General features: G+C 39.2%; 8 protein-coding genes and 2 long non-coding RNA genes across 16 annotated transcripts; 6 read left to right on the top strand and 4 right to left on the bottom strand.

Annotated features, from left to right (window-relative positions):
* Positions 1 to 29,428: 29,428 nt before the first annotated feature.
* On the top strand, positions 29,429 to 35,423 carry marco (macrophage receptor with collagenous structure). Its single transcript, XM_059561490.1, has 17 exons — positions 29,429 to 29,588; positions 29,942 to 30,043; positions 30,605 to 30,714; positions 30,808 to 30,895; positions 31,541 to 31,585; positions 32,188 to 32,241; positions 32,380 to 32,478; positions 32,572 to 32,616; positions 32,746 to 32,826; positions 33,185 to 33,247; positions 33,741 to 33,836; positions 33,944 to 33,988; positions 34,075 to 34,128; positions 34,223 to 34,240; positions 34,361 to 34,414; positions 34,676 to 34,840; positions 34,947 to 35,423. The coding sequence occupies exons 1-17, from the start codon at positions 29,471 to 29,473 to the stop codon at positions 35,075 to 35,077; spliced, it is 1,368 nt and encodes a 455-aa protein (XP_059417473.1). The 5' UTR covers positions 29,429 to 29,470; the 3' UTR covers positions 35,078 to 35,423.
* Positions 35,424 to 56,295: 20,872 nt separating this feature from the next.
* Positions 56,296 to 64,624, bottom strand: insig2 (insulin induced gene 2). The gene is made up of 6 exons (XM_059561494.1): positions 64,468 to 64,624; positions 61,809 to 62,113; positions 61,501 to 61,625; positions 60,983 to 61,149; positions 60,729 to 60,828; positions 56,296 to 56,612 (listed from the first exon to the last, which is right to left on the bottom strand). Exons 2-6 carry the CDS (start codon positions 62,053 to 62,055, stop codon positions 56,571 to 56,573), a joined length of 681 nt encoding a protein of 226 aa, XP_059417477.1. The 5' UTR covers positions 62,056 to 62,113; positions 64,468 to 64,624; the 3' UTR covers positions 56,296 to 56,570.
* Positions 64,625 to 64,809: 185 nt separating this feature from the next.
* LOC132152684 (ubiquitin carboxyl-terminal hydrolase 37) lies at positions 64,810 to 80,771 on the top strand. Of its 2 annotated transcripts, none has more exons than XM_059561491.1 (24): positions 64,810 to 64,964; positions 65,953 to 66,198; positions 66,953 to 67,118; positions 67,211 to 67,305; positions 67,385 to 67,500; positions 67,675 to 67,752; positions 69,435 to 69,523; positions 69,605 to 69,698; positions 69,954 to 70,103; positions 70,920 to 71,051; positions 71,175 to 71,298; positions 71,675 to 71,880; positions 71,991 to 72,108; positions 73,441 to 73,520; positions 73,603 to 73,767; positions 73,843 to 73,890; positions 73,972 to 74,089; positions 76,480 to 76,696; positions 76,787 to 76,947; positions 77,902 to 77,962; positions 78,036 to 78,151; positions 78,236 to 78,305; positions 78,392 to 78,530; positions 79,867 to 80,771. In XM_059561491.1, exons 2-24 carry the CDS (start codon positions 66,025 to 66,027, stop codon positions 79,946 to 79,948), a joined length of 2,799 nt encoding a protein of 932 aa, XP_059417474.1. In that variant the 5' UTR covers positions 64,810 to 64,964; positions 65,953 to 66,024; the 3' UTR covers positions 79,949 to 80,771. The 2 variants fall into 2 exon arrangements, with proteins under 2 accessions (XP_059417474.1, XP_059417475.1); XM_059561492.1 differs by having other exon boundaries at positions 69,957 to 70,103.
* Positions 80,772 to 82,894: 2,123 nt separating this feature from the next.
* Positions 82,895 to 84,804, top strand: ndufb3 (NADH:ubiquinone oxidoreductase subunit B3). The gene is made up of 3 exons (XM_059561496.1): positions 82,895 to 83,054; positions 83,343 to 83,475; positions 84,475 to 84,804. Exons 2-3 carry the CDS (start codon positions 83,348 to 83,350, stop codon positions 84,623 to 84,625), a joined length of 279 nt encoding a protein of 92 aa, XP_059417479.1. The 5' UTR covers positions 82,895 to 83,054; positions 83,343 to 83,347; the 3' UTR covers positions 84,626 to 84,804.
* Positions 84,805 to 86,703: 1,899 nt separating this feature from the next.
* Positions 86,704 to 93,720, top strand: LOC132152686 (CASP8 and FADD-like apoptosis regulator). The gene is made up of 10 exons (XM_059561495.1): positions 86,704 to 86,876; positions 88,995 to 89,295; positions 89,386 to 89,491; positions 89,570 to 89,705; positions 90,060 to 90,121; positions 90,219 to 90,282; positions 91,029 to 91,081; positions 91,192 to 91,267; positions 92,325 to 92,841; positions 93,243 to 93,720. Exons 2-10 carry the CDS (start codon positions 89,012 to 89,014, stop codon positions 93,370 to 93,372), a joined length of 1,428 nt encoding a protein of 475 aa, XP_059417478.1. The 5' UTR covers positions 86,704 to 86,876; positions 88,995 to 89,011; the 3' UTR covers positions 93,373 to 93,720.
* Positions 93,721 to 94,406: 686 nt separating this feature from the next.
* On the top strand, positions 94,407 to 214,884 carry LOC132152689 (disco-interacting protein 2 homolog A-like). Of its 5 annotated transcripts, none has more exons than XM_059561498.1 (39): positions 94,411 to 94,893; positions 172,214 to 172,285; positions 177,842 to 177,961; positions 178,145 to 178,264; positions 182,323 to 182,568; positions 186,250 to 186,381; positions 190,866 to 190,985; positions 197,452 to 197,649; positions 198,047 to 198,138; positions 198,967 to 199,077; positions 199,587 to 199,710; positions 199,813 to 199,922; positions 200,322 to 200,424; positions 200,763 to 200,827; positions 200,984 to 201,077; positions 202,217 to 202,336; positions 202,436 to 202,550; positions 202,779 to 202,918; positions 203,101 to 203,237; positions 203,794 to 203,874; positions 203,990 to 204,117; positions 204,203 to 204,317; positions 204,567 to 204,774; positions 204,878 to 204,978; positions 205,336 to 205,416; positions 205,502 to 205,625; positions 206,168 to 206,289; positions 207,038 to 207,149; positions 207,239 to 207,348; positions 207,437 to 207,567; positions 207,654 to 207,822; positions 208,560 to 208,730; positions 209,196 to 209,225; positions 211,011 to 211,072; positions 211,247 to 211,304; positions 212,242 to 212,316; positions 212,459 to 212,633; positions 212,833 to 212,956; positions 214,604 to 214,884. In XM_059561498.1, exons 1-39 carry the CDS (start codon positions 94,770 to 94,772, stop codon positions 214,854 to 214,856), a joined length of 4,773 nt encoding a protein of 1,590 aa, XP_059417481.1. In that variant the 5' UTR covers positions 94,411 to 94,769; the 3' UTR covers positions 214,857 to 214,884. The 5 variants fall into 5 exon arrangements, with proteins under 5 accessions (XP_059417485.1, XP_059417481.1, XP_059417482.1 ...); XM_059561501.1 differs by lacking the exon at positions 94,411 to 94,893 and adding an exon at positions 165,735 to 165,863; XM_059561499.1 differs by lacking the exon at positions 209,196 to 209,225.
* Positions 157,494 to 165,703, bottom strand: LOC132152692 (uncharacterized). The gene is made up of 3 exons (XR_009436562.1): positions 165,578 to 165,703; positions 157,687 to 157,816; positions 157,494 to 157,591 (listed from the first exon to the last, which is right to left on the bottom strand). It is a non-coding gene; the product is annotated as an uncharacterized LOC132152692 (long non-coding RNA).
* Positions 204,112 to 205,506, bottom strand: LOC132152691 (uncharacterized). Its single transcript, XR_009436561.1, has 3 exons — positions 204,857 to 205,506; positions 204,529 to 204,750; positions 204,112 to 204,311 (listed from the first exon to the last, which is right to left on the bottom strand). It is a non-coding gene; the product is annotated as an uncharacterized LOC132152691 (long non-coding RNA).
* Positions 214,885 to 216,284: 1,400 nt separating the features above from the next.
* si:dkeyp-118h9.7 (sacsin) lies at positions 216,285 to 237,243 on the bottom strand. The gene is made up of 8 exons (XM_059561497.1): positions 237,151 to 237,243; positions 231,418 to 231,479; positions 231,066 to 231,153; positions 230,841 to 230,952; positions 230,238 to 230,384; positions 227,723 to 229,157; positions 227,540 to 227,628; positions 216,285 to 227,464 (listed from the first exon to the last, which is right to left on the bottom strand). The coding sequence occupies exons 2-8, from the start codon at positions 231,450 to 231,452 to the stop codon at positions 216,612 to 216,614; spliced, it is 12,759 nt and encodes a 4,252-aa protein (XP_059417480.1). The 5' UTR covers positions 231,453 to 231,479; positions 237,151 to 237,243; the 3' UTR covers positions 216,285 to 216,611.
* Positions 237,244 to 237,848: 605 nt separating this feature from the next.
* LOC132152372 (zinc finger protein 239-like) lies at positions 237,849 to 240,980 on the top strand. Of its 2 annotated transcripts, none has more exons than XM_059561136.1 (2): positions 237,849 to 237,976; positions 239,260 to 240,979. In XM_059561136.1, the coding sequence occupies exon 2, from the start codon at positions 239,296 to 239,298 to the stop codon at positions 240,310 to 240,312; it is 1,017 nt and encodes a 338-aa protein (XP_059417119.1). In that variant the 5' UTR covers positions 237,849 to 237,976; positions 239,260 to 239,295; the 3' UTR covers positions 240,313 to 240,979. The 2 variants fall into 2 exon arrangements, with proteins under 2 accessions (XP_059417119.1, XP_059417118.1); XM_059561135.1 differs by having other exon boundaries at positions 237,859 to 238,146; positions 239,260 to 240,980.
* Positions 240,981 to 263,827: the final 22,847 nt, after the last annotated feature.

The raw sequence follows: 263,827 nt of genomic DNA on the forward strand, positions 1-263,827 counted from the left end.
GAGAAACTTAACAGACCTCCTGAGGAAAAAGCACTTTTTGGGGGCCAACTTTAAGTTGTGACTGCGCAGTCTTTCAAACACCATCCGCAGGCGCAACAAGGCAGTTTCTTCATCAGGAGCAAACACCAACAGATCATCCAAGTAGCACAGTAGACTCAGATAGTTTTGGTCTACAAAGATGCTGGTCATCATGCGCATGAAACTTCCAGGTCTGTTGCAAAGGCCCTGTGGCAGACGATTATATTCATACAGGCCCATGGGAGTGGTGAAGGCAGAGTATTTCCTGTCGTCCTCGTGCAGTGGCATGTTGTAGAAGCCAGAAGTCAAATCCATTGTGCTGAAGAAACAGTTACCTCCCAGCGCTGCCAAACAATCTGCCTGGTGAGGGAGGGGATGAGCATCCTTGAAGGTCCTCTTGTTCAACCAGTGAAAGTCTGTACAGATGCGGAGATCTCCGTTCCTTTTCCACACAAGCACCAATGGTGACGCATACTCGCTTGTCGACTGTCTGATGATTTCTTTCTCCTCCATCTCACTCAGTACCTGACGAAGTTTCTGGTACTGGCCAGGGGGCACTCTCCTGTATGGAAGCCTGAATGGTCTGCTGTCAGATAGGTGTATGCGATGTACAAAGCCCTTCGCCTCCCCACAGTCCAGGTGGTGGCGTGAAAAGACGTCTTCATACTGTAAAACAAGGTCCGACATCCTCCTCTTACAGTCCTCTGAAACTTCACACGATTCAATGTCGACAGCACTGAGCCCAACCGACCTGAGCCTGTCCTTGGCGTCATTTCCATTAGCAGTACATGATGCAGCTGACTGGGTGCAGCTGACCAGTGGAGCCTCTGGACGCTCAGCAATGTCCAAGTCCTCAATAGACAAACATGAATAGACATCTGCCAGCTTAGCATTGCGTCTCAACAGCACCGGCATTTCAGATGTGTTGATGAGCTTTAGTGGGATCCACCTGTCTCCCCACAGGGAAGTCACAATCTTCGCAACCAAAACACCTCTAGGAGCTGAGCGGGATGACGTGGGCTCTGTCATGATGGTTCTGCCTGGGGAAACAGCTGTGTTTTTGGGTAGTTTCCCCCAGATTAGATACTCACGGCCAGGCTCGAGGCATGTAGCTGAGTTACTCCTAACTGTCCCGATTTTGACAGGAACATCTTCACCTCTCCAGATGTTCAGGCCAGACAGCATAGACAGGAAATGTTCAGCTTCTGGGTCTCTGTCAGGGCAGGGGCCGGACACTGTCTCCCAATAGGACTCACATAACTTAGACTGATGCAGGATGTGCTTTATAACATTGGTTCCTAGTATCAACTCATCATGTTGTCCTGGAACAATAAGCGTGGGGACTAACACTTTACAGCCATACACTTCCATTTCCACTTCAAAAGCACACTTTGGCTTAACACGAAGTCCACCACATCCAACAAGTACAACATTCACATCCATCAGCTTTTGGTCTGTTATCACTCCAGCATCTCTCAATTTTGTCTCAGCTGCCTCATTTATGCTGCAAGCCATTGAACCACTGTCCAACATTCCACCCATTTTCACTGAATCACCCATTATCACAGATGTGTAGAAAAGACTGTCACTGTTGCCCACTCTGTGAATGTTCTGATAGACAACAACAACTTCAGAGTCATTACATGAGTCTTTCACAGACGTGTAAACAGTCTCAGCATCAAACATGTCATTGGTTTGGGAGTCTAAATAATGACCCGTTCTAACTCCCTCTGGATACAGGTCCTCTAGTTTCCCTCAGACCGGGATTGGGAGGAGTTGTTTGCGGGGCAATCCTGTTTGGTATGGCCTGGAGCAAGGCAGACAAAACACAGTCTCTCCGACATGCAGTGGGAAATGGTGGTGTGACTGGACCCATTACAAACTCTACAAGCAGCTTCTCTGGAACGCCTGTCTCGCACTGTGCGCTGAAATCTCCCACCTCGGATGGGCTGGGAAATATTGCGCCGCTGCATTTTATCCATCATCTCCTGAAACATGTCGACCATTCGAGTGAGAAGTCTATCCTCTGACTGTTGGAGGTTTTGTGCAACAACTGGGACAGAGGCATGGCTTGGAGTACGTTGGAGCTCACCTTGAAATGGGACAGGTGCTGGAGGAGAACAAGGAGGAGGATGACACCCATGGCGCTGAGCGTGGAGAGAGGAAAGTGAGGGGCCCGAGTCATCGTGTTGCTCTGATAACGTCAGACTTGAAGGTGGTAGAGAGGTCTGCTCAGAGGTGATGGTGGTGATGTGGCTTTTCAACTGAGCAGTGCTAGTTGGTCTGCAATTAGCCCTCAGCTCTCTTTGATAATCATCAATCCTCAGCTGAACATCACGTGAGGTCCACTCACGAATTGGCTTACATTTTAATGTACAGGACAGCTCTGGGTCAGGGCAGTGTTTGACAAACATAAGGGCCACTTCATCATTCATATTCTCTGTCTGTTTCCCTTGTCTGTGTAACCCTTCAAGAGCTAGGTCTGCTGCCTTGTTCAGTCTAATCCAATAGTCGACAGGGTTTTCCTTGTGTTTAGGTAGAGTAGCATAAAAGTCTGCAAGTGGGAGACACGAGGGAGCCTCACTGAAATAGTGAAGAAGCACATTGTATATCATTTGAGGTTTACGTTTAACATCAAGTTCAGGATCACTACGCAGGGCAATCTTTACAACATCTCTGGCCTTGCCCATTAAATGGCTCATAATTTCTTCTGCTTGTTCATGTACAGGAATCTCTTGTTTTCTGAGATGAGTTTTAGTCATGTCAATCCAGTCCTGGACTGAGATTTTGTCAGTGTCGTCACCTCTGAAAGACTGAAGTCCTTTATCAGATTTAAGATGAACTGTCACATGTGGGAGGTCATGTCTATTAATATCACAGTGTGTGTTCTGATCGGGAGAAGTAGTCTGATGGTCACCAGTCATGTTTACAACACCAGCTGACATCAGCTTTGTAACAATCAATTCACCTATTTGAGCACCTAGCTGCCCTACCATATCTGTGAGATGGCGAATGACATCAACATCACTGCTAGGTGTGGAAGTGTAGGGACCATCCCTAAGATACCCACTAACAGGAGTACATTCCGGGCTCTGACCTAACCCTGTATCTCTATTACCAACATTTATACACTTGAAATGTCCCACATCCCTACTGTTAATATTATCATGGAGCCAAGCACCCCTACCTTTCGGCAAACTAGGACTACCAAACGTATCCATTGTTATAATAGCGTCTGCTTTCAATTCATCAAATGTACTTGCGTTGTGTGTATTCATAAAGAAACAGAGAGGAGTAATAGCAGATTAATCTGAAGAGAAAAAAAAAATGATGTATACAACATTAACAAAAGTCACCAATAAACTGAGTTGCAATAGGCCTACTACACCCTAACCCACAGTTTTTTTTTTCGTTTTGCTTTGTCGTTTTAACCTGGCCACACAGTAATCTTGATTGCAGAACAGGACGACAGCATCCACGGCGATGAGCATCAAGCTGATCTGTAGATCCGACAGGTCACGGCACCAGTGTAACGGCCTCGGTTAGGGTATATGAAGGACGACTCACGAGATGACTTCTTTTTCACAATTTATTGGCTCCTGTAGAACACAATGCACATTAATTGCCTTCTGGACTCCTCTTACTGTACTTCTGCTTCCCTCAGCAGTGCAAAACGAGACTGAGCCACTTCATTCACCAGAATAATCTACATCATGTATTTAGAATACATTACAAATACATTACTTTAACATTACATGAGGTATTTTGCTCAGTGTGCACATTACTCACAGAAAATCATTAACTAAGTCCAGAAAATATTAAGCATAAAATGCAACAAATCCATAAACACAGTACATATGTTTCCTTAAAGAAAATAGCATAACAGCAACACTTAGTGGGCTGAATAAAAAGTGTGTGGTAACAGAGACAACGAAAATTACATTAATAAACAAAAGAAAAACGCATACCTGTAGAACACAATGCACATTAATTGCCTTCTGGACTCCTCTTACTGTACTTCTGCTTCCTAAACATACAAAAATACAGCGTTTACTCTACACAAAAGGAGCGCTGAAATCTCCGACGAGCTACATTGTTCACATGAGAAGGCCCGCCTGCCGTGGTAAAATGCGGCTAGAAACTGAATATGAAAACACTGCTAATAATTATTTTAGCGGTCAAACTAACACAAAACTGCTACATCGCATTATTGTATTAACATCAGACAATATGCATTGAAAGTTATAACTTAAATGATTCAATTTCCAAAGAAAACAGTACATTAGCCTAGCAGCACATTTCTTCACAGCTTACCCTCAGCAGTGCAAAACGAGACTGAGGGAGAGCGAGCACTACGGAAGCTTAGGAGGTACAGAAGGGATAGTGTGCAGATAGGGTAATTTCCACAGGAAACATTCGCAAAAATAAAGATAAATAAAAATAACTCAAAGAGATAAAATTCACAGATATTCAATAAAATCATTAAATGATAAATGAAATTCACAGATACTAATTTTGAGAATAAGAATTATTAAAGTGCATTTTTAACTCCGTTACATAAACATGGGAGCCGAATTAAAAACGGACACACCACGCAACTGAGACGCTTGCGCCACGCATCCAGTGTGTCGCCAGCCTTAGAATCAGCTGCAGGGCGGGATTTGCGCTGAACGCGGAGACTTCCGCCACTTCATATGTTCGTTTGGAAACACGAACATGTACTTATGTTCCGCTCACAAAATATTGCATTCCGTCATTCGGTACACACGTGCACTGTACCAAAAGCCCTGTACCGAAACGTTCCGGTATGAATACACGTACCGTTACACACTTAATATATATATACATTTTTTGCAATGCTTAAGACATAGTTGTTAGCAAGCAATATTTTAAAATATGCACACATTCACTCTCATTTGTATGCCTAATATGTCGAAAATGAAAAGTGTTTCTTGTCACATCACAGTCTGTTAAGAATTACAAGAATAATGTGAATTATACCATATTTTCAATTCAATATAGCACAATTTGTGGGGAAAGGTAGTTTTCATCTATATAAATATTTAATGTTTCGCTACTTCCATATTACAGTTTTTCTCGATTGTTTACACACATTTTCTGGTACTTGAGACACAATGACTACAACATGTAACTCATTCACCAACCCCCTGAGCCAATTCTGCTAAACTACAAGCACAATTCCTGCTTTACACTCAAACTGCAGTTCTAAAACACACTTTTTTCAAAACACTACACACAATTCTCTGCTTTAGGCACAATTTTCATGCGGAAAATTTCTTGTTTTCACAAGGAACACACTGCCATTCAGATATGCACACTGACTCATCACATGGGCAAACGCCCGTCACACAGTTTTACAATTAGCAATCAGAGCTTTAGCATTAAAAGGGCAACAGGTGAGCTCTTCAATGGAACAATGGATGCCAACATTGGAAACAGAGGCAGAGCCAGAGGAGTGAGAGTAGGAGGAGGAGGAATAGGAGGAGGAGGAGGAGGAGGAGGAGGACGGGGAAGGGGACGGGGACGAGGATGGGCACGGGGACGGGGACGAGGATGAGGAAGGCCAAGGAACGTAATCTCTGATGAGATCCGAGCCACTTTAGTTGATCATGTGGTCAACCATGGTCTAACAATGAGGGAGGCTGGGTAAAGAGTACAGCCACATTTGAGCAGGTACACTGTGGCATCCATCATCCGGACTCTCCGAAATGAGAATAGGTAAGAAATCTACTCTCACTAGAAAATTGCAGTACTACATATAAATACAGTATTCAATGAGTACAGTAGTACAGTATTGCCTGTGGACTGTTCTGTAGGACTGTAAAAATGCTGTAAAGTATGCTTCATGTATATAGGAAATGTATACCTACTTTGTATTTACACTATTTTACTATGTATTTGTTTGGCAGAACTGAAAGATTACCAACACAAGGCGGTCGGGAACGTGTTCTGTCTCCTGAACAGGAAACTCAAATCATTAACATGGTCCTAGAAAACAATGCCATAACATTACGGCAAATACAAAGAAAGATAATAGAAAACAATGACATATTTCAAAATATTGATAGGGTAAGCTTATCAACACTGGACCGTGTCTTGCGCAGAAATCATCTCAGGATGAAGCAGGTCTACAGGGTGCCATTTGAACGCAATTCAGAAAGAGTCAAAGAATTGCGACATAACTATGTGCAAGTGAGTCCCACAGTTGATGCATACTCTCAACACTGTATACATTACTGTAAATTATACATATTTCAATATTGTAATCATAATGATTGAGCTTCACAATAGTGACCACTCCATGTCTATTTCTGATATTGTCATGTGTGTTTCAGAGAGTCCTTGAGCTAGAGGTGGCTGCAGTGGAGCACCAGTTCATCTTCATTGATGAGGTTGGGTTCAACCTCACAAAAAGACGAAAGAGGGGAAGGAATATAATCGGCCAGCGTGCCATTGTTGAAGTCCCTGGCCAGCGCGGAGGGAACATCACAATGTGTGCAGCGATTACCCATCACGGCGTCATCCATCACCATGCTACCCTTGGCCCCTACAACACCGCCCATCTGATCACATTCCTGGACACCCTACACAACACACTCATTCCACCAGATCAGGTAGATGGCCCAGAGCAGCTCAGGTACGTTGTCATTTGGGACAACGTAAGTTTCCACAGGGCTGCTCTGGTTCGTAACTGGTTCACTGCCCACCCACGCTTTTTAGTTGTTTATCTCCCTCCATATTCTCCATTCCTCAATCCTATTGAGGAATTTTTTTCTGCCTGGAGATGGAAAGTGTATGACCGAAATCCTCAAACGCGTATACCTCTTCTCCAAGCTATGGAGGACGCATGTGGAGATATAGCAGCTGATGCTTTTCATGGCTGGAATCGCCATGCTAGGCGATATTTCCCCCGCTGCTTGGCCAGGGAAAACATTGCTTGTGATGTGGATGAGGTGCTGTGGCCAGACCGCAACAGAAGAGAGGATGAAGCATAGTGTTTTTTTTTTACAGTATAACTGTAACTGTATACAGTAAATTCTTCTGTTGTTTTGTATGTAGACCACTGTATGTCCTACTTTGTGTTGGTTGGGATGTACACTGTGTACATTGTTTTTGTGGGAAAAATTAAATATATTCGTTACCGTGTGTTTGTGTGTATTTGTTCTGTAAAAACAATATTCTCAAATATTTTACAACACACTTATGTATGTACTGTCTGTAGTAAGTGTAACACTGATTATGATGAATGGAGAATAAGTGTTTTCCATTCATCATAGTGTTTTACACTGAGCACATCAGTGTTCAAATGGTTCTTATAAATGTCTATTCATATGATGGTTTGTGTGTGTCATTTGAAAACAAAATACCATTTTGAGAAGAAATAACATTGTTTTGAATGTAAAGTTTCATTTTGCAGGAGCATTGAGGGGTTTTGCTCATTGTGTGTGTGTTTTTGGATTTGTGTGTAGAGTTTTGAGAATATGAGGCATGCTTTCAGAAAATGTGTGCACAAATCCACAAATGGTCTACATACAAAACAACAGAAGAATTTACTGTATACAGTTACAGTTATACTGTAAAAAAAAAACACTATGCTGCATCCTCTCTTCTGTTGCAGTCTGGCCACAGCACCTCAGCCACATCACAAGCAATGTTTTCCCTGGCCAAGCAGCGAGGGAAATATCGCCTAGCATGGCGATTCCAGCCATAAAAAGCATCAGCTGCTATATCTCCACATGCGTCCTCCATAGCTTGGAGAAGAGGTATACGCGTTTGAGGATTTCGGTCATACACTTTCCATCTCCAGGCAGAAAAAAATTTCTCAATAGGATTGAGGAATGGAGAATATGGAGGGAGATAAACAACTAAAAAGCGTGGGTGGGCAGTGAACCAGTTACGAACCAGAGCAGCCTTGTGGAAACTTACGTTGTCCCAAATGACAACGTACCTGAGCTGCTCTGGGCCATCTACCTGATCTGGTGGAATGAGTGTGTTGTGTAGGGTGTCCAGGAATGTGATCAGATGGGCGGTGTTGTAGGGGCCAAGGGTAGCATGGTGATGGATGACGCCGTGATGGGTAATCGCTGCACACATTGTGATGTTCCCTCCGCGCTGGCCAGGGACTTCAACAATGGCACGCTGGCCGATTATATTCCTTCCCCTCTTTCGTCTTTTTGTGAGGTTGAACCCAACCTCATCAATGAAGATGAACTGGTGCTCCACTGCAGCCACCTCTAGCTCAAGGACTCTCTGAAACACACATGACAATATCAGAAATAGACATGGAGTGGTCACTATTGTGAAGCTCAATCATTATGATTACAATATTGAAATATGTATAATTTACAGTAATGTATACAGTGTTGAGAGTATGCATCAACTGTGGGACTCACTTGCACATAGTTATGTCGCAATTCTTTGACTCTTTCTGAATTGCGTTCAAATGGCACCCTGTAGACCTGCTTCATCCTGAGATGATTTCTGCGCAAGACACGGTCCAGTGTTGATAAGCTTACCCTATCAATATTTTGAAATATGTCATTGTTTTCTTTTATCTTTCTTTGTATTTGCCGTAATGTTATGGCATTGTTTTCTAGGACCATGTTAATGATTTGAGTTTCCTGTTCAGGGGACCGAACACGTTCCCGACCGCCTTGTGTTGGTAATCTTTCAGTTCTGCCAAACAAATACATAGTAAAATAGTGTAAATACAAAGTAGGTATACATTTCCTATATACATGAAGCATACTTTACAGCATTTTTACAGTCCTACAGAACAGTCCACAGGCAATACTGTACTACTGTACTCATTGAATACTGTATTTATATGTAGTACTGCAATTTTCTAGTGAGAGTAGATTTCTTACCTATTCTCATTTCGGAAAGTCCGGATGATGGATGCCACAGTGTACCTGCTCAAATGTGGCTGTACTCTTTGCCCAGTCTCCCTCATTGTTAGACCATGGTTGACCACATGATCAACTAAAGTGGCTCGGATCTCATCAGAGATTACGTTCCTTGGCCTTCCTCGTCCTCGTCCCCGTCCTCGTCCCCGTCCTCCTCCTCCTACTCCTCCTCCTCCTCCTCCTCCTACTCTCACTCCTCTGGCTCTGCCTCTGTTTCCAATGTTGGCATCCATTGTTCCATTGAAGAGCTCACCTGTTGCCCTTTTATGCTAAAGCTCTGATTGCTAATTGTAAAACTGTGTGACGGGCGTTTGCCCATGTGATGAGTCAATGTGCATATATGAATGGCAGTGTGTTCCTTGTGAAAACAAGAAATTTTCCGCATGAAAATTGTGCCTAATGCAGAGAATTGCGTGTAGTGTTTTGAAAAAAGTGTGTTTTAGAACTGCAGTTTGAGTGTAAAGCAGGAATTGTGCTTGTAGTTTAGCAGAATTGGCTCAGGGGGTTGGTGAATGAGTTACATGTTGTGGTCATTGTGTCTCAAGTACCAGAAAATGTGTGTAAACAATCGAGAAAAACTGTAATACCACACATCTTGTGCTTTGTTTGGTTATAATCATACATCATGTGATTTGTGTGCATTTTATTTCTATCTGCTGTCCAGCGTAAGGCGTTTCAGCCCTGGGCAGCTCATCGTGGCGCCTGAATTATAGCTGATAATACTGAAATAATCTGAGATGCTGAAGTGCCCATCTTCGGTCCTTTTCAGCCTCGATCTTCATGTCTGCGGTCAGCCTGTCACATCTCTATTCATGAGGCTTTTACATAATGAGCTGTTATGGAGTTCTGGGTGATCTGTCATCAAGAACAGCGACCCTAGGGGCTCTCACTGGACTCCTAATTTCACACTTCATGCGGTGAGTAAGTCTGTGCATGTGTGTGTAACCTCAGGAATTTCCCATCATCCTTAAACATCATCACTGAAGCCCAGGCCATCCTCAAGCCAACTCTCATTCTCTCTCTCTTTCTAAATCTTACTCTTTTGCTAGCTGCTTCTGTCAGAAATTTAGTTTAAATATGTGTTTCCAGACTTTAAAGTTCAGCTGCAACTGATGTTTATTGCCAAAATCTGTTACAAGAGTCATTTTAAGCTGTCAGGGCTTTATATACATATATATATATATATCCGGGTCTCAGTGTTTCATGTCACGTTCATGGCTTGAGGCAGATCTGAGAAAAAAACAAGACAAATGTACTTACAGAAATTTTGAATCTAATTAAAGGCCACTTAAGTGCATTTAAAGAAAGAAACTTTCATGACTGTTTCTTAACACACTTAAGTGCATATAAAAAACTTCTCTTCATTATAATGTCAAATTAAAAGTTTTAGTTTAATGTACATTTTAAATCATGTTTATTAATATCTTGTAGTGCTTTAAAGACATACATTTATTTTGCTGTTGAGTGACAAACATATCAATACTGTAAATATGTAAAGTACTTTATTATAATTTCAACTGTAGTGTGTTATTCTATTTTACATGTAATATATATAAAATATATAAAGAATAAAGAATAATAATATAATAATAATAGAAATGACATTAAATTATATCCAGCTCACCATAAATGCTTGTAAGTACATTCATCAGTCAATAATAAGTACTCTTTTTATAAGTATTCTAAAGTGAATGTTAATCTAGAAATGAGATGTATTACAAATTAATTATGCGCATAACAATATCATTGTGTGTGTGTGTGTGTGTGTGTGTGTGTGTGTGTGCGTGCGTGCGTGCGTGCGTGCGTGTGTGTGTGTGTGCGTGTGTGTGCATGAGAAAAGAGAGTTAAAAATAAATGTGGCCTGCAGATGCACAGACAGTGACTCTGGTACCAGCTGCATCTCCCTGAGCAAAGGCTGTCTGTGACACACACCCATGTACACCCTGTCCTCTCACTGTGACTTACAGAGTTTAGACACAAAAGCACTCTATTATAGACTTAGTTTCCAAAATATATTAGATTTTTTATTACTTATTACTTATTTAATGTTTTTGTGTGCATGATTGTAATCTAGTGGAGGACAGACACAAAATTAGCAGTGACATTCCACTGAGGGCTCAAAGAAACAGTTCATAACAAATGTAAATTCTGTCATTACTGATTAAACCTCATGTCATTCGAAACTTTGGATTTTATTTTTGCTGCAAGCTTTACGGGAGATTTTTAATTTTAGACAAACTATTTATTTATTTCTTCATCTATTCATCCATGTTCTAAAATGCTTGTCTTATGAAAGGTCTCAAGGGATGCTTGTAACTGTTAAAAATGTAACTTAAAAAAAATATATATAGATTTAAATGGAAAATGTGTAAGAAATAATTTGTGTTCCCCTTCAGGAACTCGAGCTTCATCAAAACGCTATGGGAATGCGTTTAGTGTGACACACACTCTGAATCATATGTGTAATCAGTCCAATGGATGGTTGAGATGTCACAGACGGGGTGAAGTAGTTGACCAACAAGCTTAAAAGCATGTGTGGTGGATACAGTGTCAGCTTTCTGTCATTCAGTAAGCAATCTGTGTGTGTCAGTCCTCTATTCGTTGTGAGTCTTATTTTGTGTTGTTTGTCCTCACTATAAGCTCCATCATGTCTAAAGCATCTGCAAAGACAAAGCATTTTGGCAAGAGCAGGCAGCGTTTCAGGCTGTGCATTTTCTGCATGGAAGCAAAGCACGCAGAGTCAGCTCTCAAAGGACCCTCCATATTATATCATAGACATCCTGTCGAGGCAGTGGCCAAGGCCTGAGGAATGGAGACTTCACCCCAAAGGTGGTGAAACAGATACGGAGAGTTTTTGGCCAGGCTCAGGTGGACCTGTTTGCAACTCAGGAGACATTGCACTGCCCCCTCTGGTTCTCTCTGACTGACTCATCCAGCTCCACTGGGAGCCATGGGACATACGTGGCCGAGGCTTCTTCTGTATGACTTTCCCCTGATTGCTCTGCTCCCGGGAGTTCTAGAGAAAGTACGCCAGGACAGGGTCCATCTTCTGCTAGTGGCCCCGTTTTGGCCAAGCCCAGTATGGTTCCTGGACCTTGTGTCCCTTCTCTGGAGCTCTCCATGGGAGATTCCCATCAGGAGAGACCTCCTCTCTCAAGGGCGGGTGCACCTTAGTTCAACCCCACCCAGAGTTGTGGAAGCTATGGGTGTGGCCCCTGAGGGGGCACATCTCATAGCTTCTGGTCTCTCAACCGAGGTTGTTGAGACCATCCTCCAATCCAGAGCTTCCTCCATGAAGAAACTGTACACCTAGAAGTGGAAGCTTTTCATTTCTTGGTGTACAGACTGCTAGCTCGACCCAGTTAACTGCCCAGTTGGTACAGTGCTGGAGTTCCTGCCGGCCCGTTTCTCTGCAGGGTTGAGACATTGCAGCCAACCATGCCCCTCTTGGTGGCCAGTCAGTGGGAAGACTCTGAAGGCTCCTGGACTGAAGCAGGTTCTTGAGCGGACTCTGAAGGCACCTGGAAGGACAGAGAAAACAAATAAGTGGCCCTTGCCTGCAGAACAGCCCTGAGGTGAAAGACGAAGGCAGCCTTCTTGACAATGGCAGCAGTAGTGTAATCGGGCGTCTTTGTAGCGGCATCCATGGCTGAGACAAGGAGAGTGGCTGCTCAACGACGGCCTTCATGGCAGCAGCAGTGAGAGTGGGCTGCTCTGTGATGGCCTTCGTAGCTGCAGCAAGGGGCTTGGGTGGTGCAGGCAGGGCAAGGATCTTGGGCGACCCTGGGATGGCCTCCAGGCCATGTAGGCAAGAGGAAGCCTTCCTCTTCCATCTCCACCTCTGCTAATGAGAGCAAGATGCAGCAGTATCATCGGCCACCTCTGGGGGTGCTGCAACCTTCTCGGCCGCCACTGGGGCTCTGCAGCTTCTTCAGCAGGAGGAACGAGTAAGGTAGTTGACGAACCCCACAAACAACAAACATCAGGTGATCCAGCCCTCTTATTTTCCGCCAATTGATGGGCTCATCAAGGGCATAATTCAGAAGGTCTTTGAGTGCAGCATCATTGTATCCCGGTCCCTCTGCACCTGCACTAAACTCCATGGATGAATGAAGATGAATGAAGATTTGAAGTACACTACAAGTGGACATTCAATAGATAAGCACATTTCACAAGGGACTGCATGGCTGACCAGCATTTACAGTTTTTTTCAATTGTTTACACGCAATTTTGAAAACAGAGTTCTTTTTGTCAAAATATAATCACAATTATCCAAACACCACACTGCTGTGATAAATAAAAAACACATTTGTACTGTATGTAAGAGATAATTTAGGTGACAAAAAATAGTGAGAAACTCACAACATTATTCATGATTTGTTTTGAGATATAAGGAAAATGTAGACAAATACTGTAGGCCTACTATAACCTTACCAGGCACTGCACAGCACTTGATGCTGCAGACTGAATATTTCAAGTATTTATTTCAATACTTACAGTATTTCTTACCATAATCAGTTACAGTAATCAACCAACAATGATATCAATTACTGTAAACAAATAAAATCTATGGACAAATAAAAATTACAGTACATACACTTTGACTCTTTAGAAAAGTAAAGTAAAAGTAAACAGAAATGAAAGAAAACTACTGTAAAAGCAACAAGAATACTGTAACTATCCGTCTCTCCGTCTGGCTGGATCAGGCCATAAGATTTCATCCACATCACAGGCTATGTCTTCATTGGCAAGGCACCGTTGGAAGAATCGCCTTGTGTGACGAAATCCACCCCTGCACTGAAGCTGCTTCAATAAGATCACATGCCTGTTCCATGGCCTGAATGAGGGGCAAACGGTCATAAGGCTGCAGGTCATATACCTTCCACCGCCACGCTGAAAAAAAATTCTTCTATAGGATTCAGGAAGGGGGAGTATGGGGGAAGGTATAAAACTTCAAAATCAGGGTGATCATGGAACCAGTTCTGGACCAGAGCAGCCCGATGAAATGAAACATTGTCCCAAACGACAATGTACCGCATCTGGTCCACTTGGTGTAATGCTGTGACAATCTCATGCAATCGGTCAAGAAATGCAAGTATCAGATTTGCATTATAGGGTCCCAGATTTGCATGGTGGTGGAGGACCCCATTTTGTGTGATAGCAGCGCAAAGGGTGATGTTACCCCCTCGCTGCCCTGGCACATTGGTGATTGCCCTGTGCCCAATTACATTTCTCCCTCTTCCTCTTGTTTTTGCAAGGTTAAATCCAGCCTCATCCACATATATAAATTCATGTTGAATTTCAGCAGCATCCATTTGCAAGACTCTCTGAAACACATTAAAGAAAATAGGATGCTATTCAATATCTATAGCACAGTATTTTTTTTGTGACAGAACATTATGAGCAGTGCATGATACCACACCATAGTCAGATGAACAATGCATACCTCCACACACTCATTGCGCAGATGTTTCACTCTCTCTGAATTTCTTCCTCTACCTTCTTCTCCTCTACCTATGCCTCTTCCTCTACCTCCTTCTCCTCTTCCTCTACCTCTACCGCCTTCATCTCCTCTTTGAGCTCCCCTCTCATTCTCACTCTTCTTCTAACTCCTTCCATTTTTGTTGAAGACAGGTGAACTCACCTGCTGCCTTTTATAGCACACCTGAGTGCTGCGTTTACAAATTAGCACATGTGTGCTTCCACACCTGGTAGATGTGTTTATCCAATTCGTTCATTAGTGTGGTAATTGGCAATCCGGTGCTTTGTAATTACAAGGAAGTAACCTCACAATCCTTATCTGTGTCTAAGGTGTGAAAATGTGTGTAGAGTTTTACAAATCACTGTGTGTAATGTTTTGCAAAAAGGGTGAAGCAGACATTGTGTGTAATGTTGTGCAAATCTGTGGGGGTGTTTTGCTCAATGGAGTAAAATTTTGCTAATTGTGTGGAAATTTAAATTTTAGTGTGTAAACAATCGTAAAAAACTGTAATCCGACATGGCAGCAGCTTTCTGTAACACTGGAAGAGCTCCGGCTTCCTTGAAGGAGAAATGGCACACTGGATTTACAGCTGGGGGGGGGGGGGGTTGCTGTCAATCAAGATAAAGAAAGAGCTATATGAATTATACATGTACTTAGAGCTAAACCTTACAGACCCCCTCTCCAAAACACACACCTACATTCCCTAGTATTTGTGTGTGTGTGTGTGTGTGTGTGTGTGTGTGTGTGTGTGTGTGTGATGATCTGTCTGTCCCTTAATGCCTCTGTCGCTCTCATTAGCTAAAGGCCACTTATAGCTGACCTCTCTTAAGTTCAATAAGAGTTTCATTATGGTAATTATACACACAAGACCTATGAGTGACTGTGTGTGTCTATGTGTGTGTGTGTGGAAGCAGACACCTTCACACACTGGGCATTCAAAGTAGCTTTAGTAACTATGCAGCTGCTCTGGTTCATTTTGTGTTAACAGAATATTGTGTCAGATAAAGATAAAAGGTCACTTGTAAAATCCTCTCTCCTGAGAAATAAGTTATCCTATTAATTGATAACCTCCATCATTTAAATCATGAAGGCTGATTATTACTCTAGCTCCAGCTCATGTTCATTAGCTGCTCTAGATAAATCAAGGAAGAATAACAATAACCAGTAAAACTATTCAAAATACAAAACCATTAAATATAATAAATTGTGACAATTATATAGAACATTTTAACATTTTAAACAACTTTTTTCCACTATTAAGAACAATTGTAAAATGTACAGGTTATATGGATGTTAAAGGTGTTTTTTTTTTGTTTTGTTTTTTTTGTGGAACCTATAATGCCAATAAAACCTTTATTTTTATGAGTGTACATTAAAATGATATGATAAGAAATACCACCATCAATATTAAGTAGCATGACAAACTGTTTTGTACAGCAAGAAACACTGGAAATGAATGATGCTGGAAGTCTTATACATTCAAGTTGCAAATGGCCACACTTGTCCTTACCTTAAAATTTAAGTTGATTCAGATAGTATGGTAATTACAGCATTTGCACGAGCTGCTTTTGTTGCTGTCCAGATCCAGATCTTTTTTTTTTTTTCTCCCTCCTTTCCATCTGAATTACCTACTGTTTTTTTTTGGTCATATTTCAATTTAATTTTCATCTGAATGCTCTTTTCTGATGTGACATACAGCAAAGTATGGTGACCCATACTCTGAATTCATGCTCTGTATTTAACCCATTCATAGTGCACACACACACACAGCAGTGAACACACAAGTGGGCAGCCATTTATGCTGCGGCACCCAGGGTGACGGTTGGGGGTCCAGTGCCTTGCTCAAGGGCACCTCAGTCGTGATATTGCCAGCCCAAGACTCGAACCCACAAACTTAGGGTTAGGAGTCAAACTCTCTAAACATTAGACCACAACGTCCCCAAAAGAATATTAAATCACTGCTCCATGACAGCGAGGGGGAGCTGTTATGAATGAGAACGGAAAAGAACAAGATCTCATACATATTATACATAGGCTGTTATTAGGAAAGCAAAAGGTATGAAATAATATGTTTTAAACATTTATTATACACATTTATACAAATAAGGGCTTGCGCAACAAATTTTCTACTAGCTGACCAAGTAATCATGTCAAATAGTTGCCTTATCAGTCAAAAGTAGCAAGGTTTTTAAATCATATAATAAATAAAAAGAAAACAGCATAGAAAAAGAAGAACAAGCTAGTGTTAGAGGCCTTTTTGCATTTGTTAATTGTATAAAAAATAATAAGAAAACAAAAGATAGAATACAAAAAGATTAGAGAAGCAAGTGCTTTTTTATTATTATTTTTTAAGAAAACAGTAAATTAAAAGTTAGTAAATGAATAGATTGTCAAGTCAAGTCTGCTTTATTGTCAATTCTTCCACATGTACAGCACATACGTACAGTACATAGAATTGAAATTGCGTTACACTCAGACCCTTGATGCACAGATAACACTAACAGTAAATCATCTACAAGGGGCAAGTTTTATATATATATATATATATATATATATATATATATATATATATATATATATCCTTTTTATTATAAAGAATGGAATTAGAATAGAGAGTGCTAGAGTTAGAGGGCCAAATAAAGATGGAAGAGATGTGTTTTTATCTGATTCTTGAAGAGTAGTTGGTAAGGTCATTCCACCAGAAGGGAACATGTAAATTAAATGTCCGTAAAAGGGATTTTGTGCCTTTTTTAGGATGAAAAATAAAGCGTTTCTCACTTACTGAACACAAGCTTCTAGAGGCACATAACACATACATTTATATAAATTTACCTGTATACAATAAAGCCACAACACCAACTACCAAAAGGGGGTTTTTGGCTGATAGCAAAAAATTATTTTGCCTATGTCACAATATGAGGTAAATCTGGCCCTGTACGTGATACTGATTTTTTTGCCAAATTGGTTTGAAACAGTTGTTGAATAAACAACTAAACTGAACTATTATACCTGTCGATCTGCCTGGTTGACAGTTTAATTGATCACAGAGAGCATTGACTTGCTATGATGTTGGTTCAATATAAAAAGATGTAGTAAACTACTTTTGCCATGTTGCTGTAGCTTAGCTTGCTACATTTCCCAGGGCTGTAGCTTTAGTGTAGTGAAACTTCATTTAATGAAGAGTAACTGTTAGCTTAGCTCACTAAATTTTCCAAGTAGCTTGCCCAACACTGCAAATTTGTAAATTTATGAATTAATTAGAGTAGTTTAATTTTGTTAGTTTTCAGAGACTTGAGTTAAGAGTTGCTTTGCCACATTCCTGTGGAGCCATAAACCTAGTGTTATCAGATAGTGTGCCTTAGGTTGCTATGGAACATTCCCCTTTGGTTGCTATCTGCCTTTTTTGAGGTGATAGTTGCATTTTTGGGGAAGGGCCCACAGACCATTTGAGGGGGTGTTAGATATTATTTGTTAAAAATAACAAATAGTAGTGTGTCTGATGAGTTCCAAATGCTACATAAGTCTCCTTCTATCGGTGGGATTCAAATGGACCATTGTTCATTAATTGATTGATCGATTGATTGATTGATCGATTGATTGATTGATTGATTGATTGATTGATTGATTGATTGATTGATTGATTGATTGATTGATTCAGCAGTGAGTGTGGCCTCGTGTGGAGTCACAATAGAAACCTTCAGTTACCTCAACCTGCAAGTACATATGGAAAGTTTATAAATAAGAGTTGAACATTTCTTATTTCTTGTGTTGTGTTTCTTATGTCTGTAACATAACACAGAAATAGCCTCCACAAACTAAAATAATTATATTGTGAACTAATTATATTTGTCTCTTTGTTGTAATATGCACTATAAACCATGGCTTATCTGGGCTTATTGCTTTATTAAAACATCTATAGAGTGCTGCAGCCGTGACATCAAAACCCAGAAGACTAATTCACCAGGTTTCCTTTGAAATTTGCATTGGCAAGCAAAACCTCCAAGTATCACTAATTTATTTTTACCACAGATCTTTTTTTACTCATAAATCAAAAAACCCTACTCTGCTCCGGCGTGCCTTCTGTGAGGTGGAAGTGATGTCACACCCCTGGACTGCCCCTGTGTTCCTTGTCTTGTGTTTTGCTCCCCATGTGTACCCCATTTCCTAGTTTCTCCTGTGTCTATTTATTCCAGGTGTTCCTTATTGATTCTCTTAATTAGTTCCTCTTTGTTGTGTATTTAAACCCACTATTTTTTTATTTTGTCCAGCGTCTAGTGTTATACCTCCTCACCCCGTGCTATGTGTCTGTTCCTTTATGTGAGTTACTGTTGATCATTTAAGACTCTTCGATGATTCTCCTTTGCCTCCGCTTTTCCTCACTTCTTCACTCTGCGCTCCAACCAGGCGGGAAGGAAGTCGACCGGAAGTTGAAGTCGCCCGCGTGCCGCCATCTTGTAGCAGAACTTCACTTGCGTTAGCATCCCATTGACTCCCATTCATTTTGGGGTCACTTTGACAGCGAATAACTTAACATCTGAGGCGTTTAAAGACTCCATTTGTCCATTATTTATTTCTAAAGATACACAACAATGTATAAAGGGCTCCATTACCTTCTATGTTACATTATGGCCCCGTAGAAACAGTTTTTGTAAAAATAGGCTAACAATTGCATCATAACCACTCGACTCTCCATCGCACAGTAGAGAAATTACCGTACAGACAGGAGGAGAAGCTCGCAGGCAATCGTGGAGACGTCAAGAGAGAAGCCTATAGATATAGAGTCCATAAAAGCAATGGGACAAAATATTTCAACAACGTTTTTGGGGAATTGGAAATAATTCGGTATGTGGCAAGAGAATACATATGAAGTAGCTTTTATCGACGAACTTTAATAATTTATCTACTTCATTAAATAATGAAGTATGGGTAATGGCCGGTATATTGACGGGGAATGGAGAAATTATTCAGGCAGTGTAAGAAAAATCTCAATGTCAATCGCAGTTAACGTTCCTTTATTTATTTACAGATCTACGCTTGAAGATGAATGTGATCCCTTTCATCCTGGTCGGAAGCCATCTACAAAATGTCATAGCCTACATAACGTGAAATAAAGAAAAAAGTTTTTTGTTCAAGTGTTTTTGACCATGATTTATTAGCCAAAACTGCATGATTTAACACCTAGCTCGCAATTATTTGAATATTAGCCTATGGGCAAATGTTTTACGTGCCTTTATTGAATCGATACGAAAATGACTCGAGGGCAGGGCCGGCCCGCGGCATAGGCGGTATAGGCACATGCTAAGGGCGCCACTCATCCATAGGGGCGCCAGAATGAGTGAAGGAGTGAATTTTTTTATTTTTTTTTTTTTACATATTTTTTTTTTTTAATAGGCTACTATTTAAAAACCATTAATTCGAAATACTACCAAATAAAGCAAAAAAAAAAAAAAAAAAGTCCGGCTCTTCAATCTTCCCCCGCCCATCGAGTGCTTGAAGTGCGTCAGAAACAGAGCGCGCGCGATCAGTTGTTGGTAATTTGTTGTGTAGCGTGCCCGACGCCGCATCCAATGTAGACAGCACTGCTTTTGTTAACACACAGCTCGTAGAAACGGGCCTGGCAGCTCGCGCCAGTTCTAGACACGGTGAAAGTTTCCTGATTGTGACGGAAGGCCGAATTTACATGACACATTATAAATGAGCATAGCCTGCGATAGATACAGTGCCAAAAAGAAGAGAAGAGGATAAAGACAGAGGTAAAGAGATGTAGTGAATGAACAATTTATTGCATAGGAGTAAGATACTATAATTTCATGGCAGTTATTTTTACCTTAAACTTAATGTTAGCAGTTGTTCTGAGTTCTGAGTCCCCAGACTGTGAATCATGTCAGTTTTAAGACACATTTTTTATTATTCCTTTTTTATTAATGTTTTACTCTACAGTTGTGCAGTTTTGGGGGGATACAGTACAGGCCAAAAGTTTGGAAACATTACTATTTTTAATGTTTTTGAAAGAAGTTTCTTCTGCTCATCAAGCCTGCATTTATTTGATCAAAAATACAGAAAAAAATGTAATATTGTGATATATTATTACAATTTAAAATAATTTGTTTTCAATTTATTATACTTTAAATTATAATTTATTCCTGTGATGCAAAGCTGAATTTTCAGCATCATTACTCCATTCTTCAGTGTCACATGTAACATCCGGTCTATCACATGATCCTTTAGAAATCATTCTAATATGATGATTTATTATGAGTGTTGGAAACAGTTCTGCTGTAATGTGTGTGTGTGTGTGTGTGTGTGTGTGTGTGTGTGTGTGTGTGTGTGTGTGTGTGTGTATATATATATTTATATATATATGCTAAATCATGAACACAATGACAGGGTGAAATGGGCTGTGATGCATGGGGCGCCAGGTAAAATCTTGCCTAGGGCAGCAAATTGGTCAGGGCCGGCCCTGCTCGAGGGGATATTGTATACTGACAGTATGGTTCCTGGGATTATATATGTCTGTTTTGGATGGGTTATTATTCGGTTTGATGTAGATAGGACATTTTTTTAATGTGTGCGTTTATGCATGTATGTGTGCATGTGCTATTTGAATCACTTTTAATAATTTTGGATGATTGTACATGTTCTTTGTTATCTGTTATTTATATATATATATATATATTATGTGTGTGTGTGTGTGTGTGTGTGTTCAAAATAAGCTAACTAAACTAACTAACTAAAATGACTAAGTACTGCAGAAAGGCAAACGATTACAATCCAAAAATAGGCTATAATTTCAGAGTCGATAATAATAATATAAGTCTTAATATATAATATAATATAATTCTTTTGTCAGGCCTATAATGTTTTACTGTAAGATGTCATATTGTAATTATATATAGCGTAATATGATATGATATATAATTATTATAATATTATTATATTATAATAATGTTATTACTATACAATACGATTTGATTTCCAAAATCACACACACACACACACACACACAAACAGACATATGTGAGTTTATTCTGATGCGTCATTGAGCGTTCGAGTTCAGCTTACTTGCACTTAACGTAACTTTATATACACCTGGCTAGACTGAGCCCTTATTTCTGGAAAGCCGTGATACTTCGACCTTGGAAACTTCTGATCATCATTCAAGACATCTAAGTATTGTGTTATAGGTGGTATTTTGTTAATTCAGTGTGTTAACTGTTTTACTTCCCATTCCCATTGTTCCCATTTACTTCAATTTACTTGTTGCTAGCATATTTTCCCTCGTGCGAAAATGTGTTGCTGTGTAGCATACATGTGCTTTTTAAGGTAAGTACACTTTCTCCATCTGTATAATGCAAGATTATGAATTTTTGAATCATCATTATATAGGCCTAAGCAGAGGTGTAAAGAGTAACGTTACCTGAAAACCATAACGTTACTTACGTAAAAGTACAGTAAGAGTATCTGATTTCAATCATGTTTATTTTCTATAAAATGCTATAAGTAAAATATAGATTATATTTTGTCAATATAGAGGATATATAAAATAGTGTAAATTAAAATTAAAGGCACTGGATGTGCTGGTTTCGGCCTCATCAGCAGCCAGCTGCAGTCATGACCATAGGTAACGACCTCAAACACCTGCAATTCAGAAACCAAGCCCAAAAACTAATTGTACTCTAAGTGATATGCCACAACAACAGGTTTATTTTAAATGAATGGCTGTGTCAATCATATATATTTGTTAATATAGGGAGTGTATGTGCATAATGTGTGTGTTTGTGCATGCACATGTCTGTACGTGCATATTCATATGGGTGTGTGTGTGTGTCATATCCCATACACAAAATAAATATATTTAATATATTTTTGGAATATATGCAAATATTTGAAATTGGCCCAATAAATATATTTAAGTTAAATATATGTAAATACGTTTACATATATTTTCATATATGTTTTAACTTTTGCAAATTGTTTCATTTAAATATATTTTGAAATGTAAAAAGGTAACATTTTCACAAACAAACACATTTTCAGTTTATTTGCTATTTGAATACTTACTCCTGCTCACTCCCCGCTCAAGCTCGCCGTCTCTGCAAGATTAACGATGGCAGTTTGCACGCACAGCTACTAGAAGATTTACATCTGTCAGACAGGTTGCTGACGTCATCAAGCTTAGTTTGAGTCTGCGCGTCAGAAACGGAAGTGCTAAAAATCTCTAAAAATGGGCTTCCCTTGTCTCAATTGAGTTCCAATGGGGTCGCTGTGTCCATTTCTTTTACTGTCTATGGCTCCAACACAGCAGCAGCATCGTGACATTCTTTATCATTCACTTTAATATTCAGTGAATAACTCACTACTTCAAACTTGTCGCAAATTGGCAAACTGTGAATCATGTAGAATAGAGCTGATTCATAAGAAATAGAAACTTAGAAGAAACTGTAACTGTCAGCAAACCCAGCATGTCCAGGCCATTTAAAAAAAAAAACATTTGCAGAAATGTATTTGAATGTTGACAATAAACTGTAGCAGTGACTGCTATCAATTATGATTTATATAATATATGTGCATTTATACAATGTAATTTTTAAAATAAATAAAACTACTAAAATGTATAACTAATATAAGTATATTAAAATAACTTTACTTCCACCTAATTTTGTGTGTGTAATTGTATCTGGTGAATTTGGACATTCCACCATTTTCATGTTTAGTTTGGCTCAAAAAAAAAAAATTATCAACAGAATTTTGCAATAAAACAAGACATGACCTACTGTGCAACACTGTCTACAATATAGCCTACCATACAGCCTATGTACAACTGATCATTTACTCTTCAAATGATCCTTGGGCCAAGTGATAATCCTGTCTTTAGACTGAGACAGGGTTTGATATTCTACAAACTTTCAAAACGTGTGTTGTGTTATGAAGTGTCCAGTCTGAGAACTGAGGTACTTCTGTAGCACATTTGTACAGGTCTCTTTACTGTGAATTGCTACTGTGCAGTTAACATGATACAGCAAAGCCTGGTCTCATGTTTATAGGTAACATTAACAAGCACAAAACGTGCATTTTTGTAAGTTTTTATTGATGCCAAAATGTACAGTTTAGATGTTAAAATTCAAGGTTTAAAATGTACAAATAGCTATGTATTTTAGCTAAAAAATACATACAAATAATTACGTGTCATTTATATCATTAAGGTATTCAAATCAATGCATTTTTATCATTTTATCAATAAGCAGTTTGCTCTTGAGAAATTTTATGTTTATTGTTCCCCCCAATTGTTAGAGGAAATATAGACCCCTGTTGCCAAGTCTGCATTCTTTCCACAGAATTGGGCTATTTTTAAACTGTTGCAATGGGTTGATTTTCCCAAGTGTGTTAATGGTCTGAAATCCTGCCCATGGGGGTCACATGACTCACTGCTCAGAATGGAGATGAAGATCCCCGAATAAAGGCTTGGATTTGGGTCTGTTCCTCACTGTTCATATGGATTCTGAAGATTTGGATTACAGTGCACAAATAAAATTGTTTCATTTCGTAATTATGTTGCGTTTTTGGTGTATTTTATAGTTCTATTGTCAGTCATGTCAGAGAAAATGCCTTTTTGGCCCATCATGGCAAACAAAGTACGCATTGCATGACAAGTAAAGGTTTAACAATTGCAGAAATTTTATTTATTTTAATGTTTAAAGTGAAGTCTTGTTTATAGGGTTACTCCACCCCAAAATAAACAATTTGTCATTAATCACTTATCCGCATGTCGTTCCAAACCTGTAAAAGCTCAGATCGTCTAAGGAACACAATTTGAGATATTTTAGATGAAAACCTGGAGGCTTGGGACTTTCCCATTGACTGCCAAGTAAATAACAGCGTCAAGGTCCATAAAATGTATGAAAAGTTAGAAAAGTCGTCAGAATCTGCCATCAGACATGCAATCTGGGTTATATGAAGCGACAGGAACACTTTTTGTAAGTGAAGAATACGTCAGTATTTTACATTTTAGTGCCTGTATAAACATAAGTAAATGTACATTTTATAGAACCACATTTTACATAAAATACATATGAATTATTATGAGATCACGTACAGAACCAACTCATGAAAAACACCAACTATCATGCTAATGCCCCTTGTGAAAAATATAGATTTGCAATATGACCTTTGAGATTCAGGATGAAGCCAGATGTGTTAAAGCCCAGAATTTGTCAATTACTAGTAGATTTAAACTGATCCAACACAACTGGGTAATGCATACTTTTGTCACTCCTGAAAAGTTAAATAAGTTTAACCCAAACCTCCCAGATATCTATTGTAAATGCCAAAAACAAAAGGGAGCATTTTGTAATTGTAATGTTAGGTGATTAAGAAATTCTGGCGAAAGGTAACAGCAGCAATTCCAAAGACTGCTGAAATATGTGCTTTGGGTTTATTTCCTGTAAGTTTGTCATTATCAGGTTATCACACTAAAATTATTGACATTTGTCTAGTTCTTGAAAGATGTTCCGTAACATTTTACTGGAAGAACACAGAAGGTCCATCCATTGGTCATTGTTTGAAAGATTTGTCACATTATATTGCAATGGAAATAATAACCTAAAGTATAAAGGGCAAACTAAAATACTACCATAAAATGTGCAATCTTTTTATACATTTTCTGGAAAGTAACCAAATATTGACACAACGTTAGACACCTATTGATGATAGTGATGATATTGATGTATATGATGCGCTTTTGTGTTTGAAAATATGTTGGATATGTGTCTTAGCCTTTGTATGATAACTTCTTTACCTGTGTGGGGTGCTTGAATATGTTATTTATGTACAAATGTCCACCTTCAACTTCAGTTGCTGCCTTACAGTTTTCAATATATTTAAATTAATTTAAAGTATATACAATAGTCATCTGAACTTTTCTTTTTCTCTCTCTTTTTTTGTCTCATGAAATCTTGTATATCTTAAAAAAAAAGTTTAAATTCGTTAAATTATTTGGTTGATTGTATATTTTTTTTATTTTTTATATTATGCTAAAGTGTACTTTTTTTCACAAGTGCCTTGCTGGTTTCTTCATGAACTGTGTTCTGCTGAGTGACACTAAGGACATTCATCAGGAATCTGGGATGTCCCTCAAGAGCCCTTTAAGTTGGATTCAATATGCCAATTCTGGAAAATGACCCAAGAGAAGTAATCCTGCAGTTTCACTTGAGGAAACCTGTGCTTTTTTGCAATCCTCCATGCACAAATACCTCACAACCTAAAAGTATTGCTTCTTATCACTTTAGCATTTGGAACTATTTCTAAGTCTCCTCCCCTCTATGTTCCTGTGTAATCTCTCTCTCTCTCTCTCTCTCTCTCTTATTAATCCCAACTAGTGTGCCCTTGTGTTTAAGATGATCAGCAGGAGATCTTGACAGAGGACAAGGTCAGAATAAGCAGAATGTAAAGACATAGACACCAGTTGGCTCTGTGAAAGCACACACATAGCACATGCAAAGTAATTTGCAGCAGGTGATCCGATTTATCTAAACAGTTTGGTCAACAGGAAGCTGCCAAGATTTTAGAGCAGAAGGAAGTGGACACTATTTTGATTTATTCATTTCTTATCCTACAATTTCTCTTTTCTTCAGTCCCTCCATAACCATTAAATCACATGCAATAACTGTCCGAGGAATGAGGGCAAGTCGTAGACAAGTGTTGGAAAGCGATGTGTGTGTGTGTGTGTGTGTGTGTGTGTGTGTGTGTGTGTGTGTGTGTGTGTGTGTGTGTGTGTGTGTGTTTTATAGCTTTGATTGAAGTCTGGCTGCTGTCTGGGAGCGACACTAAATTTCGCTGCTGTCACAGCCAATAAAACAATGTCTCATGCTCTCTTTTACCACCATAACCACCGGTCTGACACCTGAACAACTTGATCTGAAGAGACAAAACAAAATGGTTTGCTAGACATGTTGTCTCTTCACTTAAAAGGGGAAATCAAAAGGAGACAGAAAAACACTCATTTGCTCATTCTTTTTGCTTTTGATTTTTATAGTTTCAGCCACTCTCCACTGATGTTTGCTTTGCTGTCCGTGAAGTAAACAGGTCATTCTAATTATCCTGCCAAACAGAACAGGGTATAAAGCTCTTTCTCTCTCTCAGGGCAGATTCCAGTTGCCCAATAGCGGCCAGATAAGTGGACTTCACAGGGTGCGCAAACATCTTCCAAATCATAGGCTCCATATATGCACAATCAAAACAGGACACTGATATATGACTTGCACACTTTTGTTTTTATTTAGCTGAAGTGCTATATATAAAATATAACAATATACATAGACATATATATATATATAATAAAATAAAAAAGCAAAACATAGCAAAACAAAACAATTATTAAAAGTTTAACTAAACTTCATTTAGCTTAAGAGTTTAAAATTAGGTCCACTTGCTTAATATTGGTTTCCATATTTATCACTTTCAACAATAAACCTCCTCCCTGACAAAACAAAGCACTAAATGGAGTAAAACTGTTTTCAAGTTCAATTCAAATACAATTTCTGCAAGACTTAAATCCTAATATAATACCTAACATAAGATTTACAGTAATCCTGAAATATGTCAAAAATTGCATTAAAGAATCATACTTACAGTATGAATGGTTTACCACACTGCGCTAAGAAAAAGGTTTCCACCCAGAAAGCAGAAGTACAGATCGTGGTCTTGTAGGAGACATTATTGAAAAGCGTCACCATTCATTCTCATCTCCTATCCTCATTGAGGAAGGAAATTCCTCTGTTTCACCACCAAGACGCATGACCAAACTTCCTGGATGATTTTGTTATATCAGCAGTGTTTTGTGCTCATTAACTTGACTTGTTTTTCTTTATTTTCTTAATCGCAGTGACAGCTAAAAGAATGTGATGATCTAAATGTTCCATACACGGACACATGCTTTTGCACACCTTGTTTTGTTTCTCAGAAGACTGTGATGTGGAGGACAAGGTTGAAAAGCAGAATGTTGAAGAGTATGTAAGAGATTTTAATCTTCTAGGCAATCATTATTTTCTTCAGGTGTGTGATGTTTATTTAACCAATAATTGCAAATTTACTGACAAATCCAATGCAATTGATGAACAAATACGCCTGATACTTAGACATAACACCTGCATAGCTTCTATTTGGTTATTGCATGCTTTATTGGGGTGACACACGGCACAAAAATAACACAGGTTTAATAAATGCTGTTACAGATTTCAAATGTCTAAACCAAATGTTCTACAAATATTCTGCCTATACGTGTTACTAAAAATGCAGGTCTGTGCATTTAATTAATACATTTAAATTTTTTTTATGTCATTACTAAAATAGCTAATTTGCTCAAAAACCCTAAAACCACAAAAATAAAATAAAGGTTTCAGCTTTCGTGGTAATATACAATTTTATAATTCATATATAATAATTGTATTATATATAATGTATAGTTTCTTTATGTTTAATGACAAATTCCACATAGAAATCAACATTGACATAGAGGACAAAGTTGTTTCTTACACTCTTAAAAATCAATATTCTAAGGTTCGTTTAAGGTTCCATGCATCCATGGAACCATCTGCATTACACAAACAATGGAAATAGCAGAAAATGATTCTTTCGATTTTTTTAAATGGCCTCACACTACGAAAAAAAAAAAATATTTTAAGCACTGCTCACTAATTTGTAACCCAAAATCGTTCTTCTATTGCATTGCTATGAAAATATCCTTTAGGAACCGTTATTTTTAGTTGGTTAGTCTGTCAATAATGGAGGGAATCAGAATACTGATTTGTGAACATTTCAATTAAAATAATAATAATAATAATAATAATAATAATAATAATAATAATAATAAGGAAGGTGTTGTGGTAGGTTAAATGAAAATGAATGAAGTCAATAGTTTTTGTATTGAGACTGAACAGATTATAAGGACAAGATGTTCCTTTAAAACCTCAACACACAATGCACAGACACAAACTGCAAATAAAATCTAAACCTCTTTACTGTATTTTACAGTAAGTATAAGAGCCTTTTTGTGGAGAGGACACAGCCACAGAGATTAAGAGACAGAGAGGGTGTTATGTTCACACACACAGTTGTGTCTGATACATACTAACAGGGTCACCCTAAAACACACACATCAGCAACTGAGTGGTGTGGTCATCAAACAAACAAATAAACAAAACACTGAGACACGCTGAGTACAGTAAACAAGGTCATTCTGTCAGTGCATGTTAAGTGTGAGCGGAGAGGGCTGTTTAGAGCTGATCTGAGGTCAGGGATGAGCTTTCCATCTAAACAGATGCCCTGATCGCCAACCAGTTTACCCAGTTAAAGTAGTGAAAGTTTGTCTTTCTTCATGGAAGGGCAAATACACATAGTAAAAAGATTGAATGCACAACCGTTTCATGTGCGCACACACATTTAATTGGCTTTTTATAATGACCATAGACCATAGACTTCTGCTGTTCAGATATAAACAATCTAATTGTTTCTATATCCGATTATAAGGACTGACTGACCATAGACATGCTTTCACCACCCACTTTCTCAACTTAACTCAATTTTATTTCTAGAGCACTTTTAAAAACCACAATGGGGAACGAAGTGCTGTACATTGGAGTTACAAAATTAAACAAACACATACAGCCAAAACTGCAACACAAATGCATACAATTTACAAAATAAAAGATTAAGAAACTGTAATAAATTCAATACAGGATTAATATGGTCTCCTTCCATAGGAGAAAGACGGTCACCAGCCAACACTTCACATTGGCCAAACAGATATACAAAGACTCAAGAGAAGATTGCTCCCCAATTAAAATGACCATTGAAAGCAATTTATGTTTACTCCTGCTACTACAGCTCTAACTTCCTTTTTACTTAGAAATCTCATTGGGACAATTTCCTCTAGTCTCTTTTGTCAGATGACTGGCGTTTTGATGAGCCGGCATATTTTTATTCCCCTTTTCTTTGTTTTTTAAACTGTCCCCCTGGTTATGTACAGGTCAGTGTGGATGAGTGTCTGATGGAGACAGATGTGGATACAATTGATGAGGAGACCTCTGTATTACACCAGGCAAAACCTCTTTATAACAACATCATGAAGCTCTATGAGGCTGACCGCTTTGACTTCCAGCACACTGGTAAGACAAAATGACATTATATACATTCAAATGTATTAAAAAAATTGGTCTAAACACAAGTCACTAACACTAAGTAAAAATTACTTAACACAGAATGCATCAAATATCTGCTTAAAATTACAAAAAAAAACAAACAAACAAACAAAAAAAACCATTACATAACATTACAAAGATTTTTGGAATTTTTCATTCTGATCTGTTGTGACATTACACAGTCTGATATTTCCTAATATTGACTGTTATCCGCATATCAGTCTGGTCATCAAAGTAACTTAAACCTTACACTTACACTTTTTGTAGTTTAAGTCAGAGTTCTGCATTCAATATGTGTTTGTACTGCATGTGTGTTATAGAGCTAAAGACTAAGAAACCAGCCAAAAACCGTTACTGTATTCCTGTTCTCATTCTGCTTTTCCTGCTGCTGATTGGACTGAATTGTGTGCTGGTCTATAAAGGTGAGATGTACTAGAGATAAAGTCACATTTAAAAAGGTATACATTTCTGTAGAATAAATACAAATGATCAAACCAGGTTGTATTTATTACAAATCATAATAATATAAACAAACTTTACAAGCAAGTTTTAGATTTTAAATTATGAAAGTATAATTCGAAGTTTGCAACAACATGAGGGTTGGTAAATGATAAGAAGATTTTAATCTCTTTTCCTAATTTTCTACACCTGTGCTTCCTCTGATACAACATTTATGAACTTGAGCAAAACTGACTTCATACATGCACTAAAACAAGCAAAGAAAATAAATAAATAAATAAAAGACAATCACCAAAACACCAGTTGATTAAAAGACATTGAGCAAATGCATTGAGCATAATAAATAAAAGGGATTTTGTTGTGATTTTGTTGGATTATTGTGTTATATATTGCAATGAAATGTATACATCATGACTATTAGCCTATGTATCCAAATCTTGTGTAAGCTAACACTTTGTTTCTGGTTGATTTCTGTTGTTCCATGATTAAATCTGCTTTTTGCTTGTGATGTCTATTGTATGTAGTCTTCACTCTGGAGGCTTGGGTTTACACTCACTGTACATCAGCTGATGCCAAAGCAGAGGAACTCAAGTCTGCTGAGGGACTCAAACTGGGCAGTTCCAAATTCGATGAGGTACACACACACACATACATTCATGACACAAATATATGCAGAGAAAGACATGTTTTGAGAGAGCTGAAGGTTCTGTGTGTGTGTGTTAACCAGGAGTGTCTCTCCGATCTGTGTGGGAACGATGGGACTTTAGAGAAATTAAGAACTCAACTAAACCAGCTCAACATTAGTGCTAAGAGAGGTACACACACGCGCGCACAGCACACATACACATATTGGGTTTCTATATTTCATGGGGACATTCCATAGATTTAATGATTTTTATACACATGTAGAAACAGTATTATCTGTCCCCTTACCTGAATCTTACCCCCAAAACTGCCCCTCACAACAATACTTTCTGCATTTTCACATTTTCAAACAACTTGTTATAAACTGTTTTTCTCATGGGGACCAAAAAAATATAAATACAAATAAAATGCACCCACAAGTTCAAAATTTACTGGCTTACTATCCTTGTCCCCATAACATAGGAAATACCAGGTACACACACACACCCTAGATATACCGACCAGGTACTGTTTTGAGATTCAGCCATGATTTCAATTCTTAAAGGGGTCATGAAATGCATTTTCAGATCTTTACATTATGTGTCTGGAAGAATGTGTCTAAAATCTCTGTATATAGATCTAAAACTATTATTAAAACTTGTTGTTGGACTGCTGTATTTAACATTTTAAAAATGGCATCACTGAGAAATTAGATGCAAATGTTCATTTTAGATTTTCCATTTCATGACCCATTGAGACATTTACTCAGGAGTCACCATAGGTATTTCTCACAAAATTGAGATCACTATTTTGTTGTTGTTGTTTATATTTTATAGCTGTGGTTTGCCCGCCTGGTCCACCTGGCATACCTGGATTGCAAGGTAACTACTACCATGCTTTGAAAATCACACCCAACTTCTCTCTCTCTCTCTCTCTCTCTCTCTCTCTCATTTAACAATAGTATCATAAGAAGAATGCTATATTTATATTATAACTATTCGTGATGAATTTGTCCAATTCCTGTCTGCATGAGGCCTCCAGTTCATGGAACAATTATACTCACATTAGGGCAAACTAATTGCTAACATGTCTTTCGAGGACAGAGGAGGGAGGTTTACCAGCACTCTTCGCTGTCCAACATTACATTATTAATTTTTCTCTGCACTACTTCATTAATTCCAATGGGAAAGCAAACATCTGCAAGGAATCCCAAATCACTAAGATCCTGTCCCCAGTTTACATGGGTGAAAAATAGCAAGAGCAGGAGCAGGAGCAGCAGAGCTCAATGACCAGAATAGCGTCAATCACTTTCGCTGTTTTTTCTCAATCTATGTGTTTTCAGCTCTCCCTGCTGGTCAAAACAGACATAAACTCTGACCTAAATCTGTAATTAGATTTTTGTGGTCATAGATCCTTTATCCCAACAGATGTGTGTCAATAGTATTTTTGACATTTTGATGTCAGTAATTGTGCTCTTCAACAGGTCCTCCTGGAATACCAGGGATACTGGGACAGAAAGGAGACTCTGGCTCACCAGGTTAGTGTATTTTTAATAAATCTTTATGAATTCGAATGGGTGTAGTATAGTTAAAATGTTAGAAATGCTGCTACACAGCTTTGTTGCATGCAAGGAAAAAAAATAAATAATTGAAAATATTAAATTTCTCTCTTTTAGGTCAGGTAGGTGAGCCTGGAGCTCCAGGTGAAAAAGGACAGAAAGGAGACCAAGGACTAGCAGGGGAAAGGGCCCCGGCTGGCATGACGGGTCCACCTGGTAATCGCCTTCTCACATTCACACTACTCTCACACCATTAAGGAACAGCATAATAGATCCATATCTTGCGATGACTGTTACTTCTGTCTCCAGGTATTCCAGGCTTGAAGGGGGATACAGGAGAGAGAGGAATGAAAGGTGCTTGTTCATGATGATTCAAGGCCAGCAGAATAATTCATACCATAACAATGCAAAAATATGTCTTGTGGATATGCCTTGTTTTACTATTGCTTTAATGAAAAATGGTATTTTCTCTGTTTACACAAGGTTTACCTGGGACTGACGGTCTTCAAGGTAAAACTGGACATGTTGGTCTCCCAGGATTCCCAGGGCTCAGTGGACCACCAGGTATTTTTGAAAGATAAATTATAAGGATCTAGAGTGGGTTGTTGCCAGGTTAATTTTGTGGAAAGTAAAACATTTCTAATAACAAGACCATATTTCTTTGTGTGTGTCTTTATTGTTCACCAGGAAAACTGTATGTTTAATCCACCTCTCCTCAAGAAGCCTCAGTATTTTGGTTGCTTTAATCTTTTTAGCCTGAATAAATCTAACAATAATGCATGCCTTAATAAATACCACTAATAATAAAACCTTTGTCAGTGCAACACTTGTGTTCCAAATTTGACACTGGTTGATACCTTGTAGCTGAACATTGTCATGCATAATCTTTATGATGTACACACTCAAAACATGTCTTACTCAGGACCCCAAGGAGAACCAGGTGACAAGGGTGAGCAAGGAGAACAGGGACATCCAGGTCCTAGTGGTAAGAAAGCCCAGATCATTACCCAGTTTGTCCTCATTTGCCACTGTGTCAAACAAACCTTTCTCTGTTAAGGTTAGTAATATAGCCAGGCTTATGACTATTAGCATAAAATATGGTATACTTCGGCTTATCTGAAATAGCTGATGCAACAGTTTTGGAAAAAACTCATTCATATAACTGTATAGCAGTTTCACTCCGGAATCCACTATACAAAGTAATCAGCAGATCATATGTGTAGACGTAATCAGATTTTCAAGTATAATTAATTAGTCTTTCCAATGATAATAAATACAAATTTCCAAGTGTCTACAAAACTCGTATTTAAGAGATTTGATGCCACTGACCTTGCAAGCTTCAGCAAATACAGAGATTAGTTCTTCTTCACAAGTGTACCTTTGTTTAGTAGTGGTGTAAAATGGGGTACCCTTACTCCACACAGTTTAAGGATTCCTGATTCATTCGTGCACTAACCTGTAGTTGGTTAATCTTTTAGGTCCTCCTGGTCCAGAGGGACCTCCTGGTCTGCAAGGTCAACCTGGAGAAAAAGGCTCACCTGGACCAAAGGGAGACACTGGCGTTGGCCTTCCAGGTACTATAGGAGTGCTAAGGACACATGCACAAAAGATTGATTCATGGCATTATGCCAATTTTTACATGGCATTATGCCAATTTTTATGTACAAATAATTGTTTTCAGGGAACCCAGGACAACAGGGAGTAAATGGAAGTCAAGGATTGCCAGGTAAATTTAAAAACAAACACAAAAACAGATACCAAACATTGAGTTTATATCATACAGCTGTCATCTGAGTATGATGTTGTATATAGGTGTCCCTGGACCTCAAGGTCCGAATGGAGAAAAGGGCAGCAAAGGTGATCAGGGTGAGTTTGTTAAAATAATATTGACAAGAAATCAACATCCAACTCTGTATATGTCTTGAATTTATTTCATCTTATCCTTGTGTCTGTCTTCTAGGGCTAATGGGAGCTCAAGGTATGTTTGGGCACATTTTGGGCATATATATAATTTCACTGAATGCACAGCATCTGTGTGATTATTAACCTGTTTTGTGAGTAAATTGATTGTATCTAAATGCATGATGGTCTTAAACAGGTCCTAAGGGACAGAAGGGTGATGTAGGACCCCCTAGTGCGAGTAGTGCCCCTGGTAATTTTTGTAAATACTTATGCATCTCTATGCACTGCTGTGTGTCTCTGTTAATGTCTATTCAATCAAGTAATTCCAATACAAAGATTCTTGTTTTGTTTTTGGAGATTCTATTTAAATAACAACAAAATAACAGCCACATTAGCATGACGTCAATGACTTGCAGATAAGCACAATGACATATACTATTGCAGCATTTCAACATGTGGACTAATGGAGGCAGTCCAGCAGTGTGTCTCATATATGCACATTTATCATTAGCTGTAGTTCGTTTAGTGGGAACTTCAAGCCAAGGAAGAGTCGAGGTGTTTTATGACAATGTCTGGGGAACGGTGTGCGATGACGCCTTTGACTCCGTGGATGCTTTGGTGGTGTGCAAGATGTTGGGTTTCCAGAGGGCAACTCATGTGTTCACGGCCGTTACAGGTGATGTATCCTTCTATGGTTCAGAATTTTTGGTTAATGGTTCAGGGCTATACAGGCCATGGTTTCCAAAATACTCTCAGAATGGTCTGCTGTATATCTGCTGCAGGAACTGGACGCATTTGGCTGGACGACTTGAGATGTACCGGAAACGAGAAGAGCATTTTTGACTGTCCACATGCAGGAATGGGAGTTAATAACTGTAGCCACAATGAGGATGTCGGAGTAGGTTGTGCTTGAATAAAAAGAAGAAAACTTCTCACAACAAGAACTAATTTTTCTCCCTTTTTTTATTTTCAGTGGACGTATAAAGTCACTGTTTACACATATGCAAATGACCCATATTCCACTAAGGTTTGAAAGAGTTGTATTATGTGAAACCAAACTTATTTTTGTCGAATGTTACACTTGGAAAGTTTGTGAGGTGTCACTGAGGCAGCAACATTCATGCATTTCTGAGTGGGACTTTTGTGTGCAAGTCATTTTTTGTCTAACATGAATGTATAAACACCACAACAAAATCATCAATGTACACTATACTAAAACTGGCTAACTCTTTACACTTAAAATAAAGAATTTTATATAAGTGTCTCATTTTGGTTTCTGTACACCCAACACTATGGCTGTCTCACAATCCTTTTTTAACTTGCACTGTCTTGCATTTTGGATATAAGAGACACTAATCAACAATTATCATTCAGAGAGCATCTCTGCTCCTGTTCTCCTCTCCAGGGACCTCCTCTCTCCAGTCCTTCCCTTCTCTCTCTGTGTCTGTCTAGCCCCTTATTAGCTGTGGGACCCTGTGTAATAGAAGGGTTGGCTTGGGAATGAGGTCTTCTGAAGGGGTAAGAGGCCACACTAATAAATAAATGATTCAGTAAGTGATAGAAATAATAATGAGAGAGGAACAGATACGTTAGCATTTCTAAAGAGCTGCAGTCCACTGGGAGCAAGATGCTTATTAATTTAACTGGGAGTCTTTTCCTCAAGGCTCTTTAAAACTGAACCCGAATCAGAGAACTGATAAACACTAGAGTGTATTTTACTTTTAGACAATCATTCCAAGTCCAGCCATTTGCAAAAACAAATGTTGGCAGTTATGCACCTTCAAAGGGAGCTATAGAGTTCATTGTATGGAATTCTCAGATTTCATTTATGTTTGTTTTTACAAATGGTTATGTGACTCAGGAGTAAAAAAAATTTCTGTGCAACAGATAGGGTGAATTAGCACAAGCATTTATGAAAACCTTTATAGAGTCCTCAAGACGTTCATTGAAGCTAAAACTTGTGCAACATAAGAAAACATTTTATTTATTTTGGAAAAATGTTTTTCTTGATAGTGAATAAGGAAGTATAACTGCTGAGGTTTCTGTAAAAGTTGCAATTGCGTGTTTATATGTGGATGTGTGTAACCATGTGTTGTAAACAGAGTGACAGTGTAGAGGCAGTGCTTGAAGAAAATGTGCTGACGAGTATGTTCGGATTTCTCAATCCACCAAAGCTGAGCATTTATGCCCTGTGTCCTAGAAGTCAGCTATTTAAATCTATTGTTTTTTCTTTTGAGAATAAATCAAGTGCAGCCTAGAGCTTTCAAGCTAAAGTGACCAAACTTGGCACAGACTTGGTCTCTTTTGACTTCAGATTGTTATGACTTTTCTAAAGAAGTTTGACCAAAGTCATTTTTTCGTCCTGGCCTGTGCAAAATGTTTGCCAAAACTGACGTGCAATGGTGAACTGAGACTCTACCATTTCAGTGTTTGTTAAATCCAGCAGTGGTTTCACTTTTCCCGCATCCAAAAAGTTCTCACTTCCAGGGTCAAGTGCATCCAAAGCTGTCATGTACTTGCTATTACGTTCGCTGAAATGCACAGACATTTCTCAGAGAATGGCATCAATAATGTTAAAAAACAGCCGCTTGCACTCCGCTTCAATGTTCGTTCACGATGGCCAACACTTTCATTCACAACGTAGACTTGAAGAGACTTGCTGGCCTGTCGATTCCGTTTCAGAGGTGTAGGAACCGCTTCATTTGCACTCATGCTTTCAGTCCACAGTTTTGCAAACTCTGCATCTGATCATAGACTTTCAATGCAAGAAGACATGCTGCGAATGAGCTGAACTGCCGTCATTAGATCTGTTTGTTCAGCTTGCAGCATCCTATTTGGTGGATCCATCAGACCCAAAACTTTGTACATCACACAGGAAATAAATTTGAAAGTTGGTTCTGTTGTAGCCTTGTGAAGTCCAACAGCTTCAAGCTTTACATCAGCACCTTTTCCTTTGGTTTCGATTTCATTCAGAAAAATCCACAAGCGTGTTGTGTGATTTCAGCACCACAGACACCGTGTCAAAGTGGCCAGTTTATCGTTGGTCCAGCAGCCTTTTAAGCTTCTCTCCCTTATACTGTGCAGCTACAGTGGGCTTTCTCAGAAATGTGTAAAGCATATTGAAAACATAAAAAAATCTGTATGTAACATGTATGTAAAAATGTAACTGATGATTAAAACAATGGATGTAAGGCACTTCTCTGTTTAATTTGTTTTGAATATGTTTCTGCATGCCTCCTTCTCTTCCAGACAGGACACTGGCCCCGTCATAACACTGACTTAGTTTTTTATTTGTATCGAGACCAACATCTGACAGCTCTTCAAGCACCATGTTAGTGAGTGACAGGGCATCACACTTGTCAGGGTTGATTGACAACAGCCGCTCTTTCACTGTGCAGTTCTCGTCTACATATCGAAGAACAACTGAGACATTCTCACTACCCGTTCACAATTTGCTATGTCACGATTGTACTCATCAATTCAATTAAATAATTTATCGTGTGATGTGTTTGCAGCATTTTTTGGAATTGTACTGAGGGCCTGGGCTAGCTCTTTGTTTTTCCTCAGCATGTAATCAAATAGAGACAGGATCAATCCACTGCCTGCTTGGCCTCTGTCATCAACAGAATCAACTGCACCCCTTAGTGGTAGTTCGTTTTTTAGACCAGGAATTCAATAATGTCTATAATTGCAGACACATAAAGGCGGTTTCGAGAAAGCTGATCAGAATTAACTAGGGTTGAAATCTCCTTTCCTGTGGAATATCGCAATTGCTGCTCTTTCCAAATAGCCATGCATGCCAGATGCTCTTTACTGTTAGCATGTCTGTAAAATCCCTTTGCTTTGTCTGTCGCGTGCTTCCAATTGCTAAAACCAGAGTCACTCCCACCAAATTTCCGACAGGGGAAACAATATGCCAAATCTGCTTGCTCTGAATATTCTAGCCATTCTCTCTCATTGTACCAATTCTTCGAAAATGACCGCTTACAGTACTTTTTATGTTGTCGTTTCTTTGGAAACTGCTTGAGACGAACCTGGACTGGCTTGTGTTTACCGAGGTCCTCTGGCATACTTGACGGTGACGTTGAGTCCTTGCTTTTGGTGGGCTGAGTGTTTGTCAGTGGCGTAAGTGGGCCTTTACTGTCAGTGTCCACACTGCTTATTTGGAGCTCAGACCCAGAGGTAGTAGCAGTTGCTGTAGGTTCTTTCTTTTTAATCCATTTTCAAATCGATGGTGAAATTATGTAATGTTCGTAGCCTTCGTGTTTGCTTTCCGTCGGGCAAGGAATTTTACATAATGTTATTAGGGTTGGGGAGCACGCTTAATCAAGCGACCAATCAAAATTCGACCTTGCCTAACACAATGCCCTAACTAAAATATTGCTATTTTAGCTTATTATTCACTCTAGGAATACACTTCGTAAATGTGATTTTTAAATAGCACATTTTATAATTAAATTTAACATTAACATTAATTGTGATTTGAAGGGGGCGGGATAGTGCCCCCGTGTATAGTTATTTATAATAACTATACACCCGTTTTTAAGGAAATTGATTGTCATGTGACAAAAGATTGAACAACTTGAAAGACTCGAAAGATGAACTAATCAATTATTTTTCCAGTTCAGACAGCATAGGTTTAGTTTATGGGGCTGTCACGTGATGAACGAACGACTCAAACCCTTGTCAGATAAAGACTTGTCAGATAAGAGGTGAGGTGAGCTAATCATAGACTTAAGACCCAGGTAAATAATTAATAAAAAAAATTCTGTATTTTATAGCATTATAGTTTTGTATTGTTTGTAGTGTGATCAACGTTTGAGTAAGTTTTAGATTTGTTAGGGAAGTAATATGTAACATTTTAATTACAATTTGCCAAAAATGAATGAAATTAACGAAATGACTTGAAAAAAGATTTGTTCATTTTGCTGAACGATCACTACTAAAGACCTGTGGGCAGAGACTGCGGCTCAGGCCTTGGTAAATTAGTGGTTCTACAAGTTTGGTGTGCCATGTCGCCTTCACTCTGAACATGGGCCTAATATAGCAACCCTTTTGATCCAATCATTTGTGTCCTGTATGATGTACAGAAGTCTCGCACAACACCATATATATCATTCATCTGGAAATGGTCAGTGCAATGCTTCAAACAGACCCTGCACAATCTATTGCATACACTGCCAGCTTGTAGAAAGAGGGATTGGGTCGCATGTTTGCCTCAGGTCCTCTTTTGTTATAACACCACCCATGGAGGTGCCACTGGTGAGTCACCACTTTTTTAAATACTTGGACAGGAACCATGGTTGCCAGTGGATTTTCTGTTTGGTAGCGGCGAACCAAACCACATAGATAACAATCTGACTGAAAAATTATCAGAAGAGAAGAGATAGTGAAAGAAAGAAAAAAGAGGCAGCTTTTCTGCATTAGGTATGTTTTTCTTTTTCTTTATGTTGAAAATATGTTATTGAAATATATGAAATGTAGAACATATACAAATCAGTGTTCGTGATTCATCTGCCAGTGGATACACCCCCCCCCACCCCTTTCTTATGAAACAGCTATATATATATATTTAATTGCACAAGTTATCATTTTCCTCATAGAGAGTCCCATGACTCTTTGTTTCCATTGGATCCCTGCCGTGACAGAACGACTCCGTCATTCTAGGAACCAGCGGTATGTCGTCTTTCCGTTCCCCAGCCAAGATGGCGGAGCGGCGAGCCAAGTATCTTCGGTTGATCGCCCTCTGCCAAGAGGGAAATGAAGTGGGTGCCCTGGCTCAGGTGTTCTGGTCCCTGGCCGAGGGCATGGGCTACAATGATGCGGCCCTCAAGGACTATTTCAATGGCGGGCTGGATGATCCAGTGTCTCAGGAGGAGATGGCGCAGTTAGAGACACTGGAATTCTGGGAATTCGTGCGCTACCTGCAGCATCGGCTTCGGTGGGATGCCCCAGCCACTTCTGTCTCTTCCGGCGGGGTGGTCGTCAGCCCAGCACCACTGCCCAGGATGGCAACCAGCCAAGCGCCACAACCCAAGATGACCGCCAGTCCAGCACCACTGCCCAGGATGGCTACCAACCAAGCGCCACAACCCAAGATGGCCGCCAGTCCAGCACCACTGCCCAGGATGGCTACCAGCCAAGCGCCACAGCACAAGATGGCAGCTAACCCAGCGCCAATGCCCAAATTGGCCAGCGTTCCAGCGCCACAGCCCAAGATGGCCGCCAACCCAGCGCCAATGCCCAAATTGGCCACCAGTCCAGCGCCACAGTACAAGATGGCCGCCAGCCCAGCGCCAATGCCCTTTTTGGCCAACGGTTCAGTGCCACAGCCCAAGATGGCCGTCAGCCTAGCGCCACAGCACAAGATGGCCACTAACCCAGCGCCAATGCCCAAATTGGCCACCGGTCCAGCGCCACAGTACAAGATGGCCGCCAGTCCAGCACCACAACCCCAGATGGCCGCCAGCCCAGCACCACAGTACAAGATGGCCGCCTGTCCAGAGTCATGGCCCAAGATGGCTGCTTGCCCAGCGCCGCTGCACAGGATGAGAGTCTCAGCTGACCCTCCAGAGTCGAGTCAGGTGCCCGTGGACCCTCCGGAGTCGAGTCAGGTGCCCGTGGACCCTCCGGAGTCGAGTCAGGTGCCCGGGAACTCTCCAGAGTCAGGGCTTATCACCGATGACCTTCCAGAGTCAGGGCTAGTCACCGGTGACCTTCCAGAGTCAGGGCTAGTCACCGATGACCCTCCAGAGTCAGGGCTAGTCACCGATGACCCTCCAGAGTCAGGGCTAGTCACCGATGACCCTCCAGAGTCAGGGCTAGTCACCGATGACCCTCCAGAGTCAGGGCTAGTCACCGATGACCCTCCAGAGTCAGGGCTAGTCACCGATGACCTTCCAGAGTCAGGGCTAGTCACCGATGACCTTCCAGAGTCAGGGCTAGTCATTGATGACCTTCAAAGTCAAGTCACCGGTGATCTTCAAGGACTGAGTCAAGTCACCGGTGATCTTCAAGCACTGAGTCAAGTCACCGGTGATCTTCAAGGACTGAGTCAAGTCACCGGTGATCTTCAAGGACTGAGTCAAGTCACCGGTGATCTTCAAGGACTGAGTCAAGTCACCGGTGATCTTCAAGGACTGAGTCAAGTCACCTCTGATCTTTATGAACAAAGGCAAGTCACCTCTGATCTTCATGAACAAAGGCAAGTCACCTATGATCTTCATGAACAAAGGCAAGTCACCTCTGATCTTCATGAACAAAGGCAAGTCACCATTGATCTTCATGAGCAAATGCAAGTCACCAATGATCTTCATGAGCAGTGTCAGGCCAGCACCGATCTTCTGGAGTCCAGTAGAGACACCATGGAATTACCAGAGTCTCGTCCTCCCGTTGATCCGGCCGCACGGAAGTGGTGGGCTTCTGATCCACTCTGGGGGCTTTGTGCATCGACCACAGGGATGTGGTGGTCTTCTGCTCCGCCCTGGAGGGCTTCCGCTTTGACCACAGGGGGGTGGTGGTCTTCTGCTCCGTCCTGGGGGCCTTCCGCCCTGACCACATGGTGGTGGTGGTCTTCTGCTCCGCCCTGGGGAACTCTGGCCTCGTCCACAAGGTTGTGGTGGTCTTCTGCTCCGCCCTGGGGGGCTTCCGCCTTGACCACAGGGGTGTGGTGGTCTTCCGCTCCACCCTGGGGGACTCCGGCCTCGACCACACGGTTGTGGTGGTCTTCTGCCCCGCCCTGGGGGGCTTCTGCCCTGACCACACGGTTGTGGTGGTCTTCTGCTCCGCCCTGGGGGGGCTTCCGCCCTGATCACACGTTTGTAGTGGTCTTCTGTTCCGCCCTGGTGGGCACCACGTGATGTCCTTTTGGACTTATGTTTTGTGTTTCTTGTTTTCTGCCTGTTCCCCTCTGTGATCCTGGCCCTCCCCCTGAACCTCCTCCGGTCCTCCTCCCTCCTGGTCTCTCTGTTTTGTGTCTACACTTCTGGTATCTGTTCCCCATGATTTTTTTTTTTCTGGCCCTCCGTCCCTCCCCCTGAGCCTCCAGCTGTCCGCCTCCCTCCTTGTCTCTGTGTTGTGTCTTGTCGTGGAGCGTCTGGGAGCCGCTCCGTAGAGGGGGGGTATTGTCACAGTGTCTGGGTTGTGTTCCCTGGGTGTCCACTAGATGTCCTCTTTTCCCACGGTGTCTTTCACTTCATTAATCACATTCCTCACGTCCCTGCTTAATTATTGCACCCAGCTGTCACTAATTACCTATCATCACACCCTGTCAGTTTCCCATTAGCGCTTGTCTCTCCTTGTGTATATAACCCGGTCTGTCTTAGTATGTGTCACGGAGTCGTTGTTAATTCATGTCCGTCATCTTGTCGTGCTCTTGCCTTGTGTCCTTGTTTGTTTATGTTTGGTTTGGTTTTGTTTGGTATCGACCTCTGCCTGGACTGTTTACCCTTTTGGATTGCCCTTAATAAAAGACTTACTCGCAATTGGTTCTATCTCCGTGCCTCATTGGATCCCTGCCGTGACAGTGTGTGTGTATATATATTCTTTTGAACTTTACAACATATTATGGTGGCCACAGAAAATCTGCTCAGACTGGGTTGAACTCTTTGACCTGCTACTGTCATTCCACACACAAGAACATGATCTATCACAGTAACTCTGATTTGATCTGAAATGACTGTTCTTGGTCTTCCTCGTCCTTCTCTTCCTCCATCTCGTATACACACTCTTCCGTACCTCTCAGATGAATGGATGCACCCATGCCATCTGTGCACTATGAACTGGCTTATATTTTGTACATATTTAGAAGCAAGTGTGAACAGTTCTGAATTACTGTGTGTAAACGATGACAGCTGTGTTGCAGTTTTGCTTAACTTTTGCTTTCTTGTGTCTAGGCTTCTGCATCACATGTTTATCACGGTGCAAACCATGTTTTAGTGAGTAAGAATGTGTTTAGAGTTTTACAAAAAGAGTGCATGAGATCTGCAAACAGTGTTTAAACTCCCTGAACTTGTATATGGTTTTGCATAAAGCTTGATTTATTGGACAAATTGGTTTAGGCTATTAAGAATTTGGTTCAGAAAATGGGATTTAGTTTTTTAGCAAATGTGAAAAACTGTAACTTGGTTCATCAGTGACTAAAGCTTTACTGCGCTGTTCGTCTTACATCTCTTTACCCAAAGGGTGCAGTGAAAGGCCTGCTTGTATTCATCTGTAGCCATTCATATAAGGTTTCATCCTGTTCAACAAGACTATACCGTTGGCAAGAACTTTCACTAAACCAAGAAATTATTATTTACTAGATTTCACGTGAATATAATACGTCTGAAATTAATTTTTAATTTCCTTATGAGTTTTAACAAGTACTATTTTTAAATAATTATAAAAAATACAATATATTCATTATATAACATAATATAATATATATACAGTACAGACCAAAAGTTTGGACACATGTTTTTGTTGTTGTTACGTGATGTAGTGGTGTTTGACTAGGAGCGAGACATGGGCTGATGACGCCATATTTTCAGAAAATGTACGTATTCGCCATCCAGACGAAACGCAAAGGCAGCGTTTTCAAATATATCCACAAACCACAAATCCACAATATATCCAAAACGCCAGATCCGTGTGGACGAAAACGCCTATCCGCAAAAAAATTTGTGCGCCGAAAAAAAAAAGAGGAAAATATAAAAATCTCCACACCCTATCAAACGTCATTGGACAGTGCAGGGAGGAATAGGAGGAGGAGGAGAAGGATGAGGCGCGTCACGACAGACCTTCAAAGAATATTAAAGATATTTTTTTTTTAGTTCAGTTTTTTGTCTTATTTTTGTTCTTGTACTATTTGATTGTTCTTGTAAATACATAATGTACATTTCTATATTTTGGACTTTTATTTATGTTGCCTAGCAGGTTTTTTGTCTTATTTTTGTTCTTGTACTATATTTTTTGTTTTTTACTATTTTATTGATCTTGAGTAAATAAATAATGTACATTTCTACATTTTGGACTTTTATTTATGTTGCCTAGCAGCTATGGATTTTAAATTTACTATTATAGGTGAACATATAGGTGCATATATACGTGCATATATGTACCTATATAGGTATATGTATGCACATATATATGTGTACATATATGTGTAAATATATGTGTGCATATATGTACATATATATGTTCATATATATGTACATATATATGTGCGCATATATGTACATATAATATAGGAAAACGGCCAATTTTATATATGTCACATATATTAAAAACATATATCAAAACCTATATTGAAACATATATGTTTATATAGTTTTTTTCCATGTGGGACTGCTTTGCATTCTCTTGATGAGCTTTGCATTTTGGCATTCTCTTGATGAGCTTCAAGAGGTAGTCACCTGAAATGGTCTTCCAATAGTCTTGAAGGAGTTCCCCGAGAGATGCTGAGCACTTGTTGGCCCTTTTGTCTTCTGTCTGTGGTCCAGCTCACCCCTAAACCATCTCGATTGGGTTCAGGTCCGGTGACTGTGGAGGCCAGGTCATCTGGCGCAGCACCCCATCACTCTCCTTCTTGGTCAAATAGCCCTTGATGCCTTCAGTGTGACTCTACAATTTTCATAGTCATGAAAATAAAGAAAACTCTGAATGAGAAGGTGTGTCCAAACTTTTGGTCTATACTATATATATATATAGTGCAAGTGCAACATAAGTGCAACACAGCCATTTATTATCCAACTCTTAAAAGTATTAATAGTCTCGAAATAGCGAGATGATATCTAATGATATTTTGCTGTAGAATGCACAATTTTCCAAAATAAAAATTAAAAAAAATGTTGCCAAAATGTTGTGTTACGTAGGTACACTAATGAAGCAAAAATGTTTTGTTACTGTTCATCACTAATCATGTATAATATAAGCAAAAAAAATTATATTATAATAAATGTAAGTAATATCACATGAGCAAGAGTGCTACTCTGAATATCATATTAACAAAGCACTGTTAGAACCATAAGAATTAGGCCACATGCAGGCCCAGGTGGTCACAGCCCTGCCTGTCTATGTCTGTGCACACCAACAGCACAACTGCAGGTGTGATTACTTTTGTATCATATTGCCAGTTAAGCTGTCACTTCTTGCTCCTTCAAAGAAAACAGTTTCTGAATTAATCAACATTTTGAATGTAGCAGAATGATTCAAATGACTCTTTCATAAAGACGGTTACAAACACAGACAAGCAGAGTGATACAAACCATGAAAAGTCCTTGTGCTGTAGGACGAACATATATTAGCACTGCAGTTGGTGGAGCTTTTTAAATGACTATTAATGGAAATAGCATGAGTCATGAATCATTCACTCAACTGATTTGTCCAAAAAGTCATTCTGGAATCAAAACATCACTTTTCTCACATATTCGAACAATGATTTCTGCTTTGGCTTTGCTTGGAACTATTCTCACTGAAGGACAAAAAACAAGGTCGATTGTGTCTTACAATGGCTCTGGATGAAGCAAAACTCAGCACTGGCAGTTGCTCGGGTGTTGTGGGTGACTGCAAGAGAGACAACCCTTCATGTTCCCATGCAGTTTCTAGGGTGCAGTTCTAATAGTGACAATTACAGACTGGATACCGCCTTGGATACCTGGATAAGAGCAACCTCCTTGTCTATATGGTGTTCTGGTGCTGAGATATGGCATTTTCATTTATTTCCATATATCCATGTTGCACACCCTTTTATCCAAAGCAGCTAACACACACACAAAAAAGCAATTTGTCAAAGAGCCAACAATATTTATAATATACATAGTCAGGTTTATTAGACAGCTAGCTAGGAAGCAAGCTGGAGAAGAGCAGAAATGGACAGAACAAACAGAATATGTGTTTGAGTGTGTGTGTGTGTGTGTAGTGGTTTAAGGGTGTAAAGTGATTAAGTGCTGTATGGTTGCTAGGGTCATCTAAATGGTTGCTAGGGAGTGGCTAGATAAGATATAGTAGTTGCCAGTCTGAGCCAATTGCCTTGTCTCCTTGACTGTTGTCTCTATGATGTTCTTTTCTAGAGGTAACCCTCTCAATATTTTTCAATGGATGTCTATGGGGTGGTTGCTAGGATGCTGTATCTGGTTGCTACGGCATGGCTAGGAATTAGGTATGATCTGGAGACTTGTTCTAACTAATTCCTTGTCAATGTGTGCCTGACACCTGATTTGTGGGCTTACTACAAGTGGTGTGGGACGAGTTACAAGCCGAAGAAAAAGAAAGTATATATATATATATATATATATTTATGATGCCATCTGTGGTAGAATTTTGGTAATTAGTTTATTAGTGTGAATGAGAATATCCGATTTTTGTGTATTGCTTAAATGATAATAATCATACTCAAAATTCAATGATTAACCGGTCATAGTAAATGATTTAAGTAATGAAGAAATGAATTGATGAGCATTACAGAGGTTAATAGGATAATTAAGAGTTGAAATGAGTTAATTAACCTCTCACTCCAAATCTGTGCTTATAGAGGAGACTCCATATGATGGAAACACAATGTCCACCAAGATTTGACTCTTTGAAATATAATTTTTCTAAAAATCACAGACAAATATTTTGCCACAGTCTAAAGCATATAAGCTCTGTCTATAATGCCTTCAACCAGCAATAAGACTGAAGACACACTCAAAACTTCTTGCAAGTACCTTACATCTAATTCATACAGTTTATCAAAAGGTTTCGTGAAATCCATTTAAAGCTATAAAGATGATATTCACAAAGATATGCCCTGAAGTTGCAGTTAAAGGAATAGTTCTCCCAAGAATGTAAAAAAATAAATAATAAATTGCTCACCCTCAAGCCATCCAAGATTTTGTTTGTTCATCAAAATGAATTTGGAAAAAATTAGTCATTGTTAAGGTGTTTTAACTTTAAACATAATCCTTAAAAATGCCTTCTCCAGTAAAATCGTCCATCCCCAGTTTTTCTCTCACGTCAGAATTTTTTTTTTTTTTTTTTTTTTTTTTTTTTTTTTTTTTTTAAGTCTTAAGGCTTTTAAATGGTGCTTGATCTTTGCATATTTCTCTTCTGATTCTGACGAAATGACTTTTTTCACTGGAGAAACCAATATGGACATTGCTCACTTTGGACTCATATTTTAGCCATAAGCATCAGTTTTAAGTTCACAAACTTCACAAGATGTTAACTGATGGACTGGAGTGGTTGTGATTATTGTGATGTTTTCTGTTGTGACTCTCATTCTGATGGCACCCATTCACTGCAGAGCATCCACTGGTGAGCCAAGGATGGGGGAGGGGGAGTAAACTTTAAACAATAAAAAAAATTAAATACATTTTGTTTGTGTTTTGATTTGTCTTAGTACGTATTCCTTTAAATTTTTTTTTTTTACTTCACTCATATTAAAGATAAATTGATAATTTAATAAAAAAACTCCCTTTTTTGGTATATGTAATAAACAAGGAAATGGCTCAAAACTATTTTTTTATCATATATTTAAAATAAAAAATTTTTGTCCTATGCTAACCTACAGCATAAATAAATATTATGATTTTTATGATTATTATGATTTTTTTTAAAGAGCATTATGTTGTGTATTTGGTGGAACAGAATATGTTGACATGCCTTAATGTAAGAAAAATTAAAATAATAAACATTATTTTTCAAATACTGTAAATTATTGTACATTATTGTTGAGATTTGTAAATTATTCCATTCTTTTTTTACTCACAATTTGTACAGTGTCCCAACTCTTTTTTGGAATCGGGTTTGTATATGTTATGTCATTTTTCCCTTTTAAAACAATTACAGTTTCCTCTTTCTGAGATCATGTATGAGGAAATTACATTACAATTTTTTTTAGGAACAGCTGCTGTGATGATCAAATGAAAAAAAAAAAAGTTTCCACTGCACATTGCCGTGTGTGTGAGAGAGTGTTTGTATGCGTGTGTGTGTGAGAGAGAGTGTTTGTATGTGTGTGTGTGTGTGTGTGTGTGCTTTTGTGACATATGAGGACACAACTTTGTATAATGACATGGGTATGACATAGTTAGTCGAAGTTGGGTCGTGTACAGTGTATAGTGACAGCAGTGTGTGACTGTATTTAGGTTGTCTGTCTGTCTGCTCTCTTCCCCACAATCTCTGTGTGGTTTGTCAGCTTCTGCTGGTGGCCTAGCTACCCCTGACCTTTGACCTTTGGACAGGTGGCTGCCGCACCGTTTAAAACCAGTTATTTGACCGGGCTCACGCTGAGGTCCCTCGCACCCTCGCACCTTGACCCAACAGGCACCTGCTCTGGGCCTGCAGTGATGAAGGTGCTCCTATCATAACAGAGTCATGTACTGCACTCAAACGAATCAGAGACATCCACACATCACACACTTGTGGCCAACATGTCATATAATGCCATTGAATGAACTGGTGATTAGGATACACATTTTTTACACTTCCATTAAGAAGTTTTGGGTCAATAAGACACTTCTTTTTCTTTTCCCAAAAACTGAAACTTTTATTCAGCAAAGAAGCATGGGATTGTGTTACGGAGGAGAGTCAGAGTCGTTCAGATCCAAATTCAGAGTTTTAAGAATGGTCAAACAGGCAGAAATCTGGAATGGTGTCAGGTGTGTCAGGGATAACCAGAGTCGAAACCAGAAATAAGCAGAGATCGGGGCAGGCAGCGGGAATCAGAGTCGGAGTACACAGTCCAAAGATCAAACACTGGAATGACAAACACAGGAAGAAACGCTCGGAAATGTTAGACAGGCTAAACAAGACTTCGCCAACTGGTGGAGTGAGTGTGCTGCTTATATGTGTGTGTGTATTAGCTGAAATGAGGTGCAGGTGTGAGTGCAGATGCAGGTGTTTGTGTGCAATCAGAACCAGGAATGAGGCAGGATGGGAAATGGAGTTCTTGAATGAGTCCTGAGTGGAGTGCCCTCTACTGAAGATCATGGGCACTCCAACTAATGATCGTTACATAGTCTCCCCCCCCCCAAAAGAGCGGCTACCAGACCCTCAAAACAATCTAGGAAGGCGGTGGAGCGGAGGTGGAACAGGGGGAGGGACAGAGGGCCAGGTCCATGTGGAAGTGCAGGGGCCGGGAACCGGGGCAGAGCAGGCGGAACTGGAGCCCTTCCTGGGCCTAACATGGAGATCAGGAGCCCTTCCTGGACCTGACATCGCAAACAGGAGCCCTTCCTGGGCCTGACATGGGAAACAGAGGCCCTCCATGGGCTTAACTCGGGAACAGAGTTTAACTCAGGAACAGGGACCTGCAGTGGGCTTAACTCAGGAACAGGGACCCGCCATGGGCTTAACTTGGGAACAGGGCTTAACTCGGAAACAGGGGCCCGCCATGGGCTTAACTCGGGAACAGGGGCACACCGTGGGCTTAACTTGGGAACAGGGGCCCTCCGTGGGCTTAACTCGGGAACAGGGGCACACCGTGGGCTTAACTCGGGAACAGGGGCCCACCGTGGGCTTAACTCGGGAACAGGAGCCCACCATGGGCTTAACTCGGGAACAGGAGCCCACCATGGGCTTAACTCGGGAACAGGGGCCCACCAAGGCTGAGCAGGTGGCGTGGGAGCCCACCAGAGTGGAGCAGGTGGAGCTGGATCCCACCAGGGCGGAGCAGAGGACCACCACAGCTGAGAAGACGGGACAGAAGCCCACCAGGGTGGACCAGACGACCACCATAGCTGAGCAGATGAGACAGAAGCCCCCCAGGGCGGAGCAGAGGACCACCACAGCAGAGTCGATGGCACAGGAGAGCAAGTCTGCTCATGTGGGACTGAAACAGAGAACATAAACAGGTTAATAGCGGCCTCCGTGGCCGTGATTAGATGGTAGCTGGCCTCCATGGCCGTGACAGGGCGGGTGGTGAGTTCATGGATGGCCTCCGTGACAGGACAGACAGTGACTTGGTGGATGGCCTCCACGGCCATGACAGGATAGGATGAGAGTTCTTGAAGTTCGGCTGGGACGTGACAAGACTCTGGAAGTTCAGCTGAGACGTGACAAGGCTCTGGGAGTTCAGCTGAGACGTGGCGAGGCTCTGGTAGACCCGTTGTGACTGGACTTAGTTCATGAAGATCAACTGTGACTTGACTTAGTTCATGAAGATCAACTGTGACTTGACTTAGTTCATGAAGATCAACTGTGACTTGACTTAGTTCATGAAGATCAACTGTGACTTGACTTAGTTCATGAAGATCAACTGTGACTTGACTTTGCTCATGAAGATCAACTGTGACTTGACTTTGCTCATGAAGCTCCTTGGTGACTTGACTTGGCTCATGAAGATCCTTGGTGACTTGACTTAGTTCATGAAGATCAACTGAGACTTGACTTTGCTCATGAAGATCAACTGTGACTTGACTTTGCTCATGAAGATCCTTGGTGACTTGACTTGGCTCATGAAGATCAACTGTGACTTGACTTTGCTCATGAAGATCAACTGTGACTTGACTTTGCTCATGAAGATCAACTGTGACTTGACTTTGCTCATGAAGATTCTTGGTGACTTGACTTGGCTCATGAAGATCCTTGGTGACTTGACTTGGCTCATGAAGATCAACTGTGACTTGACTTGGCTCATGAAGATCAACTGTGACTTGACTTTGCTCATAAAGATCAACTGTGACTTGAATTTGCTCATAAAGATTAACTGTGACTTGACTTTGCTCATGAAGATCCTTGGTGACTTGACTTGGCTCATGAAGATCAACTGTGTAACTCACGGAGGTTAATGGTGACTTGACTTGGCTCATGAAGATCAATGGTGACTTGACTTGGTTCATGAAGATCATTGGTGAATTGACTTGGCTCATGAAGATCATTGGTGACTTGACTTGGTTCATGAAGATCATTGGTGACTTGACTTGGCTCATGAAGATCATTGGTGACTTGACTTGGCTCATGAAGATCATTGATGACTTGACTTTGTTCATGAAGACCAACGGTGACTTGCTTTGACTCATGAAGTTTACCTGTGGCTTTACTTGACTTATGGAGATTAATGGTGACTTGGCTTGATTCGCAAAGATCATTGGTGACTTTACTTTGTTCATGGAGATCAACGGTGACTTGACTTGACTCATGAAGTTTAACTGTGGTTTTACTTGACTCATAGGTGTTAATGGTGACTTGATTTGACTCTGGACGGTCAGCGGTGACTTGACCTGACTCTTGATGGTCAACGGTGACCTGACTAGACTCCGGAAAACAATAGGGACCTGATCAACGGGGAACTGACTTGACATTGGGAAGTCAATGGGGACCTGACTTGACTCATGAAGTTTAACTGTTGTTTCACTTGACTCTTGGATGTTAGTGGTGACTTGACCTGACTCTGGACGGTCAGCGGTGACCTGACTAAACTCTGGGAAATCAACAGGGATCAGATCAACGGGGACCTGACTTGACTCTGGGAAGTCAACGGGGACCTGACTTGACTCTGGGAAGCTAGCGACCATCTTGTGCAGAGGCGCCGGGCTGGCGGCCCTCTAGTGCAGTGGTGCTGGGCTGGTGGCCATCTTGTGCAGTGGTGCCAGGCTGGCGGCCGTCTTGTGCTGGGGTGTCGGCTAGACAGGAATGACGAAAGCAGACTCTGGAATGGCGGCCATGTCGTGATGAGACTCTGGAATGGCGGCCATAATGTGACGACACTCTGGAGTGGGAGATACTGCAGGACTACGATGTTACTCATCCACAACACCCACAGTAAATTCAGATCCACTTAGCTGGACTGCCAGATCTATATAAAACTCTAGTGTCCAGTTTGGATTGTGCAGTGGCATAATCGATTGCAGTGATTCAGCTGGGCCTCCTCTGAAAAATATCATGAGGCACATCTCGTCCATAGATGTGAAATGGGCCAATTCAATAAAGTCCAACACATAATCCTCAATAGACCGCTCACCTTGACAGAGACCAATTATTTTTGCTGCTGGATTCATGGCTGGCCTGGATATACTCATAAAGCTGCTGGATCCTGAGTGGCGAAGTCTTCTGTTACGGAGGAGAGTCAGAGTCGTTCGGATCCAAATGCAGAGCTTTATTTAAGAATGGTCAAACAGGCAGAAATCAGGAATGGCGTCAGGTGTGTCAGGGATAACTAGAGTCGAAACCAGAAACAAGCAGAGATCGGGGCAGGCAGCAGAGAATCAGAGTCGGAGTACACAGTCCAAAGATCAAACACGGGAATGACAAACACATGAAGAAACGCTCGGAAATGTTAGACAGGCTAAACAAGACTTCGCCAACTGGTGGAGTGAGTGTGCTGCTTATATGTGTGTGTGTATTAGCTGAAATGAGGTGGAGGTGTGAGTACAGATGCAGGTGTTTGTGTGCAATCAGAACCAGGAATGAGGCAGGATGGGAAATGGAGTTCTTGAATGAGTCCTGAGTCCTGAGTGGAGTGCTGAAGATCATGGACACTCCAACTAATGATCATGGCAGATTGATTGATTGATTAAAGGGATAGTTCACCCAAAAATCATAATTATGTTATTAAAAACTCACCCTCATGACGTTCCAAGACCTTAATTTATCTTCGGAACACAGTTTAAGATATTTTAGATTTAGTCCGAGAGCTCTCAGTCCCTCCATTGAAACGGTGTGTACGGTATACTGTCCATGTCCAGAAAGGTAAGAAAAACATCATCAAAGTAGTCCATGTGACATCAGAGGGTCAGTTAGAATATTTTGAAGTATCGAAAATAAATTTTGGTCCAAAAAATTATTCAGCATTGTCTTCTCTTCCGTGTCTGTTGTGAGAGAGTTCAAAAACAAAGCAGTTTGTCATATCCGGTTCGCGAATGAATCATTCGAGGTAACCGGATCTTTTTGAACCAGTTCACCAAATCGAACTGAATTGTTTTAAACGGTTCACGTCTCCAATATGCATTAATCCACAAATGACTTAAGCTGTTAACTTTTTTAATGTGGCTGACACTCCCTCTGCGTTAAAACAAACCAATATCCCGGAGGAATTCATTTACTCAAACAGTAAAAAAAATCTGCTCAGTTACTGGGATTGTCACGCACAACCATCTGGGGTTTTCAAAGAATGGTGTGAAAAGGGAAAAACATCCAGTATGTGGCAGTCCTATGGGCGAAGATGCCTTGTTGATGCTAGAGGTCAGAGGAGAATTGACCAACTGATTCAAGCTGATAGAAGAGCAACTTTGACTGAAATAACCACTCGTTACAACCGAGGTATGCAGCAAAGCATGGGACATTCAGATGGTAGAGTCAGAATTTGGCGTAAACAGAATGAGAACATGGATCCATAATAATAATAATAATAATAATTCATTACATTTATATAGCGCTTTTCTAGGCACTCAAAGCGCTTTACATAGACAGGGGGTATCTCCTCATCCACCACCAGTGTGCAGCATCCACCTGGATGATGCGACAGCAGCAATATTGCGCCAGAATGCCCACCACATACCAGCTTACTGGTGGAGAGGAGACAGAGTGATGAAGCCAATCAGCAGATATGGGGATTGTTTGGAGGCCATGATGGTCGGAGGCCAATGGGCGAATTTAGCCAGGGTGCCGAGGTCACACCTCTACTCTTTTCGAAAGACATCCTGGGATTTTTACTGACCACAGAGAGACAGGACCTCGGTTTAACGTCTCATCCGAAGGACGGTGCTTGTTGACAGTATAGTGTCCCCATCACTACACTGGGGCGCTAGGACCCACACAGACCACAGGGTGAGCACCCCCTGCTGGCCTCACTAGCACCTGTTCCAGCATGCCTTGTTACCACTGTGCAGGCTGCTGCTGGTGGTGTAATGGTGTGGGGGATGTTTTCTTGGCACACTTTAGGCCCCTTAGTGCCAACTGGGCATCGTTTAATTGCCACGGCCTACCTGAGCATTGTTTCTGACCATGTCCATTCCCCAACTTGTTTCATGTCTGATGAAGGGCTTGTGCCCGAAACGTTACACGTGGTGAGCAACCATTAAAATTGCTAAGGAGCATTTTCTGGTGTGCGGACTCATTGTTTCCCTGTCTGCCCAGCACCCAGTTTTAAAGAATTTGGATGTGCGTGCTGTACCTTTGAATTCTAATCCCTTCATGACCACCATGTACCCATCCTCTGATGGCTACTTCCAGCAGGATAATGCACCATGTCACAAAGCTCGAATCATTTCAAATTGGTTTCTTGAACATGACAATGAGTTCACTGTACTAAAATGGCCCCCACAGTCACCAGATCTCAACCCAATAGAGTATCTTTGGGATGTGGTGGAACGGGAGCTTCGTGCCCTGGATGTGCATCCCACAAATCTCCATCAATTGCAAGATGCTATCCTATCAATATGGGCCAACATTTCTAAAGAATGCTTTCAGCACCTTGTTGAATCAATGCAACATAGAAGTAAGGCAGTTCTGAAGGCAAAAGGGGGTCAAACATAGTATTAGTTTAGTGTTCCTAATAATCCTTTAGGTGAGTGTAAATGCACAGGGAGGCCACACAGCATTTGACCTGGATTTACAAAAATCATTCCCATTTTAAGAAGTATTTTCTCAACATTTCAACATAGCATCAACTACTGATGAACACATTCATCATTTTTATTTGAGTTATCACTGAGGGATATTTAACCGTGTATTAATGTGTCTTTAGTACAAATTAAATGCACACATTCATGTTATTTCTTTTTTGCATGCAATGCAGATTCCCAAACTTTCCCCTTCATTTAATATATTTACTTTAAGTACTCCAGAGATTGTGAGGAAATAAATTTATAATTTAGTGACACGTTTGCATGTTCATGTTTCTCTGACATTGGTTAATGGTCACGTGGCATGCAGGTAAACAAATAAAATATTTAATCTTTGTCAGTGTTTTATTTAGATTGTTAAAGTGCTTTTTTTCTTTTCATGATTTAATTTCTTTTAAGCTTTTCGTTAAATGTGCAAACCCCCTGCAGTTCTGTTATGAACACCATAATGTACCGTTTAACACTCTTCATTACTTTCTGTGATTCTACAAAAGCCTCAAAAAGCAAAAGAGAAACAATGCAAACACATTTTTACAATATTACACAAAGAAAATAAACTCAAAGGAAGTCTCTTTTAATAGATGTAATAATAACAACTTTTAACTTCAAAAAACAGTAAATGTGGTTAAATACAAACCCTGGATCAAGTAATAACCCATGCATGACAAAACATCCCAAAATGCTCCTTTCAGATGTCACATATAAACTGTACAATTACTCTTGCAAGTCTACAATTGTTTAAGTCGTTAAATCTCATTGTAACACTGAAAACATACTGATCCCGCATACCTTGCATTCTACTCAGCATTTTAGAAAAATCACACAAATAAAATAAAAAAAACCAACTCCCTTAATTTATCCAAAATCATTGCACAGATGGTGGTTTGCCTGTTCCTTACTCTTTATTTTGAGCTTCAATCTCTTGTTATATTAAGGCTTTGGTAATAATCAATGGAACACCATTATTAGACTTATTCTGAAGTCAACTATTTATATCAGACCTTGAAGGGATTTCTGGAGCTAAGGGATGCTTCCTATAGTCAAACCTGAGGAGTTCTTCGGGTCTAGCAGGTAATGATCTGGTTATAACGAGGAATACATCACAATAAAATATTCAAGTTGTAATCAAAGCGGTAATCAACACCTTGCTGAACCTCCCCCTCCCAACTAATGAACACAGCACACTGGTTAATCTGTTAGAGAATATGATGCCTTTTGTGTGTTTAGCACTGCACCTACAGACACAGGTGACGGGTCAGTTATGCTCTTATGCCCACTAGTGGTGGATATGAGCTGGCCTTCAACAACGATTTGATGCCCTGTCATAATACTCTATATTACTTCTTATAAGTGATTTTTCTACATGCCTTCAACAACGATTTGATGCCCTGTCATAATACTCTATATTACTTCTTATAAGTGATTTTTCTACATGAAGAATGAGATCCGATGATGGTGCTCTGTCCAGGTGACTCTCCTCCACACGTCACGGAGGATAGAGGCCACAACAGCAGGAAGATCATATAGAAAACTCCTTGTGATTCAGTTTTGTGTCTGTGCATGTAATGCATCTAAATATTCAATCAATGTTTTGTCCATCTTGTACACACCAGGCTTAGTCATTCAGTTTGATCAGTTAGAGTCAGTTTGGCACTTTACTGCAGCTGCTTGCATTTGAGTGCCACCGAAGACAGTGTGAGAGTGTGTAAACGACATTTTATCTTACTGTTACACACTTAGAGAGCCTGAGGAGGCAGAAAATAGATCATAACACAGTCATCCTCAAACACAGAGGGCAGCTCCTCCTCCGTCAGTCATGGTGCTCCTGCTGGACTCCTCACTCTTTATCCTGGGTTTTTTTTCTTGTGTGCAGACCATTGTTCATTAATCCTGGTGGGTCTTTTCCTGACTGACTTTGTGCTCGTACTACAGCAAATTAAGAAACACAAATCATTCCAATGCATAGTGTTTCAAAGTAAACTCCATTCCATAATTTTAAGAACTTCCAAAATGTAAAAACAAAAACATTTAATGTTATGTTAATAAACATGCACTATTTATATATAGCTTTGTAAAAAAAAAATATATGTTTATAAATAAATCATCTTACACAACCCCCCCCCCCCCCCCCAAAAAAAAAAAACATTAACTATACTGTTAAAAAGTTTGGGCTTGGCAAGATTTTTATTTATAGATTTTTTTTGTTTGTTTGTTTTTGAAAGAAGACTGTAAAGGTCATTGCACACTAAGTCTGAAATTTTCGCAAGCGTTTTTCGTATTCGTGATCCGAAAAATTTGTCACGCACAGAGACCTTGCACACTGAGTCCGATGCGTATCAATCAATGCGTTACGAAGAAAAAAACACCGCAAAAAAAATAAAAAGTGTCGTCTTCAAATAGTGAGGATGACTGTTTGTACGGAGCCCCTCTGGTACCACTTTGTTAAAAAAAAAAAATAATAATTATAACTCTAATTATAAATATCTCGTGGCCTCAAGATGTCTGACACATGGACCCTTTATCATCAAACTGGACCCTGTACTGTAGTCAGTGTTGTGCCAGTTCATACTTAAAAAGAACTAGCTCAAAGTTCAGTTCACACAGATGATAATGAACTAGTTCACGTTCATTTGTTAAATTCTTTTTAAGATTGGCCACTATCTTACTCAATAGAACCTCTTTACCATCCATTACCAGCTGCAAATCACTGCCATTCCAAAACTAATCAAAATTATTGTACCAATAAACAAGAGACAATTATTTATAAATTTCAAGCTTTGTGTATTTGATGTATTTGTCATGTCTGTGTGAGGCATACACTGAGTTTCGTTAAGTTAGGATGTGCTCTAGTTCACTTGCAATGCAAGTGAGCGCGCGGGCACCTCCGTTATATTTGTTTTGTCGGCCTATTCATTAAATACAGGCAATTGGTTGATGAAAAGTTGATTAAAATTAAGATACAATTTATACAAAACGAAATTCACTTTAAAGAAAGGCTTTCTATAACAACTTCAACTTCAACGGTCAAAATCATGTCTGACCCGCTCCATGTCTCATATTGCGCATCCTATCTTACTCGGTCGTGCTGTTCACTTTTCATAAATCAACATAAACGGAAAAAAAAATAAAATTATAATATTTTAACTAATATGAAAAGCGCTTTTTTTAATGGCTACAACAGTATAGTATGCCTACATAGCCTACTCTCTATTTGTACAAATTTCTGCACATTAATTTAATTCTGAATTTTGCACACACAAGTTTAAAGGCATTTGTTCAAATCAAGTTCACAGATAATTGTGCGTGCATTTATTAGCCTAATCATTATGATACTAAAATCCTAACAAATAGGCTATGCTATGTACAAAAAATCAGATGAGCCCATAAAATGAACGGTTAAGCATTTTCCTCCCATAGAAAACCATTATAAGAACGCTTAATGTGGCTTAATTGCAGATTAGAAGGTCCCCTTATTATGTCGAAATAACGAGATATCGATACTAGGCTACTGTGTCCATCCACTGTGGTCTCCTTTTTGATCAGCGGAAATGATTTTTGCTTGTTTGGGATCTGACTGTCCAGCGTATTTGAAAAAGTTAAGCAAACTTTCCTGTCTTTTTGACATTTTTCCCCTGCGTGAAACGATCGAGGCTAACAGCAATCTCAACTAGTACAACAAGCGCGCAAGTCATGTTTCACAAACATTGAACACTACACAAACAGTAATTTTTTTTCATTTAGGCAATTCGTGACACAGGAGGTGCCGGATCCAATGTCGGAGGTGACGGAACATGTTCCGGCTCAAATTAAGCCCTGGTAAAACCTGACTTTTCAAATGAGCGTGAACGTGAACTGCGCGTGCTGCCAGAGTGAGCGCCGCTCTCGTTCACGTTCATTGTATGAAAAGTGATTCGTTCAGTTCAGCGTTCGGCGAAAATATGAACGCGTTCAGTGAACATCGTTCATTGAAGGCGTTCATGCACAACACTGACTGTAGTGCAATGTAATACTTCACATTCTGTGGAATATTCTCTGTTTTAATATTCAGTGTAATATAGTTTGCTGCAGTTCTGCTTCTATTTATTTACTAGTACTGTTCATCACAATCAATTCAATTATGTTAATACAGTAATATAAATCTTGTAGGCTGCATATCCCTAATCCTTTATAATAATTCTTCATATTTTATAGCATATATTTATACTTTTTACATGTATATAGGCCACGAGTTACTTATCTTGAGGCCACGAGTTACTTATCTTGAGGCCACGAGTAAGTATCTTGAGGCCACAAGATAGTTATAATTTTTTTTTTGACAAAGTGGGACCAGAGGGGCTCCATATGTTTGTCTTCTCTCGTCTTAAAAAGAGAAAAAGAAAGAGGAAATATTGGGTCCATCCACTCCTGCGATCGCGTAGAGAGGAAGGAGAGTTCCACCTCCTTATCAAGAAGAGCGGGATTATCCAGAACGATTCAAAGTTTACTTTAGAATGTCAGTGGCTCAGTTGATGTTTTTCTAGCGATACTGGAGCCACATAAAAAAAGACCACCAATTTCCGTGAATCAATTGATCCTGACCAGAGACTGGAAGTAACTTATGTCTAAGGTACCGCCCGCACACACACACACACACACACGGTTTACAGGGACTTGGTGTGCTATAATTATAGCTGTGATTTAATAATATTTGTTGTATTTTTGATACAATAATATTTGTATATATAATTGTAGGTATCTGAGCACTGGCGATTCATTCACCACCATTGCCAGCAGTTTTACGGTGGCTCTGAGTTGTCAAAACGTCTCTCAAAATGAGTTTTTATTGCATTCTATGGTTTTGACGGATGCGAAAAATGCAGAAAATCGAACCTGTTCCGAATTTTTTTTTGACGGACGAAAATTTGGGAGGCAGTGTGCAAAGCGTGATTGACATAACGTGAGGTCGATTTTTTTTTTTTTGATGTGCAAAAATTTCGGTTTGCAAAGGCTGTTTTTTTTTTTTATACAATTTTATGGTAAAACATTAATATTGTGAAATATTACTACAGTTTAGAATAACTTCTCTATTTGAATATATATTTTAAAATGAAAAATATTTTACAAATATTTTACAACCGCAGTATCTGTTGAATAGACACTTTAAAAGAACAGGATTTATTTTAAATTCAAATCTTGTAACATAAATACATGTTTTTACCATCACTTTTAAAGAATCCTTGAAGAGAAAAAAAAACACCCCTGGCTCACACTACAGGATTTTTAGCCCGATTTAGACCCGATTTCCCCCTCCCGAGAATCGGCGCAAACATCTTGTCGAGCACCTAGATCTGATCCGATGTTCGGCGTGGATTATCTAGTAATGTGAGGCATTCACCGATCAAATCTCGCCCCTCCCAATCTACTCATACATAAATCGGGACAGCCACGATTATTATCAAACAAGTTTGATATTTAGGATTTAAATCGGGAGGATGATGGATATATGATTACGTCAGTACTTTCACAGTCAATGCGCAAAACTGCAAAACAGCTGTTGTATTGCTCCGTTGGATAGTGGAGATAGAGGAAACTTTTTCTTGACATTTTGTAGTAGCACAACTGTCTGTATAATGTGTCGAAAACGCATCACAACTGTAAGGAGAAAGAAAAGCGCTGGAGTGATATCGCCTCAGTATGAATGCACCCGGTGAGTGCACAAAGCTAGCACGCTTAAAAAAATATTCAGTGACGATCTGCTGCGTGAGTTCACGTGAAGCGCTCCCTCTGGCATGATAATCTTAATAATATCTTGCAGTGTGTGATGTGCCACGATGTTCAAATCCTGTAGTGTGTGCATGTTTAATATTTGAGGGAAGATAATCTGCCAAGATTCTCCTCATGTGTGTGCTGCAACCAGATTTCAATATCGGTTATGATTTTAAAACTCCTGTAGTGTGAGCCAGGCTTTACTGACCCCAGAAGTGTCACATCAGCTCACAGGTCACTAAGGTTTGAAACAGAGTTTGAGCATGACTATGTGAGAGAAAGTATGTGAGAGTTTACCAGAGCTAGCTGTCGTCCAATGTTCCCCACAGTTATCACCCCTGCGAAGAAGATACATGGCAGCCAGGAACGAATGTACAGGAAGTCAGGGGAGGTATATCTGCACACATTCACACATGTGAAGTGAAGCACCAAAAAAAAAAAAACACAAGCTTGTAATCATGCAAGTGTAAGCAGTAAATCGTCCAGTTACTGCTCTTGGTGTGAACAGGCTTTAACATACTCCATTGTGCAGACTGATAACTGAGACTTACTGAAAGACTCCGTTGTAAACCAGTAGCTGGGTGGCCAGCGTGGCAAGTATTGCAATGATGACTCCCAGCCCAAAACCACTGCGTGAGCGATCGAACGACCACCACAGGCCGACAGACAGGGCAGCCAGCGTCAGCGACAGCTGCACATTATTGGCAAAGTCCACCTTCTGTTGGCAGCAGTGTTAAAGACAACACGTCGTTCAAGAGCAATTTGTTTTTGTACAATCGAGTGCTGTACAATCGAGGGGACGATGTATTTTTTGTAGACCAAAACCCAGAAACATGGTAGCACTTTAGCACTGTCCTGATGTCACTGGGTTTTTGAATATTTGTTTAAAAGCCTGAAATAAAGTCAGTGGTTCACAAAAACTGTTTTAGATGCACATAAAATACATCAGTGAATCCCAATTGGGATTTTTTTTTTACATTTGTTGCATGGTGACTAAGATATAAACAGTAAGACATAAACAGAGTTTATTGACATAATGACTTTGTTAGAGAAGAAACGAGAAGGATACCGCACTGGCATGGTTTATACCCACAAAGACGGCCACACAGCGCATCACATTAGACCACTCTCTCTTGAGCTGATGCGGCTCCCCCAGACGACGATCCATACAGGGGTACAGCAAACCAATCAACGCTGAAACAAAGAAGAGTGACATTCAATTTAATGTCCCATGCAATGTCGCAATGGCATCATAGATTGGGAATGACAACAGCATTTTTTTTTGTGTGTGAGAAACCTCTGTTATCATTTTGCATGCTAGAAGCAGTTCACACAGTGTTTTCTTACTAATAACATGTTGTGTGTGTGTTTCCGTACCTGCGGCTGTTCCACAGCAGGGAGGAACCCACCAGGCGGATGAGAAAACACTGCTGATGACGTCTGGAGGGAAGAGAGTGACGTTACGCTGCACCTGTAGCAGGTTCAGCACGAGCGCTAGAAACACGCCCACCATGAAGAGCATGGCAGCACGGATCAGCAGGTTCATGGTTCGGTTGGTGATCACGCCGATATAGGGCCCGCGGCGCATCAGAGCACCACCGCTCATCGACGAAATCTCCTCCATGGCCGCTGTGACAGAAGGATGTCAGCTACATCTGCTGCTGTCAGCTGACATCACATGCCTGGAAAGGAGAAGGTAATAATAATGATGATGCTCATATAATCCCAAAACCCAGACATAGCTGGCTGCACAATAACAATTTTACTGACCAAACAGAATGACCCAAGAATCTGCGTAACTGTGGATAGGATTCTCTGGGGGTTTTGTGCATTTGACATTTTACTCATTCTTTAATTGAGATACATGTAATGTCAATTGATGATGAATAGCTTTTTTCCTTTTCCCTCATTTGATCTATTATGGGAAAGCATATTAAATTTTTTTCATGTGGTGGACATTTTGAATTTTTAAGTGTCCTCTCATTATGTCTTCAACATTTTATCTACAGTAATACAATATCGTCAAAGTATACCCAGAACAGCATCCAGTCTCAGCCCAGATCCGATCCACATCTGGACCAGATCTGGGCCAGTACTATGTTGCTGTCTGGGTATTACTTTAGCAGTCAACGATGCTGGGAACATTGTTATGATTTTACATATATTTACTTAGACTGAGGTTAACATGATCAAAAAAATAAATAAAAAACTAAATATGGTTGGCCAGACAGGGCATGTCACTGAAATTAGTCAAATGGTGAAAGTACCAACTATGTCAGCTGTCAAAGTAGTGCTGGGCGGTATGATCAAAAATTTATATCACAGTATTTTTCAAAATTATACCGGTTTCACGGTATATGACTTTATTTTTTCTTTCATGCATGACTGGGTGTAAACCACATATTCTACTGTTTGAGAGAGAAAAAAGGCTTCAGCAGTAGATTGACTTAGAATGCCCTATTTTATATATTATATTGTAGAAAAATTCCACTCTAAATAGTGACGAAACATGACCCATTAATACATGCTACTCTCGTTTATAATTGCAACATTGTCTGATAAAATCAACATGCATGTACAGCAGATGCATGGCTATGGTTTTGGCTATATTACTTTTTTGTCTCATGCAGCGCACTGCCTGTGTCTGAGTAATACAGCTGTGTCCTCGCCACAGTGTAACAGTGAAAAGAGACCCTCACACCGGTGTTCGGGATGAAGCGGTATATCGCCCTGCACTACGTCTAAGTTACTCTGTAGAGCCGTTTCTTGAAGTTACATAGTTATCAAGACAGCAGTCACTGATAACAATGAATTGTCTACTGTAGTTATATTATATAAATATCTCATAATTTAACCTTCTATGTGTTACAGGAGTGTGTTCATGGGCTAACAATGTGTGCAATAGTTAACAAACAAAGGCTGGTGTCCTTTTAAACATGACAATCACCAGATTATTGCTGAAGTGAAAGTATGTAAAAAATTCAAGTGTAAAAACGTTGTAGAAGTTTGTTTACTGTAAAGAAAATGTACTGTATTAAAATTTTTAATTAAAATGTTTATTTAAAATACACACACACATATACATACATATACATATATATATATATATATATATATATATATATATATATATATATATATATATATATATATATATAATTTCAGGTTATAATTTATATTCACACAGGTTGGAATGTTGCAACTTTGCATAACATCTCTTAAAATGACAAAACAATATCTTTAAGGCAGATTTATTATAGAAATTCCTTTCTATACTGACTGTTGTGAAAAGATCACATGAATTTCTGCATAAAAATGATTCTTAAAGATCAGTGTACATCTGGCAAAACAGAGAAAAAATGTGTTAGATGCATGTGTTACTTAAAGTGTAGCCCTTAACCAGTGTGTAGTGGCACAGTTTGTCCGAATCATATCTTACAAATTAACTGAGGAAATATCCATTGCCTTCTATAACCAAAATGGGGTTTAACAACTAAGCTTAACTAATAGCAGATATATTACATTGACAGAATATATAAACTGAAACCAACAGTACTTTTACTGAGGATACATGCTGTTATCTTACTTTTTTGTTGATGTGAAAAGCATTCTTAATTATAATACAGTACATATAGCATCTATAATATCTATATTATAAATCACGTGACATTAGATTACAAAAATGAGACACACAAACGCTTAAAACCCCTGGTCACTTGGCAGGACAGGTTAAATATCTCTAGTTGTTAAAGGAGCAGGAGGCCTTTCAGCACCACGTTTACAAAGTAAACAGACTCTCAGAAAGGATTAGCTGAATAACGACTGCGACTCATTAATAAAGGACACAGTGATCATGAATTATGTGGAAGCTGCTGACTTCTCCGAAACATTATAATACAGCTCCACTCGGAGTGTGTGTCCCAGGGAGGAAAGACCTTGAGTAAAGCTCATATACACACACCTTAACTTTTTAACCCCACTGTAATTGATATGATAACTAATAAAATCAACGAATAAACTGCCACGAATCACTCACCGTGCTCCTGCTTGAAAGAACCGTATGTCTTTTTCTGAATTGAGATGTTGAAGTCAAAGCGAAGGGAGACCTTTCCCCCCCCCCGTGGATAATGATGAACTTCCGCCCCGCTGACAGCGCGCTGCTTCTGCAGCCAATCAGAGCGGGCGCTGGTGACGTAACAAATAAAATATTTTGTGACGCTTCGTAACACTTATGATTATGATTAATTGGCAAATACATTTAATTCAATATAATACACTGTCAGTATAAAAATGTCAATGTAACGTTACACAAAATGACCCCCCCCCAAATCACGCATAATCTCGCGCGAGTTTACGCGCCACTTCTCACCTCCCATTTCCGTTCTAAATTTTCACATTCCCGCCATCATCGGCTGCTCGTGGTACACGCAGATAACATCATCACAGCCGGCAAAACTCACACACTGGTGAAGCGCCACATAAGCGGATACATTCATCCTCCAGCACTTTCTTCGAGGAATTACCTTCCGGCAGGTAAACGAGATGTGGTTTGTGAACCGATTTTGCCCTCATTCTTTCTCAGAATGGTCAGTTAGCGGCGCCAAGCCTGTCACACGGCCTGGGCTGCTAATGCTAGTTAATTACCGTTAGCTGCGTGTGTGACTATTTCACAGCGGAGTGTGAGAATCATACAGCACGATACATAGTCGCTTTTGCGATTTACACGAGCGTTACTTTGTTTTTAGGCGGGAAGGCGAGTGCGCGCAGTCTCTAGGGAAGCTAGTCGAGCGCGTTCATTTAAAGCGCGCGATGTCTTCACCTGACGTGTTTGTTTACTTTTCTCTTCTCTCACCGGAGCAGTTCTAAACACGGAGCTGCACGCTCTCTGTGATCGGATGTTATAAAGGAGAGCTTTGGTCGTGGTTTTAATGCGTGACTTAGTTCACATTAAAACGAGTGAAGTTTGTCAGACTTAACGTTGCGCCTAAGGCTTTCAGGGCAGCACTTCTGTGATTTGACTGAATGATTTAGCTTTCTATCATGTGGGATATTTGCAAAGACGTGCATGTATTTAATATAATGCGTATTTTAAACTGGCGTCTATTTGTGTGCATTATAACTTGGTTAACTTAATGTTAATCGTCGCTGATAGTTTTATATGAACGGGACATCATTACAGAAGTGTTGTTAAATCTCACTTACGCGTTATAAGGATTCGATGTTTTGTTTGTGAGTCTTATTTATTTCCGACACGTGGGTTGCGTGTCTCCAAGCTGTTGGTTAACAGTTCATAGTTTTCTTATAAAACGTATATCAACATTGATGTGCATTGGCTGGTTTAAAACAGATGTGTAAAATGAAACACAACGGATCAAAATCGCGTGGTTTTGTTCAAAGAAGCACTTGTTAGGCTCCCGTTTTATGTGTAGATATCACTCTGATGTTCGCGGGCGCACGGCTGTAATTGACGTTTCTGCGTCTCAAGTTGTTTCACGTCTGACACCGTCTCTTCTTTTGTCAGGTCTTTTGTTGCAGATCTCTGTCCGCATCTGTTCCAGTGTCCAGAGCCGGGTTTCTCGTGTTTCTCGCACTCATGTCCGTCGCGGTGCCCAAGCTGACCAGCGGCGGCGCTGTCCGCATCCGCATCCGTTGTGGCGAGCTGGGGACCACCAAATGGAAAGAGGGGGTCTTTGAAATCCACGAGAAAGACAACAAAATAAACCTACTAGTCAAGTTCAGCAGTGGCGGGACTCCGAGGATGTTTCAGGTGGAGAATTCTCTTTTAAATTTACACCTGAAATATAATAGAATATAATCGTCAGGAAAAAATGTGCTGTTGTTTGTTGGTGTTGGTGCAGTGGCTGATATTTATATGGCCTAAAAGATTAAATCCTTGAAGTTTGTAATGTAAGTCAACGTGGTCTTTATAAGTGTATATCAGGTTACTTGCATAAAATGGTAAAGAATATCTGTCAATCTATAACTCTAACGTTAATGTCTGTAAGGTGATTTGGAAAAGAGTTTGATCGAAACTTTTTGGTTTTAATTGTTTGAAGCATAATGCAATATAATGCAATGAAGATGAAAATCTAACATTAAAATCCTGATGCATCATGTTTGATACTTGCATTTTAACAATTTATCTTTCAAAAAATTTCCATGGATAATCAAGTACACCTCAGTTTGAGTCTGAGTAAACGGTCATCTTGAAATATTACAACGTATTCTAACATATATTTATATAAAAAAGTTCAGTGAAGTTTTATAGTTGAAGGTGGATGTTTTACAACTATACTAAAAGGCTTTTTACTTGCCGAAGTATAAACTCTCATTAAGACAACAGAAGACGTAGTAAATTATGTACAGGCAAGATTGATCGTGTTGATCCTTAGAAATGTGTATGAAATACTGAAATATCTGTAAGGTTCTCCTTAGAGTTCTGCAGTGTCATTTTAAGACATGAGCATCTAATGTATTGTGTTGAGTGCTGTTTAGACTCGTTTTTGTTTATTTTGCTGCAGCTGAATCACAATGTTAAGCAGCTTGCCTGCTATCCAACGCATGGCCCAAACCGCGTGACTCTGACTCTGAAAGACTCCAGCGTTGTCATGATGGACAAACTGCCCTTGTTGGTTGCTAAAAAAATGAAGGAATACCTTGAAATGGTGAGGCTTGGAAAACCAGCAGGTATGTTTCATTTGACTTGTGTTTTGTAGTTTTCACATCACTGTGCATTCTTTTTTTTCAAGTCACTTTAACTTCAGTTTTTATTTCTTTAGTTTTAAAGACAAACCAGGGGAGCGCTAGTTTCGGGTTAGTTCTTGGGAATCGTGCAGCACAGAACGACTCTGGCCTCTCTCCATCAGAAAAACAGGTAGCACAGCATCACAAGCAATTAAATGCTTATGGATTATTTTCTAAATATTATATGGCTGATGTACTGTTTCTTTCAGAGTACTCCTAGACGTCCAAGTCTGGACAGCAGAGAGGACAGCACACCCCGAAAGCCTCTCGGGAGTCCCAGCCGGGTAACGTCCACACCTGGCCGCAATGGCCTCTCTGAGAACAGGTGTGCACATTTGCCCTGCCAATGACTTTAGATTTGGGTACAGTGTCTCTGGAAAGTGTGTGCACTTTTTGCTCAGTTGCTTGCTGACATGTTATCTCAGGTTTCGGTAATTTATTGACGTTAATTTAATAACGATTGCCCTGACCACAACTTAAAATTGATTTTGTCCTGTAGGAGTGAGAAGAGGAAGAGGCTGATGAACTCTGATGGAGATATGACCGAGGACTACCCCAAAGAGAACGACTCTTCTAGGTACACAAGATTTCATTTTACTGCAGATACATTTTGATACTCTGTTCAGAAGTTTGGGATCATTTAAGAATTTTTATTCCTTGTTTGAAAAATTCATTTCTCTTTAGAAAACATGCATTCATTATTTAACAGATGCAGTAAATCAATTAGTAAAAAAAAAAAAAGTTAAAATAAATGCTGTTCTTTGGAACCTTGTATTCATAAAAGACTTTAAATGAAATAATTTAAATATTTTGTTATTTCTGGTCCTTGAATCTGTTTGGCTGAGAGGTAATCCTAGCTATCTGTTGTTGTTTCTTATTTGTTTGCATACTTGTGCTGTCAAACTGTTGTATAAATGCAATATCACACTTGCCATCTGGCCCTATATCAGCAAGATTGTGATTTAGCTATTTGGTGTATAAAGTACATTTTAAAATATATTACATAGGGCTGGGCGATATATAAAAAAAAATGATATCTCAATATTGTCAATTTTTACGATATTCGATATATATCTCTATGTTTGCATTTGCATTTAAATAATACAAAATAAAACATTAAAAAACAAACAAAAAAACTATTTAGATTAAACCGCTAATTTAAGCAGTTAAAAATCTAGACCAAGAGATCACTTACTGCTTTTTATTAAATGAATACATGTAGGCCTATATGTAACTGAAGCAGTGCAAATTAAGTAACAGTTACAGAAAGTGCATTCTGTCAATTTTTTAGTGCATGCTATTCACAATTTAAACTATGCAACTGGGATAAGTATTTTAATTAAATTTTTTTTAACAAGTTTTTAAGCTAAGAACACAAGTCTGTCAACTGTCTGCAGTTTTAAGAGAAGCTCTGTGGCATGAAACTATGTTCCTACTGACACTAAAAACCCTCTTAGATGGGGAGCTAGTTGCTGAAGCACATAGCTATTTCTTATATATAAATATATATAAATGAATACCAAAGACGTTTGCATTCTCTCTGTCTATATTATGGAAACTGGTAAACATATCAGTGAAATTTCCCAATAGTAATTCCAAATGGCCATAGCCTATGTTTCTCTATTCAAACATCAGCGGTCGAGTAAGTGCATTTATTTTGCGATCACAAACGCAAACAATACAGTTGAGATCTCACGGCAGAACACAGACCGGCTGAACGACGCTTTCATTAAATCGCTCAATTCCAACTTGTTAGTGTTTTCAGTTTACCCTCGGCGGCTCTTCCGCAATGAGGAGTGAGCACGTGCGCATGGTTGCCAGATTGCTTAAAATAAGCAAACACCGGGCAGAAAATGTATCCTTGTAACAGTGGAGCTCTGATTCAGAGATTTAAACTCTTGTTATCTGGCAACCGCTATCATTAAAGCTCTCGTAGTAGAGGGGCGTAGAGCAGTCAGCAGTTACAGGTTCCTTTTTTGGACATTCGGCGCGTTCTTTTGGGAAAGTATGCTTTAATTTGAAATATTCGATATTCCCGATATATTCAACTTGTACATCGTCGTCAAAATTATTCCGATATTATCGCTAATATTCGATATATCGCCCAGCCCTAATATTACAGTAGAATGGTTATTTAAATTTTATGTGGTTATTTTTAAGCTTTGTAACCTTCGCAAACAATTTAAAAAAGAATCTTGCCAATCTCAGACTTTTGAGTTGAAATGTAAAGAAACATTCTGAAATTTTGCCTGTTTTTAGCAACAATAAGGCCCTCACAGATGCATCCAGAAAGTTTCTGCTCAGCTGCAAAGACAAACTCAAGCAGTCAGAGGAGAACAGAGCCACCGGTAAGTACCCCTTCCACTTTCATCTACTGTAGCTGCTTCTTTCTCGGCTTTATAATAATGCTTGCTGCTTGATTTCCTCAGCTCCACACACGCCTGCCCCGCTCCAGCCAACATCCTTTTATGGGAGCAGAACAGGAACTAAAGACTACTCTCAGACCCATTCCTTTTTGGACAGGTAGAGTCTCTGACCCAGTGTTGTTACTCGTTGTCTATAGTCTGTGCTTTCTAAAAAAAAAACTGGTGTTTCCTGCAAAATTCTGTGATGGTGCTGCTGAATTTACAATGCCACATGAATAAGAGTACACAGACATGCAGTTTGACTTGTGTAGTCCAGTTCACAAACCTAGGAGTATCTCAAACAGTTATTTATCAGTTTATTGAGTCCTTTGCTTTATTCATCAGAGCGTTTTTTTTTTCTTTACATGCACAGCAGCACAGGCCAGTGTCCCTCTGCTAAACGAAGCCTAATGTTACCCAATCACTCAACTCCCTTTAAAAAGGTGCGCCCTACTTTGGACTACGGAGGCTGGAACAAACCAAGACCATCCACGTTGGTTCAGCCGCAGCCTCCACTACAAGGGTGAGTGTCTCAAGCCCAGTAATATAGGGCTTTATGAATTTATTTTTCTTCCCCTAAATTCTGTTTTTCGCATCTATAATACAGTACAGACCAAAAGTTTGGACACACCTTCTCAAAGAGTTTTCTTTATTTTCATGACTATGAAAATTGTAGATTCACACTGAAGGCATCAAAACTATGAATTAACACATGTGGAATTATATATGGAATTATATACATAACAAAAAAGTGTAAAAAAAAATCTAGTTTCTTCAAAGTAGCCATCTTTTGCTTTGATTACTGCTTTGCACACTCTTGGCTTTCTCTTGATGAGCTTCAAGAGGTAGTCACCTGAAATGGTCTTCCAACAGTCTTGAAGGAGTTCCCCGAGAGATGCTTAGCACTTGTTGGCCCTTTTGCCTTCTGTCTGCGGTCCAGCTCACCCCTAAACCATCTGGATTGGGTTCAGGTCCGGTGACTGTGGAGGCCAGGTCATCTGGCGCAGCACCCCATCACTCTCCTTCTTGGTCAAATAGCCCTTGATGCTTTCAGTGTTCTGCAATTGCAGTGACTCTACAATTTTCATAGTCATGAAAATAAAGAAAACTCTTTAAATGAGAAGGTGTCCAGACTTTTGGTCTGTACTGTATATATATGTTTTTGTATGTATATGTGTGTATATATTCATATACATGCATACTTCCATGTATATGTGTGCGTAATATATTGTATCACAATTAGTCGTTTCTAATATTTTGCCATAGTGAATGGGGGGAAAACTGTTTTTCACTATTTTTCCTTGGCTTATCACATGCCTGTTACTCGACTGTCCATTAGATTCTCCAATCTTGGGAACACCTGTTACATGAACGCCATACTCCAGTCCCTTTTCAGCCTGCCCTCATTCTCAAATGACCTGTTAAAGCAGGGAATACCTTGGAAGAGGGTCCCCGTCAACGCCCTTCTGAGGTATGGTCATGCAGTTCTTTCCTTCTAAACCAGATTCTTTTTGGACCATTATAAACATGCATTAAAATCTTGAAATATTATGATCTACTCACAAGCCTGTTGATGTTTTGTTTCCATATGAAGGCGTTTTGCTCATCTGTTGGCTAAGAAAGACATTTCCCCTCCAGAAGTGAAGAAAGATCTTCTGCGGCGAGTGAAGAACGCTATTTCCTCAACAGCTGAGCGTTTCTCTGGTTACATGCAGAATGTAAGACGTGTGACATCTTTATTGCTAATGCAGATGCATCGACTTGAGGCCCGTTCACACCAATGATAACCATCCTGTTTTAATAATCACTATTCTGTACTATAACATTAACGACACAGAGGAGTGCTTTTGTTGGAATCACATTCAAAACAGTTTGTTTCAGCTGCTGAGCGACAAACACAGACAGCCAATCAGAATCTGATTACAAAGAGCTTGAGTGGTGGATGACAGAACTGGATAAAAAATTTTTTATTGCATGTTGGTATGGATGCTAATATAGTTATTGTCTTTACAGTTGTTGTTGTTGGTGTGAACGAGGCTCTGCTGTCATGTTATGTTCATGTGATGGAAGTGCCAATCAGCTGTTTGTGCCCAGGATGCTCATGAGTTCCTGAGCCAGTGTCTGGACCAGCTGAAGGAGGATGTGGAGAAGATCAACAAAAGCTGGAAGAACGAGCCCTCGGCCGGAGAGGAGCCACAGAGCGCTCGGTTAGCAGAGGAGGTGGACACCTCACGCATTTACACCTGCCCTGTTACAGTCAACATGGAGTTTGAAGTGCAGCACACCATAACATGTAAAAGGTGAGTTGGCAGAGTTTAATAAAGAAAAGAAAAGAGGTCATGTGTTGTCTTGTGATTTTTAATATGTTGTGTAATGACATTTTGGTTGACGTACTTCCTCTGGTGAACAGCTGTGAAGAGGTGGTGACTAAGCGTGAGCAGTTCAACGACCTGTCCATCGACCTGCCGCGCAGGAAAAAAACTCTGCCTCTCAGATCTATACAGGACTCGTTAGACCTCTTCTTCAGAGTAAGACACTGCATCACACCAGCTGTAGAATGTGAATGATCAAAACACTAAAGTCCTGGGGCCTGTACCATGAAGCTGGATTAGTTGGCTAGTTTCAGGTACCACGTAAGTGGCTTGGCTTTTAGCAGCATTCATTGCCATAGTAACTTGCACTCCACGGCTAACCTGCTCCAAATTAAAGGTCACTAATGCTAAAAAAATAAAAAGGTCTGGCTTTAATGATAATTACGGAGTCATTCTATGATTTCTATAATTATGATTCATATTATCATTATTTCTTTTACACCCAAGCAATTTTAGTTTAACAATTATAAATCATTTATTTTAAATAAATATGAATGTATACAGATCATGTAACATAAATAAGATGTAGTATCAATAGATTGCACTATTAAAAAAAAAAAAAAAAGTCTGACCTTACATGTTCGAGTCTCTATCACTGTATATTTTCAAATGTATAAACGAAGTTAAGTTTCACTTGTGACTGCACTGATAGAGCAAGATTATTTATTTTATTTGTCCTCCTTCATTTTTCATATGACGTTTAAATTTGTCATATTCTTCAATCTCTTAACTTTTAGCAAAACCTTTAGTTTTGAATCTCGCTGGGTCTCTCTCTCGCGAGTGAGCTCGTGATTGGCTGTTCGCCAGTGATGTCACACATTCATGTGCACGCGCTCCACAAATTCAGGATCAAAGCCTGAGTTGACAAAGAAAGTTGATGAACAGCATCATGGTACCAACAAAGCCGGATTGGAGCGGTTTGGTTTTATCAACTAATCCTGTAACTCTGAATTTGTTCAGCTACCATCATGGTACAGGCCCCTGTTTACACCAAGATTAATGTTTAAGATGAACGGATTAATTTGATAAACGGCTGTTAATGCATCTGGACAGACTAGCATTTTTTTTTTTTTTTTTGTACATGTAATTTATTTTCTATTGCACTGAAGAAAGTGTCAATAAGTTTCACTGTTTTGGTCACATGCCTAGAGTTGCTACTTTTACATGAAACATTGACACTAAAACGAAGTGACCCTGAATAGCAGAGGAAGATAGTTGTGTATGTAAGTCCCATCTACTGTCAGTGAATTTTCATTTTTCTTTCAGTCTTTATACTTTATTTTTTTGCAAAGTATTGGATTAGATTTTCATGCTGAATATTTGTGACTTGAAAGTACACTAGTTAGTCCAAACCTTTGATCGTCAAATGTACTGAATGTTTAATTTTTTTTTTTTTACCCCCTAACAAGATTGAGGAGATCGATTCATTTGGGTTTAATTTCACTACATTACTCAAGTGTTCATAACCTGTTGGCTTTGTGTTTGTAGATGGAGGAGATTGAGTATTCCTGTGAAAAATGCAGTGGAAAAGCAGCAACCGTCTCTCACAAATTTAGCAGGCTTCCCAGGTTCGACTGAACACACATACTTCAGGTTGTGTACATGAGTTAGTGATCAGTTGAAAACATTTGAATGACTCTTTCTCTGCAGGGTGCTGATTCTTCACCTCAAACGCTACAGCTACAACAGTCAGCTGTCTTTAAACAGCAAGCTGGGCCAACAAGTCCTTATCCCCAAATATCTCACGCTGCTCTCTCACTGCACTGACGCCACACGCCCCCCTCTCAGCCTCGGCTGGAACGCACAGACGGCCATGTAAGACTCGCTCTTGGTCTCACTCTCATTAAGGGTAACACCCTTCATACTCACTAATGTCTGATTTCATTTCAGCTCCAGGACGCTGAAGATGTCCCAGTCGGTCAACTCTTCCACACTACGGTGAGAGCAGCCCTCTGATGTGCATGCTAAGAGTGTTTAGTCTTAATTCATGCTCATGTGATATAAATCGGTGGTTTACAGGAAAGGTTCTCAAAAGCCAGAGAGTTCAGGAAGTGTGCTGTGTGATTCTGACAGTGAGGAGGAGCTCGTCAGAAAAGTTGGTCGCAAACATCATTCAGAAGACGACAGGACGGAAGAGGTGAGAAGAATAGCATTTTTTTAATGAATTGCTTAAAGCAGTCCACATGGCATCTATGAATCAAATCAAACACTCTACATTTGGTCACTTGATGCAGCCAGCTATAATCTACAAAGGTGTCACGTCACAAGCAGGGTTACTGTTGTAAACTCAAACATTATGGTTAATTGAAAAAAAAATGTAAATCTTAAATAAGCTTGAACTTCTCATTTAAGTTGAAGCACTAAAAGTTAAAGCACTGGAAGTAAAATAAAAACTATATAAAATGTAATATTTAAAATGAACAAAGTAACTTACTAAAAATGTAAATTTCAAATAAATTCAAATGTTTAAAAATTCTACATATTAATTAAAACTAATAGCTTATAAAATACTAAAATAACACTGACACAAGCAGTGAAGATTGTGTAAGGTGTTGAACATGCTAGAATTAATGACTTATTTATTCAACAAATTGTAGATCCTAAATTGTTTTAAATGGCAGAATTTTTACAAATGTATTGCCCAGCACACTCTCTCTCATATGTGTATATATATATATATTAGTGTTGTCAAAAGACCCGGTACTTCGGTACCAAGTCGGTACTAAAAAAATGTAAATGTGACGGTAGCAGGTTTCTTTAAGTACCGGTGGTACCGAGGTCCCGTTCAAACCCGGTTCAGCGCTATGATTTCCGCGAAGCAGAAAACGAGGACGGAATCTCAAAATGCAGTCATGAAAATGAAACTTACATTTTTATATGGACAGTCATGGAATTTGTCAAAGTTAGCATAAATTAATCAAATCATATCTCCATATGGACCAGTATCTGTAAATGTTAAGCCGCAAAAGTTGTTTGAAATATGAATCCATGTTCTGCGCGTCTCTGTGTGATTTAATGAATGGCAGATGTGCGGGTTTGTTTACTACATAGACTGAAGCACATGACGCTTGCATTAATTTCAGCATCTGAGCTTCAGAGTTCTCTCTCCATCAAGCGATCTGAACTTTTCAGTTCATCTCAATGGACGCACAGCGCACCTGTATTTGATGCTCTGTAAGACAACGTGATTTAATATTCATGAACCCAGCAGCTCATCAATTCATAGTGCATTGTATATACATTAGTATGATAGTAGAATTAGGAGTAGTATTATCTTTTAATAATAATTAATGATCTATTAATATTTTTTTTTTTTACAGAAACCCTCAATGACCAAAAATATCTTAAGCATCACCACCAGTCTTAAGTTCAGTTAAAATGACAAATATGCATTCATTAGGCCTAAAAGTTCATTTTTACATAAAGGCATTGTGCTAGAAATATTACTATTATTTAGTAAAATGTATGTGATACTGCTACTACTGTTGAAAATTTATAAAACTTTATTTTTTAAAGAAATAAATCACAATATTTCTTCCATGTTTTAATTTTAATAGAAAATCCCCTTTATTTACCAAAAATAAAATGTTTAAATTTCATAAATTAAAAGACAAATTAAATTTGGGTGAAACTTGTTTACTATTTTTCATAATTATATAACTTGTAGAAAAACTTTAAACACAATTGTAAATAAGTATAAAGAATGGCATTGGTTTTATTTTTAGTGCTAAAAAGTAATTTTTTTTAATTAGCATATTTTTGTTTTGCTTTGGTACCGAAATTGGTACCGAGAACCGTGGATTTTCACTGGTATCGGTACCGAATACTGAAATTTTGGTACCGTGACAACACTTACCACTTAACACTTATTTAGTACATGTTCAGTAAATCAACGTACTTTCCAGAAGGCCAAAAATTCACAAAAAAAACTTTTTTTTTTACATTTTGATTGGTCTTAAGAAGTATTCTAATTTGTTGAGAGAGTGAATTGGTGGGTTTTTGTTAAATGTGAGCCAAAATCATCACAATGAAAAGAACCAAAGACTTAAACTACTTCAGTTTGTGAGCACTGAATTTATTTAATACACAATTTGAGTTGAATTACAGAAATGAACTTTTCCACAACATTCTAATTTGAGATGCACCTGTATATTTGTGTGAGAGAGAGCGAGAGATATATCGATCTGTGTGTATTTATTTCTTTATATATATATATATATATATATATATATAATGTGTGTATGTGTGTCAACACATTATGCAAACCAACTTTTATACTGGATGGGATTAATCATTTTTCAGCACTTACAAATCACGCACGCACACACACACACACATATATATGCCAATGCCAAAACTATATATTATCAGCAGTCATTCTACCAGTATTGTTTCACATGACCCTTCAGAAGTCTTTTTTAATATACAGAGTTAGTGGTCAAGAAGTTTGTTGTGCAGTTTTGAATGGGGAGTGTATGTTTTGAAATATTTGACAGTGCATGTGACCAGCTTGCTTTGTGTGTTCAGGTGCAGCACAATGCTCAGGTGGAGCACTCGGAGTTTAATGCCATCAATGATGATGAGATGCTAGCAGCTGTGCTGGAGATGAGTCGTCACGACACGAGTCTGTCCGCTTGCCCTGACGACGAGCCGACCAGCAGCCCAGACACAGGGTTTGGAGATGCAGACGGCCAGGACCTGACTCCTCATTTGGACCTTCTGGATGGAGAGAAACAGCCTGCAGGTAAACTAGAGTTTCGACTAGATTGCATGCTTGTACTCCCAGCCTACAGCGTCTGAAGTTGTGTGTGTTTATTGTTTGGTTTGTGTCTAGATGCTCTGGAGTCTCTAGATCTGACCATGGATGAGAACAAGGAGAACCAGACGCCTGAAGGAGTGCAGGGAGAGCTGGACTGGGTGCAGCAGTACAGTTTAGACCAGGAGCGAGAGGAACAGGAGCTGCAGCAGGCCCTCGCACAGAGCCTGCAGGAACATGTAAGGACCACGATACACATCCACTGCTACATTCAGTTTAAAGAAATTGTTTTATAAGTTTAACAAGATTGTTATCATAATTCTTGTGTTGTGGATTTTCGATTTTACAATTCTTGATCTTGTGAAATATTTAACCGAATGTAATTTTGTCACTCTGAATTCTCCCTCAAATTGCATCTGTGCCTTTATTTGTTGATGAAGCACCGCCAAAATTAGAGGTCAGCCAGTTTGAGTTTTCATTTTTGGGTGAATCTCATTGAACCGGTCAAGAACATATCCAGGTCATATCATGCAAAATTAAAAGAACAATTTTGATGTTTTGAATGATTTTTTTTTTTTTATAAAGAACAGTTTTAAAATCTTAATAAACCTATTTGTTAAAGGGGGCGGGGGTACTTGTATTAAAATTATGGGAGTGACCTTTGCGAATAATTGGAATTTCAAAATATCTTAAGTAAAACAAAATATGTTCTTGGATGCATTGTGGTTATGAGACCTATAAGAGGGTCTGTTTTACTGTGCAAAATCTTAACAGGCTTTATTCGGTTTAAGTCATTCATTTATTTTTATATTCATTTCGTTCATTTATATTACACCTTTGGCGCAGTGGATAAGACACATGCCTTTGGTGTGAGAGACCCGGGTTCGACTCCACTGTGAGACACCAATGTGTCCCTGAGCAAGACACTTAACCCCTAGTTGCTCCAGAGGCGTGCGACCTCTGACATATATAGCAATTGTAAGTCGCTTTGGATAAAAGCGTCAGCTAAATGTGTAAATGTAATTTTTTTTTTTCATATTATTGCCATATTACTATAATCACCATATTGGTCTTTTAACACAATCTTCTCAGCAGCTGAACTTTTCCAGTGTTCATCCTTGACGTCAGCACAGCTTTAACTGATGATGATAATGATTGTTGTACAGTGAATATTGTCTGTGTTAATTGCACAGGAGGCGAGAGAGATGAGGGAAGATGACGATCTGAAGAGAGCCACTGAGCTCAGCCTGCAAGGTCAGTTTGGCACACCCAGAACATGTTCTGTGTCACATTATCTTGGTTAATGTGAATGTTTGTGGTGTTGTAGAGTTTAATAACTCTTTGCCGGAGCTGCTGTGCTCCGATGACGACTCTGGGAACGAGGATGGTCTGGATATGGAGTACAGTGAGGCTGAAGCTGAAGAGCTCAAGAAGAACGCAGAGGTGAGTCTGAGACCCTCGGTGCACTTTGAGAAGTGTCAGCTTTCAGGGCTTAGTTTAATGATGGTGTAATGATTTGTTGTTTAGACTGGAGAGCTCCCGAACTCTTTCAGACTCCTCAGTGTGGTCAGTCACATCGGCAGCAGCTCATCATCAGGTACTGGTGTCTTTAGCTCATGTTGTTATTGCACTGCAGACCAAGAACAGCTTCATCAGGTGCTCTTTGTCTCTTTCCTCCTGTAGGGCATTACATTAGTGATGTTTATGACATGAAAAAACAGTCCTGGCTCACATACAATGATCTGGACGTCTCCCGCACACAGGAGGCCACTGTTCAGAGAGATCGTGACCGGAGCGGATACATCTTTTTTTACATGCACAAGTAAGTCTTCTCTTTTGTAATACATGCTGAGCAGTGTTACTGTGCCTGCTAATCCAGGAAATATTTATTTTTGTCAGACTTTCTCTTGTATGGATAAATTACAAGAAACCCATGCATATTAGTAGGGATGAAAAGAAAAAAACAAGATATCGATTGATCGATATTCAATTTTACGAAATGGTATCAATTCTTCAATCACTTAAATCATGGGAAGATGTAACAGTTTATAACAACTCTGCAGAGGAGCATGTTCCTAAATATATGCACCGCAACAATTTTTACTGTTCTGCAGTGTTTAGTTTTTAGTTAAGTTACTATTATTATGACAGCCACCATTTAAATGTTTTTCAAATAAACACACTGGAGTAGAAATCTAGTTATTACTATTTATGTAGAACTGTAATTATGTAATTTTGAAGTTTAGTTTTATAAGTTTAATATTAAGGTTTGGTTGATTTGAACTTTTTTAACGTTAGTGAGTGATGTTGTTGTTGTTTGAGCATAAACAATATCTGCAAAGTTGCAGCGCTTGAAGTTCAGTGCAAACTGAGAAATCGTGTCTTAAAATTCTTGCAGTTTAATGCCTACAAAAACAGCTGGTAGGGACTACAAGTTACTTTCCGGGTTTGTGACATCACAAACCAGATAAAACACACCCTCGGGAAAAGGCAGTAAAGGGGACGAGGCCATTGTTGTGCTGCTTTAGAGAAGAGGAAGAGAAAACTAGAGGTGCACTTAAATGTTAATATATGAATAGCGATTCTGTCTTTTTATAATGATTCAACTGGAGCACATGCCGCTGAAGAGAGGGGCGGGACGCTTAGATGTGGTTTAGCCAATCTCAACACACTGGGCTAGCTAACCAATCAGAGCCCCTTGCCCATTTCTGAGGGCGGGGCTTCATAAAAACAGGAAATGATCAGCTCGTTTCTCAGAGAAAGGACAGATTGTGGAATAAAGGTAATTTATGTAGGATTGTTTTACTTTTTTTTTTTTATGAAACATTAACATGGTAGAATGCACCACACAAAAACAATCAAGCCTGCAAAAAAAGTGAACCACCCCTTTGAAAACTGCAAATCAGTTAATTTTTAACCTTTAATATTGTAGGAATGTAGTACCAACTGACTCGTGTATATTTTACAGCATTAGTTTTTTTTTCCTTCCTTGAAGAAATTTGTCATGTACTGTACCTGAAATATGTATTCAAACTCTAAACTGAATTTGAATTAATTGGCAAGCTTGTGAATCAAAACCCAGCCCTGCTCATGAGTGAATGAGCACCAGTGATTGTGAGGATGGTGGTGTTGTAATCTGACGATGTGTTTGTGTTCAGAGATGTGTTTGAGGAGCTGTCTGAGCTGGAGAAGGCAGGAGGGAACAGTGAAGCCGCTCGCACCGTGCTGCAGCCGCTGTAAACACTGGCACGCTTTTAACATCCCTTCAGGGTGGATCCTCCTGCTGATGAGCAGCTGAACTGAGCCAGGGGTAAACACGACGCCCTTCATCAGTACTACTGAAGACCATCCACACACACACACCTTGGGCACTTTTCCTTTTCTATCTTTCTTTCCCTTTTCCTCCTGTAAAATACTGTTCCCGTTTCAGATGTAGACTTGCAGTTAGATGGGTAAATGTTCTAGAAACTCATAGATACAAAATGTTTATGGGGAAAATTGTTCTATTTCTATATAAATATAGAAAGCATTTTGAGTTTCTCAGAAGGTGTAACTTCAACCTCGAGGAAGTTGCTCTTTTGTTTTTTGTTTTATTTTGTTTAAATATTTTGTTGGCCTTTATTAAAGAAAAGACCCTCTGATAAACTTTTGCATTAAGAAATATCGATAGCTTGTTCTCTATAATTGTTTTTTTTTCTTTCACATCTGGAAATTTTAATTTCTTTTCTGATCCATTGCATATACAAATGTATTCTTGTATATGTTTGGGTGGAATATGGGGTGTCTGTCTCGTTTGATATGCAGCTGAAAATGTGGTGCAATATTTGCTTTGCCAGGTGGCTTTTATATGATCTATAGTGATGAAGAGAGACTTGGAATAGTATTGATTTATATTCAAGGCTTTACTGATGACTGTTGGTTGTTTTATTCTTCTTTTATAAACGTAAATCTAACAAGCTCAGTGGTATTGATGTAGCTTGTCCTTTTTTAAAAGATCTAACTTCAAGAATCTTTATGCCTCTCCTCACCTACAGACCTAATAAAATAATTTTCTTTCCCTGTAGAGCTTTACAGTGTGAAGTTGCACAGCCATTGTGTAGAATATCGGTCTTCAGAAAGACCTCAAATGAAAACGTTCACACACCTTTACTGAATATATGGGAGTGAAGTCAGCTGATATTATTTATTTTAGGATCTTGTTCTTTGTCTGATTTGTTCTGTACTGTCCTTCTCATCTTCATGTCTTCGGTAACCACTTTATTCATGTTTTGTGTTCTGATCATCTGAAGAGGTTTGTGGGAGAGTGGGTCTTGTATGTATGGTGTTCTCTGAAACAGTGGTATAAGCTCTACTTAATTGCTTAGTATTCAGTCTTTGACTTCCTTGAACACATTTTAAATAAAATTTATTTAGAAAAAAAGCTGTTTCATTTGCAAGAGTTTTCTTTCAAGAAATTCAAGAATATTATATATAATATAGGCAAAAATTGACAGTCTCAGAAAGAGAGAGCGCGAGAGAAAAAGTATTTTAGAGAGGTTTCTCTCACCATGACTTAATTTATCAATGTAAACAATTACAGTCCAATGCTAAATTAAAAACCTCTTTTAAAAAAAAAATGGTTCAAGATGCAAACATACTACTGTTTACTCTCTATACTGTTAATTGGTGTTATTCACTTGAATTCATAAAATGAAACCTTAACTGAATATATCACCAACTCTGATGTTGAATATCAGAAAAGTTGAGAATCGCTGCTTTAGTTCTGATTTCATTTTGTTCCCATAAGCGCTATATATATATATATATATATATATATATATATAATTGTATTTTTTTTATTTATAAATAAATTAAATATAAATAAATGCAGCCTTGGTGAGCAGAAGAGACTTTCAATATATATATATATATATATATATATATTGAACTATAGAGCATTTAATTAAAATCATTACAAACAAAATTAAATGTTAAAAATGTACTTTCTCGAAACCTAATATTTGTTACCTATTTTTATACTTACTAAAGTAGTCCGTAGCTTTTTTTGTGAGTGACGCAGAAAAGACTTTAAATCGTGATATGGCTTTTTTTTTTTTTTTTTTTTTTAAGAAGGTAGTTGTCTATGTAGACGGACTGGGGCTGAGGACAGCATTTAAGTGTGTCTTTCGGGACAGGACCTGTGTGTCTTCCTCCTGATGGCCCACGTCTCTCTCATTGTTTCCATCTTTCACGCTGTCAGGTTTCTGGTAGCTGTAGTTTTATCTGAGCAGCAGAGGGTCCATTTAAGCCCTGGTTCAGCTGATTTACAGCGTTTGTAAAGGGTTTAAATGCACACATATACACACACGTAAGTGAGCTGTGACCACCTGCACAATACCACAAAAAGTAATTTTAACAAACCTTTATGAAATTCCTGCCAGGCTACAGATATAAATTTGAAGACACTACACACATCTCTCACTGCAAGTGCTTCATGAAGATCGTGGGATGTCTCTTTACACTGCTGCATTACATACTCTACACCCAAGAAGATATCACATAATTTATACTCGTCTCTTTGGAGGACTTAGGGGATTTTGCCAGACCTCTGATCCTTGGAGGATGGCACACTTCAGCCTTTATTTTCCTTTAATTGGTCAGACATATACTTCAACTGTCACCGCAAAGAGACATGCTGTGGTCACCTATCAGTGTTTATAATCAACACATTTCAGGCCACGTACTTCCTCCTGACAATGTATGAAAAATATAGTGCGTATATGCAAAAAAATAATAATAATAGTAATCAGGCGTGGCAGCAGCTGCGCCTCAAAGTAAGGGAAGGACCGCACATCTGTGGAACTTGAAACCCACACAACCTCCTTTTTCTGCGCTTTACAAGGTCACTAGGAATATATAACCGTATTTACTTTAATGCCTGTGGGGAAAAATATCTATATTTATTAAAGAAACTTCTGTGAACATATAACAAGATCATTTCGACATGGTCGCCACTTCACCCTGTCTGTCCAAAGCCATATCTCTCTGGCTGTTTCTGTACATTGATTTGGAAACTGAAAGTGCGCATGCGCCAATCGTTGATCAGTACATGTGAACAGGAAGTTGGAAAATAATGTCAAAATAAAGGTTCTGTCATTGTATCAAAAACGTCGAATAGTTCAGATCTTTTCAATAGCAATGTAACGTTTGTATATACATTTGTACGATATGTATACCCGTTTCGTATAATTTCGTATTTATTTCGAAAGCGCAGTGACGTTAACTTGTCACAGGAAGTAACGTCAGAAACTGAACTTCCAGGATTAGTTGCGCGTTCACGTTGGAGGTCATTTTGCTGTAAAAAAGGGTAAATATTCTGCTATTTAACACACTTGCAAAAGATTTACACTGCTTTTCGTGTAAGTTTACTTTAGTTTAAACTAGAGGCAGGACTTATTTTGTACTGAAAACAGTCTGTGCTTACGGCGTAGTTGTCACAAGCTGGTTCGCTTGTGTTGTTTCTGTTTGTATCTTCAACACGACTGAAGAGCTAATTAGTGAAATTTAAGTTCAAATAACTGATCCGTTGCAGTCTCCAAATATGCATTTTATTTCTGCAAATGTTGCATGAATAATGATATGATGTCTTCAACAGCAGTCATGGGTGGGGATCACGGACATGGCAAACTGTCCATGCCAGACTACAGAGTGTGGAAATGGGAAGGAACGCCGCTGGAAGCCACCCAGCAGAGACTCGCTCGAAGAGGACTCAGGGACCCCTGGGCTCGGTAACATCACAGAGTTTCAGATATTTGCTCCTGAATTGTTTTCTGGAGTCCTCTATAACATGCACCATGACATTATTATCTGAATATGTAGTGTGCATTTAAATTCTGGCCCACCCCATTGCATTGCGATTACAATTATATAAGTGATTTAAAAATTACATTTATGCATTTGGCAGACCCTTTTATCCAAAGCGACTTACAGTGCATTCAGGCTATCAATTTTTACATATCATGTGTTCCCTGGGAATCGAACCCCCAACCTTACGCTTTATAGCGCAGTGCTATAGTTCACCTAAAAATGTACATTTGCTAAAAAAAAAAAAGAAAAATTCATGCCCAATCCATAATATAGATTAGTTTGTTTCTTCATCAGAGCAGATTTGTAGAAATGTAGCATTACATCACTTGCTCATCAGTGGATGCTCTGCAGTGAATGGGTGCCATCAGAATGACAGTCCAAATAGCTGATAAAAACATCACAATAACCCACACGACTCCAGTCCCTCAATTAACATCTTCTGATGTGGAAAGGTGTGTGTTTATAAGAAACAAATCCATCAAGAGGTTTTAAATGTAAAAGCATCACCCCTAGCCTGGAGTGGTGTGGATTATTGTGATTTTTTTATCAGTTTGGACTCTCATTCTAACGGCACCCATTCATTGCAGAGCATCCACTGGTGAGCAAGTGATGTAATGCTGTTTCTACAAATCTGTTCCTATGTAGAACAACAGTCTACAACATCTTTGATGACCTGAGGGGCAATACATTTTCAGCTAATTTCATTTATATTGGGTGAACTATCGCTTTAAATTGAACAGGAATTCTCTTAAAGTGACTTGTAGGCCATTGTTTCAGTGCATTCAGACTTGCATTATCGTCAAACAGTCAAATGTGTTATAAAAAGTTTATTAAAATGTTAAATATTTAAAAATGTTCTGTACATCTGACATCAGCAGTGGTTTATTTTTATTTATTTATTTTTTTAATTGTTTCTGCAGGAACGAGGCGTGGAGATATACGGGCAGCTTTGGCGTCCCAGTTACCTTCCGAGACGTTCTCCTCCGCGGTTTTAAGACAGGATTCGCAGCGTTTGCAGTGGCACTGGCAGTGGAGTATGCTTTCTTTCCTCCAAAGAAGTCAGAGCACTAATAGCTTGGCTAAAGCTCAGAAGAGCCAGGCGCTGCTGGACTCTGTGTTTGCTGCAGGTTTTAAGCCTGTTTTTGTCTGTCCATGAAGACGTTAACCCATGAGAGGTTTCCTAATACCTGTGTTCATTCATCGTTATGTTTCCTTTCACCATTCTGTAAAATAAATATAAATTAACTGAATTGGGTTGGGAATGTTTGTTGTATGGTTATTGCCTATTATAGCCAAACCTTTAGAGCTTAAACTTGAAATTATTATCATAAAATGTTATTCTTTAAATAAGTACAAGTACCAGTGATTTGCATATTCGTTTCCTGAATGAGGTACATTTCCTGGATATGATGAGGTTAACATGAATGCAAATCTAAGATCATATTCTGACTATGACCTTAATATTCTTTATATAATGTACTGTTGTGTGCTTAAAGAGTATGCCTGTGTCTTTTTGCTTTGTTGTGCATACTTCTCTTGGTCAAACAAGATTTTCACTATAGAACAAATGCTAGAACCAGCCTTTTACACGCTACTTGCTTCTTTTACAAGCTTCTTGTAATGTGAGGCCCATTTCCAAACTCTGTGGTGAGTTCATTCAAATACGGACAGTACGAGGAAATGCCCTACCAGTGAAAAGTCTGGGCAAACCTCTCATTGTCTCTCTATATTTGTTCATTTTGTCCCCTCACAATTTCCATTATTACTTAATTTATCAAAACTAGAAATAGCACAAATGGAGGTATGGGAATTATGCAGTGACCTTCAAAGTCACTTCAGATTCACACAGTTAATCATCACTACAATGTAGAAAAAAAATAATAAAAAATGTTGTGAAAAGTTACAAATTCTAGCCAAAAAGACTCAGATTTTTCCGAACCTTTTCTGAATTGTAACGACCACAAGCATTTTTTTTAAATCCTTCATTCAGACAATTGCGTTTGACTAGTTGTAAAAAGAAAAAAAAAAAAGATAAAAAAACAGAGCATTTTGATTGATCTAACATGGGTTTTTATGTAATTACAGGTAACTTGAGTTGTTTAGTATTTGTGACTCAAACTGAAAAAATGTGCCAAATATATATTTAGGCAGGTGTGCCTAACATTTGACTTTGGGTGTAAATGAACAGAAACATTTAACAGTGTATATATAATGTACTGTTGTGTGCTTAAAGAGTATGTCTGTGTCTTTTTGCTTTGTTGTGCATACTGGGTTATGAATCAGAAGGATTGTCTCTGGTGTGCACAGATGCTGCCAGTTGGATTGAAAGATTAATATTTAATGTAATGGGGAAATGTGTATGTAAAATATCATTTAGGTGAACTTTTTGTCTGTTGACTTCTCTGCCAGCTAAATGGAAATATCTACTAGGAGAGGAAGGGGTTACCAGAAGTTAGATGGAGCTTACTTATTAAAACTCTTACTAGACATGGTTTTTCATATCCAATACATTTTTAGTTGCTGTTTTAGGTGATATGAAGTGTAGCTTGTAAAAGACTTGTTCTAGCATTTGTTCTATAGTGAAAATGTTCATAGAATAATTTTATATAACAGTTTGACCAAGAGAAGTATGTACGTCTTTAAATGTCTTCAAACATAACAAATGCAGGCACATCAGTACAAGTAATACAACCGTGAACTTCGTGTACAACGATGTCAGATAGATAGATATATGGACAGACAGATTGATAGACTTCTTTTTTTTTAATGCTTTATTAATTCAATGCCACAAGAACATGAGGTATTACATATTCACATATTCAAATTAACATTAGCTGCCAGAGAAAAGAGAGCGAGAGAGAAAAAGAGAGAGAGAAAAAAAGTTACATACATTTCAATGATTTCAGAGCATTACATGTTTTCAGTGCTTTTTTGTTTTCTGTTTGTTCCAAGAGATTTATATATAATTTGAAGTCATTTATAAAATGTACAAAATTTGGTTTACATTGAGCCCACTTTTTCTTATGTATATGGAATCTTCCTAACAAAATAAACAATTGTATAATATGTTGTTCTTTACTATTCAATTTTTTGTTTTCTGTATAAAAAATTACATCAAATATACAAATTTCTATCAGACAGACTTCTCTCTTATATTTACGTATTTGAATGACGTAGAGGGAAGTTCTGTTTCACACTTCCTCTTTGTTCTATTTGGAACGGAGCAGTAAAGTGTCATGGAACAAAGTTGTATAAGTTCCACTTCAGCGCTATTTCTTCGCGAGCAGATGCTCCATTCAGTCAGAAGAACAGCTCTCTTGAGGTAAGGTTTACAGTTTAGTCTTTTAATGCGAGAATATTTGAAGTTATTGACTATCGCCGCATTAAACACGTAGCCACATATAGGTTTTTTTTAAAGAGGCGTATTCACAAAACTTTAACGCGCATCTAATCATAGTTTTAGAATGGCATACACATATAGTAGTAATACACACCTTTGGTGCTAGAAAGTAGCCTATGGATAATATGGAGATTTTTTTTTTTTTTTTGCTTTTAAAATATGCATTTCTGTAACTGACTGGTTTTAAATTTATTTTGGCAGCTTTGCTATTATTACTATTATACTATGTCCTTAAGACATCGGCACTCAATTAAAATGAATAAAAAGGCATGAATGAACATACATAGGCAAAAATAACTATTATTAATAATAAATCAATAAATTTTTAGGTTTCAGGTGTTTTTTTGTTTTGTAACAAACTTTGTATAAAGATAATTTTCAACTATGTTATAACATAATGTTTTGATATACCATTTTTCTTTCTGCAAAATGTGTGTAAAATGGAAATAAACAGGTTTTCTTATTATATATAATGTATCAATAAACTAAATACAATTTGCACATTGATGTTTTTTGGGGCAACATGTAACGAAAAAAGAAGTGTAATAATTGGAGTAATAACTGACAAGATTTAAATGATAATACATAATATTTCATAGGAATAATCAAATATAATTTCTTACCCTATTCCTTTGTGGTGTCTCCCAAAATAAGTTATAAACATTCTTTTATTCCTTGTGTCCTCATATGTATGAAATCAACGTCCTGTTTCGAAACAGAAAGTCATATTTTGATTTGAAACCCCATGACATTTTCCTGATGTTGATTCATGACACACAGTTTAAAAATTAGTCCGATTTAAATGATAATTACAAAATAGTATCATATTTCTATAAGAGTGTCACTAAATTAATATCAAACATTTTTGAAGACCAAGGAGAGGAAGCGGTGATGGCGAAACATCCAAACATTTAGAAAAGCCCTGAATGTGCTCATGTATAGTTGTCATTGTCACTAAAATATAATGCCCTCGTGTGAGTATGCATGAAGGGTCTTAAAGGGGTGGTTCGGGATTTTTGACATCGGACCTCATTTTTAAGTCAGCCTGGTTGCTATTCATTAGTGGAGACATTTTTTTTAAAAAATTATCCAGTCTTTATATTTGGATAGATAGCCGATGCTAGGCTAGCGCGAGTCAATGGGAATATGTTAGCCAGCCATTAAAAACCGTTTTACCCGCTCCACAGTGCACCAAACGCAAATCAATTATAACACTAGACTATCGATGCAAATGTCCGTTGATAGAATAATGTTAGAAATCAAACTTACCTTTCATCACATTGCATTAGTTATAATTTGTTCCCTGTAATCATAAGCCTTGTCGACAGCAGCAGCGGAGTGATATTGATTACCTAGGCAACCGAGTGACCGGTCCACACATGACGCAAGTGTATTTACCTGCCGCTGGCACACTGATCATTACTAACCGGAGCAAAGTAAAATTCCGCAGCGGCTGAGAAACTAGTTCCTTTAGGATCATTGAGATGAAAGGTAAGTTTGATTTCTAACATTATTCTCTCAACGGACATTTGCATCGATAGTCTAGTGTTATAATTGATTTGCGTTTTGTGCACTGTGGAGTGGGTAAAACGGTTTTTAATGGCTGGCTAACATATACCCATTGACTCGCGCTAGCCTAGCATCGGCCAACTATCCAAATATAAGGACTGGATAATTTAAAAAAAAAAAATGTCTCCACTGATGAATAACAACCAGGCAGACCTAAAAATGAGGTCCGATGTCAAAAATCCCGAACCACCGCTTTAAGAGGTTGAAACACCCTCAATATGAGTCATTTGGGTGTCCTGAGTCATGATGGGTGATAAACCATATTACCAGCATCTATCTATGCTGAGTCACATCCGTGCCATCTAACTGAAAGCATTAGGTCTTCTATAGAATAAATGAACTGGCTCACCATTTTAATACAAGGAATGATGCTCTAAAACCCTAAATATTTGTAAATGACCTATATACTCCCAATTAAGTGTGACCTAAAAAGATTCTTCCTTTCATAATGGCAGTTTTTATCCTCATCAGGGTCATTTTGGAGCAGAATGTCGAGCCTGTATCACACTATCAGTCAGATCACTGATGAGCTCAGCACTGATGAATGCAAGCGCATCTCTTACCTGTGCGGCACTCTCGACACGGACAAGTTCTCTACAGATCCCAGAGGCATGTTACGGACTCTACTGTGTCAGACGAGGATGGATTACTTGTTTCTCATGGAGCTCATTCTGAAGATAAAACGCTATGATCTGCTGCGAGAAGTGCTGAGCACCAACAAGAGCACGGTTGAGGGACTGCTGAAAAACAACCATTCTGTGTCAGAATACAGGTGATGCTCTCTGATCCCGTCTGTGAATCTCCAGTTATGCCCCATATGGGGCTCAAGAGAAGGTTTTAACCTGGACGTTTGTGTGTTTAGAGTACTGATGGCTGATGTTAGTGAGGACATGGACACAGAGGACCTGAAGTCGTTGGCGTTCTTGCTGAGAGGAACTTTACCCAAACATAAACTGGAAAATGCCAAGGTATGATGTCCTGAAGGCTGCTTTCTTCATGTGTGGAACTGAAATGTGTCATGATTTTTGTTAAACATTTATTTGCAGAGTTTTTTAGATGTCGCAGTGGAGCTGGAGAAACTCGACCAGCTCTCCAGTGAGAAGATGGACTTGATCGAACACTGCCTGAGGTCCATCCATAGGGCCGATCTAGCTAAAAAGATCAGTCACTACCAGCGGACAGGTAAGAATGATGTTGTTATTGATTTTTTTGTAGATGCAACTGTTTGATACACTAAGCATGAGGCGTGTTGCCTCATTCAGATGTGTTTAGGCTATAGCCTAACATGATCAAATCTAAGAAGAAAAAAAAAAGTAGCAAAAACTGCCACTGGGACAGTAACCTTTGTACCATATTTACTTGCATTTTAGTATCTTAAAAGCACATATCTGTATGTAAAGGGTACCTATTAGTGCCTTTTGAAAAGGTACTGCCCCAGTGAGTTTTTGTCACATAGGAAAATAACTTCAGCCAAACTAAATCAGCCAGTTAATTTGTATTGGTTTCCTTTTTAATAACTGAGAGCTGTTTTTGCAGTGCTAATGACCAAACAAGGATCTTCGCCTCCAGACAGACTGCAGTTCTGCCGAATGCCTTCAGTGAGATTTCATTGGGTTGCATTGTCTTAGCTTCAACTTCAAATGTTTCATATTTGAATAATCATTTCTTCACTGTCACTGTTTGTGTCATTCACAGCCAAGTGGCTCATTTGGTGTCTCAACAGCTTCTTGTAATGTGAGGCCCATTTCCAAACTCTATGGTGAGTTCATTCAAATACGGACAGTACGTGGAAATACCCTACCAGTGAAAAGTCTGGGCAAACCTCTCATTGTCTCTCTATATTTATGTTCATTGTCTCCCCTCACAATTTCCATTATTACTTAATTCATCAAAACTAGAAGTAGCACAAATGGAGGTATGGGAATTATGAAGTGACCAGAAATCTTCAAAGTCACTTCAGATTCACACAGTTTATCGTCACTACAATGTAGAAAAAAAAGAAAAAGAACAATAATAAAAAATGTTACAATTCAAGCCAAAAAGATGCATTCAGATGTTCCGAAAGTTTTCTGAATTGTAACACTAGTGTGATTTGCCAGTTTGAATTTTCATTCACTAAATGTAAAATGCACAAACAAACACGACCACAAGCATTTTTTTTTAATCCTTCATTCAGACAATTGTGTTTGACTAGTTGTAAAAGTAAAAATTTTTTTTTTTTAAATAGAGCATTTCGCTTGATATAACATGTACTTTTATGTACTTACAGGTAACTTGAGTTGTTTAGTATTTGTGTCTCAAACTGAAAAAATGTGCCAAATATATATTTAGGCAGGTGTGCCTAACATTTGACTGCTGCAGAATGTTCTGTGTAATTATATAAATATTGTTCAACTTCAGTGCATTTCTTGTCTTTTGAGCTGCCATGCTTCTTTATAATTATACAAATCCCTATTATGAAACATAATAAGTTTATTTATTTATAATTTGTATTACATTTTTTAGATAAACCGACAACAGTGAAGAAGGAACTACTTGGCTCTCGCTCCTATTGTCAGGTAATTTTTTTATTTAATTTTATTATATATATATATATCTATCAAGTGTTGAACGTGGTCAAACCAATAATCTATAACAGATGAAGATGTGCTGATTTGATCTGCATCAGCAGGAGGACGGGTACAGTATGCAGAGTGAGCCCAGAGGAGTGTGTTTAATCATAGACTGTGTCGGCTCTGAAGCAGGTGAGAAATCACTCATCTCATGTAGTTCACTCTACTCTTCAGAAGTCTGGGGGCTTTGAAAGAAGATTCTTATGTAAATCAAGGCTGCATTTATTTGATCGAAAAATACAGTAATATTGTCAAATATTGTTACAATGTAAAACAACAGTTTTCTATTTGAATATATTTTAAGATGTAATTTTCATGCATTTCCAGCATCATTACTCCAGTCTTCAGTGTCACAGGACCCTTCAGAAATCATTCTAATCATTTGCTGGTCAATAAACATGTTTATTGTTATCAGTGTTAAAAACAGTTGTGTTGATTATTATTTATGTAGAAACCATGATACTTTTTTTTCTGGATTCTTTGAGGATCATGAAGTTCAAAAGAACATGAAATAATAATTCAAAAGTATCTCATTTCACTTTTCATCATTTTAATGCATCCTTGCTGAAAAACAAAAACAAATCATACTGACCCCAAAAAAGCTCAGTTTTACTGTAAATAACACATTTTTAATCTGGTACTATTTTTCAGTGTGGATAATTTTTTTTTCTAAAATCTAAAAGTGGTTGATGCAAAACCTACTATTCTATTGTTGTTACTAGCACAAACTTTATTTTATTATTTTTATTTTTATTTTTTGTAATGACAAATTTTAGTTTAATCACCAAAACACTACAGGATGAGCCATTTCCATTTAGTAATTGTACATTTATTCATTTAGCTGACGCTTTTATCCAAAGCGACTTACAATTGCTATATATGTTGGAGGTCGCACGCCTCTGGAGCAACTAGGGGTTAAGTGTCTTGCTCAGGGACACATTGGTGTCTCACAGTGGAGTCGAACCCGGGTCTCTCACACCAAAGGCATGTGTCTTATCCACTGCGCCAACGCCACCCCTTTTGTAAAGACCAGTCCTTGTATTAAATGTAATTTAATTTTTTTAAGTGAGTTGAAAATTGGAAGTCATTTGAATCTACATATCTGTTTGGTGATTAGTACTATTAGTAATACTTAGTTGTGAAAGAAATCACATTACCGTTTGGTAATAGCTTCTCTTTTCTAACACAGATGAGCTGGAGCAAACATTCCAGGCGTTAAACTTTCATGTGATCACGCACAAGCTGCTGAGTGTGAGAGACGTGCAGTCTGCTCTGAGGGAAGTGGCTCATCAGCAGGGGCACTACAGAGCGTCTGCGTTCATCTGCTGCGTCATCAGCCGAAGCCGCTCGTCAGACCTGCTGGCCACTGACTCTCACGGTCCAGGACTGAACCTGGACACTGTCAGACGCCTCTTCTCCTCAGACTCCTGCCCGGGCCTGGCAGGCAAGCCTAAACTCTTCTTTATCCAGAGCTATGAAGAGTCCGAGGCTCAGAGGTGTGTTGGGTGTATGGGCTGTGAAGATGAGGAGGGTGGAGAGCTGGAGACAGACGCACCTGGGCTCTTATGCTCCAAGAGGACCGTCCCAGTGGACGCGGACATCTTCTGGAGTCACTGCCTGACTAAAGGACAACAGCTGGAGGTGCCAAACCATCATTCTGTGTACCTGAGAGCCTTGAGATCCTCCTTAACTGAGGGCCAGAAGAGGTAAGACACTACAATACACTACCGGTCAAAAGATTGGAATAATGACCTTTCTTATGTTTTTGTTTTTCTCTCATGCTCACCAAAACTCAAAACATTTATTTGATCAAAAATACATATTTTCAGCATCATTACTTAAGAAAATTCAGCTTTGCATCCCAGTAATAAATAACATTTAGTAATATATTCAAATAGAAAACAGGTATTTTAAATTGTATTACTATTTCACAATACTTAATGAATGATAGCCTAATATAACTTTTTGCTGGTAACATATAGTGTGCAGCATAATTTATATTTCTGAATCTCTGTTGGCTATTTTGGACCCAGGGTTTGATTTAATCGTTATTTATCTCTATTAAGCGTTATGTAAGCATTACTAAATGTATTTTTATTCTTTTCAGGAGGACTCATTTGGTAGATGTGCACATGGCGGTGAATCGGGCGGTATACGATCACAATCACAAATCTCCAGAATCCTCTTACTTTTTAAATCTGAGACACACTCTCAGGAAGAAAGTCTATTTGTCATGATTCTGTCATGATTCCTCACGTTTAAGTGAAGGGAGGTGATTATACAAGAACAGTTGATGTTTGAGGAACGATGGCCATCACAATGATGTCGACATGAATTGTATCAATTATGATAAGCGGTGTTTCAGTAAATAAATCTCAGTCAGGTTTTGTAATTGTAGTTCTTATATTGTCCACATGCCGGCAGTGTTGTCCAGTGTTGGCAGTGAACTTGTTCAACTTTTTTTTCTTTCTTTTTTTGCGTTATATTATTATACAAATATTTACATTTTAGCCTAGTTTTTTTAAATGCATATATTTATATTTTATATGCATATTTATTGTCATACTGTGTGTTTATCATTCCACGTGTGTAACAGTGACTTAATGAATAACTGACACCAACTTTAAAGTGTTATGTTAGACATACTGTCTTAACAACACAAATCCAGTTACTATTTTTTACATTATATGTCTGTCTATGTATTTCCAACTTCTCCTTGTTATTTTTATAACAAACATGTACAACCCTGTTACCATCATAACTGACATAATAATAATAAATCAGTAATGAAGTCAAGATGCAACCCCTTAAGATAAGTTTTTCTTTTTTTTATGTTAATTTGTCAGTAAGGAAAGAGCTTTGACTTAGTTTCAACCCTGTTACCATGTTTTACTAGCAGCCTATTTCTGAAAAGTGGATATTTTAGAATTATCAGCATGTTGTTTCTAATAAAACCCGTGTGTCACGACCTCGAGCACAGTGTATGCTAATGTTACCATAAATCACTACTTATATTATTCTATTTGAGGGCAACTTATCGAATTGTTTTCATTTAGCTTTAAGTTTCACAATGCATGTTTACCATAAGTTGACACGTTAATAATAGCTTACACGATGTTTCTGATAGAACGCTTTAAATCTGAGCGAAATTCACTTAAATAAAACATGTTAAAACGGAAAAATACTTAATTATACAGAGGAATGGCCCATTTATTGTTAGTTTAGTGAGTGAAGCGCACTGCCTGTGTGTGTGTGTGTGTGTGTGTGTGTGTGTGAGAGAGAGAGAGAGAGAGAGGAATCACTGACGCGCGCTGGATCTGTTCACGCGCTGTGCTCTGCTGCAATGGCGAAGGCGGCGCGCTGAAGAGAGGACTTGGCCGACTTTCCTTTTATTTTACGAAGAATTCTTCAGTCATGCACGACCATCCAGCGCTAAACCCGGCTTGAAGAAGGGTGTGGATCTTACGTTTGAACACTTGATCTGTGATCCGAGCAAACAGCAGCCTATATGCAACCGCCCCGACACTTCTCACATCTGCATGCGATAAGCGCCCGGAACCCGCCAGCCTCTCTCCCTCCACCAGCTGATCTGAGCCGGCGAGGACCTGGAGCAGTCTGACCCAGCTGGATCATTATGGCAGAACGCAGTTCCACCGGATTACTGATGATGATGCTGGACCCGTCGCCGGCGGTCGCGATGACTCTCCCGGCGGAGGTGCGCGAGAAGCTGGCGGAGCTCGAGCTGGAGCTCTCCGAGGGTGAGTCGCTGATTTCCGCGTGAAGCTTTGCCATCTCCATGCGAAATACTGGGTTTCAGAGATCGGGATTGCATCAGTATTCCCGAAGGGTTCATGCATCATTGTGGATGCGGGCTGTTGGTCACATACACACCTTTACACCATTACACACCTCTCCAAACGCGCTCTGAAATATCTGATCTGTAATCTGTATGTTTTTACTACAGTCCTTCTGTAGCCTACATATAAAAGCGGCGATGAAGATGATGATAGGTGCAATGCGGGTTCAGTGCTGTGTCAGCAGTGCTTCGGATCAGAAAGACCATTCAATCCCGTTAAAAGCAATGCATTACTAATCAGCCAGTCATATATTGGTTTAATCCAAACAAGCTGCTTTTGGCAAACAAGCAGAGACATTCTGAGCATCATCCTGTTGGTCACGTTGTGTGTATGTGTGTGTGTGTGAAGGAGCTGGAATAAATGCAAGACTTTTTGATTCATAGTTATGATTTTAAGGTTGTAGAACTATATGGATTGTTCCGACAAGCGAAGCTGCTCAGTATTCACACTGTGCTGTCTGGCTATGGAAATTTCAGCAAGAACCACGGCATGCTTTGCATGTCATGCCCCTGCTGCAAATTTTCCTTTAAACATGTCATTTGCTGATAGGAATATTGATTAAACAAACATGTTCTTGTGTATAGTCTAAGTCATTTTTATCAATACATGGTATCTACCATATTTCATCCTGACATACAGTGAATGATGAAAAGTCAAAGATCCATTCTTATTACTTTTTGTATCCCACAAGACCTTGACTTGTAAACGAGCATCTTTAGTTATAAAAAATCAGATAATAGAGATGAAGCCGTCACGTCTTTATGTAATAACAGATGTGCTGAACTGCAATGGTCCTGAAATCTTTTAAACTGGAGCATGTCTTCTGTGTAAATACACAGCAGGAAGAGTTCAAGCTGAACTGGTTAGACCAACCATGTGCCGCTTTCATGACATCTTCCAGCACATCTATGAGGGAAGGGAATGAGCCTATGATTTGATTTTAATGAAATTCCTACAATTACAGGGCTGTTTTTAAAATGATCATATTGTCAGAACCAATTATGGGCAGTACTCATCCACATGCTAATACACCTCTGATTTGCTCTTTTGAATGGAAGTTTATAAACATGGACAAAGTATTAAGCGGTTAACTGGAATTAACAAAAATCTATGAAGTGCTCAAGTTTCACGCTCAAGCCCCACATTTCATTTGATTAGCTCTGGGACGGCTGCACCAGACCTAGTTTCTTGCAGGCTGAGGGAAGTTTCTCTGCTGTGGTGTTTTAAAAGGAGACTGCGAGTCCAAAATAGCAGCACCTCATATAGTACTGTTGACATACAGTGTCACCGCTGACAGCTCTCACTTCATACCAATATCACAACTTTCCCAGTACTGCTTCCCAAAAAACCTACATTTATAAATTCAATATTTGCTTTGTTAAAAATGTAGCATATATCAAACACAAATAAAAGCAGCAGGGTCTCAGAAAGCAGCTGAACCCCTGTCCGCTTCCTGTTTGCGTGTGCATAACTTCCTGTCCTGCACACTGTCCGATAGGCATTGTTTTCCTTTACCCTTTAACTGCTGACGTCACCAACTCAACAAGACCCTCAGAATCATTTTACACAGCAGGCTTCTGAATAGTGTTTTGATATTTTCTGAATCTGAATTTATCGGTTCATTTCCCTGAAGGTAGAGTCTGAAGTTAAACAGGTTGTATTTGGGTTGCAGTTCTACATCAGAGGTTCAAATGTCATGTGCTACCAAAAGTTCTCAGTGTGTTAGCTCAAAAGAAGTGTAGAGCGCTGTTAGACGGAGGGATTTTCTGCTTATTATTCTTGATTAGAGACCTTAATGGAGAATCCCAGTTCAGGACTTGGTTAATCTGGCCCTGAGAACCCGGCCCGAGGCTGCTTCTCTAGTCTTTTTGAGGTTTAAAAATGATTCAGCAAAGAAATCTCCACCAAATAGAGAATCGTGATGAGTAAAATGTGCCAAAAGAGCCGCCCAATCCCATGATGCACTGTGAATGATGTAATAGAGTTTCCCTACACTCTCAAACTATATTTAGCATATTTTGCAGTGAACTTACAATACATTTTTATTTACATCATTTACAGTGCTGTATCAGATTGTCACTCTTTCTCTTGTTAAAGTCATTAAGTCATTGTCTTTTTGTCAGATTTTCTAATCCTTTTTTTCTTTTACATTTTACAAGTTTGTAATGTTGTGATTCACCTCATAGCTGGCTACTTTGGATTATGCCTTATAACTTTTTAACAAAGGATTTTTTAAAATCTTTAATCCCCACTGAAAAGTGTTCAGAATGCTCTATAGTGATTTCCTGTGAACCAGTGGCTGGAGTTTGTATTTGGTTTCTCCTTTAATCAAATGCACTGATATTTGAGAATGTTTTGTGGGTATTGCTAAATTAGATATTATTTGCAGTCTCTCGATGTGTCTTGAAGCAGCCCTTAGTTGTCTAATTTTAGCATAGTTTCCAAAAAATCACAACTTCCCTGACACTTTCTCTCTCCCATTTTAAGGCTGTCACAGAAACAGGTGTGATTACAAGACACTTCTTTCAGTGATATTTGTCAGGAAATCAAGACATGTCATGTGTGGCATTCCTAAGAATTGCTTCCAACAGCTTCGAGTCAGAAATGAGTAGATATAATTGTTGGAGGGGCTCATCTTAGTGACCCAAGGTTGACCTCCAGAAGTTATTATCATGGCTTTCATGGGAAAGGTGCAGGGGTGTAAGGCTTTGATCAGGGAGCCAAGCAGACGTGCCGAGCTGTTGACCTCGATATGGATCAGCGCTGGAGAGATGGGGCATAAATGAGTGCAAGAAGACAAATTGTGTACATTAACTCCTGCGGCTAGGCCCTGCTTGTCGCATTTCTTCATCGCTCAGACCTCCAGTTTGTAGTGATGCCTCAAAAAACACATTATAGCAAACATCTGTATAGTATTGCTCAGTGTCTGAAAACAGTCAAGAATTTGAGGCAACTGGGTTGAGTGTTGGCTTGGTTTTGTACATCACTATTACGATGCACCTGTTAGATTCATTTGAGGCTGAATTTGTGCTGTACTGACCCTGTAGACATTCTTAGATAACAATTTAGCACAGGAAACACTATTCACTATTAACTAGGTGCTTATTAGCATGCATATTATTGGCTGTTTATTAGTCCTTCTAAAGCTTATATTTATACCTTATTCTGCCTGACCATATTCTAGATCCCTTAACCCTAAACTACTAACTTACTTAATATCAGTAAGAGGCAAATTAGGAGTTTACTGAGAGAAAACTCTCAGTTAATAGTAAATATGTGTTCCCTAATCTGAAGTGTCACCAGTTTTTTTTCCCTTTTTTAAATTACACATTTTCAAGAATATAGGTTTTGTTTAGGTTAGCAATGCAAATCATGAATTGATTAAGGATGCAGGATAAATAAACCTCAGAAAGAATACATCCATGCATGGTAACGTACCAAATGTGAAGGCTGAAACTTTTATTTATTTTGCAGGAAACTTTTCACCCCTAGTCTATATAGCCTTGTAATTGCCTGTTTGAGGGTTTGTTAGTCCTTCTTTGTCCCTGGGCAGCAACGTCAAAGTCATTTTCCCATCTTGTTGCCATATTTGTGGTCTGAGCTGAGCAAGTGTGTTCAGTGGGTTTCTTCCAGGAACACAGCACTGAGTAAGGAGTGTGGGACTGTGATGAGACTGTACAAGCACTAACTCTTCATTTAATCGCTGGCTCTGGATGTGTCTCACTCCAGGGTTTCTGCGTTTGAGGGGGTTTCTGTGGTCTTTTGATGGAGCTTTCATTAGTGTGAGGCAAGGATAGAAGTAAGAGTTTGTCTGGAGGTTTCCTCAGGCAGATAGTAAGACATGTAAAACCACTGTGAAACACCATCCTGAGAATGACAGGCTAGGGTTCAAGCTGAGGCAGCGGTGAGAAATGAGACATGAGACTTTACTTTGACTTAACTCTTTTCACTCAGAATTCGCTCAATTTCACAAACAGTTAAGAAGCTGAGAATTAAAAATGGAATTTTGAAGTAGAAAGGCTGAGATAGTATTTTCTTGTAAAACAAAATCCAATAATCTCCAATATTGTTTTATTGACAATATTTGTTTCACAGCGTATGTTGTCTGTTATTGCTGTGGGAAATAAAACTTGATAAAAGACCATGAAATACTCAACTTTTATACTAGTCAACACAATATTGCACTTAGTGGAGGTTAAATTTGGTTTGTGAATTCCAAGTTTAATTTCCTGGACTCTTTAAGGTTGGCAGTGCGCCTAAGGGGAACTTTCTTCCCTGTGTTCCAGTCAGATTACTGGATTGGGATGATAAGGTCAGGTCACTCTTGGACTGCTATTGTCTGTGGCCGGGCTCACATGAGTCAACATTTTTGCAGCGTGTAATCATAGCACACAAGTCAGAAACACACCACTCCAGCGTAACTCTTGGAATGTGCCATTTTTGAAAGGTACCTAAAAAGAAATGCATTTCTAGGAAAGTGAAAAGAGCTACATGAATTATAGGAAAATGTGTTGGGAAATAAGAAACACTTTATTCTGTAGGAATTTTCTATCAATCACAATTTGCATATAATATACTGTATATACACACAAACACACACATACACTGACATTATTGGATTGCGTTTTACTAGAAAATACTATTTCGGTATTTTTACTTCAAAATGTTTATTTTGTTTAGTTCATGTTTATTTCAATGCTTTACTTGATCTATTTATGCCATTTTTACTAAATTGCTCTCCATTTATGAGTTTCAAACTTAAACGGTTTCAGAGGAAATCCTGTCAATTTTTTTCAGTGTAGATAACATGAACGTAAACCTTAGTTAATCTTATTATTAATTTAAATGTTTACTAATACATTTCCACAATCAAAAGTTGCCAACATGAGCAAACAAAGAACACGTGTAGTTTTTAACTACCATTACAACAAATACTGTAAAAATATATTGGTGATTTTTGCTATTACATGTTAACAAAGAGACTATTGTGTAAAGTTGCATCAATAAAGCTGTTTATAAGATACTTGGAAGATGATAGAAGTGATAGAATTTGTTTTGTGGGTGCATGATTATTAATGGTTGGCAAAAAAAGATAATTTCCTCTGCGTATGTTTGTAAACAAGTTTTATCATGCAGTGTAGGAACTCTGACACATTACAATATGTTTAAAAAGTGAATGTCTTTGTCTTTTGACACCCATCTCTTTAATAAATGAAAAGGATTAATAACCACTCTTAAATCCAGATGCTCAAATAAAAAAAAAATACTAAAGTGATTGTATGATTGACTCGCATTAAATTGTTTCCTAGATTTCTTATCTTAAACCATGTGCTGACCGCAGAAGGGAAAAGAAAGCTTGTCCTTGGCTGCTGACTTGCACCCAAACAGTATCCCAGCTTTATAAACTCTAATGTGCTAGCTTTGGTCATCTCATGCGAGATACGCAAGGCTTTTTCCTGCGGCTGTGGAGAATAGATTTTCTGAAGGGGTCATACATTTTTTAAGCTTGTGCCTGAAAGCATGGGAAGGCTTCAGAGTGTTATGCATACACTGTGCTGCTGTATAGGTGTGTGTGTGTGTGTGTGTGTGTGTGTGTGTGGCTGGGTTTGTTGTTTTATAGGCCATGTTCTGTTTGTTGAAACGAGTCTCTTCTCTTTCAAAGGCTCAACATCCCGCTGAATGTCATGCTAGGTCACCGACTGCTAGGTTTCTTTCACTGATGTTTATTTTTTGCTTAATTTCTTTCGTTTCATGCTATAAGATTAAATATCACTAATTAATCAACTGCACTATGGGAAAGCAATATGTTATTTCATTTCACTTCAACCTATTGCACGCACTGTTCTTTTTTTGGGCTAGTCATGTTTTATTTACCAATGTTTCTGTTAGCACAGTCTACAGCTCAGACTAATGGAGTCACTCAGCACATTTAGAGGGGCAGTGATCTCTTTCTTAAAACCTTTTGTTTGGACAGTTACCAAATGGATTTAGTTGGTTTATCACCATTTTCGCATCATTTGTAGCTACATGACATCCTTGTTTTAGCAAACATTCCATTTAGATGAATATACTAATTTGTGCTCTGTGCTTTCCTCGTAATATCAAAATAAGCATACGACAGCAAAGGTAGTGGTGAGAAAGCAGCAGTTAAGAAAGTATCTGATCATAGTGATATGGATATGTTTGTACCAGATGAACAGGTCAGTGCTCCAATCAAGTTACGTCTTGTTTAATTATACAACTCTTTATACTGTAGATTTGAAATTTTTTTTTTTGCAGTAGTAAATATGAAAGGTGTTAGTGTCACTTCTTTTTTTCAGTTTCTACTATAAAGCAGTTCTTCAGTGTGTTCATGTTTTTACTTGCGTATGTCTGAATTTGATGGGTTGAACAGAAGAAATGAACCACAACAGATTTTAATGTCACAAAAGGAGGAGCCCCACAGCCACACCTACCTCATTTACTACGGACCAATGGTAGTTTGAAGGTTTAATAATCGGAGTCGACCATTTTAGAAAGTTTGCTTTGGCAAGCTATTTCAAACCCTGAAACACTACTTTGTTTTAATCAGATTTTGTTCGAAGATGTCACACCACTTTGTGCTCTGATTTTGTTTGAACATAGCTGAGTCTTTACATTAGCATGTTGCTAAGTTATTTGACTCAGTATTTGAAATGCTCCATATGTACAAAAAAAACATGCAATTAATTCTAAACTTAACTCCAATAAAGTGTTAGCAGTAAAAAAAATAGGCCTAAGCAGTCAACGTGTTAAATTTGCGTGTTCAAATCTGAACAAACATGAATCTGATGTAGAATCCACATCCCTCACGCACGCACGCAAACTTCCAGATCACGGGATTACTATTGTGATGACTACATTTTTGTGATGATGGAATTTCGCTATACAAAGGTAAATGTGACCACATCTTTACCCTGGATGTTTTATTAATCCTGCAAGCCCAAAATCTTTTTTACTTTTCATAATGTTGGTTGCTTTTTGGTAACTTTGCAGAATAATATTTTAAAAACATTCTGGAAACCAAACCTATTGGCTGGTTTTTAGTTGAAAAGACTTAGCTAATGCTAGCTGTTTGAGTGGTACTGTTTTATGAACATTTTGTAGTATTGAAATCAATATAAAGTGTATAAGAAATTCTCTTTTGGAACAGAGCTTGTGTGTGTGTGCCACTGCTGTATATTAATTATCAGTCATCTCTTTAACTCTTTAACAAATATTCTCTGGTTTGCTTGTGTTTTTATCATAGAGCCGCTCTCTTAAGAGGTATTTAGTGCTTGCAGAGCTCTTGAAGAAGGACTGAGGCGGTGTGTTTTGTAGTGGATTGATTTATTTCTGGCAGGAGTCCTGGCCGTGTGATTGAAAGCCCTTGAGCTGATTGCTAGTGCGCATTTTAATTTCACTCCCAGGATCCTGTGCTGGCTTTTAGCTTACAGCTGCTGTCAGATCACAGGGGTCTAGGGTGAGATTAAACAAGTGTTTTAATAATCAATTCATTTGATCCCAAGACTACATAAAACATGTTAAACTACATAAAACATGTTTTTGCCAAGATCCCAAGGTGCAAAATAAGGATGGATGGCTTTTCATCTATAAAGTTTCCAGAGATTCAAGAGTATATTATGGTCTATCTATCTATCATTGTGATATTTTCATTTTACATTATTCTATGCAATAATTCACATTTAAAATCTCAACCATCAAAACCATTATTTTAACTGTATTATGTTTACATAAAGTCTTTTTTTTGCATTGCATTTAGGATGCATTCATCAAATGATATCAGAATATCATAATGCAAAGCAAAGCTTATTAGTATTTTTTTAACCAAAATACAATCTATAAATGAAATTCACCCTTAAATGTTCCAGTTATGTTTTGATTTTTGAGGCTGTGTGATAACAATAAAGCGCTGTATAAATGCAGTTTCTGAGAGGCACAGAGAGCATGTGATGGGGTGCTGCCGTACCTGCTGTGTTTACGTCAGTGGCAGTGCCACGAGGAAATGAGCGGCGTTTGAGCTCAGCAGAGGCAGACACCAGTGATTGTCCACTGTCCAGAATCCCTCACTACCTCCATCTGTCTGCTTTAGCCCCTCAGCTGGATACAGAAATAATTTGGTGAACTTTCATTGGCCCACAGAACACCAATCGCACCTAAACCAGCCTGGAGCTGAGGAACGGGACTCTGTAAACCCCAATGAGAATCACAGAAAGAGCAACAGAGACAGACGGTGCCTTCCAAATGTGATATATCGCCCTCCGAAGTGTCCTTTGGAGTGAAAACAATCATGGCTGCCATATTGAAGGATCGCTTCATACCCGAAGTGCTCAAAAACTGGCCTCTTCGAAGGGCCCTTCGGAATGAAGGATTTTGAAGGGTACAACTGATGGACACTTCAGGTTCCCATGATCCTTTGCGCAGATTCTTTGCATGATGTGGGCACGAGATAAAGGGTACTTCAAGAAACAGTTGTTTGGTCCCCTACACCCTTCAACCCTTCAAAGCTCTCACTTCATTAGGGATGAGCCCTTCTGAATGGAACGCAGGGCAAATTAGGTCTGGCCAGAGGTGTCAAGTAACGAAGTACAAATACTTTGTTACCTTACTTAAGTAGAAATTTTGGGTATCTATACTTTACTTGATTTTCAATCGATTTTGAGCCAAATTCTCACACGTGCGACTCTTTTTCGGGTCGGGCCAATTTTCAGCATTGTCGTGCGTCGTTTTTCTTGCAGTGTTCGCGCAGTGTTCAAGGGCAAACGAGAGGCGATTAACCTCTCCGGACCGGCAATCGGTTGGTCGGATGGATTTCTGACAATTTTGGTCGCCTCTCGTGAGGTATCGCACTATTGAAGCAGGGCTACGAACCGATTTTCCGCGTTTCCCTCACTGTGCATGCGCGAAACCATAAACGAAACTATGGTGACACGGCGTATAGTGTGGACTTGAGTGATGGAGGGAAAACTTGTGGAGTTATGGCAAAGAAAAATAAGATTAAAAGAGGGAAGAAAATGCCTGCTTACCTCCAGTTCGCGTTGCAAAATGGATAAACCATATTGGCCACGTCTTCCGAGCCACCTGTGCGTCCAGATACGCCGACTCCTTTTTTTTTTTTTTTTTTTTTTTGGACATTTCAGCACACAGAATTGCGCATATCACCAAAGCAGTGCGTTTATCCCGGGAAAGCATGTTTATTCTGAAACAGCCACAAACATCCGGGTTCTGAGGGATCCTACGTGTTGATTCCCCACGTATAGTGTGAGCAGTCAAATCACACCTCAATGATCGGACCGTACAGTGAGTGCATAAAAATCGTGAACTTTGAGTTTACATGCGATCTACTCGTACAGTGTGAGTTGCTACCTTGCCGAAATCGCACAGTGTATGCCCGGCTTAATTATTTTTCAGCCGACTTTTTACTTCTACTCTTTACATTTTCACGCAATTATCTGTACTTTCTACTCCTTACATTTAAAAAATCGGTTTGTTACTGCTATTTCATTTCGGCTTGTTTTCATTCCGGCTTGTCATCATTAAAAAAAAAAAACCTATCCAGATGAATCGCGCCATCCGGATGAAGTGAATTTGATTGTGGTTGGATGAGAAGTATAAACATATACTATTCCGCTACACCCTACTACACCCTATTGGTTTGTACGCGATCCATCGCACCTGCACATAACACAAATCACATCACACTCCAGCAAGGACATAGCCAGTGTTGGGTTCGTTTATCAAAAAATATATTTCTTAAAAGTAGGGTTGGGTATGGAACTGGTATGCACCGAACCGAATAAGAACGCAGATTTCGGTGCCTCTTAAATGCCTGAGCGATCGATTGAAATGTTTGTCCTGGTTCTCCGAAATGTACACAAGAAGCAGGGGCGTCGCCAGGCTTTTTAAGCGGGGCTATAGCTTTTAGCTCCATAAACTGTACACAAATTCGCAATCGGCTCAAAGTCAGTCCCCTTAAATTTCATATGAAACCGGGGTGTTCTCTCCGTCTTTCAGCGCGCTCTTCAATCCACAGACCGCGAGTGGAGCAGCGCAAGCAGACTCAAACACAAACAGAGGACACAAGGTATGTGTTTATCGACAGATTGTTAGAATATCTGTATCTGTGCAGTTCTTTGTCATAAATACAGTTTACAAAAGGTCACAAGGGAGCAGTCAGTTTCCCATCTACTGTAAAGTTTTCGCTGTTCACCACTCATCACTAAACAGCTGTTTCCTCCAGCGACAATCGAGCCCTTAACACTAACATATGAACGAACGCATACTTAAACTGTACTTATTTAAATATACTTAATTTAATCATACTTACTTTATACATACACTACTGTGCAAAAGTCTTAGTCACGTAAGTATTTTCACCCAAAAGAGTGGTGTTCGGCCAGTTATTTCTATATTTTGCTGAAGTGTGTCAGTAGAAAATATCATGTACATTTCCAAACATTCATTTTGCTGAAATCGCACTAGATTATTATTAAAATTAATGGCAAACTGATATTTCCTTCTGACACTACAGCAAAAGATATAAATAACTGGCTTAAAACCCTTTTTTGGGGTGAAAATACTAATGTGCCTAAGACTTTTGCACAGTACTGTATTTTAAAAATGACATTGCTGCTACTTTATAAAGAATGACCATACAGTAATCGAAAGAACTGATTGAAGACAGTGACAGACAGCGCTCATCTTAACTAAATATCAGAGTGAGTGACAGAGATACAGTAGAAACATTATATGTGGTTTTGTATTAAATAATGAACCAGATTGTGAAATACATTTATTAGCCTTAGATTAAGGGAAGCACAACTTGGGAAATGAGAGCATCCAAGGTGTAAGCTATGGATTTATTTTAAATATTTGTAATGGTCTTTAATGTTATCCATAGTTTTTTTTTTTTTTTTTTTTTTTTTGGTTCTTTTTTTAAAGTATCGGTTCAGGCACCGTTACTGTTTTAAAAGTATCGAAAAGGCCCTGGACCCTACTTAAAAGTTATTATTTCTCACTGGCTCATTTACCAAATGGGTGCTTTCTCTTCGTCCTCCACAAATTAAGCTACTGTAGGTAGTTCAGTAGCGAGACGTTTTAATAAATTCGTTTGCGATTGACGACGCGATTGATAATGTTGTGATAAGTAGGCTATACCAACTTTGTAACTCGTTACCCCCCCCCCCCCCCCCCCCCAACACTGGACATAGCAGACGTATGTGGCAAATACAGGAAGATATCAATCAAGAAGGTACCAGGATTATGAGTTATCTTTCAATTTTTTTTTTTTTGATTAATCACTTGGATTAATCCTTCATTTTGATAGCACTATAATGTTTATTGTATATAGACAACCATACAAGTGTAATTGTTACTAAGCCTGCACCAATGTTCTTGTCCATTGCCCTCGCAGACTCCTGCAGCTAAGCTTGGATGTACATTTACATCCCATTAAAGGTTATTGATGACATGCCTCTGAAGTTTGACTTTTTGCACCATAACAATACTTATAGGCAACTAGTCATCATATCTCTAGTCCTTTAATGTATTTGCATTGCACTAAAGTGCGTTCATTTTCAATGGGCATATATGTGGCTGAAACAGGTAGCCTAGTGCATCCCAAATATTTCAACATGAACATTTTAATATAACATTATAGGCATTATGGCCTATGGCCTATGGCCTTTAGAAAAATGTTTTTTTGAGGAGGTGGGGTAGTGCACAATAGGCCCCTGTAGCGTGGCCTAAGCTTTTGTTCTTGATGGAATTTATTTTCCTTACATTACTTTTACTTTTATACTTTAGTTTTGAAACCAGTACTTTTACACTTTTACTTGAGTAAAAAGCTTGAGTTGATACTTCAACTTCTGCAAAAGTATGGAAGGAATTGTTGGTGGATGGAATGAATAACCAGTGCTCTTGCCACCTTCAATACCATGACTGAGGTGAGACCCTTGAGCAAGACACTGAGCCTCTGCCCTCTGCTCCGGGTGTGTGTTCACTGCTGTATGTATGGATGGGTTAAATGCAGAGCACAAATTCTCAGTATCGGTCAACATACTTGACCACATGACACTTCACTTCAGTTTACTATAAGATATAAAATTACAAAATAAAACCAAATAAAATTTGTTGGAGTTAAACAAAGCTGATAATGTTACACTTACTAGTAGCAGAAAGCATCCCATAGAATGAAACTTAATACACCTGCCTTACCTTAAATAATAGATACATTATATATATATATATATATATATATATATATATATATATATATATATATATATATATATATATATATATATTTTTTTTTTTTTTTTTTCATAACTTCTGTCAAATTCATGATTGGGCCATACTGTAGGTGGCTAAAGCCCATGTTTTTTTCTGGACAGCAGTCAAGGAGGGTTTCTCAAGCCAGACCCATGCTTCAATCTGGCCGCTCGTCTCCAGTGTGGCCTGCACTAATGTAGAACACATGATCTGATCCAGTCCACTAAAGACAATCACCTGACATCGGCTTATTGAGGACTATAAATCCTGTATTTGTTTTCAGGAGAAAGCCTGGATTTTTTGAGAGAAAACGTTTGTTATGAACACATGACCATAACCAAATGAATGGTGGAGATGCTTGGCTCTCCGCTCCTTTCACAGTTTATGGGTAAATATTATGCGTAATTGAGGAATGCCCATGTGACTTTGTGTCAGAGGTCAGCGTGGCAGATCCTTCAAAAATTTCACAGATCAATGTGTCCAAAGCCTTTGGAAGTCTACGCTGTATGGACATATGCTTGATTGATTGGTTTTCCTTAAAGACGGACAAAGCATCACTGCTATTAGATCAAAGTGGCACATAGGGTTAAAATAGACATGTTTCTTTATAATAGCTGTGTGAGTCTAATCCTGAGCTGAACTGCTGGGATGCATGAAAAATGTCTCCATGTGAGAAATTTCTGGGTGGATGGCCAGCACTCAGCAGGCACAGGGGGCTTTTGTGTCCGAGCTCTTTTCACTGCCCACAAAGAAAATCCATTATCACACTAGCGGTGCAACACGGCTGGACTCGTGTCTAAATTCAGCAGTGTATTTCTGAGGTCTTACTCTCGTCTTGTATCTGAGTACACAGTGTCTGAATCTGTGTGTCCTCGGAAGTTTGCCTTGAATTCATAACATTCTCATTCTGATTAATGAGTAAAAACAACTCTCATTTCCTGGCACAAGCCCTGTTTTGAGGAGGTTTGATTAGACATCGGGAGTGCTTTGAATTGCTCTTTCCAGCACAATGCAAAGGTAACTTTGTGTTGTGTGAACTGGGACATCTCTGCTGGTTCTCAATAATTAACAGTCAATTTACATGGCCAGAATTCCTTTCTTTTACACATATATAGTTGATTCAGGCTCTGATGTGTAGAAATAAAACCCAGCCCCTCATATGAAAAGCATAATTTCATTTACATATGTCTGATTTCGGCTGAAATGGAAAGTGGATGGAAAGCAGTTTAGTTTCATACAGAATAACTTTACCATTGTTACATCATATAGTTACATAAATGCCTGGAGGATAATGCAAATGTAATGAAAACAAACATATACAGACATAATGTTAAAATAAATAAATAATCATGAGAACTATCACAATACTGATAATGTTATTAAAATAACTCTGCTTTTAGTGTATGTATATATATATATATATATATATATATATATATATATATATATATATATATATATATATATATATATATATATATATATATATATATATATATTTAAATAAGTTTAAATGTCTACATTGTCATTTTAATAATAATAATAATTATTATTATTATTATTAGCTTTAGTTGTAGTTATTGTATTACATTAAGTTAAACTAAATTAATATAAAATGCATTAAAAAACATTTTTTTTATTTGATTTCAGGTAACGATCATTTTATTTCAAGTAATGAAATTTTTTTGAATGCTTTTATTTTACTATAATAACCCTAACAAAGACTGAAATAAAAATAAATTAAAGGTGAATAAAAACTAAAAATAAGAAAAATGAGAAAAGCACAAAACTAAATTACTGAAAACTAAACTAAAATTGAAATGAAAACATTTTATAAGGTACTTCAAAATCTATAACGTAAATATCATATTGTATATACACACAATTACATTTACATAATTTTAATACTTAAATGTGTTTACATTTTATTTATTTATTTATTTACATTCAAACATGCTTCATTATTAAGCAGAATATGTTTTCTTATTTAAACTTTTCATTTCGGGGTAATACTTCTAAAAGATCATTCTCCAAGATACTTGGCAAACAAACAAAAACAAAACAGTGAAGTGTTTCTTTCAGATGTGCGCACAGGTCAGTATTAGCGTGAGGTTATTCTGTGGTGACATATGTTTCTGTGAGGGTCGTGAGGTCTATCTCTGAAGGGTTAGACTGGGCGGAGGGCTCACGGTAAACAAATAGGCAGAAAATCCAAGGAGTGTGTCCCGTCCAATCAGCTCCATAGAGAAGCCAGCCAAAGTCCTCTCTTATTAGCAGGGCACGAGAGCAGAAGATTGTCTAGCTGTGAAGTTTTCAAAGAACAATGGCAAGTTTTCTTCCTGCAGTGTCCCTGTTTAACAGCGTTTGAAGGAAAGAGGATGAAAGCACAGCCGTGACCTTAGTGCTGTTTGAGTTTGAGGCCAGCGTGCAGAACAGAAAAACTCGGCTTGGCAAAAGCATTTCGCATACCAGAGAGAAATATTGAATGTTCTTCATCTTCCCCGGAGAGAGTGGAGCCAGAGGCCCTTTTTGCTTTATAAACCAAATGTGCTGTCCTCAGGATAAAGATCCAGACTGTGCTGAAGGATCTAGAATCCCTGGGTGTTGGGATAATGAATCAAGGGATGAGAAAATAGATGTGTGTTAAAAAGAGGAGGAGAGAGATAGAAGTTCATGTTCGATGACGAGCCAAAAGCTTGCTAATTATTAAGTCAGCTTAATAATTGTGAATATTTTATTTATTAAGGCAGCAAGTCCATTTTAGGTTTACTTTAGGAAAACATGAACTCAAAATCGACTCTATTTACTAAAAAAAGTTTCATAATCATGCAAGATCCAATCAATTCCTGATCTTTTTTTTTGTTGCACCAAATATATGTTTTCACACCACATGCTTAAAGGTTTTCTCCTGCTGTCAGCCTCTAGATTCACCCGTCAGAGAGTCTCAGGCCTGTAGCATGTGCTGTCCCCAGACGTCCATTATTGTACAACATCCATCTGGCAGAGTTTTCTCCACTTTACAACGTTGAACTCTACTTTGGTGCTCACATGGGACACACAGGTTCTGATCCCATTTCTTATCCCAGCCCTGCAATTTGCTGGAGCCTCTGTCCTTTGTGTGATTAGTAGTTTGAGGGTTTTGTCTCGCTGTCTGTCTCTGTTACAGTCTCTATCTCTGCCATTTCCTCCACCAGTATCTCATCCTCTCCTGGCTGTGGTAAGAAAGTTGACTGTTGTGGTCGGATACTGTCAGGAGCGGTTAAGTCTGGCTTAAAGAGCCTGGTGAAGTGAAGACTGATATCTCTCCAACCTCACACTCGATGGTCCAGTCATTTGTGTATATGATTAATCTGTATTTGGAGTGCTAATTGTAACCTTTTAAAGCATTTCTGCCTCATTTACCATCATCTGCATTCACATCTTCTTCTGTCCTTCCTTCAGTCGATTCAGTCTATCTGTCCATCATCATCCTTCATCCGTCTGTCTGTCTGTCAACATATTATATTGAAATATTAACAGAAATTGTGAATTTTCCCTTTTAAGGCCATTTGTATAAATGTATTGAGCTAGTTATAGTCTGCTCTGCTTTATCAAACATTTGCAAAACTAACTGTGTGCTTTGAGTTCTGAAAGCAAACAGCTCTGCGGTCCTGTCAGAGCCCCCCAGCTGCACTACCTTTCACGTATGGCGGTCTCTGGCTCAGCCAAAGAAGATTTGTTGTGCTGCGTGTTTCTCCGAGGGCAGCCCAGAACACTGAAAGCGTGCCTGATGGGCCTGCAGCCAAAACACAGGGTGACGCAGTGTTACAGGAGGACAGGCTCACCTCTGCAGCCCTCCTCTCCTTTTCTCTCTCTTTTAGGAACAGCTGCTGCAATGTAGAGGAAACAGTCCATGAAAGGCCCTCCTGCACCACCAAACTGCCCTAGTGCATTCTGGGAAATTTAGACATCTGCTTAGTTATTCATCCCCAGGTCTTTACCATATAGGGTGTATATATGTATCTCACTCTCAGATCTGAAATCTCAGGGTAGGTGCCCACAGCTGTTAGTCTCTCTTCAGAGTGTAAAAAAGTCTTAGAGGAAGGTTTTGAAAGAACAGGGTTTCTTTAGACACCCGCCAGCATCTTTCCTTTAAAAAAGAAAACCTGCTTTACTTGAACTACGAAAAAGAGCAGCCAAGATTTTACGGCTGAATTGCATGCATGATAATTTGCTGCTAAACAATCTTATTAAAAAAATTATCCAAGATGGCGAGTTTAGGCCCAGACACACCGAACCGATATAAACAAGCATCAGCAAAAGCTGACAGTAGTGATCCAGGTAACAAGTTTAGGTTGTGGGAACATTGTTTTGAAATTATTAGAATGTTATTTAAAAATTAAAAAAACATTTCTTAGAATATTCATCAAGTTCAAATAACATCAAAAGGACATTTCGAGAATGTTTATCTTAGTATCTCAAAACGTTATAGGAATATCTCAACTTTATGGAAACGTATATCAAATATTGCTAAGTTTATAAGAACATTGCATAAACATTACTTTAAAAACGTTTTGTCCGACATTATAATAACTTTTAATTAACGTTAGTGAATGCTGTAAGAATGTTCCCAGTTAACTGGGGTGGAACCACTGATCTATAATATAGAACTGGATTGCTCATGACGTCATGAAAGTGAAACCGCCGCGCCGCCATATTGGTAATACCTAGTGTGCGTAAACGTTCCATTGAATTAATAGGAAATTGTATGATTTTAATTAGAAAACATCACCTAACAAGTCAGCGTTTATAAATCTGAAGTATTTATGTACATTATTACAATGCAAACACCCTAGACATGTAAACGGTTATTTTTTTAAAGGTCGCGAATTTCCCCTACTTATTAAAAAGCTACATTCATTACAGTAGTAAACATAATGATCACAATAAACATCAGACGGACACGACCACAACATATGTACCAACCACAAACTGCTCATTCTGAAATCTGAATTTATTCAGAGAAATAACTGACTATAAAGAAATAGGCTATATTTTGTGTTGGATCAGTTACCTGTTTCGTCAGTGTGCAGCAGACACACCCACCTAAACGATTTGAATATATCGCTTATACTGCCCCAAAAGACCATAAACACTGCAGATAACATCTGAAGTAAAGATGAATTTACATACACATAACATAAAAACGAATCCCATTTGACTCATTTGCTTCAAATAGAGTTATTTTAGGACAGCGGTTTGAATGTAAGTCAATGGTGCTCTTTGCTGGTAGGGATTAGTAAAATGGTGGATCAAACACTTCCGGTGGCTTCACTTACTGTTGGCAGTTTAGAACGCGATGAGCGATCCAGTCATATATATATATAGATCAGTGGGTGGAACACACCGCAAAAAATTAGGCCGACAGACACTGAACAATGGCTCGACACTGGCCTAAGGCTGACTGTAAAAAGTTTAATTAATTAATTAAAAATGGGCAATTTTAGCCAATACTTTCATTGGTAAAACAGTCCACGTTACATCAGTGGCTCAACTTCACTTTTGCGATGCTACGAGAATACAAAAATATAATAACTTAACCAACAATTCTTCTCCCTCGAGTTACGTCTTCTGCCCTTTCCAGAGAGTACCCAAGAACGTATTCGACGTAATCAGCGCTGTTTGTGTTCAGGGGGAAAGTTCGCGCATGAACGTAATCTGCGAAATAAGCATTGTTTACACTTAGGGGAAAGCATGTGTATGCATTGTAATACTCTCTAAAATGGCGGAAGACGTAACAGTTTCAGTTAAGATCAGTTGATTATGAGGTTCCATTTAGTTTGGTTGCTGCCATAAGGCATGCTTGCATTAGAGAAAGTTTGACAAAATCGGTCCACAGCTTACACAGAAATCACTTTTTGTTGAATAAACACAACTTGAACAGAGCTGTTGTATTTTGGATGCTTTTGTCCTTACCAGGCTGCACAACAAGCTTAACCAGTAGAACTTCTTTGGTCTACAATCTTTAATTATAACATGTTGCTGGTCAACTAGCTTCACCAGTTAAGTTTTAAAGGAAACTAAGCAGATCTTTTCAACTGGGTACATCTTAAAGTCGTGTGTTTCTCTGTTTGATTTTTGTGGCATGTGTTAGTTAGCTAGTAGTCAGTGTTATTTTGGGATACAGGAAGTGACAGAGTGCCATGACTCTGCTTTTGGTTAGTTTTGATTCACTGATCTTTGTCTGGCCACTGTATGTGTGTATTGATGTGATCTGTCCTCCCAGTGTATATGTCAGCTGATAAGCGTGAAATGAGCCCGATGCACACGTCACATGTGTTTGTGTGTATATGTGTGACCGCTCTTCACAGACCTTCTGTCCTCTGCTGCTCTCTGTAATTGTGTATTGATCAGGAAGTCTCTTGCAGTCATCTTGCTTTTGCGGCGGAACAAAACACACACCACACTTAATCTTAGTGGTTACGGCAATTCATATATCAGCCAAGTGAACAAAAAACATGTTAGAAGAAAATGTGAGGGATGTTTGCCTGTGCAAAACATACCATCATTAATAGAGTGCTATGCTATTTTTAAAGTTTTCTGAGTGATTTGTGTGTGTGTGTATTGTTATATGGTTTCTAGGTGGTTACTTGCCAAAGTTACTCCTAGGTATCTATGAAATTCTGACATGGGATCCTCTATCAGGATTTTTTACCTTAAATCTGATATGGCTTAAAAAGTAGGAGGACACCTCATCTACACACATGATTTGAGATATCATACAAAACAATGTATTTTTTAGTTTGGGATTACTTTTAAAATCCCTAACCTTAAGTATGAGCTACAGTGGCAGTTGTGCTAACGTTAGCAAGCACTCCTAATGGCAGAAAAATTCTGAGAGTTTCAGCTGAGCTCTCACAGTTGACTTCTTCACACAAATGCATAAATGAGGGGCAGGGTTAACCGCTGCTCTGACTGTTGACCTCTGTCCAGGGTCAGCATGTTGCCTTTGGCCCTCAGAGACCCTCGGAGAAGCTATCTGACTCAGTCTTATGGATTCAGTCACTCATTCTGCCACTTGCCTGTGCTAACTGACCCTCCCACAATGCTTTATTTTGGAGTCTGTTATTTTAAGTGTTCTGATTTCTCTCTCTCGGCCTGTGCTTGTTCTGGCTTTGCTTTCTTAAAGTCCAGAGCCTGCTTAAGTAGAATAACAGACCAAACCCAGCTACCTCAGCAAAATATTAACCAGTTTATTTTTGTAAAGAGTATCCTGTCAGTTTGAGGTGAACTGTAGCACTGAGCTTTTTTTTACATTTTAAAATTTTAACAGTCAAAGCATTGGTTTGACACAAACTACTCTTGTTGCAATGACAATGTTCCATTTTATCCTCATAACAGAAAAGGCATACTTGAAAGGTGATTTTAAAGGCTAATGTCCAGGGTTCTGAAGTTTCCCTACATGATTATTAATAGTATTCATAATAATCAAAGCTTATAAAAGGCAATGACCTGTGTTTGATGACAACATGAAGCTACAATTCTTCATCATTTGGTAAAACTCATCAGTAATGTGATGTTGTAAGCCTCTCTGATTGTGTTACTGAGAGAATTCGACAGTAATGAACCCCTATTAGATTTCATCTCGCTGTTAATGCAATTAAAGTGTAGTGTGATCCGGGGTTCACTTTTAGCGCTGGGCGTAGCTGGAATGCTCAGAATTGGAAAAAGCCCTAAAGGTTCCTTGTAATTCAATAGGAATGGAACGTTTGCTGTTATTTCATGATAAAGATGAAATTTATGGAGCACACACAGAAATAAAACTCGTTGGTTCTTGAGCCAAACACACCTCAGTGGGCTGGAATGCCCAGAATGAGTGGATAAACAAAGCCAGGTTCACATTCATACTCGCAGGCTTTGGCATTGAGGCTGATTTAAGCCACAGTTCATTAAAACAATGTTTTGTTGCACCTGCTCTTAAAAGGTTTGGTGTCTATAAGATTATTTGACGTTCTTGAAATAAGTCTCTTATGCTCTTATGCTAGTAATCTTGATTTTAATAGAGATGTTCCGATACCCTTTTTCCCTTCCAGATACCGATTCCAATACCTGCGCATGGGGTATCGGCCGATACTGAGTACTGATCCGATACCTGGGCGTGCATATGTATGTACAGCTGCGCCTATCATCCACAGAGACGTAGAATATGCAGGAGTAATATTTAAATAGTATTTTGCAGTTTAATATTCACAGACACTAGTATATATTTGGCTACAGTCTGGAGCCCTGTGCTTAGATTAACACGGAAGCGACTGAACGCAGCTGCGGGTACCGAATATACTTGTGAGTCGTAAACTTACTACCTGTACTACAGAGATGCTGGTATCATCACATTTTAAAAATTTCAGCACCCGATTTGGTACTGAAGTCCCTGTACTTGTGGCATCCCTAGTTGCCGTTTTACTGTTTGGTTGGTCCAGTCTGAAATATTGCTAAACAGAGGACATACTGCTAACGCATTTTCATTTCTTCTTCGCTGTTGCTTCGCTTCCTGTGTTTGAGCAGAAGAACCGTGCAGCGGTTAGGCAAAGCTAGCGGTCATAAGTAGGTCTTGTTTAAGAAAATGGTATCGGATCGGTACATGGGTTCAAGTACTCGCCGATACCGATGCCAGAATTTGTTGTGGTATCTGTGATATTTCAGATACCAGTATCGGAATCGGAACAGCTCTAGATTTTAACCTGAAGACCTGCACATTACAAGGGATCTACCCATTATCATCTTCTAGTATCTGCCTAATAATTATTTGCATTGAGAAGATAAACAGAGAGATAACAGGAGTGAGCCCTGTGAGACACATTTTAGAGGCTGATGGACTCTTTAAAGTGATTGATGGAAGGAGAAGTAATCAGGAAAGAAGGCATTACTCTTACTTCATCACTCTGGGCTGGTATGAATCACCTCATGTCACTACTCAAGCTCCTTCTGCTGGTTTTCTCTTTGGGTTCATTTGGCAGACACACACAGATAGATAGCATTCGTGAATAAATCTGATGCTGTCAGCCATTGATTGCAGCAGTGTTCCAACTACATGCCTCCATAAGTGAAGTCTTGGTGAGAAAGCGGGGAATTCTAAATAAATAAGGAGTTAACTATATGCATGAGCTGCAGAGTTATGACAGCTCTTGTGCCAGTAGACTTTGGCTCATCAAGGTGCTGACAGTTTTCATTACGATTCGTGAGTCAACACCAGGAGACTCTGACAGAAGAGAGAAGCCCCTTGAGCCATTCACCTGCACTTTTTCACACTCCTTCGTGTGAGGTTCACTGTGCAGCCAGAGATATCTATTTACATTGACATTTCTCATGTCCTCAGCCTGTCGTTGAGATCTGTGCTCCCTTCAGGGTTCAGATAACCATGACTCTCTGAGAGGTGTGGAGACCTATGAACTTTTTGACACAGTGTTGAGAAGTGCGGGTCACATGCGTTTCTCCTAATCTTACCTCCTTCATCACCTCGCTGCGCTTGACTGAGGTCACAACTTAAGCTGTGAGCTGTGTGATGAAGCAAACTATCAAGAGATGAAATACCAAGTTATCGTGATCACACCAAAATCATGTTTAAAAGTGGAATATCTTGTGACGAACTACAATACCCTATAATTTTGAAGAAGTTTGTGAAATAGTTACGGTTTCCATTGAAATGGAAAACCTCATCAGCAGCTTTGTGAATGAATGAAATCTCTCCATGCTCTCAAACTAATTATACATGTGTGTAATATATATATATATATATATATATATATATATATATATATATATATATATATATATATATATATATATATATATATTTAGGCCCAATCCCAATTCTATTTTATACCCCTTCCCCTTCCCCTACCCCTCCGCCTACCCCTTCCCCTTGTCCCTTGAAACAGAGTGTCAAGGGGTAAGGGAGAAAATATTCCCCTAAGGATTGGGACACCACTACTATGCCGTCACACACCATCGTTCGTCGTCTAGCTCATACAATACACACATATACTGGTGTGCTGGTGTGCATAGAACCTTTAATTATCTTTCTGGATTAATGAGCTGCTTACTGAAACACACACATATCGGAAATCACGCAGCTCACACATCCAGGAGAAAATAAACTTGTCAACGCTGTCCCACGACTTTTATTAAATACAGTTTAAATACTGAATCGCTACATTATATTTTCCAGCGACGAGAGGACACAATCGCTGTTTTTAAGTAAACTCACTCTAAAAAGATAAACGCACAGACGCGAATACACGCAACTTCCATTTCTCTCTCTCTCTCTCTCTTGAATAGACAATATTTGAGAAAATGGTTTAGCGATTTCTAATTATTGGGGGGATTAGCCCCCATCAATGTCTACAGCAGTTATCGCCCTGATCAGACATATGCTGTGGCACTATCATGCAGTCTGTAATGATATGACGTAAGCAAATATTAACAATTTTTTGCAAACATTTCTTTGAGTAACATGACCATTAATATGAACTCACAATTGAATGTAACATAAAACAAATGATTACTTTTCGTAAAAATCTTTATTTATGCCAAAAAAGCTTACATTTATGTCTTTTTTTTCGATGTAGCAGCCATGTTTCAGAGATAATTCATACCCCTTCGTTTGAAGTGTGGTCCCGAAAAATCTTTGTTTGAAGGGCTATCTGGCCATTCCCCTTACCCCTTCCCCTCCAACCAAAAGAGAATCAAGAAAAAGGGGAAGGGCTAAGGGGTAGAATTGGGATTGGGCCTTATATATTTAAAATTTGATTGTGTAATTTTTTGTAATTTTTCAGTTACCGTCCACTGAAGCATTGTGCTTGACGTAATGAAGCCAGTTTCCTGACACTGTCAGTCTTATATATATATATATATATATATATATATATATTAGGGGTTGAACGACTAGTGATTTTTTAAAGTCGACTTTTATGTGATGAAAGTCGAGTCGAAGACAAATAGTCGCTGATGACGTCATTTATTAACATAAGCTTGGAGCTGTGAAAAACATTTTGTGCACAGCTATGGCATATGACAGTGCTGTGTACATGGTTATTGCTCCTATAACAGCTAATTTTTATGCTGAATGATTCTGTGCGAGAGTGATCTGTGCGTGACGTACGTGCTTCTGTCTCTATCCTGTGTGTGCGTTCCAGTCCAGCAGCGCATTAGATAAGAACAGCAATTAACTTACTTAAGCTGTTTAGAATGTGCCATCTCCCGTTCAATTTCGAGCATCCAGTAATATAATCACACATGCATGTGGAGTGCTTTCATTGTATGTATTTACTTGTTATTTTAACTGTTTGGAAATGGAGTGTAAATGTGGAAGTCCTTCAAAGATTTATCCTGATGCGCCCTCTATAGGACCGACGACTAGTCGACGTCAAGCTTAGAGCGTCATGGCAGACCACTGAAGTCAACTAGTCGACTAATCGATTAGTCGGTGCAACCCCTAATATAATATATATTTGAACATTTACCTACTGTTAGAAATGTAAAATGTTGTAACGTCATTTAAAATGTGTTAAGTAGTTCAGTCTCTCATAGAAGATACAGTGAGTACCTCTGTTTTTTATTATTATTTTTGCATTTGATTAAATATGGTAATTAGTGTTGGGCGATATGATCATTTTTCAAATCGTCATATCGTCAGCCCGTGAGATCGACGATACACGATCTTATCGTGCATGGGTGGAGCAAGAGAGAGACTCTTTGTTCTTGTGTTTTAAACCATGCAGGTGCGTGAGAGAGCCTATGGAATCACCAATTATTGAAAAAATATACTTTAAAACATACTGATAAACTAATGTTAAATATAAAAATACTGTATTTAAAAAAGCTACGTTCATATATATAGTCGGACACAACTGTCATATCGTGCGTCCAGTGACAATTTGCCGCATCTGTGTGCGGAAGTTATCAGTCTGCATAATCAGTCAACGGTGAAAATCAATATAAGATTTCATTTAAAGTCCAACAGTTTAACACTAATATTGGGCATAAACGAACATTTAAATATAAAGTATTTAAAACAGGTAAGTTGATATATTTGGAGTAAAGTTGAATTGAACTGATGCATCAGTCATACAGCGCTCCGGACCGTGCACCTCATGATGAGCTCGACGCACCGCAATAGAAACAAGAATTAGATGCAGTCTAACATAACTGTGGCATTAAACTCAGTGAGGGCTCGTTTAAAATACTGCACATATATAGGCCGTTCAGATTACTTGTTAAAGTGCAATGAAACACCTTATATCTGCAGACGATGTACGCCTGTTTGTGGATGGTGACTTAGTAATGGCCAAAACTCTGTATTTTGCATGCATCACATTATAGTGCGGTGTGCATGAAAATTATAACAAGGCTGCAGAGCAAACTTATCATCCATAGTGGTTCTCACGTAGTCCTTCTACGTCATCACCACATAGTGTGTGTTATAAGTGATAAGTCTAATAGAAGGTCTATGTGAGAACCACTATGGATGATAAGTTCGCTCTGCCGCCTTGTTAATATTTTGTCTTTACTTTATTTGTAACGCCAAGAAAGAGTTAATCTGTCATGCATGAGAAGAGCGTGTTGTCGTGTAGCAGCCATTAAATGTGTGGGACAACTCCTCATTTTCTATCTCTTTCATTTCATGGATTTAACCAGTTATCAGAGTCAAGGCGGACAGTTTCAGTGACTACAGGCTCTAATCCTCCTGCGCTCGCACGCGCTGTGTGTGTGTGTGTGAAATGCGATGCTGAAATGAAATAGCTGGGCAGTTTTATTTGAATAAGCAGCCTAATAAAAATAATAGTTATTATTATTATAATCTAATACATTAATAGGAAAATTAGCCTAATATCGTCTTGATTATCGACAGAGAAATCTGCTTATGTCGATATCTCTGACGATTGTCCATACACGATACTATCGTCTATCGGCACAACCCTAATGGTAATGCTATTATTCATCTCAGTAAAAGTTGAGTAAAGGTTTTATGGAATGAAAGTTAGATAGAGGCATGCCAACGAGGATTTGTGCAGAGACTGCAGATGTAACAGACTGTCTGTGAGCTGACGCTCCCTCAGGCTGGCTGGATGTATGAGGTTTCTGTAAGCTCAGATGAGATGAGAGGAGTCAGACTAGTGTGAGACGCACAGGCAGGTTTCTCTGTGGAATTGGTGTTGTCTGAAGGCGACAGCAAGCGGTTGTAAATTCTGTCTGTGTGAAAAATGATGAGGCCTCTGCCTCTGGTACCCTCTAAATGAGGAAGAGGACATGAATTATCTCACAGAAGTGCTGATTGAAAAGAACTGTGCGAGTAACATCAGAATATAGAGCTGCTAAAACACATGATGAATGAAAAATCTAGAACGTTCACACTCAACTTATCTTTTCTGAATTTTTAGAACATTTTTAGAATTTATAATCGTTCAAGTTCAAGTTCAAGTCAACTTTATTGTCAATCAAACATGCAACAGTACATTACGCAGCAGACTAAAATTGCGTTTCTCCCATACTCCAATGTGCAATATTAAAACAAGATTTGACACATACTAAGCATAAACTAAACATACGACTAAACATAGGACACCACTAAACAAGTGCAAATAGATATTAAAAAAATAGACAGATCAACATAGCATATGGCCTACAGTGAGCTTACAGTTTCCAGACTATCACAAGAGTTTCAGAATATAGTCAGGTTAAGGTATTTTACTGTAGTGCAATATAAAGTGCAATATGGCAAAGTGCAAGTAGCAGCATGAAAATAAATACGTTTTGTAAACTTGTTATATTCTTGTGCAAGGGGATGCATTCTTGTGCAAGGGGATATTTGCATATGTGCATATGAGTATTTTGCGAACATTGAGTATGCCTTTTCCACAGTCTCACAGGTCTTTGTGTGTGTGGGTTGTGGGGGGGAGGGGGGATGTTATAATCCAGTTTTCATGAGTGAGTTGAGCAGTCTGATGGCTTGTGAGAAAAAAATATTGCTGAGTCTGGTAGTCCTGCAACGCATACTGCTGTAGCGTTTGCCAGATGGTAGGAGGGTGAACAATTTGTGTGTGGGGTGGGTGGAGTCTTTGATGATATTGGTGGCTCTTTTGTGGCAGCTGGATGGGTATATGTCCTGGATGGATAGTTGAGCTGATTCGATGATCTTCTCAGCTGACCTCACCATCCTCTGTAGAGCTTTCTGGTCAGCAACAGTGCAGCTACCATACCAGACTGAGAAACTACTGGTGAGGATGCTCTCAGTGGCACCCCTATAGAAGGTAGTGAGTGCCAGTGGGGGGAGATTGGCTCTTCTCATCCTGCGTAAGAAGTAATGATGCGTTGCTGAGCTTTCTTTAAATGGGAGGTGGTGTTGGTAGACCATGACAGGTCATCAGTTATGTGCACCCCCAGGAACTTGGTGCTTTTCACTGATTCCACAGCGCTGCCATTGATGGTGAGATGAGATGAGAGGAGTCAGACTAGTGTGAGACGCACAGGCAGGTTTCTCTGTGGAATTGGTGTTGTCTGAAGGCGGTTGTAAATTCTGTCTGTGTGAAAAATGATGAGGCCTCTGCCTCTGGTACCCTCTAAATGAGGAAGAGGACATGAATTATCTCACAGAAGTGCTGATTGAAAAGAACTGTGCGAGTAACATCAGAACATAGAGCTGCTAAAACACATGATGAATGAAAAATCTAGAACGTTCACACTCAACTTATCTTTTCTGTGTTAATTATGTATTTCCTGTTGAAACAGGAAGTGGGGGCAGGATGTATCAAAGAGTTCATTCTTTTAGTTTTTTTTTTTTTTTAAATAGCCAGTGGGCTACAGTTATGTCACATGACCATGATTTTCTAATTGCATTTAGTGCAGGGGGAGGACATTGTGGTTCAAGTGAGCATTTGATTGGATAATTAGATAACTGATAATTAAATTGATTGGATAATAAAATAATTAACCAGTATTTATTGATATTCTTGTCACGCTGTCAGTCTCTGTTTTCCTGGGTGTCCACTAGTGAGCTCACTTCTCCTTAGGCACTTCACCATAGGCACTATAATTCCTCCAGTCTGGTCCTGTCTTCACAGTTATTGCACTCCAGTTAATCGCACAGGTGCAGGCAATCTATTGTCATTAGTCTCCTTATAAATAGCTGTCTTTCACTGTTGTTTGTATGGAGTCCTTACCCTTCGTGTACCTATGTTCTCGTCTCCCGAGACTTCCCCTTACCTTCTCGTTCCTCCCGAGTTCCCGTTCAGTTTCATCTGGTTACCTCTTTTGTTTTGTTTGTCTACTTGGACTGTTTTTTTGTATTACCTTTTTGTGCAATAAACACACCAGCAATTGGATCTTCCCCTCTCCTCGTGTAGTCCTGGTACACAATCGTCACAGAAGGACTCCATCAAAACAGATCCAGTGGTATGTCTGCTCCAATTTCCTCCCCAGCCATCAAACGGGAGAGGAATGGATATGTGGGTACTCGCCTAGTTGTGTTCCGGGGGACCAGGGGAGGTCGCTCCGGAGCAAGCAGTCGAGAGGAGGTCCGGCAGCGATCTCCACTGTGGGCTCCCGTTGACCCGGGGTTCGGTTGGGAGCCGCCATTTCCCCATTATGACCAGAGAGGGGAGAGGAGACGCAAATCGGCTGAGCCAGCGCTGCTGTGCAAGATGGCTGCCAGTCCTGTGCTGCTGCACAAAATGGCCGCCAACCCAGCGCCGCTGCGCGGCATGGCCGCCAACCCAGCACAGCGAGGCAAGATGGCCGCCAGCACAGCGCCAAAGCACAAAGTGGCCACCAGTCCAGCGCCACAGTGCAGGATGGCCGACAGCTCAGCGCCAACACACAAGATGGCCGCCAGTCCAGCGCCACAGCACAAGATGGCTGCCAACCCACCGCCAAGGGGCAAGATGGATGCCAGCACAGCACCAAAGCACAAAGTGGCCACCAGTTCAGCGCCACCGTGCAGGATGGCCGCCAGCTCAGCGCCAAAGCACAAGATGGCCGCCAATCCAGCGCCACAGCACAATATGGCTGCCAACCCAGCGCCAGGAGGCAAGATGGACGCTAGCATAGCGCCACAGCACAAGGTGGCCACCAGTCCAGCGCCACAGTGCAGGATGGCTGCCAGCTCAGCGCCTACGCCCAAGATGGCAGCAGTGCCATTTTTGGATTATTTCTCCAGGCTGTCAAAAATCCTAGAGATTCCCAAGACTGTTCACGTCCCGTCTGCAGAGCCAGCACCACTGCACAAGATGGCCGCCAGCCCGAAGCCACTGCAGAGGAAGGCAGTTACAGTGGGCTTTCCTGAGTTGAGTCAGATTCCTGTTGACCTTCCAGAGTCGAGTCAGGTGCCCGTTGACTTTCCAGAGTTGAGTCAGTTTCTGGTTGACCCTCCAGAGTCGAGTCAGGTGTTCATGGACCCTCCAGAGTCAGGGTTAGTCACTGTCGACCTTCCTGAGTCAGGGTTAGTTACCGTTGACCCTCCAGAGTCAGGGCTAGTTCCTGTTGACCTTCCAGAGTTGAGTCAAATTCCAGTAGACTGTCCAGAGTCAAGTCAGGCTCCTGTTGACCATCCAGAGTGGAGTCATGTTCCAGTTGATCCTCCTGAATCAAGTTGGATTCCTGTTGACCTTCCCGAGTCGAGTCAGATGCCCGTTGACTTTCCAGAGTTGAGTCAGTTTCCGGTTGACCCTCCAGAGTCGAGTCAGGTGTTCATGGACCCTCCAGAGTCAGGGTTAGTCACTGTCGACCTTCGTGAGTCAGGGTTAGTTACCGTTGACCCTCCAGAGTCAGGGCTAGTTCCTGTTGACCTTCCAGAGTCGAGTCAAATTCCAGTTGACTGTCCAGAGTCAAGTCAGGCTCCTGTTGACCATCCAGAGTGGAGTCACGTTCCAGTTGATTCCCCAGAATCAAGTCAGATACCTGTTGACCGTCCAGAGTCGAGTAAGGTGCCCGCTGACTTTCCAGAGTTGTGTCAGTTTCCGATTGACCCTCCAGAGTCGAGTCAGGTGTTCATGGACCCTCCAGAGTCAGGGTTAGTCACCATCGACCTTCCAGAGTCAGGGTTAGTTACCGTTGACCATCCAGAGTCAGGGCTAGTTCCTGTTGACCTTCCAGAGTCTAGTCAGGTTCCGGTCGACCTTTCAGAGTCGAGTCAGGTGCTCGTGGACCCTCCAGAGTCAGGGTTAGTCACCATTGACCTTCCTGAGTCAGGGTTAGTCACCTTTGACCTTCCAAAGTCAGGATTAGCTACCATGGACTTTCCAGAGACAAGGCTAGTTACTACTGACCTTTCAGAGTCAAGTGAAGTCACTGGTGATCTTCGAGGACAGAGTCAGGTCACTGGTGATCTTCGAGGACAGAGTCAGGTGACTGGTGATCTTCGAGGACAGAGTCAAGTCACTGGTGATCCTCAAGGACTGAGTCAAGTCACCAGGGATTTTCAAGGACTGAGTCAAGTCACCTGTGATCTTCGAGGACTGAGTCAAGTCACTGTGGATCTTCAAAGACTGAGTCAAGTCACCGGGGATCTTCATGAACAAATGCAAGTCACCAATAATCTTTGTCCTCCCGTTGGTTTGGCCACAAGGACGTGGTGGTCTTCCGCTCCACCCTGGGGGACTCTGGCTTCGACCACTAGGATGTGGTGGTCCTCTGCTCCGCCCTGGGGGACTCCAGCATCGACCACCAGGATGTGGTGGTCTTCTGCTCCGCCCTGGGGAGGCTTCTTCCTTGACCACATGGGTGTGGTGGTCCTCTGTTCCGCCCGGGTGGGCATCACGTGATGTCCTTCATGGACCCATGTTTTTGTTTTCTTTTGTTTTTCTGTCTGTTTTCTTCTTTGGACCTGGCCCTCCGTCCCTCCCCCGATCCTCTGCCATTCCACCACCCTCCTGGACTCCTTGTTTTGTGTTACACTTCTCTTGTCTCTGTCTTTCCATTTTACCTGGTTGTTTGTCTCTGTCTCCCCATTCTACCTGGTTCTCCTGTCTCTTTTTTTCCATTTTACCTGGTTCTCCTGTCTCTGTTGTCCCATTCTACCTGGTTCTCCTGTCTCTGTATACTATGTTTTCTGACCCTCCGTCCCCCCCCTAGTCCGCCGCCGTTCCACCTCCCTCCTAACTTCTTTATCTGTTGGGTTTTCCTGGGTTTCAGGTGGAGCATCTGGCAGCTGCTCCGTAGGGGAGGGGGTAATGTCACGCTGTCAGTCACTGTTTTCCTGGGTGTCCACTAGTGAGCTCACTTCTCCTTAGGCACTTCACCATTGGCACTAAAATTCCTCCAGGCTGGTCCTGTCTTCACAGTAATTGCACTCCAGTCAATCACACAGGTGCAGGCAATCTATTGTCATTAGTCTCCTTATAAATAGCTGTCTTTCCCTGTTGTTTGTATGGAGTCCTTACCCTTCGTGTACCTATGTTCTCGTCTCCCGAGATTTCCCCTTACCTTCTCGTTCCTCCGAGTTCCCGTTCCGTTTCATCCGGTTACCTCTTTTGTTTTGTTTGTCCATTGGACTGTTTTTTTGTATTACCTTTTTGTGCAATAAATACACCAGCAATTGGATCTTCCCCTCTCCTCGTGTATTCCTGGTACACAATCGTCACAATTCTGCATAACTATTATTATCATGTTTTCAGGTTTCAATTTTATTATGTTTAGTAAGTTTTCCATGTGCTTTTGTTTTAGATTTTTGTATATTAATAAATAATATTTATTAATAAATTAATAAATTTAGATTTATTTTATTTCAGTTTCAGTTAAAGTTAACAATAAAGACACTGGTAAAAAAGACTGCATTTTAAAAAGCTTATACCTTTATATATCTGCTTAAATTTTTTGTCATATTTAGGGGTTCACTAGTATTAAGATGACCTCAAAGTCATGGATTAAACTGTGATTACAAGGCTTTTATAAGTCTGAGACTACTACTGTTATGATATGATCTAATATTGATATTTCAGGAAAATAATATGTCAACTGAAACTAGCAGGAGTTAATAATGACCATATCTGTCAAGCTTCAAAAAATATAACAGTAGCAGCACCATAAAACTAGTTTATATGAGCACTATACTCCAAGTCTTCTGAAGTCGTACAGCAGCTTTATGTGAGAAACACAGCAAAATATGCCTTAAATTTAGAAAATTTGATGGACTTCTGTTATGGTTATTTCATGGTGTTTTTGCCCTTTCTGGAGCTTTTCAGCCATTCGCTGTGAATTATCGTAGTATAAAATAAAATGTGAGTAAAAATGTGTGTTCCACACACACAAAAATATGGGGTTAGAAAAACATGAGGTTTAGCTATTAATAAGAGGATTTTCATATACGGCTAAAATTCTCATGGTTTTTGGCCTGCACTGAGACCTTAAAGCTGCTAAAGTTGTGTTGGTTTTCAACAGTTAGGGTTCCTGCTTCTCATGAGCCAAAAAACTTTAGTAAAGTTTATACTACATGTGCTTGCTTGCGGTTTTTATGCCCACATGTCTGTGTGTGTGTGTGTGTGGGTGGGTGGGTGTTCATTTCTGAGCACAGATTGGGCAGCGAGCAGCTGGCGTCCTGGTGTGAAGAAGATGGTTCACCATGTGTGGTGACTGAATACACAACACTAGTGTGGTTTTGAAGGGACAGACGTTACATTTTATGGACAACAGAAACCAGCAGTGGCAAGATGTGTGAAGATTCGAGTTTATGTGTGGGATTGTAGAGAATTTTTAATGCTTTAACATTAGATCCTGCTAATAATAGAGAGGGGGGGGGGGGTAAGATATAGCACGATGATAATGAGCCGTCATCATGTCTTAACCGTATAAACTCAGTGACCTCACACAATGTGTGCAGAAAAACTCCACACAGACACACACACACACAAACAAATGATCAAACATTATCCATGTGTTAGTTACTTATAACCATACAATGAAAGCATAATTTTCTTTTACATTACATGTATTATCATTTTAATAGCTATATCTGTTTCATCTCTTTTACAAGCTTCTTGGCATGACATGGGTCACTTCTTTATTATAAAACCTGCAAATCTTATATATATAAAAGACATAGCAATACTCATCAGCAAGTGGCTCACAGCTCAAAATTCATCTCGTCAATCATTTTTATGCGGCAAGATTAAGATGAAATCACTGCACCTAGCAGCTTCAGTGAAACTCTAGCAAGAGTACATAAAAAAAGAGTAAAGAGCAGTTCAAAAACTCTCATTTGTACTAAAAAAGGCATGTTTACTTTTGTTATACCATATTTTGCTCAAAAAAATGACTGCTTAGGTGTGTATATTCAGTCATGTCTTCTTCATTCAGATATAGCTTACTGCTATTCAAAAGTTTGGGGTCAGTAAGCAGTAAGTTTTATTTGAAAATATACAGTGAAATATTATTAGAATTAAAAATAGTGTTTTTTTAATTTAACTGTATTTGAATTACATTTTAGTTCTTTTAATTAACTACTTTTATATAGAACATAATATATACACTCATTTGCATACAAATCCTCAGACACCTGCCACTCCTGTTTTTCATTTGTGTCAAATATTATATATGTAGCCTCTCAAGAGCAAACATTCATCATTCGCCATTATTCCAAATCCTTTAATGAAAGCTTTGAACGGCTGAAGTTAATAAGCTCAGGGACATCATATAGAAAGGATGAGGATTGGCAGTGTCCATGGAAACAGGCCCTCTGCTAGTGATTATCCTTATGTGCCAAGGTTTAGGTAGCGTTGCTTCTTTGAGGAACACAACGGCAACCCTCTTGTTTCGGTTCCTCAAGTCTTTTGTCTGTCTGTTTCTTAAGCTGAGGTGAAAAACATTGATTTAAGTTAGGATATCAGTTCGCTAATGAGAGGTTTTCTCAGAGTCTTAAATAGAGGAAGTATGGAGCTGTAATTTTATGTATCAATATTCTGTGTATTTTGTGAATTGTATTTGTCTAATGTGTGTACTGTATGGTTGCAGCATGGGTGATGGCCCAAGACAAATTTCCCTTCTGGGGACAATAAAAGTTTAGCTTACCTTACCTTACCTCTGGCCTCAGTGAGCTGCAGGGGAGGAGTGTGTGAGTGTGTTTTTGTGTTTGCTGAGGTAACCAGCATCAACATTGTTATCGGTCTCTGTACAGAAGGACATATCAGTCAGTAGCGCCTGTGATCAGGGGCCGTGTGTCTCTCTGGTATTTCCTCTCATGCTCAGAAATTCCCTTTGAACCAGCTTTGTCAGACCCGGAGTGAAGCTGTGTGTATATTCATGTACAATTCAGATTCAAAATCTTATATGTGTTTTCAGTAAAAAAACGTATACACCCTCCCTCCAGTCTTGAATATGTGGTAACTTTATTGCAATAATGTGTAGGAATCCAAGAACTCAATGAATATATAAAAATGAACATCAATGTGAAATAGAATTTGTGGGCCATTATGTGTGAAGTATTTCTAATTGAAACAGGATGTATTATAAAATGTTGGATGTGACTTGAATTTATCAGATCTCGGTATCTATATAATTATTACTTTGGTTTGGTTTAGTTCTTTCAAGTAGTTGCTTAATCTGAGCTAATGTTTTAAGCATATGCTATCCGTCCAGCTGGCGGTGAGAATCGACTCATTAAGAAAGGTTACTCTCGGAGATTACATGACAAATCCAGACTGGGGGGAGTAGAGGGAAGGGTACGAGACTCCCTCAGCTGCCTTAGATAACTTATAATGGATTTATTATGTGTCTTTGATCCAGACAAACCTTTGCCAGACTGTAAGACAGATGTGAGTGTGTGTGTGTGTGTGTGTGTGTGTGTGTGTGTGTGTGTGTGTGTGTGTGTGTGTGTGTGTGTGTGTGTGTGTGTGTGAGGGAGAGAGAGTGTTGAAATGCATGATACATGCAGACATAGATGCTGGACTGTAGCGAGGTCAATCTGAATATCTTCTGGAGAAGGAGTCATTCATCTTATATGACAGACCAAGAGCTGACATCACAAAAGAAAGAGTAATGAGGTAATGAAAGAGAGGAGGAATGGAAAGGAGGTTTGACCAGTATTACAGCGTTTTCTCTCAGATTTGACCCTTTCATCCTAAAGGTTTTGTTGTCTCTGTGAATCTGATATGATATGTTCTTTAAACTCAGTAGGGAGAGACACAATTCAAAGCAGCCATTAACCTTTAGGTGCCTCAAGGAAACATTTCAAACAGATCGATGCTGTCCAAACCATTCCCCACTGGAAAAACCAGGTCATTACAGCTTCGGTCGGTCAACTGGTCAAGTGGTGTTTTAGTTAACCAGTTTAACCAGGTCCCCATTAGACTCAGCCGAACCACCAACAGTCATGTTTCACACAAAAGATAGTTGCAGTCCACCTATCTGATTTGTCAAGCATTATTCCAAGAGTGCCGACATACTGTAAAAGTCTAGCAGCTCTTTTTCCTGCATAATACATAATTGCACAAAATGAAATGCAATAACAAAAGACTTTTTCAGGAACAATGAGGAATTTATTCGGTAAATGTGTTAAAACATTATCAGAATCAATTGAGGGCATGCATTTTTTATGCACATTTTTAGAATTTATACGTGTCTTGACATTTCCATCAATTTTTGCATGAAATGGGTGGATGGAAAGCTATGGTCAGTGTATTAGTGGTAGACATTTAATATTAATTTTAATCCTGACACAAAATGGCTAAAGTTGGCTGAAACGTGTTGCCTAACTATTCAGGTTTTTTCAGGTTTTTATAGAAGTGGTGTTTAAAATATACCAGGGTGCAACAGTAAGTTCAGTTGAGCAAGAATTTGTCCCTTTATTTGTCAGGTTTTTAGGTTTGCTTGAGGTGGTTTTTGACTTGAAAAAGGGTTAATGCGAATAATGGGAGATGGAAATGCAATTGCCTCCCAGAACTGTTAAACGACTGCATTCCCAAATAGCAGCATCCACCTCCGAAAGTAATAACCACATTCATTGTTTTTCGTCTGCTCATTCTGAGGTGCAAGTAATTTATTCTATATGAAAATTATTTTATTCAGTAGCTTCTCCTACTTTTCCTAAGCCCCTTTCACACTGCACGTTGGTCCCGGGAAATTGCCGGATCGCCTTCTGTGTTTTTTTTATTTGTTGGATGGAAATGGTGCTTGTTCGTAAATGTTCAGCGTCGCGTGACAGACACCGTGATGAAGCTCTTATGTGTTTGCAGTACACAAGCCATGGACGGTTAAGACAGCTGACTCCACTGTGTGACCGTCTCTCTCTCTCTCTCTCTCTCTCTCTCTCTCACACACACACACACACAATGCACAAAACTCTGCATCTGAACTATCAATACTCAATATCAGATACTTAAATTAGTAACATACAGTAGCTGATTCAGAAGCGCCGGATTGTCGTAGCAAAGTCAGAATGACCTCCTCTCGGTCGTCCATAAAATGTGTTGCTGTTCTTTTGTAAGTAATCTAAAAGATTCCTAAATGCATCTATTTTCAGAAGGCCAAATAAAGTGCTTTTTCTTTCTTTCTTTCTTTGACAAAGAATATCTCTTTGGTTTTGAAACTTTAGTCTTTGCAACTTCAGGGATCTTATCTATGCACAATGAGCTTGTAACACTCCAAAGAGAAAGGAAAACTTGAAATCACATCATATGCCCCCTTTAACATAGTGCGGTAAATCATCCACTTAAACACATACACAGAGTGGAGAGCTGTGCAGTGCTGTGGGCTGCTCGTGGTGTGTTTTTAGCGCCAGAGAGATTAATGGGGTGGCCTATTCATTATTAGCAAACATTTGGCTTGCAGCCATGTCTTTTTTCTCTTTTCCTTCTGTTTCTTCTTCAGTTTCCTTTCTCTGTCAGCCTCTCGCCTCTTCTTATATAGCTTGTTTTCTTAGCTAACTCAGTATATCTCCTCTTACTTAGTTACTGGACTTAGGGCACACACATTGACATCTACCATCCATAAGACTTCCTGTGCTGTATTATCTCTTGAGCTTTATCATGGGACTGCACGGAAAGGTTGTAGGAGAGGTGTCATGCACAACCATGCTCTGTGGAAGATAGTGATATACAAACTGACAGGAGGAAGTAGAGGCTAAAGATAGTATTGACCATTATAGAAACTTCTGCGTCCCCAGTTTAGATCTGAAGCTCTTTGGCCAAACCCGACGGGACTCGATGGGATGCCTCTGGCGATACCTCTGGTGATTTATGTTTTGGTTCCACCAGCAACTAAAGCAAAGTATGAGGTGTGGAAAAGTTTTGACCATGTTAATATTTTATTTCTTTGTTCCACCTTTCAAGTGGCCTATAGCCTACGTCATCAATAAATTGTTAAAAACGTAGAAATGACTCATACTTGACAAAAGGAAAAAGAGCTGTGTGTTTGCGCACATTTGAATAATGTCGGGCTGTAAACAGGTTCGGGCTTTTAAAAAGCTGTCAATCAAAATGAACTTGATGGGCTCGGGCCGAAATCTGAAATCTCTCTACCCCAGTTATCAGTTTTTCTCAAATACACAGTTGTTTTCCCCTTGAATCTCCCACTTCAGAAGCTTGTCCTTATTCTTTGTCTTTAGTTTCACCCTCACAAACACATTCTAGTGCATTTTACACCATAGATCACAACCATATTAGACAATATTAGAGATTTTTGGTTGTTGTTGTATTCATCAGTATTGTATTAGATATTTAATTGTGCATGCTCATTTTCTCTGTTTTTCTTTGCATATAACTTTGTGGTCAGGTTCTTTGAACCTGGTTTACCAAGCAAAAAGTTCAGCTTAGTTTGGTTATCTTAGCCATAGCTAAGGAAATATTAAAGTAACTTTTAACAAATGGATCGAGTTAAAGGGCAAGTATTAAGTTGCCAAAAACGTGATTGTAGACTTCTGGCACAGAGAGTTCATTCATATAGTTTTTCGTCATAATAAAGCAATTGTTTTGGCAGCTCAGGGATCTTTTGAATGTCTTGGAGCTGATGTCATTCTGCAGTCTCTTGACCTCTCTCAACATTAGCATCAGCGCTGGAAACCATATGACGGACCACTAGAACTATCCAGTGATGGAGCGTGAAATAAATGCGTTGCTCTGAGGTGTGTGTTTCCATTCTGTCACCATAAATGGTCAAACCATGTTTGCTGGCAGTGCATGATACGAGATTAGAAAAATGTATGCTTGAGTTGCAGTGGAAACAAAGTGCCAATCTCCACTGAGCAGTGGGGGGATTCTGGGTCTTCTAGATCGGAGGACTGGTCAAGAGATAGCTGCTGTGGAGGAAGTGTGTTTATGTGCATCTCTGTTTTTTTGTTCTGGCACGTTTGTGTGTGTTTGCATGTGTATGTTGGCTCGTTTGTGTGTGTTCTTGCATGAATAAAAGTTCACACTCTGTGAGTAATGCCCTCATTGTACTGACACTTCTTTTCTTCGGTCAGATTTCCAGCACTGTTCCCTGTGTGAGCCCTCAACCGGGTGTGCAGGTGCAGAAAAAGAGGGATTGTGTTTGTCGGAAAGAAAGGGGGAGAGAGATGGTTGGCATGAAAAGAGATAAAGGGATGTAGAAATGTGGGAAGATCGAGTGCCAAAGCATGTGCCAAAGTGTGTGTGTGTGTGTGTCTGTGTGTAGCATAGTACTATCTTTCAAAAGGTTCTTTTTTATTTTTTTGGTTGAAGAAATAATTATTATTATTTTATTCAGCAAGGTTCCAATAAATTAATACAAATTGACAGTAAATACTCAGAAATGTTTCTTGAGCAGCAAATCATCATATAAGAATGATTTCTGAAGAATCATGTGACACTAAAGACTGGAGTTATGACGCAGAAAATTCAGCTTTGATCACAGGAATAAATTACATTTTAAAATGTATTAAAATAGAAAACAGTTTTTTCTTATTGTAAAAATATTCCACAGTATTACTGCTTTTACTGTATTTGTGATCAAATTAATGCAGCTGTTGTGAGACTTCTTTTAAAGCTAATCAAAAATCTTACTAACCTCTTCTGAACAATAATGTGGGCAACTAAAGATATGGTAGTTATGCTGTTTTTTTTTTAAACAATTTCTCTTTTCCATAACAAAAAAGTTCTGAAATATAGTTATAAAACACATTAATTAGGGTCCAAAATTAACATCAGCCAAGTGCCAAATGTGAGTAAAACATTACTGCTGTTTAAGTGGCTTTGGCTCACTATTTGGTTGATAACTTATGTGGAATGAAGATGGTTTGTAAGTCGATTTGTAAGAATGATTATCTGATGATCTTCTACTGAACACATCTGTCAGTACTTCTGGGTCTTCTAATGATTTATCATCAGAAGTTTATCTAGGATGACTGTTTTATTTCCTCCAGATCTCCATGTGGCAAAACATATGTGGAACATTCCTAAAAAAAAGGGATAAAAAGACAACCAAAAGAAAGTATGTGCAATATGTCTTCTTGTTTTGTGACAGGTGCAGTTTTACTAAAGGCAAATAAAAAAAAAAAAAAAAAAAACCACAAGTGACCTTATGACCTATGCTGCTTGACACAAATATGCAAAGAAACTAAACAAAAAAACATATAAAAAAACAAATATAGTACTTTTGCAGTGTAGCTTGTAATCTTACTAACCACATTCTCTAGGCTTAGCTGAGTAGTTTGTAGTTTATCTTGCTACTTTTTTAGAGTTGTTTCCTTGCCCCTTTCACACTGCCAGTGATTTCCCAGAATCTGTGAGTGCGTTGACACACAACCTGTAAAAGTCACGTAATGACACAAACGTTGATCTGCCTCCAAAACACCCGGTAAAAGAGTTGTCACAATGACACACCCTTTACGACATTGGTTCTCACTCTTGTTCACACAGAGCTCGTTCCAGGACTGAACCCGGCAATGTTACTAGGTTCCCAACACGGGATCGATCCCAGAATCAATCCCGGGATGTGTTTGCGTTCACAAGGCAATCCGGCAATTTTCCAGGACCAACGTGCAGTGTGAAAGGGGCTTAAATGGCTGGAGGATGGGGTACATAGGCTTCGACGGAGGGAGTGAGAAAGAGCGAAGCGATGCAGACAGGAATAATGACGCTTCAGAGGCTGCATGCTGAGAGCGGCTCTTGAAGAAGAGGACTGGTGTGGACCAGTCCGGCTGGGCACAGGGCATCCTAGCTCTGATACTGTCTGCTGCTCAATGCCCGCTCTGTCTGGTTTCGACCATAGCACTCCTGCACAACAGAGCAGGACAGTCAAGAGACAAATAAAAGAGTTTTAAACTGGGTCACAGCAGGCTAGTAATAAGCTGCTCTTCTTTTGGTGTCTCTCCTTCAATTTGTTTCCTGCTGAAAAAAAAACAATCAAACCAGATTAAAGTGGAATTTGGAACATTAGAGCTGGTAGAGAGAAGATTGTCAGAAGAAGAAGACACCGAGCCAACAGCCAAAGGTATGTGTATTGCACCTTTGAAAAATGGAAAAGGCAAAAGTCAGATGCAAACATCAAAGAGCCCTTACGAAAAGGAGTTTATTCAAGTGTGCTATTAGTATACTTCTTTTAAACTAAAAATAGGAAAGTATGCTTTTAGTTTACTTTTTATGTACTTCTCAGAAATGGGCTTTATGGATTCCTCATAAATATACTTAAAATGACATTTAAGTGTACTTGACTCATGCTTACAAAAAGTCTAAATATATATTTAAGCTATACTTGTCCTCCTAGTACCTGTGTTTTCATTATTATACGGTAGAGGGCGCTAGTACACATCTTCTGCACAGAATTTCCAAGAAAACACAAGTGAAGATGAAAAAGAAACACCAGATACTAACACATGTAATCTAACACAATCATCTGACATGAAACAGCATCAAAACTGTAATGTTACGGAATAAAAAATTTTTTATACAAATGAAAACCTAAACAGGGAAATAGTAGTATACATAAAGTATGATGTAAAGTTCACTTAAAGAAAACTAATGAGAATTCTTGCAGTATAAAACTAACAGTTTACTGAGACGATACTTCAAAGTATTTCATTAGTAAACTGTCAGTATACATCTAAGTTTACTTTTAGTATAATTGCAGTACAAACTACAGACATAGAGGTTAACTAGTTGTGTACTCAAAGTTTGATACTGTTATACTTAAAGTATACTTAAAAATATACTTTTATATACTAGAAAGTGGGCCAATTTAGTCCCAAGGAGTATTGAAACTGTCACAGTGTCTGGGTTGTGTTCCCTGGGTTTCCACTAGGTGTCCTCCTTTCTCACAGTGTCTGTCTCCTTATCACTTCCTGTTCCCTTATTTGGTCACCTTCCTCTTGTTGTGTAATTGATTGTTCCCCACCTGTCTCCTGTTCCCTCATTATCCTTCTGTGTATTTATACCCGGTCTGTCTGAGTCTGTGTTACTTGAGTTACTAAGTCCTTGTTTAATGTTTGAGAGTTAATTCATGTCCGTCGCTTCTTGTCTTGTCTTGTCTTGTCTTGCCTTGCCTTGCCTTGCCTTGCCTTGCCTTGCCTTACCTTGTCTTCCCTTGTCTTCGTGTCTTGTTTATGTTATGTTTGGATATTCTGGTTTTGACCCTGCCTGGACTGTTTACCCCTTTGGATTACCCCTTAATTAAAGGATTTACCTGCAATTGCTTCCCTCTCCTGTGTATCCTGTAACACCGAACGTGACAGAAGGACTCCGTCACTCTAGGAACCAGCGGTATGTCGTTTTTCCGTTCCCCAGCCAAGATGGCGGAGCGGCGAGCCAAGTATCTCAGGTTGACCGCCCTCCGCCAAGAGGGAAATGAAGTGGGTGCCCTGGCTCAGGTGTTCTGGTTCCTGGCCGAGGGCATGGGCTACAACGATGCGGCCTCTTAAGGACTATTTTAATGGCGGGCTGGATGATCCAGTGTCTCAGGAGGAGATGGAGCAGTTAGAGACACTGGAATTCTGGGAATTTGTGCGCTACCTGCAGCATCGGCTTCGGTGGGATGCCCCAGCCACTCTTGTCTCTTCCGGCGGGGTGGTCGTCAGCCCAGCACCACTGCCCAGGATGGCTACCAGCCAAGCGCCACAGCACCCGATGGCCGCTAACCCAGCGCCAATGCCCAAATTGGCCACCGTTCCAGCGCCACAGCCCAAGATGGCCGCCAGCCCAGCGCCAATGCCCAAATTGGCCACCGGTTCAGCGCCACAGCCCAAGATGGCCGTCAGCCTAGTGCCACAGCACAAGATGGCCGTCAGTCCAGTGCCACAGCACAAGATGGCCGTTAACCCAGCGCCAATGCCCAAATTGGCCACCGGTCCAGGTGCCCGTGAACTCTCCGGAGTCGAGTCAGGTGCCTGTGAACTCTCCGGAGTCGAGTCAGGTGCCTGTGAACTCTCCGGAATCCTCCAGAGTCAGGGCTAGTCACCGCTGATCCTCCAGGGTCAGGGCTAGTCACCGCTGATCCTCCAGGGTCAGGGCTAGTCACCGCTGATCCTCCAGGGTCAGGGCTAGCCACCGCTGATCCTCCAGAGTCAGGGCTAGTCACCGCTGATCCTCCAGGGTCAGGGCTAGTCACCGCTGATCCTCCAGGGTCAGGGCTAGTCACCGCTGATCCTCCAGGGTCAGGGCTAGTCACCGCTGATCCTCCAGGGTCAGGGCTAGTCACCGCTGATCCTCCAGAGTCAGGGCTAGTCACCGCTGATCCTCCAGAGTCAGGGCTAGTCACCGGTGATCTTCGAGGACTGAGTCAAGTCACCGGTGATCTTCGAGGACTGAGTCAAGTCACCGGTGATCTTCGAGGACTGAGTCAAGTCACCGGTGATCTTCGAGGACTGAGTCAAGTCACCGGAGATCTTCGAGGACTGAGTCAAGTCACCGGTGATCTTCAAGAACAAAGGCAAGTCACCTATGATCTTCAAGAACAAAGGCAAGTCACCTATGATCTTCAAGAACAAAGGCAAGTCACCTATGATCTTCATGAAGAAAGGCAAGTCACCTCTGATCTTCATGAACAAAAGCAAGTCACCTCTGATCTTCATGAACAAAGGCAAGTCACCTCTGATCTTCATGAGCAAATGCAAGTCACCAATGATCTTCATCCCGGTCTGTCTGAGTCTGTGTTACGGAGTCCTTGTTTAATGTTTGAGAGTTAATTCATGTCCGTCGCTTCTTGTCTTGCCTTGCCTTGCCTTACCTTGTCTTCGTGTCTTGTTTATGTTATGTTTGGATATTCTGGTTTTGACCCTGCCTGGACTGTTTACCCCTTTGGATTACCCCTTAATTAAAGGATTTACCTGCAATTGGTTCCCTCTCCTGTGTATCCTGTAACACCGAACGTGACAGAAACAGTACACTTACAAGTATACTACTAGAACACTGATATTTGTACACTTGCTACATAAAGAATACTTAAAAATATACTTGAACTTTACTTAGGTATACTTAATAAAATTTAAGTATACTATTTTTGGTAAGAGAGGGTACACTACACACAAAAGGCTCTTCTCATTGGCTGCATCTAAATTCCATAATTTCTGAGTAGGTACTTATTTAGAAAAAGCAATTACTTCACAGCTTTTAAAAAAGTATGTTTATATTGTGTGAATGTGTATAGTATGAATGAAATCTGCACATACTACATTTGTAATGTTGTCATTTTCATATCAGTTGCACAAATCCTCTCAAGTGGCTTCATGGGATAGTATAGTGTCGATTAGATGTGCACTTCAGAATTGCGCTGGAAGTAGCAGGTTTTCTGGTACTATTCTTTTCACATACTGTTTTGGAAGTTAAAGTACGCAATTTCGAATGTAGCCACTGTATATCTGCAGTCATAGCTCCATTTGTTTTCCCAGACTACTGCCATCTGCTGGTATGGAGAATTATTTCCTCTTACGCTGGTGCATGGGTTAGTTGAGAAGCGTAAACATACTTAAACATACAAAACTTTTTATGGAAAAAAAGAAAGTCATACAGGTTTGGAATTACATGAGGATGATTAAATGACAACAGAAGAGTCATTTTATGGGTAAGTCATTCCCTTACTGCTACAATTAATTAATTAAAAAGTTGTAAAAAAAAAAAAAGACAACAAAATTTATCTGTTCTACTTTCTAATTTCACATTTAATTAATTGTGTTGCAAGCCATTTCTTTGTAATTGTTTGTCAAATAAACCAGTGTGAATTTACTAGTGAAACTTGTTTCTAGTTGAATCCTACTCGATTTTTTCTCAGTGTGGTTTAAGCTCAAATCCACTCTCTGTTTCTTTTTTAGTCCCATATTCATCTTGTCTGATTGTTTTTTTCTGTTCCTGTCAGTCAGTCAGTTTTCTATTCATCAGTGTCTTCCTCCTTCCCTCTTTCTCATCCTCCTGGTTGGTGTTGACCTTTCTTTCACTGCTAATAAACTGCAACTATCAGTCTATTCTCCCTGCAGCTAATACACTGACACAAAGACAGGAGTTCTCCAGTCATTCAGTTATTCTAGCGGCTGTGTGAATGTCCGGGGATTTCCTTTGTAACACTGAAATGCTGAAAGTCCCACTTGTGGTTTATGGAGATTCTTTCAACAAGAATAGGCTCCAAAATATGTTCCTACTTGCCACTCATTGTCTCACTGGTGAAAGTCCAAACAGTGTCAGTATCTGTCTAGATAAACAGTGCTGGCTTGTTTTACGGATGATTAACACAGAAAAACATGTCTGGTTCATGTTTTGCTCCAAAATGACAATGAATACGAAATCTTATTTTTGCCTAAAGAAAACCAATACAATATAGAGCATATCCTATCTTCTTCCCCTCCTGTATCTGAAATATAAATGTGTGTGTGTGTGTGTGGGCAAGAATCTGTTTTTTCTGGATCTGGTCTGATGTGTGTTTTAGGGCTGGTGCTGTGTTTGGTCGAAGGGTGTGTGTTTGTGTACATTTTTCTATGTCAGTTGTAGTGTCTGTGCTTGTGTGAGTGAGGTGTAAAGCAGAGTGTGTCATGTTTGTGTAATTATGAGAGGGATCAGTATGTACTCCCAACATTTATGGAATACATCTGTGTGTGAGTTTTATAGAGTGCTTTGTTATGGTAGGGATGTGTGTTTTTTGCATTGACCTATCTCTCTTGTGTTTTAGGGTAATATTTATTTCTTGAAAGCTGAGACAGATCTATTGGATATCGGATATATTTAACGTTATAAGCGTTTTGAAAAATGGGGACATGGGTTATGTCCTCATAAGTCACCCTCTCCTTGTAATACCTGTGTCATACCCATGTCATTATACAGAGTTGTGTCCTGATATGTGACAAAAACAAGAGCACACACACACACGCACGCACGCACGCAAACACATATTCAAACAGTGTTTCCAGTCATACCATCTCAAAAATTCACATACCAGTTTTAAGTGAATTAACAGATCATATTTACAAGTCTTTCATACACAAATTTCAGCTCAAGTGCATGATTTTGATTCAGCTTTCTGAAACATGAAACTTTATGCAAATTAATTTTATTATTTCACAAGCAAAAATAGATCCATCAAAAGTAGCATTGCTGAATTTAAAGAACTGGAAATTCTAAAATGTTTCTGCAAATGTTTTAAAAGTGAAACTGTGAGTGAAGTGACATTCAGCCAAGTATGGTGACCCATACTCGGAATTTGTGCTCTGCATTTAACCCATCCAAAGTGCACACACACAGAGCAGTGAACACACACACACACACTGTGAGCACACACCCGGAGCAGTGGGCAGCTATTCATGCTGCGGCGCCCGGGGAGCAGTTGGGGGTTCGATGCCTTGCTCAAGGGCACCTAAGTCGTGGTATTGAAGGTGGAGAGAGAACTGTACATGCACTCCCCCCACCCACAATTCCTGCCAGCCCAGGACTCGAACTCACAACCTTTCGATTGGGAGTCCAACTCTCTAACCATTAGGCCACGACTTCCCACTGTGCAGCTGTGGTGCAGCGGTTACCTCACTCATTGAGCTCTGATGCTCATGTGGGTGATGCAGGTTTGAGTCTGGGTTGTGTATGCTCTCCCCAATTACATACAAGTGCCAAATCTCCAACAGTAAGATAAAATAATTGAGCATTGAGCTCATCTGAAGTTTAACAACTCTTTAGGTGTGTTCATATGTTTGACAGAATGACAGACTCATTATCTCTTTCTGGAAAATCCCTGCATGTAAGTTAATAAATACTCAAATGAGCATTCAGAAGGAGCATAACTATAAAGAGCCACATCCGTCGCTCCTTCCTCAGCTTTATTACTTTTTTGCATTCTGTGGGTTGAGTCATGCTCAAACCCCTTCATCACAGATGTCAGAAAAAGCGTACTCTACATGTAAACACATATGCTTGTGTGCATTCTGGCATTTAAAGGAAGTGTGGCGACAGAATGCCACATGAACAGATTTCTCACAGTGCACAGAAAGAGAAAAGAGAGAGTCAGACCGAAGCCCATGCGGTGTCCAGTTGTCCTGTGTGTAAAGTATGGGTTTGTTGACTCATGCAGTCTATTGTTGAGACTGCGAGGGCTCAGTTTACCCCGTCTCTCAATCACTGACTTCCTCTCTGAAATTACATGGACTCTCTCTTTCAACTCTGTAGAAAATATAGAAGGATTAGCAGATATTAAAAGCCACTGAAAGGGAGATGGTCATGTCTTGGCCTTTTTCTGGAGCTAGTCATGCAGTGAAGCATCTCAAGGTCATACAAGAGCAGTTGGTATGAAAATGAACAAATGGACATCACGCATCTGGTTTGAAGAAAATCCTCTTTCGTTTACATTTCTCCACACTGTTGCTGCTTAAGAAACACCATGTGTCACAGCTCATAATCTCAGGTTGGGATAATCTTGTACGAAGGGGAAAGCAAGTAAATTGGTCTCATAGTGTGGCTGATGGTTTCTGTTTCCTGCTGTAAATCCCCGTAGATCAGGAGGTTTAGGGAGTCTGCTGGTCTGAGAGGTCAGCCAGGGGTCACTGATTCTTCTGACAGAGCTGTTATATAGAGACAGCTACTATATGAGTCAGAGAAATGTCCTGAAGCTGTATAAAGAGCAAAATATTGTCCGACTCGGTAGAGTTAAAAAAAAACAAAAAAAAAACTCTTACTAAAACAAATTTAACACAACAAAATTAACATTACAAATGTACATTTATGCATTTAGCAGACACATTTATCCAAAGCGACTTACAGTGCATTCAGCTATATATTCTAATATATATATATATATATATATATATATATATATATATATATATATATATATATATATATATATATATATCAGTATGTTTAGACCTACATTGTTCAAAAGTGGATTTAAGTGATGTAATGTGTGATGTAAGTCACAAGAGAATTATTATTTTACCAACAAATGCCATTTCTAGCATTTTAGTCTACTGTGCAGTGTTATTTTTGTATAATTTATATGCTATTGTCATATATTTTTAATTAAAATGCCATGTTTTTTATTATATTATATTATATTTCGGATTTAGTTTGAGAGTAATTTTAGTACCTCATTTTAAATGTATTTATTTCAGGCAGTTTCTAATAATCCTTTTATTTATTTTTTCTGATATTTCTCTAATATTTATATTTTAAATGTATTTACATTTACATTTATTCATTTAGCAGACGCTTTTATCCAAAGCGACTCACAGATGAGGACAGTGGAAGCAATCAAAAACAACAAAAAGAACAATGATATATAAGTGCTATAACAAGTCTCAGTTAGCTTAAATCCAGTACATGTAGCAAGGGCTTTTAAATAATATAATAAATGAAAAGAAAACAGATAGAATAGAAAAAGAATAGAGCAAGCTAGTGTTAGAAGTCTTAGGGTTAGGGTTATATATATATATATATATATATATATGCATACACACATGCACACACACACACACACACAAACACACATATAATTGCATAATAAATGAAAAGAAAATAGAATACAAAAAGATTAGAAAGGTAGTTAGATTTTTAAATATAAATATTTCAAATGTAATATTTTATATTTTACTATATGGAATATTATAACCAATTACACACAATTAATACTTTCTTGATTTATTCCCACATTACATCTTATATTAGGGGTAAAACTGTTGGTTCTAGTGAAAATTACATCACATTTATCTCATGCTTTGTACATAAAATTGTAATTGTATTAAACCGTGGAAATGTAATAATTCAGGTTTTACAGACTTTTATAGTTTATGATTGAAAGTTTGGGTCTGGGACAAGAGAAAAACAATTAAATCTGCACATACACTATAAAAAGTAGCAAAAATAAACCATGAAGGCATGATGATATATTTAAAAAAATACTTTCCAAGGTAGTCTTATTGGAACAGAAAGAAAACAATTGAAATTCTTCCACAGTAATAAAAATCCACCCCTGGGACGTATAAACAAAAAACAAAAAAACTATAGTATCCCACTTTTCCGATTCCAGAACTTGTTAACAGTTCTGGTTTGTGTGCTCGAGAACAGTTTTTCAAAACCGTCTGTTATGTAAAAAAAGAAAAAAATGTTTTGCAGTTTCCCAGCACCACCTGCCTGTTCTCAGACAGGCTAATAGTTTAGCCAAAAGCATGCTGCAGTAATTTTGTAGCATGTGTGTATGGATACCTAAACTAGAGATACTTTACATATCTCTGTAACAGTAATCTGAACCTTTTTCAGGTGTGTGTGTTTCTCTGCCACAGGAAGCAAGGCGGTAAGGAAATGCCTCGACACAGCGGGAGGTGTGTGTACGTGTGTTGACAGGAATCAGAGCGTGAATGAAGAGGATTTGCCTGCAGTTTCAACAGAACAGAATTAGCAGCGTTCACATGACTGCGGAGAGTTCAGACAGGCCAGACCTGTCTCGAGGAGCTGGGAACACACACACACACTTTTTTTTGTCTTCGTCAAAGTTTGTTTTGAGTACACAAAAGGTCTAATTTAATGTCATTGTGCATGCCGTCTTTGGTTTATATAAACAAATACAGAATGATGAGGGTAAAGTCATTCTTTCTTTGAAATATTTGGTTAATGTGTGCAGGTGTGTGCAGTCGTCAATCATAATATGATGTCAGTCTGTAGGTTTCGTCATATCTGTTGATTTCATTTAGTATTTCGTGTTTTTAATGTCTTATAGTTTGTGTCATTTTGCTTTAACATGGACCTTTTTCTTTGTGTGAGTTGGAAGACAGTCCAGTGCAATGGGAACACTACTCAAATAGCCAAGCTCGAGAGGTGTGATGTTTTGAGGTCAAAGGTGACCGACTTGTTGTTTAAACAATCAGTGGCTGTTTTCAGTTTTCAGTGTTTTCAATTTGCAAAAATAAATAAATAAATAAAATGCATCGTCTGATTGGCCCATTGTCATGCATAATTAATGCATGTTATTTATAAAATTGTCAAGCACAACTTCAGAGCATTAATATAACAATATAAGTGCATTTTTAAAGGGACAGATCACTCAAAATGAAAATGACATCATCATTTACTAACGTCATTCCAAACCGGTAAGACTTTCTTACTTCTGTGGAATATTTATAAGAACAATGGGGTTGTTTGGACCACACTGTTCTTAAAAATCTGCTTTTGTGTTCCACAGCAGATTGAAAACCACACTGGTTTGGAACAACATGCATGATGTATTCCTTTAAACAGATGAAATGCAAAAGACAGGTCTAAACTTTAGAAAATGAAGACTGCACACATTGCAAACTTAATGCTAGCATTGCCATTGTGTTTCTTTTTAGAAACTACAGATACCAATGAAGAGCTTTATTTAAATAGTCAGAAACAAGAGAAATGAAGAAGGAATATAATATAGCTGACTTCAAAGCAGTATGAGGCTATTTGGGTGAGGACAAATAACTTTATCCAGTTACATCGAAGCGTAATGCTAATGGTCTGATGATCGTAATTTCATGTATTTTTTGTCTTCTTCCTGCATGAGAGTTGACCATGTCTTTTAAGCCCCACCTTCTGTTTAATGCTGAGATTAGTAACATGACTAACACACGCCATTAGTATCAGGACCGGCTGCTGTCAGAGCCTTCATCAGCACAGATACTATAATGTACCCACACACACAAAGAGCAGTCGAATGCATGCGGACCCCTCCTGGACCCCGTTCCACATGAGTGAACAGCACACACTGCTAATGAGAGCAACATAACGGGTTTAAGTGTGTGTGTAATTAAGGCTGATTAGCTGTGTGCCCATCTCAAGCTGAGAGCAAGATGAGGTCAAGAAGAAAAGCTGTGAACTGCTCATTTGCAGAAAAAAAACTGAATTAGTATGTAGACACATTGTTTTACAAAGTAAAACTTCTCCTCAGTCCATGTAGCACAGAAAATAGTAATAGTAATGTAGTAATGAAAACTAAGCTGCAAAACAGGTCATTGAGAATCAATGGATCAGTTTGGGATTTTCAGGCTGAAAGCTTGGGTGGCTAATAATGCAGATACATTATACTAACTAGATTAAATTATATAATAATATTTATTATTATTAATTTCATGACTTCAAATGAAATGTACACAGTCACTTACACAAACACACACACACACACACACACACACACACACACACAAAACACTTATTTTACATAATATTTACTTAAAATTCACCAAAAAGCATTAAATATATGAGATAAAGAACTGTAAAAACAAAGAGTAGATAAAGTTGCCCGTCTCTTTTTGTTACTCCATTCTTCCCATCAGCCTCTGAACAGTGGCATGTGTTCCCACTGAATCCAGTCTGTCCTGAAGAGCTCGTTCCTGCACTGCACACTTTCAGGAGCTCATAGGCCTTTCGATCTATTCAAGTATTTCCTGCTATAGCCTGGGCTGTGAGCTGGGACAGACGATGTTAACATAACCTCAACTAAAGCTCAGCGCTGGGCAGGCCGCTGGTGCTATAACCTACTTACTGAACCTACTCAGCAGAAAGGGCTTCTGGGCCCTGTGTCAAAAGCTTTAGCTGGCAAGAGTGACTGTAGTGGATTTTCAAGGAAAACGTGTTTAAGGTTTTGTTTATTTTGTAAAAGAAGAAAAAGTACAGACATAAAAGGTATTTAATACCCAACTCCTATCATGACTAGCAAACATCTGCAATGTGCACAAGATACTAGAAAATTATGTGACATAACTATCTGCAAAGTGCTGTTTTTACACAGAGAAAAATCCATTTGCAGAGAACAGTGGATGTTAAAGGACAGTTTAAATGTTACAGCTGAAAAACACTCATTCATGCAAACTGCTTTTCAACCCTTCAGGCATCCTTTTTAAATGTATTATTGTAAAAATTGTTTGTTTGTAACAAACTGAGCACTGAGTCAATATAATTGGGATGTTAATGGCTGCAAAACATCCAACATAGCGTTTTTTGGGGGGGTTTGTAATTAAGGCAAGATTACTAAACAGGCTATATATATATATGGCCTACTGAATGCGTGTGTATTTATATATACATAATAAATATACACAGAACACACACATATATTATGCAAACAAAATCTATAATTTTGGATATGATTAATCGTTTGACAGCACTAATATATTTTAAAATGTCATTAACAGGGGTGTGAATCCGGAAATCCGGCTTTTCCGACCTGAAAATGATGCTCTCGTAAATCATTAAAAATAAAAAATAAAAATGCGGGTGCGGTGTGGTGGGAGTGGGGGTCGGGGTGTAGGCGGTTGCGATGGGTCGGGTATTGGTAAACATAATGATCGCTCACCACTGTCAACGTTGTTTGTATTTTTGTAATGTCAATTGCCTTTGAATCATGTCATCATGTCACTCCGCAAGTAGTCCAATAATTTGTCCCGATTGAAGTTCAAAGTGTACGCGCACCGTTCTGAATGCGCACACACCCAACCATCTACTCACGTGAACAGCTTCAGTTGACTGACGAAGACCGTGAACACGGGTGATTCATGTAAGCAAATCCAATATACTGTCTTTCATTTTTATATGCAGGTCTAGTAAAATTTAACCAATCAATTGATCACTTTTGTCATTATTCCATAACATTAATGTTAAACGATTCTGGGCTAACTTAGCAAAGTAACGGCATGTTGGTTATTGCTTACTTCTAGCTAGAAAGTTTAGCAGCTTCTACAAGGCTCAAAATTGCCAACATTTTTGTCGCATATGCTCCTGAAATTTAATCTGTGCGACCTAAAAATATATTTGGGAGTAACGTTATATGCGCGGAGCATATGAGCATATCTGTCCACTAATGACTCGTCCGATTTGCGAACTAATGACTCCTTTGAACCGATTCACTTTAATGAATGCTTAAATCTGATCTGGGTCGAGTTTCCCGATAACAATGTATCTTAGCTCTGAAGAGCGCTCTCAACGTGCAAGGTTATAAACGCTCGCCGCAATTCCACGCGCTTTTCCCAAAAACTTTACTTGACATGAACGCGTTCTACGTGCTACTTAAGAGTTGCTGTCCATTTGCGAAATTCGTGCTGAAATATAACCTATGGAATCGTATTCTGAACGTTCAACCTAATAATCGTCTTCTGTTGTGAATTAGCAATCATAGAAGTCTATAATAAAGCACTGACAAAATGGCTGAACAAAAACACAAGAAAAGATACCTTTCAAAAATATAGAGGCAAATAAAGATGTTATTTTTAATAGATGTAAAGGACACCATAGAAATAAGGAAAAACAAAACATCTGGGAGGACAAGAAATGCCCAATAAATGGCTAGTTTTCGTGCACGTCAGCAGCAAGTTATTGACAGATTTTTTGGATTTCATCCCTATTTTGCCCAGTCTTTGAAGCATATTTCCCACATTACTCCTTTTATGATTTTTTTTTTTGTTCAATCATTTAAATTAGATGTGTATTTACATATTTCTTCCCTTTTTAAATTATTTAATTTATAAATTCATTTAAACAAAAAACAAGTACAATATTTTTTATTAATTTATTATTATACTATATAAATTATGTAACTGTGTGCGTGTGGTGGGGGGGGGGAGGGGTAAGTGCACCGTATAGTTTCCTGCTTTTTTTTCCTTTGTCGATCACACCTATGATTTATTCCTGTGAATTTCCAGCATCATTACTCCAGTCTTCAGATTCACATGATCCTTCAGAAATCATTATTATGCTGATTTGCTGCTCAAGAATCATTTCTGATTATTATCAATGTTGAAATGTCTTTGAAAAATAAAAAACATTCAAAAGGACGGCAATAGAAACTTTTTTTGTAATAATGCAAAATACTTTCTTTTCACTTTTGATCAACTTAATGCATAATTGCCAAATAATAATAAAAACAAATACTGACCACAAACTGTTAAACAGTAGTGTATGCATTGCAAAATATTTGTCCTGAGAACAGTGTAGCAGCAGCATCTTCCAGCAGGGGTTAACTGGACCATACTAACCAGCCAGACCTTGACCCCTCGGTGTATACTAAAGCAACTAACTGCTCACATCCAGTCCTCTTTTATTTCACCTTGTTTGAGGCGTTGTGTGTCTCTGTTACGTGTGTGTGTGTGTGTGTGTGTGTGGTGTAGTGCTTGCCAAAGTCCTTCTGTGCTTCAGAGAATCTGCTTCCTGTCTCCACACAAACAGTTCACGCCTGCCTTCCTCTTCCCTCTGAGCTCTTCTCGCCGCACGGCCCGCAGCAGTCATGGGCCAGCAGGAAGGAGATAGGAAACAAAGAACCCACTTCCTGTGTTGGCCGCCAGCATTCCAGACAATGGAGAAGGAAATGCTTGGTAGCCTGAAGAGCTCAGAGGAGTTTGCTGTCCTAGCTTTCCATCAATCTCTGCACTGCCCTTTCAGTCTTTGTTGTTAGTTTATTACGGTCTGTGGTAGAACAATGATTTTTCTAGTAATAGTGAGCCAATGGGATTGGTCTCTTCAATCAAAGTCATCTGCACCTCAGTTGAGATTTTGTGAGCTGTGTTTTATCTATGATTTGATATGAGTCATCAACCCCTCCCTACCTTCCCGTGTGTGTATTAGTGGAGACAGTCACCATGGAGACCCTCTAGAAAAAAGGGAACCAAAAGAGAGACGCAGATGCTGGAAGGCTGTGTTTAAATCAACGCCATAAAAATCCTGCGGGATCCAGATGCTGGGCCTCTCGGGAACAATGCATGTGACAGCTGAGACACCCCTGGACATGATTCATCCTCTCTGCCCCCTTCAGCCTGACCCTTGAGATCCTCGTCTTAGATGGGCTTGATCGTTCAAAGAACGGCGTCTCCTTCTGGACTCCTCTGACTGACCCAGAGTCCGTCAAAAGCCTTCTGAGATCTTCTGGAAACTCGACAAGGCCAGGTGGGCCCACGGGAGAGTATTGGCTTACTAAAAAACACGTTACTCAAATTATAGAAAAAGAATGCTACTGCAAGTGAAAAGGATATACACTTAAATGTATTAAAGATTTACTTGAAATTCAGATATTTATAGTACAAGTGTACTCCTAACATGCTTACTCGAAGTGCTTTAAAAAATATATTGAAAGAATATAGGCTATTTTGTAATACAATCTATTTAATTGCACTTTTAAATGCATGACATGATATATTAATTTAAATAGGCTACTATTTAAGTGTATTTTCCACATCCAGCATTTTAACATTGTATCATTTGAAGTGCATCATAGTCATCATCCAAAGATATACTTAAAATAACTATTTATTTTCTTGTTTATGTACCTAAATTCAAACAAGCCTAACCTACAGTGTGATGCATGAAATCAAACGGCATTGGCTTTTGTGGGAGCTCAGGGGTGCTTGTGTTACCTGACTGATTCTCGCACACATCAAGCAAGCGCATCTGGGATTACATTTAGCAGTTCTGCTGTGCATGTGTATGTGCATCAATGAATGTGAATAAAAGTTGTTAAGTCATATAGAGCAATCGCGTCTCTTCAGAGGACGTGGAAGAAACCACTCGATTCATATGGATTACTTTTGCGATATTTGAATGTTTGATGCAACGTGTAAAATTTTGGTGACTTTCAGCGGAGGGACATAAATCTGTCAGATTTCATTGAAATACATCCGTTTTTGTTACAAGGATAAACTGATAAATTAAATACAATATTCATTGTTATATATTTATTTTTTCTCAGCATCTAAAGTCATCTATGTGTGTAGATTTGGAACCTCAGAAATGTTTTTTATTTTTATTTTTTGTATTTTTATTTTTTGCACAATTGCGCAATTCAGCTTGATCAATCAGAGCTGAGCTTTTCAAATCGGCTTTGCAAGTAATGGTCCGATCACATGCCTGTATGCTTTTGAGATAGTATCATGTTATCTAACTAGTTATCTCACAACTATAGGCACTGGTTGCTTGAACTCTAGGTAGTGGCATTTGTCTTTCATATAGAAAATATTAAAACATTGTCCGATATATTGGCAGAAAGAATAGTTTGTCGTTATAGCATGTACTTATTAAAATCTAAGAACTTATTAGCCAATGGCTAACAATAGACATGATTTAGTTGCCCAGAGTAAAATTTAGTCGCATATACGAGTGATTTACTCGCAATGTAGAGGGTTGCAATGACAAAATATTATTAAAACATAATGATTTAAAATGTTCCTTTACCATTAGCTTCCTCAAAAGTACTGAGAATTGTTAATAGAGTTATGGAAGTTGAATTGGAAGTAGAGTCATTATAAATCTTAACAGCTTTGTATGGCTTAACACGCTTCTGTTTACAAACCCTGTTCCATTTCCTTCTCACCGTTCAAAAACTAAGATAAAAAGATGTCTCCTGAGGTTTTTCTTTTGACGCTCCACTCACAGGTTGGCTGTTTTTAGCCAACCTGTTTTTTCCTGCATAACTTCAGAGAGTCAAAGTCTGTTGTCATAGCAGAGAACAGCTGGAGGAAGTCGACTGACTACACATTGAACTTGAACTCTGTACAGCAATGTACACATGAGAATCTTCTCCCCGAAGAGCATTTTCTTCCGCTTTTCAATCACACGTCATGCTTGAGTGACTGCTCAGGGTTTCTTGTGAAAACACTCTCATGCTATGATGTCAGATTTGAAACCTTTTGTGAATGTGATTCTTCAGTTCATCAAAGAGAAACGATCTGTCATCTCTAGCTCTGTGTAAATTTTCAAACCAGCTTTTAAAGTGTTACACCCGAAAATGAAAATTTTTGCCATTAATCTCTTACCCCCATGTCGCTCCAAACCCGTAAAAGCTCAGTTCATCTTCGGAACAAAATTTAAGATATTTTGGATGAAAACATGGAAGCTTGAGACTGTCCCATTGACTGCCAAGTAAATAACAGTTTCAAGGGCCAGAAAAGGTATTAAGAGTTGTCATCAGAATACTCCCATCTGTCATCAGACGTGCAATCTGGGTTATATAAAGCAACACTTCTTGTAAGCAAAGAAATCTAAAATAATGACTTTATTCAATAATTTCTTTGTCAACGGTCTACTCTGTGTCTCTCCATATCACCATATGCTGCTTATGCTTTTCTGTGTCCTCCACCCCACAAGGATGCGCTGTTTTCTACGTGTATTTAGCTTTGATTTGAAAGAAAACAGCGCATCATTGTGGTGCAGAGGACACAGAAGAGCATATGCAGCACAGGGATAAAGTTGTTATTTTAGGTTTTTTTTCGCTTACAAAAAGTGTTGCTTCATATTACCCAGATTGCTCGTCTGATGGCGGATGGAGTATTCTGGACCTTGATGGTGTTCTATACATGGCAGTCAATGGGACAGTCTCAAGTAGAGATGTTCCGATACCCTTTTTCTCTTCCCGATACCGATACCTGGGCTCAGGGTATCGGCCGATACCAAGTACTGATCCGATACCTGGGTGTGTATCTGTATATACAGCTGTATATACTACTAGTCCTGTGTAAATTGCTAGAATTATTTTATGGTGTGCTTCAGACTTATCCCTTGATAAAACATGAACAAATACATGGTGAACTACTGTATTTATTACAGTATTTTTATTATCTGACATTAATTTGACAGTAATATTATTTATTTTCTTAAGCGAAAAAGAACTTCAAATGCAGCCAAAAATCTAACACCGCAAACTAAAAAAGGTATTTTAGTTTTACAATATAACTGTTAGGGGTGTAACCGTACGTGTATTCGTACCGGACCGTTTCGGTACAGGGCTTTCGGTACGGTGCACGTGTGTACCGAATGTCCGAATGCAATATTTTGTTTGCGGAACATAGGTACATTTTCGTGTTTCCAAACGAACATATTAAGTGGCAGAAGTCTCCGCGTTCAGCACAAATCCCGCCCTGCAGCTGATTCTAAGGCCGGTGACACACTGGCTGCGTGGCGTGAGTGTGCGTTTCTGCTGCGTGTCAGTTGCTTCGCGTTTTCTGTGTCTTTAAACACCAGAATCGTGCCTGACGCGGCGCTGGCGCGCTGCTGCTGCTGTAGGTGACATAGAGGAAGGCCGCCGAGGCGCCGACAGACCAGGATCTTGTCTTCAGGACAACAATATCTATACTTCATGTTGAGCATAAATATAAAGCCTACTGATAAAGGACACCATCAACAGTATTGACGCCAAAATAGACTATGTTTGACAGGTACAATATGCCAGTGTGTCACCGGCCTAAGGTTTTCAAAAGGCATCACGCGAGTGTGAACATCACTACAACTAGGAAAAAAAACGATTGTAATTCAAACTCAGCTCCCGTCTGCATTTAAACAGACCTTTGCTCTTAATTCCGATCGGGCCAACGCAATAACGAAATCTGAGCAGGTCTAAAAACTGAAACTGTTGATGCTGCACTTTACACTTTGGAAAAGTTATATATTTTTTTAAATATGAGCAGGCCTACAAGCTGGGATTGGTAATGCTGCACTGTAATCATAGTTATTTATTTATATTTTTCATTATATTTTATTATATGATATTGGTTTGAGACTGACAGTATTTTATTTAGTGGAGAACTTTGCAGCAGTATTTTATTTCTTATTCTTTTTTTATTTTATTATAAATTATATTTTATTATTTATTTTATTAAAAACTATTTAAAAAAAGTGTAAACAAATTGTTAAAAAAAGTTTATAGTAATAAACAACCTGCAGTTTAATGTTTGCATTTCTTCCCCTTACTGTACCGAAAATGAACCGAACCGTGACTTTAAAACCCAGGTACGTACCGAACCGTGATTTCTGCGTACCGTTACACCACTAATAACTGTATAAAAAACTGCAACAAATAAGTCTAGGAATATAAAAAAATTCTATATTAATCAGATAATCTCTTTACAACAAAACAAGTAAAAAACAAGCAACCGTCTAGGCATAATTATTATTATTAATAGAGACGTATTATTACTACATAGAGACGTAGCTAAATCTACTGTAGGCTACAAAAGTAGCTTAATATATTGTCAATTTACTCGCCATGAAGATCTTTGAGTGTCTGCGTTTATGATATGACAGTTTTCTCAAATGAAACGGTAAATTCTCATGAAGTGACGGTGTCCTCATATAGTGACACACGGCAGAGGCCACAAAACAGCGAGCTCCCACGCATCTGCGCCCGTCTCCCACAGAGATGTAGAATTTGCAGGAGTAATATTTAAATAGCATTTTGCAGTTTAATATTCATAGACACTAGTATATATTTGGCTACAGTATGGAGCCCTGCGCTTAGACTAACACGGAAGCGAATGAACGCAGCTGCGGGGACCGAATATACTCGGGAGTCGGTAACTTACTACCGGTACTACAGAGACACTGGTATCATCACATTTTTTAATTTTCAGCACCGTCTTGGTATTGAAGTGCCAGTACTTGTGGCATCCCTAGTCGCCGTTTTACTGTCTGGTTGGTCCAGTCTGAAATACTGCTAAACAGCGGACATACTGCTAACCACTGATCTATGATATAGAAGCGGCTTCACTGTCTGTTGGCAGTTTAGAACGCGATGAGCGATCCAGTCATATATAGATCAGTGCTGGTAACGCATTTTCATTTCTTCTTCGCTGCTCTAAACAGGGGTTGCTTGTGGCAACACAGCACAACTTCCTGTGTTTGCAATGCATTCTGAGCAGCGAAGAAGAACCGTGCAGCGGTTAGGCAAAGCTAGCGGTCAAAACTAGTTCTTGAAAAATGGTATCGGATCGGTATATGGGTTCATGTACTCGCCGATGCCGATGCCAGAATTTGTTGTGGTATCGGTGATATTTCCGATACTAGTATCGGAATCGGAACAACTCTAGTCTCAAGTGTCCAGGTTTTCATCCAAAATATCTTAAATTGTGTTCCGAAAATGAACTGAGGTTTTACGGGTTTGGAGCGCTATGGGGGTAAGTGATTAATGACTACATTTTAATTTTAGGGTGGAGTATCCCTTTAAGTGAGTCCTGTTTACAATATTGACATTCAAACACAATTTAACCTTAAAATCATTGTTCTTCCTCTAAAACTCTGTCTAAACTTAAAATTTCCTCCTCTAAAGCTGGTCATTTTAAACATGATTTCCTTATGTTGAAGTTGTTGTGGACTAGATAAGGGATAACTTGCTGCTGTAGTGTCAGGTAATCTATGCTCGGTGACTGACAATGGTGTATCTATAGTGTTGTTGATATGGTGTATATATCGACGCTGTCTCGAGGTTATCTCCATCTGCTGAGGTTACACACAAACACACACACTATACTTAAGCAGTTCCTCGGTCAGGTCTTGTTTCATGGTCTTGTCCAGTGGAGTGGAGTGACCTTCACATTCCATTCCCAGCCGAGAGTGATGTCACATCTCTGAAGGGCCTGCAGTGGGCTGGATCTGTGCTGACTACAGTGAGGTCAGGCTCCCTCAGATACACGTTCATGGAAATGTTTCAACCTCAGTGTCAAACTGTTTTACTTCAGCTAAGATTTAAACGTTTGTGATTAAATGAATAGTTAATAAAAAATAATAATAATAATAATAATGATAATACATTTCTGTCATCATTTATTCTTTCTTCTGTGGAACACAAAAGGAGATGTTTTGCAGAATGTTGAGGCTGCTCTTCTACATACAACAAAAGCAAAAAAAAAAAGGTTTTTATCTTTCACCATGTATAATTTCTGAAGCTGTATGATAGCTTTGTTTGAGAAACAACAAAATCCTAACCTCTCAGATTTCATTGTCACAAGTTAGGAACAGCTTGAAAGTGAATTAATGTTTTTTTTTTTTTTTTTTTTTTTTGTGGACAAATTTGGTCCAGAGTTTAAAAATGCAAAGCTCACAATGAAGTCACTTTCAAAACAAGCAGCTTTTTGTTGGTCGAAGCAGAGAATGCACATGACTAACTACTACCTTTATAAAATCCTTGTTAGGAGTCTTTCATTTCAATTACAAGTTCATTACAATTCAGGATTGTGTAGAGTTTCATTTGAAATGACTGGTTTTTGACCATGAACATGTGACAGCACTTTGTCTTTATTTGTTATCTTTTGCGTTGTGGCTCTAAAAGACAAGGTGATTTGTTGGAAACATACAGGAGAGAGACACAATAATCTGACTTTGGTTTGACTTTGGCATCACACAAATGTTAATACATCTGTACTTTGTAGTTTGCTTTCTCTCCGTGTGTTCTTAAAGTGACAGCTGTTATTTCCAAGACACGGGTGTTTAAATAGAACTCTGTTACGCTCCATAAACTTGAACTCTTGTGTACACGACACTAGGAAGTATTCATGGTATGTTAGCTTTCACTTGTATTTTCTTTAGCCTGGGAGAAATTTGCAATATGAACGTCATGTCCTGACTAATGACAGCTGCATTTGAATCATCAAAATCATGCAAATCTAATAATTACTATCTTTTAAAAGTATTTTAAAGTGTACTTGTTTCACAAGGTATTGAAAAGTCAACCATTCTAATCCTAAACTACATACCCATATGTTGGCTTTTGTAATAAGATGCCCATTAGGGTGCCTGCATATAACAGTGCTTTCAGTTCAAGCTGTCAGCACGAGCCATTTGTGTCATTGTTATAATGTCTCTGTCTTAAATAATAGTCCCCCTCCGTGTCCTCTGCCTCAGAACGAAGGTTTGATCTGTATTATACTTTCAACTACAGACTGTTTCAGGTTAACTATCAACCTTGTTTTGGTACGAGCTCATTCGGGTGTATTTGTGAATGAGTGAGTCACAAAACAAAGGGTGGGGAAGGGGACAGAAGGAAAGATGGAGCAGGAAGACAGCAGGGAGAGGCGTGGAGTGTTCTTGGCTGTGTGGCACTCTGGTGCCACCTATTGAGAATGTTATTAACTATACAAGGTTTTATAGTGTGATTGAAGGTGATGTGTTGTTCCAATGCTGACTCATTTTAAGGCTAGAGGATGGCTTAGGTTTCAAAAGAAGCTGGATGTGGACACAGGCTTTGATTTTTGGACACATGGGGCAGACCTCCCACATCAGCATGTGTGTGATAGTGGTTTAGGTGTGTGTGTGTGTGTGTGTTGAGTCATTAGCAGCAAGGACTAGTCTGTCTCAGCTGGGTATCAGGGTTTATGAAACAGCTGTGTGACAAGACGGATCAGCCCTTAATGAGCTGACACACACACACACACACACACACACATTAGTTTAGCACATGAGATTGGTAACTTGACTTCCTACTAATTGTTAACAGAAATGTCTTCGCTGTTACAGCACAAAAAGGCCGAGTTTATTGGAAATGGCATATTAAGCAGTATAATGCGCAGATTATTCAGATTTTCTGTATGCATGACATCACTGGATGTCTTTTGAATGGCTAGTACATTTAACAAATTGTGCAGTGTGCAACTGGACCACACTGCCCTGGGAAATGTGCACTGCAATGACCTATGTATACTTGACTTGATTTCCAGTGTGAATATACACTACTTATGATCTTGAAAGAAATCTCGTATGTTCACTAAGGCTGCTGCTTAATAATTGTTCTTGCTGAATAAATATATTACTCTCATGATAAATAAATCCCGTCAAAGCTATAGATCGTAAAACAACAAGGCCTCTTTCTGTCTCTAGGGTTTGTTTTAAGATGTGATCCACGCTCTTGAGTATACAGTATATATATCAAGTATTTTGAGCTGTGGTCTCTTCTTAGTCTGTATCATATAAAGACATGCCTAAGCAGCCATATGTGTGCTTGTTGGTTAAAGACCAAGACTCTGATGTGTTACATTTTAAGCAAGCCCTCGCTTATAATAGCTCTCACTATGATAGCCGCTGAGGGATCTCCGAGCTTCTCGCCACTTCACGAGGCCCCTGAATTATTGATCGGCCACAGAGTGTGCTCTGTAGCCAGAGGAAAGGTGTTAAAGAAATACAGCCCATCTGCTGGAGACGCAGAATCGCTTTATCACTGCAGTATCTGTCTTATCTCAGTGGAGGACTGTGGATAATGAAGGGAGAAATGTTAATACCATATAATCATCTCTTTGTTTTCTGGTGTGCTTTTGATAGATTATGTCTTTGCTTAGTCTGATGAAACCTAAGGCAGCATCCTAACTGGGATGAAACCTCATGAGTGACTGATTTGGGACGCTCCAAAATTGATTGCAATATAGTTTGAGAAACTGTGGAGCCCCTAAGGTAGCATTTGCAGAAAAAAAAAAGAAGAAACTTGTGCATGCAAAAGCTTTATATTTCAAACAAGTACCCGGGTCTGCAAATGGGTGGTGGGAGTCTGTGGAAAAATAAATATAAAATAAGTACAATAAAAATTGTAAATAAAAAATGAATAACAAAATGAATAGCAATATTTAAATAACATATGTTTCTTTGAAATTACATATTTTTTTATTATTTATTTAAGAAAAAATAGTTATATAAAATAAAGAATGAAAAGAAACAGCATCTAAATATCGAACCAAATAAATGAATACAAACATGTGTATAACAAAGGGAAAACATTCAAATAACAATAAGACAGAAGGCTTCACTTCTACCCCAAACCCTCATAAAATACATAATATTTACAGATTTTGGAATGTTGTTGGAAATCATATGATTAAGCACAAATTATTTTATTTTATTGATTGATATAATTTTTTTTGTTTGTTTTTTCCACAGTGTCAGTTGGTCTCTATACATGAACTTGGTGGGATGCAAACTAATTACAAATAATTATTACACATTTTTTATTCTTTCTGTATTATCTTTATACATGAAAATATCTACAGTAGATGCCTTTATATTTTACTGTATGAAGAGGTCACTCTCAAGGGAATCTTTGTGTTTGGAGTCCAAAAGAAAACGGCTGCTTCATGAGATTACATTCTTCAAACAGGATACTTGTGGCGCTGCTTTAGAAACGAGGTCTCTTGGGAGGCACCATGATTAAGTTTTTGGAACAATCCTCGTGTTGGGATCTGTAAATGCTGCTTTGATATGAAATTCATCAGGTTTTTTTTTTTAAACAGAACATATGCAATGAAAAATATTTCAAAGATGCAGCTAGTAAAATTTGTCTTACCCTGTCTCACGAAGTCATTTGGCAGAGCGATGAATCAGTTCTTCCTTGAGTCATATCTCAGTGTTGCTATTGTCTTCTTCAGCAGCACACACACACACACACACACATAGTGTGATCCTCCTCCACCGCACTGCAAACACATTTAAGAGTGATTTGTTTTTAGGAATTTGGGGGCGGAAGAGAAAAGAGAGAAAGGGATTGGGGAGAGGGTTGAGGGGTGTTGAGTGTGTTTGTGGATCATATTCCCAAATCATAAAGGCAGATGCTGAGGTCACAGCAGTTCACACCCACTAACGGTCCATCATTTTAAAGCTGAAGAGTGTCATGAAAGGAAGACTGTTTCCAGAAAAAAAAAAAACGGATCATAGTTTTCATGTAAATAATTAGCAGCACAACCACAACCATTTTCGACACTGATACTAGAAAGAAACATTTCTTGAGTATCAAGTCATCCTATAAGAATGATTTCTGACACTGAAGACTGGAGCAATGATGCTGGAAATTCAGCTTTGCATCACAGGAATAAATTTAATTTTTAAATGTATTCAAATAGAAAACAGTTGTTTTAAATTGTATTAATACTTTATAATATTATAGCTTATTCTGTATTTTTTATCAAATAAATGTAGACGTGCTGAGCATAACAGACTTAATTCCAAAAAAACGTACAAATATTATTAGCCCCAGACTTTTGAAGGTAGTGTGCTGAAACAGTTTTCCAAGCTTCATGATGTTTGTTTGTGCTGTGTGTGTGTGTGTGTGTGTGTGTGAGAGAGAGAGTGTGTGTTGAGCCCAAGGCTGTGTCTGAAATCACATACTCTCTTGAGTAAGTACTTATTTCGAATAAGTGATTACTTTGCGACCTCTAAAAAAGTACATGATAGCATGAATGTGTGTAGTATGAATGTAATCTGGATGTACATCCTGCATGTTGTGTTGTTTCACTGCCATTCACAAATCCTCTCCCGTGGCCTCATGGGATAGTAAAGTGTCCATCGTATGCACATGGCCAAAAGTAGTAGGTCATCATTTTTGCCTACTTTCTTGAGTATTGTGAGTCACATACTGTTTTTCACATGACTCCGGATGCAGTCCAAGTGTCACACATGTCCCCGAAGTAAACCCAAAACATTTGATCGCCCCCTTGTGGCTGGCTGTCATAAACTCTGCTCTCTGTGACGTGAGCTAAATTAAAAAGTGTGATTACACTTTTTCCCAAAGATGGGTTCTGTCATTGTAGGGGGTTCTTATACTCTAATGTATGTTCAAGTGTTCTGTTTTCTAGTAAGCATGGTTTTAATTGCTGTACATGATGCTGTAAAAAGGGGGTGCGGCTTCATGATTGGGTGCTTGTGATTGGGTCTGAGGGAGGTTGGGACGGGACCTTGATAGCAAATGACTTTATCACAAGATGACAACCATTTCTGGGACATTTTGACATCATTTAACTACAGTTGAAGGAAATAGAGACACATTGTCCATCTTTTTTATATGGTTGAGACACACAGTCTCTCTAGGATCTGTGTGTATATGTTAAAATCCGTCCCCTCTCAGTGTGGGCAGATCATGTGTGTGTTGTTCTGACAGATGGTAGTGGGGTGCAGGTCGGTGGTCTTCCTGCCCCAAACCTGGTGAGCCCAGCCTGTCACACAGCAGAGCAGCTGCATGTGTGTGTGTGTGTGTTTTCTGTGAAATCAGTAATACACACCTGCCTACATGTCTGCACCTGCGTTATCCTTGCATTTCAACTCACCTGTACATATCACTTTCTCTTTCTAATATTACATATCACTCACCTCTGTCTTTCTACAATCACTTCTGTTCTGTTTATTCAGTCTTAATTGTAGAGGTGGGCTCAGCCGCTTATCTGAATATGAGCTGAACCCCCCTAAATAGGGTCAGGCGTCTATATTGTACTGGTTTCATCTATGTAATTACTGCTCCCTCTTTCAGATCAACCATTGTTGTCTTTCCTTTTAGACTCGAAGCTAGTTTAGAGGGAATTCTGTGTGTTTACATTGAAGTCTATGTTTCATAAATATGTTTTATGTTTTACAATTTGTATAAGCGAGTGCATGACACACACAGACATTTAACCCTTGTGAAAAATAAGTACTTACCTACTTAGAATACTTATAAATAAAAAATAATTATAAAAAATTAGGTTTCGATTATTTACAATAGGAAATTTATCTTCATGGAACATGATCTTTACTTAATATCCTAATGATTTTTGGCATAAATGAAAATCGATAATTTTAATAATTTAATAATCAGTAATCCATACACTGTATTTTTGGCTATTGCAAAAAATATACCCCAGCGACTTAAGACTGGTTTTGTGGTCACATTTGTAATAATGAAGTTGCAATTTAGTACATTTGATATTAACTATGCTTATGCTTTAGTATGTTAGTCAGCCCATCAAATTAAAGTGAAACTTTTAATTTGACTTTATTACAAAGTGCACTTTTTAAAAATATAATTATGTTATGAAACAGTCATGAAAGTGTGTTCTCTAATATTTACTGTACATGACATTTTATTTCATTAATATTATCTGCAAGTACAGCTATTTTAAAATGTATTTTTTAAGATTTGAAGTACACTATAAGTGCATAATCAATAAAAATAAGCACACTTTATTTGTTAAGGGTAAACAGGAATCACAATGAAGATAATATTGTATGGGATGGCAAGTATGTACTAAGTACTACATAATAGCTAATGACACAGACAGTGTTACATGGTCTGTATCTTCCATGTCGGCTTCATACTGACACAGTGTGTGTGTCCACAACTGTTAAATAGATTTGTATGGTGTCCTCTGGGGATGTATGGTGTTTCATTTCAGCACTGGGTTACAAACGCTCCTCAGGCATATGAGAGAGTCCCACCTTAATCACCCATTCATACAGAGCAAAAGTGCCCATTCATATGATAATTCACTCTCATAGAGCGGCTTGGTCCATTTATTTTCAGTTTTAGGGTTTTAATGCCTTTGTGACTGGTAAAATACAACACAGACACTACGACAACAATACAAAGCACTCATCTTGCATTTTAACACATGCTAACAGTGGCCGTGGCTGCTATATTCCACTTTCACTCATGACTGACACGACCTATCATAGTTTAAATGGACAGATCGATGCTGTTTACTTACTGTTTCATGAATGAGTTCAATTTTTAAACTTATTTTCTCTGAACGAAAAGACCCAAACTCACAGATGCTAACAGTATGCTGACTGAAAGATGCATTTTGACATATCTTTTTGGCTGTTTAAGAGCAATAAGCCGTTTAAAAGTATTTGGTCTTTCATTGGCTGAAGTTCTTTTTAATGTGGATGTCTGTAAATGTATTTTACAGCATGCTGTACAGTACTCTGCAAATCTCTAAACAGAGTCTATGAGCCTGTCAGCAGTGTTGGTCATCTTACTTGAAAAAAGTAATTAGTTACAGTTACAAATTACTTCTCCCAAAATGTAATTGAGTTAGTAACTAAGTTACAACATTGTAAAAGTAATTAGTTACTCAGCAAAGTAACTGTGACGTTATTTTTTATGTTCTATAACGCTATTACGTCCTATAACAACTTTAATATATAAGATGTTTGTATTAACTGATTGAAGAATAAAAACACTTTAAGTATTTTAGAAAATGTTGTATTTATTTGAACTCAATAGATTGCAGCCTGCCATATGATATGCATAGAAATAAAAACATATAAAAAATAAATATTGAAAATAGAATTCAAGTACAAAATTAAGACAAACCAATTTAAACTTGGGTAAAAAGAAACAAAGGGAAACCTGGCCATTAGTGCAAATCTGTAACTGTATATTAAGCCTAAAGTTACTGCACAATAAACAGAACACTATCCAACTCTTATGGTGCGTTCACACCAGACGCAAGTTATTCGCGCAAGTCGCGTCTGGTTTGAACACAGCATTAAATATTCAGTACAGTAACATGTTAGCATGTGTTAATGTGAGGTGGTTCATAAGATTTGAGTTGCTTGAGGCAGACGTCTTGTGTTTAGTGGTTGTCAGAGCATGCAGTGAGACAGCGTGAGCAGAGCACCGCCCACCCAGCCAATCATCATCGGATTTACAACGGTGTCAGGCAGCTGATGTGTAGCCACTAGCCAAAGCATGACACCTCGCGCTTTATTCAACCAAATTGTATTAACGCGACACTTTACATTCTCAGTAAAGATAACAGCGTTGCAACGATGGGAAAAGTAATTAATTAGATTACTCCGTTACTGAAAATTAAACTCCGTTAGTAACGCCGTTATACTTAAACGCCGTTACTCCCAACACTGCCTGTCAGGCATTTGTGTGTATGTGTTGAATGGTATGGTGTAAAATGTATTTAATTCAATAGGCCTTGGTCACTCTGTTTTTGTCATTTGTTGCCATGATGGAATGACTATTTTATAATGACTTTATTTCTAGTCTCAGCTCCAGAAGACATGCACACTTTTGCTTAATCTGATGCTCATTACACACACAAATGGGAAGAGCTTGACAAGCTTTAATCTGATTGGCTGGCTTTATGCCATTTTCAGGAGTCAGTGTGGACAGATTTTACCAAAGGAAGAGTGAGTGACTCGTTTGAAAATAACATGTCTTCTACACTACACCTAACAGACAGTGTTAACAAAGCAAACATGACATAAAAACACATTTACTGGAGCAACCTTGCCATTTTTCTTGCTTTTACCTGCCTTTTAAGGTCTTTTATCATGATTCATGTTTCTCAGTACTTGTACCCAAGTGCTACCAGGTGAGCTACCGAGCAAGTTTAATACATCAGAAAATCCATACATATGGAGCTGGTTATGTGATGTAAACATCAAAATGCATTCGCTTATGAATCACACATATAGTAAAGGTGTTTTGCGGCTGAAACTGAAACATTGCATTGAACTGCATGAAAAAAATTAATCTTAATTAATCAATAATCTGCCCTGTAATCATAAATTTGACAAAGAATAAAAGTTGTTGTTGTTTTATTGTCACTAGTGGTCATTTCAGCTGGAAACTGCAGTGAATTCTATGCAAAATGTTGGTAGTTGCATGTTTTTCCAATGAGCCTTCGCTGCTGAAGACTTTTGTTTATAATTTTGTGGCTCTGGCAGAGACTTATCTGGCGTTGATATTCCGCAAAGAACTAATCATTATCACTCATATTTTTTTTAAATGTTTTTAAAATGTCTGTTTCATTTGATTGAAAAGTGGCTGATGGGTGTTTCAGGCCTGTGTGTGTGTTGGATGGCTGCTCCTCTTCCATGTTCCCCAGTGTGACAGTAATCTCAGCACCCATCTCCCCTTCAGTGTTAACGTCCTAATTATTCTTTTAGCAAACGAGAGAAAGACAGAGACGAAGTTAATGAGAGGTGGGGGGTAAAAGCCCTCCCTCTCTTCCTGCCTCCCTCTTTCCCTCTTTATATCTTACAATCCCTGTCTGCTCGGGTAAATCCCTCTCCCTTTCCATCTCTCCTCCTTTCGGCTGTTTTATCCGCATGTTCTTACCTTCCTGTCTCTCACCCCCCAAATTCAGTTTATATCCCTCGCCCCTTTAGCATATTTTAAAGCTGGAATTCATATGCAGAGCATAATCAGCGTCTTATTCACAGGTCTGTGTTTGTCGTGCATGAGAGACAAGCCATTTGTATTGCTGATTGCATCTCTGCGGCACGTCTTGTAAATGTCGATGTCTCCGTGGATAGAGTCAGAGGGTGCAGACGTGTCGTGAAACGATGAGGATAAATGATCCTGGGTGAGAAGGTCTATTCCCCCTCTTTCTTTTCCTTCTCTTTATCTCTTGCTTTCTGAGTAAACCATCGGCTTCCTTTTGTGTGAATTCCTCCTCTCACCCTCCTTTGTGTACATCACCCTTAATGTTGCCTAATTGATGTTCAGCTATTCATTAAAGGGGCTGGTAGCTGATAGTCCCTCAGCCTTCCCTCAGGAGTCAAACACACTTCCTGTTTTCACTGGGGTGACATTATAATCAAATGCGGCGGAGTTGCAGACTCTCATCTGTGGGTTCTGCACTGTAGAGGCTGCAGCTGTAAATGATCCATATGATACACCATCTGCAGATCCCATGTATGGCTTGATTCTTTTCACTGAAGCTTGTAAAAGCTGATTAGCCGTTGGCGCCTACATTGTGTTTATGCTTCAGGGTGTGTATTTCTGTATGTGTGCAATTAGACAGTGTGCCTGCTTTAGAAAGGATCTAGCACTTGCATTTCACGCTTTGACTGAGAAGATTAGATGGAAATCTTGTATTGTGTGTTTATAGATAAGACTACAAGACTTAATGATCATGTTTGGCCTCAAAGAAGCATCTCAACAGGTCCTAACTTTGTGACTTATCTCAAAAATGAGATTAAGAGGTTCTACTGAATTCAGCATTAGCTTGAGTTTTCATCGTCTACATTATAGTCTGAGTAACAGATCTGAATGAAAAGCATTTTGGACTTCTTTTGATATACGTTCTTTGAAACTAACCTGTGACATGCCACATTTAGCTTGTGTTCTGTGTTTCCAGCGTGTCTGGTATCCTCCTCCATTGGGTGGTGGTCGCACTGAAACAGATAGGAGAACACTGCTCTCTTTCTCTCCCTAACAAGATCACACAATGTCGCAGTGTCACTGGAGGGTCAGTGGTCTCTGAGGGTCTGGGATTCCTCAGTAACAGGGGTGCTGACACTGGCTGCAGAGTCAATGAATGCAGCTCCTATGTCCTGGATGGCTTTTTGACATGACAGGTGTGTCTTGTGTTATCTGCATGATATGTGAAGGTATGTTATGTAGCTGAGTGTGTGTTTGTTTATATGCAAATAAAGGATTCAGTAAGAACTAAAAGAGCCTGATAGGAAGCTTTGTAGAAGCTTTTTAATCTAGTAAAATAACTTTTTCAAAAAGCTATCACGGAAAAATGCAAAATGAAAAAATCTTATAATTGACCTCTCATGTCATTAAAAAAAAAAAAACAACCTATGATGTTCATAATGGTTTTATGTTCTTGTCCACACAATAAAACTGAATGGGGACAGACTTTGTCAAGCTCCAGAAATGATAAGAAAGAAGTCATGTGACTCTCATTGCAAACCATTATTCGCTGGAATGTATTGTGAACAAACATGAATTAACAAAGACTAATTGTATATATAAATTAACATTTACCTACATTGATAATTTCTGTAAAAGTTCGTAGTAAGTTCATACAGTCATATCTAATGCGTTAAGTTACTACTTACTGTAGTGTTGCCAAACTTATTAATAATAAAACAGAACAAAACAGTCAAATAAAAAATTGTCATAAAACATTTTAGAATGGTGCTTTTTATCAATTATCAAATGATAGCATTCAAACCCATTCACATTCTTTGTGTAAAGAGCAACTTGAACATTCTTCAAGGCTCCTCAAACGTTATAAGATGTCAAAATGAAAAGTTGTGTTGAAATAACACGAGGTAGGTCATTTTTCAATCAGCTGATCTGAAGAGCCTTTAAGATCTTTAAAGCATATTAAATAAGAAGAATCTTTATTACAGATGCTACGGTGCTGCAAAGATCTTCCGAAGAACCTTTATGTGTGTAATTGTGTTATGGGTGTTGGGGGTTGGAGCGTTTTTAGCGCTATAATCAGTCAGCCTGGGATGAGAGGAGGGTGGGAGAGAGATGGAGGGGAGGGGTAATGGAGGAACACGAGGAGGGAGAGGGCTGACGTTTGGGGGGGAGGAGGACAGACGGGATGAAATGTGTGTGTGTTTGTGAGAGAGAGAGATAGACACGGCAAAGGTTCCACACTTCTCTTTGAGAGGAAACAAAGAGCATTTCCAAACCTGAAGCGCCTGACTTCAGCGCTCACCCTGCATCATCTGACCCTGCGTGACCTCAGCGTGGAGCTCTGCGGCTGTTTCTGGTCCCCGTCTGCCCTGGGAAGCTGACAGGACTCTGCGTCTGTGTGCGGCTTACGTGGGCACGTGCACCGTCACTGCTGCTGACTCCACTCTGTGGTTTATCTGCCCTGCTGCCAGACAGACTCCAGAGCGCAGAAAACACTGCTGCGCTTTAGACTTTCTGTAAGAATGCTGGACTGACACCGGCTCGGAAGAGTTTTCACACCTGCGCTGGCGAGATCTGCTGATCGAGGGGTAAGTGGGTGGAGATGACGGGAAACTTTGACACATTGTAGAAAGTGCTAATCTGCTAATATTATTAGAACTATTCTAAAAAACATGCTAGTCAGAAATTGCTAGTTAATTTCACAAACACTTGTTGTATTCCTCATAAGTCACTGGATCACTATATCAAAAACTTACTGAATTAATGTAAATGAAGTAAAAGTGAAATTGTAAAGTAGAAAAAATTAAATTTTCTTGTTAACGTAAGCTACAGTGCGCCAATGATCTTCCAATAAATGTATTTTTTACCTAATTTAACCCATAAATATTTGTTTTTATTGTATACATTTATGTATTAAGGTTGATTTGGTGATGTTAAATATTTTTGATTGGAATGAAACCAGTTACTACAGAAACCTATGTTATCACTTTTAGTTTATCTTTTCTTTTTCTTTTCAGTGTAGGCAAGTTTTCTCTATTTCGCTTTTGGGTAAATTTTTATCCTCAGAGGAGGACAGATTTGCAGATTTGCTAAGTCTGAGCACAGTTTGAGAGACTTTTGAGATCTCTTCTGAAACTCTAGAGGACTCACATGTGAGATTACAGAGGTCTTTTTCATTGGGAAAAAAACTGAGAAGTGGGATAATCTCTATTTGCTCTCCATTTAATCTCATTAATCTGAGTTTACTGAGATCTCATTTGTGATTATTCTGTCCTTTGAAAAATGGGGCTAAATGTTTCTAAGATCAGTTATTGTTTCATGATTAAGGAATGCAGGGCCAAGTCAAGCTCATTATTAGTCATCTGGTTTTTCCATGCTAGCAGGGGTCTTTGAGTCATTCGCAAGAACAATTCTGTTTTCTGTCAGAAAGTTTGATGGCAGCAGTTTGTGTAAACTGCAGTAATTGCTACCAGTTTGTCCGGCTGTGTCCGATCAAAAGCGATGGGGTTTGGCCTGATGTATGGCAGCAGGGAGAGCCGGTGCAGTGGGTGTCAGATGGGTGTAGTGCTGGGGGAGAGGTGTGGTTCACTGTTGTCTGCAAATCATTTTTGATGGATTTTCAACTTACCCTTTTGTGTTCAACTCGTGTTATACTGGTGATTCTGGTAAAGATTTGGTGGTTTTGTGATTTAAGCTTCCACTATGTGGACATTGGATCCTGTTAAAGACGAATGTGTGTGTGTGTGTGTGTGTGTGTGTGTGTGAGAGAGAGAGAGAGACAGAGACAGAGAGAGAGTTTTGGGGGATGGTGATGAGAAAGAGGGTGAGATTTATCTTTCATCTCCTCTTCCTCACACATTCATTTTAAAAAACACAAATGGACTAGAGCTTGAAGAGATTTCTTTTCAGAGAGGTTATTTATTTCTTTATTTACATTTGCTAATTTAATTAGATGTGTTAGCAACATTTCTGCTCATTATTTATTCAAGATATTGCAGAAAAGTATCAAATGTGTGTGTCTCTCTCTCTCTATGTGTGTGTGTGTGTGTGTGTGTGTCTGTGTGTGCTTAAAAGACAAGAAGCATATTAATTTACATGTCAGTTAGATTTGTCTCTCACCTCCTGTTCCTTACATATAATAATGTCAAATATACTGCAGTTTGAATAATTATTTTACATTTTTATTTATTTTTTATTTCTCTAAAGTCACTTTAAAGAGGAACAACAATTTTCGTAATTTACAATGCCACGATTTATTGTGTATTACAGATATTGTTGGCTTCTTCACAAATTGCTTTTGTTCTACTTTGTAAGTCACTTATGTAATCTCTGCTAAGTAAATTATCATGGAAACAATGATTTTGCTCATGATTTAGATTTTTTTTACGAATATATATATATATATATATTTTTTTTTTTTGTTGTTGTTGTTATTATGACCTATTTATCTCCAGTACCTTCCTTTAAAAACATTATTTTTAATTTATTGTTACTGTCATTTTTAATAAACACTTTGTTGACCCCATGTATACAATATGATTGTCCCCATAATGCATTTAAGATAAGAGTATAAATACATTACGTTTCGTTGTTGGCAAACCTGTCAAAATGATAGAGCTTAACTTGTTTTGAACCAGAACACTTTTTTAATCCTTGAGGTTTTGTTTTATCAGTTTCCTGATTAATTATTAAAAGGCTGGCAAACAGATCCTGGCTCTTTCTCTCTCCCTTTCGGTGGAGATTTGTCACGCTGATAGCATCTCTGAGACTGGATGTGATTGGAATAGACTGAATGCAGACATGAGCAGCTCCCTGCTTCCATAGTGATGGTCCATGCCTAAACGCTGCCTAAACGCTGCCTAATCGCCCGGCCCCTCCCATGTGTTCCCAGGGGGTCCCGTGCTGTTTCAGATGGTGGGGTAGGGGCTGTTTATAGTGACAGGGCTGCACCGGTGGCACTCACAGACGGCAGCAAAACAGAAAACACTAGGGATGGACTGAGGTGAAACCTGTGAGTCTGGTGAGATCATTGTCTGAAATATGTGCACCTGCAGTGGTTTGTGTGGGTGTGATCGTGTGTGTGCACATCTTTGAAAGCATTGTATTCTTACTGTGGATTAAACAAAGCTTTTGGCATTTCCTCAGAAGCATAAACATTAAATAATAAGTAAGTAAGAGAAATCTTCTCACCAAACTTTAAAGTTTTTGTCAACCAAGCTAGGAGATGTATGACAAATGAACACATAATGTGTTCCAAAATATCAAACTTGCTTGATATCCCAAAACTGGAGTATGTGCTCATCATACACTAAATCTGTCAGCTCCGACTTCCCAAACTCTGCAGACTGGCTATGATTTTCAGCATACACTCAAAATATATGTAATCTGTCTGGTGTATTCCAGCCTGCTTGGATTAAAGAAAGTATCAAAAATATATATTGAATAGACTGATGCTTTCAAATGTGTTGGACGGTGGTCAGCAGTGGACATAATTGGTTGGAATGACCTATAACCGCTGGAAATAGGAAGTTATTGTCCAATGACATGAATCATTCTGGTTGGTAGGAAAGAAGTGCTGTTCAATAGCTATCAGTCACAGTAATAGTCATCTGAAGGATGGGGAGAGTGCTGGGAGTTTTGTAGCTGCTTAAAAGCCCATGTGTCACCAGGGCAAGATGGATTGACACCTGTAAATGAGAGTCAGAGGGGGCTTCTACTCTCCAGATTTTCTCATGCCGAGGGGAATGAGAAATTATTCCTAAGGATAGAAATCTGGGTCAGTCGGTGAGTGGAATGCACATGTCTGGTGTGCTGTGAAAACTTTATGGAGATGGAGGAACAAGACTGAGAGGACCATTTCAAATAGTGAGTGATGAGCAATAGACAGCAGTCAGAGTAATAATGATGATGATGATGAGAATGATAATAGTATAGGAAAAGAAAGAGGCAGTCGAAGCATTCTTGGGTTGGATATATCATTGGGTTGTAGTGATCAAATTTGAGCCCTATTACTATACCTGCACAAACTCTGCATCAGCAGAAAATTGCTTTTTATGTTTATTTGTTGTGGCTAATTTGACTACACTTTATGCAGAATTCTGCAGGTTACCTCACAACATTAGCACCAAACATTAAATGCATTGCTGGTCTTGTTATTGGCTGATATACTGATACACACACACACACACACACACACACATACAGTATATCTATATATATAATCTTACATTTTCTTGTTCACTGAATGTCCTGTTTTGTGACTTTTAGACACGTCTGTGATATATCAGTTGGTGCCTCCCCATTTAGCCACAACACACTCTTCTTCTTAGGTTTGTCTTTGAAGTCAAAATCTCACCTTTGCACTTCCACAGCCCAGTTCAGCCAGTATAAATGGGCTGGAGTGTGTCTGTGTGGCAGCTGTGGCCACCTGACTGTGCTTCCTTCAGCAGCTAATGGCCAGTTCTTATGGTTTGATGTGGGAGGCATGTGCACCTGATCCCCATCCATACCTCCGTCACCTCTTATTCACCACACACACAAGTGCAGCTCATTGACCTTTGACTTTTATCTTCAAACGCTCTGAACTAGAGCATCGTTTCAATTCAACAGCATCTCAGAGCTCCTGCTGTGGGACTGATCATCATGTTCTTTTTATTCAAAATATATTTTTTGATTACTAAATGCATTTTTCGATAGTAATGGTAGTGGTCAATTGCTAGTGTAAAGGTGTGGCCAGATTAGCAACATTTTGCCAACAAAATCTATGAATATATTAATTATATATCCATTATCTGCCAATTTCTGATTAATACAACTCAATTCCATTACATTTATTATATATATATATATATATATATATGTGGGTATTGAGTTGTATTAATCAGAAATTGGCAGATAATGGATATATAATTAATTAGTTTAATTCATTACTTGCTCATATCGCCTATTTTTATATGTTTATATTACTTATGCCATCCTCTAGCACTCTTTATCTTTAAGAACATTAATAATTTAATAACACTGTTAAATGTGATCTTTAGCAAATCTCAAAATTAATATCCAGTTTTTATACTGTATATTATAATGTTGTGATGCCTTAACTTGTTGCATTTAACAATTGATTTTATTGACCAACTGATTTTAGCCTTTAGTATTTTTTATTTATTTAGACAAAATAGCAAATCATTTTTGCATCAGCCATTTATCGGTTAACTTGAAAGAAATTGGCTTATCAGTACCTGCCATAATGTTAATGTTGATGCATCCCTATAAACTTCATAACATTGTGCACTTCATTCTGTACATATACTCCGCCTTCACTAGTCTGTGGCCCAGCACTGTGGCCTGGATAGCCGTCCATTGTGTGTTGCACCATGCTCTGTGTTTGAGCAGACAATGCATGCGTCAGGTCAGCTGCCTGAGCTCTGCTACAGTAGAGCATTGTTTGCATAATCCACATCTCGCTCTGAAGACAGTAGACCTCTCAGCTCTTGATGGTGACCCAGGGGCATCTGTACACACTTTGCGAAAGTGTCTGCTAATCCATCTTTCTCGAAGACAAGCATTGTTTCTAGCTTTTGGCATGAACTTTGGCATATCTTTGAGGGAAAATGATGGGGTTTAGTGGCTTTTGAGAACCTCAGGTTAGGCCTGTTGATTGGCGACCCAGCTGTTTGAGTGGTATGTTTTCCCAACGCCCCCCCTCCCCATGATATGTGGAGGTTTTTATCATCCCCTCCGGATGGCTGGGAAAGGCGCGGGGAGGGGAAAGTGTCAGAGAGTGTTTGGGAGCCTCACATTTCTTTAGTGGTGTCAGTCAGCAGGGCTGTGGCCTCCACACTGAATCAATATGGCTTTTGTTGGAGAAGAAATAGCTCCTTTACAAGCTTGAATCTTGGAGGGAAGCAGGGTTATGCAGGATAACAAGGGAATAAGCATACTGACACAAGGTTTCAACATTTCCCAAAAAAAAAAACAGTGTGACACGTTTAGCAGCGTCCGAGTTAATGTTCAACCCTCCAATCTTTGATTTTCCACCATCCATAATTTGGATGCAGTCACAGCAGTCGTACTCCTGCAAACCAGTCAACGTGACCTGATTGGTTGGTTCACTTGGGGTTGTTAATTGATTTCATGCTTATTTGGGGTTTCATGTCAATAATCCCAGCTGTGCGCTTGCTATAATAACTGTCAGACATCTCATATACTCCAGACCCCATTGCACAGACTCCATCCATTTATCCATTAACTGACCATGACAGTCACAAATGGGACTGTTTTACTGTTTTCAGCTTTATATTAAGCATTTGTATGTTGTCAACTCTTATATGTTTGAATTTAGTGTTTATTTCTTCTTCGTGTGATTGAAGAGCAACTGAAGTGTGGCAGGCTGAGGTCTGCACATGTCATTGTGGTGGTATTACTGATCTGAAAGGTGTCCATTAGTTTATACAGCTGCATGTGACCCAGACAGCCTGTAATTAAGCCTGTGTGTATCATAGCCCAGACTGCCGTCAGCAGTATCCGCTGGTAGAATAATCAGGAGGAAAATCGCTCCAATTGTGTCCGTAAAATTATATTTTAAGAAGTTTGGAGTATAAATGTAATAATTCTTAGCTGATTCATTAAACATCTGCTAGAACTGACAAGAAAGATGCTTTTTTAGTAAAAGGACTGCTATAAGCTCAGGTATGAGTGAACATTGGAAGCCTCTGTAATATTTGTGTTTGTTATTCACTGGGAATTCGTGTTTGCGCAGCCAGTTTTCAGTGCATTGCTGTTACTAAACGGTAGTTGGATGTTTATGACGTGCTGGTGAACTTTCTCTGTGCCAGACAGATGGGCTGATGCTGAGCAATGTGATGCCAGCTTTTCAAACACAGAATACATGATTCATCACAATCCCTTTGTCTCTCTCTTTCTCTTTCTCTCTCTGTAGGGGACATCACACAGAAAGGCTATGAAAAGAAAAGAGGGAAATTATTGGCGCCCTACATACCCCAGATACAAGGTAAACAACTCACTCACTAATCAACTGTAAATCCACTGTTTAATGAACTATTTTAGCACACGGTGTATATCTAGGTTAGAAAATCTTAGACCTTCGTGAGAGGTCTGCATTTTACTGCGGTCTGAACTGATCTGAAATGCATGCACGGTTTCAGTACTGTCAAGGATACTCTGAGCTAGTGGAAACAATGTGTGTGTCTCTCTGGGGAATAGGAGTTATAAAACTAAAATCTAAGTGCATGCCTCAAACTGCCTTAAACTCTCAATTATGTGGTGTGTGTGTCTTTGTTCTTCGGCTTAGGGTGGCTAGCAACAGCCCATATATCCAGACATTCAAATTCAGAATATAGATCTCACAGTTATTTATGGTTCCTTGCTCTTTCCACATCTAAAATGAAAAATATTATTACGTTTTTAAGGCTTTTTTATTTTATTATTATTTAACCTATATTCCTTGTGTATGTTTAATTTTAGAATGGCCCTGCATGAATATCATGTTATGATATCTGCGGTGGCTTGTGGAAAAGGGAACGTCTGTCTGGGCCCCCGCTCTATATTTTTGGTTTGGCTTTGATACAGGAAATTAGGACTTAATTTTAAATTTGCCTTGCAGCAGAGATAGCTCTCCATTGTGGGCTTTGTCTTTGTTATTTCCTAAGCTGGCTGACAGACCACCATACTTTGTCCCATGATGCCCTGAGAAAAGCATACTTTAAAAACAGTATTTACTAAAGAAATGATATACTTTAAAAGAATATGCTTACTGTGTGAAATGAATGCTGTATTTCTGGGCCCTTTATTGCATGTGTTTATTACAATTAAATGAAAACGTTTTATAGTTTAAATATATATTAAATTCAATTAGCCGAACTTCAGGGTGATAACCTCAGACCGAAGAAAGAAAACGGCACACCATTTGTGCTGGAAACTTCTATCACCAGTATTGTACTCGTGCACTAGGGCTGAACAAATCTAAGTAGCTCAGCTATTTCTTATGTAAGCACCATCAGTTATTAACAAAGCCTGTTTTTGTTGCTCAGTTCAGTTCTTCATTTGACCAAATCTCAAATCTACCTTTTTATGTAACCAATTAAAGCTGATTACAATCAAGACTCCAAATGAGACCTCATTAAGGCCGGCGGATCTCCTAAAAGTCTTCTAATTGTTACATTGTGGCATCTTCTGAAACACTGCGTCCAGATCTGACTGGTAACAATCGTTTGAAAGCAGGAATGTGATTGGATAGATATCAGCCAACTGTGGAGGGACATTTCTTTGCTTAGCAACTGGACAGAGTTACTTGTAGCATTTATGGCCTTGTTATCTTTGCACATAGTTGAGCTTTTGTGAAGCCGTACACTATCAGGACATTTTATCAGTGGGTCTTGACAGGCCGTGCATTTTAGCTCTTATGAACCAGAGTCCCTCATTTCTTTTGATGTTGGAGACTGTGCCTTATTGTCCTTACACAACTGTTGCCATCCGTAAGCTTATGTTGAGTTAAGCAGGATTGGGGGTTTTTAGGTGAAGTGTTTCTCAGAACGAGAGCCAAATAAAGTGAGCATGTCCTGTTTAGTCCTCACATGCCTCCGAACTGAAAGAAACAGCAGGACTCTTAGCATTATAATGCTATTACTGAGCAGTTATTGGAAAGACATAAAGCAGTTATGATGGGTTTAATAAAGAACTAAATGAGAGACATTTTTATAAGACATACTTAAAGGAATAACAATCATGTTTGCAGTAATCTGCAATGGAAGTCTATGGGAAAAGGTAATCCAGAGGGTTTAAAAGCAGAAATGAGCTTGAATCTTTTTAAAGCACTTATATTAAATCTTCCATTCACAAATGTGTGGTGTTTGAGCTGTAAAGCTGTCTAATTGTCATTTTAGTGGAAATGCTGTTCTAAATACTAGTTGAACTCATGCTAAAGGCATGTTTCTATACGCAATTTGGGGTAGGTTATATTTTATTATTGGTTTTGAAATAAGTATCTTATTCTCAGACTGCAGTTATATGATAAGCATACAATTAAAACATTAATATCATGAAATATTACAATTTCATTTCAGTATATTTTAAAATGTATTTTATTTTTGTGTCTTCAGTATGGCATTGCCCTTAAGAATTATAATAATATGCTGATTTGATGCTTAAAAAACATTTCTTATTGTTATTAATGTTGAAAACAGCTATGCTTCTTAGTATTTCTTTATCATGGTTGAGATCCATGATTCATTTTCCCCCCAGAATTTGTTAATAAATAGAAAGAACAGAATTTATTAATTAATTCATTTACATTCATTCATTCATTCATTCATTCAGATTAAAAGGGAAATCTTTTGTAAAAACTTAAACTTGAAACTGAACTTTTGAAAAACTAAATTAAACACTACTGTTCAATTTAATGAATCCTTGCTAGAAAAAGTGATTTTAAAATTCTTACTGACTCCAATCTTTAGAACTTTAGTTTACTTTTGAAACACTGTTTACTTTAACATTTACTTTGGTGCAGCGTCTTGCCCTATAGACTTCCAATGTAAGTGTATTACTGTTAACACCTTTTTTATGAAATAAAAAAAAGAAGTCTGTGATAATCAACAGCAAACATGGAACTTACTAGAACATCCCTTAAATGAATTTAAAAATCCTTATCATTAAAAAAAAAAACTTTGTCAATATTCACCAAACCAGGTTTAACACATAACATAGTGCAGAATATTCTACAAATCATAAACCAGTCCTACAGTTAACATCGCTTGTGTTTATAGGTCTTTGTGATCTTTGGTTATATATGTGACCTCTCCTGAACTCATTTCGGTTGTTTAGGGATATTAGCCCTCATTGAGAAAAGCCCTATTGAATGCTCCACCATGTCAACACAGTCAGGTGAAGTTCTTTTCAACGATTCTGGGGGTCAGAGGTCAATATGAAGTGGTTGCTAGGCAAACAGTTTGAGAAGAGGTAAACCATTCTGTATCGCCTGCTTTTGCTTTCTAAAAAAAAAGGATAACAAGTCACTACTTGTCTTAACCTTTGATAGATGTTCTGCCACGTCACAAAGTTTCACAAACCTTTTTCTTAAAGGTCACGTTTTTCGTGCTTTTTTTGAAGCTTTGATTGTGTTTACAGTGTGCAATATAACATGTGTTCATGTTTCGTGTGTAAAAAAACAGTATTTTTTTCACACAGTTCACTTATCTGTATACCGCTGTTTTCACTTTCATAAAAACGAGCTGATGACTTCCTTGTTCTATAAAGTCCCTCCTTCAGAAATACGTAACGAGTTCTGATTGTGCCAGCGGTTTCTGTGTTGTGATTCGACAGCAGCTGAGCGCAGGCTGCCCTCCTGGAAACGCGATTGGGCTAGTTTTGGACTAGTTTTGAGAAGTAAGTGGGCAGGATTTGTTTTGAAAACTTGGCAACCCTGATCTGAACGCACGATCTGGAAATGTACTTATAATCACAGGAGCCTTTTTACTGACAAGATGCGCATGAAAATCGCATTCGATTTTTTTGCACAGCTCTACCATCTAGTTAACAAAGCTAAACAGTGTTGCCCTTTGTGTAATAAGTTACAGAAACTGTTAAACGCACCAACTTAAATAATAAAATACACTTACCGGTTGTGGTCCATAAACAACGCCTTCTCCAGACAAAGAGGGAACTGCTCCATTTTTCAAAAATAATCTTTGTGCGAATCCGGCATTAAACTGATTGAGATTGAGGAAGCTGTCCTAAGCAAAATGTGCTGCACATAGTTTTACATGTGGATTATAATTTTCGGGAACCGAGTTAAACATAAATTGTAACCGTTAATCTCCAAGTACAGCGTCCCTGGGAAGCCCAAACAAAGGTGATTGGACTCCGAGATGAAAATAACAGCGTTTCAACCACATGGCGACAACAAGACCACGCCCCCTTTGTTGTGTATTCCTGTGGGCGGAGGTTAGTCAAAAAACTGTTTTAGTGACGTCATTACTGCAGGAAGTAGAGTGATGTAGTCCAAACTGGTCGTTCGTTGTAGGCGACTTCTGTTAAATAAAATATTTCGCTTGGCATTGAACTTTGAGCTTTAGAATTTTACATATATTATTTATACTCTAACAACAACATTACACACTAACTAAAGTTTAAAACATGGGATCACGAAGAACGGGACCTCTAAAATGTCCTTCATCTGTCCCTGTGTTGTTATAAATGAATCCTGAGGTATTTGTAGCATTCATTTGTCTCTTCCTGGTGTGATAGATGGAGGGGTCACCAGACCGGAGATCAGAGCATAAGCTTCTTTGATTTCTCATTTTTGCTGCGGCAGCTACAGCTGTGATGGGTCTTATGTAACCGCAGCGCTGCATGACTCACCAGTCTTAACCTTGTGCAAGGTGGAGATTTCTCCAAATTCACAGAAACTATGCTGACATTGAGCTCTCTGCAATTTAAGATTTAATCAAACAGTTTAAATGCAGAGGTGACACATCATTTATGTCACTTATTCTCAATTTATAGTATTTAGTGCTGTCAATCGATTAAAAAAATTAACTAATCACACTTTTCGGACATTTAACATTTTTAAATATACTTTTCTATTGCAGTAATTTCACATTTAATCTTCAAATTAATGTAGAAACAACATAAAGACTTTACACTTTTTATATATATTTTTAATGGCATCTCTTATGACTGAAGACTGAAACAGAAGCATAGAAAATAAGCAGTTTATTTCACCTTAAGTTTTTGACCTAACAGGCCGTGACTGCAACCAATTAGTTATCTTCCTACTTTTTTTTTTTGAGGCATCGATTGCCCTGTGTCGCTCCACCCACAGCCAAATGTGATTGGTCCAAAATCGGTCTCCATACAGTTGTATATTAAACATCAGACAGCATTTTGTGGACCATCTAGAATTATTTATTTTGCCAGTTTGAGGTAATTCCTATTGGTGAGAAGTTCTCAATGGCAAACATAGTCCCACAGCCTCAGCTGAAACTGAAACTTTCGTAAATTACTCATACTGCCTGCAGCTGTCACAGCAGAGCAAACCTTGCCCTTGTGGGTTGATGTAAGATTTGTGTGTCTCTTCAGCCCATGTCTGTCAGGTTTGATTAAATATTTTGAATGTTACACTCTCTGCGTCAGCACTGGATCACCATGAGAACTCTGTTTGGAGCTCAGATATGGTGGAAAGGGCCCATTGATCTCAAGGTGTTGTATTACTCAGACCGCGGCAGAGATGGCAGAAGTCACAAGAAGATTTATGTTGCTATCTAAATGCAAGGATAGTGTTGAAATGTAATAGTGTCACTTCAATGGTTTATTAAGTGCAGTGACCTTTATTCTGTAATGTTGGTTTTGTTTATTCTTAATGTACCGTCATTTCTTCTATGCACAGCGACCCCAAGCTGAGAGATTCAGTCCGTTTGTTAGAACTGTGCTTTCTGCGTTTGTTTTACACTGCAGTAACTGTAGCTTGCTAATGGGTAAAATGTCGAGCATGGAAATTGAAGTAATGCATTTGTCTGTCAGATGATACTATTCTGGTCTGTCTTGTGTGCAGGTGTAGATCCGTCTCTGCAGATAGAGCATAGGATCCAAACGTCGTCACAGGTGGCCCCTCCAGGCTCCAAACAGAACAAGCCCCGGGTGGCAAACTCAAGGGATGAGCGCTTCAGATCAGGTAGGAACATTTCTCTGCTAAACTCTGTAATCATGAGGCACAGATACCAATTCAGTGGTACTGGCAACCCATCCCTTGTGAAAAAGAAGAATATGCTTATAAAAAGAGCATTTATTATATGACAATAATATACTTCTAATGAAATATACCTATGTGTGAACTGAACTATCTCTGTCGTCACAGACCTTCATACAGAAGCAGTTCAAGCAGCCTTGGCAAAGTATTCAGAGAGAAAGATGCCAATGCCCTCTAAGAGACGCTCTGTTCTAGTGCAGTCTTCAGTTGAAGCGTGCACTCCCCCAGGTAAACACACACACACACACACACACACACACACACAAACAAAGCTAGGAGTGGAAGGATTCCTTACAGTTTTATGGGAGCACTTAGTTTTATGAGAGCAGAAAATATTTCGGAAGCGTTTTTTTATTTTATGTTTTCATTTTTCAGCTGACAGCAGTTGACAATGTGCATTTCAGTCCTTGATAGTATCAAGTTGTTTTGATCTTCTGAGCCTTGAGAGAACAATGCATAGTTTTCTGAATAATAGGCTCATTATTTACACAAAGAGAATGGCTTCTGACCACTCCGTTCCCAGACCATCTTCCCACACGCCTGCATATGGAGATGTTTAACAAAATTCCAGCTTTATTGACCCACTGGCTGCATATTTAGTTATAACATTAAGTTAACACACAAACTTTAGATAATGCAGAATGGACATTATATTATTTTAGCGTACAAGAGATCAAATCTTCAGTTTTTTCATAGCTCATTTGAGTTTCCTTATGGTATTAACAGGTTCCTTAGAATAAATGTGACACTTGTTGACATACTGTACAATAACAGTACAGAGCTCTAACATTAAAGTGGACAGCTCAGATCATCTGATTTGGTAGATTTGGATGTGAAATGTTTCATATTGAAATCTTGGACTTTTGACGGCAAAGTTCGGTATTCTTGCAGATTAGTTTGAGACATTATTATAATCTTTTCTGAAACTCAATAGGAAACTTGAGATTACTGGTGTATTTTTCTCAGGAGGAGAAACCACTATTGGCCCGCCATGTAATATCGTTGCTGTCTTAAAGAAATAACTGATATATTAAATCCCTTTTCAGTCATGGTGACTTTCAAAATATAGTTTAATGTCATTTTATTGATAAGAAAATGAGTGTCTGCTACATTGGTCCTGCTGGCATGAGCGAAGCCTTCTGCTGAAACATGTTCAGATTTACAGGTATTAGGATACATGCTGCTCCTGCAAGGTGAAGTAGAAAAAACCCTGTCGTAGATGGACACGTGGTGCTGGGGAGGAGGAGGGCTAAAGAAAGTAGGACAGAAATAAATAAGGTTGCGAATATACGAAAGAGAGATTAATTGACTTGAGTTGTGGGCTTGGAAAAATCAATCAGCAACTTGGAATTTTATGACTGATTTTTACTATAAGAAATTACTATTTTTAATAGTAATTTTCATTACTATTGGTTATTTACTGCTGTATCTGTGTTGGTGTTATTAAAACAAAAGTACTATATTTGGCCTTGACTTCTTTATGATTTCACATTATTACAACCTGTGGTCAGAGAAGCTCGTCTCCTCATATTTGTATAACGTCTTTGCTTTGTCCTTCAATTTGGATTACGTAAAGGTCTCTCCCTGTTCGTTTAGCATTAACGTGTTTCTGAGTCTGATACACTCTTCTGTCCTTCTTCGGTTAGAATGATGAAGTCAGTGGGATTAAAGGTTCACAGGCCTGTTCAGGGTCGCCCCCTGTGGGAATTGGTCATGGTCCGCTAATTCTTTTGTGCCCTGGACTAATGCACACCGCACACATAAAGTGGCTAAGTTGTCTGATTGCCCCGACAGAGATGATCTGATAACCCATCTGGCCTGTCAGAGACCCCTCTTACCCCATGCCCCATCACCTCTCACCTCATTCTTGACCCAAAAGGGTAAAAAATATGCCATTATTTACTTATTGATGACAGACGTAAATTACTTGTGCCCTATATAAGGCTTTTAAATAGCATATGCTTATGTTATAAAGTGCCATAAATACTAAGAAATACTACTAATCACAAATTTCACATCCATATAATCAAACATTTCCTCTTGCGATCAGTCATGTGACATGCGGGAACTAATGGCATTTGGTATCACTGACATCAAACCTCTATATTCTGTAGCAACAGAGCAGCTTTATAAGTGTGACTGATTTGATTGAACTTTTATCTGGATCTGACCAGCTTGAAAAATGCCGTCTGACCCACTTTCTTGGCAGTTTTTGATGTTATCTCTGATCTTATACTGCTGTGCATCCATTATCCTGTTAGCTTCTGATCTGTCGAGTCCTGGTGAAGCTGTGCTGTTTATCCTCTGGATGTGACCTCAGACTCTGTTCTGGTGGAGTGACTGATAGAGAAGTTTTAGAAGAATTATTTCTGATTTAAAGGTCAGGTTTTCAGTACAGCAGTTGTTAAAAGTCTTCATTCTGTCTTCTCTTGACTCACCTACTCATCCCATTTCATTTCTGCCTCATTCTTTCTCCTCGCTGTCATACTCAATTTCTCTCTCAAATCACTTCTCTTCTCCCATGACTCTGTTTCATGCCTATTGTCTCTGCCTCTCTCTTTCTATCTTGCTCGTTCTAAATCTGTGTCAAGGTTACTCTCGAAGTGCCTGAGGACATGAAGTGGGAATAGAATTACAACAGTTCTCAAAATAATGAGCCTAGTTTTTTTTTGCTAGCTGCTTATAAATTAGACATGCAGAAATTCTCAGAACAATTCTGATCACATCTAAACAAAAATTCCTAAATCTAAACAATAATCATGGTATAGTGAATAATATTAATTTCATTAAAAAAATGGTTTGCATGGTAGTGTGTTTTACTGAATATTAAGTACATTTTGTATATATTGATATTCATATTATTGAATATTGGTCTTGATCCAGCTTGTTCTCTAAATTAGCATCCTCATTAGTCATTTTAGTTTCACAATTTATACAAGTTTCTACTCAAACACATGCTAAGCTTCAGTTTAATTTGTAATTCAGGAGTTGTTGAGGGATCAGGACTGTTTATAACTAATAATAACAGGTATCAGGCAACATTCAGTGTAAGTAGATTATTATTTTATTAATTTCTTTCATAAGAATGCTGTTTTGAAGAGATACATTAGGATAATGCATGACTGTTTGTTGCTCAGTGTCTGTCTCCTAATTTGCTGGACACCCTCCATAGTAATTGCTCCCTGTGGTTAAGTAATTGCATAATTAATGTTAAATGAATCTGCTACCACCTACAGGCTTCTTGTCAGTCAATCTCGCTCTCCTTTGTCTTTTACGCTTTCCTTTTGTCCCTTCTTTTATCTGTTAAGCTGTTTGATGATGAAAAATACAATAAATATTGAAAAAGTAACTGCTGAAATTTTACAATTGTTCAATTTTACTCTATGTGTTTGGATGTTCTTTAAAAGAAAAAGTATTACATGCATATAAACTTCATTATGAACTCATGTTGTTTTGTTACAAACATGATTGACACCTTAAAGTGTGTGATTTGTTAACAGTACAACTTGTGGCCTGGTGGACAATATATATATATTATATATATTATTAATTAACTAGAAAAACACCAGCTCATTAGTGTTAATGACCTAATGATCATTAGAGTTTACTTTTCTGATGGAGTTAATTAATCATGAATTATCACTGTTGTTAGACTTTTTAAATCCCAGCAGAAGATGCCTTATGCATGATGAAGAACTGATGGTTTAGCTATATGACATATTTTATTCATTAATTGGCGGACATCTGTTATTTTCTATGGCATTACGTTTATAATGTACTTATAATAGGGAAAATGATGTGTGTTACCATAACTGCAGGCCTCATATACTTGGTCTCTGACCACATGAGCATTACATCATATGTATTTTCCAGCTTAACACCCGACAGTTCTCATCAAAGGGATATTTTAGTCTGGACTGAGAACAAACGCTTTTTGCTTTCTCTTCCGCAATGATCATATATTAGTCCTTCTGATGGTTATGATGGAAGCTGTGAATAGCTTAGATTTTTTTTTATAAAGACATTTTACTGTACAGTGGTTCCAAAAAGCTTCATTAAAAAATGAATATTGTTAGCTCTGAAGTGATAAAACAATAAATATGCTGTTCAAAATAATGATGGATGGAAATGAATGCGACATTGGTTATGAAAATGTTGATTGACTCACCAGTCACCAGCTGACTCAAAGATACTGAGCAAAAAAATCATCCAAAATTCAGCCAGTGCTGATACTGAAGTAAAAGGGTTCCACCTAACCATTAGTCCTCTTGTTCTTGACTTCCCAGACACCTCCTCTGCATCAGAAGACGAGGGCTCGCTGCGCCGGCAGGGACGCATCGCCTCCTCGTCTCCATACCAGGCGCACCCCAGTGTAGAGCACTGGTTTAACAGAGTCATCCAAGGCTCCTCCACCTCATCGTCCGCGTCCTCCACCTCCTCCCACCCTGGAGGAAGACCCCACCATGCCACGAACGCCACGTCTGCTTCAGCCGCAACCGTACTGGCCGACCTCATGGCTCAGACACAACTAGGTCAGTACTCACTAACCTCTCTTCATGTCTTCAGATCAGACCTACCCTCTGGCTTCAACCACTCTGTATTAAGATTTATGTGTCTTCTAAAACTCAGATGCAGGTTAGTGCCCTGCTGAGAAGAAAGAGCAAAATGTGTGCAGCTGAAAGACATAGTCCACCTAAAAATTTTTATTCTATCACATTTACTCACCCTCATGTTGTTCCAAAAGGAGATGTTTAGCAGAATGTTCTTTTCCATACAATGAAGTTGAATAGAGACTGGGCCTGTCAAACTCCAAAATAACAAAACAGCACTATAAAGTGCCCTGCATTTAAAGTCTGCCGAAGCCATACAGTAGCTTTGTGTGAGGAAAGATTTTAAGTTTAACTCTAAAGTTGACTATTTGTTCATGACATGCTTGCACCCTGATTATGTTTACAGCACATGGAGCACTTCACTACTCTGCTACTGCTCACGGCGATGATAAAATCATGGTTTTAATGTCATGGCTGCATGCTTGCATGGTGCATGGTTGCTTTTTCATTATTATTTTTTTATTTTTTTTTATCGCAATGCTGGCACATCTTTAGGGTCCTAGCCAATCTGTGCCAATAAAGCCAGCAGCATTGGCCTTGTTAGTTTGACAGGCAAACAAAAGATCTTAGCAGGTTCCAGTACTGCTGTAAAATAATCATTTTTGGCAAACTTTTGGCATATCATTCAAGGAATCATTCAAGGAATATCTCATGCAATACTCACCCTCATGTTGTTCCAAACTCTAAATATGACAAAAAACACCATGAATGTATCATAAAAGTAGTCCACACACCTGCCATATTTATACTTTAACTCAACACAGGGCTACAGTACATTTCAACAGTAAAAAAAAAACGATAATTCTAAAAATGCAATGGTAAAACCTGTTAATGTGTAAATTCCCTATATATACAGTGAAAATTTAACAATAAAATACTGTTAAATACTGTTACCATTTTTTTAGTGGGAAAGAACCATCAAGTGACAGTCCCAGAAAGACATGATGTGACTTTAGCCACTTGTCTTCGTAAGGTGTTTGCCAGAAAAAAAAGATTTAAGTGATTTAGTGTATTAACATTGTTTCACTTAATAAATATACCTTTTTTGACCTTAGATGTAAAATGCAGTTGTTAACTGTTGCTGTCATATTTTTCATGGTCATATATATAGAAAAAACAAATGAAAATTTTACATTTTTAATTTTGAAAAGTCTTTAGAAATCATTCAGTTGTTTTGTCTGAGGAACAGACTGGCCTCAACCTCAAACTTTCAAGATTGCAGAGATTGACAACTTTTATGGTGCTTTGTTGGTCACTTTTGGTCTTGACAGCCTCTAGTTGCTATTTGCTTTCAATGTATGTACAGGAACAGAATAAAGTCTTATTTTAGTCATATAAATTTTGAATGGCATGAGAGTGAGTAGCAAAACACCTCCAGAACACATTCACTTTACTGCTCCCCTCTTCACAGAGTTCTGCTTATAAACATTTGCATCCCCCTTATCTCTCCTTTTCTCTTATATCCTCCTCTTTTTTCATCCTCTTTTTCTGCTTTTCTGCCCTTGAAGGCCACTCTCATCTAGCTGGCCCTGGGTGCTGACTGTAAATAACCTCAGATTTATTGTCTGCAGACAAACCAGCTGTACAAGGGAGGATTAAATGCAAATCAGCTACTTGTTGGTTATTAGTGGGGAAATCACTTATATTTATATAACTATATATATATATAAAAGACTATAAAGCTCTTCTGTTGGCCGATTAGAATAAAATGGACAGTAAACATCCCATGGAATAAGGGAGAGAGATAACAAAGTGTTGCAAACTGGCTTAACTAAACATCGCACAGTGTAAAGTATCAAAGAAACGTAGCTAATCAGAACATATTTGATGTTGAATTCCATGCTTTATGTAAGCAAAATATGTTCATGTAGACCTATTTTGGACCATTGAGATTTTATGTCTGGCACATCCCGCACAGCTTCTTAAATATCAAACCCGATTCCAAAAAGAGTTGGGACACTGTCCAAATTGTGATTAAAAAAGGAATGGAGTAATTTACAAATCTCATAAACATATATTTTATTCACAATAGAATATAGATGACATATCAAATGTTGAAAGTGAGACATTTTGAAATGTCATGCCAAATATTGGCTCATTTTGGATTTCATGAGAGCTACACATTCCAAAAGGTTGGGACAGGTAGCAATAAGAGGCCGGAAAAGTTAAATGTACATTTAAGGAACAGCTGGAGGACCAATTTGCAACATGATTGGGTGTAAAAAGAGCCTCTGAGAGTGGCAGTGTCTCTCAGAAGTCAAGATGGGCAGAGGATCACCAATTCCCCCAATGCTGCGGCGAAAAATAGTGGAGCAATATCAGAAAGGAGTTTCTCAGAAAGAAAATTGCAAGTTATCATCATGTACAGTGCATAATATCATCCAAAGATTCAGAGAATCTGGAACAATCTTTGTGTGTAAGGGTCAAGGCCGGAAAACCATACTGGATGCCCGTGATCTTTGGGACCTTAGACTGTACTCCATCACATACAGGAATGCTACTGTAATGGAAATCACAACATGAGCTCAGGAAAACTTCCAGAAAACATTGTCGGTGAACACAATCCACCGTGCCATTCGCCGTTACTGGCTAAAATTCTATAGGTCAAAAAAGAAGCCATATCTGAACATGATCCAGAAGCGCAGGCGTTTTCTCTGGGCCAAGGCTCATTTAAAATGGACTGTGGCAAAGTGGAAAACTGTTCTGTGGTCAGACGAATCAAAATTTGAAGTTCTTTTTGGAAAACTGGGACGTCATGTCATCTGGACTGAAGAGGACAAGGACAACCCAAGTTGTTATCAGCGCTCAGTTCAGAAGTCTGCATCTCTGATGGTATGGGGTTGCATGAGGGCGTGTGGATTGGGCAGCTTACACATCTGGAAAGGCACCATCAATGCTGAAAGGTATATCCAAGTTCTAGAACAACATATGCTCCCATCCAGACGTTGTCTCTTTCAGGGAAAACCTTGCATTTTCCAACATGACAATGCAGACCACATACTGCATCAATTACAACATCATGGCTGTGTAGAAGAAGGATCCGGGTACTGAAATGGCCAGCCTTTAGTCCAGATCTTTCACTCATAGAAAACATTTGCCGCATCATAAAGAGGAAGATGCGACAAAGAAGAGCTAAGACAGTTGAGCAACTAGAAGCCTGTATTAGACAAGAATGGGACAACATTCCTATTCCTAAACTTGAGCAACTTGTCTCCTCAGTCCCCAGACGTTTGCAGACTGTTATAAAAAGAAGAGTGGATGCCACACAGTGGTAAACATGGCCTTGTCCCAACTTTTTTGAGATGTGTTGATGCCATGACATTTAAAATCAACTTATTTTTCCCTTAAAATTATACATGTTCTCAGTTTAAACATTTGATATGTCATCTATGTTGTATTCTGAATAAAATATTGAAATGTGAAACTTCCACATCATTGCATTCTATTTTAAATCACAATTTGTACAGTGTCCCAACTCTTTTGGAATCGGGTTTGTATATGATCAATATCATAATTTATCATGGGTTTTATCACAGAACAGCCCACCATGCATTACTGTACTTTGACCTCCACTCATCTTTGACCTTTGGCACCTCATGACAGACAACCACAGTGCACCCCCGGATGTGACAGGCCTGTCGGAGCGCTCGGTGCATGCGGAGCGTCCACAGGTGGCATCAATGCGAGGGCTTCCACGCAGATACACACACACCAGCATCATGGAGACTGCCGATGGTGAGTTCCCTAAAGCTTCAGCCTGCTGTCATGACGACAGCAGAGATTCTTCCTGTCACACATGCCTCTTTCCTGTGAGAAAGAGGAAATGTCATGCCATCTCTCCACAGAACTCTCAACTCTACTGCACCCAGAGGTTCAAATGGATTGATTTGAGTTTTTAAAAAATGTTTCACACTAAACAGTGTGTTTCCAGCTCTGCTTCAAAACTGAGTTGCCTCACATTCTACTGCCTACTTAAGGAGCATAGGAACAGCCACGGAACCTCATAAGGGATTGAGACTCGTCTCACACTTGATTCGATTACAGTCTAACAACTAATGATAATGTTGCAAATCTAAAAAATACTTAATACACAGAAATATAAAGTTGACTTGTCCTACTTTCTGGATCCTGTGAAGCTGGAGGCTTTGGATCAGAACTAAATAGATGGATTTACAGTTAGCTAAATATATAAAAAAAGAGTGGGATATTTTTTTCTTGGTTGTTTTTGTATGCTCCTGCTTGTTCAAGCCAGATAGCATCATCCCATCTGCATGCTCTTATTATTATAATTTTTTTTTTTGCAGGAATAGTTCACTAAAAATGTAAAATTCTGTCATCATGTACTCAGCTGCATTTCACTGCAAAATTCAATCTCATTTACACACATTCAAGCTTAGTGTGTGTTGATAATACACTTGAGAACCAATAAGGTTTTTTTGTTTTGTTTTTTTCGTGAATTTTTCTTCAAGCTGATTAGCAAATCTGATTAGCGGTTCTCGCATGTATTGTGAACACGCCAGGTTTGAATGCATCGAAGCGCAATTGTGTATTGAGACTTGATGAAAGGTAATGATTCGTGATTCAGTTCATCTGGAAGAGAAGACAACATTGCAGAAGACTTCAGCTGTGTGGTAGCACTTAAATTGAGTTAGGACAAGACAAAGGCAGTGGGCCAGATATGCGATTTGAAACTGGACCACAACAGCACATCACGTTTGAAAGTGAGTTCTGTAAGTAGTACGCCTATAGTATATTGTTGGTGTGAAAAAAGAGCTGCTTTTATCCTCCATGGTAATCAGTAATTTTATGCATTATAAAAACGTGCACTTAATTTGCTTGGAAAATACTTGTGAATGCAGCAGCCATGAAAAACTTAGGTTACAGTAGCCCATCCTAATAATTTGTCAATATAAAAAGTAATGCTCTTAACAGACCTGTGTTTTGTATCACTAGTCAAGTGTCAGTTCTCGTAGCATATAAGCCCTGCCCGCGTGAGGCAGGCCGCTTCTGGCTCGTGCTGTTCTGTAGTTTATTAAAAGTTGATTAATTCTGAACGTGTTGCGCCAAAATGCAACACTGCACTCCTTTGGCTCCGCAGCAACACGGGTGAAGCCGATTCGATGAATGGTTCTCGACATACAATACTAACAGACACACAGAGATTCCTGCCTTTATTAGAGAGAAGAATATGTTCAGCCACTCCCTCTGAAGCTTCGAATATTCAGTGTTGATTACTATCAAAGCTTCAAAGCTCAAAAATTGGTATCCGGACCAGCCCTAGTAGATGATGACTCATCAGTTTTCATTTTTAGGTGTACTGTCTCTTTAAGACATAGAGTTGTACATCTATACATCACATCAGGTTAAAGATTAACTTGCTTTCTTTGCTGTGGCATATTAGTTCTTTGAAGGACAAATATTTGGTTATGGTTAAACACAACAAAATAAAAAGCATGGAAAACTATCGGATTTTTTTTTTCCATAGCCATGCTCAATTAGAGTCACCTCAGCTCTGTAGAAGCAGCATGCCTTCATGAACACGTGTTTTTATACACAATTTCTCTTCTTTAGGCACTGACAGGGGAGATGGGGAGGACACGGATGGTATTTATACAGTTTATTTCAATCTGCCCATCCTCCTGGTGTCTCTGTGCATCTTTCCCAGCTGTGACCTCTGTCTGCCTAACTTGTCCACTACGTCATTTTTTAATATTACTATCATAAGAAAAATATTTCCTCCTAATATGTCTCTTTTTGTCTTTTTGATGTTGTTTAATTATTCTTAAAAAAGGTATTCTCACAGCATTTATAATAGGTTCTGCATTATGGAAAGATACAACACTATTGTCTAGAAATATCTAGGACTGAGAATGTTTTAGGTGTGTTTGTGTTGATCCATCTTTTGTGAAAAAGAAATTTTTTATGAATTTTTTTCAAATATATTCAAAACAAATATTCTCATTTAAATTTGTATTAAAAGCACTTAAGTATAACTTAAGCACATCTGACAAGCATTTATTGTACAATAAATATACATGGAAAATTATGTATTTAAATACATTCGTAAATACAATTTTGTAATGATGAAGTTACAATTCAGTACTTTTAAAATATATTTAGTTTCTCTGTGATATTTAATACTGAACACACTACAGTTAAAATGATAAACAAGCATCAAAATAAGTACAGCATGACAAATGATGAAACAGAATTATTTACATTTACTTTAATGCTTTTGATTTGACATTATTACAAAGTGGACTTTATAAAAGTGGACTTAAGTGTGTTATTACATATTACATACATTGCACTTAAGTACATTTAAGTTACTGTTTTCATTATGTTATATAATCTGCAAGTACAGTATTTACAAAAATATCATTTGGACTAAAAGTGAACATTCTGTACATTTAAGTGCACTTCTTTTTCAGAAGGGAGAGTTTGAATTTAAGTTAATGTGTGATGAGATAATTTGACAAATGGTTCTTGCTTTTAACATTTAGGTTATGCTATGCGTGATTTTTACCAGCGTTTCAGATCAAACGTCACTTTTTTTATATGATTTGTACTCTACAAAAGAGAATTTTAGTACAATACCATCATGGTTGAAAAGTGTTGCATAACAGCCACAGTATCATGGTATGCTAGTTAGATTATTTTGTTTAATAAGGTTAATGTGGCTTATGGACATTTATGAGGTAGGATTACAGTAGTTATGTTGTGGTGACCCTCACTTGAGAGGATTCATTCTTGTGTGTTTGGGGAGCTTTTACTGTAATTGGCTTCATCGTGCTCTGCGGTGAATTCTGGGTACTTGAGCACGATCTGTGAGTGTGAGATGCTGACAGAGACAGGGGGCAGACAGACAGCGGCTGAGGCTCAGGTGTCTCATGATAATGGAATGTCAGAGAACATCTCAGTCATGCATATATACACGACACAGCCATCTCTCTGTGGAATACACAGCCAGACATTTAACAGAGAAATGAAGAATAGATTCATCCTATGAAGATGATTGTTGTGTCTTGATGTTTGATTCTGTGACGTTTACCTCACTAGAAACATTTGATGGTTGATTATGTATTAAATGTTATAAACCAGCTAAGAATTGTTAATTAAAACTTTTTTTTTTTTTGTTAAATGTAACAAAATATATTCAGAGCTTGTGTTTCTGGGAAGAGTGGAACTAGGAGTGTAAATATTTGTTCTGATGGTAAATTAATTTGAATGCATTTCTTTGCTAAATGTGATCTAAATGTGATCCACCGTGTTGTTTGAAATTCAGTTTGATTATTTTGGTACAATTCATAATTATGCAGGATATTTATGACGGAACAATTTACACTACATTGGAGAATTGCTGAAAACAACCATGCGATCAGCAATAACCATTTTACACAATCACAGTAAATTAATTTTGTACAAAAAGTTTGCACATGATACATACTGTAATAGCGAACTGGGATTATTGATGTATTCTGTTATGAAAGATGCATCAGTTTTACTCCCCTAATGCTAGCATTAAAGACACCAAGACATCACTGTACAAAAATATGTATTATATATAGAAGTACGCTATATATAATAATTTTTTATTTATTCTAAAAAGACATTCTACTACATAGAACACAATTTTAATTGATCAGCCCTCCCCGCTAAATCTCCATCATATTGATGATTTATAATATTATTTAAAAATATATATATTTTTCTTTGTATTGCTCAGTCGCGGTTTGTAAAACCTTTGTAAAATGACCCTAGTGCTCATGTTATACTGTGAGATTGTTTAACATGTATTAACTTGTTCATTGCATCTTTTGTCCCAGTGTTTTATGTGAACAGAGTTTTACTCTATTTAAACTGTAATCCTAAAGCCTTCTGCAAAGCATATAGTGAATGATCAGACAGTCTTTCAGAAGAAAGCTCATGAATGGTTGATGAGATGGGTAGATGGGTAGCGGTTTGTTGCTAGGCAGCGTGAGTCCAGCTGCTTCAATCCGAGTCAAGGAGCCTTTAAAGCTTTGGGTCAGCATGCTCAGTACCATCTCAACCAACCCCATGGGTGTACAGCCTTACATTGACTGACAGGCTGTTGTGTGAAACTGTCCCCACCATCCTTTCACATTGACCTTTCCCTGCTTTTTTTATCTCATCCTCTCCATCTTTCTTTCTCTTTCTCTGTCTGTCTCATCTTCTCCTGACACTATCTCTGTCTAAAGGCGTTCCAGTCAACAGTCGAGTGTCCTCTAAGATTCAGCAGCTCCTAAACACTCTGAAAAGGCCAAAGAGACCCCCTTTACGAGAGTTCTTTGTTGATGACTTCGAGGAACTTTTGGATGGTAGGTTCATTTATCTAGAAATATCTAATTCAGTCATGAAACTCTAGATGGCAAGTTTAAATGTCTTGTACATGCAATCTGCTATCATTCACATAATTTACTACATACTCACATTGCACTTAAGCAACTTAAGCATTGCACAAAATTGCCTAAGCACTTTCTGTTGGGAGAATCCCCACCACCATTTTGATATGCGTTCCACTTCATCAAGGGGCCAAGGGAAGTTTATATTGACATACCCTCGACTCGTTGATTTTTACCAAAGGAGCAAGTCTTTTCTTTATATATACTTCATGCAGCTCTATATAACTCAATGCAGCATGATTGTGACGTACACATTTATTGTATTGATATTTGATCCATCTGTGTCATTTTATTTTATTCGGGAGCCCAAGCATACCTATAGGCATAAACAGTAGAGAGTTCAGCCTTTTCTGTGTTCTTGCATTATGGAGATAAACGCCTCAAGGTTACGTATGTAACCCTGGTTCCTTGAAGGAACGAGGCGCTGCGTCTAGCGCTTTGGGGAACGTCCCTGACGAGACCGACTCTGAATATCGTGTGCAATCCGTCCATCGGAAAGGCGTGACGTCACGGGCGGGGTGACGTAGCGACCAGGAAGCTATAAAAGCACGTGCCGTGCAGCTGGCCTCAGCTTCGAGTAGGGAAGCAAGCGCCGGCAGGGGTGCCGGGAGTATGGCTTTGCGACGCAGCGTCTCGTTCCTTCAAGGAACCAGGGTTACATACGTAACCTTGAGGCGTTCCTTTTCAGGAACTCGAGCTGCGTCTAGCGCTTTGGGGAACGATGTGCCAACGCTGCCAGACTTCCAAATCCCTGCCTAGTGTGTATCCGAAGAGCACAGCTAAGACGAGAGAACAGAAGAGCCCGGCGTGGCTCGCATGTCAAGATTGTAAAATCGGACAAATGTGGAGGGCGTGGACCACCCCACAGCGTTGCAGATGTCCAAGAGGGACACACCTGCTGAGAAGGCCTTGGAGGCCGCCATACCCCGAGTAGAGTGAGCCTTGGCCCCCAAAGGAGGGGGAAGACCAGAGGACTCATAGGAGACGTTGATAGCCTCGACTATCCAACGACTAAGGGTCTGCTTGGTGGCAGGAGAACCCTTGTTAGAAGGACCATAGCAAACAAGCAGTTGGTCGGATTTTCTCCACAGGGCAGCTCTGTGGACGTATGCGTCCAGTGCTCGCACTGGACACATACAGTTTAGCTTCTCTTGGTCTGGCTCCCGAAAGGGAGGAGGACAGAAGGCCTGCAGTACGATAGGTTGTGGTGTGACAGAGGGAACCTTCGGAAAATAACCCGCTCGAGGGTGTAAGAATGCTTTGGCCATACCAGGGGCAAAGTCTAGGTAGGTAGGGGCCACCGAGAGGGCCTGGAGATCTCCAACTCTCTTTAGAGAGGTGATTGCCAATAACAGGGCAGTTTTAATTGTTAGATGTCTGTCTGAGATGTCTTGAATTGGCTCGAATGGAGCTTTACAAAGAGCCTCTAGCACCACAACCAAATCCCAGGGGGGAACACGGGACCGTACTGGAGGTCTCAGCCTCAGTGCACCTCGGAGGAAACGTGTAACTAGGGGGTGTCTACCCACTGACTGATCATTGAAAGGGACATGGAAAGCAGCTATGGCCGCCACGTAAACCTTTAAGGTGGAGTGGGATAACCCCGCAGAGAGCCTGGCTTGTAAAAACTCCAGAACTGTACCAACTGGGCAGTTTGCTGGGTCAAGCTGGCGGTCTCTGCACCATGAAGTGAAGAGTTTCCACTTCAGGGCGTACAGTTTCCTCGTAGCGGGAGCTCTGGATTGGAGTAGGGTCTCAACAACCTCGGTTGAGAGACCAGCTGCTAACAGTTGTGCCCCCTCAGGGGCCACACCCACAGCTTCCACAACTCCGGGCGAGGGTGAATTATCATGCCCTGCGCCTGTGAGAGTAGGTCTGTCCTGATCGGTATCTCCCACGGAGAGCCGTCGAGGAGCGAGACTAGATCTGAGAACCATGGTCGGCCCGGCCAGAACGGGGCTACTAATAACAGACGGACCCCGTCCTGGCGTACTCTCGCCAGAACTCCCGGGAGCAGAGCGATAGGGGGAAAAGCGTACAGACGAAGCCTCGGCCAGGTCTGTACCATAGCGTCCAGTCCCAGAGGAGCTGGATGAACTAGAGAGAACCAGAGGGGACATTGCGATGTCTCCTGAGTCGCAAAGAGGTCCACCTGGGCTGTGCCAAATACTCTCCATATCTGCTTCACCACCTCGGGGTGAAGCATCCATTCCCCGGGCCTCGGCCCCTGCCTCGACAGTATGTCTGCTCCCACATTCAACCTCCCAGGAATATACACTGCTCTGATCGAGAGGAGTTTGCCCTGGGACCACAGAAGGATCTGGTGTGCCAGCTTGTACAAGGGGCGTGAACGCAGACCACCCTGGTGATTGATATAAGAGACCACTGATGTGTTGTCGGTGCGCACCAACACATGGTGACCTCTCAGGTCTGGGAGGAAATATTTCAATGCTCGATAGACTGCTAGCATCTCTAGGCAATTGATGTGCCATGTCAGATGGCGATCGCTCCACAGACCGCGGGCAGGGTGGCCACTCATGACCGCACCCCAACCGGTGAGGGACGCGTCTGTCGCTAGCGTTACACGGCGACAAGGAGCTCCCAGCACCATGCCCTGATTCAAGAACCAAGGTTTCTTCCACATGTCTAAGGCACGAAGGCACCGCCGCGTGACCTTGATAACTCGAAGTGGATTTCCCCTCGGGGAAAAGCCCTTGGACTTGAGCCACCACTGTAGGGGTCTCATGTACAGCAGGCCAAAAGGTATCACGTTGGACGCAGCTGCCATCAGCCCTAACAATCTCTGGAATTGTTTGACAGTGAGTGACTGGCCTTCTTTGACTCTCTCGACTGACGTGAGGATCGACTCGATCCGAGCAGGAGACAAGCGTGCCTGCATCGTGGTCGAATTCCAAACTACGCCTAGATAGGTGGTTCTCTGAACTGGAGAAAGTACACTTTTCTTGGCGTTTAGTCTCAAACCCAGCTCCCCCATGTGTGCGAGAACGACATCTCGATGTCGAACCGCCATCTGCTCTGATTGAGCTAGGATCAACCAATCGTCGATATAATTTAGAATGCGGATGCCCTGCATACGGAGGGATACCAGAGCCGCATCTACACATTTCGTGAACGTGCGGGGTGAGAGTGCGAGGCCAAAGGGAAGTACTCGATATTGATAAGCTTTGCCCCTGAAAGCGAACCTCAGAAACCTCCTGTGTTGTGGAAGGATGGATATGTGGAAGTATGCGTCTTTGAGATCTATTGTGACAAACCAGTCCTCGGATCTGATTTGAGCTACCACCTGATTGACAGTGAGCATTTTGAACTTCAGTGGCATAACTGAGCGGTTCAGGAGACGTAAGTCTAAGATCGGACGCAACCCCCCATCCTTCTTTGGAACTATGAAATACCGGCTGTAGAATCCGGATTCCCTGTCTAGAGGAGGGACCACCTCGATGGCCTCCTTCCTTAATAGGGTATTCACTTCTTGTTCCATAACCAGAGCCTGCCGGGGGCCGACCACAGTCGGTGTAACCCCGTTGAACTTCGGTGGTGGATGACCGAACTGAATGCAATAGCCTCTTTCTATTGTACGCAGGACCCACTGAGATACATTTGGCAGTAGCTTCCACGCTGCTAAATAATCTACTAAGGGAATCAGTCTCTCGAGACTGACCTCTGGTGTAAGAGGCCCCCGAAGGGGCGGCGAGCATCCCAGCTCCGCTGCGCTCACGGGCGAAAATAACTGGGAGTAGCGCTCGCTGGAGGCCGCTGCGCCCTGAAACTCTGGCAGGGTTGGCAGGCCGACCTCCTGAGGGCACTGAGGTGAGGCGGGCACCGTATAATGAGGTGGACCGCGCTCTACCCCAGCAGGGGCTGCCCTCTGGATCCTGGCGTCAGGATCTTTTCGTCGAGGACTTCCGGGCTTCAATGACAGATCTTAAATCGGCTTTCGCCCTAGAAGCCCCCGACTCAGAGCGTCGCTGGGGCCCTCGGTCCCGACGTGGGGGAGCACGAGCGGCGACACTCTGTTTTTGTACTTCCCGGTATGAGGAGCCGGTATGTGGCGTGGTCATCTCCCGCCCAGATGCACCACGAGAGCGACGAGGGAGGATACTCTGGAACGCCGCCGCCTGTTTGCGTGCCTCCTGGAACCTGTCGACGACAGTGTTGACTGTGTCGCCAAACAGGCCCGAGGCTTGAAGCGGGGCGTCCAGGAGGCAGACCCTGTCTCTTTCTTTTATCTCTGACAGGGTCAGCCACAAATGCCTCTCCGCGGCCACTAAGGCTGCCATAGACCGCCCAATTGCGCGAGCGGTCTCTTTAGTGGCGCGGAGGGAGAGATCAGCGGTCTTTCTGAGTTCTTCTATATCTCCAGACTTAATCCCCTCCCCCTCATCGACATCTCTCAGTAGGTCAGCCTGATAAGCTTGAAGGACTGCCATAGTGTGAAGGCAAGCCCCAGCCTGACCTGCTGCCACATAACCTTTGCCCACTAGCGATGATGTAACTCGAAGAGGCTTAGTGGGCAATGTCGGAGCCTTAAGAGACGATGCCGAACCGGGCGACAGATAGCCCGCGAGCGTCTGTTCGACCCGTGGCATCGCTCTATAACCCCGCTCTCCCAGCCCCATCACGTTGCCATAATATAGTGAATCGGGGCCGAAGAGGCGGGTTGAATAAGGGTGGTTCCACGATCTCGACAACTCATCGTGGAGATCGGGAAAATATGGAAGGCTCCGACGTGGAGGTGGTTGCCTCGGCCGCAGAAAGCGTTCGTCTAGTTTGCTTCTCTGCGGCTCGGTTTGTTTTTCAGCAGGCCATTCGATTTTTAATTTATCTACTGCTCGCGTAACCACCTCCAACAGCTCCTCATACTGGGGCGACAGGGGTGGCGAATCCCCAGCAACCGACTCCACATCGACCTCCTCGGAGGAAGAGAGGTGAAGAGTTGATCCCTCACCCTGGGGGGAAGAAACCGACGAGCGTGCTTCCGAACCCAGGGTTTGGGCGCCGGATCTGGCAGATAAGGAAGGAGATAAGGACTGGCCCGTCTCCATTCCCTCTGACAGATCCACCTGCGATCCCCACGAGTGCAGCAGCCGCTCTGCCTCGGCAGAAGCGGGGCCAGCACCGCGAGGAACGCTGGTGAAGGCTCCCTCCTCGAAGAGAGCCCTCCGGGATCGAAGCGTCCGCATTGGCAATCGCTCGCAATGCGGACAGTCGCCCCCCTCGAGAGCCGACTCAGCGTGCTTCGATCCCAGGCAAGCCACGCACAGACTGTGTGTATCCCCGCTCGTAATGTAGCGAGGACAGGGAGGAACACACAATCTATAACGTGGCTTGGAATCGCCCTTCATATGTTTGGTCTTTTGCTTTAGTTTTGGCATATTGAGCTGTTTTAGCGATCTTTTAATGGCTAAGGGACAGACAACAATAAATAGGACCAACGGGACAGACTTTTGACATGCACACACAGAGCGCTTGCTGACAGACGCGAAGCTGAGGCCAGCTGCACGGCACGTGCTTTTATAGCTTCCTGGTCGCTACGTCACCCCGCCCGTGACGTCACGCCTTTCCGATGGACGGATTGCACACGATATTCAGAGTCGGTCTCGTCAGGGACGTTCCCCAAAGCGCTAGACGCAGCTCGAGTTCCTGAAAAGGAACTGTTAATTTATTATTTTCATTATATACACAGTCTGTAGTACAGTGATCCACAAATTTGAGTTATTGAAGTTATTGAAAAATCCTCTGAATCAATCTCTTCTTCCATTTTTCTCTCTCTTTGTTCAGTCAATCCTTTCCTACACTTCTTTAAAATATGCTGAGAAATACTCTTTCATATTGTCATAGCAGCAGCGTCTTTACAGACATATTCTGTCTCTCTTTCTGTTTTTCTTTCTCTTTCTGTTCCAGACACACAACATCAATCAAATCTTTTAAAGCTGTCTCACATCTCATCCTCAGGACCCATAAGTCACCCTAAGATACTTAGTGACGTTTTAAATCATTCTCACATAAACTCTGCTCCAAAAACTAGTGAGCTGCTTACAGCATCGTACATGGAAGCTTATAAATGACTGACTTTGAATGCTTTATGTAGGCAGAAGACTCAAGTTGCTAGTGATTTCAATAAGCCAATAAACACACAATACCATAATTGATTACATAAAGGTGAAAGGATTGATTTGTAATTAAACTGACTAAATATATCGGTTATAAACATTTATGTATAATCTGCATTCTTCTAGCTTTGTACTGGTGAATATAAGCTTTGTTGTATGCAATACTTTCATATTTTATCAAAGAAAAAGAAAAAAGTCACAGCCGCAGATCTATATTTTTGTCTCTGACATTGATTTCATGTCTGCTACAGTCCAGCATCCAGATCCAAACCAGCCCAAGCCTGAGGGGGGTGAGATGAGACCCCTGAATGGGGAGCCACTAGGGGTGGTTACTAACTGGCCTCTGTCATTACTGGCCTCTTTACAGCGCTGGGGCACCACACATCCCAAGAGCCCTTGCCTCACCGCACTGGACAATGCCGGCAAACCCATCTACACACTAACATATGGTACGGTGTCAAACTTCCTATTGATTGATATGCAACAATTTACATGAGAGTGTGCTGCACATTTTAGAGTGTCCTTTTATTGTGGCCAGCCTAAGGCACACCTGTGCAATAATCATGCTTTCTAATTAGCATCTTGATATGTCACACCTGTGAGGTGGATGGATTATCTTGGCAAAGGAGAAGTGCTCACGAACACAGATTTAGACAGATTTGTGAACAATATTTATAGGGCATATATATATATATATATATATATATATATATATATATATATATATATAGGGCATGATTTGTTTTCTTATATTGCTAATGTACTTTCTTGAAATAGTGAATGAACTCTGTCTCTCAGTGAACAGTGCAGGTTTGAATGTTTGTTTTTGTAAATATGTTTCCATAGGGAAGTTGTGGACACGGAGTCAAAAACTTTCCTATACACTGCTGAACAAACTGAGCACCAGGAATGAACCACTGCTACGGCCTGGAGACAGAGTGAGTGTCCTACTCATGCACATTCAACCCTCATTTACACCTTGCATTAACTGTCCGTCTCGTCTTAACCAATTAAAAGTGAACACTGCTAAATATAGTTTTGTGAATCAATCACTCCAATCATTTTCAGAGGTGATCAGAGAAGATGTGCCCCAGACAGTAAAGGACTGTCCCAACACACAGTCAGTGCACCAAAACAAGGTTTTTAAAGGTTTTTAGTGCTGTCATGCAAGATCCCATTTGATCAAAGACATAGCATGTTACCATGAAATCATGTTCTAGCTGTTTAGTTATGCACTATTCTAAGCTACACAGAAATTATGTGATATTAAAGTTAAATAAAATAAAATAAATATAAATATTGCATAAAAAAATTAACCGAGATTAAAACATAAATAAAAATTAGAAATGTTGTCTTGCCAACTAAGTGAAAAAAAAAAAAATTAAGTTGAAGTACTAAAATTCTTAAAATTAAAACGGATGTAAAAAATTATAATAAAATAAATTAAAGCTAAATATAACTATTAAAAAATAACAATAAAGAATAAACTGACAAAGGCAGAAAATTAATACAAATCAAAATGGAAACGGATTTTTTTTAATAAAAGCTAATTAATTCATTTTTCAATTAATATTCATATAAATACTGAAATAATACTTAGTTATACTTAAAACTTAATTATACCCAAGTGGTGGATGTTAATACAGGCCCACAATAAAAGATGTAAAACAAATACAGTAGCAGTAAACAACATTAACACAAGATATTTAACATTTAACTGCATTTAATGTAGTTAACCTATAAACCTGTTGTGTTTATCTCCGCAGGTTGCTCTTGTGTTCCCCAATAATGATCCTGTGATGTTTATGGTGGCGTTTTATGGATGCCTCCTGGCGGAGCTGGTGCCTGTTCCCATAGAGGTGCCACTCACTCGAAAGGTATTAACCAGCATTACACCAGCACACAGATGACACTATCACAGATTTCAATCACAAAAGAGCCCCCTACAGCAAAAGACACAATATGAAACCCTGATGTCCTAACATCACATCTTTATCCTTTGGATTTCCAAAACACTGTGTATGAGCGTAATATATATATACTGGTAGTCAAAAGATAAGTGCTGTTTCCTTAAAGATGTCAGTATACATTGATACTGTGAGTATGTGAGCATGTATGGATAACCAGAATAACTCAGACCTTGGGTTTTGCTATGCCTCCTGTCTAAAGGTTTCATCAGCTGTCTCTGTGCTGCTTTGATGCGTGTTCAGCTTGATTAGTAGAGCTGATTCTGAGTAGTTCCTACTGGAGATGGCTAAACATTTAGAAAGAAGGACACAAAAACACACTGAATGTTACTGCAGACAGTCTGTTGAAAGACAGAGAGGCAGTGAGTGGACTGCAGATCAGTGTTGTATTGATGACTGTCTGTGTCTCCTCTCATCAGGATGCGGGCAGTCAGCAGGTGGGGTTTCTGTTGGGCAGCTGTGGGGTCACTCTGGCCCTGACCACTGATGCCTGTCAGAAGGGTCTGCCCAAAGCACAGACCGGAGAAGTTGTCACTTTTAAGGGTGGGTGATTCGCGCAAGCCAGTTACTTCATCTTTATTTAGTGGTGCTATGTTTTAGCCTCAGGTATAATGTGTGTGTGTGTGTGTGTGTGTGTGTTTACAGGCTGGCCACGACTGCTGTGGTTTGTTACTGATGGAAAGCATGTTGCAAAGCCTCCTAAAGACTGGCATCCTCCAATAAGAGATGCTAGCAATGAGATCGCATACATAGAGGTTATCTATCTATCTATCTATCTATCTATCTATCTATCTATCTATCTATCTATCTATCTATCTATCTATCTATCTATCTATCTATCTATCTATCTATCTATCATCTGTCTGTCTGTCTGTGTATCTGTCTGTCTGTCTATCCATCTATCTATCATCTGTCTGTCTGTCTGTCTATCTATCTGTCTGTCGTCTGTCTGTCTATCCATCTATCTATCTATTTATCTATCAGTGCATCTCTACATCTACCCATCCGTCCACCCACCCATCCGTGTGTCCGTCCATCCTCCATTCATCCATCCATCCACCTATCCGTCTGTCTGTCTATCTATATATGTATCTGTCTGTCTGTTTGTCTGTCCATCCATCTCTCTAACTCTGAGTCTGTGTTTCTGTACACAGTATAAGACCAGTAAGGAGGGCAGCACTATGGGCATCACGGTGTCTCACTCTGCCATGCTGGCTCACTGTCATGCGCTCACACAGGCCTGTGGCTACACAGACGGTGAGTGTGTGTGACTTACACACATCACACACAGGCTCTTCTGAGACCGGCCACTGCAGGTCTAGAGTGTCCTACTTCCACTGCTCACAAACCCTTAACACTCCACACAGAGCAGATACTGCAGTAAAAACACTTGTACCCTATTCTTCTGCCTCTGCATACACCTTTAAAATGGGATTTGATTGCAAATGTAACTAAGATATACACAACAAAAGATTGTCCAAAAGTTGATTTGATGTTTTACTTGCTGCTGTCACATACACCACATCATTTCTTGTAAATACTTTTTTGCAATATACACCTCAAAATGTTTTCTGTGATTTTATCGACTTGTATAGGTGAAATTATAACAAATGTTTTGGACTTCAAACGAGATGCTGGTCTGTGGCACGGGGTCCTCACGGTAAGTCAGACACACGTATGGTTGACATCTGGTGTGAAACATTCACATTCACTCATACACATGGATAAGGAGTTAGATCCCCTCGCACTCACTCAGCTGTCTTTTGCTTTCTTAATCGATGTCCTTGGGCCCCGCATCATGGTGATGTGTTTTCAGAGTGTGATGAAGCGAATGCACGTGATCAGCATCCCATACTCGCTGATGAAGGTCAACCCTCTCTCCTGGATCCAGAAAGTCCACACCTATAAGGGTGAGTGTACTGCCTAAAGCCGGACCTTCTGTGTGTGTCATGATCTTTTAACAGGTGGATAAACCAAGTGAACTGATTTGACATGTATTTGTATATGTGATGTAAAAAATAAATAAATAAAACTGTTAACAGGACATTGCAGTTAACTGCATTTTTCTCTTCAGATTAGAGGCTCTTTATAGACTCCAGACACATTTTCTTTATTCTTGCGAAAGAAAAAGGGATGTTAAGTGAGTTGAAGTGGAAACCTGTTAAATAAAGTATTTGCTGCTGGTTTGAAATGAATACATTTTGCCATCATTATTTTGTAGTCAAGATTTAAATTTTAAATAAATGCTGGGTTTTTTTTTCTAATTTTGTTCTATTCATTAGAGAATCATGAAAAAAATGTATGACAGTTTCCACAAAAATATTAAGCAGCACACCTGATTTCAACATTGGTAATAATAAGAAATGTTTCTTGAGCAGCAAATCGGCATATCAGAATGATTTCTGAAGCATCATGTGACACTGGATTAATTATGATGATAATAATAAATAAGGAATAAATTGCAATTTAAAATATATTTAAATAGAAAATGGTTATTTTAAATTGTAATAAAAATTCACAATACTACTGTTTTTACTGTATTTTTTATCAAATAAATGCAGTTTTGGTGAGCAGAAGAGACTTATTTAAAAAATATAAAAATAAAAAATCCACTGATCTCAATCTTTTAGACAGTAGTGTAATCTTTCCGATTTTCTGTGTTATGAAGATGTATTCGCTAGGAAAAAGCAATTTATAAAATACTTTTTAATGGGTTAAAATAAGTTTTTTTTTCCATTTATTTTTGTGAACAAGTGTTCATTTTGAGAGAAAGCTTTAAAAAAAAAAGGAAGATATCTAACAAGACATCTGACATAATTTTTAAGTTAATAGTTGGTCTCTAAATGGACAGTAAACCTCTATTTCATAGCTGTTACTATATTATTTAATGTAGCAGATGAAATGATGTCCGGGACCAGAATTATACATTTCGGCCCTGTCATCTAATGTTAGTACAAAATAACAGTTGCTGGTGTGGTGTCAGGACAGCGATTAAATGCTATCTGACTGTTTGCATATGTACTGTACATGTCCTGTGTTTTTCAAACAGCACGTGTAGCAGTGGTGAAATCCAGGGACATGCACTGGTCACTTTTAGCTCAGAGGGATCAGAGAGACATCAGTCTTAGTTCTCTCCGCATGCTCATCGTTGCTGATGGAGCGAAGCCATGTGAGTACACACTTAAACAGAACAATCTGACAGCAATCATAATCTCAAATCGAATGGTGCACATCCTAAACTGTTTATGTTTTGTACATTGAAATGCAGGGTCTATTTCCTCCTGCGATGCCTTCCTCAATGTCTTTCAGGCCCGCGGGCTGCGGCCAGAGGTGATCTGCCCATGTGCAAGTTCCTCTGAGGCCATGACCGTCGCCATCCGCAGGTACACTCCTGACATTGCAGCAGCTTCAACAAGACTATTTACCCACTGTTATTGTACTGCATGCATACTGTACTGAACACTGCTTACTTAAAAAAAAATTTGTTATGTAATGCAGTCCAGTTGCCATCTCAGATATGTAAATGTATTTGCATTTAAATTTGCTTATAGCAGTCCTATTCCAAGCAGAACTCAAATCCTTGTTGAATGACTGTGTTTGTGTGTGTTCAGGCCTCCAGAGATGGGCGTTCCTCCTCCGGGGAAGGCAGTGCTGTCCATGAGCGGTCTGAGTTATGGGGTGATTCGAGTAGACACCGAGGAGAAGCTCTCTGTGCTCACTGTCCAGGATGTAGGACAGGTCATGTCTGGAGGTGAGACCTGCTGGACTCTCACTGATGGATGGACTGATCCATAATGTGATGGATGAACTGTAGATTAATGCTTTACTTTTTAGCACTTTGTTTAACATACATTCTATTGTTCACATTTTTTAATTCCTATTGGGTACTAATGTAATGTGTGTGTGTGTGTGTGTGTGTGTGTGTGCGTGCAGCGCTGGTGTGTGTGATCCAGGTTGAAGGCACACCGTACCTGTGTCGAATGGATGAGGTTGGAGAAATTTGTATTAGCTCCAGCAGTACGGGAATCTCCTACTATGGTCTGCCAGGCATGACCAAGAATGTCTTTGAGGTTAGTGTGGAGAAACAAAAGATCATTTCGTGTTTTTCTTTTTTATTTCAGTTAAACGTGCAGCCCTTGTGGTAGCACTTTTGATTAACTTCGGTGTTTCAAATCTTCTAATCCGTCAAAGATTCATTCTGATTCATTCAGTGGTATTTCTGTAGGTTACATTATACACCACTTGTGTATTTTGCATCTTTTTGAGTGACTCGTTGAATTATTCACTCGTTAAAAACATTCATTGTCGGCTGGCAGTCTTATGGTACTTTACTAAAAATTTCTGAGTCTAAAAATCAATTAAATGACTCTAGAAAGGCATCATTAGCATTTTCCCTAAAACAGTATTGATCAATTATAATTTTTTGTCAGCTTCTGGCATAACTTATAAAAGCTATAAAAAAGCATCAATAATAATGAATGATAACAGTTTGTTCAGTGAAGAGTTCACATCACTAGTCATCACTGCAAAGCTTTTAGAGTTATGTGCTATCATCTTGTTTAAAAAAAGGTTTTTGATGCTCGCTATCACAAGATTAAATAAGGACTTGAGATTGCTTACTTTCAGACCATTCCAGTCACGTCCTCAGGAGCTCCCATCAGTGACAGACCCTTCACACGCACATCTCTCCTGGGCTTCATCGGGCCGGTGGGTTTAGTTGTCTAAAGCCAAAACTATGCTTTTGGAAGCTGCATAACTCTTCCATGTCATATATATATATCAATATGCAGGGTTCATCTTTTCTGGACTGGGTTTGTTTCAGGATAATCTGCTGTTTGTGGTGGGAAAGATGGACGGACTGATGATGGTGAGTGGACGGAGACATAACGCAGATGATGTGGTGGCCACAGCACTGGCCGTGGAGCCCATGAAGTTTGTGTACAGAGGAAGGTAATTCAACAGGGCATTTACTCTTGACTTGAGATGAGTGTGCTTCTGTGCTCAGACTGAAGAGTGCATCGCTGTTCTCTTGCAGGATTGCGGTTTTCTCTGTATCAGTGCTGCGTGATGAACGCATAGTTGTGGTGGCAGAACAGAGACCAGACGGCTCAGAGGAGGACAGCTTCCAGTGGATGAGCCGTGTGCTGCAGGTGAACACGCATACGCACACAAAATATTCATATTAGATGTTATTTGTGCAATTCATGGGGATCATAGTTCTATTTGGAAAATGCAGGAACCTGTATGAAGGTTAAATAACAACCCTGTATTTATATGTTACATTTCAACGTTTTACTGATGATTTTACTTTTTTTCTAAAATTCTAAAAAAGCTATAATAAAGAATGAGTTGCACACGCACATGCATATTTTCTTAAGCACTTTCTGTCTCACTCTTAGGCTATCGACAGCATCCATCAGGTGGGAGTGTACTGTCTGGCTCTGGTGCCAGCTAACACACTCCCCAAAGCTCCTCTGGGCGGCATCCACATCTCAGAGACCAAACAGCGCTTCATGGAGGGAGCCCTGCACCCCTGCAACGTCCTCATGTGCCCTCATACCTGTGTCACCAACCTGCCCAAACCTAGACAGAAGCAGCCGGGTACAGGTGAGACCTGCACGTGTGTTGGGTGGTTGTTGTTTTTGTTTTTTGTTTTTATAGGTGTGGTGTATTTTGCATATCACATGACCTGTTGACTCTTTTGTTTCAGAGGTGGGTCCTGCTTCCATGATAGTTGGAAACCTAGTGGCAGGAAAGAGGATTGCACAGGCCTGTGGGAGAGATGTTTCACAGCTGGAAGACAATGAGCAGGTAAAGATCAACCCCATTTTCACTGGTCACTGGAGAAAAAGAAGTACATTTAGCATATTTTTTAAAAAGAGAAATTATTATGGAAATATTATATTTTAAGAGAATATACTTAAATGTGAACTGAAAGTAATATTTTCAGACACTTAACTGCATGTTACTTGTATTTAAATGTATTATAGTTGAAATTGATATTTTATTTTATTTCATTAATATTATAATATCTGCAAGTAGAATGTACCTCTAATATTTGAAGTACACTACAAGTGCACATTCAGTAAAGTGAAGGTGCACTTCTTTATGACACTGCTTGATCTGGAAGTGTAGTGTTGTGTGAATGTGTCGTCTCTCGTCTCGTAGTTCCTGTATATGCCGGATGTTCTGCAGTGGAGAGCTCAGGCCACACCAGATCACCCTCTGTTTCTGCTGCTCAACGCCAAGGTACAAAACTCATCATCCCAGTATTCAGAGTCAGATTGTGTATATTTACTGTCATCTTATGTCTTTTAAATTTTTCTTTTCTCAGGGCACTGTGGCCAACACAGCCTCGTGTGTACAGCTGCACAAGCGAGCAGAGCGTGTGGCCGTAGCGCTGATGGAAAGAGGCCGACTTAACGCTGGAGACCATGTGGCACTCGTTTATCCTCCTGGTAAGATAGAGAGAGACTTAAAGTACTGTGGTATAATAAAGAGTGTTCAGTAGGGTGACCGAATGTGTCATTTTCCCAGGACACGTCCTGGCCAGGATTTCTATATTGCCTAAAATATACAGGTTTTGGCTTTGTTTGCGCTGCACAGACCAATTGTTGTATGACAAAGTACCTGGAGAGCTCTAGAAAGCAGACGGCTTCTTGTGCTTTTGAATCACTCTCACAGTACTTTGATGTCATACACCGATCGGTCTGCTCAGTGCTGCTTCAAGTCCAACACTAATATGTACACGTATTTGTATCGCTTTGACCGTTCTCTGTAGATCCCACCTTCTCACACATCACGATTGGTCGATTACATACAATGTCTGCATGTTATTATTATTCAAACGATCATTAACTTCATTAAGTATGAAAACAGGAAACCAAAGCCAAAACCTGGATATTTTGGGCAATATAGAAATCCTGGCCAGGAAGTGTCCTGGGAAAATGGCTCTCATGTTTTGTGGGGCTCAATACTTCTCTGTCTTCCTACTTTGCAGGTATTGATCTGATCGCCACTTTCTATGGCTGTCTGTACGCCGGCTGTGTTCCAGTCACCGTCAGGCCTCCACACCAGCAGAACTTAACCACAACCCTGCCAACCGTTAAAATGATTGTAGAGGTAACTTCAGTCTCTGAATGCAGCACATGCTGTTTACCATAGCTATGCTTCCCTAGCTAATAAACAGAAACACTAGCGCCCCCTTGTGACCCGTCTGTATTATTGTATTTTATATAAGTTTATGGTTAACAACCTAGCAATAATAATTTTGTAGGAATCATGAACTAAAAAAGATTTTTTTTTTTTTTACGCATTATGTTTTAAAACATTTGTGTGTGTGTGTGTGTGTGTGTGTGTGTGTGTGTGTAAAACAATACAACACTGAAAAACAATACAAAATAATTTTTGCTGTGTGTTTATAAATTAACATTAACCTAGATAAAATTCTGTAATAAATACTGTTAAAATTGTTGCTCATTGTTAGTTCATGATACCCAATACATTAACTAATGTTAACTAATTGAAACTCACTCGTAATGTGTTTTGTTTTATTTTATTTTATTAAATATCAAATCAAGTGTTATTCCAAACAAATAATGCTAGTACCATTTTTGGCAGTTTATTTAACCAAGTGGTCCAAATTTTTATATCAAAATAACAAGATTATTATCATGAAGTGTGACTTTAATGTCCATATACTTTTTGGGACCAATGTAGATTAATTATATTAGATTATTTATATAGATCATACAGTGTGTGTGTGTGTGTGTGTTAACTAATATATATTGATAATTATTATTTTAGCCTGAAGCCAGTGTCTGATTAATTAAACATTATGTTGCATTCCCTGCTGTAACTTGTTTAACAGGTCAGTAAGTCTGTATGTATTCTGACAACTCAAGCAATAATGAAACTACTGAAATCCAAAGAGGCAGCGGCTGCTGTAGATATTAAAATGTGGCCACTGATCCTGGACACAGGTAAAGACATCATTTACACTTTTTTACTATTTTACCATTGCAGTCCTTTGTAAAAGAAATGATTAATGAAGTTGATTGATTCCATTCAGATGATCTCCCAAGAAAGAGAATTCCTCAGATCTACAAGCCCCCCACCCCAGAGATGCTCGCCTACCTGGACTTCAGTGTTTCTACCACAGGGATCCTCGCTGGGGTCAAGGTGCTGTCTAACCCGTCATTCAAGTGCCAATAACACATTCATTTTAAAATGTGGGACTGACATTTCTAACACTGTGTGTTTCTCTCAGATGTCCCATGCTGCCACCAGTGCCTTGTGTCGCTCTATTAAGCTGCAGTGTGAGCTGTACCCCTCTCGACAGATCGCCATCTGTCTGGACCCCTACTGTGGCCTGGGCTTTGCCCTCTGGTGTCTCTGCAGGTGAAAGACTGTTTACAGATTGGATACTGTGATTCTATATTTATTTATGTGATGCACATTAATGCAAATCATGTTTGTGCTTGCAGTGTGTACTCAGGCCATCAGTCTATTCTGGTTCCTCCTCTGGAGCTGGAGACCAATCCGTCTCTGTGGCTTTCTGCTGTCAGTCAGTATAAAGTACGAGTGACGTTCTGTTCGTATTCAGTGATGGAGATGTGTACCAAAGGCCTGGGCTCCCAGACTGAAGCTCTGCGGGTCAGTTATATCTCCATCATGGGCCACATAATGTTGCATATAGTTTTGTTTGTTTGAACATTTTTTTTTTTTTATCAAGAATATAAGGAGTGACCGTTAAGACATTTACAATGTAACAAAACATTTCAGTTTCAATTGAATTCATCAAAGAATCCTGGAAAAATGTATAATGGTTTCCTCAAAAATATGAAACAGCACAATTATTTTTAATACTAATAATAAATGTTTCTTGAGCATCAAATCAGCATATTAGAATGATTTCTGAAGGATCATGTGACACTGAAGACTGGCGTAATGATGCTGAAAATACAGCTTTGAATCACAAGAATAAATGACATTTTACAATATATTTAAATAGAAAACAGTTAACTTAAATTGTATTAATATTTCACAATATTACTATTTTTACTGTATTTTTGACCAAATAAATGCAGCTTTGGTGAGCATTTTGACTTCTTTCTGGAATATAAAAAATCATAATCAGTAAACTGGATAAATACATATTAATAATTCTTATTATCAACAATTGCTAAAAGTTTTAGAATTGTGTGTTTTTGTATTTTATTGTTTTGTTGTGTTTTTAAGTTTTTTATCATCTTGGACTAATCCATATTTTTGTCTATTTGCGTATTCTAGGATCTCCTGTTCATCTTACAGTAGTTTACTTCAGTTTGTGAAGGGCATACGCTGGATTTGCTGTGTTCCACTGAGTTTAACCTCTATCTGTACCCCTGTAGTTACGGAATGTGAATCTGTCGTGTGTACGGACCTGTATGGTGGTGGCTGAAGAACGTCCTCGCATCACGCTTACGCAGTCCTTCTCGAAGATCTTCAAAGATCTGGGGCTCTCCTCACGGGCCGTCAGCACCACCTTCGGCTGCAGGGTCAATGTGGCCATTTGTCTTCAGGTGAGTGATGAAGTCATGCTTTTGCTAAGTAGAAAAATCCTAATGTGAGCTTTTGAAAGACCTGTTCACATTAAGTGTGAAATGTCCATGACTTTTATCACAACAATATATTAAAACCAACTAATGCACCCCAAATCTCTTCACACCAAAAGCTAAATATATTACATTTTAGCAATGGTATGAATTTTACATTACATCGCATGAATTAGCATTTTGTTCCTTAGGCATTTAATGTTATATCACGCTTGGTGTAAACAAATATTTTAATGCAGTTTTGTGTTGCCTTGTCGCATCGCTCTTTCTGTGAATAGGCCTTTATCTGTTGTTATTGTTTCCAAATAATTTTCTGCACCCTTATGCTCTGTTCACTGGCCCAGATGCTTGTCTGTAACTTTATGTAAATGTATCTGTTTGTGTATTAAATGTACGCCTGTGTCTGTCTGCTGCTCCATGCCCTCTCATCAGCCCAACAGGCTGGGCAAGTTGGCTGAGCAGGTACTGTGACCCAGATGGGGACCACAGGGGTGCTAGCAGGGGGCTTCCAGGACGCTTGTAAAGGCTCTGCTTTTCATGTGTGTGTGTGTGTGTGTGTGTGTGTGTGTGTGTGATGCTCGTGTGCATGACATAAAGAATGCTTTGCTTCCAGTCTCTATCTAATAATTTTTATTACATTATATTATCTTTTAGTGGAATACAGCACCATTGCATACAGTACATGTTTTATTTCAGAACACAAAACACACTACCATAATTCAAAGGTTTGAGGTTGGTAAGATATTTTTGAGGTTTTATTTATTTATGTATTTGTTTGAAAGAAGTCTCTTTTGCTCAAAAAGATTGTGAATAGTATTGTGAAATATTTTTTCAACTTCAAGTAACTTTTGTTCTATTTGAATATATTTTAAAATGTTATTTATTCCTGTGATGAAAGCTGTATTTTCAGCATCATTACTCCAGTCTTCAGTGTCACATGATCCTTCAGAAATCATTTGAATAAGCTAATTTGCTGCTCAAGAAACATTTACTGTTTTAACTATGAACTATGTTGAAAATAGTTGATCTTCTTAATATTTTTGGGGAAACCATGATAGATTTTTTTCCAGTATTTTTGAGTAATATTTAGTAATATGAAGTTCAAAAGACTGCATTTATTTGAGATAGAAATCTGTTGTGGAATTGTAATTATGTTTTTCAATTGGTTATGCTTAAAAATGTCTTACTGACCCTAAACTTTTGAACAGTAGTGTATACTTTATTATATATTCACTTACAGCTAATTACATTCAAACATTCTAGGTGGGACTGCAGCACAAGGGATGTTTATTTATTTATTTATTTATTATTAGTTTTGCTATTAATATTATTCATAGTGATAGTGTCTCATTAACTCTGACACATGTATACATACATATGGCTGCTCTGCTCTTCACAGCTTCGTGCTTGGCTCTGCACATGCTGTAAATCTCCTCTAGGCTGTGCCAGTGCAATGCTTGTAGCTGTGCATAGACTCACTTATAAACCGTACAAGCTGTGTTTGCAGTACTGGGGTTACATTCATGAGTCAGGCCATTGTAACTGCTGTAATGCCTCATTCTGTCCTATAATGCTTTACAGTAAGACACATGAAGAGTAAGATGTTTTACAAGAACTTAAAGGGAAAAAAAAGTTTTTAAGGTGTCTGATGTACATTAAAGGAAGAAAAGTATATTTAAAGGAATGCTTCTCCAAAAAAAGGTCAAATTCCCTCATCATCCTCATGTTGTTCCAAACCTGTATGACCGTGGAACATAATAGAAGATGTTTTGAAGAATGTTGAAGAAATTAATAACAACATCTCTATTACTTCTGTCTGTTTTGAAGGTAAAGTGTGTCAGTTCTAAGTTTTGGTGAAAATATATTGACTGTTTTCAAACAGGTTGCCCCAATCTTGAATTTGTCAGACGCACAGAAACTCAGACTGGTCAAACAAACAAAGGAGCTTGTCTTTATAGCACCACAGAGCTACTAGCCTGATATGCACATGGCTTATACTTATCTTAGCATATTAAGAAAGTATAGCAAAAAATTAAATAAAATACACACTTTGCCTTTAAGGATCCATGTTTGTTTTGATCATGTTTTTGAGAAGGTCCTATATGTCATCACATATAGTGTCACCGCCGGTAGATGTTAACACAGTACATGTGTCAGTGCCTGAAGGTGGATCAGCAGTATGAACACAGAACCTGTGGTGACAGATATATCACATACTTCCAGTGATCTGCTGCTCTTTGTTTCCAGGGCACCCATGGGCCGGATCCCACCACAGTATATCTGGACATGAGGGCCCTGCGGCATGACAGGTGCTATATCAAACACTTCTGATGTTCATGATGCATATACTGTGTACATACAATACCAGGGTCAATTCAGATCCAATTATTAATTAACTAATATGTAAATAATTTTTTGTCCTTTAATTAGAAAAATTCAGTTATTTCTGATCTGGGTTTTTTTTTATTTCTTACATCACTCAGGGTTCGATTAGTCGAGAGAGGCTCACCGCACAGTCTGCCACTGATGGAATCTGGGAAGGTGAGATATATATATATATATATATATATACATACACATACATATTTCATAAATAATAAATACACTACTGGTCAAAAGATTGGAATAAATAAGATTTTTTGATGTTTTTGAAAGAAAAGTATGTTATTCTCACCAAGGCTGCACTTATTTGATGGAACATTCAATAAACACAGTAATAATATGAAATATTATTACAATCAAAAATAACTGTTTTGTTTTTGAATCTATACTAAAATGTAATTTATTCCTGTGATGGCAAAGCTGAATGTACAGCAGCCATTATTTTTGACATTTTTAGTATTCGGTGTACCATAATCCTTCAGAAATCACTCCAATATTTGTCATTGATTATAACTGGTGCTCAGTTATTAATAATGCTTATTATCAGTGTTGAAAAAGTTTTTGCTGCTACATTTTGTAAAAATGTTTTTTATTATTATTATTTCATGAATAGAAAGTTCAAAGGAACAGCATTTATTTGAAATATAAATCTTTGTAAAATTAATTAATATCTTTACTGTCAATTTTGAGAAATGCGCTGAATGAAATTTTTTTTTCTTTTTTTACTTGAATGGTAGTGTGTCATGTTTCCACAACTGACAATAATCAGAAATGTTTTCTTGAGCAGCAAATCATCATATTAGAACGATTTCTGAAGGATCATGTGACACTGAAGACTGGAGGAATGATGCTGGAAATACAGCTTTACTTCACAGGAATAAATTACATTTAAAAATACATTAAAACAGAAAACAGTTTCTGTAAATTGTAATAATAGTTCACAATATTTCTATTTGATCAAATAAATGCAGCCTTGGTGAACAGAAGAGACTTTTTCAAAATCATTAAAGAAAATTAATTAATCCAAACTTTTGACTAACAAAAATGTAATACATTTATATTTATTTTATTATTTATTATATTTCTCAACACACAGATTCTGCCTGGGGTAAAGGTTATAATTGCCAACACAGAGACCAAAGGCCCTCTAGGAGATTCTCATCTGGGAGAAGTGAGTTTCAAATATGAAAGGGAGTGTTATAAACCACATCTGACCTCCAAAATAAGTAGTGTTACCAGCAGAGCCTGGTACATTATCTCTGCATTTTATATTATCTTGTGTAGTGAGTTGATGGGAATGTATTTAAAAACAGATTTGGGTGAGCAGCCCCCATAATGCCACAGGATACTATACGGTTTATGGTGAAGAGGCGTTGCACGCTGACCACTTCAGCACCAGACTGAGCTTCGGTGACACCCAGACGGTTTGGGCTCGCACTGGCTATCTTGGCTTCCTGCGTCGCACAGAACTTACAGATGCCAGTGGAGGTACTGTATGATGAAAACCCATTAAACACAATAGTGTCCCATTTCAATGAACACCCTGACAAGCTAATAACTGCATTTTGTATTTAGTAGTGTTTGTCTATTAATTTTATTGCTGTGTATTCATATCAGACATAACAAAACAAATAATAATAATTTGTGATGTCTAATGAATCAATTATGTTTTTGCACATTATTCTAGAGCGGCATGATGCCTTGTACGTGGTTGGATCTCTAGATGAGACTCTGGAGCTGCGGGGAATGCGTTACCATCCCATTGATATCGAAACATCTGTCATAAGGTCACACAAGAGCATTGCAGAGTGGTAAGCAATATTTTGTAAATGTTTTCCTTGTACCCCACTGAAGCAGATTTTAATGGATTATCATTTTATTTAAATCTTTACTCAACTGTAATATAAAGTTTCCTTTCAACCGTTTATAAAAACAGAATTTTTGATCATTTTCATTGTTCGGTGCATCCATGACACCAGCTTAGAAATTACTATTCCTAATCAGTATCTTTGAAAAGATCTACTGTTAACATGTAGGCATTGTTTAGAGTCCAACATTTCCAGAAGTGTTGAGTTAAAGACAAAATAAGAATTCACACCATCTGTGGCATGCTGTCGTTTATCTTATCTCCTGGAACATACAGGAAGTTGTGGTATTTTTGTGATCTGATAGTTCCAGGACAATGACTACATGACTATAATTATTGTTAATGAGTCAAACACATCTACACACACATGAGCCAGCTCTAGCATTGATAACTAAATATACTTTATAAAAAAATAGCTTATATATTACTGAATGTAATGTTTTTGGGCACTTGATTACATGTTAATTGCAACTAAATGAAAATATATTATAGTTTACATTTATAATAAATGCAGTTAATTGAACTTTAGAGTGCTTTGTTGGCCCAATCGAGAAAGACTGAAATCTGTTGTCTTTGAAATATGATTAAGTTTAATGTACTGAAAAACATCATGGTAAGCTAAAATATACTTTATTGTAATTTCTATTGAAACTTGGGTAACACTTCATTTTAAGGTGTCCTTGTTACACGTTACATGTCCTATTATTATAATAACTATTAATTATGCATAATTACATACAAGTACCTTAAGCCAAACCCTAACCATACAGCAAGAACATGTAGTTAATGAATATAAAACTCAAAATGTATAATTACACTGTAACAAGGACACTTTAAAATAAAGTGTAACTGAACCTTGTATTTAATGTATTTAAATATATTTATTACACATTTTCAATGAAGAATTTCAGTTCATTGTATTGAAAATGGATTAACTTTAATTGTAATACTGAATAACACACTACAGTGAAAACAAGTACTTTGCATGTGCTTGGAATCAAACGTAAAACTTTTTTGATTTTGATTTGATATTACAAATTGCACTTTTTTAATGTGTACTTAAGTGTGTTAAGAAACACTCATTAAAGTGTGTTATTTTTAAGTATAAAGTGACCTTTTATTTCATTAATATTATATTATCTGCTTGTAGTTTTATATATATATATATATATATATATAAACTTTTCAGATTTGAAGTACTGTACACTACAAGTGCACATCAATACAATTACACTATCTGCACTTCTGTTTCACAAGGACTGACCTGCTCATTATCATACTCAACTAAAATGTAGTCCGCAAGCATTAGAAAGAGGAACTGTTGTTAAAAGGACAAGTCAACAACATTTAATAACTGACTGATGATAACTGACTGCATGCCATGCATGCTGTTGACCAAGTTTCATTTAACTGGAAGACTTCCTGTAGACTGTTTTCCGTATGAATATCTCGCTCTATAAGACGTTTCATTCTGGTCCAGTTTGTGTTTGATTAGCTTTTTCCCGACAGCCATGTTTTGCAGTGTTTATATTCAGCTTTTCGTAATTAAATACAGCTTTCATCTTCTCACTCTCTCTCACCCTGTCTTCAGTGCTGTGTTCACTTGGACCAATCTCTTGGTGGTGGTTGTGGAGCTTGAGGGGTCCGAACAGGAAGCCCTGGATCTTGTTGCCCTGGTGACCAACGTGGTTCTGGAAGAGCACTATCTCATCGTGGGGGTCGTTGTGGTGGTGGACCCTGGAGTCATTCCTATCAACTCCAGAGGGGAGAAGCAGCGTATGCACTTGCGGGACGGCTTCCTCGCCGACCAGCTGGACCCTATATATGTGGCTTACAACATGTGAGAATGTGTAACATGGAAGACAAACCAGATGCCAGGGGATGTTCGTAAAGGCTTGCCTCTTTCTCCGCAAACATGAAGAGTCCTTGATGGAGCTATGCAGTTTATTTTTTATATCAAACTGTCAGAATGCCTTGCAAATAAAACTCTGATTCAGTGGTCAGGGCAGTTGACTTGATTTCATCTCCTTTTTTCTTGTGCTACACAATTTTGAGTTCAGTTTTTATTCAAGCACACCTGTTCTGCACATACCACACATGCGTGTTGAATGTTCCCTGCGTGTGAGAAGGACTGGCCCAAAAGGTCAGAGGAGTGCCTGATGTCAAAAACATGTCATGTAAATCATGCAAATCCAAATGGCAATAAGGAAATGGATATCTGAATCTTTGTTTGCAAGAAAGCAGTATGGAAGGTGTACTGTGGAAATGCTGCTCCATAAATTCACAAGCTTATGCATTCCCTGCTAGTTTTTCAACATGGGCCTTAAATATTTTCCATATGCCCATGGACTGGTTGTTATTTGTATTTAATTTTCCCCCCATTCTTTATTCAAATATTTCATTCATGTGTGAGTTTTTAGATTGTGCAGGACAGGAATCAGGGTAATAACAGTGAATAGATGAAGAGTCTAATTCAGGTGACCAAGTCCCAATCTGAAAAATATTTCTGCTCAAATTTACATTATATATTACATTTCAGGTTTGAGCTATTTTTTACAGTATGATATCACCATTCACAACTGAATTATTTTCTATTCCTGCAGATGAATGTATGAAGGTGACACTTTTAGTCTCTTGCATATTACTGATTAAAAAGGAAGTAGCCTTTTTCATTCATTCATTAAAACATACCAAACAGCTGGGATCGTTATTTCAGGAAAAAATGACCACTGCAAGTGAGGGCTTTAATTCTTCTTTTCATTACTGTGCTCAAGTGTGATATTTGCTTGTATTTTTCAGACACACTACACCGTATTGGCCAGCACTGTAAAGACCACTTCTAACAATGCTTGCTTTCTTTTATTGTGTTCATTACGTTAAGGACAGGCAGTGTGCCTGCTGTAATTATGTACAGAATTTGTCTAATAAGTTATTACTGGGACATCAGAAAACTACAAATACTTCTGCATGGTTTTTGCAGTGGAATGGAGGAAACTAGATGCTGCTCAAATTGAAGCTTCATTTCTTGATCATTCAGAAAGGGGAACGACACAAGACACTATTCATGTAATCTTTTATATTGCAGTAGGCTCAAGGAGTGGTTTTTCTGCAACGATTGTAAAGCACATACAGCATCTGTATCGCAGGATAGTTGTGTGACTGTTAGTGTATAATTTTGCAGTTTTGTCATTTAGTGAATATTTGGTTGAAACAGCTTTTGAATTCTGTTAATATTTCTTAATAAAAAACATGACAATGACTGACACTGAACATTCTTAATTCTAAAGTGATGTTTAATGCACATCTTGCAGACAATTTTATCCAAAGAAACATACATCGCATTTAAGATAAACATTTTATTTCATTCAGTCCATGGGAATTGAACCAATGACCCTGGCACTGCTAATGTCATGTTCTACTGTTTTTTTACAAGAATGCCCATTATGGAATAATAAAAACGTTGCATTTAATATTAAGCAAAAGGATAACTAGACTCACAATTATGAAAACATCATGATAAACGTTTAAGAATTTCCAGTATGCATGCTAGCAGTACAGATACAGATATGGAACATTAGTCAGTATAGTTTCAACATATTTCAAGAGATGTATTCTTCTATTTTTTCTAAAAGCTTTGTTGCAATATCCAATGCAATTCTGGCATTATTAACACCAAATTGTTTGTTTGGAATGTGAGGAAATTGGTGGTAGTTCGGATATTGAGTTTTTTTGCCATCAACACCAAGTTCAGTCAGTTGCCTCACAGTACTTGGTAAAGAAGCCAATTGTGAGCTGAAATGGGACACCTGTTGAGCAAGGCTAGTTATTGAGCAGTTGTTGGGCTGGTGTCCACATCCCCTGTACATCGCTGAAATCAGGGCTTTTTCCACAGCCTGATGCACTTTAAACAGACACCACTCTGAGCTTTCTCCTCCAGTGTCATTGTGAGCTGCTCTGATGTCACATTGAGCCTGTTCATACCAGCGTTTTGCCTCCTCTCTGTTTGGTCTTGGAGCTTCTCTGTGGTGTGACCAGAAGTTATAGTGCCTTCTAGAATGGTTCTGATAAAACCTCTCGCGTCCCCGTCTGTGGCTTCGTGCCTCTGTGTTCCACGTATCATAGAAATCTCGAAAGTCTCTCCAATTTGAGGATGTGCTCTGTGCAGTTTTCCCTTGTTGTAGTTCCTCAATTCTGTTTTGCAGATATTTAAATGCCTCTGTGGCCAGTACTTCATTGCCAGGGTTCTTGTCTGGATGCCAGCGGAGGTAGAGACGTTTAAGGGCTTTTTGCTTGTCTTCGCTTGACATCTTCCAGATTTCGTTTAAGCTTTGGTCAATTTCTCTTTTGATCTCTTCTAATGTCTCAGGAAAGACTGTTTTGGGTGGAGGACTAGATGTCAAAATATGTTCTATATCTGTGCAAGTGGACCCTTTTGACACAGATGCCTTCTTCTCCCTTTTAAATTGGTAAAGGTCAAGAGAGCTTACTTCAATGAAGTCATCGCTGCCAACTTGAATTTTATATCTGGCAGGAAATTGTCTTGCTTGTCCCAGTTGATCATCCACTCGCTCGATAACAATGGCATATAAATATTCATTGCCCTTGCTGAAGCCAACATACTCTCCACTTTCAAAGTTGTTGAGGAAGTTCATATCAAGGCAGTCATGCCATTCTTCAGGTATATGGCATCCAGGTTTTGGTAAGGCACCGTGTCCTTCCTCCTTGTGGTCACTGCTATGAATGCCATATTTTGCTAAGGTTTTCTCAACATCCTCCATGTTATCACTCAGCAAAAGTTGTCCAAGGACTAGAAGGCTTGAGGTGGTCAGACAGTTTTTCAGAAGAGCATTAATTTCTTTAGTAAGACACATATTAACTTCATTTACTACTTTGTGCGCCATGTCATCATTGTGTTTTAAGTAGAAACTGCATCCATTTTGCTGTTTTTTCACATAAACATCTGTTTCAGCCTTACTACCCTCAAGTGGCTCCAGGTTTAACAGAAGCTCAGTTTGAAGAGTTTTACAACAGATAATTTGAATTTTAGAAAAGATTTCTTCACACTGTTCTGCAGCTTCAGACTGTGAAACATTGCCTTTGCTCTCTTCTCTGATTAGACAAACTAGTCCATGAAGAAATTCATCAGAAGACAAGTGCTTGTCAAACCAGCCACCAAATTCACACCCTTCATAATCACAATATTGGACACTTGTTTCCTCCAGGTTTTCAGAAATTACATCCGAGAGAAATTTGGGGCGAACATGCTCAGGAAGGAACTGCAACAATGTTTGATGTTTATAGTGATCATTTCCAAGATGACAACAATTAAGTTTTTCAAGCAGTTTCAGCTTGTTTTCCAGAGGTCCCTCGAGTCTTTCAGCCTGAAAGAAGGTGTCATTGAAAAACAAAGTGCAGGAATCATAGATTTTCCCATCTGTTGATGGAAGATAAAGCTGGTTGTTTGGGGAAAAAAAGGTTTTGTTCTGTTCCTTTTTCAACAGATTAAACAGCTGCTGTACAACACGCTTCACAGTTTTCTGCTGATTTGCCTGAAGGCTGTCTTTGTCCGAGCTATCAGAATAGATTTCTTGAAGAACAGTGCTATATTGATCGATGGTAGGTTCTTCTTTTACACCAATTTTCTTGAAGAAGTCTTCAAATTTAATAAACTTTGAGGGAATGTTGTACAAGTAAGGCCTAAACTCAAAGGCATTATGTAGCACAAGTGCTGTCTGTTTGGCCTTCACAAGTGTTGTCTCATTTTCCACCAAAATAATGGGGAGGTCTGAGAACAGAGAGGCATCAAAATCTATCGACTGTAGGTAGGCATACGATTTGCTAAATACGTTTTTTTTTGTCTCCAACAATCTGTCTGTGTGGCATGGAGATGTACAGATGTTTTTCAGATTAGCAGCCACTTCTCCTGGGGGTGGAGTCTCCAAGGCTCCAGCATCCTTCATTTTCTTCATGTGATGTGGAGTGCAGTTTTCTAAGGGCAGGATTGGCATAGATGTCCATATCAGATATTGGTGATCACTGTCTCTGCCAATAAGTGATCCACTGATTGCAACAACCTCCCTTTCTTGAGCAAAGGACTTGTGGTAATCACAAAGACCTTGCTGAATTTGCACTGGGAAGATGAATTTAATGTTAGCAAGTCTATTCAGTAAATCAGACTTTTCATCATAAATCTTTGATAAAACAGTCTTAAACAGGAGTTGTGATCTTTTTTTAAGAACATCTAAAGGAATGTTGCCTCTAGATTCAGATTCAATTTGTTTTGCAAACTGAATGATTTCCTCATCAGACACTTCATGTTTCAATCCAAGTTCATTTAAGAGACAATATGCTTCAAAATGTTTATCTTGGAAAATGTCCCAAAACATTTTTGGCACAAATCTCTCTTTTGGAAGCATTTCCTTGTAAAGGTGTATTTTTTCATCATAGAAGTATGAAGCCACCTGAAGAGAGCCTTGGATGTCTCGAATAACTCTGACATCTTTCAATGCAGAAACAATCCTTTGATCCACTGGTCCAAGTTCCACTAACAACCGCATGAACTCAAGAAGCTTGCCCTCTTTCATCATGTGCACAGAGGGAAGAATAAACTGTACACAGAACTCCAAATCATTCAGAATCGGAATTTTTAGACATTTTGACAAATCTAAGTTCTCCACGGTGTACTTCAGGAAGATACTGTCACATCCATCGACATGGTACAAATTTGGAAAGTTGTTCTGATGCTTAGAATTCAGAATATATACCATTCTGTGTAAATCAATCCTTTCCCGTTTTCCAGATATTGACTCAAACAGGGGCAAGGACTTGAGCATTGACACATATTGACTCTTGTTATTGGAATCTCGGATCCCATGTTGTAAGAAGCGCTGAAGATCAGTGCATTCCTCTTCTGATAGATCCTCAAACTGTGAATGTGCTACATGATAAACCTGCCCCAAAACAGCAATGCTGTCTCCTGTTTGCAAGAGTTCTTGATTCATATTGAGACGGAACTCTTGACTGAGATCCTTGAAAAAGACAAGGTCGATTTTCATGAACCCCAGTTTTATGAGAATGTACACTATTTTTTCTTTTTTATAATGAATCACTTTTGATATGTCGTTCATTGTTTCTAAGAAACGTGTGTTATTTTGACTGGGGCAGATGACTGGTAAGATAGGACTGTCGCCAAAGTGCTTTTTAATCTCATTAAAGACATTCAGTTTTTCATTTTGGTAGCTTTTTTTTTGATCATCAAAAAAGGTCCACAATGTTTTCAGCCATTTGATTGTCTCTGAATCTGCTTTGTAGAGCTGACACCTTTGATCAGGTAATGACTGCCTGAGCAGTAGTTGGATTTCTGGATTCAAATACGTTGCTGCTATGTCAATTGTTATGCCCTTAATAAACTTTCCATCATGCAGAATTTGGAAATGATTCATGTTGACAACCATATCTGCAAACATCTCCTGATGCCCTCGGAAAAGTCTGCTAAATCTTGATATCAGCTTTGGGGATTTAGAATCAAAGACTCTTAACATCTGATCTTCTGTGAGGAGAAGAGGAAGCCCATTGAGGTCTTGGACATTTTTCTCATTGACATTTTCCAAGCAGAAGCTCAAAAGTTTTGAACATCTTGTTTTGTCTTTAATACATGTTTGGTTGATGGGCAAAGGCAAACCACTAGTTGTCTGGGAAGGATCGTTCAGTGATCTTTGCTTTAAGAAATTCATCACTGTTGAAGGATTGATTTCTGCCACATCCACACCAGCCAATTTGAAGTTGCAGTTTATTTCATGCATTTTCCAAGAGTATGGCACTAATTTCATCCCACTGTCATCTAAAATTTCAAAAATTCCATTATGGTCCTCAGTTGTAAAATACGGACAATTTTCTGAATGTGTTTCAGACACACTGCACCAGGTAACTGTGTATTTGTGTCTTTTTTTATCTGTTAAACCATGTGATGACTCAACAGGAACACTGTGTGCCGTGGGTATGACGAGAAGGTCACGTTGGTTGATGGATCTATAGACCTCATGAATCATCTCATGCCAGACTTTGTCTACTTTTTGGGAAATGCATGGAAAATAATTAAGGCAAGAAGACTCAAGCTCTGACGTGAGGAATACAAGAGCTGTAGGTGTATCTTTCTTCATGGCTGAACAAAGATGTAACAGGAGGTCAGCATAGAGTGGTGAAATTATGTTTTTTTTCAGGAACTGGTTCCACTCAGTCTTCACGCTATCACCATCCTCTTTCCACAAGTCCCTTCTAGAAGAATCTACTTCAAAATTTGCATTCACGTGGACTGGTAAACCAGTTTCTCCAGGTAAAGGCAAAGAACAAAATGCCCTACCAGTAAATGTGTGGTTAAATGAGCTGCTCAAACATGCAGCCAGAGCAGCTTGAGGAACTTTGAAATAATCCTGCTTGTTTTTTTGCTCAAAGTTTTTTTCTGAAAAGCCAAAGCACTCTGCAATTACCCACTGACTTTTATTAATTCCAGATGAGATTTGCATGCCGTAGATGGTTTTGGATGGTTCTGCTGTTCTTGACATGAATGAATCTTGAACATGTCTGTGAAAGTTTTCCTTGCTATCCATGCTCTTTTCTGTGTATTTCTTTTCAATAAGGAAATAACATTTTGGTGGTTTTCCATCTTCACTGATTTCTGAGAACTGTATTTTTGTGATGTGTTTCAAGAAGAGAATTAGTCCTTCAGGATCTTCTTTCAAGACATAGTAAAGTTCCTGCATGTCACGATTTGTGACTGTATGTCTAGATATTTCAGATTTTTCTGCCATTTTCTCTGACCTGAGAGGGAGTCTGAACATGGTTCCAGAATTGAGTGCAAACATTTCTGGAAGAAAGGTATGATAAACATCCTCAAAAGACTTTTTAAATTCATCTTCCATTGAAAACATGCAGCCTGGGGACTGTTTTGTTACACCTTCCACATATTTTAGATTTGGATCTGAAATGCAAAGCCATTTGTCACCAGTCAGGATAGATGGACAGTCTGTTAGATGATACACTGAATTGAAGCCAAGTCCATATTTTCCAGTTCTTCCTAAACTCCCATGTTTTCCTCCTTCCCCTAACTGCTGAATACCTTGCAGGTCAGCATCAGAAAATGTTCTGTTGTTGTACACACATAGTGCCGGGCCTTGAGCCAGTTTCCATTTCTCTCCAAATATCTTTTCTGTCTTATGTTTTCTTTTGTCCCACACAAAGTGAATTTCTGTTGCCTCTGCATCATCAGCATTTTGAATGAGCTCTTTCAGAATATCCTTTTTAGATGGATAGGCATCAATTATATTTTTTATTCTGACAGTTAGTTTCTCGGTTTGTCCAAACTCTTTGGCAAGAAGTGAAAACCCACCAACAAAATGTTCTTTCAGAGTATGGTGTCTTGTTGTCATAACACCAAAATGACAGGCCACAGTCCGAGGTATCAGCTCATGGGAGAACTTGACACCAGCTGAGACAGGCATCCATGGGCTGTCATTATATCTCAGCTCTTTAGAAGATGTCAGTACACTTCTCTCATCAGGTATGAGACAGTTTGCAAGCTTTTCTTCTTTAATTTTGTACAGCCCATTCAAGAGTATTGCAACACAGTTATGGAGGTCTGACATGGAAAGAGGTTGAGATCCATATAAAGCCTTAATTTCCTCAAGTGCAGCAACAAATTGTTCTTTTGTGAATTGTTTTTTGACACCAATGCAGTCCCAGAGCCTCTCAAATTTAGAGAAGATGCCTGGTAGCACATATAGATATGGTTTCTTTTCAAATTCTTCACTTCTGGCCACTGCCTTCACATTTACAAAGTGGTCCTCAATGAAAATGAATGGAAATGATTTTGCATGGCCAATAATTGGATTTGGATCTTTCTGTTCCAACAAGTAATTGTTGAGATATGCATAGCAAGACTGAGCAATGTTGAAGACATCAGTCTTTTCAAATCCATTGCAGTATTGGTGTGCTTTAAATAGCTGCTGAAGCACCGTCTCAACTGGTGGATTTGTCCGTACTCTCAGTTTCTGGAGAACTGAATCATAGCTTTGAAGGTTTGAATTATCAACTGTAAATCCTGTCATGCTTACTAAATTTCTGAAATTTTTACTGTACACTTCAGAGGGTTTTTTGAGAACTGTTTTTTTCTTGTTTTTCTGATCTACAGGAGCTAAGGCAGGAAGGAATGGTATTTGAGACAGTGTGTCCCAGAGCAGGGAATTTACATCTTCTTTGGAATCTTTCATTGACTCTATGAGACACTCAAGACATTTTTGACATTTAGATTTATCCTGCTGCCAAACACTGGATATCTTCCCTGCTCTTTCTATGATGTCTTCCAAAGGGAGGCGGTCACTCAGCATTCCCAAATCGGAAAGTCGATGAATTATTTTTGGTGAGAGATAGTTATTTGCAGTTCCCTCAATAAATCGTCCTTCCTCAAGTTCATACAAACAAGCCACTCTGCCAGAAGGATTCACAAGTTGCTTAATAAATTGAAGATTCTGACATTTCTGTGTTGGAATGCAAGGGTAACTTTTCAGTAGGTCATCAACAGCAGAATCATTCAAGTCAATGGCATTCAGAACAAGCACATTTCTGTTATGTGTGTCCAGAGCACTCAAGTTCTTAAACACAATGCTATAAAACTCAGGCCAGTCGATTGTTTTCTGTTTGATCATTTCCTTGAAGCCACAATAATTGAAACTGTCTCTTACCCATGCTGGGAGAGAAACAACAGAGCAATATGAAGCTCCCAAGCTCAAGAACACTTTTATGGCAATGTCTCCAACTGCTTGGTTCTTCTCAATTTTTGGATTCAGAAATCTTGCCTTGTCCATAGAACACCAATGATGTCCATTGCTAAGAAGATTCAGAGAATTACCATTGCCATTCAGTGCAACTGCTGAGTAGAAGGACTCAACCAAGGGTAAAAATGCTTTGCTTACTCTCTTTACATTAGGCCAGAATGCATAGAAGGAATAGTTCTGGATATGTCCATTTTGGGCCATTTTCTTCAGCTCAAGCAGTGTTGTGATGTAAGCAGAGGTTACAGCATCTTTAAGTAAAGCTTTGTTCCACTCAGACTTTACTCCTTTTTCCCATAGGCCTTTCCTATTTGATGTGACTGCAAAAGTCCCATTCACATGAACTGGAAGACCTGTCTCAATTGAGAGAGGAAGAAAACAAAAAGCCTGGCCACTGAGGCTTTCATCAGGGGACCATGCATTAGTTTTTCCCTCTTTATGCAAAGGTACAGCTATACCTCCAATTGGAAATGAAAACACATGCTCGTGATCATTTCTTTTCTGGAACATTTGCAAGGAATCCTGTGTTCCAAAACACGAGTACAAAAGCCAGTACTGTGTGAGGGATCTCTCTGAGTGCTCCTGAACTATTTGAACAATGTGTGCACTGTTTACATCAACAATTTTGTGGCATGTGATATCAATATTTCTGAAAGTGCTCTTGATCTCTTGGAGAAATGTATCATTCGAGACAGGAAAAGAATTCATGACTTTTCTGGATATTTTAAGAGGAGTCTGAATCTGATCATTTCTTGGAGGAGTTGATGCATTTTCAGGGACAATTTGAAGAGACAGAGATGTAATGCTTTTGAGAAATAGTAGGTGAGTTTGTGAGTTGTCAGTCAAATGATTTTTAAAACTCCTAATGCGATCTTCGTTGTATACCTTTGAACTTATCTCTGACTTGTTTGCCTCCTCCAGAGTGCGAAATGGTAATTTAATCAAGGTGCCATTATAGGATTTCTTGCTGTTTTGCACTGACAGGTCACAATCAAAAATGCCTTCATAGGACTTAAACTGTCCAGGAAACCTTTTGAACAGCCGTTTCTGGAATGGGTTGAGCTTAATTCCAGGGTTTCCATTGTGGAGAATGTGCTTTTCCAAATGGGTGATATTTGGATCAAGTATGAGAAGGGTATTTCCACTTAAAATTGAGGGAATATCACTCACATGGTAAACAGCATTAAATCCAAGCCCAAACTTTCCAATCATCTTAACATTGTTTTCCTTTGATGCTGATCCCACTTTGACAATGTTTCTCCAGTCTTTTTCTGAAAAGAGCTCGTTGTTGAAGATCCAAAGGCATGGTCCATTGCAGAAGGCCATTCCATCATCAATGAGGGTTTCAGGGGGGTCTCTATGTTTTCGGAAGTCAAGAAGGAATTTACATGTGGTTGCCTCCGCATCCTCAGCATTTTGAAGGAGTTCTTTGAAAATGTCACTTTCTTCATCATACTCTTTAAGAATGTTCTTAATTCTTTGAGTAATTGGTTCAGATTGCCCACATTGTTCTATACCAAATAACTCTTGCTCTGGTTGTATGAACTGTGGTTTTAAAATGCGAGTACTTAAGAATGGGACTTTCAACCATCTTGCAGTGAGGGGTTTAACTTCCTCATGAATGACATAAAATTCCTCATCGTCTTGTTTCAGGTCATCTAGTGCTTCAGCACTAATGTCACAGAAGACTGTTTTGGACAAAGACTGGAGAGTAAATTTTTGGTCTTGTGCCATGACAGGCACAGGTATGCTGTCCTTCAAAAGCTTCTCATTCTTACGTATCCAGTCAAGAATAGCAATTGACACTTCAAGTTCTGTTGAGTCTCCATGAGGAGGACACCTGCTGTCAATTCTATGTTTTATGTCATGGAGTATGTTTTCAATCTCCTCATCAGACAGTGTTTTCTTCACACCAAATTTTATTAGCAAGTTTTCATATTGCAAAAACTCTTCAGGCACTTTCTTAATGTAAGGGCTTAGATCCAATCCAGGTGGATAGGCTAAAACTATATCTCCTGGACAGACAAACTCACTGTTATTCCAGATCCAGGGAATTAATTTTCTGTCCATTAAATCTTTGAAATTTCTCATGTTGTCCTGCATGAATTTATAGATACCATGTAGCTTGGTTTTAAACTGAAAATCTGAATTTGGGTTTACCATTGATCTCAGTGCAGAGAGGTTCTCCAAGACTTTTTCAGCAGGAGGGGGCTCATAAAGTCCAAGACTGTTGCAAACATGTTTGTTTAGCTCAGAGGTCACTGGCATTACATATCCAACAATTAAAGAATACCTTGAATCTTTTACTTCAGCAGGCTTATACAAACCACGCTTTAGATTTCTACAGATGCTTCCATTCAAGAACTCTGGATTTTCACAAGGCACCCACTTCCTTTGCATCAACTCTCCTATCTCCATCTTGTTGAATTTAGAAAGGAAATCATTCGCATTCAGTACTCGAAGTAGAGAATGTGCTTTTTTAAATGCCTTATCTGGTGAGTGAACACAAAGCTTTTCAATACGATTTATGACTTGGAGTATGTTTGCTGTTGATAGTTCTTTTAGGTCTGTCTTTAAGCCGAGGCGTTGCAAACTCTGAAGCATTTCCTGAGTCTTTGTGTAAATAGGTGGGGGAAAGAAATCTCCTTCAAAAAGGTCCTGGAATGTCTTGTTTCTTGGATCAAAAACATTTGAGGCTTGTTTGCGTTCTCCGTGAGTTGTCTCAATAAAATTGAGACTTTTTGTTTTTGTGAACAGCTGCTCACTTTGTGAGAGTAGAATGCTACCATTATTCAGTATCCAGGTCATTATTGTCTGTTCCTCACCATTTTTGAAAGTTCCTGTCTTAATGCAGTCAACCAAATGAACAGCCACTTTAGCTGCATCCAAGAGTTCAATATTCAGAAGAATCAAAAGTCTGCGATCAGCTTCATTTACACACTGTACAAAGGTGTCAGGCATTGGCAGATCATTTGGAATGGCTGGATTGGTCGTTGAAACGACTGCTTGCTTTGATTTAACTGCAACATATTTCCCAGACATCATTTTGAAGATTGGCAACATTGAAAGTAGGTTCTGTTCAGCAACTGTCAGAGAACCCAAAGAAGAGAGGTACACTTTCAACTCCTCTCTTTCATGTGGTGAAGCAGAGGCAATGCCTTTGATAACCTGATCTCTGTTTGAGTTCACAATGACTTGTAAAACATTTCTTGGTGAGGCTGGAAGAACATAACTCTCAATGCAATGATGTCTAAGACACTCATCTCGTTTTATGACTGTACATCCCACCATTTTTAACACTTTCTGAACATTATTTGACAAGTTGGACCCTGTGCTGCTCTGAAAGATCAAAGTTGTGTTACTCTGCAACCTAGCCAACAATACAGAATTGCCTGAACTCTGCAGTGGCTCCAGTGGTAATAAAGGCATGTTAATAAAGCTGCTTAACTCATTCCATTCAGCACTAAGAAACTTCCAGAATTCAGAAAGCCAGTTCTTTGGTGGATGATGATCTTCTGTTGTTTTCCATGTCACATGACCTTGGGTCGCTTTCCAGTCCATTGGTAAGTGCTGCTTTGTGAGTGCAACAACATGTTGTGCATCCAAATTGATTATGTTGAATATGCCTGAAACACACACACAATGTTAATTTCATATTATTATAAGCATTCCCAATTAAATATATGAAACAATTTTCTTACTCCTCGTTGCTAGTTTCCTTAGCTGCATAGTGCAAAAACTGCTCAGATCGTTGGGTAAAAACCTTTCTTTACAAAATGGCAGCAATGTTCTAAATAAATAAAGAAAAAAAAAGATATTACTATTGTGACAGCACAATATAAAGACACTGAATGATTCAAGTAGAAAAGAGACTCAAACTTTACCTTGGGAACTTCTCATTGTCAATCAAAACAGTCTTCTGCACTCCATTGCCAAATGAAGTGAAGGTTCCATCACTGAGAGGAAGAAGCTTAAGTCCTTCTAGCTCTGTGAACTTTTCATCACTGAGAGCAAATTCAAGAAGAGAGTATTTGTCATCTTTACTGAGATTTTCAGCCTTACTTCTGCTTCTACGAAGGATATCTCTAACATAAGATGGAGATACCCATGACAAGGTATCACTTTTAGGGAAGATTTCTTGAACATCTTTCAAAACATGTTCTGGGACTGAGACCAGGTTCTCTCCTTCAGCAATCAATAATCTTGACACTGCAGACATTGTGTTGCTACATATATTGTTTACTGGAAAAACTGCCTCTGAGGGAGACACCCAGGTTTTCTCATTATCAGCAAGGTGAAAGATCTTGTATTCATATAGACCTTTCAGAATATTTGTTGCAACTTCATGCCATCTCTCTTTATGTATGGTCTTCGATAGGTCAGGCCAAAGATTGTACACAGTAGGGGAAGGCAAGGCTGAGATTCCTGATAACTGAATGGCATCTAGGATCATCATGAGATAGACATGGGGAAGAACATCTTTTGTGAGCAGCTCATTCCACACCGCAGACTCATCATTCTTCTGATCCTCCTCTTGCCACTTGATGTACCTCCGATTGTCTGTCAGGCCAAAACAGGCATTGATGTGAATAGGAAGGCCAGTTTTGTTTGGTTCATTATTTGGAAGTGGCAGAAAGCAACTTAGTCGCCCATTGCAAAGTGATCTGTCTTCATCTAATCGATATGCTGCATCAACTTGAGGGTAGAAGCTCAGCTTTTTAGCTAGAGAGTCAATCTCTGGTATATATCCCTGTTTCAGAAGGCAAGTTGTCACAAGCCACTTGGTCCTTGTTTCTACCATTTGCTGGCAAATCTGAGATACTGTTTTAAAACATGTTTTTCTGTCAAACGAATCCTTCTTGATATAAGAAAGGTCAGTGATAAAGTTATTTGACACTGAAACTTTGAGCCTATTGTTGCGGAGGCCATTGGTGTCAATATGCAGCAAAGTAATGGATGACACATTTCTCAGGAAAAGAAGACTGATGTCTGCATCAGCAATGAAACTGTCAAATAGCTGGGTAACTTTTGCGGAGTCATATAAGTTATCTGAGATCTCTGAAGCCTCATTACGCAGAGGGAAACGGAAAAGTGTTCCTTTGAAGTATTGCTCATCGCTGATGACCTTCTCCCAGGAACAACTGTTGACTTGACTGACAATATTTTGAAAGGGCTGAAACTGATCTCTGAATTTCAAAAGGCTCTCCCTGTCCTCTTCATCATTCAAAGACCACCGATAGCCTTCTTCATCCTCTCCAAACATCTTCTTTTGTGGGTCAAAAATGGCTAGGTGTTCAGAACTGAAGACACCTGGCAGGTCTGTAAAAATCAATTAAAAATGATTTCTAATATTGTTAGCATCTCTAATGTTGTGCTAAAGCCCCTGTCAGAGTCTGACACCCAATGTACCCTGATGGCCAGTTATTTGTTAAAACTGATGTTGCAGTCAGTCAGGTTAATGCAATCTGATTGGTGATAATACACTAACCAGGATGCACAAATTCCATTTATTGTTATCCTAAAATTAGTGCTTTGAGTTAATTTAAGGATCACAACATCGCAATAAAGTTTAAATTATTAATAAACCATTAACTACGGCTAATAAATAAACTCCTAATTTGCTGCTTATTAATAGTTAGTTAGTAAGGTAGTTGTTAAGTTTATGCAATGGGTAGGATTATGGATATAGAATATGGTCATGTACAATAAATGCTTTATATGTACTAATACCAACAACCAATATGTTAATAATAGGCATGCAAACAAACAACTATTTAATAGTAAGAATGGGACCCATTAAAAAGTGTTTCCCAATAAACAGTTTGAAGATTGGCTAAATACTGTATTTTATAGTGTTATTAAATACATGTTATTTTTATTTTTATTAACTTGATGAGTGTTAGATGATGGAAAATTACATCAAAATGTAAAAAAAGAAAATGGGAAACGTCCAAGCACAATTTAATGTCCAATATCACATTTTACTAGTAATAATAGACTGACCATTAAAAAAAAGTTACTGTAATCTGTAGCATTGTGTATTTCGGTTGTGATACCTAATATTGATATTGATAAACATGTATCCTACCCTCTGACAATTAAACAGTATGGGAGAATTCAAAAGGATTTTTTTACAATATTAAAATATTATCATTCTGTCAAGCTAATCTGTTAGCATGCTAACCATTAGAAGGCTGAAGATACAAAAAAAGTGACATTTGATTTGATCAGCAGTAGGTTACATAATGTGATATATAATTTAAAAAAACAATTTAACTGACATAATGTGATGTTAACACTTCATAAATAAACAAGCAATATTGTAGGATTTCTAATCAGCAGGCACTAAAACACCTAATAAAGTTCTATGATTCAATCTGGTTATGTAGCATGTTTCACCTGTAATATGATAAACAGAGTTGAAACCGATCCCAAATCTCCCAACTTTTGTTGGGTCTTCCTGCTTGATGCTTCTGCCGACTCTCTGAATACCCTCCCAGTCTTCCTCTGTAAAGGCTGCATCATTGAAGGCATAGAGAGCAGGTCCTGCCAGATCAACGTTACAAATGGTCATACAAAAATAATCAAACAAAATACTTTAACATTTAGTCTTTTGCATAGTGAAGAATTTCAGTATAGTCCTGGCAGATGAAAATGAATCATATCTCCAATACTGTCCGTACTCTATGCACTTATTTGCAGCCTATTTTCTTAGGAATAAACAGTGATTTTGACCTAGTTTAGGATATCTGTGATACAGTTTGAGATACAACAGTGTGTCTAAAAGTTTGATTTAGTATAAAAAGTTATTAACTTTTAGAACTAAAACAATAAATAAAATAAAAATTACAAAACAGAAGATAAGCTGTGAAACTCTTGAAATCTTCATTGTTGTAACATATGGACGGTTTAGATTATAACCAGAAAACTGGAAGACTAATGCAATAACCCTATAGTGTAATATCCATTGTTGCAGGCTGTAAAATAATTTTGTTTAAATACCTTGATATTTTCCGAGCTCTTCCGTCCACAGGCTATGAGTCTCATAATGTCTCTCATCATGAATAAACACTACAGTTGAAGCTCCTGCATCATCTGCATTCTGGATCAGCTCCTGATATTTTATAAGATAACTGTTATTGACTGATGAGATATAAGATTCATACATTTGATGCACATTTATTCATGCAATGTGTAAAGGTATTTATTTATTTATTTATTACCTACCTTCAGTATTTGTCCCCCATCTGGGTACCTCCTCAAAATTTCTTTCAAGTAATCAATGAATGGTGGGGATGTAGCACCAAATTTATTTCTACATTGAACAATGTAAAGTTTATCACAAATGGCACAAAATGCATACAAATCAAACTCAAGGTTCAATGTGTAACAGATAAAGTACAAAATTAGATTAATGCTAGTCAATTATTAGTATGCATGGGATTATTTGTGAAATATATTAGTCTTATTGCTGAATTTTTGTCATAAACTCCTAAGTACTTTCTGAACTTTCAGTTTACTTTTAATCAGGTATTAATTTGGCTTAAACATAAAATATGCAGTGAATAAAATCACTTACTTCTTTTTCTTCTTTTGCTTTGATGCTGAACTCATTGTCTTTCTTTTACAGTCTCCTGTGTACCAAAAAAAAAGAAAAGAAAAAAAACTTTTACAACTCTTAAAAGATGCAATCCTTTGAACAGTTGTTCTTATTCCATTGCCATTGTTCTAATATTTTTTTTCCCCCATGTAGTAGTTTGCACTGCTTTATTGGGTCTCTTGTGACTTATAGCTACAAAACCTCACCTTGCAAAATATTAATAATTTAAAAAAATGTAAAACCAATTATTTATGGACCAAAATGTATCTTCGATGCTTCAACAAATTCTAACTGACCCTCTGATCTCACATGGACTACTTTGATGATGTTTTTCTTACCTTTCTGGACATGGACAGTAGACCGTACACACAGTTTCAATGGAGGGACTGAGAGCTCTCGGACTAAATCTAAAATATCTCAAACTGTGTTCTGAAGATGAACGGAGGTCTCACGGGTTTGGAACTACATGAGGGTGAGTCATTAATAACGTAATTTTAATATTTGGGTGAACTAACCCTTTAAGCACTTTTCCTTTGTGTGTGTTGCTGTGCTCCTCTCATCTTGCCTCTTTGTTTTCTGTTACAGTGCCCCCTTGTTTAATCCTCATTGTGCTGATTGTGTTCCCCTGATCCTCTGCTCCCTATTTATTGTGCTCCTTTCCCACTGGATTGCCATTTTGTTGTTGTTGTTGTTGTGTGTTCCTGCTTACTTGTACGTGCAGTTAAACATTCTTGTTCTAGTCAATTTGATGCTGTTGTAGTTCTAGTGTATCCTTTGATATTTTTCTTTATCTAGTCTTTTACTTATTGCCTTCATGCAACTCAGTTTTTTTTCTACTCATTTTTGTCTCTAAGTTCATCCAGTTCCCAGTTCAGTTTGATGCACAAACACAGATATGTTCTAGCCTACAGTCCATGTCTAAAGTATATAGAAAGAATAAAAAAAGTCTTATAAACTCCTGGAAGTTATAATCTGCATGCGCAATAAACTATAGTAACATTTATTTACATCTCTCGAGAGAAAGTTTCTTGCAGGTTTTAATCAAATGTTAATTAATATATATAATGTATTATATATAATGCCTCAGGCTTGCATAGTATTGTCAAATCACTTAGCAGGGACGGACTGGGAATAAAAAATGGCAAAGGACTTTGACTAAACCTGGCCCAAAGCAATCGGCGCGCGGAAACTCGACAACAGTCTGTCTGCGCCATCTTTGTGTACTGTTGATTTAAACACTAAACTTAAACATTCTCTGTACTGTCTGGTATTTTGTCTTCTTCTGAGGGTGGATTGACAAAAAAAACAAAAAACTCTAGGATGTGACTATCTGAATTGGGGCGCTTAAAAGTAATTTAAAGTTGAGCTGGAGTGAGTGTCTTTCTCTGCTCTTGGTCTAAGCTCAACCTGAATAAGCAAATTATGAAATGGATAAAAAAAAAAAAAGGTTTTATTCCATGCTGTCTTAAAATGAATTTATTACTTAATAATCTTAATTAATGTATGCAGTAATTAATCTTACTGCACAAATAATAATACCACATCTAAATGAAAATACACCATTACAAATGTAACTTCTGTATTCAAAATCTTCAAAGTTTGTAAGCATTAAATGTAACGTTAATTTGTTAACAAATGCAAAACTGATATAAAAACACATTTGTTGATGTTGTTTCAACTGACTTATATGCAGATTTGAACTGCTTTGTTGAACAGTAGCTACACGGGATTCGAACCGGAGCTCCTCATCAAAAATTTAACTTCACTAGTGTATTAACTATTAAACTTGGACATCATTATTGAAAGCCAAATTCAAGCACCAAAAGCAGCCCACACTCTCCAAACTCCGTGAGCTACCGAACAAATCTGCCGCCTCTGAAAACCCATAGATATGAAGCTGGATATGTGCGATGTTACTGTTCAAAAGCATCAGTTTTTAAATCTCCCAGCATATTGATATTGTTTTGAAGTCACAACATGATATTCTTCAATTAATTCTGTGAAAAATTATGCTTTATTAATTGAAACTGTAAATTTGTGTGAAAAGGAATAAAAGGTGTCGGAGTTTTACTGCCTCTAGTGTTCATTTCTTTTGGAAAGTGCAGTGATACGTACTTATTGGAAGGGCCGCGTTATCCTAATGGGCAACATGACTGCAGTCCAGGGCCCGGAACATTAGAGGGGCCACCAAGACAATTCTCTTTTGCGTCTTCAATAGGGTTGCCTGCCAAAAACGATCCATATATAATACGGAATCTTCCCGTATTAAAAGCATTAGAGAAGTGTTCTGTATGAAAGCTATACAGAACACAGTTCATCCTGTATTTGCAGGCATACGCCCTATGACCAACTAGACCATACAAATAACAAATGAATTATTATTTTTACAAATCATTGTTTGAATTGCGAACAATGATGCTACGGGGGGCTTTAAGACCATGAAGAATCCTCTGCTGCCTGGTCGCTCCCGTTTCACAGCGAGGGGGACGATGGCAAATCAGTCGAATGCAGAGATATGATCACTGATCGTAAGCACAACATACAGCACGGCTCGCAACATTTCAAAATCCCTGGTAGCACTTCAGGCAGGTACTCTTGAAGCCCGAAAATTTTTAACTAGCCCAAATAATAAAGACCTTTTTTAACACAGAAAATCAGATAGGAGTGTAATGTCAATCAAAAATATGTTTAATACACAAATATCAACAAATATGAAGCAAATAATTGTATTTAACTAGTTATAAGGTATCTGCAGAATAGTAATAATAATAAAAAATGTATTAATTAAGGCAATTTTAAGAGCCACACAAGTAAAATGAACACTGTATGAGTGGTGTTGAACAATGTCTATGGTAACATACAGTATTAAACCATAAAATTACATGATTTACAGTTCAGATACAGGATTTCACAAAACAGCGTTTCAGCCTTTAGACCATTTTTATGAAAAGGGATAAATATAGAGAACCATGTCAAAAGAACTATTCATTCAAGAATCAGATAGCTATTCCATGCAAATTTTGTTCTTTAGCTTCAATTTTTTATTTTATTTTTTGCAAGTTTTAGGTATACGTATATTCCTAGTTTTATTTTGTTTTGCTTCTCTAGTCATAGTTTTTCACATTTGGTTTTATTTAGCCTATTTTTTTCCCTCTATTTACATTTATTATTTTCTCTCTTGTGCCATACCGTGTTACCTTGCTTCTTGTGCATTGTGAGTCTTGTGTTCATTCCTGCCCCTCCCTGTATCCAGACATTTCCTGGAAATTGACTCTCACTGCCTGGCAGCAAGACTGGTGTATCTATCTATCTGATAAACTTAAGAGGCAAACCTCTGCCTCCACCTAGAAGCAAGTCTGGTTCTACATCTGAGAAATCTGGTTTCTGCCTGGTCTTCCCTGCCATTATCCTGCTTGGTACTCCCTCTTCTTCTCCAGCCCTCGAGCCTGTTGTGAGCCAGGACTGGTCTCAGTGGTCACGCTCCCTGCCTGTCGCCTGCCCTTCCCTGCTGTTTGCACTGTTTCACCTCACTCGCCTTGCTGTGCCCTGTCTTGTCAATAAAACACCATCACTACACATTCTGCGTCCGGGTCCTCTCTTTTGCACATCCGTAATACTATATTTCTTCCTTTCTTGTTTCAAATTTAGCTAGAAAATAAATTTGAGTTGAAGAGGAGTTAAAAAAGTATAAACTCCTAGATACACTGTTTCTCTTTTCTCTGCTTAAAGTTACATATATGTTATTTATTCACCTGTGTAAGATATAGTTTACCCCAAAAATTTGTCATTTACTTACCCTCAAGTTGTTCCAAACCTACATGAGTTTCTTTCTCCATAACATAAAAGAAGATATTTTGAAGAATGTTGGTAACCAAACAGTTGATGGTAGCCATTGACTTCCATAGTAGGCTATATACATTATATATTTTTTCAAATGATGTCAATGGCTACCAAGGGCGTAACTTTGGGTCTGCCATTGGGGGGTACCATTATTAAATAATTTTCTTGTGTAAAAGATAACATGCTAATTTGCATAAATTTACCTCATTACCTCTGGCTTTACCTCATAGGACACTGGCAAACGATCTAAATCTAGCCAGCCAACTCCAGTCAACAAAACAAATCATCAGCTAACTCAGTGTTTCACTTTTTTTGCCATTCCCCACTTCGGAGGTAGGAAAGGGTTCCGAGCCCTACCTGTCCCCAATCACCCCAACAAAATGTTAATAAACTAGGCTTTAAGTTTAACTGTTAAAATGTATTTTATTAACATCACATTTTTAAAACTTAACATCAAATAACAGCATTAAAAACTTTCAAACAGAGAAAATGAAAGTACAATATTATCACTTTGCATGAAATAAGACTCAAAAGTAGATACAAAATAATAATAATTGTGTTTGCATTTAGCCTCTGATAACATCAAATTCAGAAACTGAGAAAATACAAGTGTGTACTAACGTTAACGTTAGTTGTGCTTTGATTCATTTTGTCATAAAAATGTCATTTTGAATAAAAATGGAAATAAAAGCAGATCATCAGTCACACAGCGCTATTGTGGCTGCGGTGTGACAAGCAATGAAGACGCGTCTCCATGGGAACCATAAAGCGAAACTACGATCAATAACGGTCGCCTTGAAACACTTTTAAACTTAGGTGTGAAAAGGTTAAGTAAGGCTTACATTTAAATGTGTCTTTGTTTTGAGTGTATGGTCAATAAATAAAGGAATTAAAAGATGGGCACAAAACCTGTTTGTCATGTCTCTATTCCCCACACTTTGAGAAACTCTGAGCTAATTTAACAGCTAACTTAGCAATAGGTGTACCTCCGTTTGGTCATTTTTCTATTCTTTTTTTTCTTTTTTGGCTGGTGTCGACAAACAATGAAAAATTGTTGTCTGGCTGCCTTTCAGTGTCCTTTTCATCTTTCCGTCAGCTCTCTCCAACCATTCATTCCATCGACTGCGCAAAATGTGAAGTGAACAAACTTGGTAGAGAAAGCCGGTTGGGTAATACCAAGTAGTCGGTGCGGGGGGTACATTACAGATTATTTAAAATATGATACTATCTTTCTTGCTGGCAAATTAAATTAATAAAGAAAACGAATAAAATTATTCATTCTGAATATTTCATATTTATCTTAATCTGAATGATGTGATGATATAGGGGTGGGTTGTTATATAAGTTGGATCTGATTTTTAGGGGGGTCATGACCCCCGTAACCCCCGTGCAAATTACGCACATGACGGCTACCATCATCTTTATTGTTAACATTCTTCAAAATATCTTCATTTGCAATGATTGTATATTTTGTTGTATATTTTCTTTATTTTATTTGTAGGTTATTCTTTTAAGACATAAATTAATATATTTGTATGTTTCCCAGAAGACAATATAAAATCACTTGTGGACTATATGAAAACGTGATACCTAGCATATCAGATGCTAAATGAATGAATGAATGAATGAATGAATGAATAAAATAAAAATATAATAAAGCCACATCTTGCAGAACTCCAAGCCAAACTTTGAAACTGTATGAATGGAAGTATAAACGACCAGCATGCTGTAGTTGTTTGCTTATGCGTTGCATCAGCCAAAATAGAATATTGTTATTTTATATTAAATATTAGCCTATATTACTAAATATTAATAAAACTAAAAATTACATTTCAAAAACTCGTGTAACTTCCGCATGAGGTTATCTCCTACCTTTAATGGTCCTTACAGGTCATGATGCTCCTTCCACTCGCATCCGCAGAATGAAAGCAAAGCGATCAGAAAGGCACAGTTAAAGCCTCTCAGTGCGCACAGTTGGAACTGACTGACGCAAAACAGGCTCTTTCCAGAGAAAGGAAACATACGGGCTTCTCTAGGTTTCCGTTCTCCTGAAATGGCCTGTTTTGCAAAAATGAAACTTACCCTCCTCCTTCACTCGAAGTTCAATGAATGACTCCGGAAAACGACTGTTTTCACACAGTCTCTCCGAATGTACAGAACTCTCAAAATAATTGTTGCAACAGCCATAGCCTAGCCTACTTGAAAACAAAAAAATATATATATATAATGATGCATGCATCTTAAGGGGACTTTGTATTTTTAATCAATGTCAGTTATTCTCCAGATCAGCCCCTTTTATTACAGCAAACAATCAAGCATTTAAAAACGTTACATATTTTTCCGTTAAACATGAGCAGCACAGAAATGTCAGTGTGGCGAGGGTGACGATGACACTTAGCCTTCATGACTAGAATCGAAAGAAAACACCTGAACAGAAATAATATTAATCATCATCATATGAACAGGTCTACTATAGGCATTTATATTAATATTAAGGCATTTAAAGCTACATAAGTAAACAATTGTAAGTAATGTTCTTTCCGTTAGACAACTTTTATTTTGATAGCATGACAGGCTGCTTGGGCTACTCTTCAACGGAGGAGAGGAACTGATTTCCCTAGCTTTGTTTACAGTACCAGTGATAATGCAGCATCGCTGTCAGTTTATGTGGCTTTCGCAAAAACCTGAAGATGCTCATGTGCGTACATTATATGTCGCAATTCTACATTAATGTCTGTTCATCTGCGGTGATTTAGCCTAGAACCACGCGGACAATCTGAAGCGAGTAGCTATGTATGCAGTGTATCGAACTAAGATATATTAATAAAAACTTAAGTTTTGTTTTTGGAGGAAACGGTGATGAAACGGGTGAGTTTGCATGTTTCCAATTGCTCGGACATTGCGTGATCACGAACGGGGTGAACTCGGGACATGAGGAAATCTGTCTCAGCCCTGTCCTCAAAATGTTTCCTCTTTTTAATTCACCATACGTCACATTCATTTTTGCTTGTCTTGTTATAACGTTTGTATTGTCCAGTTTTACAAACACTTCCAGGAACATTAGTTTTTTTTATAAAGCGTTAATTATACATGTATATTGCTTTCATCTAGCAAAACCAGATGATAATAGCTTATAAAACATACTTTATATTGCGGACGTCAGCTAGTTTGATTTATATTTTAAACATCTCCTTCCTGGAAAATTGTCTCGAGGACCGTCACTGTCATCAGACAACCAAAGTAAGTTCCAATAACAGCAAACAATCACAGCTGAGGATGTTCTCATGTAACCTCCTCAAATAAATGTCTGTAGGCTACAACAGTACACACACCCTCCAACCTCGAGCTGTGATATCAAACACAGCAGACCAGGAAAAATACATTTCACCCTTTTAAGAGGCCTGTATAAAATTTAGGCCCTGGTTAAATATCTTTTAGGCCATATGATGACATATTTGCAATTGAATAATATTAATATTTACCGGTAAATAGTTATATTATAGTTCTATAATTTGTTTTGCCTTTTCCAGCTGCATTTTAACAGAACCAAATTAAATATTGCGTCCATTCCATCCATTCTTATAAAATGTATGTATTTGAGTTGCATACAGTAGTAAATAATTGATCAAAACATCTGTATTCCATAGTTTTTCATGTTTATTTAGAATAAATGTGTGGACATTTAGCCTTCCTTGGACCGCCACTCAATAATGACCTTGAATTACACCTGTAATAAATGTTGAAGTCACTGTGCACTGAAACAAAATTGATGTAAAAAATGATTTCACTTAGAAATTGAATCAATTTCACAAATAATTATAAGAATTTAGCAAGTAACACATTAAATGAGAAATTATAAAGTGGAAGGACTGCAATATATTTATTTGGTAAAATAAATAGTCTTTGTTTTTATTCCAATTAGATTTTTTTAAGTGTTTAATCAATCTAAACTAAATGACTTTTTTTTTTTTTTGTCATTAGGTGTGATGATTTTTGTTCAGCTCTGAGTCGTCCAATATGTCTCACTCTTCCAAGCCTCAATCCCACCCTTGTGGCCTTTGTGACAAGTCTTTTGCCCAGATATCGATGCTCACCAAGCACCAGCAAGTGCATACTGAAGACAAGCCCTACAAATGCCCCTACTGTGACAAGTCTTTTACTCTTTCTTCTCGTCTGGTTCTACATAAACGAACCCATGCAGGGGAGAAGCCTCATACCTGCCGGCTTTGCTCCAAGACCTTCATCTCGACAGCTCACCTTGCACTGCACCTGCGCTCACACACTGGAGAAAGGAAGTACAAATGCAGTGTGTGTTCAAAAATGTTCACGCAGTCGTCCCAGCTTATGCGCCACAAGACAACCCACGCTGACGAGAAACCCTTCAAATGCTCAGATTGCAATAAATGCTTTAGCCGTGCCTCAAACCTAAAAACCCATCAAAGGCTCCACACGGGTGAAAAACCCTTCAAATGTACACTATGCGAAAGAGCTTTTACGCAAAAAGCTGGACTTATTATACACTTGCGCTTGCACACAGGTGAGCGCCCTTTTAAGTGTGAGAAATGCGGCAAGGCTTTCCGCACGTCAGCCCACCTGCTTAACCATCAGGCTTTGGAGCTGGGCGAGGGCAGGTACATATGTGTCACGTGCCACAAGGGCTTCAGGTCTGTGTCCATGCTAAAACAACACGAGAAAAGCCACCAGGGCAGCGGGATGCTGTGTTGCAGCGTGTGCTCGGGGGCCTTCGCTCGTTCCTCTTATCTGCAGCTGAAACTGCACTTACAAACCAGAGAGAAGCTCTTCCATTGCAAGGTGTGCAACAAAATCTTTGTGAAGATGTCCACTTTTGAGAAGCACTGCACAAAACATCAGACAGAGGTGGACGAATGTGAGGACGAGGAGGTAAAAGAGGAAGATTCACATGATCCCCAGTTTGAGCTGCATACTGTTGTATCCCCAACACCGTCGACGTCAGAAGTCAACACACGCTCCAAAACAAGAGCCAAAACTAAGACTACAATGGAAAACTCATAAGAATGTACAGGCAAACTTTTTATAACATTTATTCAATGCCTTTCTGTATTTATGATGTATGATATAAATGCTATATACTTTCATCTGCTATAAATTAATAATGATAATTCTCTGTATGTATACAGTACAGACCTGTAGACCATGTACAGTTGTTCAAAAACATGCCTTTGCACAGCATTTTACATTAAAGTTAATTAAATTTTTTTTTTTTTCAATCATAATTATCAAAAAGTGGCAGAGCTTTGAAGATACCAGGGATGTGTGTCATTTCAAACTGAATTGAGCATGTCTTTTGAATTCCTATTCTATTCCAGAATCCCTTAATTCGAACTGAGGTGGCAAACAGATTTAAAATGCTACCTAAATATTTTTATGTTTATATATTGTATAATATAGAATAAATGTACTTTTGTGAACCAGGGTGGAGGAATACTTATTTTCTAGATTGAATTTTATTTCATTACAATTCTGTCAATTCTAATCTGAATCCCTCACAATATTCAACAAACAACTGAAAACTCTATGCCTTCACTTTTTCTATTCTCTGACTATCCTTTATCTCTTCCTGTCCCAGCTTTTACTATTTTGAACAATGTCTGAAAACTTGTATAATGGGGCACTCCTTGTATTTATTGCCATCTTATGATAAATGGCTTGTTATATTCCACAGCTGTAAGTCGCTTTGGATAAAATTGTCTGCAAAGTGATCTGCCCTTTTTTTTTGCAGAATATCAGACCTGCTCACAAAATTTAGGCTTTACATAATCCCAGAACAGACGTTTGGGGGGAGTGTGGAAAACATGTCATTCGCCCTTGTTTGAAGTCAGTGTGTAATCAAAATAACTTAGAAATTTACACTTCAAGGTAAAGAAATTGCATACAGTGGAGATCAAAATTAGAGAACACCTAACAATTTCCTAAGTTGTCACTGCTTTGTGCTATTTTATAGTTATCCTAACAGGAGTAAAAGGGCAGTTTTTAAGCAGATTTCATAAAACTGTATTCTGAAGCACGGTGTTAAAAATTTAAATGAGATATTTGAAAAAGAACTCTAATCAAAATTGGAGTACATACTTACAGATACCTCCAAGTTATACTATATATATATATATATATATATATATATATATATATATATATATATATATATATTAACTACATATATACTATAATATATACTATACAGTATATATATATTAACTTCCTTAATTATGTGACAAACCCTATTTAACTGGCAGCATTGCACCAATTTTTACTGGGATTGCAAGATGTCCGGCCATTCTAAAGTGATTGAAACCCTGCAACAGGAGGCTGTCAAGATGAAGGCCAAAGGGATGACCCTTTTAGCCACTCTTTTAGATGGTCATTCCAAATCTGTTATTTCTTGAATATTGCAGCTTTACAATGACACCAATTCATTCCCCCAAACCACATAACCAAATAAGAAATGTCCAAATAAGAAAAATGCACAAGAAGACAGACAATGTGGCGGCTCTCAATGGGGAATTGGTTCAAAACTGCAGCTGGAATTGCTCACCAGTTCAGAGCCAAACAAGGTAAAGATCTGTCTCGGTAGGTTTAAGACAAGTCGGTCTGAAAGCACACAGCAGAAAGCCTCTTATCAGCAGAAAGAATCAAAAGGCTACACTCATGTTTACTGAGGAGAATGTTATGTTCTTATCAGCAGAAGGAATCAAAAGGCTCATGTTCACTCATGTTTACTGAGGAGCATGTTGTGTGGAGAGAGGAGAACTGGTCTAAAGTTCACTTTAGCAAGGATAGCAACTTTAATTAATTTGGGTCTGATGGGAAACACTGAACCCCCGAGTGCGTAGACAAGTCAGTGAAAGGTGGAGGAGGAAGTGTCAATGCCTTGTGTAAATGATATAGTTATACAATGGTGGCATCCTTATGGAAGTATTACTATATGCACAATATTAAAAAAGATAAATAATAGTATTCCTTATTCAGTTGGACATACATTTTGTCATGTCTGACAACTTGCCATTAAAATTAAGATAAATCAAATAATGGTCTATAAGCATTTACGAGATGGCTGTTTTTGCATACATATTGTATTGGGCTTTATTAAACTTTCTGAAAATATAATTAATTTATATGCAATTAAAGTCAATTTATTGAACAATTTTCACTGTCTTTAAACTGAGATATTAAAAGATTTGCTATCCTGTGGCTCCCTTGTGTGGACAACATCAGTAGTATGGCCTTCATCTCTGATTTGTGTGCGTGTGTGTGTGTGTATAATGTGTGTGTGTGTGTGTGTGTGTGTGTGTGTATAGGCTATATATATAGAATGATTACACATTTAATGATTACTTAATACATCCATTTTAAATTCAAATTCACTGAATCATGGTATCTTATTTCATGCTTTAACAGTTTAATTTTCATCTTGCATTTTTAGCTAAGCATTAATGATACATTATTATGTCACTTCGTAAATGGTTATTTTACAAATTGCATTCAGTTCTGTGGCCTGCCTTAACAGTGTGATTCTCTTCGTTTGTGATTCTGAATCATAATCTAATCATGACAAACGTCTCAAGGTTACGTATGTAACCCTAGTTCCTTGAAGGAACGAGACGCTGCGTCGAAACGCTTTTGGGGAACGTCCCTGATGAGACCGACTCTGAATATCGTGTGCAATCAGTCCATCGGAAAGGCGTGACGTCACGGGCGGGGTGACGTAGCGACCAGGAAGCTATAAAAGCACGTGCCGTGCAGCTGGCTTCAGCTTCGAGTAGGGAAGCAAGCGCCGGCAGGGGTGCCGGGAGTATGGCTCTGCGACGCAGCGTCTCGTTCCTTCAAGGAACTAGGGTTACATACGTAACCTTGAGACGTTCCTTTTCAGGAACTCGAGCTGCGTCGAAACGCTTTTGGGGAACGATGTGCCCACGCTGCCAGACTTCCAAATCCCTGCCTAGTGTGTAGTCAAAAGAGCACAGCTAAGACGAGAGAACAGAAGAGCCCGGCGTGGCTCGCATGTCAAGATCGTAAAATCGGACAAATGTGGAGGGCGTGGACCACCCCGCAGCGTTGCAGATGTCCAAGAGGGACACACCTGCTGAGAAGGCCTTGGAGGCCGCCATACTCCGAGTAGAGTGAGCCTTGGCCCCCAAAGGAGGGGGAAGACCAGAGGACTCATAGGAGAAGTTGATAGCCTCGACTATCCAACGACTAAGGGTCTGCTTGGTGGCAGGAGAACCCTTGTTAGAAGGACCGTAGCAAACAAGCAATTGGTCTGATTTCCTCCACAGGGCAGCTCTGTGGACGTATGCGTCCAGTGCTCGCACTGGACACATACAGTTTAGCTTCTCTTGGTCTGGCTCCCGAAAGGGAGGAGGACAGAAGGCCTGCAGTACGATAGGCTGTGGTGTAACAGAGGGAACCTTCGGAACGTAACCCGCTCGAGGGTATAAGAATGCTTTGGCCATACCAGGGGCAAAGTCTAAGTAGGTAGGGGCCACCGAAAGGGCCTGAAGATCTCCAACTCTCTTTAGTGAGGTGATTGCCAGTAATAGGGCAGTTTTAAGTGTCAGATGTCTATCTGAGATATCTTGTATTGGCTCGAATGGAGCTTTACAAAGAGCCTCTAGAACCACAACCAAATCCCAGGGGGGAACACGGGATCGTACTGGAGGTCTCAGCCTCAGCGCACCGCGGAGGAAACGTGTAACTAGGGGGTGTCTACCCACTGACTGACCATTGAAAGGGACGTGGAAAGCAGCTATGGCCGCCACGTAAACCTTTAAGGTGGAGTGGGATAACCCCGCAGAGAGCCTGGCTTGTAAAAACTCCAGAACTGTACCAACTGGGCAGTCTGCTGGGTCAAGCTGGCGGTCTCTGCACCATGAAGTGAAGAGCTTCCACTTCAGGGCGTACAGTTTCCTCGTAGAGGGAGCTCTGGATTGGAGTAGGGTCTCAACAACCTCGGTTGAGAGACCAGCTGCTAACAGCTGTGCCCCCTCAGGGGCCACACCCACAGCTTCCACAACTCCGGGCGAGGGTGAATTATCGTGCCCTGCGCCTGTGAGAGTAGGTCTGTCCTGATCGGTATCTCCCAAGGAGAGCCGTCGAGGAGCGAGACTAGATCTGAGAACCATACTCGGCCCGGCCAGAACGGGGCTACTAGTAGTAGACGGGCCCCGTCCCGGCGTACTCTCGCCAGAACTCCCGGGAGCAGAGCGATAGGGGGAAAAGCGTACAGACGAAGCCTCGGCCAGGTCTGTACCATAGCGTCCAGTCCCAGAGGAGCTGGATGAACTAGAGAGAACCAGAGGGGACATTGCGATGTCTCCTGAGTCGCAAAGAGGTCCACCTGGGCTGTACCAAATACTCTCCATATCTGCTTCACCACCTTGGGGTGAAGCATCCATTCCCCGGGCCTCGGCCCCTGTCTCGACAGTATGTCTGCTCCCACATTCAATCTCCCAGGAATATACGCTGCTCTGATCGAGAGGAGCTTGCCCTGGGACCACAGAAGGATCTGGTGTGCCAGTTTGTACAAGGGGCGCGAACGCAGACCCCCCTGGTGATTGATATAAGAGACCACTGATGTGTTGTCGGTGCGCACCAACACATGGTGACCTCTCAGGTCTGGGAGGAAATATTCAAAGCTCGATAGACCGCTAGTATCTCTAGGCAATTGATGTGCCATGTTAGATGGCGACCACTCCACAGACCGCGGGCAGGGTGGCCGCTCATGACCGCACCCCAACCGGTGAGGGACGCATCTGTCGCTAGCGTTACACGGCGACAAGGAACTCCCAGCACCGGGCCCTGATTCAAGAACCAAGGTTCCCTCCACATGTCTAAGGCACGAAGGCACCGCCGCGTGACCTTGATAACTCGACGTGGATTTCCCCTCGGGGAAAAGCCCTTGGACTTGAGCCACCACTGTAGGGGTCTCATGTACAGCAGGCCAAAAGGTACCACGTTGGACGCAGCTGCCATCAGCCCTAACAATCTCTGGAATTGTTTGACAGTGAGTGACTGGCCTTCCTTGACTCTCTCGACTGATGTGAGGATCGACTCGATCCGAGCAGGAGACAAACGTGCCTGCATCGTGGTCGAATTCCACACTACGCCTAGATAGGTGGTTCTCTGAACTGGAGAAAGTACACTCTTCTTGGCGTTTAGTCTCAAACCCAGCTCCCCCATGTGTGCGAGAACGACATCTCGATGTCGAGCCGCCATCTGCTCTGATTGAGCTAGGATCAACCAATCGTCGATATAATTTAAAATGCGGATGCCCTGCATACGGAGGGATACCAGAGCCGCATCCATACATTTCGTGAACGTGCGGGGTGAGAGTGCGAGGCCAAAGGGAAGTACTCGATATTGATAAGCTTTGCCCCCGAAAGCGAACCTCAGAAACTTCCTGTGTTGTGGAAGGATGGATATGTGGAAGTATGCGTCTTTGAGATCTATTGTGACAAACCAGTCCTCGGCTCTGATTTGAGCTACAACCTGGTTGACAGTGAGCATCTTGAACTTCAGTGACATAACCGAGCGGTTCAGGAGACGCAAGTCGAGGATCGGACGCAACCCCCCATCCTTCTTTGGAACTATGAAATACCGGCTGTAAAATCCGGATTCCCTGTCTAGAGGAGGGACCACCTCGATGGCCTCCTTCCTTAATAGGGTATTCACTTCTCGTTCCATAGCCAGAGCCTGCTGGGGGCCGACCACAGTCGGTGTAACCCCGTTGAACTTCGGTGGTGGAAGACCGAACTGAATGCAATAGCCTCTTTCTATTGTACGCAGGACCCATTGAGATACATTTGGCAGTAGCTTCCACGCTGCTAAATAATCTACTAAGGGAATCAGTCTCTCGAGACTGACCTCTGGTGTAAGAGGCCCCCGAAGGGGCGGCGAGCATCCCAGCTCCGCTACGCTCACGGGCGGAAGTAACTGGGAGTGGCGCTCGCTGGAGGCCGCTGCGCCCTGAAACTCTGGCAGGGTTGGCAGACCGAACTCCTGAGGGTGCTGAGGTGAGACGGGCACCGTGTAATGAGGTGAACCGCGCTCTACCCCAGCAGGGGCTACCCTCTGGATCCTGGCGTCAGGATCTTTTCGTCGAGGACTTCCGGGCTTCGATGACAGATCTTAAATCGGCTTTCGCCCTAGAAGCCCCCGACTCAGAGCGTCGTTGCCCTCGGCCCCGACGTGGGGGAGCACGAGTGGCGACGCTCTGCTTCTGCGCTTCCCGGTGTGAGGAGCCGGTATGTGGCGTGGTCATCTCCCGCCCAGATGCACCACGAGAGCGACGAGGGAGGAAACTCTGGAACGCCGCCGCCTGCTTGTGCGCCTCCTGGAACCTGTCGACGACAGTATTAACTGTGTCGCCGAACAGGCCCGAGGCTTGAAGCGGGGCGTCCAGGAGGCAGACCCTGTCTCGTTCCTTAATTTCTGACAGGGTCAGCCACAAATGCCTCTCCGCGGCCACTAAAGCTGCCATAGACCGCCCAATTGCGCGAGCGGTCTCCTTAGTGGCGCGGAGGGAGAGATCAGCGGTCTTTCTGAGTTCTTCAACCTCTTCAGACTTAATCCCCTCCCCCTCATCGACATCTCTCAGCAGGTCAGCCTGATAAGCTTGCAGGACTGCCATAGTATGAAGGCACGCCCCAGCCTGACCTGCTGCCACATAACCTTTGCCCACTAGCGATGATGTAACTCGAAGCGGCTTAGTGGGCAATGTCGGAGCCTTTAGAGACGAGGCCGAACCGGGCGACAGATAGCCCGCAAGCGTCTGTTCAACCCGTGGCATCGCTCTATAACCACGCTCTCCCAGCCCCATCACGTTGCCATAATATAGTGAATCAGGGCCAAAGAGGCGGGTCGAATACGGGTGTTTCCACGATCTCGATAACTCATCATGGAGATCGGGAAAATATGGAAGGCTCCGACGTGGAGGTGGTTGCTTCGGCCGCAGAAAGCGTTCGTCTAATCTGCTTCTCTGCGGCTCAGTCTGTTTTTCAGCAGGCCAGTCGATTTTTAATTTATCTACTGCCCGCGTGACCACCTCCAAAAGCTCCTCATACTGGGGCGACAGGGGTGGCGAATCCCCAGCAACAGTCTCCACATCGACCTCCTCGGAGGACGAGAGGTGAAGAGCTGATCCCTCACCCTGGGGGGAAGAAACCGACGAGCGTGCTTCCGAACCCAGGGTTTGGGCGCCGGATCTGGCAGATGAAGAAGGAGATAAGGACTGGCCCGTCTCCATTCTTTCTGACAGATCCACCTGCGAACCCCACGAGTGCAGCAGCCGCTCTGCCTCGGCAGAAGCGGGGCCAGCACCGCGAGGAACGCTGGTGAAGGCTCCCTCCTCGAAGAGAGCCCTCCGGGATCGAAGCGTCCGCATTGCTTAGGCATATTGAGCTGTTTTAGCGATCTTTTTAAGCTAAGGGACAGACAACAATAAATAGGACCAACAGGACAGACTTTTGCACATGCACACACAGAGCGCTTGCTGACAGATTCGAAGCTGAAGCCAGCTGCACGGCACGTGCTTTTATAGCTTCCTGGTCGCTACGTCACCCCGCCCGTGACGTCACGCCTTTCCGATGGACTGATTGCACACGATATTCAGAGTCGGTCTCGTCAGGGACGTTCCCCAAAAGCGTTTCGACGCAGCTCGAGTTCCTGAAAAGGAACTATGTATTGTTGGAAAGATCTTAGACTCCTAAATAGATTTTTCACCACTTCAGGTCAAGGCAGCTGGTATAGTGGTCTTCTGGCATCTCTATGTGGCTATATTGCATCTTGACTTGAATGTGTTTATACATTCAAAATAAATAAATAAATAAACAAGGGTTCTGGATTGTGCACAGTAGTAATTGGACTCATTATTTAAATTGGTTATCTGGAGTGCTTCTGAAGTGTCTTTTTTTAATAAAACAAAATTGTTCATTACTTTGGCTATTTATATCTGTTAACATTTTTCTTAAATATTGTTGTTAGCTTTAACTATTTAGCATCAAATTATACTGGGATTGTTGTTGTTGGATGTGGCATATTGCTGCATATTCTCCACCAGGTGCCACTGGTTACTTATAACATCCATTAGCAGATTACAGTGCATATGTGATACATAGCACAGTATGAAATCACTAGATGGCTGTGTGAGGCCACTTTTCACCAATAGAGAGCGAAGTTTATCCATACCTTCAGTATGATTCAAGATTTTTGTGTGAAACAGTGTGAAGTGTAATGTCTTGAATAGATCCATTTTGTGTGTGTGAAAATAAGACTATGAATGGCTCTCATGTATTGTCTGCATAAGGAACAAAAATATATAAGTGGAAGTAGAAAATAGAGAAAACGTGTTTGAGGCTATTCCTGTAAATAACCTGCAGATAAAGTGCTGTGTAAAAGGCATGAAAAGTGGTTTCCTTTTTAACCATATGAAGGCATATAGATATTGGAACATTATTTGGGTAGTAGTGGGTAATAGACCTTTAACAATAACCGTAAAAAATGGACCTTTAAACCTTTTATTCAACAAAACATGTTTGGAAATTAATTTATCATCTTTAGAAAAAATAATTCAATAAAAAATAGTACACTCCTACATTTAGTACCTGGTACTACCCCGTTTATTAGAAATGTTTCTGAGGCATTTCTTATCACTATCCCTTAGTCTCTATAGTATAGGCCTATGTTTGATACTCCTGTACTGTTCAATAAAGCTTTTATTTACACTATTATAACTCTTTATGTAATCAGTTAAATGCTATATTGGTGAACAGAATAATAATAATAATAAAAAATAGGAATATTTCTAAAATCGCATCATGGGAAGAGAAAAGCAAAAGTAGGCAATGGCCAGGAGCAGACTTACCTATTAGGCAAAGGTTGGCAACTGGCAAAAGCCAAGGGCCCCCTAAGATGCTTTTCATATACGAGATGCGCATTAACGTGATCAGTTGCTGTTTATGCTCTTTAATTCGTTTATTAACCATCTGCGTGTCCATGCTGAACGTGCTTCTTGTGTACAGGTTCATCTTAATAAATTAGAATGTTGTGGAAATGGTCATTTCTTTCAGTAATTCAACTCAAATTGTGAAACTTGTGTATTAAATAAATTCAATGCACACAGACTGAAGTAGTTTAAGTTTTTGGTTCTTTTATTTGTTATGATTTTGGCTCACATTTAACAAAAACCCAACAAGCTCAAACAAATTAGAGTATGGTGACATGCCAATCAGCTAATCAACTCAAAATACCTGCAAAGGTTTCCTGAGCCTTCAAAATGGTCTCTCACTAGGCTACAAAATCATGGGGAAGACTGCTGATCTGACAGTTGTCCAGAAGACAATCACTGAGTCCCTTCACAAGGAGGGTAAGCCACAAACATTCATTGCCAAACAAGCTGGCTGTTCACAGAGTGCTGTATCCAAGCATGTTAACAGAAAGTTGAGTGGAAGGAAAAAGTGTGGAAGAAAAAGATGCACAACCAAACGAGAAATCCGCAGCCTTATGAGGATTGTCAAGCAAAATCGATTCAAGAATTTGAGTGAACTTCACAAGGAATGGACTGAGGCTGGGGTCAAGACATCAAGAGCCACCACGCACAGCCGTGCCAAGGAATTTGGCTATAGTTGTCGTATTCCTCTTGTTAAGCCACTTCTGAACCACAGACAACGTCAGAGGCATCTTACCTGGTCTAAGGAGAAAAAGAACTGGACTGTTGCCATTGGTCCAAAGTCCTCTTTTCTGATGAGAACAAGTTTTGTATTTCATTTGGAAACCAAGGTCCAACCAAATGCAGATGAGCTGAAGGTCACTGTCAAAGAAACCTGGGCTTCCAGACCACCTCAGCAGTGCCACAAACTGATCACCTCCATGCCACGCTGAATTGAGGCAGTAATTAAGGCAAAAGGATTCCCTACCAAGTATTGAGTACATGTACAGTAGATGAACATATTTTCCAGAAGGCCAACAATTCAGTAAAAAATTTTTTTATAGGTTTTATGAAGTATTCTAATTTGTTGAGATTGTGAATTGGTGTTTTTTTGTTAAATGTGAGCCAAAATCACCACAATTAAAAGAACCAAAGACTTAAACTACTTCAGTCTGTGTTCAACCCTGTGTGCATTGAATTTATTTAATATATGAGTTTCACAATATGAGTTAAATTACTGAAATTAAATTTTTCACAACATTCAAATTTATTGAGATGCACCTGTATCCTGCTTGTAGCAAATTAAAATATTATGTATCTGAAGCTGAAGCTGCACACCTCTCTCTCTGCGTCTGCTCTGTTCATCGAGCGGCTGAAAGGAGCTGCGCTTTCAGTTAAAACACACAGATGCTGCCTCTCTAATTTTACATGAAAGTTTAGCCAAAATCACAGCACAGCTATTGTCTTTATCTTTTGTGTAGCCTATTTGATTTTATCAGATAACGGCACGATTATAAATCAGAATTTTTGTGCAGATTAACATTTTGGAAGGGAGTGCTGGTTATGTCTTAATGGGTCGTGTTTCAGTCACTATTTCATATTCATCCCATTTTCTGACAATAGAAACAGTAAAATATATCAATGAAAACAGTTTTGAGAATTTAGCTGCATCAAAATACAGTATGTGGCACAGAGAGGTAAACAAATGTAATAATAAATAATAAATGTACATCTTGCAAGTTCAGAAGAAGTAAGCTGCCCTGTCATGTGAAAATGTAAACAGGTTTGTGTAAGTAAATTGCTCAGTGCAAAGAAAGACAAGTAATGGGAACCTGGTATTTTTATGTTCTTCTATGTTTTTTTCATGTGTCTAATAGACATGAACTAGTTCTTTGAAAAACATCTATGACCTCTGAAACATGTCTCTTCATGCTCTATGATAACTATGGTTTCACTAATAATAAACATATACTGTATTGCATAAAGCATCATTATTTGTCCATGCCCATGTTGTTTAGAGTATTAAAAACTAGTGGCCTGGTTCACAAACAGGGCTTAGTTTAAAGGGCTAGTTCACCCAAAAAATTAAAATTATGTCATTAATAACTCACCCTCATGTTGTTCCAAACCCGTGAGACCTCCGTTCATCTTCAGAACACAGTTTAAGATATTTTAGATTTAGTCCGAGAGCTCTCAGTCCCTCCATTGAAACTGTGTGTACGGTCTACTGTCCATGTCCAGAAAGGTAAGAAAAATATCTTCAAAGTAGTCCATGTGACATCAGAGGGTCAGTAAAAAAAATTTGAAGCATCCAAAATACATTTTGGTTCAAAAATAGCAAAAACTACGACTTTATTCAGCATTGTCTTCTCTTCCGTGTCTGTTGTGAGAGAGTTCAAAACAAAGCAGTTTAAAGGTGCCATCTGTCATGTCTGGCAAAAAAATCAAGTCATACTCCACATTCCATACCAGATGGGGGCAGTATGCCTCAATAAAGTGAATTGGTCTACTCTAGAGTAACAAACGAGAAACGGCATAGTCTCTATGCTCCGCCCCTACCTTCACAACAACCCCACAGCCATAGCCGAAGCCTAAGAGGACGTTTTGCCTCCAGGGTGATGTCAAGTGATTTTGAAACATGACATCTTCAAGCTACTCCCCTTCACCTTTACCAGTGAATATGTTCATATTCGTTTTGTTCATATTACATTTTGAGTTGTATATACACATTATTTGAATTAAATTAATTTGACAGACAGCATTCTGTCAACATCATTGGTCAACATCAGACAGCTGATGTTGACCAAGCTAGCGCCAACCAACGTAACCAGAGCTGCCAACTCTCAAGCATTCGCTGTGAGACACACGCAATTGACTCTTTTCACACGCTTTCACGCCACACATCAATTTTCTCACGTACAGAAAAACCACGAAGCAAAGAGGACACGGAGACCAACAGACTAAGTTAGACAGAGCAGGTTAGTTATGATATAAAAAAATGGATAAGTTATAGCTAGCTAATTATCAAACGCAGCTACGGTTAGCCATCGCTAACATTAGCACGTTTATCGAACAGCCTTCGATACATTTCTATGTTATTACTTCCCGAAAAAAAATACACAAACATATAAACTTCTAGCAAAATACTAACAGCATCTAACTTACCAATCCAAAAGAAATGTTGCAAGTTCGGTGTCGAACCTCATTTCTTTCAGATCCATCAGTTGTCTCTAGCGATTGAAAGCAGTGCCGATGTTTACTCTGGTTCGGCTCCTTTTCTTATCGGATTTGATTTGTGATTCCGAGCGCGGTTGTTTCCCTGTAGCGGGTGGTGGTCTCTTGCCATGGGCTTAAGTTATCCTTCCGTTCTCTTCCCTGAACTGAAATGAAGTAGTGGGCTGTACTTTCCACACGATTGACATCAGGTTCAAGTACACCCACAAGCCGTGCGAGTTATTCGTGTATTGCAGGTTGGCTGGTGGTTATGTTGCCCGCATACCGCCTCCCATGGCCGAAACTGGTATTACGACACCTGTCGGGCCGGGGCTAGTAATGCTAATGCTAATTAAGGTTGATATCTCTGCAGCACTATGACTTGACATTTTTTTAATAACATCATCGCCCTTATTTCTTCTCATTCTTTTGATGCGTGTAGGTCATTTTTTGGATATTTTTACTTCAATTTTTGCACATGGCACCTTTAATGATATCCGGTTCGCGAACGAATCACTCGATGTAACCGGATCTTTTTGAACCAGTTCACCAAATCTAACTGAATCGTTTTAAACGGTTCTCATCTCCAATACACATTAATCCACAACTGACTTAAGCTGTTAACTTTTTTAATGTGGCTGACACTCTCGCTGAGTTCAAACAAACCAATATCCCGGAGTAATTCATTTACTCAAACAGTACACTGACTGAACTGCTGTGAAGAGAGAACTGAAGATGAACACCGAGCCGAGCCAGATAATGAACGAACGATTGACTCGTTAGGGTCAAGACCGGAAAGCCATACTGGATGCCTGTGATCTTTGGGACCTTAGACTGCACTGCATCACATACAGGAATGCTACTGTAATGGAAATCACAACATGGGCTCAGGAAAACTTCCATTAAACATTGTTGGTGAACACAATCCACCGTGCCATTCGCCATTGCCGGCTAAAACTCTATAGGTCAAAAAATAAGCCATATCTGAACATGATCCAGAAGCACAGGGGTTTTTTCTGGACCAAGGCTCATTTAAAATGGCAAAGTGGAAAACTGTTCTGTGGTCAGACGAATCAAAATTTGAAGTTCTTTTTGGAAATCTTGGATCTGATGTCATCTGGACTAAAGAGGACAAGGACAACCCAAGTTGTTATCAGCGCTCAGTTCAGAAGTCTGCATCTCTGATGGTATGGGGTTGCATGAGTGTGTGTGTGTCATGGGCAGCTTACACATCTGGAAAGGCACCATCAATGCTGAAAGGTACATCCAAGTTCTAGAAAAACATATGCTCCCATCCAGACGTCGTCTCTTTCAGGGAAAACCTTGTGTAACAGCTTTTCATTAAGCTGCTGTTGTATTGGTAATAGGAGTGAGCAAGTAATCAACGCGTATAAACTCCATGAACACAGATGTAAGATGCAACAATGTCTTTTATTTGTTGTGCTCTAATTGATTAACGTTGCTTCCAGTTAGCTTCTTGTAGTGTCTCATTCTTTGTTGTTCAAAGAATCAAAGTCCATACCTTGCATAATATAGCGCACAAACATTGTCCATATTCCATATGTCCTTGAACATCACTCTTAACAATGAAACATGGTTAAGCACCATTAAATTCAATCCAACACAATCTTAGAAGCACGGTCAGCATAATATTCCACGTAGTACATGGCTTTAACACGGTCAAAAACTGTGTGCTTCCCACTACCAATACACCTGTTGTCTAATTACCCATGTGCTCCTAATATGCCAATGTCAGAGCACCCCCAATGGACAAATATATAATTGCATTAAAATGGCTCCTACACACCGGCCCCTTAATTGCTCATGGCAGGAAGACATAACAATTACAGAAACATACATAAAGGAGCCACAACAATTAAAGCAACATATACAGACATTCGGTCTTAAATTCAAGACATTATTGAACCATTGTCACCTCAATCATTTAACTCCAATAAAGGACAAAGCTTTCTAACAGGTCGTTCTAGAACACTACCTTTGGTTTTAATCTTTACAGTACGTACTAAACCTTTATCATCTGGAAAAGTTTCCAGTACTCTACCAAGTGGCCATGATCCACGAGGTGCAGTAGGATCCAGTAAAAGAACAATGTCGCCAGGAACAAAACCTTTTCGTTCCTTTGTCCACTTTTGACGTTTTTGTAACAGAGGTAGATACTCCCGTATCCATCTTTTCCAGAAAAGGTCAGCTAAATACTGAACTTGCCTCCATCTTCTTTTCACATACAGATCGGTCTTTTCAAAAAGTCCAGGTGGTAAAGCAGGCTTGCCTTGCATAAGAAGAAGATGATTAGGGGTGAGGGCCTCAAGATCATTGGAATCACTGGAAAGCTTTGTAATCGGACGGTCATTTAAAATGGATTCAACTTCACACAAAATAGTATGGAATGATTCATCATCCAGCGTCTGTTGGCGAAGTACAGAACAAAGAATATTTCTCACCATGCGAATGATGCGCTCCCACGCACCTCCAAAATGGGAGCCTGCTGGTGGATTAAAGCTCCACTGCACCCCTACTTGATGTAACTCCTTTTCAATTTGCTTGATATTCCACACAGAAAGAGCCTCCTTCAACTCTCTGTTGGCACCAATGAAATTTGTTCCATTATCAGACCTAATGTGAGCTACCTGACCTCTTCGAGCAACAAATCTCCTTAAAGCATTAATACATCCATCAGTGTCCAAGGAGTAAGCTACTTCCAAATGCACTGCTCTAGTTGACATACAAGTAAAAATTACTCCGTATCGCTTCACATTACTACGTCCTCTTCTTACTTCAATAGGACCAAAGTAATCCACTCCAGTATTTGTAAAATGTGGAAGATCAGGGGTAATGCGTTCAAGGGGAAGGTCTGACATCTTTTGCTCACCTGTCTTCCCTCTATAACGCCTACATACAACACATTTGGATATGATTTTTCTTGCAGCAGCATTGGCATTGGTAATCCAGTATGTTTGTCTTAACTTGGATAACATATGATTCCTACCACAATGGCCCAATTGTTCATGAATGTGACGAAGTAAAAGATGTGAAATGTGCTGACTCTTAGACAATATGATGGGGTGTTTGGATTCAATAGGCATAGCTGCCTTCCTGAGCCTTCCTCCTACCCTTATGAGTTCATTGTCCATTACAGGGTCCAGTCTATATAGACTGCTATTCATCTTGACTCCATTAGAACCACTCTTCATTTGTTCAATTTCATCTTGAAATTGTTGTTGTTGACTGAAGCGAACAATAGCCATTTCAGCTTCACAGAGATCCTCCAATGACAAAGACTGTCCACCCTGTGTTGCTTTAAATAACTTCATTTGTCCATCCAAGGTAGATTTAGTAACATTGCAATCCAATGCCAGTAATTCCTTCCTTTTGAGACGTAGCCTATCTAGCACTTTTCTCAATTTGAGCATCCAAGCAACTGCCACTTTCAGTCTTTTCCACTCTGAGAAGTAGGTGATGAAGTAATTGGTAGAATTTGATGTACCTTGCAGAATAAAAGCATTTACCTTATGCTCTCTTTTGATCTCAGGATCATCCTCCTGAATGTTGTGTTCTTCCGTTGGAAGTGGTTGATAATCTTCTGATGTCCAAAGGAAACTAGGACCTTCAATCCATCTTTTGCTTTGCCCAAAGGTTTTGATCTGCATTCCACGTGAAGCATGATCTGCAGGATTTTCCTTTGTGGAAACATATCTCCATTGCTGAGGTTGTGTCCTTTCTCTTATGTAAGAGACCCTATTTGCAACAAAAGTCTGAAAGCGCTTGTCCTCATTTTTGATGTATTTAAGCACAGTCTGGCTGTCAGTCCAAAAAACTGAACTCTCCAATTGAAGTCTTATCTCTGTTCTCAGCATTTGGTCCACTTTAGCAGCGAGTACAGCTGCAGTTAGTTCCAGACGAGGAATGGTTATTGGTTTAAGAGGCACTACTCTGGCCTTACTGAGCAGAAATGTCACATGCACTTTGTCCTCACTGTTAATTAACTTGAGATAAGTAACCATGCCATATCCTCTTTCACAGGCATCAGAAAAATGATGTAAACAAGCATGCATGATTTGTCCAAAATCTGTGGGTTTTAGACATCGGTCCACTTGGAACTCTGACAACTTATCCAAATCAGAAATCCAACTATTCCACTGTGTTTGAAGTCTTGGGGGTATATTCTCATCCCAACTCAGATTCTGTCTACACATCTCCTGTAGGAGTAACTTGGCAGGTAGCATAATAGGAGCGAGAAATCCCATAGGATCATACACAGAACAGACAGTAGACAAGATTCCTCTTCTTGTACATTGTTGGGCTTTCAACTGCATTCTAAATTGAAACACATCCACCTCTGTACACCACTGAAGACCCAAAGTTCTTTCCACAGGTAACTTATCCTTAGCTAAATCCAAACACTGGACGTCTTTGCTTCTAGATTCCTCTGGAACTGATTGCAGTACCTTGCGACTGTTACTGATCCACTTGATCAAAGAAAACCCACCCTTTCGACAAAGAGCAGTAAGATCCTGTACCATGATGACAGCTGCCTCCTCCGAAGAGACACTCTTCAAACAATCATCCACATAGAAACTTTCAAAGACTGTTTTGATCACTTCTGTTGAAAAGAGTGATTGATTGTCCGTTGCAGTTTGTTTTAATGCATAACAGGCACAACTTGGAGAGGATACAGCTCCGAACAGATGAACTGTCATTCGGTAAGTAGAAACTTCCTGTTTCAAGTCTCCATCAGGCCACCATAGAAACCGAAGAAAGTCAACATCCTCTTTAGACACCTTAACCTGATGAAACATAGCTTGAATGTCAGCCATCAATGCTATGGGCTCCTGCCTGAATCGTATCAAAACTCCCAGAAGTGAATTTGTAAGGTTGGGACCTTGCAACAGTTGGTTGTTAAGTGATGCACCCTTAAATGTTGCTCCACAATCAAATACAACTCTCAATGTTCCCTTTTTTGGATGGAACACTCCATGATGAGGAACATACCAAACCTTACCATCATCACAATCTAACTGGTCTTCTGGCACCTTCTCAGCATAACCTTTCTCTAGAACATCAGAAAGGAAACGTGTATATTCCTCATGAAACTGTTTGTTCTTTTCAAATTTCCCTTTCAAACCATTGCACCTTTGCTTGGCGACACACAAGTTGTTAGGCAATATCACATCATTAGTTCGAAATGGTAACTTAAGATTGTAATGTCCATCCTGTACCTTAACTGACTTGTCCATTATTTCTATAAACTTCAGATCCTCTCTGGACATCTCTTTCTTATCCACCATGTTTTCATTAAAGTCGCAATTATACTGATGTTGAAGCAATTTCTCAAGCCTTCCAATAGAAATCCTGTTGACAGTAACAAAAGGTGTGCCAGTATCATTCCTGCAGTCACTGCTCCTCTCTGAAAGGCCATTAACAACCCACCCCAGTAGGGTTCTAATGGCGTAGGGTCCATTACCATAGCCATTTATTACTTCCCATGGCTCCATCACTTGGGACGCATTGGCTCCAATGAGTAAATCAACATTAGCCTCAATGTGTGTAAGTCTCACTCTGTCCAGATATGGCCATTTGGAAATTTCCTCCTGTGTTACAATGTTATCGGAGTTGACAGGCATTTTCTTCTGAGTATACACTTCCGGAAGGGAAAAGAAATTATTGTTGTTGATTCCACTTATCTCCAAACCAGTTAGCACATTACAAGATACAGACTGCTCTTGTCCCATAGTGCGCAGAAAAATGTTAACCCTTTTACCTCTGATGTTCAGTTCATCCATCAACTGCTTGGAGCAAAATGTAGCTGAACTCCCAGGATCCAGAAAAGCATAAGTTTTAATTACTTTGTCGCCTTTGGATGATTTTACTTGCACTGGAATGATTGACAGAAGGCATTTTTCGTTACCGGCCCCTGTATGTCCACAAGTTTGCGCAGACACTAGGCTACTCTTTTGCCCCTTGTCCTCCACAACTGGCTTGCGATGTATGTGCAACACTGATGGATGTGTCTGATTACAAACTTCACACACAAGGCGGTCGTCACATTCCCTACTTATATGTCCAGACTTCAAACAGCTGAAACAAACTCCTGTTTCTTTTAAAAAGTCAAGCTTTTCTTGTTGGGACGTATTTTAAAAAATTTCACACCTTTTTAAAACATGATTTTCTTGACAGAACAAGCAAGTTGTGTTATCATTGGTCTTGTATACGGAATGGTTTCTCAATTGTGATGTTACATATCCCCTTGGAGCTGAATTAACATTTGTAACATTTGTAGCAAAACTGTTTCCCTTGAATGTCCTGCTGACTGCACTTGGTTGCTTATCCTGAATGCATCCAAACACAGGATCTGATGTCATCTTTGCTTGTCGTTCGATGAAGTCCACAATGTGTGAGAATTTTGCTCTACCTTGATTCAACTCCATTATCTCACAAGCTCGTTCTCTCCAGCGTTCTCTCAATTTGAAAGGTAGCTTCATTACCACAGTTCTCATATTACTTGGCATGTTTAATTCTTGCATATAAGATATATTATCAATGATGTTACAACATGCACGCAAAAACAATGAATATGCATGAAGACCTTGTGCATCCTCAGTCCTTAATGATGGCCAACTCAAAGCCCTTTCCATATATGCAGCTGCAATCTGGAATTCATCACCGAATTGCTCCTGCAGAAGTTTCTTGGCTAATACAAAACCTACTTCTGGATAAAGATGTTGGCAACTTTGCAGCAGTACTCTGGGTTGTCCTGTCGTAAATTGCTCCAGAAAATACAAGCAGTCCCTTTTATTGCGAGTCTTTTCTTCAACACTGTGCTCAAAAGCTCTAATGAATGGCACATATTGAAGTGGATTACCATCAAAGATTGGAATCTCTCTTTTGGGAAGTGTTTGAGGTTGAACTTGATGTACCAGATATGTTGTTAATTCTTCTTGCCTTTTCAGAATCTCATACAAGGGTTCACCTTGAGATGGAAGACAATTCACAGCTTGAGATGTTATCATATTATCTCTGGAACGTTGAGTAAAAGAACATGAGTCCTGTTGTTGGTAAGTACTGCTTTCTTGAATGTTCAACACTTTTTTAGGCTGCATTAATATTGATCGTTTTGTGCTGTTACAGGAAGCACCAACTGATTGTGTTGGAATGCTGCTGATAACTCCAGCTGTATCCATTGGTATTTCACTCATTGGCACATATTCAGTAACTTGTGGATTTAACACCTTTGGTCTTGTGGAATAAAGAACTTCATTTCCTGTCACATTCCTTGAAATCTGAGCCTTTGTTGATCCTTTTTGATTAGAATGTGAACTGCCAGTACGTGAGCATTTGCTATGACTGTCGATCGTCTTAAAAACAGCAATTTTTGCAGTGGATGCTGCAATTTCAGAATCTACTTCCAGTTGTTCCAATTTTTTTCTCAATTCCTCCTGTTGTGTTTCAATTGCATGTTTAGTTTTTAATGCAGTGGCACGTGCCACAAGTGCAGCTTTCTCTGCCTCTGCCTGTATGCATGCTGATAAAGTGGAAGAAATTCTGCTGCTTGAACTACGGTTACTAAATACAGTGGTAACCTTTGATGCATTTGAAACACTGTCCTCAGGAACTACATCATCATTAACATTTACATCAACCCCTTCAGATGTTACAGGTGCAGACAGCCATACGTTCACATTTTCAGTAAACTCATTAATCGGGATCAGTTTTGCCTTGAACCATATTTCATGTTTCTCAATTTCATTGTCAGGCAATACAGTCAACAATGCATCATGCGTTTCCTTAGCCCCTAAACACAAATTATTGAAGTTTTCATACATGTTTCGTACTTCAGACTCATATTCTTTGTTACTTTGCATCAAACTTTTAATAGTCTCAATCATTTTGTGTGCTTCGTTAAGCTTTGCCTTTCTCAGTTTTTGTAATGAATCAAGTCTTTCCACCAAAGCCTTTGCTGTGAGTTTAATTGTTCTTTTTTGCATTTCAGGTTCATTTCCATTACAACCCTTTGTCACAGTGGATTCCTCCGCGGCCAAAGACTGCTTATCCATATTGCACACAGTACTCAAAACCTCATGCAGTACAAAGAATAAATGTGTAACCTTTGGCAAGTGTGCACACAGAGTCAATGGCCATTAAACATTTGTTGTTGCAACAGTACCTTTTAATCCGCTGCTGAATCAAGCCTTGTCCCAGCAACAAACAATCCAACAGGAACAGTGAATCCAGTATGAATCCAACTGGAACAATGAATCACATTTCCATGACGAAATCCAATATCCATTAAACGAATCCTTGATGCTGAAGAACTCATACTAAACGAAGCCTCCGTCTCTAAAGTGGTGTCCTAGCTTACTCACAGTCCATTGGAAGTAGTTTTTGACTTAATGTAACAGCTTTTCATTAAGCTGCTGTTGTATTGGTAATAGGAGTGAGCAAGTAATCAACGCGTATAAACTCCATGAACACAGATGTAAGATGCAACAATGTCTTTTATTTGTTGTGCTCTAATTGATTAACGTTGCTTCCAGTTAGCTTCTTGTAGTGTCTCATTCTTTGTTGTTCAAAGAATCAAAGTCCATACCTTGCATAATATAGCGCACAAACATTGTCCATATTCCATATGTCCTTGAACATCACTCTTAACAATGAAGCATGGTTAAGCACCATTAAATTCAATCCAACACAATCTTAGAAGCACGGTCAGCATAATATTCCACGTAGTACATGGCTTTAACACGGTCAAAAACTGTGTGCTTCCCACTACCAATACACCTGTTGTCTAATTACCCATGTGCTCCTAATATGCCAATGTCAGAGCACCCCCAATGGACAAATATATAATTGCATTAAAATGGCTCCTACACCTTGCATTTTCCAACATGACAATGCAGACCACATACTGCATCAAGTACAACACCATGGCTGCAAAGAAGAAGGATCTGGGTACTGAAATGGCCAGCCTTCAGTCCAGATCTTTCACCCATAGAAAACATTTGGTGCATCATAAAGAGGAAGATGCGACAAAGAAGAGCTAAGACAGTTGAGCAACTAGAAGCCTGTATTAGACAAGAATGGGACAACATTCCTATTCCTAAACTTGAGCAACTTGTCTCCTCAGTCCCCAGACGTTTGCAGACTGTTATAAAAAGAAGAGGGGATGCCACACAGTGGTAAACATGGCCTTGTCCCAACTTTTTTGAGATGTGTTGATGCCATGAAATTAAAAAATCAACTTATTTTGTTTGTCAACTTATGTTGTATTCTGAATAAAATATTAAAATTTGAAACTTCCACATCATTGCATTCTGTTTTTATTCACAATTTGTACAGTGTCCCAACTTTTTTGGAATCGGGTTTGTATTTTAAGATATGTCAGAGCAAGATATTTTCAGTTGAGACAGCTCAAACATACATCATAGACTGAGATTAGCTTAAGCCTTGTCTGTGAAACCATTGGGAAAATTCATTTAAGGTACATTTAGAATACATTTAGTGCAATTAAGTTTTGATTATTCACGAGTTAAGTTAAAATGACTCAAATTAAATGTAGGCTTATGCTGGTAACTCATCAGTGGAGTTTCCTCATCAATAAGCTATATTTTTTCACACTTTTCTCATTTTCACTAATTCAAGTTTTTATATGAATGAACCTCTGAAGGGAACCGATTGTCTTCAGAAATGTTTTGATAGCATTTTCATTTTAACTGATAAAGTATCATTTATGAGCGGTGCTGCTTTGTTTACAGCCATTACTAGGGAAACCACTATATTTCTTACCCCAAAGCACCTCCTGCAGGCAGAGAATGAATGTGCATTTTCAATAATCCAGTCTGCATTTTTTGTTCAGACCAATGCGACAATTCACCAACATAAATCTGTTTTAAATATTATAATAATTTATAATTCTGATTCATCCCTTTTCTTAAAAAAAAGAAAGAAATTAAATTGTGATCTTTTTATAATTTATTTAGTTATTTGTTAAAACTTGTATCTCAATGGTAAATTAATTGTTATTTTGTGGTCTACAACATGAAATAATAAAAGTGTCTGATAAATGAATAGGTGTAAATGTAAATGAAAGAATCCCATTATAACATACAGAAAAAATTAGAAACATTGGACACAACAATGCGGCACCATTGTGCAGGAGCTTGCATCACAACAAAAAAGGAACCTCAAGGTTGGTCTAGGTAAATGTGTGCAAAGTATATGGCCCCATTCCTATATTTGCCTGGGGCCCCCAATTCACTAAATCCACCCTGGCAATGGCAGTCTTATGAAGGTAAAATGATGTCATAAAGATTTGCATACGCAGGGTAGGAGTTGTGGAAGTGTACATAAAACTCTAAGCGTAAATTAAATTTGCATGCACAAAATAAGCTTTGTGAAGGTGTAAATCGCGTTTCAAGCGTAAGAAAAAATTATTTGCAGCATTTTACTGTCACTCATTAGTGTAATTCAAGTATTGTGAAACTGCTGCTTCATGCTAAAGCAAAATAAATATGATATACATGCTTCTGACTTCCATTTTTCTGAGCTTACACTTTTGGCACGTTGTTTTCGCTAAATTACGGTCAAAAGTACTGCAAGCACGTGAACAGTGATTTGCAAGCATGAACAGAGATTTGCAAGCGATAACAACAATTTAAAGAACTTCAAAACAGATCAACTGCATAGAACCAGTCTGTGTGTGTGAAAAAACTTACCATTGCAAATGTCTAAATGACATGCTGTGCATGTGGGGAAAAAGTTCCCGAAATAAACCGATACAGGTCCTTCTCAAAAAATTAGCATATTGTGATAAAAGTTCATTTTTTTCCATAATGTATTGATAAAAATTAAGCATTCATATATTTTAGATTCATTGCACACCAACTGAAATATTTCAGGTATTTTATTGTTTTAATACTGATGATTTTGGCATACAGCTCATGAAAACCCAAAATTCCTGTCTCAAAAAATTAGCATATCATGAAAAGGTTCTCTAAACGAGCTATTAACCTAATCATCTGAATCAACTAATTAACTCTAAACACCTGCAAAAGATTCCTGAGGCTTTTAAAAACTCCTAGCCTGCTTCATTACTCAAAACCGCAATCATGGGTAAGACTGCTGACCAGAAGGCCATCATTGACACCCTCAAGCGAGAGGGTAAGACACAGAAAGAAATTTCTGAACGAATAGGCTGTTCCCAGAGTGCTGTATCAAGGCACCTCAGTGGGAAGTCTGTGGGAAGGAAAAAGTGTGGCAAAAAACACTGCACAACAAGAAGAGGTGACCGGACCCTGAGGAAGATTGTGGAGAAGGACCGATTCCAGACCTTGGGGGACCTGCGGAAGCAGTGGACTGAGT

This window comes from Carassius carassius, chromosome 11 (assembly GCF_963082965.1).
Source record: "Carassius carassius chromosome 11, fCarCar2.1, whole genome shotgun sequence".
NCBI classification, from domain to species: domain Eukaryota; kingdom Metazoa; phylum Chordata; class Actinopteri; order Cypriniformes; family Cyprinidae; genus Carassius; species Carassius carassius.

Coding starts and splice junctions, on each gene's coding strand:
- LOC132152689 (XM_059561498.1), top strand. CDS start 94,770: ATGGCAGAACGCAGTTCCACCGGATTACTGATGATGATGCTGGACCCG. Junction 207,349..207,436: donor GGATCCTCGCTGGGGTCAAG/GTGCTGTCTAAC, acceptor TGTTTCTCTCAG/ATGTCCCATGCTGCCACCAG. Junction 211,073..211,246: donor AGGGCCCTGCGGCATGACAG/GTGCTATATCAA, acceptor TACATCACTCAG/GGTTCGATTAGTCGAGAGAG.
- si:dkeyp-118h9.7 (XM_059561497.1), bottom strand. CDS start 231,452: ATGAGTTCAGCATCAAAGCAAAAGAAGAAAAAGAA. Junction 229,158..230,237: donor CTCTGTTTATCATATTACAG/GTGAAACATGCT, acceptor TGATTTTTACAG/ACCTGCCAGGTGTCTTCAGT. Junction 227,629..227,722: donor GACAATGAGAAGTTCCCAAG/GTAAAGTTTGAG, acceptor TTATTTATTTAG/AACATTGCTGCCATTTTGTA.
- ndufb3 (XM_059561496.1), top strand. CDS start 83,348: ATGGGTGGGGATCACGGACATGGCAAACTGTCCATGCCAGACTACAGA. Junction 83,476..84,474: donor CTCAGGGACCCCTGGGCTCG/GTAACATCACAG, acceptor TTGTTTCTGCAG/GAACGAGGCGTGGAGATATA.
- LOC132152686 (XM_059561495.1), top strand. CDS start 89,012: ATGTCGAGCCTGTATCACACTATCAGTCAGATCACTGATGAGCTCAGC. Junction 89,296..89,385: donor CATTCTGTGTCAGAATACAG/GTGATGCTCTCT, acceptor TTGTGTGTTTAG/AGTACTGATGGCTGATGTTA. Junction 90,283..91,028: donor GCCCATTTCCAAACTCTATG/GTGAGTTCATTC, acceptor TACATTTTTTAG/ATAAACCGACAACAGTGAAG.
- LOC132152684 (XM_059561491.1), top strand. CDS start 66,025: ATGTCCGTCGCGGTGCCCAAGCTGACCAGCGGCGGCGCTGTCCGCATC. Junction 67,306..67,384: donor TCTCTCCATCAGAAAAACAG/GTAGCACAGCAT, acceptor TGTTTCTTTCAG/AGTACTCCTAGACGTCCAAG. Junction 73,768..73,842: donor TGGAACGCACAGACGGCCAT/GTAAGACTCGCT, acceptor ATTTCATTTCAG/CTCCAGGACGCTGAAGATGT.
- LOC132152372 (XM_059561136.1), top strand. CDS start 239,296: ATGTCTCACTCTTCCAAGCCTCAATCCCACCCTTGTGGCCTTTGTGAC.
- insig2 (XM_059561494.1), bottom strand. CDS start 62,055: ATGGAGGAGATTTCGTCGATGAGCGGTGGTGCTCTGATGCGCCGCGGG. Junction 60,829..60,982: donor GTTTACAACGGAGTCTTTCA/GTAAGTCTCAGT, acceptor GAATGTGTGCAG/ATATACCTCCCCTGACTTCC. Junction 56,613..60,728: donor TTGGACGACAGCTAGCTCTG/GTAAACTCTCAC, acceptor AATTTGCTGTAG/TACGAGCACAAAGTCAGTCA.
- marco (XM_059561490.1), top strand. CDS start 29,471: ATGGAGACAGATGTGGATACAATTGATGAGGAGACCTCTGTATTACAC. Junction 32,242..32,379: donor AGGAGACTCTGGCTCACCAG/GTTAGTGTATTT, acceptor TCTCTCTTTTAG/GTCAGGTAGGTGAGCCTGGA. Junction 32,617..32,745: donor AGGAGAGAGAGGAATGAAAG/GTGCTTGTTCAT, acceptor TGTTTACACAAG/GTTTACCTGGGACTGACGGT.